The sequence below is a fragment of the Heteronotia binoei genome, chromosome 1 (genome assembly GCF_032191835.1).
Source record: "Heteronotia binoei isolate CCM8104 ecotype False Entrance Well chromosome 1, APGP_CSIRO_Hbin_v1, whole genome shotgun sequence".
NCBI classification, from domain to species: domain Eukaryota; kingdom Metazoa; phylum Chordata; class Lepidosauria; order Squamata; family Gekkonidae; genus Heteronotia; species Heteronotia binoei.
Window position 1 is genome coordinate 186,726,563 of NC_083223.1, and position 275,764 is coordinate 187,002,326.

General features: G+C 44.5%; 1 protein-coding gene and 2 non-coding genes across 3 annotated transcripts; 2 read left to right on the forward strand and 1 right to left on the reverse strand.

Annotated features, from left to right (window-relative positions):
* Window positions 1-62,774: 62,774 nt before the first annotated feature.
* On the reverse strand, window positions 62,775-182,983 carry LOC132576193 (uncharacterized). Its single transcript, XM_060245135.1, has 5 exons — window positions 182,530-182,983; window positions 153,469-153,544; window positions 150,225-150,715; window positions 88,262-88,315; window positions 62,775-65,634 (listed from the first exon to the last, which is right to left on the reverse strand). The coding sequence occupies exons 1-5, from the start codon at window positions 182,692-182,694 to the stop codon at window positions 65,506-65,508; spliced, it is 915 nt and encodes a 304-aa protein (XP_060101118.1). The 5' UTR covers window positions 182,695-182,983; the 3' UTR covers window positions 62,775-65,505.
* Window positions 182,984-225,873: 42,890 nt separating this feature from the next.
* On the forward strand, window positions 225,874-225,960 carry TRNASTOP-UCA (transfer RNA opal suppressor (anticodon UCA)). Its single transcript has one exon. It is a non-coding gene; the product is annotated as a tRNA-Sec (tRNA).
* Window positions 225,961-266,477: 40,517 nt separating this feature from the next.
* Window positions 266,478-266,552, forward strand: TRNAF-GAA (transfer RNA phenylalanine (anticodon GAA)). The gene has a single exon. It is a non-coding gene; the product is annotated as a tRNA-Phe (tRNA).
* The last annotated feature ends 9,212 nt before the right edge of the window (window positions 266,553-275,764 follow it).

Consider the following 275,764-nt stretch of genomic DNA (forward strand, 5'->3'; position numbering starts at 1 on the left):
CTGGGATCTGAGCTTCAGTTTAGTGCCATCAGGTTAGTATATAGTTTGAGTTAAGTTCTGCTAAATCCAGAGTGTTCAAAATGTGAAGCATATTCTCTGGTAGTAGGCAGGGTTCCTAAGGGAGCCATGTACTCCTTGATCACCCCTCTCCCAAAGTCCATGTTCAGTATATATCGTCATAGGACTGGAAGAGAGAATATCTAGTACATCTTTATCCTATTCTTCCTGTTAAGAACCCAGGGCAGCATAAGTGTTCTCCCTCCCTCCCGTATCTTATCACAGCAACCTGTAGCCTGTGATAACATGACAGACATGTTTCTCTGAGATCCTTCTCCAACATGAACCACTAGTTATATAATGACAAGACAATGCTGAGTGAGATCAGTGGAGCAATTTCCTATACTTTGTAAAGGTCCCCCTCTTTAAGGTTCTGCTGGTGGAAAAAGTAACAGTAGCGACTGTTAGCACATTATAGGAGTCCTGCAAAAGGAAGATTATATAGTCAGACCCTGAAGCAATAATACTGTTTACAAAATTTATATCCTACCTTTCTGCCTCACAAGGTGCCTGCCTTTGTTAAACAACTCCGGACTTCTTTGGAGGTCTCCCATCCAAATACTAACAAGGGCTGACCCTGCTTAGCAATCAAGATCTGACAAAATTAGGCTAGTGCAGGCCTTGGTGCTAAGATAAGCTTTTCTGTGTAGGTGGGTTTGGGGTTTTCTTGGGGGGTGAGGGACACCTCTGGCTTCATACCGTTTTTGTTTGTCTTTTGATTTCTACATGCATTTTTTGTGCTATTAGTTTTCACTTTTTGCATTTTTTACCAGGTTTTTTTTCTGTTGAGACCACTTTTTCCCATGATTTATTTATATTTATTTATTTATATTTAGACTTGTATCCCGCCCTTCCCACCGAAGTGGCTCAGAGCGGCTTACAACATTATAATTCACATAGATTCAGCTTAAAAACATTTACATATTAAAGTTAAAACCATAATTAATGAGACATAAAAATAAGAATAAAAACCAGCGGTCTGTAGATGCATTTCTAGTTCCATCCAGAAGATGTTCTCAATGTCATTTTTAGTTCCATCCAGAAGATATTCTCAATGTCAGTTAGTTGTTATAGGCCTGCCGGAAGAGGACTGTCTTACAGGCCCTGCGGAACTGCCCTAGGTCCCGCAGGGCCCGTACCTCTTCCGGCAGCTGGTTCCACCAGTAAGGCGCCATTACTGAGAAGGCCCGATCCCTGGTGGATTTCAGGCGGGCCTCCTTTGGCCCGGGGATTACTAACAGGTTTTGTGAACCCGATCATAGTACTCTCTGGGGAACGTGTGGCGAGAGACGGTCCCTAAGGTACGCAGGTCCTAGGCCATATAGGGCTTTAAAGGTAATGACCAACACCTTGTACTGGACTCGGAATGTTATTGGCAGCCAGTGCAGATCCCGAAGCCCCGACTGAATGTGCTCCCATCTTGGGAGCCCTAATAGCAGCCGGGCAGCGGCATTCTGCATTAACTGCAATTTCCGGGTCCGGCACAAGGGTAGCCCCATGTAGAGGGCATTACAGTAGTCCAACCTCGAGGTGACCATAGCATGAATCACTGTTGCTAGGTCGTCGCGTTCCAGGAAGGGGGCCAACTGCTTCGCCTGCCTAAGATGAAAGAATGCGGACTTGGCAGTGGCTGCTATCTGAGCCTCCATTGTCAGTGAAGGCTCCAATAGTATCCCCAAACTTTTGATCTTTTTTCTAGAAGCCTGTTTTGAATTGCCTTTTTCCTTGTGCATAATGTTTCGGTCAATTTTCTTTGTCCTGCCCACACCCATGCACCTCGGGCCAACTTTTGGATGACTGGAGTGTCCTCATCATCCAACCACTCCCTCTCCTTCCCCCCCCCTAAAGAAGAGTGATTTAATTTTTTTTTTAAAGGGCACTAAAATATTGATATATTGCTGTAATGATAGGTCAAGCAGGTTCTCTAAATTCCTAGCTTTCATATTTTTTAAAAGGTAAATCTCTAGCATTTTCCCTCACTATGCTTTATCTCCATGAGGATAAGGGGATGAAACTTTTTAAAAATCTCAGAAGGCCAGGGGCACCTGAAGCAAGTGTTAGGCAAATTGCCCTAAAAATAGGGTTTGGGGGAATTTAGAGTAGAGGGCAATCAGCCTTTAAGCGAGATCTAAAACCTATTTATACAGAAGGCGTCTCCTTTGGAAGTTACCCAATAACGAGGCAATATAATATAATAATCAAAGGGTTTTATTATAGAATAAAGGCAAACATACAAGGGTATAAAGTCACACAACACACATACAGTCTTAATAAAGATAGGGTTGAAATAGACAGAGGTAAACACAAGGATTGACAAACAGGGTAATAATTACCTATCGTAGTCTTCGAGGAAGGATGGATGCTCAACTGATCAGGTATCGGGGGCGTATCTAACAGTGGAGTATGTGGTACTGTCAGATGCACACATGTGGGATGCAGGATCAGAGCTTATAAGGTCTTCCTTAAGCCCTTAGGGGGTAGGAGGGCAAAAGGATTATGACACTGGGTCAGATGGGGCATGATGCAGTGTCACATGGTGTGTTACCTCAGGAAAAGGGGAGGCTCCAGAATGACAGTTAGGGCATGGCATGGGTGGAGGTGATTAAACAAGCTATCCAAACTTATCTAAAGGTGACAATAGAGGGCCAAATTGGTACCTAAGGTGACACCCAATTTATACAAAGAACTCTGGCTCTAGGTGAAGCTGGGCTTCCTCTTCTGCTCTTCTGGCTAGCACTGTCCATTGTCTAAAGTTCCATTTGACAAAGACTTGGGCGGTCTGGCAGGGTCCACACCTAAGCTGAGCTTGATTGCCTTATGTAGATGTAACAGCTGTTGAGTACATGAGCCTCTCGCTTCTCTGTCATGGAGTCTGGCACTGCAGGAAGATGGTCGCTGATGATGTTAGCCTACCAACATGGCTTTCATGGTCAAGGCTGGAAACCACTTGCCCGGACAGTTCCTGGCGGTGCAACTTCTTCCACTGCAACGGCTGAGATGGTGCACGCACAGAGCGGCTGGAAACCCATCTGTACTTCTGGCTAGCACTCTTCCAGAGATATAGAGTGCTCTTATAACGCTGAGGCTGTTAGTATTCACATAAGTCTCTTATAAAATGGTAGATAAAACCCACGTTTCACAGTAGATGTGTGTGAGTTGAATCTCCAGGCACCCTGGCAACCAAACGGGTGATTATGATGTCTGTATATAACTGAAATTAGAGGTCTTTTTAGAGGGCCTCTGAAGATGATGCTAGTAGCTAAATAGGTTGATAAAGAAGTAGGCAGTCCTTCAGGTATATTTGTTCCAAGCCATATAAGGCTTTAAAGGTTAATATCTTTTGTCTCTTCTACTGAACTATTGGTCTGACCACAGCATATCTGCAAGCATTAGCATCCAACATTTCACCTAGTTCTTCTAGTGAACCATTTGGGTTGTTTGTTCATCCTGAGACACCAGTTTAACTGTATGCTTCTGTTTCCATGCAATATGGAAAATATGTAGGTCTACATAACTCTTCTGTATTTTGCAAATTATGCTACTTAAATAGCTATAGCACAGGCTAAACTATTAATGACTAAAGCAGCTAAAATCAGATAGCACAACAAAGCTTCCCAGTTGTCAGCTGAGCAACTGAATGGTAGTAACCAGATAAGAGCAGAAGACTGATAATTATTCATTGTATGGCTACAAGGGCAATTCATATTTACATATTAAGTCCTTTCTGCATCCAAATCATTTCCAGTATGTTTGAATGCTGTCACCAATTAAATAAATGCAGCAGTATGACCCATTGAGGACTTATCCAAGGATTCATATATAAATCATTCAGTGGCAAACCAAGACCACACACAATAAAGCAGAATGGTGGAACCCAAGACATGACAGAATACTAAAAGTAATATTGAGCTAGTAAAATGCAGCATACTGTCAAATTGTTATAGCAAAGGTGTCCTCAAATTGGGCTGGATCCTACAAATGTGCCACTAGAAAGTGCCTGTCTGGAGATTTGCTCACTTATCGCTTTATCTTGCAAACCAGAAGTTATGCAGGAGACAATTAGTAAGTTGACACCAACTGCCATTGTCAATGAAGGTTCTGAGCCAAGTGTTAATGAAGGTTCTGAGGCGTGACTAGAGCTGTTGTGGCTTGCTCTATTCTTTCTGGCTAGGAGGTTTTCCTGTAAGTTAATTGGCCAGTCTGCTCTTGCACAAAAGGAAAGGGGCAATGTCATACAATCCTTCCCACTTACTACAGCTCTTTCCCCCATGCACACCATGTGGCATAGTGTCCATGAGGGTCCCTGGCTTTTCTTTTGTAAGCTCTTTACACTGGCAGTTTATAAGAGCCAGCCCATTTTTCTTTTTTTCTAAATTACTTGCTAGAATAATGAATCTTATCAGGTTTGAAAGTTCAGACCATCTAAGGGTTCTTTCATATGTAAACAAATTTGAGTGGAACGGAGGTCAATAGTTGTTAAAAAGACAAAAGAAAAAGGAACAAAATCAGAACATATTGACCTAATTACAGGAGCACATGCTCATTTCTCCAAGTATTTGGTCTGATAACTTGTGTTTTCTCTTTGCATATTTAGGCAAAGGTGATACAAAATATATTGGGAGAAGACATATACTGATATGTGGAATAGGAGTGTCATTCAGTCTCAGGTCAAACAGCTGACAAAAAGGCAAAGAGACATAGGCAAAACTGAAACACTGTCCCCCTTTAAATGAGAGAGATGGGACAAGGGAGTTCTGATGATTAAGAAACCATAGTATTTGGTAATGATCTGCAGCTGTAGGAATGAAAGGACTGCTCTGGGATTCATTAATAGGAGGAAAGGCCTCCAGTCCTTTCATGGGGAATTCAAGCAATTGGTGAGATTAATTAAAAACTGGGGAGAGGGAGCAGGCAAGGAAGATTAGTATAACATCTGGCCTGTGCGAAATAAATTCCTTGAAACAATGGCTAGCCCCATCTAACAGCACGTGCTGACGGAGCAGCTTTTATCTCCAGGTTCTCACTGAGCTGGTAAATCTGTGTCCAGACTGAGTTACTTCAGTGGCTTCTCCATACAACAATATTCTCTCCCTTCACAAATAAAATGAGAGGCTGTGGTCCTGTTCTTTGTCATGTAGTTTTCCATGTAGAAGTTGGGTTGCCAGCCTCAGGTAGGGCCTGGAGATCTCCTGCTTTTACAACTGAACTCCAGCTAGGGTTGCCAAGTCCAATTCAAGAAATATCTGGGGACTTTGGGGGTGGAGACAGGAACAAGGGTGTGACAAGTATAACTGAACTCCAAGGGAGTTCTGGCCATCGCATTTAAAGGGACCACACACCTTTTTAAATGCCTTCCTTCCATAGGAAATAATGAAGAATAGGGGTGTCTTCTTTTGGGACTCATAGGATTGGACTCCCTGGTCCAATCCTTTTGAAACTTGGGGGGTTTGAGGGGAGAGGCACTGGATGCTATACTGAAAATTTGGTGCCTCTACCTCAAAAAACAGGCTCCCCAGAGCCCCAGATACCCGTGGATCAATTCTCCATTATTTCCTATGGGAATATGTCTCCATAGGGGATAATGGAGAGCTCTGTGCCCAGCAGACATTTCCCTCCCCCCCCCCGCTTTCTGATGACCCTGAAGTGGGGGGAGGGCCTCAAAACTGGGGATCCCCTACTCCCACCTGGGGATTGACAACCCTATCTCCAGCTGGCAGATATCAGCTCCCCTGGAGAAAATGGCTGCTTTGAAGGGTACTCTATGGCATTGTACATATTTTTAAAAATATAAATAAAAAATAAACTTTATTGATTATAAAAAAGACTTGAGTACAGTATAAGGTATAAAGAAAATTGTGAAATTTAACAACTATATAAATCCTCATTATATAATACCAGTATGACAAAGTTCCATGCCTTTCCAAAAATAAACTCTTTTCTCTTATTATTCTCAGTTAAAGGAGTATAATTATAAATTCAACATAACACTGTAATCTTTTCTATTCAACAGGATAGCATTTTACCATGCTGAGGCCCCTCCCCTCCTGAAACCTTCTCCTCTCCCGAACCCACCCCCAAAGTCTCCAGGTATTTTCCAACACAGACCTGGCAACCCTAATGCAATCCTATTTCCATTGTGTTCATTTGGGAATGGATAGAAGCTGGTTTCCAACTGCATCAACAAAGAGAGGCAGTTGTTCTTTAAAACAATCCTCTTATTTATTTAACTTCATTCCCAACATATAAGAATCATACATCATTATTCCAAATTCAGTGCTTCAGCACTGTGCACAATAAGTTTATAAAAGGACATATTCTGGTTATTCTGGGAGGAAGTTTCAGGTTGGCAGTCTCCAGTCAGCCGAAGTTAAAGCTGCCTTCCAGGCAAAACTCCAGTCAAGAATTGAGGACCCCAGTTGCCCCACAGACCCTTCTCCAGAAGCACTCTGGGAACACCTAAAAACTACCGTCCTGCAGATCTCTGAAGAAGTCCTCGGGTTCTCCACAAGGAAGAACAAGGACTGGTTTGATGAGAACAATCAAGAGATCCAAGATTTACTGGCGAAAAAGAGATCTGCCTACCAAGCACATCTTGCTCAGCCCTCCTGTCCTGGGAAAAAAGCAACCTTTTGCGCTGTATGTAGCAACCTCCAGTGCAAGCTTCGAGACATTCAGAACGAGTGGTGGACCAAGCTTGCTGAGAGAACCCAGCTGTGTGCAGACACTGGTGATTTAAGAGGGTTCTACGAAGCCCTGAAGGCAGTATATGGTCCATCATATCAGACTCAGAGTCCCTTGCGTAGTGCAGACGGCCAAGTGCTCCTCACAGACAAGGCATCCATATTGAACCGGTGGTCGGAGTATTTTCAGGTTCTCTTCAGTGCCAACCGCGTAGTTCAAGATTCAGCAATTCACCTCACCCCACTTCAACCAGTGAAAACAGAGTTGGATGAGATCCCCACTCTAGAAGAGACTGTTAAAGCCATCAAGCAACTGAAAAGTGGCAAGGCAGCAGGAGTTGATGGAATTCCACCAGAGATCTGGAAGCATGGGGGCACAGTACTACATAGCTCACTTCACAAAGTACTTGTCACCTGCTGGGAACAAGGCAAATTACCACAGGACTTTCGCGATGCAATCATCATCACCCTATACAAGAACAAAGGGGAAAAGTCAGACTGCTCCAACTACCGGGGGATAACCCTGCTCTCCATCGCAGGCAAAATCCTTGCCAGAATACTCCTGAACAGACTGGTGCCCGCCATTGCAGAAGAACTCCTCCCAGAGAGCCAGTGCGGCTTCAGAGCTAACAGGAGCACCACCGACATGGTATTTGTTCTCAGGCAGCTCCAAGAGAAATGCAGGGAACAAAACAAGGCTCTGTATGTGACTTTTGTCGACCTTACCAAAGCTTTCGATACCGTTAGCAGGAAAGGCCTGTGGCAAATCTTGGAACATTTAGGATGTCCCCCAAGGTTCCTCAGCATGATCATCCAGCTACACGAAGACCAACGAGGCCAAGTCAGACACTGCAACGACCTCTCGGAGACCTTCCCAATAGGCACAGGTGTAAAGCAAGGCTGCGTTCTCGCGCCAACTCTCTTTACGATCTTCTTTAGCATGATGCTTCAAAGAGCCGCAGTAGATCTAGATGATGACGATGGTGTCTACATCCGCTATCGCACCGATGGCAGCCTGTTCAACCTGAGGCGACTAAAGGCCCACTCCAAGACAATGGAAAAACTCATCCGAGAGCTACTGTTTGCTGATGATGCTGCACTCGTCTCCCACTCGGTATCAGCTCTGCAGCATATGACGTCCTGTTTTGCAGAGGCTGCCAAGCTATTCGGCCTAGAAGTTAGTCTGAAGAAGACAGAAGTTCTCCACCAGCCTGCACCCCAGGAAGATTATCACCCTCCCTGCATCACTGTGGGTGAATCAGTTCTGAAGACAGTCCAGCAGTTCAGCTACCTGGGGTGCATCCTCTCCTCAGATGCTAAGATCGACAAGGAGATCGACAACAGGCTGGCAAAGGCAAACCGACTGCACAAAAGAGTGTGGAGCAACAAGCATCTGAAAAAAGGCACAAAGATCAATGTTTACAAAGCGGTTGTGATGACAACCCTCATCTACGGCTCCAAATCGTGGGTTTTATACCGTCATCGCCTGCGACTCCTTGAGCGCTTTCATCAGCGCTGCCTTCGCACCATCCTCAACATCCACTGGAGTGACTTTGTGACCAACACTGAAGTTCTCAAGCGGGCGGAGGTTACCAGCATCGAGGCACTGCTGTTGAAGACGCAGCTGCGCTGGGCAGGGCATATTTCTAGGATGGAAAACCACCGCCTTCCCAAGATTGCCCTGTATGGCGAACTCTCCACCGGCCATCGAAATAGAGGGGCACCAAAGAAGAGGTACAAGGACTCCTTGAAGAAATCCCTTGGCACCTGTCGCATCAACCATCACCAGTGGTCTGACCTAGCCTCAGATCGCAAAGCATGGAGGCACACCATCCACCAGGCTGTCTCTTCTTTTGAGAACGCACGCATAGCTGGTCTTGAGGACAAAAGGAGATTGAGGAAGAATCACACTGCTACAACACCAACCCTAAATCAGACTTTTCCCTGCAGCCACTGTGGCCAGACCTGCCTGTCCCACATTGGTCTTGTCAGCCACCAGCAAGCCTGCAGCAGACGTGGACTATTGCACCCTTCTTAAATCTTCGTTCGCGAAGCCAAGCCGAGAGAGAGAGTAGCAGTACATTCTGTAATTTTCTCTCTCTGTCTTGTTCTTTATTAGTTACCCCTAATAACATTACCTTGGTCTTCTTTTTATTCAATTTATATCTACAATAAGTTCCAAATATTATGTGTTGCATTGTATATTTCAAAGAAATACTTGCTTTTATTACTGTTATAACAACATTGTCTGCATAACTTTCCATCTTATATTCTTCTTTTATTCCAGAAATCCTAGTATCTTGTCCAATTTTTATAGCCAATATTTCCATTGCCAGGATAAATAATAATGGTGATACTGGACAGTCTTGTCAAGTTCCTTTCATTATTTCAGTTTTCTCAGATAGGGACCATTTACTAGAATTCTAGTTTACTGATCGATATAAATATTCTTCATCCAATTCAAAAATTTAGTTCCACAATTCGTATTTTGTAGTACTTTCATTTAAGAATAACCAAGACATGTTATCAAAGGCTTTCTCTGTATCTAGAAATGCCATTTTTCTTTCTTTTCTCTTTGAATATTCAATGGCGTTCAAGAGATATCTAATATTATTTTTCATGTATCTTTTTGGAACAAATCCCATTTGAGCTTCATAAATTAATTCTGGAATGCATTTTTTTAGTCTCTCATCCATTATAGTTGTGAAAATTTTAAAATCTGCATTTAATAATAAGTTTGGACTTCATGACTGTGGCAATGATGGGTGATTCTCTTCTTTATGTATTAGGGTTATATCTGCTTCTCGCCGGGTTAGTGGCATAAGTTTTCTCTCTTTTCATTCATTGCTCTTTGCAGAGGTATTGCTAATATGCCTTTAAAACATTTGTAATATGTTGCTGTTAAGTCACCTGGTCCAGGTGCTTTATCTTTTGAAAGTTTTTTTTTTAATACCGTGATTGATTTCTTGTATTGTTATCACTTGGTTTAACATTTTTCTATGCTTGGGTATGAATCTTTTAATTGGTATCTCAGATCTCTCTCCATTCCTTCTTCATCTATAGATTCTTTGCAGAGACTGGAGGGGGGGATTGTTCAAGCATTTCTACTTCTGCATGGAGTATTTCGTTTCCTAATAGTGCACTTGATTAACTGAGCAAACATTACACCATGTAAACACTTCGTCCATAATTTATAGTCTTTTCTTCCCATTTTATCCACCATTAAACTGTTACAAATTGCTCCAGAGTTTTTCTGAGACAATAAGTTTGAACTCCTTTGAAGAAGCTGTGCTGTAGTGCAGCAAGCAATGAATTTCCCAAATATAGATCAAATGTTTTGTCTTCCTTTGATACATGACATGCACCTCTTTCCTAGGACTCTCCTCCTCCATTACATACTTGAATTAACACATTACATTCTGCTGACACATGGAGGAGTTAACACAAGAATTCTGGGTATGACACAGGTAAATATATAATTACAGACTCAATAGCTCTGGTAAACATTATCTCACTCAGAAAGGCAAACACTTGGGAGTTACCCAGATTTATGTCAGCCCATACAACTTTGATTCCCTGCTGCATCATCCTCCCTGTCCACTGACTAAACAAAGAAGAGCTCTTGCTGAAATAAAACAATCTACATAGTAATTAAATTCCAGCAGAGTAACTCTGTCCAGGCAGCTTTTCAAAGGCCTGTAAACTAAAATAAATGTGAGGTTTCCCCCTCCTGTATCTGTGCACCATGTATTGAGGAGAGAGCAAATATCAATTCATTTATTTAAAACATTTATATGCCACCTTTACATCCAAGGCAGCCAACATCAAGGCATTAAAAGTTTAAAATATTTAAGTAGCTAGGATTGCCAATCCGATGCAAGAAATATCTGGGGACTTTGGAGGTGGAGCCAGGAGCAAGGCTGTGACAAGCATAATTGAACTCCAAAGGGAGTTCTGGCCTTCACATTTAAAGGGACCACACACCTTTTAAATGACTTCCCTCCATTAGAAATAATGAAAGATAGGGGCATCTTCTTTTGGGGATCACAGAATTGAACACCCTGGTCCAATCTTTTTGAAACTTGGAGGGTGTTTTGAGAAGAGGCATACGCTATGCTGCAAATTTGGTGCCTCTACTTCAAGAAACAGCGCCCCCCCCCCTCCCCGAGCCCCAGATACCCACAAATCAATTCTCCATTATACCCTCTATAGGGAATTGTTCTCCATAGGGAATAATGGAGTGATCAGAAGATATTGCCCCCTCCCTGCTTTCTGATGACTCTGAAGCAAGGGGAGGGGCCTCCAAACTGGCAGATCACCTGCCCCCATCTGGGAATTGGCAACCCTAAAAGCAGCATTTAAATGGTATATTTAACAACACAGAGATGTATAGACATACAAACAAACAAATACATGAGGACCAAGGAGGATGACCAATAAGAGTTTATTGGGGGGTTGCCAAACAAAACAAAAAAGTCTTCATCCACTATCAAAAGACAATGAGAGGGAGAGAGAGAGATGAATCTCCCTGGGGAGGTAAAATAAGCCCTGGGGAAGGAAATAAACCTCTCAAAACCCAGAAGTGTATGTGGTACTTTAGAGAGACGTGTTTATTGTGATATGAAGCATCATAGTACAAAGCTGGAAAAGGATTTTTTGGAAGGAAGTGTTGAAAGCTCAGACAGGGTCTCTTTGAGCCCAGTTTACTGAGATTGAATCCTAAAACTCTCTTCAATACAATTGCTTGTCTAGCAATGCATTAAGTATTTATCAAGTTAAGGGTACCTTAACTTATACCAAGGAATTTCCCCTCCCACACTGAAGAACCACAGCCACCCCTGGCATTTCTGTGATAAAGAGGGAAAGCTTTAGAGACAGAAAGATGACATTCAGACTTCCTGCCTCAGCACTTTTCATTACAAATTAAGCAGCTGTGGCTTGTCCATCTATTTTGAGGTATACTGAGTGTTCAATTACTTAGAGAAAGGAAAAGATAACAAACATGCAACCAAAAACACATCTAGGGTTGAATAATGACTGTGGGCAATTCTGACATTACAAAAATAAATAAATAATACTGACTTCTGTCCAATTACATATTATATTTGTATTTAGTGTACCAGTAATTCATGTTTGATGTTCCAGCAAATATTTGAGCAGTATACAGTATTGATATTTACATTAATATGAGTGTTTTGTGTACATGTGTCTTTTTGCATTTCTATGATTGACAGTTCTCAATTTGTTTATTTGCTCATGAACACTCATGCCACTACAAACCTCTCTACAGCACCAAATCAGCAGCATGTAGCCAACCACACAGTTTCAAAGACTTAGGGATACTTAACTGTTCACAAGAGGGGTCAGTGATTTCTCCACAGTTCCCCCACAGACTTACACTTTGCTTTGTCCTGTTTCTGAATGCCCACAGACTCTTAAGCAACAAAATTCCAGGAGGTTCAGAAGGCTGCAGCAGGAAAGATACAGGAAAGTACCATTTGGATATACCCCTGCTTTTGTCGTTGTTGTTCAGTCGCACAGTCAAGTCCGACTTTTTGCAACCCCATGGACCAAGTCATGCCAGGCCTGTCTTCCACCATCCTCTGAAGTCTGCTCAAATTGTAACACTGTCCAGCCATCTCATCTTTTGCCGTCCCCTTCTATTGCCTTCTGTCTTTTGCTGTCCTCATCTTTTGCTGTCACCTTCTATTGCCTTCCCAGCATCAGGATCTTCTCCAGTGAGTGCTCCCTTCTCATTTGATGGCCAAAGTATTTGAGTTTCAGCTTCAGCATCTGACCTTCCAGGGAACAGTCTGGGTTGATTTTCCCTTAGGACTGACTGATTTGATGTTCTTGCAGTCCAAGGACTCTCAAGATTCTTCTCCAGCATCACAGCTCAAAAGCATCTATTCTTCTGCACTCGGCCTTCCTTATTGTCCGACTCTCACAGCCATACATTACTACTGGGAATACCATCGCTTTGACTATACGGACTTTTGTTGGCAGGGTGATGTCTCTACTTTTTATTATACTGCCTAGGTTCGCCATAGCTGTCCTCCCAAGGAGCAAATGTCTTTTAATTTCATGGCTTTTGTCCACCCTTTAAAAACTTCATTCTTATCCTCAAAGGTAGTGAGTTAAATCAGGTCTCCTTCAAATTCTTTGAAGGATTGCTATCTATGGTGACATTGTGGTATGCCGATTTTAGATTTTTAGCACCATCCTGTCTACCAGGCATAACATAGCTTCATCTTGCTTGTGAAGCTTTGAGAGGTAGGTGCATATCACGAACTGGTGCATCAAATTTCAAAATGATCTAAGGATTCATTAACAGTTTTGGTGGGATAATCTCATGATTAAATAAAATATGTGTGGTAAAAAATCTTGATCATGAGAGAATGTCAGGAATTCCAAACAACACCTGGTTTTATGCAGTTCTCCTGTGCTACTTCTGCATATCATAAGAATATAAAGACATAAGAGAAACCATGTTGGATCAGGCCAATAACCCATCCATTCCAACACTCTATGTCGAAAGAAAGAAAGAAAGAAAGAAAGAAAGAAAGAAAGAAAGAAAGAAAGAAAGAAAGAAAGAAAGAAAGAAAGAAAGAAAGAGAAAGAAAGAAGAAGAAGATGAAGAAGAAGATATTGGATTTATATCCCGCCCTCCACTCCGAAGAGTCTCAGAGCGGCTCACAATCTCCTTTACCTTCCTCCCCCACAACAGACACCCTGTGAGGTGGGTGGGGCTAAGAGAGCTCTTACAGCAGCTGCCCTTTCAAGGACAACCTCTGCCAGGGCTATGGCTAACCCAAGGCCATTCCAGCAGGTGCAAGTGGAGGAGTGGGGAATCAAACCCGGTTCTCCCAGATAAGAGTCCACACACTTAACCACTACACCAAGCTGGCTCTAAGAAAGAAAGAAAGAAAGAAAGAAAGAAAGAAAGAAAGAAAGAAAGAGTGCCATCAGGAGGTCCATCACTGGGGCCAGGACACTAGAAGCCCTCCCACTGTTGCTCCCCCCATCCCAATATCTATGAGCTCTGCTGTGTGCAGACTTACTCAGGATTTTGTGTACTCTTTTGGATGCACACATACAATTATGTGTCTGCATTACCTAAACTCCTGTTAGAATAACCTGGACAAGTTCATCACATTACTATATATGGGCTTATAAAGAATGGGAGAAGATGAATCAGCATTAAATATATAGACTGTTCTAAAAGAATTATTATTGGCAAATGTGCTTCAGAAACCAAACAGAACGACTGAATAATAGCCTAGAGTAAGGCAGTTTGACAGTGGTCTTAAAGAGGACCACACAGATCAATGCCCAAAGAAAACTGGACAAGACCCAAACAAGTATGCATAAGCATGTATTATTCACAAACGTCCCCTCAAGGTCCTCATTACACAATTCGCATGTTTTCTTTCAATTTGTTTATCTTCTTGGCCCCCTAGTCCACTGTCATTCTCCAAGTGACGCCATCCGCCTTCAACACTGGCCACAAGGGGACATTACAAATGGATTGCATAGATCTAATCACATCTCATTGTAAAAGATCCTCAATAGTTTTTCCTATGCCTACTTCTACTTCTGCTGGATATTTTATTGGCGTTGAGGAGGAGGATCCCTGCCTTTGATGAGGATGCACACATTTTTCACAGCCCCTCACTCTGCTTTGTTAGTGATCCACATATCTGGGAAGTCCTGAACCCACTGATCCGTAGTTACTGTAGCTAGGGGAAGTGGGGCTTTTAAAGCTGCACATCAGTGGATGATGTTAATAAATTCTGGGGCCCCAGGTATATGCCATAACATACAGTTCGCTAGATCTATGGGTAAGTTGTTGCCTTTGAGAAAGGGAATGCCTAATATGCCTGTGTCTTCTCCCTGATTTTCACATGATTGGATGGAAGTAGCTAGTCTTCCTTCAATTATGAGAATGCTGTCCCAAATCTTTGAATTATGACTTCCTCCTGCATAGACGGCCAGTTCCATAGACCACGTGGTTTTTGTTCCTACTGAGACCAGTTTTGGATGGAGTACATTAAGAGAGGCTCCTGTATCTACTAGAAGGGTGGCAGTTTTACGTTTTCCTGGAGTCCCAATGTCTGCCTTAACCATCGGTCTCCCCCAGGTGTCAGGCTTTAATTTGGCCACAACCCCTGTTGGGAGAACTTTGGACTCTGGACACCAGAGATCATATTTTTCAGAGGAAGGATTTTTGAGGACTCAACTGTGTCTGCAACAAGGCAACTGGTTGTGCTTGCGTGGCCACCTGTCCTTTGTAAGCCTCTGATGCTGCAAAAAGTATGGCTTCTTTGGGCATCTTGTGATAGTGACTCATATCGTACCCTAATGACTTTATATAGGCCCACGCTCTGTTGCAGTGGGGGTTAGAAGTGTCCACTTTTTCCCAGTCAGATTGCCCATAGCTGACAGTAGCTGCAGCATACTGAGAGGTTGCTTCTTGGAACTGGGAGAGATATAATTTAGGTGGGTTTGGAGCTTGTTGTGGGGGTGCTTGAGGCTGGGGCGGAGGTTGGAAAGGCAGAGGATTCTGACACACCGTTATGCTTTGCGGCCACTGTTGAGTTGGGGGTTGAGGGGGATTGGGGGCCAGGAAAAAGGTGGGAGGTGCAGACAGAACCACCGGGGGCCTTGCTGAAAAGGATTCAGGTATCCACCTCGGTTTCCTCTTCCAACCCCTATTCTTCCCTGATTTTCATTCCCACGTTCCCTGTGCCCTCTGCCCCAATCCATGTGAGGAAGAAGTGCAAACGGATTTCCAGGAACATATTGTGAATGTGGCCCATTGTTAGCATAAGTTACCGCCAACGTAAGTTCAGCCTGTCTCTCCTTTTTCTGCTGCTTCTTAAAAGGGAGCTCATCCTCCATCATTTCAGATACCCACAGGATTTTATCCTCAAAATCTTTGACAGTGGTCTTAAAGAGGACCACACATACCAATGACCAAAGAAAACTGGACAAGACCCAAACAAGTATGTATAAGCATGTATTATTCACAAACGTCCCCTCGAGGGTGAGAAGAGTGGAGTCAAATTATACTGCCACACTCACATAAAGAGGCTGACAAGATCAGGAAGGCTATCTTCCCCACTGATAAGGAAATTACTTGCTTAGCCAGAGCCAAAAGAAAGATCCACCAAAAGAGTAATATATCAAACAAGGCATGTTTTTAGCAGCAAATGCAGAGATATCATAGAAATCACATACATATACCTTTAAAATGTGAATGTTGTTCTTTCTACAGAAGATGATGTTTTGATTCTGAAAAGTAAGACCTCTGGCAGGCAAACAGGGTCAGGGCAAAAGCAACTCCATAGCAACAACTCCCCTCAATGCCTCTAATTACCATATAAACCATTGACAATTGGAGGGTGACTTGATTACCCCAGGATCTCGTCAGATCTGGAAACTAAGCTCTGGTTAGTATTTGGATAGGACACAATCAAGGAATAGCAAGGTTACTACACAGAGGTAGACAATGACAAACCACCTTTGAACATCTCTTGCCCTGAAAGCCCTATAGGGGTCACCATAAGTCAGTTGCAACTTGATGGTAGTTAGAGGGCAGTTAAAATGATGACATTATCAACTGGCTAAAATTCAGCTGCAGACAAAACAGGAGTTAGGTTTGGTAGGTTCTTATAAACATGACACCAGATGCAGTGCTAGTAGCAGTTCCATAGTCACAAAGGTTAAAGTAGATACAAAGGTTGTATAAGGACCTGACAGCCACATGGTATACTATTGGACTAGGACCAGGAAGGGTTTAACTCCCTTCTCACTATGAAGCTTACTGGGATGGCCTTGCACAAGTCACTCTCTCTTGGCCTAATCAACTTCATAGAGTTGTTGTGAAGGGGAGAAGATGGCAAAAATGAGCAGAGTCAATAACCTGTGTATACAGGAGGCAATCTACCCAGGAGCCCTCTTGAAATAATGAGAAGATGGTATATCTAAAAATGGGTTTATTAGAAAAATGGTTCAAGCATACTGAAAAAAAACACACAGCAATCATACAGCCCTAGGAAAAACAGAGATGAAGATTGAATAGAGAAACATATAAGGGAAGGGCATACATGACACCAGAACTAAACACAATGGGGACGAACTCTGTGTCTAGAACTGATCTCTGCACAACAATCCTTCTGGCTGGGGTTGTAATGTGTAAGCAACTTCCTTGGCTGCCTGGCCAAGGTGTCTTGGCTGTCTTGTCCAGGTGTGAAGACATAACAGCAAGCCTTGTTGACAGTTGGTGCCTTCATTAACATCTCCAAAACTTGCCTGGCCTCTGGAATGTGGTACATGGTCTACATGTCTTCTCTGCATGGCAGTGTGGAGGAAGTAATGTATCCTTTTGGAACATCTCAGGAACATGGCTGACCTGGGCTGCCTTTTATGCTGTCTTTTGGGGACAGGAACACAGCTGATGTCTGAAGGACTTGGCAGCTCATCTGGAAAGCATAATCTTGGAGTCCTCTTTGCAGGGCAGGCACAAATAGGCACATACTAACAGGCACAAGCAGGGAGCTGGCAAGAGACTGGAAGGGAACACTGCTGCTTGATTCACACAAAGCAAATGTCTATATGGAAGCTGGCACAAATGCCAAAAGCTTAAACAGGCTTCACTGCCTATAGACTGTAGGCAAGTGGATATTGGGTATTAATGTCCATATTGGGTTAACTTCACGAGTCCCAATACCTTACGTTTAATACTGAATGTCCATTGGGGCAGTTTGCTTGTGCTTACCCAAACATAAGTCTATACTAGTTTAAGAGTTCCATATGGCTGTCACTGGGCCCAAATGAACACAGTACATAAAATGGTGGGAGAGGCTGTGTAGGGCTAGCAAGGTGGACAACAAAGTACTGTGGTTTATAGTCCTTGTATTAAAGATCAGTTTAAAGGGTAGTAGATCATGCTTTTACTAACACTCTAAATTACGGTTGCCGATCCCCAGTTAGGGTCAGGGGATCCCATGGTTCGAGACCCTCCTCCTACTTCAGGGTTATCAGTAAGTGCAAGGGGGGGGGGGTTAAATGTGTACTAAGCACTAGACTTGTCCCCATAGGGTAACATGGGGAATCAAACCATGGATATCTAGGGCAGTGGGGGGCCTTTTTTTGAGGTAGAGGCACCAAAATTTTAACATAACATCTGGTGCCTTTCCTCAAAAAACCCCCCAAATTTCAAAAAGATTGAACCAGGGGGTCCAATTCTATGAGCCCCAGAAGAAGGTGTCTCATCCTCCATTATTTCCAATGAAGGGAAGGCATTTAAAAGTGCAGTACCTGCGACGACCAGAACTCTCTTCACAGTTCAGTCATGCTTCTCATAACCTTGCTCATAGTTCTACCCCCAAAGTCCCAATATTTCCTAAGCTGGCAACTCTACCCTAAAGAAATCTGCAGAAGAAAAATAGAGATCAACCAGTGGTGTTATCATAAGAACATAAGAGAAGCCATGCTGGATCAGGCCAATGACCCATCCAGTCCAACACTCTGTGTCACACAGTGGCCAAAAAACCCAAGTTCCATCAGGAGGTCCACCAGTGGGGCTAGAAGCCCTCCCACTGTGCCCTCCTAAGCACCAAGAATACAGAGCATCACTGCCCCAGACAGAGAGTTCCAACAATAAACTGTGGCTAATAGCCACTGATGGACCTCTGCTCCATATGCTTATTCAATCCCCTCTTGAAGCTTGCTATGCCTGTAGCTGCCACCTGTGGCAGTGAATTCCTCATGTTAATCACCCTTTGGGTGAAGAAGTACTTCCTTTTATCAGTTCTAACCTGACTGCTCAGCGATTTCATTGAATGTCCTTGAGTTCTCATATTGTGAGAAAGGGGAAAAAGTACTTCTTTCTCTGCCTTCTCTATCCCATGCATAATCTAGGAAACCTCTGTCATGTCACCCCACAGCTGACATTTCTCCATGCTAAAGAGCCCCAAGTGTTTTAACCTTTCTTCATAGGGAAAGTATTCCAACTCTTTAATCATTCTAGTTGCCCTTTTTTGCACTTTCTCCAATGCTATAAAGATCAGCAATGCCTGCTGAAAGTTTGAAATCAGTCTCATTCCTCATACTTACATCTTCTTTGAACTCTGTTCTGGCTCTGAGTCCTTGCTCTAGGGATCCATGACAGCAAATTTTTTCTACCCATCCTGAACTCTTGCTATAGGCAATAATCTCTTCATCTGAGTGGACAACTTCTATTTCTCAGTTTCTTACTGATTTCTTCATGCTATAATCAGCATGGTCTCTTAACGTCTCAGACCATGTTAGCTCAAAGTGACCCTGCTGAAGTTATGTGAACTGACAGGGTGGTAATAAGTCTGCCAGTTTGTTTTTTGAGCTATAAGGTGATACACTGATAAGTGTTCCGCCTGTGACCAGATAGGGGAAGCATAAATTCAAAGCAATGAGGAATAATTTTCTGGGGGTTTTAGGGCCAAGGCTGTAAATATTTGGCAGCTGTCAACATTTGAATCTAGTCCAGTCAACCTACATTCTGTTTTGTAGTAATAGAAAATATATTTCAGAAGTCTGCTTCTAACAGCTTGAATTGTTCAAAGGATTTAACACAAGGTCTACACAAGAAACTAGGCTTCCCAGCCTCCCACTGGGGATGGGTTTTCCCCCAGTTTTGGGCCCCAATATAAGAACGTAAGAACATAAGAGAAGCCATGTTGGATCAGGTCAATGGCCCATCCAGTCCAACACTCTGTGTCACACAGTGGCCAATATATGTGTGTGTGTGCGTGTTTGTGAGTGTGTATACACACACATATATATGCGCACACACACACATATATACTATGGCTAATAGCCACTGATGGACTTCTGCTCCATATTTTTACCCAAACCCCGCTTAAAGCTGGCTATGCTTGTAGCCGCCGCCACCTCCTGTGGCAGTGAATTCCACATGTTAATCACCCTTTGGGTGAAGAAGTACTTCCTTTTATTCGTTCTAACCCGACTGCTCAGCAATTTCATTGAATGTCCTCGTGTTCTTGTATTGTGAGAAAGGGAGAAAAGGACTTATTTCTCTACTTTCTCCATCCCATGCATTATCTTGTAAACCTCTATCATGTCACCCCGCAGTCGACGTTTCTCCAAGCTAAAGAGCCCCAAGCGTTTTAACCTTTCTTCATAGGGAAAGTATTCCAGATCTTTAATCATTCTAGTTGCCCTTTTTGGCACTTTTTCCAATGCTGTAATATCCTTTTTGAGTTGCGGTACCAGAATTGTACACAGTATTCCAAATGAGACCGCATATGATACTGGCTGATTTGTTTTCAGTTCCCTTCCTAATAATTCCCAGCATGGCGTTGACCTTTTTTGTTGCAATCGCACTGTCTTGACATTTTCAGTGAGTTATCTACCACGACCCTAAGATCTCTCTCTTGGTCATTCTCTGCCAGTTCACACCCCATCAACTTGTATTTGTAGCTAGGATTCTTGGCCCCAATGTGCATTACTTTGCACTTGGCCACCTTGAACCTCATGTGCCACATTGACGCCCACTCACCCAGCCTCAACAGATCCCTTTGGAGTTCCTCACAATCCTCTCTGGTTCTCACCATCCTGAACAATTTAGTGTCATCTGCAAACTTGGCCACTTCACTGCTTACTTCCAACTCCAGATCATTAATAAACAAGTTAAAGAGCATGGGACCCTGTACTGAGCCCTGTGGCACCCCACTGCTTACCGTTTTCCACTGCGAAGACTGCCCATTTATACTCACTCTCTGCTTCCTATTAATTAGCCAGTTTTGGATTTTTTCAAGAGTTGAATAAGATGGTCTCCAAATATGTTTGGCAAGGCAAAAAAACCTAGAATCAAACTAAAGACACTGCAAGACTCCAAATTAAGAGTAGGTATGGGCCTTGCAGACTGGCAATTGTATTACAAAGCTTCTGTGCTTTTGTGGGTAAGAGACTGGATATTACTGAATGACAAGAGACAATTGTTGTTAGAGGGATATGATCTCACTGTGGGGTGGCATGCGTATCTATGGTATCAAAGACTTGAAGGCCATTCCTATTTTAAGAACCATTGGCTTTGGAAGTCCTTGTATCATACATGGTTATGGTTAAAAATGAGAATTTATCAAAAAAAATTCCAAGATGGGTCTCCCCAGTGAAAGCATTTACTCATCCAAATCTTTTAAAACCAAATCAGAGTTATAGATATGATGACTTATTGGGAAAAGATAATCAGATGAAAACTAGAGAGGAGTTGGAAAATATGGACATTAAAATGAACTGGTGTTTGAGAATGCAAGTTGAATCTAGGTATGTCAAAGACAAGATGACAGGTTTCAATACAGAACAATACCCATTTGATAAAATATTTTTAGGCCCACAGGAAAAATTAATCTCTAAACTATATGCATATTTACTGCAGATGAAGCCGCAAGATGAAGTTGTAAAAGAACGTATGGTTCAATGGGCAAAAAATTTTGGTCACAATATTACATTAGAAGAATGGGAGAGATTGTGGTAGTTCAATGTTAAATTAACTAGGTCAGTAATTTTTAAAGAAAATTTGTATAAGATATTTTATAGATGGTACTTGACTCCATACCATGACGTAGCAAACTCTGTGAAAAACGGGGGGGACCAGCGAGAAGGTGTTGCTACGGATGCAGTAATGCAGGAGAGGCCATTGCAGTGACCATCTGCCAGGCATAGCCAGACAGTGACCACGTGGCGTTCACTACACCAGCAGTATAACCGGATGGGCAGGCTGGGCCCACCAACCTCGCCAGCCTAAGAGAAGGAAAACTCTAACATCAAACCCGGGCAGATAGAGCTCGTTAATGTAACACCTACCACCTGGAGGACTCGCTGCCGGCGTCCCGGCTTACTGGGCCATGGCAGATGACCCCCAGGTGAAAGGGTGGAGCCAGTACCGCGCACACTGCGCTTCACCTAAAAAATTCCTCTGCGCAGGCCTGAAGGGCATATCCACATACACAACCCACAACAGTGGTCGCCCTGAACGACGCTCTGCTCTAGTTGCCCACGACCAATATCGAGGCACTGCTGCTGAAGACGCAGCTGCGCTGGGCAGGGCATATTTCTAGGATGGAAAACCACCGCCTTCCCAAGATTGCCCTGTATGGTGAACTCTCCACCGGCCATCGAAATAGAGAGGCACCAAAGAAGAGGTACAAGGACTCCTTGAAGAAATCCCTTGGCACCTGTCGCATCAACCATCACCAGTGGTCTGACCTAGCCTCAGATCGCAAAGCATGGAGACACACCATGCACCAGGCTGTCTCTTCCTTTGAGAACGCACGCATAGCTGGTCTTGAGGACAAAAGGAGATTGAGGAAGAATCGCACTGCTACAGCACCAACCCTAAATCAGACTTTTCCCTGCAGCCACTGTGGCCGGACCTGCCTGTCCCGCATTGGTCTTGTCAGCCACCAGCGAGCCTGCAGCAGACGTGGACTATTGCACCCTTCTTAAATCTTCGTTCGCAAAGCCAAGCCGAGAGAGAGAGACTTGACTCCACAGAAACTGTATAAGATATATACTAATATGTCTAACAAATGTTGGAAATGTACTAAACAGGTTGGTTCTTTTTATCATATGTGGTGGACATGTGAGATGGTGAAGAACTATTGGAAAATGGTTCATGAACTACTACAGAAGATTATGAAGACACAGATTCAATTCAGACCAGAATTGTTTTTATTGAATATATTCCCTGAGGACTATTCCAAAGAAATGAGACATTTATTGGCACATTTCAATACAGCAGCCAGGATTCTTTTGGCGCAGAAATGGAAATCTCAGGAAATTCCCATGAAAATGAACTTGGTGGGAAAAATTCTGGAAATAGCAGAGCTGGACTTCTTGTTCCAGCTGTTGGCTGGGAAATCTAAGAAAGAAGCAAGAAAATATTGGATGAAATTTTATGCCTGGCTAGATACTCAAGACTCTTAAGATTCTCTGGTGTGATCTTATATCTCCTTTTCCCCTGTATTTTTGTATTACAAGATTGCCTTTATTGGAATTGTCAAAACTAATAGATATCTTAACAAAAAGATTCATAACATAAAATATTAAAATGTTGATTATGTATAGTTTAGAGATAATAATATGTGACAATTTATGTATTTTAAGAAAGTATTGCAGATGTAGACTTGTATTCTTTGAAAGTATTTTTATGCAGAAAAAGATTAATATGTATTTTTTGTTTTCTATTATCTCTATTCCCTATCCCTAATTTTCTGAAACTAATAAAACTTTTTAAAATTGACAAAACAAAGAGAAGAGGAAAAGGTTTCTCTTTCTTTCTTTCTTTCTTTCTTTCTTTCTTTCTTTCTTTCTTTCTTTCTTTCTTTCTTTCTTTCTTTCTTTCTTTCTCTGGATTTCATGTGCATATTTGTGCATATGTGTGCATGGAAGTCATGACTGACCTCTGGTGACCCCTAGTGGGGCTGGGAGGCAAGGACATTCAGAGAGGTGGCTTGCTTCTGCCTTTGTCCCAGCCCTGGTATTCCTTGTAGGTCTCCCATCCAAGTGCTTGCCATGGCTATCCAGGTAATGCCTGCTTCGCTTCTGAGATCTGACAAGATCAGGCTTGGCTAGGCTATCCAGGACAGGGCAAAAAGAGGGAAAGGTTTCTGAGTGAGGAGCAACTTGCTTGCACTCTGCTAGAATTTTCACCCACCTCTAGGTTGCAGTCATCAGGCTAAGAGCTGTTGGGCTGTTGCCAAAGGTCTTGCACCTATGGGTATGCCACATAGGCCTTAAATATTTGCCATACACAGTGAAGTTTGCCACCAAAATGTATACACAGAAGAGCTTCAAAAATTTCTCCAGTTACAGTTTTGTCTTGGCACCAGGCTGTCATCCAAATTAAAGGAGAGTGTTTCAGTATGGATGCAAAAAAATTCACATTCTTGAAAAGCACCACACTTCCACCACTATTGCCTTCTGAATGAGACTGATGCAATGACATCTTGCATTTGCCATTCCATATGATGCTCTGAACTAAAAAACTTACCTTGAAGATGAAGGAATCCTGTCTTTGCTTCAGACTATGGCCCAAGCATCAACACAGTGCTGGGTCAGATCTAAATTTCTGAACAGTCATCCTACTAACAATTGGGACAGAGAGCACCAGACTGGAGGGGCAAGAAGCAGATTGCCTAAAGAGAGTTTTGGCAAGTTTTTCCACTTTTCATCACTGCTTTATAAGATGCTCGCTAGGCACAGCACTGTTCCCAGGAGAGGAACAGACAGTGCTTTTGTAATCTTGAAGGGGAAGAAAATAACTCCAACTTAGCACAGGCATCATTATACACCTATACTACAAAACCTAAACCAATTTCAAGCTAGTTTGAGGCCAGCACTGTCACCAGTACAGACATTGTTAGGCATGGTTGCAGCAAGAGAGAACAAAGAGAAATTTCCTCATCAAAGGCCCCTTGCTGCCCCTCAAAATCGGCACGTCAAGCTGCTGATTAATCTGGAACCTACTTTATCTCCAAAGGATGGTAACTAATAAATCCAGAATCAGAGAAATATTATTTCCCTAATGGCCAAGTCACTCTTTCTTCTATCTTCATGTTCTTACTGTCTTCTAGCAGTACTGCAATTTTCCAGGAAGTTTCACAAAACTTCAAGTAGTCAAAATGAATAACCAGGATGGCTTGCAGAATCTAGGAGACTCTCCTTGGGATACTTTGCTATTAATCATCTGCTGCAGGACTACTGTCAGGAGTAAGGAGCAGTAGGGGCAATTATTTCACCACTGTCTAGTTATTGGTCTACTGGTCCTAGAGATATGGCTCGGTATTGTCCAATAGAGTGTAGTGGGACAGCCAGTGCAGTATAGTGGGTAGGGAGACCAAAGTTCAAGTATCCACTCTGCCATGGAAGAAGAAGAAGATATTGGATTTATATCCCGCCCTCCACTCCAAAGAGTCTCAGAGCAGCTCACAATCTCCTTTACCTTCCTCCCCCACAACAGACACCCTGTGAGGTGGGTGGGGCTGGAGAGGGCTCTCACAGCATCTGCCCTTTCAAGGACAACCTCTCCAGAGCTATGGCTGACCCAAGGCCATGCTAGCAGGTGCAAGTGGAGGAGTGGGGAATCAAACCCAGTTCTCCCAGATAAGAGTCCGCACACTTAACCACTACACCAAACTGGCTCTCCTGTTGGGTGACGTTGGGCCAGTCACACACACTCAGCCTAACCTACATCACAGGGTAGTTGTGAGGATAAAATGTAGGACAGGAGCCACTTTGGGTTTCCTTTGGGGAGAAAAGTGGGATATAAATGAAGTAAATAAATCAATCCTATCTCTTATAGAACTGAAATAATAGAATGGATTCAATGGTTCTCCTTTTGCTAAAAATGAGGAATCTTCCATGGAAGGAAGATTCTTTCCAGTGGAAGCTCTTTTATGAAGGAAGATTCATTGGATCTAGCCCAGTGAAATTGGTAAAGAAATACCTGAGGTTAGATTCTAATCATATTTTCTTTTGGCAGAAAGCACTTGCCAGCAGAAATGAGGGCGGCACCTTACCATCACAGACCCACCTATATCATCTGTATTCTCATGGAGGCCCCTCAGGTTAGCAAGTGGAGAGAGATGAAAATTTGCTGCTGTGGGCCTCACTTTGATTGGGCCTGACCTGATCCAAGCCCAGTTCCAGATGTGGATTTGGATAGGTGACTTTGATCAAGTCACTACAAGCATTAGTTTCTCCATCTGTAAGAAGAAAGAACAAATAAGGGGGTTGGTGAGATGATGAACAAGGTAAAATATAAAGACTTTTGTTTACATCTGGTTATTTAAGTCTTGACCTTAAATTGTTAGTGATACTAGATATCTTGAGGCCTTAGTTGCAGAGATCTGAAGAAAGAGAAGAGTTCAGCTAATTAAGATAAAATAATTATTTCCCTTCTCACCTCCAGCTCAACATAAACAGGATATAAGGATCATCCAGAAGCAACAAATGACACTTGAAAAAATAGGGTTAGATATCCTTGTGTAATCAGGGCTTTTTTTGTAGCAGAAACTCCTTTGCCTATTAGGCCACACACCCCTGATGTAGCTAATCCTCCTGGAGCTTACAGTAGGCCCTGTACTAAGAGCCCTGTAAGCTCTTGGAGGACTGGCTATATTAGGGATGTGTGGCCTAACATGCAAATGAGTTCCTGCTACAAAAAAGTCATGTATGTAATGCTTTCATTGGAAGCCACACAAAGAATCCAACTACATAGCATCATTTGCATAAGCCAGAAGACTCCAAGGAGTTTTCAAGTTAAGAGACGTTCAGAAGTGGTTTGCCATTTCCTGACTCTTCATAGCTGACCCTGCTTAGCTTCTGAGACCTAATAAGATCAGGCTACCCTTGGCTAGGCTGGTATAAATCAAGCCATTCTTTCTGAAGTAATTAAAATAGGTTTAAAACTGTCTGGATATCAACCCTAAACTAGGGTTACATACAAGTTGGGGAAAATGGGTGGTGAGGCGGGGTTGCAAGGACCGACTGCAGGGTAGTGGACATCCTTCCCTGAAGGTATCTAAGCAGTTCTGTTTCAGATCTATACCATTTTCTGAGCATTGCTTCCCAGTGAGCCAGCATAGTGCTGTATTTAGAGGTTCAGATGTCAAAAAGTAAACATCAAATCCTTGCTGAATTGTGGGCACTCTTGAGCAAGTGTCACCTAATCTACCTCAAAGGAATGTTGCAACAATAAAAATGGGTTTGAGAAGGTTGGAGGAAAGATAAATTACAAACATTTTGTTGGAAAGATGCACTATTAAAACTAGACAAGCAAAGGAGCTATAGAAGCTGGGAAAAGGGTTGTCAACTCGATGTTGGAAAATTCCTAGAGATCTGGAGGTGGGTAGGATGGGCATGAACCAGCTGATGAACTAAAGTTTGTCATGAATTTTGGCTTGTGATTAAACCCCTGCTTTCTGTTCTTCACAAAAAAAAAAACAGCTCAGCTCAGTTGTTTGGCTTAAATGGATCAGAACCATTTAAACCACTCCTTTCTGCTCCCTATAGGAAACAGTGGGAAGCAGAAATCAGGGCGGGGGGTCATTTAAACCAAACAGCTAGATTGGGATCCATTTAAACCCCTACTTTCTGCTCCCCACAGGTCTTTGGGGAGCCACAGGGAGCAAAAAACAGGGTTTTAAACTTTAAACGACTCATAAACCAACACAAACCAGGTCAGTTTGTGAACCAGCCTCCCAGTTCATATAGGTTCATAGTTCAGTTTGTGGTTCAGCCACAAACCATGAACTGAACTCAAAAAATGCAGTTTGTGCCCATCCCTAGGGGTGGACCCTGGAGAGACCAGACTTTGGGGGAGTGAAGATATAATGCTATAGAGCCCGCCCTCTAAAGCAGCAATTTTCTCTAGGGAAACAGATCTCTCCAGTTTGGACATCAGTTGTAATTCCAGAAGATCTTTAGGCCTTACCTGAGAGGGAACGCCAAGCCTCATCTGGGATGGAACACCTGGACTGGGAACATGAAAGGTCAAAGAGAGAGGGAGACCATGGATAAGAAAGGAGTTTCAGGAACTAAATTATTTTTACTATCCAGCCAGACTTTTGATTTCCAGCCTCTGGTGAAGATTTGTTTTATTGAAAGGTGTGAAAGAGAATCACGTGGCTAAAATATACCTGCTTGATTTCCCTTCTGTTTGTGTTGGCTCAGCTGTGATTTGCTAATGCAATTCAGAACAAAGCAACTACTCTGAAATTCTTGATTCATTAAACAAGAAACATTGCTCAATTAAAGTAGCACTCTGGACTTCATAGACTTACAATGTGAATCTGGTGTTAGATCCTCACCAGATGGTTTGTTGGTCTTTATTTGGTTGCCTTAGGATTAAGAAAAATGAACACAATACTACTTGGATCTTTTTTCCTTTTAAAGCTAAAGAAGTTCTGAGATGAAAAAGAATGTGCACAGCTCCTTCCTGCCTGCTTCCTCCTCCCATGACCAGCTGTAAATATTTATCTGACAGGCTCTAATGAGAGACATGGGCCGAAACAATGATAGTTTCAACATGGCTGCCCTCCAGGGCTCTGAAATCAGGGGAGTGTGTTTTTCACTACAGCTGCCAGTGCTGCTGGTTCATAGGCAGCCAAATGAATTATTTGATGAGATGAGAAAAGGACATATAAAATCATAAACACTGGAAACCAAGTGTGGGAATACAATCTAAGCCCTGCCAACCTGCCATTTAATAAGCCAGTGCTGTTTTGAAGTTGAAACCAAATGTATAGATGAGTTGAGGAATGTTTGTTCGATTATAGGGTTTTAGAAATTTTTCCCTAAAGGCAAAGATTTAATTATAAATAACTTGCATTCTTTTCCTTTAGAAGTGCATGATAAATTACACAGCAAATGGAAATGCATTCATCTCACCTTGCAATTCATCCTAAAGGCCTACATCCACATGGAGAAACCTCATTCTCTTCACTGTTGTTGCCACAAAAGCAGAGGCATTCACACTGGCAATGGAATGTCGGCATAGAAATTGTGTTCACACTCCCCTCCCCCGAGTCAGCAAACACTTCCCCTGCATTTTCTGTCCGCCACAATACCAGAGGGTGCTTACCAATAACAGCTCTTGTGATATAATACATTAATATATTTGCGAGAACCAGCTGGTTCCTGTGAATTCCTTGCTTCCAAATTTAAAAAAAAAAAGTCTCTAGCCCTTTTCAGTGCCATTATGTATCTGCAACAGATATCAGTGTGGTCAAATGCATGGACACAAGATTGGAGCCATGAACAGATATTTCTACAAACCTGGAAAAAGCTCCACATTACCACCCCCCTCCAAAATTGAAGCAGTGACTGTAGCTTTAAGAAATAAATGCTCTTTCAGTGGTTGCTGCTAAGCAACCACAGTGGTATTGCCAACCATCAAGTCTTGGTACTGTCAGAAAAAGGCAGTGATAGTGGAAAGGACTTTTCCATGGCTGTTTTGGCCTTTGAGAGAGGACAAGTTGGGGCCAGACCTAGCAGCAACCAACAGGCAGCTTGATCCCATAGGACTTGCATGACTGGCCCAAGACTAGCTGCTTGCTTCTGTTCAACAGCAGCCACCCCATAAAAGTCACTGTGGTGTGTGGCAGAACATGCCTACTCTGGCCTGCAGGCCCTATTCTACCCTGCCCTTCTAGGTGTTTCTCAACCCCTGGAGAGGCTTTGCTTTCTCTCTAGCTAGCCACCACCACCTGAGCTATTACTGGAACTACCCACTGGGAGGGTCAGGACAGCCAGCTTCCCTTCCAAGTTTGAGACCTTGCCCACGGGTCTCCTGCTGCACAGTGCCTGGCCACCATGGGGGCAGTTTACTGCCTTGCACCCCCTGGAGGAATAGCTGCTCACCAACTGCTTGCTTTTTTCCTGGGACTCCTTTGAAATTGTGCATACGAGACAGTAGAGATCTATGTTGTACAGAGAACTGCTACCAGCATCAAAAGTTATGAAATATTTATTAGAAAGAAAATATTTATATGCATACTTTTAGCACAGCACCAGACTGAGCAAAGGAACCGAAAGAAATGAGAAAAAACAAATCCTCTGTCCCTTTCTCTATACATCAGGGCAGGGGTGGCCAACGGTAGCTCTCCAGATTTTTTCCCCTACAACTCCCATCAGCCCCAGCCAGCATGGCCAATGACTGGGGCTGATGGGAGTTGTAGGCAAAAAACATCTGGAGAGCTACCGTTGGCCACTCCTGCTATACATGCACTATCAGATGTTAAAATAGGACAGGCAGCTTTTCCTTAGGACGTTACAGATTCCTATAGAGTTTCAATTACCTAGAAGTTCATTCCAGCTCCTGAAGCACATGGTCAATATCTTTCTTCCCAGTAGAGAGATAAGCGGGCACTCATGGATGCAGCACCCAAGGAAAAAATAACTTTCTCCTGCTGCAAGGAGTTTTTATCATCTCTGTTTCTCCATCCACTGACCAGCTGGGTCAGATCAAAGAAGCATTTCCCAGAGATCTCCAGGAATCTCATTTCTTGGGCCCATCTAGCATTTCATTCCTCCAAACCTCTACTCCCTGCTAGAAGGGGAAGTGCTTGCCCCACCCATTACCTCTCTGGCTAGATCTATTTAGCATTTGTATGAAGGTAAGCTGGAAAGCAATTGCAGTGACTTCCCTTCTCCCAGCCTGGTCTCTGCCCAAAGGGGAAAAAAACCATTAAAATGCAAAGTGAAATGCATAGTGGTCAGTATGAGCCTACTATCTGGGAAGCCTAAGTTCAAAATTCCCAGTCTCCACCTCACTGGCTTCTTGTTATTCCTCATCTAAACAGTTCCCATTGCTTTCCTACTGAGAAAGATTGAATCATGAGGTCATGAATACAGTGAAAAGGAGGAAGGAACTCAGTTGCATCCAGCTTAACCAGCAAAACCAGCGTAATGAGGGTGGGGGCAAGGCAAAAAGCTCTTTAATAAAACTGTTCATCTTACAGGTGCTTTTTGTATTTCTCCTGTAGGAATGAGGCAGCAGAGCAATGCAGTGTCTCTCTTTCTTCCTCAAGGGCCTCAACTAATGGAGGCACATGACTCTGTAGCTCTGCTATGTGACTGAGAGAACCTGGCACAGCTCCAGCTTTGATTGAGAGAGCTCAAGTTGTACCAGGCTCTCTCAATCACATAGCAGAGCTACAGAGCGAAGTTCCTCCAGTTTCTGAGACTTGCAGGTACCCTACTGTGCAACTCAGCCCAGCAACCAGCACTATGTAATCTGGCTCATCCCAGTGGCTAGCACCACTCAACTTAGCCATAGTTCTCCTTGTAGATGCTACCAGGGGGATAGGAGGAAGAAAGCTTAAGATGGGCAGAAGGTAAAGGTAGATAGGTCAGTTGGCAGGAAGAAGGGAAGGAAGCAGGAAATCTGTTGTAATTCTGGGGATATCCAGGTCCCCACCTGAAGGCAACCCTATGTAACTCCTCCCCATGCCACACTCCTGAGTTCAATCAGGCCCCAGAGAGCTTGGAGACATTAGCTTCCCAATATCACATGTCTGTCAGGGCTGGTGCCAGGCTTTTCGGCACCTTTGGTGAGGCTACCTACTTGTGCCCCCCAAACCAATTTTAAAAAATAGAAGAAATGTTGGAAAAAGAGCACAAAACTTAAACCTTTTTACATTTTTAATGTATCAGATTTTTAAAATTTGAATTTTTAATTTTTTTTAAAATTGTGAAAATATTCTCCAGTAGTAACTGTGCTTTATGATGGCACTAAAAGCCAAGTGCTGAGGCAACTGCTGTCTGCATGAGCACTGACACACCACATATGCTAAAAAGAATTATTCTAATAATATAAAATAACTAGCAATAACTTATCCTTTCTTTCCACACATCCCCCAACACCCCTTCTAGGGACTCCTCCTCCCCAGTACAACATAATATCCCTGGTCAACTCCAGCTCCCCCCACTCTGCCTGCTTTCGGCAAATCACTCTGGGTTAAGTGTGACAAGAGGAGGCAAGTGGCTATTGCGAGGGGCATCATGAGGCAGCTGCACTCCTCTTCATGTGGCATTTTGGCATCACCACTGCTTGCCACTGTGAGGATGAGGAGGAGTCAGCTCGTCTTGGCCTGCTCTCCCGCTTCTGCTGCAGAAGTGCCACCGACTCCTCCCTTGCCAGCTCAGCAGCTCTGGTCAAGAGCAGGAAGGTCCTGGCCATGCTCCTTCCCCCCTGCCCCAATCCAGCCTCTCCTTCCCCTCGGCAAGGTGCTGTCCAGCCTCGCCAAGCACCCCAGAGTGCTGCCCAACCGAGACCAGCCCCAGTGAGCCCCGAGTGCCCTGCTGTGACTCACCGGCAGAAGCAGCAGCCTGGTCTAAGCACAGGCTAAGTGCAGGCAAGCACCAACAGCAGCAAGGTCAGAATGCACAGCTGGCCCAGCAGCCATTTCTTCCTCTGCAGGCCTGCCCGGCCCCAGTGTGGCAGCAGCAGCTGCAGCAGCACTGGACTTGGCGGCTGCCATGCCCGAGATGGGCTTGGCTCTCCCTGCTATCACCATTGCCTCTGCCTGTGCTTCTTCCTCCCAGCAGGAGCTCACCCCTGTGGCCAGATGGCACTCTAGGTGAGGGCCTACCTTGCCAACTTGCTAGCACTGGCCCTGGTGTCTGTAAAATGGTTTGAGGAGACATAACATCTAGTCTAGTTCTTATTCAGGACAGGAGAAGCCTGGAAAGGGGCATATTAGAGAATGCCCTTGTGTTTATGCTCCCCCCACCCCACCCCACCCAAAAAGGCACCATCCAGTTTGGGAGCCAGCAGAGAAAAGCTTCCACATGGATTTAGCTCTAGAGCCTTTTCATGTGAGTTTTTATTTAAAAAAAAAACCAAATTGGTTCTGGCCTATACTGCTTCAGTTTATCCGCTATTTCCACATGCATTTTTGTGCCTGGGCCATGATTAGACTGTCATGGTTGAGCCACTACTTCCCCTCCCTGCTACCCTGAAGATGAGTGATTTTTCTTTATTTTTTAATGGCACTAAAATATGAATATATCACTGAAGCATTGGAACAATAGGCTTGGAAGGTTCCATGTTTTTAAAAAGGTATGTCTCTGGTGTCTTCCCTCATGGAAAGATGCCTTTTCCCTTATATTTCCATAAGGCTTGAGACTTTTTAGTAGCTTTTTTAAAAAGGTGAGTGTGCTGTGATGCCACCGATTATGACAGCACCCTCCCTTGAAAACCCTCATTATGAAGGCACATGAAGAGGACAACGAACTGACTTCCCAACTGTGAAAATGCACATGAAGGGCAGACTTGTGGAACAATCATGCCTAACTCTTGCTGGACTCTTATTTGGGAGAACCGGGTTTGATTCCCCCCTCCTCCACTCACAGCTGCTGGAATGGCTATCGCAGGAGTTGTCCTTAAAAGGGCAGCTGCTGTGAGAGTCCTCTCAGCCCCACCCACCTCACAAGGTGTCTGTTGTGGGGGGAGAAGATATAGGTGATTGTAAGCTGCTCTAAGTCTCTGATCCAGAAAGAAGGGCAAGGTATAAATTTGCAGTCTTCTTCTTCTGACTAGCATTCTATGCAAACTGATGTCTAGATCTTCTCCAAGTAGGTCTGCCTGTGTGGTTTTTCCTACTTTTTCAGCACAGCTACTAATCCCCATCAGTAGGTTTCTTTCTAATTCCCTCTCCACTTCCTCAGCAGTCCAAAGGGGGCAAATTAAGGAGTACAGCCAGCTCTGTACTCTTAGCAGACAGGCATTGCACACAGGAGCTCCATTTCTCCTTCTGATCTTCTCCAAGTATGTGTGCCAGCTTAGCCTAAACTGTGCAGCTGGACATTGGTTTATTTGTTTTTAAAGCTCTGTCTCTTTATACTTTAAGCACCATGCATATTGAGAGCACTATGTAATGCAGTGCCTAGAAACCTCTGCAATGTGTTAGCAGGTTTCACTAGATTAGGTGTTGTTGGGTTCAAAATAGAGATCACAAAGTGCCAGAGGGGGAAAGAGAGAAACACAAAATGGCTTCTCTTTATTTTTGGAGGTGGTGGCGGCCACAAGTATAGCCACCTTCAAGAGGGGTTTAGATAAAAATATGGAGCACAGGTCCATCAGTGGCTATTAGCCACAGTGTATGTGTGTATATAAATTTTTTTGCCACTGTGTGACACAGAGTGTTGGACTTGATGGGCCGTTGGCCTGATCCAACATGGCTTCTCTTATGTTCTTATGTTCTAATGTAGAAAAATTCTACAGCAGAATTGCACAGGTATTCATCAGTGGACAGTGGTTGTTGTTACAGTTTCAAAAATAAAGAGAAGCCATTTTGTGTTTCTCTCTTTCCCCCTCTGGCACTTTGTGATCTCTATTTTGAACCCAACAACACCTAATCTAGTGAAACCTGCTAAAACATTTAATAAAACATATTCTTTTTTTCCCTTCCCACCCTCAGTTTGGACATCTCGCCCAATGAAGAATTCTGAGAACATGAAAGCTTGCTCACTGGTGAGAATTTGGTCTATTCTAATACTACCCCACCCCTATGTTACTGATGCTGTTTTTGGAATTTCCCGTTTTCCACTGATTGATGTTTTCCCACTAAATCCCCCAAAAAAATGTTTGTCCCTCATCCACAAAGAAGAGTCACATGTTTGATGTTACTTTTCTGAGAATTCCACAGAGAAACTGTGGGCTACATACTCACAAATTATGTTCAGCAGACTTTTCAGGAAGAAGTCTAAACATTTCCAACAAGTGCACTTAGTATAGTTCTGCCTGCCAAATGCTATTCCCTCTGTCTTTGGTTGTGGTTAGAAGAAAGCCTTTCTAATTCAAATGGGGAAATCAACTAGCATCTTTCCTCGTCCCTCACATCTGCTTGTTTTGAGTATTTGGGAGGGGAGGGGAGGAAAGGAATCACATGACTGCCAGTTCTTGAAAGTTAAGTACAAATTCCCAAAACTTTCAGGGGCTTTTTAAAGCCAAGACTTGAAAAACTTCGGAAAATAAGGTGATGTTCTCTTTTCAATTATTTACTTCGTCTTCATATTACTACTAGGAATAAGGCCCATTGTGGGGGGGGGGATATAATGGGTTCTAGAAAGAGGCTCTGGTCAGGTGATCCCACTACTCTTGTTGTCTTCCCACCCACCCAAGTGAAGGCATTCACTCCCCCCACCTTTGGTATCTTCCCACCCCCCAACTTTCCATCCAACCACCTCTTCTTCTAAACTACCCCTTGACATGCCACTACTCCCCCCACCTGTGATATTCACTCAGCCTCCACTCTTGCTGTCTTCCCATGCATTCCCAACTCTTGGCATTCACTCACTCCCACCCTTGCTGTCTTCCCACTCATCCCACAGCTGAAACAGACACTGGCTTCCCCCACCCTGCCCCGCCCCTGATGTGTGTGTGTGTCCCCATGTCTGTGGTGGCTCAAAGCCCTGAAATAGACCCAGAATGGAGATGAGGAACAATGATTATGAGGGGTGCACTGAAGCTCAGCATTCTTTTTGTTTGTAGTGCATTGTTGCCACATTTTCCTATCATATTCAGCCTTGCAGTGTTTCGCAGCAGAATGAGCTTGTGGCTTGATCTGTTTTTTGGGGGCCTGGTGTGGTTGTGTTATGGCATACCATAGAGTACGTGCCTTAAGGTGGCCATTTTCTGTAGGGCAATTGTGACTTCAGCTTTCCATCTCCTCCCCCTCCCTGCAGCCTCTACATAGGAAAAGTACAGTCTTTCTCCACAGTGGGGACCAAAGCAGGAGGGAAGTGATCTCAGCAGGGCATAATGACACAGAGTAATGACACCCTGCAAAGCAGCCATTTTCTCCAGGGGAGGTGAGCCATCTGGAGAGCAGTTGTAATTCTGAGTGATCTCCAGCCCTCACTTGGCAATAAAGTGCAATTGGCAATAAAGTGAAAACATGGATTAGGTGAGAAGAAATTAAAGCAACTAGCCTCCATGTGACAAGGTCTCAAATCAATTTCCAAGATCCTTTGTTGTGCATTTTATAAAACAGACAGATCACAATCTGATCATAATTTTAAAAACCTGAGAAGAACATATATATTACCTTTGTCATCAAGGAATACACATTCCTACAAGAGCACCTCAGTTTCTACAATCTTCCACAAGGTGACAATGTTCAGTATTTGAATCGGCAAAGATAATAGTCCTTATTACATTCTCACAAGTGATCCTAATCACAAATTAGTGCTCCATTAAAGATCCCAGGGCTTTTTTTGTCAAAAAAAGCTCAACAGGAACTCATTTGCCTATTAAGTCACGCCCACTGACATCATTATTTTACACCAGGCTGTTTGTAGAAAAAGCCCAGCAGAAATGCTTTTGCATATTAGGCCACAGCCCCTGACACCGTCAGCCGAAACTGTGTTCCTGCTCAAAAAAAGCCCTGGAAGAACCATTACCATATATCCAAGTACCAACCTATGTAGTCATATATTACATATTTATACAAAAGAACAAACCATACACATGTCTGGTGTTCAAATACAGAAAATTCTCCAAAATTCACAAGAGCTGTTTGGATTCCTCCACATACAGGCACTAAAGGAACATGTTTTTAAAGCTAGTATCAATGTTGTAGAACAAAGATATGCTGTTTTTTAAACATTTAATACTGGACTTACCATAGAAGAATGTGTGAAGATAATTATATTTAAACTACATTGGTGTACATCAGCAAGTGAGGTAGAGAGGTGATGAAATTAGTAAAGGTAAGATACTGATAATATAGATACACTAGTTAATTTTACAGAGCATTCAAACTGCAATTATGTAGAATAACAGGAATAAAGTATAATAGCTAAAGGAAGAGTTAACCTTGTTTGGAATGATAGGAATACAATTCAAGGACTTTTAGTACTTTTGCCTCTGAGAGACAGCACAATAATCAAACTGTGACGTTACCTTGTGGTCAGTAAAATCTAGAGAAGGGATGTCGAACATCCAGTTCGGGGGCCAAAAGGCCTCTGGAAGGCTCCTATCAGGCCCCTGAGCAATTGGCTGTCATCTGCTTCCTTCTCCCTCTCTCTTGCTTACTTCTGCATCTCAGGTTGCTTTGCAAGGCTTGCTCAATTACACAGGAGCTACAGGAGCTAATAGAGTAAAACCTCTATTTTCTTCATTGGCTGAGACTCTTCCTTTGAGGAGGAAGGGGGGAGGAATAGCTTCCTTTGCCAGGCTCTCTCAATTGCACAGCAGAGCTACTGAGCCAAGCCTCTCTTCCTTCTATTGGCTGAGGCTCCTGCCCCCCCCCCCCAGTCCCCTGGAGAAGGAAGGAAGGAAAGAGCCAGAGCTTCCTTTGCCCAGTTCCCTGGATCCCATGGGAGAAATACAAAGAAAGCATCTTTAAAACCAGTGAGTGCTAATGTTTTAAGCTTATTTTAAGTTTTTAAAAATATATATTTGGGTTTGTCTGTGTTCTTTATAAAATTTATATCTCTGCTACCTAATCTTAAATAGGTACATACATGGCCCGATCTAGCATGGCCCAGCCGAACCCAACATGGCCCGGCCCAACAAGGTCTCATTTATGTCAGATCTGGCCCTCATAACAAATGAGTTCGACACTCCTGATCTAGTACAGATTAAAATAGATAATTTGTTGACTCTGGGAGCTGTAGTTGTTCAGGGAAATGTTAGATTTCTAGAAGAATTCTGAACATCCTTACTAAAGCACAGTTCTAACATGCCTCAAGAAATCCCCTGAGAATTATAGTGGTACATATACATTTGCCTTGTAAATATAGCCAAAGAATAGGCATACAGGATATCATCATGATTACTGTGTGTAAATATTCTCAAAGGAAAAACACTCTGCCCATTCTCAGAGGCACTCTTCCCAGATGCCTGCTGGTCTAAAGCTTGTTCCTTTTCCTAGGAAAAAGGCACATTGCTTATGTTCAGAGGCACTGTGCCCTTGATGCCAGAATCTTTTTAAATTAGAACAAAAGGTGACAATGGCACTGCATAATAAAATGTGAGAAGCAGTTTATGCTCAGGGCATATCACATGGCAGCAAGAATGCCCCAGCACCAAAAACTGCAGCAGAAAGCCATCTTTGGGATTAGGCATGGGACAGTGACCGCATGGGACAGGGGCTGAGTGGTTATATGCCCCCCCTCATGCCAGGAATGCACCCTGCCCATACCACTGGTGTTTAGATTTGCTCAGGAGTAACTCTAATCATCCATTTTGTAATCAACCCCCACGTCCAGTGGTCAAGCACGAGGTAGCTGGCTCATCTATCATTCTAACGTCCTTCAGTCCTGACTGTTACCACAGTGATCTTAAAGACAAGGCAGGATGCAGTTGGCCTGGCTCTTGTTTCCCTACAATGTTGGAAACTGCTGCCTGTGGCTGAGTTTTCCCACGACCCTTTCCCCTCTCCTGCAGCTCAGTGAGTGAAATGCCAGCTTGGACCATCCCTTGCTGCTCTTCAAGGGCCGGATGGGAGGGCAAACTCTTCTGTAGCTTTTCCAAGCCAGACACTGCATGATGCCAGCTACATTACACACTGTTATCCTTTGGTCTCCCAGATGCAACTGCATTTCTAAAAACAAAAAAGTCTGTTTTATTTCACAAGAGCATCAGACCAAGTAGGTCTGAAAGAGAAGCAGAGCAAATATTGTTGTGTACATTTTTAGAAGATTATAAATACAAGAGGGAGGCCCACAAGGACTAAAGGGCAAGGACAGTGGAAACCCTTCCCTGTTCTATGTCCACTATTCCAATGCTTGTCCACCCTGTTTCCAACTCTAAGCTTGCTCCAGCTTTCCCTCTTCCCACTCTAGTTGGCTCCCACCCACCCCCACAAGATTCATTTTCATTCCAACTCTTATTTTCTCCAAACCTGCTCTCCCTTCACATCCCCACTTTCTAGTTGCTACTCCATCTTGTAAGCCCATGCACCCCCCCCCTCCATCTTTAATGGACTGTGCTCACTCTGGCCAAGAGCCAGAACTATAGGACTTTCAGTTTGGTGAATTTATGTTATGGACTTGTGTCACTCCAGAACTCTAACACATTGCTTCTATGAAAATGGCAAGAAAAAAGCAGTGGGTATAATAATGGCCCAGATAAGGACCTTGTGCTAATGTAGCAAGCTCTCCAGCTAAGCCCTGCTGTACTACCTGCCTAGGACTGCATGCCTTCCTCCTGCAAGAAAGGACTCCAGACTGTGCTTCACTGTGGAACTGCCAAAGCCCTGCAGAACTTCAACAGCATCCCTGTCATGAAGCAAAGATAGTGCATAGAGCAGCCACCCTCCAGAAGCCATATTCCTGGAAGATCCTTCAATAACAACAACGCTTGTTCCTGCCTACCTCCATGAAGGCTAAGCGAGACCATCACATACTCCTGCCATGCCCATGGAAATGCAAATAGAAGAAGCAACAGGCAAGAAGGAAGTTGCTACCACACCCGCACTCTTAACAATGACTTAAATCTGACTGGAACCCGGTGGAGAAGAGGAGTGTGAGAACGGCATAAAGCTAGTGGGGAATTGGTCCCAGTGTGTTTCAGCTTCAGAATGCAGGTGTGCAAGTTGTTTTTTGTCTGATGAAGTGGGCTTTGCACATGAAAGCTCACACCCTGAATAAAATTTTGTGCCATTGAAAAAACAACAACAATGAAATGGTCCTGTTGGCTATTCAGGACAGCGCTGAACACAATGAAGAAGCTCTAGAGAGACAACACTGCCAAAGACTTAATCCTGTCACCCAGACCTTCCCCATTGTGTATGCTATGGTGCTACAAATAGAAATCAATTTGAATCTAAATTCCCCACATAGAGTTCTTTGTTTTAGCTAAGGTAAACAATAAGTAAACCCATCAAGACTCATTAATCCTTTTCCCAAACATTTGGGAGCCTGCCCCCTAGTGATGTCAGGAGTCACATGTCCCTGTGTCACAGGTCACATGTAACAGTGTTATAAGTCACCTGGGGTCAAGAATTTGGCTATATCTAGACTGGCTTTGGGCCAGCTTGGTGTGACTCTACAGCAGGGGTCCCCAACCCCCAGGCTGGGGACCGGGACCGGGCTGTGGCCTGTTTGCAACGGGCTGCGCAGCCTCGTTGCCACCCCCGAGGCACTTCCTCCCCCCCATTTTCATCATTTTAAGACTGGGGAAGGGGCAGTGAAGCACCTCCCAGGCCGACCCCCCCTGCCGATCAGCTGGAAAAACCGCTGCAGCAGCGGCGAGGGACACTGCTCCTGCCTCCTTCCCGGGGGGGGGGTCAGCCTGGGAGGAGCTTCACAGCCCCTTCTCCGGCCTTAATATGGGGAAAGGGGGGGAGGAGGAGGCAAGACAGCACGGGAGGGCAAAGGAGGAAGGAGGAAACGAGGTGAAGTATAGATCCAAATGGGCAGTAGAACAAAGTAGGAGTCAAGTTGCACCTTTAAGAGTCGGTGAGGCTGCATGGGGGGGAGAGAGGAGAAAACGGGGGAGGAGGAGGTGGTGAGCCTGAACAGAGTGGCGAAGGAGGGAGGAGGAAACAGGGGAGGAAAACGGGGGGGGGAGGAGGCGCCACAGAAGGCGGGGGAGGCCAAATTGGGTGCCAGCCCTGGGGCCAGTCCCTGGGGCCAAAAAGGTTGGAGACCACTGCTCTACAGTATCCCCACCTTGCTGTCTGAGCCATTCCCAATTACACAATTGGGCCCTATTATGGCTAGTGATGCTAGTCATCCCTGGCTCCCCCTCCCCCTTTATAATCTTCACTATTGGACCATTCCTTATGCAGTCATCAAGATGGTAAGGTACGTACCCTGTCTGTATTTTGTCCCTATGTGTTCCTCTATCTAATTTTTCTGCTATTATCCCTAGGACTGTATGTTTGTTGGTGTGATTTTTATTTTTCTGTATGCTTGAACTATTTTTCTAATAAATATCCATTTTAGTTTATCATCTCCTCCTCATTTGATTTGGGCATTTTGGAAGATCCACTCTGGTATACAAAGGTTGTTGGTCCCTCTAAGTTAGCCATCCTTACCCACCTAAATAAATTCCCCTACCTCATTTGAGGGCAATTTGGCTTACAATCTCCTCCCAGCTCTTGTCCTCCTTGCAGTCCCTGTAGTCTATTTCTCTGGTCTATCCCCAAATGACACCTGAGCTCATTTTTTATTTTCCATTGGTGTGACAGTCTGCTTCCTCATTGGGTAATTGAATCGCTTGATGTGATGTAATTTACCCTAGAAAACAGGCAATCCCACCTGTCAGGAAAAAAGATAAGTCAGAGGAAAAAAGGGAATTCCTCCATCCTCTCCTCCCTCCATCCCTTCCTGCCCTACCCCCCTCCCTTCTCAAGAGAAATCTCCCTCCAGAAGCCTTGTGTTTTCCTCTGACTGAGCCTGCTCTGCAAGATCTGTGTTATATTAGTATCACCTCTCCCCCCATCCATACTTGTTCAGCTAACCACTGTATTCCTCTTGTATGCTTGAAATTGTTTGATTGGGATGTAACTATTTGAAAACCAATACCTATAATAAAATCCATTATTAACCAAAGGATTTTCAGTGGTCTATCTCCGTAAACATATACAGAGATCCTTGCTCACCTCACCTCTTGTAGACTCACCATTTTGAGCTAAGAAATATTAATATTCCCCAATAAAAAATTAGTTGAGGTGTAACAGAGTAGGGCAGAGAACAGCATAATGATAGCCATTAATTTATCCTGATTGACTAGTTGTAGGGTTTACATACAAAATTTACTGCAAAGCGGCAGATGGACAGATAGAGAACTGTCTAAATTGTATAGGTTGCTGAAAGCAAGGCCACCTCTATTTCCTGTCTGGTCACCAGTAGCATTTGCAGCTGCCTATCTATGCCAATAATTGGCAAGAACCTCTTCACTCTTTATGCTGCAATTGTGTTTCTTCAAAAAGCACCCAAACTGCAATGTTTACAGATGTTCCAGGGAGTCACAGCTAGTTAGAACTCCCTGCTGTATATCTCTGAAAGTATGCCTAGATTATAAACATATATTGGTTTTGTAACAGTTTGTCTGCTACAGCTAACCCTACAAAAAATCTTGGAAAGCATCAAGGAATCTTAAAATGCCTCAAAATCTCTTAAAGATCTCCAGATTCCCTGCTATGCCATCCCCTGGAGAGAGGGAAAAAACAGTTTAAGCTCTCAGTCCCCTGGGGAGACAGCAGGCCAGAAACAGCTATTGTGTGCATTGAATTTGGTATTAGACACAAAATTCTTCATGCTAATATCAGCTTTCACTCTTTTGAACATTTTTTTTAACAGCAAAGAAGCTTAGAAATGCATGCGTGGTGTCTAGTGAAATCCCAGAGAGTGTAGAAGGGGCTCAAGGATCCAGAAGCAAGGCTTTAGTATAGCTCCCAATAATAGCAGAATAATTCTGCACCCTATATTGTAATTCATTTGACCTAATATATCCAAATTGTAGAAGTTACCTTTTGTGGATGAAAGTCCCAATGCAAAATTTGTATTCTCACTTATCTGCAGCCTACAGTATATGCCACATGAGTTAGGGGAAACCTAAATTTCTACCATACCCATGGTGGCATGTGCTCTCCTTCCACCAATAGAAATCTGATAGCATCACACTCAGATATCTATACAGGTAAGTCAATGGGCTAATTTTAGAGTCCCATTATTACCAGACAGATGGACCCTTGTCAACAACAGCTCAATTAAATAGCATTTTTGAAAAAAATATAAATGAGATGGACAGGGAAGTTTGGCAATCACCATGAGGCATCTGTTGCCAAAGGGAGTTCATCTAATCCAGATGCCTATCAGCTGCATGGCCGGGGGGCAGGGGAAGACACTTCTTTGGTGACAGGCAGCAATCAGCTGAACTCAAGCTGCTCTACAGCATTGGATGTATGTGGATAGGGCTCAGCAGAACCTCTAAAAAACAAGCAAGAGCTCAGTCACACACTCATCAAAAGCTGCTGTTGAAAAACCACATAAAATGGAAAGCAATGAAAAAAAATTTAAACTGGAGGTGGAAAACTTTTTTTGGTATGAAAGCCAACTGTTGTGATGCTATAAATTCCCTAAACTGGATTCATTACATAGCTTTTCATTACAGAAGGCTTATATTTGAATTTCCTGATGAGCCTACCCATGTTACTACATCTAACTGCAGAGTTAACCTCCACCATTGAATGAATTAAACTCTTGCCTTAAAATGCTGGCCCTGTAGTAGGTTTGCCAGGTTCCCCTTGGCCAGGGATGGAGGGGTAGGGTTGCCAGATCCATGTTGAGAAACTCTTGGAGATTTGGGGATGGAGCCTTGGGAGGACAGGGACCACAGTGGGGTGTAATGCCACAAAGCCCTCCCTGCAAAGCATCAGTTTTCTCCAGAGAAACTGATCTCTGTAGCCTGAAATTCCAAGGGATCCTAGAGTTGCCAATCCCCGGCTGAGCAACACTCAAAGAAAACATTGTGTCAAAATTTGTTACTATTGTTCCATACACAGCAATTTTTCAGTTTTGCAATAAAGTCATTACAATGTCTTTCATTTTAAACAAGTTTTTTATTCATATCATAACAAATCCACATTAAATACTATTTCCTGTATCAGTCTTGATGATAACACAGTCACCAGCCTGCTATGGTACAGTTTGTTGATTGCAGCTTGCTTCCTGTCAATGGCCAAAAAATGCAGGTGATGAATCAAAATTCAATCATCACTTCATGCATATTAGAATGACTACATACATCCAAGATTTAAAAGCATGTTTCTATTTGAAAATCTTCTGGTCTTAATTACTATAGGAACCAGTGCTCTTAACAATTACTTTCACAGTGCATCTCTGCTCTTGATTTTTCCATGGCACAAAAGGTTAGCATTATGAGTTCAATCATGCATGTAACAACGTTGGTCCTAGCTCTATCCCTGAAGTCTCCAGATATTCCCTGAGTTGAACCTGGCAACCCTACAGGATCCCCAGGTCCCATCCAGAGGCTGGTATCCCTACCCTGTACTAGGGAATTGAGAGGCATGCCATAGGCAAACAGTATGTTTGCCAGCTTCTAGGTGGTGGCTGGAGATCTCCAGGTGACAGAGATCAGTACACCTGAAGAAAATGACCACTTTGGAAAGCGGACTCTAGGTATTATACTCCACTGAAGTACCTCCCCTCCTTAATCCCTGCCCTCTTCAGGCTCCTCCTCTAAAATCTCCAGCTATTTCCCAATCCTAGCAAATAGTGACTGTGTTTGATAATCTCCTGGCAACTGATATGTGCTAATTCCAATTAACTTGTAATGTCAGACCATTAGAAAGTGGCTTTCAATAATAACTGCATAGAATTGCACTGTTAGGTTCTGTTATGAAATGGTGCTCAGACCATTGCTAATTAATCAAGGAAGGATGGCCTGGTAAGCTTTCCCCAGGGTTCAGGAAATCAAGAGTGACTTTCTTATTCTGAATGACATAGAGAAGACGAGACATGAGTTGAGGATAGGTTGCCAGCTCCAAATGGAAAATACCTGGAGATTTGAGAGGGTGGGGCTTGGAGAGAGCAGGATTTGGGGGAGGAGAGGCCTGCCCTCCCTTCCGCTGCCAGTGACTTCTGATATTTGGAGTTGGGGTAAGTTGCATATTTGAGCTGGCTCCAAGGAAGGTACAAGCTAAACAGAGGCTCCCCAATAAACAGGAGCAGATTGGCGGCTCTGATTGAAAATTAACGGGAGGAGGGAGAGGTCATAGCAGCAGGGAGGCTGGAACAGCTGCGAAGCGACATAGCACAGGGAAGCGCATTTGGACTGGGCTATTATTTCACGTCAAAGCATGAGAACAAAATGTCTGGGATATACTAATGACACCAGAAGAAACAGCAGCATTTTTATTGTTGTTGGGTAGTAATTGCTAAAATGATTTGCTATCAACCCAGGAACATAATTGGCTTGATTAGCAGCAGCGGATGCAGGAAAGAAAACAATGACTGTAAGGAGCTGTCGAGTTATTCAAAGGGCACAGAAAGGAACTCATTACGAGGGAAAACAACAATGACAACAAAAGAAAGCGCTCAGCCTAGAACCATCACAAAAGAATCTTGGAGTGAAAGAAACTCTATGCAAGGTGTAATTTAAGAGGGCTTGAGCCACCTTCCCTAGTTTTAGCTTAGAAAAAATGACAACTAAAAGGAGAGGAGAACATGGTAGAGATTTGTAGAATAATTTGTAGTCTGTGCTTGACCCAAAATTGCCTACCTTTATTGCAAGCAAACTTGTCACACACTTGAATATGCTCAACAGACATTAGCAAGTGTTTGATGGAATGCTCACAACATTTGAGCATGCAAAGACACAGAAAACGCAAACCTTACTTTCCCAAAGGGGCATGGAGTGATCTGCCATGAAGAAAGGGGTAGCTCATTAAACAGAGAATATGTGGGGACAATGACTTATCTTCCTCAGTGTGACTTCCTACTGGGGTTCCTTCAGGGCTGAGGGGTCATTGTGGTCACCTGAATAGAAAAAGAAAGTCAAGACAATTAGTTTCCTTCAACCCCCTGCTGTATTGTAACTTCTGAGCATGCGACAACAGCAGCCACCAGTCAGCTGCCTACATGATGAATATTCTTGTCACTGCACTGATGTAAACATGTTTGAAAGACTGCTCATTTTATATTGCAAACAAATCATCAATACAAGTTTTAGAATGTACTTGCCTTGAAAGAAAACAGGCATTACGAGCAGGGCAAGGTCAGTGCTTAAACATGTCATTTGCAAGAATTTGTTGCACCACTGTAGCCAACAATAGAGCTAGTGTGGCACAGCGGTTAAGGGCAGCAGACTCTGATCTGGAAAACTGGGTTTGATTCCCCACTTCTCCTATATGAAGCCTGCAGGGTGTCCTTGGGCCAGTCACAGTTCCCTTAGAATGCAACCCCACCACACAAGGTGATTGTTGTGAGGAGAGGAAGAAAAGGCAATTGTAAGCTGCTTTCAGAGTCCTTAGTGTAAGAACCAACTCTTCCTCTTCTTATTGGGTGGACCAATGCTCTTGAGACCCTTAAAACTCCTACACTGAGGACTCACACTAACAGATGACTTGTCAGGATAACAGATAGGTCTCTGATAACATATACATCACAGATAGCCTTCTAGCTTCTTGTGAAAGAATTTAAATGTAGTCCCATCTTGCTGCCTGAATGGGAAAGGAGTCAGCACTTCTGATGCCTGTCTTTTCTCAATCCATGTGTCATTTTGCTAGTAACGTTAGTGTAATCTGAACGGATTTGTTCCTCAATAAACTCATCAAGTGGCTTTCCTATTACTGTCATGTGATAACTGCTAGTTGTCATGTTCCCACTCCGTGGTAAATTGTACAGCATGCTGGGGAATAGGCAACTTAACCACAGTTCATAGGACCTATCTGTTCAAATATGGTACAACCAGACATGCCAGTCTTCATTATTCTCATAACTAGATCTCCCCAAGATTGTATGGCCACCTTGGGAACCAGTTATATACCTCTAAGTATTCCAGCTGTTTCCTGGCTCGTATGTCATATAATAAAAGTGTTGTGTCCTAGGTTCAAATGGAGAACTGTTACTTTTGGAGGGAACTGTTACTTTTGGAGGGAAGCTGAACAAGCCAAGCTTGTACTCCACACCAGGGTTCCAGAGAAGGCCTAAGCGTGCCCAATCAGGGGAAGGATTGAAACATAAGTAGCCAATCAACATCTAGGCTCATACTGTACCCTGATAGGCCCTTAGGCCTCTGTAAATAGCCAATCCATGTACATAGTTAAGGTCCAATCAGAAGGGGGCAAGAATTGTATAAAGGAGCGGGAGGTTTGAATAGAGCTCAGTCTGTGTTGGTGTTCCTGAAGTAAAGCTTGCTGAAATCACTCTCCGACTCTGGTCTCTTACTGCGCCGACCCCAGTACTTTACAAAAAGATTCCACTTTTCCTGGCTCTTTGATTCATATCATAAAGGATTCCATTATCACATGGAATTAGAATGATAAGGGTGGGGGGAATCTAACTAAATTTAAGAATATGGCTATATGGTCAACATTAGATCAATGTACTTTGAAATGTACAAATATGTGCAAGAAACAGTTCAGTTACTGTACGTTTCCATTCAATACAGTTGTTACACAGTTCTTACAGTTGTTACACACAAAAAAAAATCTTTTCCATAGCACCAAATGTTTAGTTTTAAATTACTTATGTTTTTTATTGTTTTAAAATTGTAATTCAAATTGTTTTTACTATGACTGCTAGCCGCCCAGAATCCGCTTGCAGAGTGTGCGACATATAAATCCAAAGCAAATAAATAAATAAATTATTGAAGTTACAGAAGGAAGGGTAGTCATCCAATCATATTTTTCATTCATTCACTTTTCAACCAGTAGGTGGCAGAGTTTTCATTGAGTAATATTATTATGTTTCAGCAGCCATAATATCCAGAATAGCAGCAGCAGTCAACTTGATTCAGAATGATGGACTGGGTGGAGACAGTAAGCTGCATCTATCCAGGCGTCACTTTGTAGAAAAAGAGGTGCTGGAACTCATTAGTATATAACTCATTTGTATATGCAACAGAAGGAGTGAAAGAGAAAGAAAAATGGAAGGAAAAGCGAAAGAGAGAGAGAATGAGAAGAAGATGATGATGATATTGGATTTATATCCCGCCCTCCACTCCGAAGAGTCTCAGAGCGGCTCACAATCTCCTTTACCTTCCTCCCCCACAACAGACACCCTGTGAGGTGGGTGGGGCTGAGAGGGCTCTCACAGCAGCTGCCCTTTCAAGGACAACCTCTGCCAGAGCTATGGCTGACCCAAGGCCATGCTAGCAGGTGCAAGTGGAGGAGTGGGGAATCAAACCCGGTTCTCGCAGATAAGAGTCTGCACACTTAACCACTACACCAAACTGGCTCTCCACACCAAACTGGGAGGGAGGAAGGGAGCAGTAGAAAAAATATGGTGGAAAACAGGGCTTTTCGCAGCAGAAGTTCCTTTTCATACTAGGCCACACACCTCTGATGCAGCCAGTCCTCCTGGAGCTTCAGTAGACTCTGTACTAAGAGCCCTGTAAGCTCTTGGAGGATTGGCTACATCAGGGGTGTGTGGCCTAATATGCAAATGACTTCCTGCTAAAAAAAAAAAAGCCCTGGAGAGAAAGGAGTAAGAGAAAGTAAAATGAAAGGCAGGGAGATTAACAGAATGAACGAAAAAGACAGAAAGACAGAGAAAGAACAAGAGAAGGAAAGGAAGGGAGAGGTAGAAAAAAGATGGGAAGAAAGGAGTGAGAGAAAGAAAAATGAAAAGAAGGAAAGGGGGGGAGATCTTCATCCTGCGCCTCCAGTGTAGACTAGGGTTGCCAAATCCAATTCAAGAAATATCTGGGGACTTTGGGGGTGGAGCCAAGAGACATCGAGGCAGAGCCAGGAACAAGGGTGTGACAAGCATAATTGAACTCCAAGGGAGTTCTGGCCATCACATTTAAAGGGACCGCAAACCTTTTTAAATGTCTTCCTTCCATAGGAAATAATGAAGGATAGGGGCACCTTTTTTTGGGCCTCATAGAATTGGACCCCATGGTCCAATCGTTTTGAAACTTGGGGGATACTTTGGGGAGAGTCACTAGATACTATACTGAAAATTTGGTGCCTCTACCTTAAAAAACAGTGCCCCCAGAGCCCCCGAAACCTCCAGACCAATTCCCCATTGTACCCTATGAGAATCGATCTCCATATAGGGAATAATGAAGTGCTCAGCAGACTCCCCCCCCCCATTTCTGGCGACTCTGAAGGGGGATTGGCCTCTCTACTCACGAGTTGCTGCCAACTTCTTCAAAGTAACACAGACACCCCATCCCAAGAGGAAGCCTTTCAATCAGCGACTGAGGTAGAAACGCACATGGTCTTCTGGGGGTGGAGCTCCCCCCCCTCCGCTGGCCAGACTCCCCAAAGAAATGCCACCTGGCCAGAGAGGACGCAAGGACTACGAGTCCCAGCATGCACCTCGCGAAGGGAGGCCGGACTGGAGCGAATAGCAGGCTGGCGGTGGGCGGGTCTTTGTGACCTGGAGGAAGGGAGAAGCCTGAAGCCTGCGAGGGAGGCAGGCAGGGAAAGAGACATGGTGTCATTTCCCCACCCACAGCCCCACCCCCCGCTGCCGGATTTTTGGAGAGCGGGGGAGGAGGCTGCTAATCCAGGGGTCCCCCGGCAGCAGGGGGGGGGGGTTGCGAAGCCTAGTGGAGATGCAGGATGAAGCCCAGCCACCCAATGCCTCTCAGATCAGTTTGGGAGGTGAGGGGGGAGAGAGATTTTCCTCCTGCTTTTCCAGCCCTGGCTTTTCCAAGGCTGGAAAAGCAGAAGGAAAGCCCAGTTGGCCTGCGCCTCTCTGACAATCAGAGAGGTGCGGGGGATGTTTTAGAGCTTACAGAGCAGTGCTCCAGAAAGTTCCCCCCAAACTGAAGCCTGCATCTATTGCAACCCACTGTCAAGAAACTGACCTCACCTGGTAGTCATTTTGTCTTTCAATGTTTGGTCTTATGTTGTAAATGCTAATGCCTTTCAAAATGTCAAATGACAACACCTATAGCTAAGTATTTACTGGATGGTAACCAAAGTATCTAAGGCAATTTGTAATGTCAGGTGTTAGCAGTTGTTTGTATGTGTCCATGCGAGTAATTGATGCCACCTGAGAACTGTCAAATAAATTTGGTTTGACAGCAACCTACCTAGATCTAATGACAGTTGGTCATCTAGATTCATCCTGTTGAAAGATCTAGATTAGATGAGGAGTGGGATTGGGTAGCCAATTAGCATATGACAGCTGGGCTACTATAACTGAAGCCCAGGTTTAAGCCAAAAGAAAGCAAGTCAAGAGAGACCTGTGCGACTTGAAGCTATGCAGAATATCAGGATGACAGCATGATGCCCGAGGATGCCTACTTCCATGCTGCTATACTGCTGAAGATGCCGCTTATCATGCTTCTCCAGTTATTGCGAAGCCATATACTGTTAGGAGTAAGTTATTGATGAGCAAGTTAGTTAGCTTTGTTTTATAGTTTTGCTCTTCTGCACACTCTCATTCCACCGATTTGTATGTTTTAATCTTTGTTATTTGTTGCAAATAAATTTCCTTGATTGTTATTTTAAATTGGAGTGAGTCACTGGACTGGTGATTAGTGCCTGTCCCACACTACCAGAAAGAGAAATATTTTCTTTTAATTGACAGTTACTTTTCTAAACATGCTCAGCCAAAACAGATATTGATTCGAGGACTGGTATCTTGACACCCATATTTCAGTGGAGGCAGCCTATCTACATGTAATTTTCATTGTGCCTAAGCCTCAGTTTCCTCTGTTGAAATATATTCCTTCATGCCCAGTTCTCTATTAGACCAATTTCAAAGATTAAGGAATATTTTGTAAAGCCTAAGAATTAAAAAAGTGAAAATTTAAAAGAGCCTACTTTGATTGCTGATAACTTGCTTAAATGTTCAATGGTATTACTGTAACTGTATTCCCCAAAAAGGAAACTACTATAGCTTTCCTCTTCACCATCATTCTTAAAGTTCTGTAGCAACTCAGTTCCTTCCTCAGTGAACATGATAAGCATTTTGCAAGTTGGACTTCTGCCTTCCATTTCACTTCAAACTCTAGATAAGTTTCCCTGATATTTATGCTATGTCCTTTGCTGGGGAAGGGCTGTGGTCAGAGGTGGAACATCTGCTTGGCTTGCAGAAGGTCCCAGGTTCAATTCCTGGCATCTTCAGTGAAAGGATCTAGAAGTAGGTGATGTGAAATACCTCTGCCTGAGATCCTGGAGATCCACTGCCAGTCTTGGACAATATTGACCCTGATGGACCAAGGGTCTGATTCAGTATAAGGCAGTTTCATAAGAACATAAGAGAACCTGTCAGTCATCATTTCTCCAAGCTAAAGAGTCCCAAGCGTTTCAACCTTTCTTCATAGGGAAGTGTTCCATCCCCTTAATCATTTTAGTTGCCTTTTCTGCACTTTTGCCAATGCTATATCTTTTTTGTGGTGCGGTAACTAGAACTGTACACAGTATTCCAAATGAGGCCTCACCATTGATTTATACAGGGGCATTATGATACAACAGGAGCCCTGTGGAGCAGAGTGGTAAGCTGCAGTATTGCGATTCAAGCTTGCTGAGGGTAAAGTGTAGATGACTGGGGAAGGCAATGGCAAATCACCCCATAAAAGGTCTGCCGTGAAAACGTCGTGATGCGACGTCACCCCAGAGTAGGAAATGACTGGTGCTTGCACCTTTACCTTTTTATTATGATACAGATGTTTTCAATTTCCTAATCATCCCCAGCATAGCATTTGCCTTTTTAAAATTGCCGTTGCACATTGAGTTGGCATTTTTATGGAATTATCTACCACAACTCCAAGATCTCTCTTCTGGTAAGTCTCCACCAGTTCAGATCCCATTATTATGTATTTATAATTAGGATTTTTTGGTCCAATGTACAATACTTTGTACTTGCCCATGTTGAACCTTATTTGCCATGTTTATGCCCACTTGCCCAGCATTGACATATCTCTGTGGAGCACCTCACCATCCTGGATCTCACCACCCAAAATAACTTAGTGTCATCTGTAAACTTAGCCATTTCATCACTTGCTCCAAACTCCAAATTGTTAATGAACAAGTTAAAAAGCACTGGAACGTCAGTATCCCACTGTTTACCACCCTCCACTGCAAAAACTACCCATTAATACTCTGTTTTGTGTTAATTGTTTAATGTTTAATTGTTTAATGTTTGTTAATTTTAACCAGTTTTAATGAGAGCCAGTTTGGTGTAGTGGTTAAGTGCGTGGACTCTTATCTGGGAGATCTGGGTTTGATTCTCCACTCCCCCATTTGATTCAGAGAGAATGGCAGGGTATAAATCTGCGATTCTTCTTCTTCTTCCCCAAGAGGATTTGTCTCTTATCCCATGATGACTACTGAGTTTCCTTAGGAGCCTTTCATGAGAAACTTTATCAAAAGTCTAGGTAAACAACATCTATTGGGTCACCCTTGTCTATATCTTTATTCATCCCCTCAAATAATTCTAACAGGTTAGGGAGACAAGATCTTCCCTTAGAGAATCCTGATTCTTTCTCAATAGCTTTTGTTCACCAGTGTTCCTACTGATTCTATCTTTAATAATGGATTCCACCAACTTACCCAGTATCGTCATTAGATTGACAAGCCTGTAATTCCCCAAATCTCCTCTGGAACCTTTTTTAAAGATGGAGGAGAGGTTTACATTAGTTATCTTACAGACAGTCCTCATGAATGGAGGCAGATTTTAATGCTAGACTTCATATTTTTGTCAGGAGATCCACAAGTTCACATTTGAGTTCTTGCAGAACTCTTAGATGTATACCATCCGGTCCTGGTGATTTGTCAGTTTTTAATTTTTCCATCAGTTGTAGGACCTCCCCTTTCATCACTTCAATATAACTTCCACCTCCATGACACTGCTGGAGGCATCTGGTATTTCTGCTACGGCTGTCTGGCCGACTTCACAGAAATAGCAAACACTCTGCAGGTTCTGAGAACACATTGGCACTCAATATCCTTGTATACAAAGCCCCAATCCCCTTAAGCTGCCACAATGTCACACAAGGTCAAAACTCCATTGGTCCCCAGGGCAGTTGCAAACAAGTAACCAGACTGTTGTTTATTTTTAAAAAGATTTATAAAGTTTATTGTTGGTTCAATAAATTAAAAGAGTTTATTAAACAGCCAATACATTACTCTAAAAACCACACAGCAAGAAAACGAGAAAAACTAGCTTAACTGCCTTAACACTTTCAGAGCATTCATTAGGCAGCACAAACCTTAAGTTCCAAAGTCACAGGCCAGCATTCAGAAACTCCCTATGCTGCTCTGAATTGCAATTCCAGCAGAACACCATTTAGGTCTGCAGCCTATCAGGGTCTTAGCTAGTCCTCTCTTCCTTTTTGCCTCAGTTTAATTATAGTTTTTGGTCCAGCAACATCAGAAGGGGATGACATCCAATTAGGACATGTTCTCCGAAGAAGCCTCTAGAAGATTACCTCATCACCACCCCCCAGTTCTCCACTTCCCACCCCCAATAATACAAGCAGCAGGTTCTCATGAGAAGCTAATCATTCCACCTCCATCTTCAGCCTTGAAAATTATAACAACTGTACATGCCTAGAGACCAATTAGTAACACCTGCTGAATGAACTAGGGCCATTACTATTCACATTAACCCTTGAAAGGATGCCAGGGTAGTTTTGCCTCACACTCCCTTTCATCAGCATAGTGTCCTGTTTCCCCTTGACCCTCATGCTCCCTGACAGTAGAAGGGCTACCATTTTTGGAGTAGCACACATCAAACAAGTCCCCAAGAGTCTTACCCATGTGTAGCATGCATTTCTCCCACTGTTTGGGTTCAAAAATACCAATTTGTGCCAGGTGATATTAACACTTGATCCTTAGATGGCCAGCCCAGCTCCCGAAAGGATTATTATTGTAATCTGTGATTACTAATCATGTTCTTCAGATACAACATTTTTTTTTGCAGAGCTTCTTCTATTTGTCAGTTTTACATATTCTGGATTAAACTAACTAAAAAAGTGGTCAATATCATAATATCTAGCCCCTTGACTCTAGCCAATTTTATATTTATTTAAACAGCGAATTTCTTAACTCTTTCATGAGTTCTGCATGACATTTGCTCTCACAACCACCAAATAAGACTCATTCTCATTATTCCACTATTATACAAGGACCAGATCATGTTGACTTTTGAGCAGGATTTAAGTTCAGCCGCGATGTAAATATACATTACATTTTACACTTCACCTGCTTGGAGACTTATACTCAGACATGTCATGAGTTCCTTGCTGGAAACTCACTTTTCAGGCAGATCCGTAACCAGCGTGAAGCATTATTCAATGTATATGTGTGAGAGTACTTAGTCAAAATTTTGAACTTGCTGTTCCAATGTCCAGTTTCTGACTGGCGATTCCCATTACCAAGTTTGACCAGTTTAAGCATCATTGTTAATTGTATGCCTCTACGTGTTTGGCTGGGCATATTTATTGACTTAAAAAGGCACTGATCTATAAACTGACTTGTATCCAAATCAAGGTTTTTTATTGACATGGGAAGGGTAACCACCCACCTGCTATTTAAGTCATCAAGTCATTGCATATTGGACTTTTTGGACCTTTCCATGTCTGGATCGAGATAAGCATTTTCATTTACAGTGTATATGAAAACCCAATATATTCTAACTAAATATACTATGTATTATGAAATTTATTTAGTGTTCGTGATGATGGATTAAAAAATATGTACTCTCACACATATAGATTGAATAACATTTGATTTTAGCAAGATTTCCTGTTGCCAAATGTGTTTAGTGAAGATGCAGACATCCAGCAGGAATTCCAAGTCCAGCACCTGAGCTGGAAGGAACCTTGAAAAAACAGGACTCTCTCAAACTCATACTCTTGTGAACTTTGGACATGGGCAACTATGGATGATGAAGACTGATTCCTCACTAGCAGTTGCTCCACTCCTGGGCTTCTGCTTTCCCCAGCTCAAGTGATCAGTTCTCCACCAGTTGTGTGGGAGTATTTTGATCTATGGCTCTCCAACTTCCTCTTCTTCTTCTTCTAGAACTCTACAAAAACAGGAGCCGGAAGCCACAAGGGAAATTGGAGGGAGCTGTGGATCAATATGCGTCTGTTCAGCAACTGGTGGGGAATTGATCACTTGAGCTGGGGAAAGCAGAAGCTCAGGAGTGGAGCAACTGCTAGTAAGGAATCGGTCAAAATGTTTATCCCAAAGGCCAGTCAGAGGGGGGACACAAATGCCTTTGTGCAATTGCTCCCAAAGGATCAGAATTACTATACACACACCAAATAACAGTGGGACAGCCATCCTGTAGGGAGCATCCAACTGCAGTGAGAAGTGATATTCCCACAAAAGGTAAACATAAGCAATATATATCTCGTGGTTAAAGAGGAAGAATCATGCCTCAATGCAATGCTATATTAACAACACTGAAAAGCCTAGCAATTCCAATAAGTTGAGGTGTGTTTGTGTTGAGCTTTAGCTACATAGGGAAGAAAGGGATGGGGTAGAAAGTTTCTGCTAATTATGTTGACAATGGATGTGGTTAATACAACTCCCCCCTCAATCTCATTGCTACAGTGTAAGCCAAAATGCCCTCAAAATGAGGTTGGGGAATTAGTCAGGTGGGCACCTGGCTCACTAGGGATCATTTTCTCAATGTATACAAGATTAACCAACCAGAGAGTAATGCTTAAATAATGGGGACTCTAATGTAGTAAAACAATTACAATTTATTCTAGAAAATATAGGCATACATACAAGATAGAATACTCATACAATCATACATACAGTCCTAGGAAATATAGAGAGAGATATAGAAACAACACATGGGTAGACAAACAGGGTGATATTTACCTATCGTAGTCTTCAAGGAAGGCTCCAATGGCGACGTAAGAGGACGGGGGAAATGGACCCAAAACTGTGGCCAGAATTGGGGATGGATCTAGACAGTGGAACTGGGGTACTGCTAGATGCACAGGAGTGGAGTTGGGTCAGAGATTAAATAGACTACCTTAGACCCTCAGGGACTGGGAGGTATGAGGGAGGAGAAAGGGGAGGCTCTGCATTGACCATAAGGGCTGGACTACTGCAGTAGCCAATAGAAAGTTCATTGGTGGCACCTAATTGGGTGCTTGCTCTTGACCAATGGACTTGCCTAGATCCTGGATACCTGAGAGAACTTTCAGATTGAAATGGACCAGGGGGAGGCTCCAAAGTGACAGTTGGGAAGAAGAATAGAAGTGATTACTGGGTGGGGAATACTTAAGACTAAATGGACTTATCTAAAAGGGTGACAATAGAAAATCAAATGTTGGCCTAGGTAACACCCGGATTTAGACAAAAGACTTGGCTCTGGCAGGAGATAGTCTTCTTCCTGGCACCAGTCTTTGTCCTGGGTTTCGTTAGACAAAGGCTTGAGTGGTCTGGCAGGATCCATGCCTGGATAAGCTTGATTGCCTTATGCAGAAGTTGAAGCAGCTGTTGGATATGGAGTCAGGAAAACAAGATAGATTCTGGTGGTGTTAGCCTTTGGTTCATGGAAACAGGCTGGAAACATGGTGGCATGGCTTCTTCCACTGCAGCGGCCAAGACTGGGCACACAAGGAGCAGCTGGAAGCTCGTCTGTAGTTCTGGCTAACACCCATCCAGAGATGTAAAATGCTGCTGCAAAGCGGAGGCTTATAGTATCCACATAAGCCTTAGAAACTGTGGGCAAAGTCCACTTCTTAGAGCAGATGTGTGCGAGTGAAAACTCCAGGCACCCTGGCCACCATAGTGGTGATCATGATGTCCATATGTATGAAAAGCAGAGGGCTTTTTCTTACAACAGCATTGCCCACAAAATACGGCAATGCTACTAGCTTTGAGGGCTTTAAAGGGGAATCAGATGAATTCATAAGGCATATCTAAAATGACTATTAGCCAAGGCATTTAAATGGGAACCTTCAGCTTCAGGGGCAGTATGCTGTTGGATACCATTAGATGGTGCAGATAGGAAACAGGGGACCAGTCACTTTCATGATTGTAAACCCAGATGGATCTGGTTGGCCATGGGTAGATACAAATACTGGGACAGGGTCTGTCTTGCAAGGAAGTTCTTATGAGGATGCCTCCCCCACATACACATTAATGCTACAGCATGGGACAAACTTTGAACTTTTCAAACTTGACAAAATGGCACTGGCATTGGGATGGATAGGGCCTGCTACTACCACTCAGCATCTATAGTGCTGTGCACATGATCACACAAGTACCTGCCATTCAAGCGAGACCATTCCACACAGCAGTCTCACGGGAACTACTAGCTGAGGGTTTGAAGGAGAAAGGAAGATGCATTCCCTCTCCCAGAAACAAAGCATGGATTCTAAGTGATGAGGAAATATTCCCATAGCAGAAGCTGTCCCTTGAATGAGGAGATATGGATCCCCACTGTGACAATTTTTGCACTTTCCTTTTCCAAATAATATTGTGGACATATGGAGGTGTCAACATGCCTCAATCTGCTGACCTTTAGAAGCACACCTTTATTTAGTATCCCATTTCACAACTTAAATAATCTGTTTACGTCTTTGAAGGGAAACACCTGCATGAGTCTAATCAGAGGCAACAATATGAGAAGAGGCAGACAGAAGTTACTGGAACTGCTCAGGCTGGTCAACCACAAGCTTAACCACCAAACACCTGTGCTGAAAGTTCATTACATGAAGCAACTTCTGAATATAAGAGAAGGCATTTCTGGTGTGTGTTTTTAAAAATAATCTCATTCTTGTGCAGACATAGTCAAACTCAGCCATAGGAACAGCATTTCTTGTTCCTCTTTGTACCTCCACTTACCCTCTTGCCTGAACTTTATGTTGAATGACTTACTCAAGATTTTTCACAGGACACTGGAGGAAGGCACAGACAGAAACCAGAATGTGACTAGACTATCACGATGTCACCCCTTTTGTTTCCTTCAAAATTTTGTTGCATTTAACTCTTGGGCAGAATAATGCAAACACAACCAAGATAGTCAAAGATAGTCAGAAGGTTCTCTTCCAAACTGCAGCAATTCAGATACACCCCACTCCCTGAATGCTCACAATCCTGTTTATTAATATTTGGCATTCAGGAGTCTACTACGTCAGAACGTGAAGGTATCAATTCTAGCTATCACAACTGTAATTTGAATAGATGGAAGTTATTAGAAAGTGTCACAGAAGTGTGATAGTTCAGAAGTCTGCATAATGTCAGCCCCCCTCAAGCTTTTAAACTTCAGGGGGTAGTCTGTACATTACTTGATCCCAAAAGCAAGCCTCTTTTCCTTTTCAGTAGAATAGTGAGTGACATGTAGACCTGCTCTAAAATGTAGGGGTGCATTGCAAGCTGGGCATGTGGCAGATGACATGGATTCACATTCTCAGTAGGGTGAATCAGCCCAGGCTCTTCCAAGATCCTTCTACACAGATTGTCTGTGCTTCAATATTAAATAATGTCTATATCTTGCTTCACACAAGTTTTAGAGCCAGATGTTCATAATTCTCTGTATGAAAGTTTGACTACCACTGTTTGATGCAGCTAAGGAGGACTACAGACACACCAACTCACAAAGTCAGGTAGGCCAAACAACTATCTTTAGTTTCTACTATAGCCCAATGGAGCAAGAGTCACATGTCTGCCCCATTTCCTTGATTCTAGTCAATTGATTTGGATTTCCTTGCTATGAGATGAGAAAAGGTTTTTTTGTGCACAGCCCAAAATCTCAATAAGAACATAAGAGAAGCCATGTTGGATCAGGCCAATGGCCCATCCAGTCCAACACTCTGTGTCACACAATGGCAGTGAACTCCACATGTTAATCACCCTTTGGGTGAAGAAGTACTTCCTTTTATCCGTTTTAACCTGACTGCACAGCAATTTCATCAAATGCCCTCGAGTTCTTGTATTGTGAGAAAGGGAGAAAAATACTTCTTTCTCTACCTTCTCCATCCCATGCATTATCTTGTAAACCTCTATCATGTCACCCTGCAGTCGACGTTTCTCCAAGCTAAAGAGCCCCAAGCGTTTTAAACTTTCTTCATAGGGAAAGTGTTCCAACTCTTTAATCATTCTAATTTTCTGGACTTTTTCCAATGCTATAATATCCTTTTTGAGGTGCGGTGACCAGAATTGCACAGAGTATTCCAAATGAGACCGCACCATCGATTTATACAGGGGCATTATGATACTGGCTGATTTGTTTTCAATTCCCTTCCTAATAATTCCCAGCATGGTGTTGGCCTTTTTTATTGCAATCCAACACTGTCTTGACATTTTCAGTGAGTTATCTACCACGACCCCAAGATCTCTCTCTTGGTCAGTCTCTGCCAGTTCACACCCCATCAACTTGTATTTGTAGCTGGGATTCTTGGCCCCAATGTGCATTACTTTGCACTTGGCCACATTGAACCTCATCTGCCATGTTGACACCCACTCACCCAGCCTCAACAGAGCCCTTTGGAGTGCCTCACAATCCTCTCTGGTTCTCACCACCCTGAACAATTTAGTGTCATCCGCAAACTTGGCCACTTCACTGCTCACTCCCAACTCCAAATCATTTATGAACAAGTTAAAGAGCATGGGATCCAGTACTGAGCCCTGCGGCACCCCACTGCTTACCGTCCTCCACTGTGAAGACTGCCCATTTATAATCACTCTCTGCCTCCTATTAATTAGCTAGTTTTTGATCCACAAGAGGACCTGTCCTTTTACTCCATGATTCTCGAGCTTTCTAAGGAGCCTTTGATGAGGAACTTTATCAAAAGCTTTCTGGAAGTCAAGGTAAACAACATCTATTGGGCCTCCTTTGTCCACATGTTTGTTCACCCCCTCAAAGAAATGTAACAGGTTAGTGAGGCAAGATCTTCCCTTACAGAACCCATGCTGAGTCTTCCACAATAACCCGTGTTCATCAATGTGCCTACTCATTCTGTCCTTGATAATGGTTTCTACCAACTTTCCCGGTATTGAAGTCAGACTGACTGGCCTGTAATTTCCCAGATCTCCTCTGGAACCCTTTTTAAAGATGGGGGTGACATTTGCTACCTTCCAGTCCTCAGGATAGGGTTGCCAAGTCCAATTAAAGAAAAATCTGGGGACTTTGGGGGTGGAGCCAGGAGACTGGGGGTGGAGCCAGGAACAAGGATGTGACAAGCATAATTGAACTCCAAGGGAGTTCTGGCCATCACATTTAAAGGGACAGCACACCTTTTTAAATGCCTTTCTTCCATAGGAAATAATTAAGGATAGGGACACCATCTTTTGGGGCTCATAGAATTGGACCCTCTGGTCCAATCGTTTTGAAACTTGGGGGGTATTTTGGGGAGAGGCACTAGATGCTATACTAAAAATTTGGTGCCTCTACCTCAAAAAATAGCCCCCCCAGAGCCCCCAATACCCATGGATCAATTCCCTATTATTCCCTATGGGAATTGTTCTCCATAGGGAATAATAGAGTGCCTAGTAGACATTTCCCTCCCCCGCCCACGCTTTCTAAAGGGGGGGGAGGGCCTCCATACCAGGGAATCCCCCCTCCCTGCCCCCTCCCTCTCTCACACACACAAATACTTACTTGGTCTTCTTCCCTCTGCCTGCTGTGAAAACGAAAGCAAAGAAAGGGAGGGGCCGTTCTCCAAAGCCCTTCTTGTTTCCTCCTTCCTGCCCAGCCTTAAAGGGGCAGACATTTTACAAACTGCTCAGGACAGACATTTTACAAACTGCTACACCAACATGAACCCTACAGGTATGTTCTCCCCCCCCACCACCCCCACCCCCCGCTTCCTGATTTCTGGAGACCGGGGGATGAAGCTGAGAACCCAGAAGTCTCCCGCCAAAGCGGGGGGGTTGGGAAGCCTACCTCAGGAACGGAGGCAACTATCAATGAAAGATTACATATTTTTGTCAGAAGATCCATAAGTTCAACTTTGAGTTCTTTCAGAACTCTTGGATGTATGCCATCTGAACCTAGTGACTTATTAGTTTTTAATTCGTCTATCAGTTGTAGGACCTCCTCTCTTGTCACCTCAATCTGACTCAGGTCTATTAACACCCCTTCCAAAATTAGTGGTTCTGGAGCAGGCAAACACTTCTCATCTTCCACAGTGAAGATGGAGGGAAAAAATGCATTCAGCTTCTCAGCCATTTCCCTGTCCTCCTTCAGTAATCCTTTGACCCCTTGGTCATCCAAAGGCCCCACTGCCTCCCTGGCTGGTTTCCTGCTTCTAATATATTTGAAGAAATTTTTATTGTTGGTCTTTATGTTTTTTGCAATATGCTCCTCATAGTCCCTTTTTCCCTGCCTGATCACTGTCTTGCATTTGATTTGCCACAGCCTGTGTTCCCTTTTATTAATTTCACTTGGACTAGCTTCCCACTGCTTAAAGGAGTCCTTCTTACCTTTTACAGCTTCCATTACTTCGTTTGTTAACCATGCAGGCATTTTCTTATACCTGTTTGTGCCTTTCCTAACTTGTGGTATATATTTTATCTGAGCTTCTAGGATTGTGGTTTTAAACAGCCTCCAAGCTTCCCCAAGGGTTTTTACTGTAGCTACCTTTCCTTTCAGTTTCCTCTTCACATGCCTCCTCATCTCAGAGAATTTACCCCTTTTAAAGTTAAACGTGGTTGTACTGGTCTTTTGGGGCAACTTCCTATTTATACAAATGATGAAATCAATAACGTTATGGTCACTGCTCCCAAGCGGTGCGATCACTTTTACATCTCTCACCAAGTCTTGGGCATTACTTAGGACCAAATCCAGGATCACCCCACCCCGGTAGGTTCTGAGACCATCTGCTCCATAGCACAGTCATTGAGAGCATCTAGAAACTCAATCTCTTTTTCTCGACCAGAACACACATTGACCCAATCAATCTGGGGTAGTTAAAATCACCTATTATGACATAGTTTTTACGTTTAGCCACTATCTTTAATCCTTCCAACATATTATAATCCTCCTCTATCTTTTGATTTGGTGGGCGATAACGAACTCCCATAGTTAAATTTCCTTTTGGGCCCTCTATTTCAACCCAAAGCATTTCTAGAAGGGAATCTAATTCTCTGACCTCAGCCTTACTGGATCGTATACCCTCTCTGACATACAGAGCCACCCCACCTCCAACCCTTCCCTCCCTAAACTTCCGATATAACTTATATCCAGGAATCACTGTGTCCCACTGATTTTCCTCATTTCACCAAGTTTCTGAAATTCCCACAATGTCTATGTTTTCTCCCAACACTAAACATTCCAACTCACCAATTTTACTTCGAACACTTCTAGCATTTGCATACTTCTATAATTTCCCAGGCAGGCTAGGCCTGCAACCTTCCTCCTGCCGCCTTGAGACTATGGCAGACAGTCCATACTGTTTGTCACCATCTCAGTGGACAACTCTGATCCCTTACCCGGTAGAAAAGAAACAGCTAACCCTTCATCTCTTTGAGAGGAGTCCTCCCGAACCTGAGACATTTCATCTCCTGTCGGCTTTCCCCCAAGATTTAGTTTAAAAAACTGCTCTGCCACCTTTTTGATTTTAAGCGCCAGCAGCCTGGTTCCATCTGGGGACAAGTGGAGACCGTCTCTTTTGTACAGCTCCCGCTTGTTCCAGAAAGCATTCCAGTGCCTAACAAACTTAAACCCTTCCTCCTTACATCATTGTCTCATCCACATATTGAGACTTCTAATTTGTGCCTGTCTCTCCTGCCCTGCATGTGGAACAGGTAGCACTTCTGAGAAGGCTACCTTGGAGGTCCTGGTCTTAAGTCTCCTGCCTAGCAGCCTAAATTTTTCCTCCAGGACCTCACGATTGCATTTCCCCACATCGTTAGTGCCAACATGCACCACGACCACTGGCTCCTCCCCAGCACTTTCTATCAGCCTATCTACTACACGCAAAATGTCCGCTACCTTTGCACCAGGCAGGCAAGTCACCATACGGTCAGTACGCGGTTTTGCCACCCAGCTGTCTACTTGCCTAAGGATCAAATCACCAACTACCAAGACCCCTCCTCGCTCCCTGCCCAGGGATGGTTCCTTGGCGTGAAAGGATTCCCGCTTACCAGCTGAAGAAGAAGTCCCTTCTGAGGGTGCATTCCCCTTATCTTCAGCAGTGCCCTGTTCCCTCTCGACCCTCATGCTCCCTGGCAGCAACGGGCATGCCACGTTCAGAGCGAGGCTCATCTAATACGTCCCCGAGTCTCTTCTCCGAGTGCCTAACTGACTATCTCCTCTTCTCCAGGTCAGTCACCTCAGCCTCAAGGGTATGAACTCGTTCCCTGAGGACCAGGAGCTCCTTGCATCGAGCACACACCCAAGACTTCTGTCCTGTGGGCAGACAGTCATACATGTGACACAGTGCAAAACACTGGAAAGCCCCCACCCCCCTGTTGGCATTCTCCCTTCATGATAGCTTTTTTTTTAAAATATACAGTCCCCTTTAAATCCTGTTTGTTTATGTGGCTCCCCTTCTGGAGAGTCAACTTATGTTATTGGGAGCACAAGGAAATTAGGGATCTGGGTTCCTGGTCCTTACAGAGCCCCCAGGCCAAGAGCCCTTTAGCTCTCTGGCAAGGCGCAGCTTAACAATGCAAAGAGGGTGGGGAACCAGCCACTCCTAATCAATCAGCAACAATCACCTTCACCTTCAGCCCACTCAACCAAACAAACAGCAGTTCCCCAGCAACCACAAACTCAGAATTTTCAGCAGTCACACAAACTCAAATTCTCAGCAACTTCCCCAGCTGCTCACCCTTATCAGTTATTCTCTGCTCTATCTCAGAACTCTCTGAAATGTCAATGAGTAAAACATTTTCGTTTTCCTTAGTGGCTTAACAGAATGAAGAGAACACCAATAGCACTGAATATAGCAGCAATTAAAATGTAACTTTATTGTTTTGATTGAAAAAAAAACAAAGATGCAAATATTACAAAAGTACTAAAGAAAGGCAACATTGACAGAGGTCATCTTCCCTCCATTCCTTCATCTTGGAGCATCATATGGGACAGCATCCTCCTAGGCCAATCAGAAATTGTCAGCCTGCTCTGCAAAAGCAGCAAAGCATTCAGTGGTATCTGGGAACAAGCGGATATTATTGGGCATGAAAGTACCACCTCAGACTTTTCCTGACCACATCACACACTGACTGCTTATCAGCCAAGCCTAATCTGCAAAAATAGTAAAATGGGTTTTATTTACCCTTATTACAAGGAGGTCAAGTTCACAGGGACTCCAATTGTCACTGTGCACAACAGAGATTATCTTCAGAATTAAAACGAGACAGAAAATAAATTCTCTTTCCCCATCCATTGGAAGAACAAGGGGGGAAGCGTAAGCAACATATTTTGAAAGAGCTCAATTACTGATTTTGTTCTCAGCAGAACAACCTAGTAAGCAAAGAAGACTCAGCTTGTTTTTTACTTCATTAATGCTAGTGAGGAGAAGGTTGCTCACATCCCTGTATTGCCCTTATACAGAATGGGGCAGTTTAGCCCAGAATTAAAGGAGTCCTTTATCCTACCACTCCTCTGCTATCACCATCGATGCGACATCATCTTACATGAAAGCTTGAAGGCAGTAGGGTCAGCTTGTTTCTACAGCTTAGAAAGTTTCTGGCCTTAAGAATCCAATGACTTGTATCCTGTACCTTGTTTCTGTTCCTCTTTGTCTGTCAGAGAGGTAGTCCTCTGTTGAAGACTACATTCCTTTGGGACTAGATGCTTTTAACTCCATGAATAACATGGGTTTTGCCCAAGCAGACCTGCCTATGGCCAGAGGAACAAATGCTTCACAGAGGTGAACAAGTGGTAACAAGGTTATACAGTCTCAGCTGATAACAAGAATGGCTTTTTGCCAGATAGCCCAGTTTCTATGTTCACAGATTACATCCATGTTCCTAATTATAGCAAATAACAGAGTTCTTCCATACTGTGAATGGTTCATACTTGTGCAAATCTTGCTGTATTTAAAAAAATTAAAAATAGAGATTAAACAGCAGTCATGTTCACAGGATTGTACACTATGCTATTAGTATGCAAATAAGAGTCTTTGGAATTAATGACCTCAACTACACCTGGGTTGATTCTGCATTCACCTTGCTCCAGGGCAGGCTTCTGTTTCTGTGTGGAGCAAGCTGGTGATTTCGCTTCAGTTGCTCTGCGCCGCCATTTTGCAGGAGGCAAACCCATGATTTGCTGCACTGAAGTGTAAACCTGAAAAAACAGGTTTACACTGCTGCGTGGCAAATGGTGGGTTTGCCCTGTGCAAAATGGTGGCGTGGAGCAACTGGTGCGAAATTGCCAACTTGCTCCACACAGAAACAGAAGCCTGCCCCCAGAGCAAGGTGAGTGCGGAATCAGCCCTGGACAAAGAATAATGCAGCATATGTGTTAGAACAGAGGTTCAAAACCTGGTTCCTAAGACCCAAATATACACTTTAAGTGTTATGGGACAGTAATGTAGAATGTGTGCCGATTAGCAGGCCTTATATCAACAGACCGAGACGAATGGCATAGAAAAAAACTGAAACCACATAGAGTCGTATGTTTGCCTCCCAAAAGATGTGCATACTAAAATATGTCCATCTTCCTTTCTCTATTTCACTCATACCAGCAAGAGTTCAAGGGCAGGAATAATTGCTTGATTTTGTCCTAAGTTCTAATGGTATTGTATCCCAAGACTTTTCTCCACTTAAAATTATAATAAAACCAGTCTCTTTTCACTCATACACTTCCCTGTTTTGCTATCCCATGCAATTGCAGAATGTATGTGAAGAGGGTGACCACCTTTTGGGGGGGGGGGAGTATTTCTTCTATTCTAAAGCCACATGAGCTACTGCCACAAAGTGCTGTGCCCTTCTTCCTTTTCCCTTTACCTCCCATCTAACATCTGCCACATGCAACATACCATGAATTTCCATGCTGCTGTAATTCCAGACAGACTAGGCAGCATATCCCATAGACGCCCCCCTGCCACAAATGGGAAAAAAAATCAGCTGGGGCATAGTGTACCAGTGCATAATTGCACCATGTCTGAAGCTGCACAATCACAGTATGCCTCCCACATTAGTCTTGTAATGGGGATACAAACAGCAGAACAAACTTAGCTTCCATGGATCACTAAGACCAGATCCACCTTGACTTTGATAGTCAAGAGAAGGCCAATAACTCTTCCTACTTCTCAGAAAGGAGCCAGTCAACTGGAGAAATCATTCTGCAGAGGGAACAACTCTACCAGGTTCAGGAAGGCAGATCATAAAAGCTTGCTTACTCGTCACTTTCTATTACATGGATGGCTGTTCACTCATTAGTGCAACACACCACTTTTCTTTGAGAAGAAACTGGCTTCCTGTGTACCTAGTAACATCTCTACAATGGCACTATGGCTTATGAACTCAACTTGCTCAATGTACATACATTCCATTTCTGCCAATCCTCAGATTGGCACACACACACAAAAAAAGACATGAGAGAAACGTCACCCATCTCATAGTACCAGGGATCTTGGTAGTCATTGCAAACATATGCCCTCCCACATCTAGTCCCTGGTGAGAAGTTGGTTGGTATAATGATTCCTGAGAGCTTCAAGTATCTCCCTTCAGTAGGCACATGATGGTTCTTCAACTGGAGCTATGGGGCTCAAAGGCTTCAAAGTGCTTAGAGATCGGAAGGCAAAGATCGATGGGTCATACATGAAGTGAGGTGGTGGTCGGCTCCCATTGATATGCTGCTTGGAAGGAAGAAAAAGGAAACTGTCAGTGCTCAAGAAACCCACATAATATGCACAGAGGGACAAGACAATCATTATGGCACAGTCTTGGGATCTTTTCCCTTTACAAACCGCTCCCCCTCTTCCCAATCTCTGAAGGACCCTGTAATGCCTGCATGCTCCTCCTCATGGTTCTATTCTTTTTTAGGTACAAAATTTTTAATTAGTTTTAAGTATAAGAAAAAACATAGTTGGGAGATACAAAAGAAAAAAAAGGGGGGGTACAACAAAATATTTCAGTTACATTTCTACAACAAAGAAAAAAAAGATACCAAATTTCTTCTACGTGCAAGTCTGAGTTTTAACCAAATATTACCATCAAATTCTACAGTCCTTTTGTAGCTTTTTAAACTTTTATACAATTCTAATACCTATGGTATAAATCTAAGTTATTTATCTTTGATGCAACAAGGATCACATCACTTATAAAAAAAACAGAGAAAAACTAGAGAGTAAAACTAACTGAGTAGTTTTTAAAAATATTAAAAGTAAGCATAAACAGGTAAGATGAATATACACTCTTTATCTATAAAACTAACTTATTTGCTTCCAGCAGGAGTTGAAAATAAGAGCACATTACTTTTTCTATGTCAATATAAACTGGTTCCAAAGTTAGAGATCAGATTTTTGATATCATATATCATATTCTCTTCATTAATGTGAGTTGAACATAACCAACTATTTGTGTAAGTTAATTATTAATTAATTATTCAGAATTATTTAGAAACTTTTGAAGACACTATCTCCAACTATCATGTTACTTTAAGAGGAGGAGGCTTGATTAAACATAACAACCCCATCCCCCAGATGTATTTATTTTTGCATAAGGAGAGAATAATGCAATCTCTACAACACATACTCTACTGAGTTACTCTGCTTGTATTATAAAGTATAAAACCTCCAGATTATAAAATTCCAGCTTCCAGTTCAAAATAACATATCAGTTCCATTACGTTGTACCATTGGTGACCAAATATAAAGACACAGTTTATAATCCCTTCTTTTTAAAGGCTTTCCAAGTTTTGATTTTTTTGGAGTAATATATAGCTTCTCCCCTCGACATGCTCATCTGTTCTGCTGGGAACGATAAGGCCCACACACTGTCACTTCCTCTTACAACAGCTTTGATAAGTCGCAATTTCCACTGTTCTTTTAAAACTGTGTAGGTCGTCTCCATCTTGATTTCATCCAGCACATTTTCGAGCTGCTGTTTATTCACTTTCCCCAACTCATTCGACACCTCTGGGATCTCTCAACATTCCTGCTCATGTAGATTTTCAATTTCACTGTACTTCAGAAGAACATTTTCCACCCGTTTTTCTATTAACTCTGCTAAAAGACCAATTCCGTGCTTCATAGAAGATATGGTAGCAAAAAAAATCTTTTTTATCAGTCACTTCATTTTGCCAATCATCTTTCCACAGAATTATTCAGTCCAATAACAAAAGTCAATGAATAGCTCAGAGTCCCAGTTAGTTTATCCTCCAGCTCTGTTCCTGCCATGTACTTTTTCCTTACATTCCAGTTCAAACTGCATCAATTCTGCTCCCTCATAAGATAAATTTGTCTTAAAAAAATGTTCAGCTTTTATTCAGACTGTATTATAATATGTTAATGTTTCAGTTGTAGCTTATTTAATTATAAACCAAATCAATGAGTATCTATATTCAGTCCAATTAAAAAGGATGAAAAGAGAAAAGGATGCCAATTTTCAACAGTTTGTTCCTCTTCTTTTGGAAGCCTCTCTTGTGGGGGAGAGGGAAATCGTCCTCCTCCACCTCCTTTTGAACAGTCCCATTTGGTTTTATGATAAGAATTCCATTAGTCGGTTAGACTGTAAAGTAAACTTACTTGCATGGTAGAGTTTCAGCAATTGCAGTAGAAAAGAAGACGTTTAGAAAAGTTGCTGAGACAAAGGAAAAGTCGCGCATTCACCTCTTGTTGCCATCATGGCGATCGTTGCAGTGGAGCATCGGAGCGACAGGAGACTCAGGGGCCGACCACCATCATTCTCCCCAGCTCCTATCAAGCTCCTTGCTGTCATGGAACCCTTGCCCGGGCCAGCTGTGTCACCCCTCCAACTGCCCAATTTGGGGGGGGGGGGCGCTGGAGACAAGCTCTGCGGACCCCACCGAAGGCGAAGCGCTGAAACCATGAGCCTCTTGGTTCTATTCTTGTAGCTGCCTAACTGTCACACAGCTCCTTCTTTTAATTGGCCCTGCCTTACTCTAAGCTGGAATTTCCCCAATTTTCTTCATTAAGCAAATGTGAATAAGTTTGCAACATCTCTAGCTGCAAAGGGGAAAAAAATGGGTGACATTATGTTCAGTATGCATGCACTTCTGCACTCATCCCAGACATCAAGAATAAAAGCTACAGTCAATCAGAGCTGGAATGAGAGGTTCCAGAACCATCCCTCCACCATAATTTGCTTGACCACCGTCAGATACCCATCTCTTCTTGAGAATATCACATGAAAGCTTATGCTATTGCCTAACTGCAGCATACACAGAAACATTAAAATGCTAGGGGGAAAAATGATTCAAGAACTATTTCATGTAATGCTTCTTTGATAACAGAGCATTCCTACCCACATCAAATCCCCAAAGTAAGAGATCCTATAGTATTAAGGTGCCTCAGGACCATCTGTCTGCTTCTGTCTCTATCTCCTCCAGACTCTGAGTTATCCCTCTCTTAACACAGCACACATCTGCCTCTTCCCTTCACTTGCTTCAAAAGAATAATTTCCTAATAAATGGGTTACTTAGGACATGTCACTGAGAGAGACTCATTCTTTTTGTCATGGGTTCCGGTTTCCCCCAAGCACGCCAATTCAGGTGAAGCCCATAGGATAGAGCTAGTCACCTGGGGTGCCGCAGGACTCGGTACTGGGTCCCATGCTCTTTAACTTGTTCATAAATGATTTAGAGTTGGGAGTGAGCAGTGAAGTGGCCAAGTTTGCGGATGACACTAAATTGTTCAGGGTGGTGAGAACCAGAGAGGATTGTGAGGAACTCCAAAGGGATCTGTTGAGGCTGGGTGAGTGGGCGTCAATGTGGCAGATGCGGTTCAATGTGGCCAAGTGCAAAGTAATGCACATTGGGGCCAAGAATCCCAGCTACAAATACAAGTTGATGGGGTGTGAACTGGCAGAGACTGACCAAGAGAGAGATCTTGGGGTCGTGGTAGATAACTCACTGAAAATGTCAAGACAGTGTGCGTTTGCAATAAAAAAGACCAACACCATGCTGGGAATTATTAGGAAGGGAATTGAAAACAAATCAGCCAGTATCATAATGCCCCTGTATAAATTGATGGTGCGGTCTCATTTGGAGTACTGTGTGCAGTTTTGGTCGCCGCACCTCAAAAAGGATATTATAGCATTGGAGAAAGTCCAGAAAAGGGCAACTAGAATGATTAAAGGGTTGGAGCACTTTCCCTATGAAGAAAGGTTGAAACGCTTGGGGCTCTTTAGCTTGGAGAAACGTCGACTGCGGGGTGACATGATAGAGGTTTACAAGATAATGCATGGGATGGAGAAAGTAGAGAAAGAAGTACTTTTCTCTCTTTCTCACAATACAAGAACTCGTGGGCATTCAATGAAATTGCTGAGCAGACAAGTTAAAATGGATAAAAGGAAGTACTTCTTCACCCAAAGGGTGATTAACATGTGGAATTCACTGCCACAGGAGGTGGTGGCGGCCACAAGTATAGCCACCTTCAAGAAGGGTTTAGATAAAAATATGGAGCACAGGTCCATCAGTGGCTATTAGCCACAGTGTGTGTGTATATATAAAATTTTTTGCCACTGTGTGACACAGAATGTTGGACTGGATGGGCCGTTGGCCTGATCCAACATGGCTTCTCTTATGTTCTTATGTCACTAATCTGAAGAATGCAAAACCAAACTAGCACTTAAGGCCAGCTCTTCAACACCACTGAGGATAACTGGTCCCCCATCTTTCTGCAAAAGCAAGACCCAATCACAACTACATTATGCTATGAATGAAGGGAGCAGAAGATGTTATGCACTACGTGTTCCCAGGCATTTCAAGATACCCCCTGCTTCCTCCAGCTTTTCTGAATGCCAGAGTTTACTCAGCCAGCTTGGATGGATGGTCCTCTAGCAAAAATTAGTAATTTTCACTACAGTTAGCATATCTTTATCCTGAAGTGACCTCCAATGCTTCATGGTCATGTCTGTTATGAGGCATTCATTATATGAGGCATTTGGGCAACAAAGATGGTGAGGGGTCTGGAGACCAAGTCCTATGAGGAAAGGCTGAAGGAGCTGGGGATGTTTAGCCTGGAGAGGAGGTGGCTGAGAGGTGATGTGATCACCATCTTCTTGAAGGGCTGTCATATAGAGGATGGTGTGGAATTGTTTTCTGTGGCCCCGAAAGGTAGGACCAGAACCAATGGGTTGGAATTAAATCAAAAGAGTTTCCGGCTCAACATTAAGAACAACTTCCTGACCATTAAAGCGATTCCTCAGTGGAACAGACTTTCTCGGGAGATGGTGGGCTCTCCTTTCTTGGAGGTTTTTAAACAGAGGCTAGATGGCCATCTGACAGCAATGAAGATCCTGTGAATTTAGGGGGAGATGTTTGTGAGTTTCCTGCATTGTGCAGGGGGTTGGACTAGATGACCCTAGAGATCCCTTCCAACTCTATGATTCTATGATATCCTATTGTTTAGTCTTTAGTCCTAACCAATTTTTACCTAGAATCAAGGCCTGCACAGAAAATTCCCCTGTGTAACTTGCCAATAGGGTCAATGCTTTGTAATAGGAGAGGGTCTATTAGATGTCCAGTTCAGCTCAGTAATGCAGCCTGTTGCAGAAAATAAGAGCTTTTTACTTCAGTGGAAGCTGAGAGGCAGCCTTTTAAGAAAGTAAGCCACCAGTTTTATTTCCCCCCTAGTTTATCTAGGTCTGAACATACAGTCTACATGCAGAAAGCCCTAGATTAACTCTTTTTCACCTCTACTGAAATATTTCTGAGGACAGAGGGCCCTCAGTTTTACAACTCTTCCAAGGCAGCATGTCTTAGGTAGTACTCTTATCACTGCAGTTTAACCCATCTGTGGAGCAGTGATTTTATTTCCCTTGTTTATAAACAGTATTGAAATGTATTAATTCTGCCTATGGCTTCTGGCTCATTTTTTTCCCTCCTCAAATCCCACAGTCCCTTCAATGGAAACTAGGCTTGGTCTGCCTGCTGGAAACAACATTAACTGGAAACAACATTAGTCTCTCGGGTTCCTACCAGAAGAAGTAAACTGTCTCTCTGGGCTCCCCATCCTGCTCTCTCTAGTTAATATGTTGAAGTTGTTTAAGACTCCTTTTGTAGCATAGTCTTAATAGTCTGCTGTGTCTTCCATACCTATCAAAGAAATGGAAAGCAATGTCCAGGCTTTTCTTCCCTTTTTCCTTGTCTTGGTTCTTAGACTTTTTGCCTTAATTTTTTACAGAACCAGTGTTTCTAATACAGAAAAGCACTCTTTTGCTTAAACTGTACACTGACATGCCGACAGACAAGATCATGTTAAATCTATGGGAACGGAAGGCAAAAGGATTTCAGGTTCCTTGGGGGAGATATGGTACCTCTAAGGTAAAGTGTGCCCACAAATTAAAGCTTCCTTCTAATTGTCACCTCTGGTGCAATGGTAATTGCTTAATCTATATGATACCCTTCTACAAGTCCCTGCTCTGGTTTCCACTGCCTTGCACTACAAAGTCCTTGTCCTTAGATGCATCATCACCACCACCACCTGGCCCTCCCTGGTCCTTGCACACATCTTCATGCTAACATTCTCACCCAATTTTATTCCACCTATTCTCCCTTGCTGTTACCTGTGCTTAGAAAATTCCTGTAGACGGTATCAAGAACCTAAAAAGTAAACTAGAAGGGGTCAATAGAATAGTTATAAGTAAAAGTACATGTATTTGTTACAGAAACATTTAAAAATATATAAGGGTCCAACTCAATCCTCATAACATCATAAAAGGCACACTGCCTCCAATTAGGTGTTTTCACCCATACCTCCTGGACCAAAATTGGAAGGCATAAACTTACAATACTATTCCATTTGTATGCATCTATAATTGACACAGAGACAGTTTCAAGGAGGCCTCACAAATAATATTTTCCCTGTGTCAGTTGATCTCATATTGGAAAATTCCTTTTTTGATCCTATATCAACTTGCTTACTGCCTTTTGATTGTAACAGAAGCCGAGCCAGTATGTACCTTACACTGTTTGACCTTTGAGGAAGGCCCAATTTGGCAGAACCACATTCGGTCATAAGTGAGAGCCAGTTTGGTGTAGCGGTTCTGCACTCACTCTTATCTGGAAGAACCAGGTTTGGTTCCCCATTCTTCTACATGCAACTGCTGGAGTGATCTTGGGTCAGTCATAATTCTATCGGAAGCTGTTTTAGAAAGAGCAATTCTGGGAGAGCTCTCTCAGCCCTACCTACCTCCAGGGCATCTGTTGAGAAGAAGGGAAGGGAAAGGAGATTATAAACCGCTCTGAGACTCCTTTGGGTAGTGAAGGGTGGGGTATAAATCCAATCTTTTCTTATGAGAGTCAGTTTGGTGTAGTGGTTAAATGTGCTGACTGTTATCTGGGAGAACTGGGTTTGATTCCCCTCTCCTGCACTTACAGCTGCTGGAATGGCCTTAGGTCAGCCATAGCTCTAGCCGAGTTGTCCTTGAAAGGGCAGCTTCTATGAGAGCTCTCTCAGTCCCACCTACCACACAGGGTGTTTGCTGTGGGGGAGGAAGGTAAGGGAGATTGAGAATACCTCTCCAGGCACTATCCCCAAGTCGATGGGGTGAAGAAAAGGGGGGGGGGGGGACTTGACCCAACAAAATGGAATCAAGAACCTAAAAGGTAAGTTGGAAAACAATAGTTAAGAGCATAAATACAGAATAATTATAAGTAAAAATACATGTATGCACAAGAGGAAAGATGATGATGATATTGGATTTATACCTTGCCCTTCACTCCGAATCTCAGAGTGACTCACATTTTGTCTAGACTGCATGGTATATCATAGAGTCTCCCCCTCCAAAGCTGCCATCTTCCCCACAGGAATGCACCTCTGTAACCTGGAGATCTGCAGTAATTCCAGGAGAACTCTAGGTCTAACCTGGAAGTTCGTAAGCCTAGCTGCCTCCCTGCCACTCATATGACAGGAATATAGATCCAGGTGGGCACACAAACGCTCACACCTTGAATAAAGTTTTGTTGGTCTTAAAGGGGCCACTGGACTCAACATACTTCCATAACAGGAATATGATCAGCATTCCAGAAGTGTTTTGCTTTTCTTAGTGGAGATTTTCTCAGTGCTATTATCTGTTTTGGAGCATCAAAGCAACACTACCCCTTGAAGGACTGTAAGAAAGAAACAGCTTCTTGTGGCCTCTCTTCTTACCTTACCAGTCTTCTCTTGTGGAACCTCTGGTAACCAAGCCTCTGCAGAATATTGTTTTAAACCGAAAATTCTGTGCGACTGTGATATTCTAAAATGTCTCCACTTACTTTTGACCACAACATACCTGACAGTCCTCATAATAAGGACCTTAGTGAAATGATATCAAGGCAGTTTAAAAAACATTGTGGAAAATAGAGACTGCTGATAAGCAGCTGTCACCACAAGCCAGCTGGCTGTGAATTCTGTATCTTTTAGCCTTCCTATCTCTTTATCTCTTCACATGAGTATCATTCTGTTACCTTATGTTTCCTACTGTGAAGCCTTATTTCCTACTGTAATGAACAAGCCCTATCTTATTCCGCCTTTAAATGCAAGACTTTGCATAGTTACATTGAGTTCTTCTCTCTTTCCTTCCATATCTGACTGCTATATTATCCGGCTGCTTGTTTTGACACACTTGTTTGGTTGGCATTTCAAAATGGAGGACAGTGCCAGATCCCTTGTCCACTTTTTCTCTCACACACTGGCAGGCAGTCTTTCTCACAGAAGAGGGACTGATTAATTCTACCCCTTTAGCTTTGAATAGAGGTTGCTATGTTACCCTCCTGCTCTAGGGCCTGCCAGAGCACACAACATCCATAATGCCACAGCAGGCAGCTGGTGAATTAATGCCCTTAAAATATGCCATTCTTGCTATTAGCCAGTGTATGGGGCTAACAGAACATGATTTTTCAGGGCAGAGTGATGGCTAGAGTCAAATCCTAGAAACAGCACTGGCCTCTGCGACTGTAGAATGCCACTTTGGTTTGTGAATGGTGGTGGTAGGGCACCAGTGCTAGAAATACACTTAATAGTAGAATCCTATAATGTAATACCTCAGTACTGTGCAGAAGTAAATTTTAAAAGTTGTCAAAAGATTCTGATTGATTCTGGCACAGTATCTTTCCTCAGTGACAATGCTCTTCTCTTCAAAGAACAGGAAAGCCTTTAAGGTTACCTCATAATAACTAATTGATCTTTACCTCAGCATTTTGAGAGACGGCAGTCAATCAGGATGACCTCATACAAAATGGCCATCTCTCTTTCCCCTAAACTCACCTCATACAGCAACTAGGAAAAGGTATTGATGCTAAGATCAGGCACACAAAGCAACAAGACACCTGGGAAGTGAAAATTCTTACAAGACTGATTGGCTTTACATGGAGGAGACTACTGTGTTCCTATGAGTTTTCAGAATTTGTGTTGAAATTATAGAGATCCAAATGATTTGCAGTTGAACACAGACACTGAGTCACATCAGTAGCTGAAAACAATTAGCCTATAGCAGATATTCATTCAGCGGCTTAGGAGCCATATGATTCTGATAAATCTCCTCTGGCACTTCTGAGCGCTAATCCCCAATGTGGTACCCACCCCATAATTAAAAAAAGTGAGCAAGGTCCTTGCTTGGTGGGGCTCATGTTTCCCACATTGAAACAACTGTTTATAGAAGAAAAGATCAGCTGAAAGGTCAAGCTGTAGGCCTCATGCCAGAGATGGAATGAAAAGGTGCTCTTTTGGCTGATAGCCCTTGTGAATGTGGCTCTCTATAAGATGTGGACTGAGTACTGCTGGCATAAAGAAAAAATTCCCACACCCCCAAAGCCCAGAAATTCTCACAGCAACAGGATGTTTAGGGCTGCCAGGTCTTACCTGGCTCCCGGTGGCGGATCTTCCTCCTGTAAGTGATGTGATTGCAGCAGACATGTCACAGGTGGGAAACTCCAGCACTTGGAAAAAACCTCTATGGTTATCAAAGAGTTTTTTCCAAAAGCTAGAGTGCCCCCCAGCAATGTGCCCAGAGCAATCATGTCACTTCCTACTAGTACCAGGCATACTGCAGTGTGCCACCTCTCTTTGGGAGTGGGGCTCCCTCCACTGGCCAGTTCCTGGTGGTGGGTTGGAGACCCTGAAATCAAGGAAAATCCCACCCTCGGCAGGAGGCAGGGAACCCTATTTGTGTTTATTTTAAAAGGGTTGCCTGTTATAACTCTATAGGCTACAGCAGAGTTCTGAAAAAGACAAAAGAGGATGAGCGAAAACTAAAATAAATAAATAAATGAATTAAGAACTTGAAAGGTGAAATGAACTCAAATCTGAGGGCCCAATAATTATATAACTGAATATAAAAATGTAATTATCATTTATACAGAAAATACATTATTACAAATGAATAAAAATTGCAGGGCCAAATACAGCCTCATTCAGATTAAAATAATACAGTTTGTTTATTTATTTGATTTTTAGCTTGCCCTTGCCATAGGACAGGCTCAGGGTGGGTTACATCATAAAAACAATCAACAGTAAAAACAAACATCTCAAACATAAACCATATGCAACTCTCAAACACAGTACACAGACCATATGCAACTCTGACCAAATGTGTTTTGGCCTTATGGACTTCAGTGGTCAAGTATAATCATTACACACTGGCTCCAGACGCTGCAATAATATCACAATATGGTATTACATTTCAAAATGTGAAAAATAGAGAAGGGACATTTGTAATGCAAGTAAGAATTGTTCTGAAGAAGAAAGGAAGGCAGGAAGATAATTATTAAAATTGGTACAATATTTATAATATTCTAGTTATAACATGAATATATTTTACAAAATATATCTATTTAGAGTTACTTTTAATCAATGATTGTGATTCAAGGCAGAGATATAATTAAGAGGCCTCATTTGAAATCATTTTCTACCCAAGTCAGATATTCCTCTCTTGAGTGGTAATTCAATTGTGTACCAGAAAAAGTATTCAAGACAATCCTTCATGTTCTGGTTCAAGGAAATCTATGGAGTATGCAGTATGGAGCCAATATAAGAGTAGTGTATAGTGCAAAAAAGTCTCATATCTGTAAACTTTTTTTTAAAACTAATTTCATCTTTCCCAATCCCTCTTTCCTTTTGTATCCCAACATGGTTGTTTTTTTTAGTAAAATTATATATATACTAGGAATAAGGCCAGTTATGGAGAAAAAAAATACAACAGGCTCTAGAAAGAGGATCTGGGTGAATGCCCCTCACCCTTGTTGTCTTCCCACCCACCCAAGTGAAGGCATCCACTCCCTCCCCACCTCAAGGGGAGCTGATCTCTTCCATCTGGAGAACAGTTGTAATTCTGAGTGATCTCCAGCCCTCACCTGGAGATTGGCAACAGTTGTTCCCCAGGAGGAAAGGCCTCTCCTTCAGAGGCTGTAGCTACACCTTAGGAATTCCTCAACAACTACTAAAGGCCTCTGTGTTAATGCCCCCCAGGATTGTTGTCTTCCCACTCACCCAAGTGAAGGCATTCACTCTGCCCCCAACCTCCAGGGGAGCTGGAGCTATCATCTGGAGAGTAGTTCTGAGTGATTTCCAGCCCTCACCTGGAGACTGGCAACAGTGGTTCCTTGGGAGGAAATTGCTGGTAGCATCAAGGCATCCTGAGATGCTTTGAACTACAGACAACACATCTCTCTCCCCATCCTGGAGAGGGTGGACTGTATAGGGTTGCCAAGTCCAATTCAAGAAATATCTGGGGACTTTGGGGGTGGAGTCAGGAGACACTGGGGGCGGAGCCAGGAACAAGGGTGTGACAAGCATAACTGAACTCCAAGAGAGTTCTGGCCATCATATTTAAAGGGACAGCACACCGTTTTTAAATGCCTTCCTTCCATAGGAAATAATGAAGGATAGGGGCACCTTCTTTTGGGGCTCATATAATTGGACCCCCTGGTCCAATCGTTTTGAAACTTGGGTGGGTACTTTGGGGAGAGGCACTAGATACTATATTGAAAATTTGGTGCCTCTGCCTCAAAAAACAGCTCCCCCAGAGCCCCCGAAACCTCCAGAACAATTCCCCATTATACCCTATGAGAATCGATCACATAGGGAATAAAGAAAATGTTTCACTCTCCCCCCCCCGCTTTCTGGCGAGTCTGAAGCAGCGGATCGGCCTTTCTACTCAACAGTTGCTGCTAGCTTCTTCACAGAAACACAGACACACCATCCTAAATTGAAGCCTTTCAAGTCAAGCCTCCAGAGGTGCAAAGGCACATGGTCCTTTGCGGGCGGGGTTCCCTCCCCCCCCCCCGCCGCCAGCTGATTGGAGGCGGGAAGCAGCCTGGGAAAACTGAAGAAAGGCTGCTGCGATCGGGGCTGGGTGGGAAGGGAAGGGCAAGGAGAAGCTGCTGGGATCGGGGCTGGGTGGAAAGGGCTGCCATTCCCCCCCGCTTTCCAGATTTTTGGCAAGCGGGGGGAGAAGGCTCCAAATTGGGGGTCTCCCGGCTAGGTGGGAGATTTGGGAAGCCTAGGACTGTATGCCATTCTATTCATCTGAGGCCTTTACTGAGAAAAGTAGCTTGGGTTGCCTAGCAACACACTCTGGCTAGCACTTCCCAGGGGGCAGGAAACACTCCCAGCAGGGCCAGGCCTTGGATAAGCTTGGGGCAGAGGGCCATTGCTGACAATCATGTCAAAGTTAGGCTGCAGGAGCTGAAGGCCTCAAACTTGGGTTTTGGAGCTGCTTTGCACTTTTTTTGCTGTGAAGTGGAAGGGGCCAAATTTTTGCCACAGATGGTCACAGGAAATGGTGGAGAAGCAGTGGAGATGTGTCTCCATCTGAAACAAGTTCATTTTGGCGACTGGGGGAGCATTTGGCAGTCTATAGTTGGCAGCCCCCAGCCCACTCCGCAGGTGCCTCCCCCTCCCTCCCTCCCAACTCAGTTACCAACCAGGCAAAACAGTAAAGAACGGGCTCCTGGGACTCTTTCAGGGTGCCCCCCCACCCCCGTCAATCACGTGATCGGCGGGAAAAGCCGTGCCGAGGCTGGCAGCCCCTACGCCGGCTTTCTAGAGCGCTCAGCAAGTTCAGTGCATTAGCAGCATTCATTCCCATTACCCTGCAGTGTATGGGCTTATCTATATGTTCACCCAGACTACATAGTAGGGTTCTTCTAATGCTGTTTCTCATTATCCAAATATACTGGGAATGCTTGTTTTGATGTTAGTTAATCAAATAATTAAATTTTAAAATTTTAAAATAGAAAAACATTTGATAACATATCTTGCTGTTCTTCTCTTGACTGCTTCTGTTTTAACAATTTATTAAGGTTTTGGAGTAACATAAATTTTAAAAAAGGAAAAAAGGGGGAGGGGGAAAATAACATAAAAAGAACACATACAAAGCTGTAATTATAAACTTACATATTTCTCCATATGTTAGCTAGATTTTCTTTTACATTTTTTTCCAGCTCCCAACAAACAAATCCTGAGTCTTCACACAGTTCATCTTATATCAGCTACAATACATTATTAATGTGTTTTTCAATCCATACATAAAAAGGTGACCATATTTCTTTTAAAAATTTTTTGCTGTCAATAGGTCTGTGTCTATAGGCAATTTCATTAGTGGATCTGGATGTTGCAAGAAGACCAAACACCAAGACTGAGATGCATGTTCAGTAAATCTTGTGTTTCCATGTCCTTTATCAGATCAAACAGCTATTTATTTGGAACCCAATAATCCCTGTCAACAAACTAACTGGCATACTGCTCATAACTTGCTGATGAAAGTGCTCTTTTTCCTTTGTATTGGACCCAGAGCCAGCCCTAGACTGTCTGGCACCCTAGACAAGGCAAACCTCTGGTACCCCCCCCCCCCTGTACTGATAATGTCACTGAGCCACATGGGGGCTTCCTAGTTTGCCTAGTGGTGGGGCTGGCCCTGATTAGACCCAACTGAGGATTGGCAACCCTAATTATGACTAAAATAAATGTATTTTTATTGCTCTTGTTATAAATAACAAGAGCAATAAAATGCATTTATTTTAATCATAATTAGGGTTGCCAGGATGGTGGAAGATAGGAGGGCCTGGCATGACTTTGTCCATGGGGTTGCAAAGAGTCGGACTCGACTGTGTGACTGAACAACAACAACAAATCCCCAGTTGGGGTTTTAAACAAAATAACTACTGAAGAAGTTTTGGGGAACACAATTTTATATTCTTGCCTCAGGCTCAAATTAGCTAGTTATGGCTCTGGATCACAGAACGTAGATTTATGGTGCTGCCTAATATGACAGACTTCTTAAAAAGACTTTTGCTGTCACAGCAAAATAAATTAAAGTCCAGTCCCACTTTAAAGACCAACGGTGTTTATTTCAACACAAGTTTTCATGACTCACACCTCAGATATGTGAAGAAGAAATAATCATATTGGGAATTCTTCTTGAGGAAAGAAAGAGGGCAGTTCATGCAGGTTAAGTGTGAATCCCATCATATCTCAACTCAGTAGTGATGCATAATGGATGGTGAGAGAGGTCAGAGGCTTGAACAAATAAGCAATAGCAATGAAGTAGGATAAATAAAGTGGTATTGGAACAAGTTTACAATTTGATGAAACAAGAACAGCCAATTAAAATTTCTAAAAAGCAGGTCCCTATAGAGCTATTAAAGATTATAGTAAGGAAATTCAAATCTATTTAAGCCAAGATGATATGTAGTGTTTAATGTTTTGATGTCTCCTAACAGAGAACTTTCACATTGTATATTCCACGTGATATTTTTTTTTGGTAGAGCAGTAACTTTCATTTCTGTAATATGTCTAAGGAGGTTAAAATGTTCTCCCACATGTTTATGGATGTTCTGATTTCTTACATCTAATTTGCATCCATTGATCCATACAGAGACTCACACAGTTGCCTAATATAGACAGCAGAAGGGCTTTGTTGGCATAGGATGGTATATATTAAACTGGATGATGTATGAGTGATTTGTGGTACACTGTTCCCTATGCTAGAGAGGGCATGTAATGGAGCATGCCATCATTAACCTTGCAACTGAGATCTATACCCCCCCCCCTCCAAAGCTTCTATAAAGTTCCCCTTGAACTTGGTTTGACAGCCACAATGCAACAAAGATGAATTTGCTTATGCAAAAAGAAATGCAGAAAAGCCACTGTATAAGAGACCTACTCTCTATACAAAGAGGGAACACAGGTTGTAATTTTTTCATATATCATGTGGAATAATGTCCCCCATTAGTTGTATATCTGATCTTCAGGGGGAGCTCCCCCACCTAACCACTGTCAGGCTAATCTCCTACCCATTAGCTCAATTTCAATATTGGCATCCTAATGCTTTTCCTTCTGCCTCTTTTAAAGACAGTAGAAGAAAAGCCCTGATATGTTACCTAAGCGGAGGACAAGCTCAGCTTCTTCTTTGTATTATAGGAATGCTGCTAAAGGGTGGCTCCATTTGAGAAGGCTGAGCAAACACACAAATGTCCTCATAAAAGGGGGGGGGGGGGGAGACACGCAGCACAACTATATTTACAAAGTTGTCAAGTGACCACTGGCAACTATACAAGGGCCAACTAGACAATGCATGATCTTCTTTGAAAAGTTCCAGAGAGAGAAGCATTATGCTCTGTTACTCACAATCAGGCATTACAGGAAATAAGCCAGATCTGGGTTTTCACTGAAAACTCAAGTTGGGGGGAGTGAGAGACTTTTTCTTCCTGGCACAGTGCTTGCATTAATAAATGCTTTCACTGCCCTATGATGTAAAGCCCAGAGGACAAGCATGTGAAATATAGAGAAGGCGGCATTTGTAATGGATTTCATCTGCAGAACATTACTGGCATAGGTTTCTACTGATAAATCATTTGTGCAGAGTACTGCCCCCCCCCCTTTTTAACTTGTGAGGGAGACAGAAGAACTGTGACCCCATTTTCTTGTCCTTCTGTAGTTATGGGGATGGGGTGGGGTTGGTTGGAACTGTACTCTGATTACAGTGAGAGCGTTTTACTTCTTGACTTGCTACTAGTTGGTAGGGGGCTAGAATAACAGAATCAGAGTTGGAAGAAACTTCCAGGGTCATCTAGTCCAACACCCTGCACAATGCAGGAAATTCTGTACAATGCAGGAAATGAAGAAAATTCACAAGTACCTCCCCCCCTGCATATACCCCCAGTGACCCCTGCTCCAAGCCAAGAAATTGGCAAAAAGAAAAAAAAACTTCTCCAGGATCCCTGGCAAAACTGGCCTCTAGACAAATTGCTGTCTGAACCTAGGTGGCAAACAGCATTCTCCTGGATGTGTAAGAAGGGGCCATGAAAACTAAGCACTGATGCAACCCTTCCTGCCCTTCTCATGATCTGCCTTTCACAGAATCAGCATTGCTGTCAGATGGCCATCTAGTCTCTGTTTGTGTGCGCGAGGATTTATTGAAAAAGTAGGAGCTCACACAGTGGAACAGCTGGCTGTAGTAGCTGGTACAGCGGATTGTTCCTGGCCTTTCCCAATCCCAAGCAATCTGCCTTTTGTCCCTGAAATTTTCTTCTGAGGATTAAGAGAGCCAAGGGTTGCCAAATCCAATTCAAGAAATATCTGGGGATTTGGGGGGTGGAGCCAGGAGACATTGGGGTGAAGCCAGGAGCAAGGATGTGACAAGCATAATTGAACTCCAAAGGGAGTTCTGGCCATCACATTTAAAGGGACTGCATACCTTTTAAATGCCTTAGGGGCACCTTCTTTGGGGGCTTACAGAATTGGACCCCTAGTCCAATCTTGTTGAAACTTGGAAGGTCTTTTGAGGAGATGCACCCCATGCTATGCTGAAAAATTGGTGCCTCTACCTCAAAAAACAGCCCCCCCGAGCCCCAGATACCTGCAGATCAATTCACCATTATACCCTATGGGAATTGGTCTCCATAGGGAATAATGGAGTGCCCAGCAGACATTTCCCTTCCCCTCCCCTCTCTTTCTGATGACCCTGAAGCGGAGGGAGGGCCTCCAAGCCAGGGGATCACCTGCCTCCACCTGGGAATTGGTAACTCTATAAGAGCCTCAGAAGCAAACAGTGCCACAGTGTTGGGGTGCTGCAGTGATCAGAGGGAACTGGGCTCAATCACCTCCTCCTCCCTCCTCTGTAGAAGAGGGAGAAAGATTTTACCCAGCTCCCCCTCAACATGCAGCAACCCACACTATGGTGCATTCTGTTTGCCAGAGTCTCCCAACCCTCAGGCAAATTTCTGGGAAAGGCAGGCTGCCTGGGAAAGGTAGTGCCAGAAGATCCAAACGTGGACTATTGCACCCTTCTTAAATCTTCGTTCGCGAAGCCAAGCCGAGAGAGAGAGAGAGAGATATATCCAGTGGGAGCATTCACTGAAGTGTACAGCAGAACTTAATTTCATTGCTTGCAATTTCCTAGATTTGCTTTCCCCCTTTCATGGCAAGTTCATATGCCCTCCCAAACAAAGAGATCCTGGACAGTCAGTCAAAGAACATAACAGCACCTGTTAGGATCTTGAACAGCCCAAGGGAACATTCACAGATCTAGGTCAGAGGGCAGGCTACAGTACTGGGCTGGCCAAATAAGCAGTAAGACAATTCAGATAAAGAGGACCTCCTGACTGCTTAATATTGAAGTCTGAAGGCTCTCAAGCTATTAAATTAGGACAGAGCCATGAAACCTATCAATAACCCTGGCTAAGGGTGAGCCTAGCCAACTAACCTCATTCCAATGTAGATAAAACTAATTAAAGAGGTTTTCCTTAACTCTTTTCCACTGCCTACAGGTGCCAGTTTGAAATTCACCCGCAGTTCCACTGAAATCAAAGAGCATTCAATCGATACAAGCATGCATAGCTACAAAAAGGCGATCTCACGGTACATACACTTTTAAGGCTTGTAGTCTTTATGTCTAATGCAAATCAGCCTCTTCTAGCCTTGAGATCTATAAAGTATGGAATGAATGTGTGCCTTATGGAGTCAATGTGCAGTGCAGTGCAGTGCAGTGTGTGTGTGGATATGCATGCACAGAACGCTCTGAAATTTGCCTTAGCTTCAGGCAGTGCAATTCCACACAGCTAAGCAATCTAAACAAACAATATTACCCATTTAGAAAGAATTTTAAAAATTAAAAAGAGAGAACAAAGTGCATCTTTAGCATCTTAGTATAGTCAGGGTTGTTGGCACCAGTTCTACACGTGCCAAGCCAAAGCACTTGCCTGAGGACAAAACGCTTTACTGGCAGAGGTCAAGAAGACTCAGACTTCTAGAATATCATACTGCAAAAATATTCATAAAAATAGGAGCCAGATTCCCACATCATTCATAAAGGAGGAGATCTGCTGACACACTGGCTATGGAAAGGAAAGCAAAGGCCTCCCCATTATTAGACACATTGCAGACCAGCTTTTTCAAAGATCATTTGAAGAACATTTGATACTACTAGCAGCACTAGCCTTCTACCTCACTTGTACTGTATGAATGTTAGAAATAGGGCTGCGAATCCCCAGGTGGGGCAGAGGATCCCCCAGTTTGGAGGGCCTCCCCCACTTTAGGGTCATCAGAAAGCAGGGGGGATGTCTGCTAGGCACTCCATTATTTCCTATGGAGACCAAATCCCATAGGGTATAATGGAGAATTGATCCACAGGCATCTGGGGCTCTGGGGTGTGTGTGTGTTTTTGTTAGGTAGAGGCCCCAACTTTAGAACACACCCAAGTTTCAAAAAGATTGGACCAGGAGATCCAATTCTATGAGCCCCCAAAGAAGGTGCCCCTATTCTTCATTAATTCTAATGTAGGGAAGGCATTAAAAGGTGTGCAGTCCCTTTAAATGTGATGGCCAGAACCCCTTTGGAGTTCAATTGTGCTTGTCACAGTTTTGCTCCTGGCTCCACCCCCTCCCCCAATGTCTCCTGGCTCCACCCCCAAAGTCCCCAGATATTTATTGAATTGGACTTGGCAACCCTAGTTAGAAATATATTAATGAATAAAGTGGTACCACATTTCTCAAAACCCCCAGGCACCTGTAGGTAAAACAGAAAGAGTAAAAAGGATATTCAATCTGAGGAAGGGAGTAAAGTGTGAAACTGCTGAAATCTAGTTGCAGATTAGCTACAGAAATAGGTTAAGAAAATTGTTTATCTGACAGAGGAGAGCAATATGGGGCCTTCAAACATCTGGACCTTCTATCTAGCAGCTTCTGGCAGAGATATTTTTAAGAAGAAACCTAAAGACACTGAAGAACAGGCAACAGGATTGTTTAAGCATGGTTTCTAAAACTGGGATCTACAAGTAATACCCAGTCATCTTGTCAGAATGCAGACTAATAGAATGGGCGAGCAGGGGTAGAAGGAAGATCCATTTCTCTTAGGGTGCTGCCTGAAGCAGAAGATAGTGGTAGCATTGGGGTAGAAATGCCTGGGATGCTGAAGAAGGCAGCTGTAGTGGCCTCTGAGCTGTCAAGAAGGCCCTGGGTCTAATGAAAGGATAGAGGCCTCCACATGTGTGGCTTACTGTATGCCCTCTGAAAAAGGGATGCTATTCATCCTGCCTGGGCAATGAGCCAGCAAGGATGAAGAAGAGAAGGAACAAAGATATGGCCACTAACTCCCCTTCTTCTGCATTTAATAAAGTAAAGTGGCTGTTCGGCATGTGCTGGGTGTCAGGAAGAGAAGAGCAAACTACTACCACACAGTGGAACTATTTAACAAAAATTAGTTACTGAAGTTAGAGAAACAGTGGTTTAGAGCAGGAACTACTTTTTATAATCAAAAATCAAAACTGAGAGCAAAAGATAAATTAAGTATTAGAGAGACTATTTGAATAACTGAAACAGTACCACTAAACATTACTGATAAGTGACTTGCTGCTTAATAATCCATGAAGTTTCTGCAGCCAAAGCACTGGTTGTTGTGAGTTCCGTACTAGAAACTGACATACTTCAGATCTCACAATAAGTACCAAATATACACAGAAGGACCCCACAAGATTGTTTAGTGCACAGCCCTAAATCTGCTTGTGGGTCATGCTTGGATTAGCGGCAACTGCTTATAGCTCTCATTTCCCTTTCTCGAGGAACCTCTTTTGCCTGCCATTCTCTTTACATACTGGTTACTCTGTGATCCCACCTACGCCTCCGTTATATCTTAAAGATTTTTTAAAGAGCCATATTTGCTTCTGAACAGAGCCACATTTGGCTTTAGAGCCAGATTGCAGACTCCTGGTATAGAAGATTAGGGAATTCCACACTGGGTCCATGAAGCTATATTCAGAACAAAACATCTTTGGCTATATTGGAGGGGTAGGTGGGATGGTAGAATAACGATTATGTAAGGGGAATGACAGGCAAAAAAAGAGCTTTACTGTTCCATTTTATCCTCACAACAATTAATGTATTAATGTTGATAGGTATCTCAGCATTGCAAATAGAGGACCACCATACTTTATCCTGTTTCTGTGTATAAAACTTACACAGATTGCCAGAAGGACATAGAATACCCTATCAGTAACGTCATGTGTTTTAACTAGGATTTACAACTCAACCTGCAGATATTTAACAGCTGAATACAATTGCTATAACATAAGCAGCTTTACTGTTGTGTCAGAAGAACTGTTAAGAAAAAGTAAAACAAATCAAGTGGGATATTTTGAAAACACAAAGTTGCCATAATCTATTCTAGCAATTCTGCAATTTTCTTGTTCCTTTCTCATCTAATCCTCACTGAGCATCTGAGAGAACTGCCTTTTTCTTAAAAGTGATGGTGTCACCTCTTGTATTACAGAAGCCACTCTAACATAGCAGACCTTATGTTCCTGTGTAGTTTAAATTTGTTTACTGGCAGCATGGCTATCAAAAAACACTATACTTCAAAAATGCGTCAGGTCTGTCTGTGAACCTCATTTGAATCACCAACTTACATGAGTCCTTCTTACCAAAGATCAAAACGCCACACAAGACACTTTGTGGCTATTCCTACATATGCTTGAAGAATAAGAACATAAGAGAAGCCATGTTGGATCAGGACAATGGCCCATCCAGTCCAACACTCTGTGTCACACAGTGGCCCAAAAAATTATATATACGGTATACATATACATATATATACATACTATGGCTAACAGCCACTAATGGACCTCTGTTCCATATTTTTATCTAACCCCCTCTTGAAACTGGCTATGCTTGTAGCTGCCGCCACCTCCTGTGGCAGTGAATTCCACATGTTAATCACCCTTTGGGTGAAGAAGTACTTCCTTTTATCCGTTTTAACCTGTCTGCTCAGCAATTTCATCGAATGCCCACGAGTTCTTGTATTTTGAGAAAGGGAGAAAAGTACTGAGTTATCCTGAGTTATCCTTTCTCAAGGAATATGGTCACCTTTTTATGTATGGATTGAAAAACACATTAATAATGTATTGTAGCTGATATAAGATGAACTGTGTGAAGACTCAGGATTTGTTTGTTGGGAGCTGGAAAAAATGTAAAAGAAAATCTAGCTAACATATGGAGAAATATGTAAGTTTATAATTACAGCTTTGTATGTGTTCTTTTTATGTTATTTTCCCCCTCCCCCTTTTTTCCTTTTTTAAAATTTATGTTACTCCAAAACCTTAATAAATTGTTAAAACAGAAGCAGTCAAGAGAAGAACAGCAAGATATGTTATCAAATGTTTTTCTATTTTAAAATTTTAAAATTTAATTATTTGATTAACTAACATCAAAACAAGCATTCCCAGTATATTTGGATAATGAGAAACAGCATTAGAAGAACCCTACTATGTAGTCTGGGTGAACATATAGATAAGCCCATACACTGCAGGGTAATGGGAATGAATGCTGCTAATGCACTGAACTTGCTGAGCGCTCTAGAAAGCCGGCGTAGGGGCTGCCAGCCTCGGCACGGCTTTTCCCGCCGATCACGTGATTGATGGGGGTGGGGGGGCACCCTGAAAGAGTCCCAGGAGCCCGTTCTTTACTGTTTTGCCTGGTTGGTAACTGAGTTGGGAGGGAGGGAGGGGGAGGCACCTGCGGAGTGGGCTGGGGGCTGCCAACTATAGACTGCCAAATGCTCCCCCAGTCGCCAAAATGAACTTGTTTCAGATGGAGACACATCTCCACTGCTTCTCCACCATTTCCTGTGACCATCTGTGGCAAAAATTTGGCCCCTTCCACTTCACAGCAAAAAAAGTGCAAAGCAGCTCCAAAACCCAAGTTTGAGGCCTTCAGCTCCTGCAGCCTAACTTTGACATGATTGTCAGCAACGGCCCTCTGCCCCAAGCTTATCCAAGGCCTGGCCCTGCTGGGAGTGTTTCCTGCCCCCTGGGAAGTGCTAGCCAGAGTGTGTTGCTAGGCAACCCAAGCTACTTTTCTCAGTAAAGGCCTCAGATGAATAGAATGGCATACAGTCCTAGGCTTCCCAAATCTCCCACCTAGCCGGGAGACCCCCAATTTGGAGCCTTCTCCCCCCGCTTGCCAAAAATCTGGAAAGCGGGGGGGAATGGCAGCCCTTTCCACCCAGCCCTGATCCCAGCAGCTTCTCCTTGCCCTTCCCTTCCCATCCAGTCCAACACTCTGTGTCACACAGTGGCCAAAAAAATTATATATACGGTATACATATACATATATATACATACTGTGGCTAACAGCCACTAATGGACCTCTGTTCCATATTTTTATCTAACCCCCTCTTGAAACTGGCTATGCTTGTAGCTGCCGCCACCTCCTGTGGCAGTGAATTCCACATGTTAATCACCCTTTGGGTGAAGAAGTACTTCCTTTTATCCGTTTTAACCTGTCTGCTCAGCAATTTCATCGAATGCCCACGAGTTCTTGTATTGTGAGAAAGGGAGAAAAGTACTTCTTTCTCTACTTTCTCCATTCCATGCATAATCTTGTAAACCTCTATCATGTCACCCCGCAGTCGACATTTCTCCAAGCTAAAGAGCCCCAAGCGTTTTAACCTTTCTTCATAGGGAAAATGTTCCAAACCTTTAATCATTCTAGTTGCCCTTTTCTGCACTTTTTCTAATGCTATAATATCCTTTTTGAGGTGCGGTGACCAGAATTGTACACAGTATTCCACACCATCCACACAGTATGAGACCGCACCATCGATTAATACAGGGGCATTATGACACTGGCTGATTTGTTTTCAGTTCCCTTCCTAATAATTCCCAGCATGGCGTTGGCCTTTTTTATTGCAAATTTTTTATCATAGCAAATGGCCCACTATCCAGGACATCAACCAAAAGAGAAGACTTGATTTATAAAGTCAAGGAGGACCCAACTGCCCAACTCAGAGAGGTAACTCACCAGAAAATGCAGGGCAAACTTACCCGAATTTTGATCACTCGTGACTTTGCTCCACAACTCTTCTTAAATAGCATCTTCTGAAACAGAAAGAAAATCCCAGAGTTAAGAGGCTGCAGTACAGAAAGGGGATTCATGCAAGATGTAAACAGTAATGATGCATCATTTTTTTTTTAGTGCTAAGTAAGCCTGAGTAGCTTGCATCTTCATTACAGATGATAAGAAAATGTCATCTTTTGCAGAACTTTTTCCTGCCATGAATGTTTAAGTAACAGGAGAGCTGCCAATTCTACTTGACAGTTTCTGAAAAACTCACCACAGATGGCTAAGGAATAGAATTAGCAGGGACACTCTGCTAATTGTAAGCTGACAGTGGTGGCTGAAGTACTTTGCAAAAAATTAAACTATTGGGCTCTTTTCATAAGAGGGATGTTATTGTCATAACAGTTTGCACCACTTTCTTTTGTTCTTTTAGGCACAGTTCTCTTTCTTTACAGGCTGAGCCCACTGAAGTATTTATGTGAATATCTTGTCTAATAAGCATTTGGCCACATGTCTAAATTAATTACATGTTGATTTGAAGGAATGGGTAGAATACTAATCATGAAAAATCTAGAAAAGCCAGGGAATCTGTACAATGCTCATTCAGCATAGTATTCCAAAAGTGAAACATTCCAGCGTGAAACAAAGCAATTTGCCATTTTGCAAAAACCTCTAACACAAACAACATTCCTCAGAAGAGGCATGCCCCACCAAGCCCTACCTAGTTAGGTTTAAACACAACTCAGTGTCTTACAGGAACAAGACCATAGTCAATAACTGCCAAGTTGTCAAGACATTACTTCAGGCTACAATCAGTTCTCTGTCCATAAAATTGCAAACTAAACAAGCAAGACTGTTTCATCCTAAAAAAAAACAACTGATATAATCAGAAACATTAAAATAGCCTCTCATTAAACCCAGACAGTATACCAAAACTGACCATCACTTTAGACCAGTTTTAATGATTATTTGGGACTCTTATCTGTTGATTTTCACAGACATAGCACTTTAATTACGTGAACACAGACCTTCAAAGCAGAAAGAGCAGAAAGTACGTAGACCAAATTCTAGCAGTGGCCCATTAGTCAGTCTCTTTTCAGCAAACATACTTATCCACTGGATTAAATGGTCTTTTGTCTGATCCAGTAAGACATATGTTCTTGAGAAAGGATAACTCAGGATAACTCAGTACTTTTCTCCCTTTCCCAAAATACAAGAACTCGTGGGCATTCGATGAAATTGCTGAGCAGACAGGTTAAAACGGATAAAAGGAAGTACTTCTTCACCCAAAGGGTGATTAACATGCGGAATTCACTGCCACAGGAGGTGGTGGTGGCCACAAGTATAGCCACCTCCAAGAAGGGTTTAGATAAAAATATCGAGCACAGGTCCATCAGTGGCTATTAGCCACAGTGTGTGTGTATATATAAATTTTTTTGCCACTGTGTGACACAGAGTGTTGGACTGGATGGGCCGTTGGCCTGATCCAACATGGCTTCTCTTATGTTCAGGATGACTTAAATATAGTAATTGCTCTAACTATGAAGATACTTTAAGTATAGGGCTGCCAAGTCCAATTCAAGAAATATCTGGGTACTTTGGGGGTGGAGCCAGGAGACATTAGGGGTGGAACCAAGATCAAGGCTGTGACAAGCATAATTGAACTCCAAAGGGAGTTCTGGCCATCATATTTAAAGGGACGGCACACCTTTTCAATGCCTTCCTTCCATAGGAAATAATGAAGGATACGGGCACCTTCTTTTGGGGCTCATAGAATTGGACCCCCTGGTCCAATCTTTTTGAAACTTGGGGGGTATTTTGGGGAGAGGCACTAGATGCTATACTGAAAATTTGGTGCCTTTACCTCAAAAAAACAGCCCTCCCAGAGCCCCAGATACCCGCGGATCAATTCTCTATTATTTTCTATGGGAATAAATCTCCATAGGAAATAATAGAGTTCCCAGCAGACATTTCCCTCCCCTCCCCCCGCTTTCTGACAACCCTGAAGCAGGGGGAGGGCCTCCAAACCGGGAGATCCCCTGCCCCCACCTGGGGATTGGCAACCCTATTTAAGTATGCTCTCTAGCTTTGCACTCCAGATTTGCCAATTTAAAATCAAACCCATGGCACATGAGAATTCTAGTATTTCGTTTTTTAAAAATGAAATGAAGGAAGATGGAACACATCTCATCCCTTCTGCAAAGGTAAGGATGACAGAATACATCTGATTCCTATCCTTGAGATTTGGGGTGGGGTGGAAGCAGGGGAGTAACCATGCTAAAAAACTGACACTTCAAGCAAATCTTTTCTTTGGTATAGATGTTCTTGATAGTTTTCATACTCTCCATGAGCTAGCCAACTTTTTAACTGCCTCTGTTCCTTTGCCTTTAATAGCAACCTGACATGTGGAATAGCAACCTGACATGTGGATTCCTCCAGCAATCACTTGTCTCCACACCAAGAAAAGGGCTGGTTACTATATTTCTGTATGCCAGTTTCTGTATGCCAGTTTCCTGAATATGACAGCTACTATCAGTCTAGGATGAGTTTTGTTTATCTGAAATGTAGTTTCAAAATTCTCTGAAGAATTTTAACATCGTAATTTGCTGTCTGTATAAAACAGTGAAGAGCAGGGCAACAAAAATGACATCCTGAACTCTTTGCATCTATCCCAGAGCAATATTTTAGTAAGGATTTACTACAAACTTGTCAAAATCCCTGTTTTGAATTTAGACTAAGGTTGCCAATTTTCATAGACTGTAGTACCTGACAGGAATTTAATCTGCATACAAAAAGGCACATCAATCATAATAGCATCAGATGACCAGAGAGAACTTAATCTACTGCTTCTTGAAGACCAGGCTGCTCTTAAAAGGCACAGGGAGCATAACAGCCCTGGACATGGACTTCCAATTTGAAATCGAAATCATTCATCCCCAAAACTCTGGGTTTTAAAATTAATCTGAGTCAAGATTCACCTGATCTCATCAGATCTTGGAGGCTAAACAGGGTTTGCCCTGGTTAGTATTGGATAGGAGACCACCAAGGAAGTCCAGGGGTGCTACACAGAGGCAGGCAGTGGCTAACCTCTGAATGCCTCTTGCCTTGAAAGCCCTACAGGGTTGCCATAAATTGGCTGTGACTTGATGGCACTTCACACACACACACACACAGACAAATTCACCAATGTGGGAAGACAGCTGCCTCAACCCACATGGAATACGATTTCTTGAGAATTCCCATAGAACAAATTTGGGCTTTGTTACCAGTCCTGCTGCAAAAAGGGTATTATCAGAATGGTATTTATTGGGCAAGTTTTTAAAAGCCATCCTTACCCCCCCTGCCCCCATGATAGCTCTGTGAAAGTCCCTTACAAAATATCTCTTTGCAAAAGAAAAAGAGTTGGACAAAAGGTCATCAAACCTCATAATTTTTTATACCTTAGACACAAAACCACCAATGCTTTGAAACTTCTGCATGGCAACTGTGAACAGGGCAACTCAAGAGCATGACACAGCTGTTTTAAGTGGCTAGCTCTTCTCTCAGCCTTGAATGGAATTCTGTAACTAAAAACTGAAGGAAGCAACAGTTCAATTCCTGTTCTTTGGCAGGCAGCCCATTGTGCCAGGAAAAAAAAATGGTGATGGGTGAGAGGAATGGGTTAATATCCATTTGAAATCTTCCAAGATTCTTAACTGAAAATGTGAAATACACACTACCCAGGCTGGCCACATTGAAAAGCCCACCACCCCTGGCACCCAAACCTGTCCATTATGCAAATCAATTGTGTTAATTTGGATATTTTCTCCCAGTTGCTCTTTTTTTCTAACTTTTGTTTTCAGTGCCAGCTGCTAAGGCTAGGAGAGAGTCATTTTTATTGCCTGTTCTGCCTGCCTTTTCCTCCTTAGAGACAACAACCCAAGCACATCAGAGGAAGAGATTCAATTTGGCTAATGTCAGGGCTGTCAAACATCACCATAGGCACTCGGATAAAGATTCCTCTTAGGGCCTCTTTTTCCACACAAGCGTCACATGAAAGTACACTGCACAACTTGCCCATGATCCTCTCAGGTGACCTTCCCGTTGCCCTGTCTCTTTTCCTCTCTCTCAGCAGCCCTGGCCCCTGCTTCTATAGCTACAACAGTTCATGGCTTAGCACTGCTCCTTAGTTATGTGATAGCAGAGTGCAACAAGAGGGAGGCTATCCCACTTCCTCTGAATACAGCTGGACAAGGCTCACTCAATGGAAGCAACAGTTGAGATCAAACCTTATGTGTTAGTTTCAGGTTAATTTCAGTGAAATTTTAGAAATCACCAACCAATCTTCTGGATTGATATTTTAAAAACAAATCTGATCTTCCAGCTCCAATCCAGGCACTTGCAGCACCAAGGTGAGTTGTGAACAACTAGGAACAGTTGCACCCTCTTTGCAACAATCCAGGTGACTATCCAAAAGAGTACTACAATAAAACCATAAACAGTGCCCCAATACGCTACTGGGGAAGAGCGGAGGGCAAATCCAAGTAACCACAGAAAGAGTGAAGCAGCTGGGCCAAAGCCGAAAGGATGCTCAGCGGTGGATGTGCCTGATGGTGAAAGAACAGTCCGATGCTGCAAAGAACAATACTGCATTGGAACATGGAATGTAAGATCTATGAATCAAGGTAAGCTGGATGTGGTCAAACAAGAGATGGCAAGACTGAACATCGACATCTTGGAATCAGTGAACTAAGATGGACAGGAATCGGCGAATTTAACTCAGAGGATCACTACATCTATTACTGTAGGCAAGAGTCCCATAGATGAAATGGTGTGACCTTTATAATTAACAAGAGAGTGAGGAAGGCAGTAATGGAATACAATCTCAAAAATGACAGAATGATCTCGGTCAGTATCCAAGGCAAACCATTCAATATCACAGTAATCCAAGTCTATGCCCCAACCACTGATGCAGAACAGTCTGAAGTGGACCAGTTCTATGAAGATCTACAACACCTTCTAGAACTAACATCCCCAAAAGATGTCCTCCTCAAAATAAGGGACTGGAATGCCAAAGTAGGAAGTCAAAAGGTAACCAGAACAACTGACAAGTTTGGCCTTGGAGAAGAAAATGAAGCAGGGCAAAGGCTAATAGAACGTTGTCAAGAGAACAAACCGGTCATAGCAAACACTCTCTTCCAACAACCTAAAAGGCGACCCTACACATGGACATCACCTGATGGGCAACACAAAAATCAGATTGATTATATACTCTGCAGTCAAAGATGGAGAACCTCTTTACAGTCAGCAAAAACAAGACCTGGAACTGACTGTGGATCAGATCATGAACTACTCATTGCAAAATTCAGGCTTAAACTGAAGAAAACTGGGGAAGCCATTAGGCCATTCAGGTTTGACTTTGATCACATCCCTTATCAATCAATCACCTTTTATTATGAATATATAGTGAAGGTGAAGAATAGGTTTAAGGAACTAGAGTTGATAGACAGAGTGCCTGAAGAACTATGGATGGAGGTTCATGACACTGCACAGAAGGCAGCAATCAGCACCATCCAAAGAAAAAGAAATGCAAGAAAGCAAAGTGGTTCTCTGATGAGGCTTTACAAATAGCCGAGGAAAGAAGGAAAGCAAAAGGCAAAGGTGAAAAGGAAAAATTCACCCAACTGAATGCAGATTTCCAGAGAACAGCAAGGAGAGATAAGGAGACCTTCCTGAAGCAAAGCAATAGAGGAAAATGATGGAATGGGAAGGACAAGAGATCTATTCAAGACAATTGGAGAAATCAAGAGAACATTTCGTAGAAGATGGCAATGATAAAGGACAAAAATGGTAGGGACCTAATAGAAGCAAAAGAGATTAGGAAGAGGTGGCAAGAATGCACAGAAGAATTATACAAGAAGGATCTCAATGTCCTTGACAACCATGACAGTGAAATCACTGACCTTAAGCCAGACATCCTGGAGTGTGAAGTCAAATGGGCCTTAGAAAGCATTACTAACAACAAAACGAGCGGAGATGACGGTATCCCAGTTGAGCTATTCAAAGTCCTAAAAGACGATGCTGTTAAAGTGATGCACACATTATGTCAGCAAATTTGGAAAACACAACAGTGGCCACAGGATTGGAAAAGGTCCATTTATATTCCAATCCCAAAGAAGGGTAATGCCAAGGAATGTTCAAACTATCACAACATTGCACTCATTTCACATGCCAGCAAGGTAATGTTAGGCTAGGCTTCAGCAGTATGTCGATCGGAAACTACCAGAAGTTCAAGCTGGGTTTCAGAGAGGTAGAGGAACTAGAGAAAAAATTGCCAACATTCGCTGGATTATGGAGAAAGCACGGGAGTATCAGAAAAACATCTATTTCTGCTTCATTGACTATGCTAAAGCCTTTGATTGTGTGGATCACAACAAACTGTGGCAAGTCCTTAAAGAAATGGGAATACCAGACCATCTCACATGTCTCCTGAGAAACCTGTATAAGGGTCAAGAAGCAACTGTCAGAACATGATATGGAGTAACTGATTGGTTTAGAATAGGAAAAGGAGTTCGACAAGGATGTATATTGTCACCTTTCTATGCAAAGTACATCATGTGGAATGCCGGCCTGGATGAAGCACAAATCGGAATTAAGATTGCCGGGAAAAACATCAACAACCTCAGATATGCAGATGACACCACTCTGAGGACAGAAAGTGAAGAGGATCTAAAGAACCTCTTGTTGAGGGTGAAAGTGGAGAGCACAAAAGTAGACTTGAAACTCAACATCAAAAAACTGAGATCATGGCATCCAGCCCAATCACTCCTTGGCAAACAGAAGGGGAAGATGTGGAAGGAGTGACAGACTTCACATTCCTGGGATCCAAGATTACTGCAGATGGTGACCGTAGCCATGAAATTAAAAGATGTTTGCTCCTTGGGAGGACAGCTATGGTGAACCTAGGCAGTATAATAAAATGTACAGACATCACCCTGCCAAAAAAAGTCCGTATAATCAAAGCGATGGTATTCTCAGTGGTAATGTATGGCTGTGAGAGCCAGACCATAAGGAAGGTTGAGTGCAGAAGAATAGATGCTTTCGAGTTATGGTGCTGGAGAAGACCCTTGAGAGTCCCTTGGACTGCAAGAAGATCAAATCAGTCAGTCCTCAAAGAGAAGGGGAAAACATACTCTTGTTCAATACTGATCTAAGCTTCTACCAAATTTGTCCTAATCATTTTCACTGTTTGGGCAAGATTAGCTGCATAACAGTAGATTCTTATATTGGGTATTGAAACACCCTCCCCCCCCCCCCCCCTTTTTGATGGGTCTACACATTGTTGAAAATTTTATCCTAGGCCTAGAGTTGTTCCAAATAAATCAATTTAAGATTTGTTGGCATTTATTCAGATTTGTTGCCATTTATTCAAAGTTTTTTCTGATATTTCTATTGGAATAGCCCGGAAAAAATATAAAAATTTAGGAAGAGTAACACATCTGATATTTATGATTCTTTCATGCCAAGACAGATCAATTCTGTTCCATTTAACTAATAATGCTTGAACTTCCTTTAGCAACTCATCATAGTTGAATTTCATTAAAGACTTTATTTCCTTTGGGATATTTATCCCTAAATATGACCACTTCTTATCCACCCATGAATAAGGGACTAGATTTCTTAGCTTTGCTTTGAGAGGAACTTTTTGGTTTAAACATCAGAAGAGATCACATTCTATACCAGCAAATCCCTCCTGGAAAATTCATTAAGAATATGGGATAAACTAAGGAAATGGATTGCGCTGGGTACTTCTCTAGTAGGTAGCTTTTACAACCAAGATTGGTTCCCACAATTCATTAAGGCTAACTCCAGCCATCCATGGAAGATTAAGGGGTTGGATAGAATTGGGAGTGGATTCAAGGGAATAATATTATTACTAAGGAACAAGCAGAAAAGAAATTAGGAGCTAATATCAATTGGTATCAATACCTTCAAGTTCAGAATATGGTCCACTCTCTTCAGAGGAAAGAAACCATTAGATATGAATTGACGCCATATGAGGTCCTGCTTAAAGAGGAGGGCATTGGCAAGAAAGGTTTGCTTTCTAAACTATATAATTATTTAATTGACTCTATTCATTCATATCCACATATTAAACTCTGGAATTTAATGCTATCTCAAAGGAAAGCGATTGGAAAATGATCTCGAACTCCCCTTCCATTAAGGCTAAAAGCACTGGTATTCAACTCCAATTTTAAAAAATGTATTTCCTTTGGTATTTAAACCCTGTCACGATGAGTAAAATCTCTAGGGTCTCAAGTCCAGATTGTTGGAGGAATTGTAAAACTAAAGGCTCCCCGTATCATATGTGGTGGGAATGTCCAACAGTGTCACATTTTTAGAATAAAGTGGTAGAACAAATAAAACTTATATTCAATCTAACAATTCCAGTAGATTTTAAACTTCTTTTATTCGATATCTGGCCTGATAAAATTGGTACATAAAGATCAGAAATCTTATCTTGACAATGTTGGCAATAGCTTGTATGACGATTGCTAAACATTGGAAACTCCCACATACACCCATGATTGAAATGTGGTATGATAAGTTATGGGACCAGTATGTAATGGGTAAGACAATGGATAACCCTTTCTTCAAAAATGATACTGATTTGGCTATAGATTATGATTTGCTTTGGGCCTCGGTTTTGGAATTCTTTGGGGATATTTCCTTTTTGCCTAATAGAAGAAATTGCAGGCTGTTTCTTAATACTTAATATCTAGCATATCATGTATTGTTTTTGTAAACTGTTTGTTGTATGCATCCAATGATCTAAATTGGATTATTGTATGTTAGATTTATATTTTTATTATTTATTTTTTTCCTATGCTCTCTTTGTATTGAATTAGATTCAATAAAATAAAATCTATTTAAAAAAAAAAAAATCAGTCAGTCCTAAGGGAAATCAACCCTGATTATTCCCTGGAAGGTCAGATGCTGAAACTCAAATACTTTGGCCACCAAATGAGAAGGGAGCACTCACTGGAGCAGAACCTGATGCTAGGAAAGACATAAGGCAAAAGAAGAAGGGGAAAGTAAAAGATGGTGGCTGGACAGCATTACTGATGTGACTAACATGAATTTGAGCAGACTTCGGAGGATGATGGAAGACAGGAGGGCCTGACGTGACTTGGTCCATGGGGTCACAAAGAGTCGAACTCGACTTTGCAACAATTCTTCACAGTGCTCAAAAACAGATCTAATCCTGCTTGAAATTCGCACTTCCTCTTAAACAAGCTTCCTGTAATGTACTGAAGTCGGAGACGTTCAGATGGCAACATGCTTTATTAGCGAGTACATCATGAAGACAACATGGTGGGGCTGGATTCTGTTATATACATTTCCTGGAACAACCTTCTTCCTGGTCAGGTCCAATCCTGACCAGTTAAACTTCCCGCCACTGACTGTCATAGGCGGATTGCGTTCGTGCCTTCCAGGCACCGCCCACAGATGCGCTGTACTGTACTTTCCGGGACGAACGCCTGACACAATACTCCTCCCCTCCTAGTTCAAAATACATAGTCTTTCAAATGAACGGGTGGTCGCTGCTCTCTGAGTGACCACCGAGGTTCAATCTGGGGAGCTGGGGCTGCTGCCTGGGGTTCTGTAACCGCTGGTTCCTCGCTTTGGGCTGTAGTTGGCAGAGCACTGTCTCGATCCTGTGGAAGTATCTTCCCCGCCCTGTAAGGCTCCTCAGTCAATAACCCCGGCAAGCTCGGCAGGGTTGCTTCTTGCAGCAGCCTTGTGCTCTTGTTCCCCACTCCACCTGGCCCTGTTGGTTCCTCTGGCAGGTTGTGGTGGCAGAGTTGGTCTATGTGTCTGCAGAGGAACCCCCCCTCCCCGATGAGACCTTGTAAGAGCGGGACCTGGTGAGCCGCAGCACTCGAGCTGGTATCCATTCCGGCCTGCTCACAAAGTTCTTGGCATAGACCGCATCCCCTGGAAAGAACCCCCTCGTGGCCTCCCTGGTCTTGAGGGAGCTGCGAAGGTCCGGGGCCTGATCGGGGTATAACCTATCTAGCAAGGTGGTTAACCGCCTGCCCATGAGTAACTCCGCAGGGCTTACGCCTGTAGCTGGGGTTCAGGTTGATCCTGTTCCCAAACAGGAAGGCAGACAGTCGGTGGTCCCAATCCCCTTGGACTATGTGAACCAGGGCCTCCTTGGTTGTGCGAACCATGTGCTCTGCTTGGCCATTAGTGGCCAGGTGAAAGGGAGTGGACCGTATGTGGCAGATGAGGTACCTATTCAGGAATTCCTGGAACTCCCAGGAGGTAAACGCGATGCCATTGTCCAGACGAGCTTGTAGGTGTATGAGTTGAGGAACTCGTTCCACCGCAGGACCTGCTGTGACAGAATCTGTGGTGTCTGGAGGTCTGGGGAGAGTAGGCAAAGCAATGGCTTGTGGGCTGTGGCAATCATGAAGCGCCTACCATACAGGTAGTTGTTGAATTTGTATACGCACACCATGATTGCCAATGCCTCCTTATCTAGTTGGGCATAGTTGTGCTCAGCCTGGGTCAAAGTGCGAGAGTAATATGCCACGGGGACCTCTCTCCCGTCTGGGAGTTGGTGGCCCAGGACGGCGCCCATTCCGTAAGGGGAAGCATCGCATGCAAAAATCACGAGGGACTCGTCAAAATGGTGGAGAACCTCATTTGAAACCAAGATGTCCTTGACCACCTGGAAGGCCGCGGACTGCTTCCCCCCCCCCCCGACCCATGGGGCGCCTTAACTAGGAGTCTGTGTAGGGGTTCTTTGTGGAGCAAGAATGAGTGGTAAAAGTTCAGGAGCTCCAAAAAACTTCGTAGCTTCGCCCTCCAAGTGGGGTCTGGGGCCTGTACTATCGCCCTGGTCTTGTCAGTCGTTGGGTGAATTCCTGAAGCGTCCATCGCAAACCCCAGGAACTCCACCCTTGGCACTCCAAGCGAGCACTTTTCCCATTTCACCTTGAGACCCGCATTCTGGAAGCAGCGGAGCACCTCTCGAAGGCAGCAGCAGAACTCGTCGGTGTCTGGTGCCACTATCAAAATGTCATCGATAAAGGGTTGTACTCCAGGAATCCCTTTAAGGAAAGAGTCCATTAAACTTTGGAAAATTCCGACTTCCAGAGTTGGAACATGGTGAGTTGAGACGCTTCTCACAAAGAGGAGCAGACCGGAGCCTCTGTTCTGGGTAGAGAAGGTGACCTCAATGCCTGCTGCCTACTTTTCTCAGTGAGGGAAAAGGCCAAGACATGCTCTGGAAAATTCTGAGGGGATTTACTTTGGCTTATGAGGAGTCCCAGTGGGGTTCCTTATGGGCTTTGAAGGGTCCCCAGCAAAGAATTGCATTCCAACGTTTACAGAGGACATCCGGGGTCATTAATTTGACTTAAATTCATCATGTTTCAAGTTTTCTTTAGACTATTCTAATATCTAAATATTTACAATTGACAAGAACGGTGTTAACAAGGATATATTGGGCTGCAAGGTAAGAAGATCTTTATCTATCATTCCGGGACTAAAATCCATTCTATCTGAGATAAAGATTAAGATTTGGACTTAACTGTATTATTCTAAAGTTACAAAGAAGGGGAAATTTCAGGACTTCTGGCATTTAAGAAGCAAAGTTAAAAAAACAAAAAACAACTATTGTTTGGCATACTTGCGGTTTCTGTAAAAAACCCTCATCGTCACTGAGTTGCTGAGCTGGAAGACGCTACAGGAAGTGGCATCGCGAGATCTCTCAACCGTTGAAATGTGACTTCGCGGCAAGAAAAGCAGGAAGGAGCCATTAGAAGAAGGGAATTTTTAAACCTCCTGGCCTTCACTAGGATTTGAAAACCATAGAGAAATTGTGGCGGCCATTAAAGGAAGGTCAAAAAAATTAAATACTTAAGAGAATAAGACTTTAAAAATTAGTGGAGCCAGCACTAATTAATTAATTATATTAAGGTTACAAAGTGAAACATATTGTATAATATATTGGATTATAATATTAAAATTGATTTCGGTGGCTTTTTGGTGAAAAAGGAAAAAAACTTCCAAAGGGGCTTGAAAAATCGCGGACGCCATTTTGCGTACTTGTAAAATTTTAAAAAATCATATCTTCAGTTAGGAAGCCCCGAGAACGGCGATTTTGGACTTATTGGAAAAGGCATCTCCTAATCTATAAGACCCTTTGGTTCAATTTGATTTTGGTGAGATCAACTTAAGATCCTATTTTGGGAGTGGAGAAATAGCAATGTCTGATCATAAGCAGGCACAAAAACTGACAAGCGCAAGGCCTAGTTCACTTGAGGAAGGTATAATGCCTAAAATACAAGATCAATTGGATGCTATGGAGGCAAGACTGGTTAAAGACTGGTTAAAGTGATGAAAGATCTAATAATGGACAATAAGAAGCAATTAAAAAAAGAAACTGAAACAAGTGCAGAAATGGGGAAGACAGAAATTAAAAAAGAAATTGAGGATCTCAGAAAGGACTCACAAGCAACATTAAATAAGGTTCATGTGGTTGAGAATACGGTGAAGGATCAAGATTCCATGACAATAAATTGCAGGAGAAAGTAGTTCTGCAAGACTGCAAGTTAATGGAAAACCAGATACGTCTAAGAGGAGTACCTGAGAATGAAGGAGATGATTTAAAGACATATATAATAAACTATTGCTGAGTTTTTGGAAATAGAACATGATGAATCTAGTTATCTTTATGACTACATATACAGGGTCAATTCATCGTTTGCCAAGAAAAATAAATTACCAAGAGACATGGTAGTAAAATTTATTTCAAGAGACATGGTGGGAAAGATCTTAAAACAATTTGAAAAAACATTGGAAATGGATGGAAGCAGAGTAAGAATCATGAAAGAGCTGCCAAGAAAGGTTATAAATGACAGAAGACTGTATAAAAAATTAACTGACAAGCTGCGGGAGAATGAAGTGCGATACAGATGGATATTGCCTGAAGGTCTAAGTTTTGAATATGGAGGGAAGAGGATTACAATTACAAATGCACAGGAGCTGAGGAGATTTTTTTGAAGAAAACAAGGGATTTGGGGATACAGAATAAAGAAGAGTTGTTATGGATTACAAATTAATATCTTGGAACGTAAATGGACTAAATTCACCACAAAAAAGAAAGGCTACATTTCATTGGATCAAGAAACACAAATGCAATATAATTTGTTTACAAGAAGTACATATTAAACAATTGGATTACAAATTTTTATGGAATAAACAATTGGGTAAAGAATTTTTTTCCTTGGCTAAGGAGAAAAAAGGGGGAGTGATTTTTTATGTTAAACAGGAATTGGATCCAAAATTGATTTTTAAGGACAATGAAGGGAGATATTTAGCTGTGGAAGTGACAATGAATGATACAAAGATATTGTTGTTGGGATTGTATGCCCCAAATGGGGTGAAAGACTCCTTTTTTTAAAGATATTGTGTAACAATTGGACCAAGTGGCTTATGAACAAATAATGGTAATGGGAGATTTTAATGGAATAATTATTAACGATCTGAACAGATCAGGGAAAAGAAATGAGGGGAAGCTATCAAAGTCGTTTTTTGACTTCGTGAAACAAGAAAGTTTGGAAGTTATATGGAGGAAATTTAATCCTAGGATGCATGACTATACCTTTTTCAGCTAGGCATAACTCTTTCTCAAGAACTGATATGTTATGGTTGACAAAAGATCTTGGACTTATGACAAAAAAGATAGAGATTTTTCCTAAAGTTGGGACTGATCACAATCCTTTGATGTGATCGGCAAAGTGTGTGAAAAAGGTTAGGAGATGGAGAATAAATGAAGATTTGCTACAGAAAATTGAGACAGTGGTGTCTCTAGAAAAAGAAACTAAAGCCTTCTTCCAAATAAACGAAAAGGAGGACATTCAATTTCAAACTGCGTGGGACGCGTATAAAGCAGTAATGAGAGATATTTTAATTACAATGAATAATAAAGATAAAAGGGCCAAAGAAAAACAAATGCTGGACATTCAAAAAGAGATTGGGGAAAAAAGAAAAGGAACTTTAAAAAAGACCGGGGGAAAAGAAAATAATAAAGGAAATTACAATATTGCAAAACCAATTGAGACATCTGTTAAATAAAGAGGTAGAATGGAACCTTAAGAGACTTCAACAGAAATCTTTTGAAGGAGCAAATAAGCCTGGAAAATGCCTGGCTTGGCAAATGAAAAAAAAAAGGGGGGGGAAACAAATTTGTGAATAAAATTGTATCGGGAGGTAAAGAAATTGTTGACCAAGCAGGAATTAAAAGGGAATTTGTAAAATATTATGCTAAGTTATTTCAAGCTCAAAAGGTGGAGAAAAGAAAAATAGATGCTTATTTACAGAAAATGCAAGTAAATCCCTTAACAGAAAATATGGAAAAGGTATTAAATGAACCAACTGAAAAAAAATGAAGTTGAAGCAGCTATAAATTCAATGAAAATGGAAAAGGCACCGGGTCCAGATGGTTTTTACAGCAAAATTTTATAAAGTCCTCACAGAGACATTAGTACAAAAACTTCAGAAGTTGATGAATATTATAAAAATTGATATAAGAATACCAAATACATGGAAAGAAGCTACAATTTCGCTGATACCAAAAGAAGATAGAGATACAACAAATGTAAAAAATTATAGACCAATTTCATTACTTAACAATGACTACAAAATATATGCTAGGATACTAGAAGAACGACTCAAACAGCATTTGAATAATTTCATTAAAGAAGAACAAGCAGGATTTCTTCCCAGGAGACAAATTAGAGACAATATTAGAACTGTAATAGATATTGTTGAATATTATGAGAAACATCCTGAAAAAGAAGTGGCACTATTTTTTGCAGATGCAGAGAAGGCCTTTGACAATCTGAATTGGGACTTTATGTTTGCAGTGATGGAGAAATTCGGATCAGGAGAGGATTTTATAAGAATGGTTAAGGCGATTTATACTGAACAACAAGCAAGACTCTGTATAAATGCAGATTTCACGGAGAAAATAATGGTTGGTAAAGGAACAAGGCAAGGTTGCCCTCTATCTCCATTGATATTTATAATGACATAAGAGATTTTGCCTAGGCAAATACAAGATGACAAAGAGATAGAAGGGCTGAAATGGAAAGGTTTTTCCTATAAATACAGAGCGTTTGCTGATGATATAATGTTTATTAATGAAAATCCCTTATCTGTGACACCATTGCTGCTTAGTAAAATACAGAAGTATGGAGAATTGGCAGGTTTTTATATAAATAAAGAAACATCAAAAATATTGTGCAAAAATATGACAAAGAGTCAACAGGAAGAACTGCAAAGTATAACAGAGTGTGAGGTCACTCAAAAGTAAAATATTTAGGTGTGGAAGTTACCATGAAAAATATAGATTTGTATAAAATAATTAAGAAAAGCTTTGGCGGAAAATTGATGAAGATTTGATAAAATGGAATAAATTGAACGTCTATGCTGGGCAGAATTGCTGCAATTAAAATGAATGTTCTACCAAGAATTTTGTTTTTATTTCAAACAATTCCAATTGTGAAGAACAAGAAACAATTTAGTAAATGGCAAAGAAAAGTTTCAGAATTTGTATGGGCTGGAAGAAAACCAAGGATCAAAATGAAAATTTTAACCGATGCAAAAGAAAGGGGAGGGTTTCAGTTACCGGATTTAAAATTGTATCATGATGCAATGTGTTTGGTATGGATTAAAGAATGGATGACATTATTAAATAAGAAACTGTTGGTTTTAGAAGGCCATGGAAATATTTTTGGTTGGCATGCATATATGTTGTACGGGAAAAATAAGATGGATGGTTTTTTCTCACACCATTATATAAGAACATGGTCAAAATATAAAAAAATATGGTGATGAGAGAAAGCTGCTATGGATTGTGCCAACTGAAGTAATATAATTATCCTCAAAAACAAGTGAAGATATGTGTTTAACGTTTAATCAACTATTAAAAATACATGGAGGAAAGGTGGAACTAAAATCAGCTGAAGAATTTCAATATAAATATAATTGGTTTCAACTACAACAAATTAAGAGCTTGGTGGAACAGGACATTAAAATGAAGGTATAAGACAGGAGCAAACAGAATTGGAAAAAATGCTGTTGGGCGATAATGAAAAGTTGATTTCAAGGATTTATAAATTGCTATTGAAGTGGTCTACAGATGAAGTAGTTAAATCTCAAATGATAAAATGGGCAATTAATTTCAACAAAGAAATACAAATGGAATCTTGGGAGTATTTATGGAAGAACTCTATGAAGATTTCGACATGTTATAACATTAAAGAAAACTGTTTTAAAATGCTGTATAGATGGTACATGACACTTAAGAAACTGGCAAAAATGAATAATCAGGTGCCAGACAGATGTTGGAAATGTAAAAAACATGAAGGATCTTTCTACCATATGTGGTGGACTTGTGAAAAAGCAAAACAATTTTGGCAAATGATTCAGAAAGAAATGTCAAAAAAATTAGGTTATGACATCAAGAGGTCTCCAGACTCTTTTTTGTTGGGATTACAAATGGAAAGTTTTCCAAAACAAGATAGAACGATGGTGTGGTATCTGCTTTCAGCTGCAAGGACATTGTATGCGCAGCTATGGAAGCAAGACAAAATACCAGAAAAATGGGACTGGATTTTAAAAGTTATGTCATGGAGTGAAATGGACAAACTTACAAGAATCTTAAAAGACTATGATTTGGAGACGTTTAGGAAGGAATGGGAGAAATTTCAAAACTATGTTGAAAAACAATGGAAAGTAAAGGGACATTTAGTGATTTTTGATAATAGATGAATGGAATGGAACAATGGACTAAAGTTAATAAAGAGAAAATTTTTTCTTTGAAAAATGAAGATGAACTTATAGAGTTAACTTTTCTTATTTTATGTTTTTACGTCTTCCGTATTGTTATAAGGTTCTAAAATGGAGATTCTTTATTTAAGTTACCTTGTTTCTTTTTTAACTTTAAGTAAACACTGGCGGGGGTCAAGATAAGGGAGGAAGGAGAAGGGGGAAGAAGTGATGTATTGTTTTTATTTTGTATTATTTTAAAATTTTCTTATAGATTTCTATAACAAAATATTGCAAATTAATAAAAATTGTTTTAATTAAAAAAAAACCTTTGGAATATTCCCGGAGCCTTGCTGACCCCAAATTGTAGCCTCCACACCTTGAAAGCCCCCAAGTGCGTAATGATGGTCTGAGCCTCAGCCGTTTGCTCATCCACTGGAAGTTGTTGATATGCTTGGGCCAAATCCAACTTTCCGAAAATCTTGGAACCAGCCAGGGAGGCAAGGACATGGCTGACCACCGGGATGGGGTATGGGTGGTCCTGTAGTGCTTTATTAATTGTGCATTTGTAGTCTGCACAGATGCGCACATCCCCGTTCGGCTTGACTGGGGTGACTATTGGGGTTTCCCAAGTGGCGTGGGAAATGGGCTCTAGCACTCCCTGGGCCACGAGGCGGTCCAGTTTGGCATTGATTTTTGGTGTAAGTGCAAATGGAACCTGCTGAGCCTTCAGCCTTAAGGGCCTAATTGTGGGGTCCAGCTGCAATGCGATAGGTGGCCCCTTGTACATTCCCAGAGCCCCATCGAATACTTCCGGGAACTCCCGGCACACTTGGTGAGCCTGTATGTGGTCCGCCCCTACAATTTTGATGCCCAGGGGCCTAAACCAAGCCAATCCCAATAGGGTGGTGAGCTGGCGCTTCACCACAAGAATGTCCAGGGCTCCTTTAAAATTTCTGAACTCCACCCGAACTCTGGATTCTTTTGAAAGTCCTGCAATATGAACTCCGTGGGTCACAGGGCCGGCCGGTTGTGGGGGCAGAGTTTACTGAATTTATCCTCTGTTTTAAAGAGTGATTCCCCTCGGCAAGTGCATCTCCATTCCACACCTCCCTAATTCTGGCAAGGGAAGGTTTGTGGGGGAAAGGAAACCAGCAAAAGAGGAATAGGTATTTTGCAAGTGTACATGCATGCAGGCCTGTGAGCATTCTGTCAACACTCACAAATGCCCCAAAAAGTTTGACAAAAGTTTGCAAAAAAAATGTAGTTTGGGGAAGAAATTACAACCACTAAAGATCAGTTCTATCAGTCTTTTGCTGCTCAAGAATTGTGAATCAGTTTCTAAGGGTACGAAAGGAAAGGAAAGGAAAGGAAAGGAAAGGAAAGGAAAGGAAAGGAAAGGAAAGGAAAGGAAAGGAAAGGAAAGGAAAGGAAAGGAAAGGAAAGGAAAGGAAAGGAAAGGAAAGGAAAGGAAGGGGAGTTCTATCCACATCAATATTGCCTCAGTTTCTCTTACATGACACTTCACAGAAGGCCCAGATCTACCAAGGCACTAGCAGGTCTGGGGAAAAACAGTTAGTACATGGACCAAACAACTATCAGAAGAGCTTCACTCCAGGTTAGCTATTCTCACCAGTCTACCTAGGTCGCATACATGCTCTTGTCTCCACTGACACTGTATCTTCCCACATGTCTGTAAAACAGACAAATCTGAAATGAGACATAAGAAAGTCTCACGGCAATTGTATAGAGGAAATAAGGGCCTAGAAATGGGCCAGATTCTTCAAGCCCAGTGAATTCCCTCATCTTACTTTCTAGGTCAGGTTGTACTACATCTTTAGATAATCGTTTCTAAAAGCTAATATCAGTCAACTGTATCCACCATACAGAGTTAGGGAATTCGGAGTTGCCTCACCAGGTGTAAGCCTGGTACGGTGAAATTTTTCCCCATGACTGCTATTGGCAGGAAAGGCTTCACCTGATAACTTTCTTTTAAATAAAACAGATGCTGGTTTAGCAAATGCCCTGAAGAGGTTTGAACTTAAGGGATGACACCTAGTAGAAAGCTGCAACTCTAATGCCAATGTGCACACTAACATGTATATGTGTCTGTTCAACGGATGGTGCAGTAATTACAGTAAGGGACCAGGAGACCCAGGTTCATATCCTTGAGAGAATGGGATCCAAACAATGGAGACAGGTTCTGATAGGGGCATTCTTCTGCAGACCTGGGAAACCCCCTCGGTTTTCAAAAAGAAAATAAAAGAAAGAAAGATGAAAAACGAAAAACAAATGGGGTGTGTGTGTGTGCATGCATGCTAAACCTTTCCCCAAAAGAGGAATGCTGTGTGGGCTTATGCAGACAACATAAAGGGGTGTCTCCATGGGCCAGAAGTGGGCAGAGGAGCAGGGGAAGGAGCCACTGCTGCCTGAACCAAGCAGGGAGAGTGGGGAGCTGGAGCCAATACCACAAGACCAGGCAGGAGAGCACAGGAGATGCAGCCATTGTTCTCACTACAATGTAAGCCAGGCAGCTGATGGCAGAAGCACTGAAGGGAGGCCAGCTGGCCAGCACGTGGGGGGTTCAGCATGGAGCAGTACAGCCTGAGGATAGCAGGGTTTGGGGAGGGACTTCAATGGGGTATGGTGCCACAGAACCCACCTTTCAAAACACCCATTTTCTACAGGTGAACTCATCTCTGTCTTCTGAAGTTTAGCTGTAATTGCCGGAAGACCTCTGGCCACCACCTGGAGGTTGATAACCTGAACGGAGGCGAAAGAATGGCATCCCCCTACAATTGGCTTCCCAACCCTCCCTCCCTGGCAGGGGACCCCAGAATTTCCACCCTCTTCCCCCACTCCCCCAAAAAATGGAAGCGGGGGGGGAGGGGGAAACGGCGCCGGGGAGCATGGCGAGCTGCCCAATCCTGGAGCGGGCGAGGCCGCCGCGCCGCTGCCGCCCCCTCCCTGCCCACCGCAGCTGCTCCTCCGAGATGGGCCCAGGCTGAGCCCATCTCGGAGGAGCAGCCAAGAGCAGCGCAGGCAAAACCAGAGAAGGAGAGGGCAAGGCTGGCCAGGAGCATGGCGAGCCTCGAATCCGCGCCCTTCTAGGACCTGGACTCGCGGCTCGCCATGCCCCCGGCCCGCCTCTACCCCCCTTCCGCTTCCACCCCAGAGGCGGAGCGGGCGAGGCCACCGCGCTGCTGCCGCCTCTTCTCTGCTCGCCGTGGCTGCTCCTCCGAGATGGGCTCAGGCTGAGCGCATCTTGGAGGAGCAGCCACGGGGAGCGGAAAAGTGGCGGCAGCTGCGGGGCGGCTCGCCACGCTCCCCAGTGCCATTTCCCCCCCTCCCCCTAGCTCCACCCCAGTGTCTCCTGGCTCCACCCCCAAAGTCTCCTGGCTGTACCCTCAAAGTCCCCAGATATTTCTGGGGTTGGACTTGGCAACCCTAACTGAAAAGCATGCATTTTCCCATTTCTCCTCATTCAGTTGCAGGTTGCAAGCTTACGGGGAGAAGGCCTAGGTTGCCAACCTCCAGTTTTTGGGACTGAAGAAGAAAGAAATAGGCATAGGTGTTCCAGGATTAACTTCATTAAGAGAATTACTCCTGGTCCTTGTAAGGACTTTGTTTCTTTTGTTGAAACAGCTGTTGGGTAGCGGAGACCTTGGAGAATATTTTACAAGCACTTCTTAGCCTGTTGGGGGCTGATGAAACTGATGGACATATATATTTTTGTACACCTGAGAACCCCATTTGGAAGACATAACTGCCTCTTTGTATAGGTTTAGAAAGAATGCTGTGTCAGACATATGTTGTATGTATTTTTTGTGGTTTCAATATCTTTGTCACTGATTATCATGTACCTTTAAGTATACTACATGTCATTACCTATTTTGTTCCCAGTAAGACGCCTTTTCTGCTTACTGAACCTCCAGGTGGGGCCTGGGAGTATGCTGAAATGACAAGTGACAGACAAAAGAAAACAGTCCCCTGGAAAAAAAAACGGCTGTCTCAGAGAGTAGACTCTGTGGCGTTATAGCCCAGAGGTCCCTCCTGATCCCAAATCCTTCCAAATTCCACTCCTAAATTTCCAGGAATTTCCTAACCTGGAGTTGGCAGACTTAGGAAGGATGCATTCTATACTCTGTAAAGGTGTAACATATAATTATGGTATTAAGTAGGTTAGTTGCTGTACTGTCCTAAGCAGAGTTGCACATTTCTGCTAACTTTAATGAAATTGGAAGGGTATAATTCTGTTTGGGATGGCACTGCTTGTTTATAACAGTTCTTACTGGGTTGGTGGCTGAAAATGGTCTTGTGATGAATGCTGCTTCTCGTGATGAATGTTGCTTCTCGTGGTGAACGCTGCTTATCGTTTAGGATCAAAGATTTGGTGAGATCAGCTGCTTCCATGCTGACCTGCCTTTCTCTTTGTAAGAAGTCAAGCTGTTGTGCAATTTAATATTGTAATTTGTAAATCATTTGGCTAATTGCTTTGAAAAGGGGTTTGATAATGAAAATTGGGATGTGATTTTGCTTAAAAAATACACTCTTTAGACAGCTTTTTCCAGGGGGGACTCTCACCTAATTGTCCAAATGGCAACAGTTCGGTCCTGTGCTTTTTCTGTGATAGGTCCATTCTCTGGAAGAGTGTTCAAGACTGGGGGCAGAGGGACCCCTTGACTGGTTGCCTTCATAACAACACATAGGACTGCTTTATTTTAGATGGCATTTAGCAGAGGCTATGGCTAGCCCAGTCTGATCTGATCTCAGAAGCTAAATAGGGTTGGTCTGAGTTAATACTTACTTAACACCAAGGAAGTCCAGGGTGGCTGTGCAGAAGCCAGCAATGGCAAACCACCTCTGTTTACCTCTTGCCATGAAAACCTGCAGGGTCACTGGAAATCAGTTGTGTCTTGATGGCACTTTCCATCAAACTGTCAGATTTGGCTGTGATTTTAACCTATGCATTGTTGTTATCTTCTTGAACTCTCTGTGTCCTCATGCACATGTTCTTGCTTGTGGTGATGGGCGATATGGAGCATACTATTGGGAGGAATACTACAAGTGGCATAAAGTTTAGTTGTGCATTACATGTTGTTGTTCATTTGTATATGTTTTTAAACCTCTTTGCCACTCCCCCCCTTTAGTTCTATGATTTAACAGAAAAGTAAAACTACTGTTTCCCTTCCTTTTCATCTTGTCAGGTCTGTTCACAAATTTATATAATTGGATCAGAGTCCCTTTCTCTGATCTAAAGACATAGCTTTTCTTCTCATGGCTTCCTGTACCAGTTAGGATTATTTTTTGTCAGAGACAATGATAGTCTTTCAAAGGGCTGAAGGTGATTTAAAACAGATAGTACTGCTCATAAGTAGGCTTCCCAACCCTCCCGCCCTGGCGGGGGACCCCCGAATTTTCAGCCTCCTCCCCCGCTCTTAAAAAATCTGGGGGCAGGGGAGAGAGAACATACCTGTAGGCATCATGTTGTTTTACAGCTTGGGATCCGTTTTTAAAATGTGTCTCTTTAAGGCTGCACAGGAAACAGGAATGGCCCCTCCCTTTCTTTTCCTGTGCAGCCTTGCTTTCGTTTTCACAGCGAGCAAATTCTGCTGGAAGAAGACCAAGTACGGTAAGTATTTGTGTGTGAGAGAGAGAGAGAGAGAGAGGGAGGGGGCAGGGAGGGGGATTCCCTGGTATGGAGGCCCTCCCCCCCCTTTAGAAAGCGTGGGGAGGGAGGGAAATGTCTACTAGGCACTCTATTATTCCCTATGGAGAACGATTCCCATAGAGAATAATAGGGAATTGATCCATGGGTATTGGGGGCTCTGGGGGGGCTATTTTTTGAGGTAGAGGCACCAGATTTTTAGTATAGCAGCTAGTGCCTCTCCCAAAATACCCCCCAAGTTTCAAAAATATTGGACCAGGGGGTCCAATTCTATGAGCCCCAAAAGATGGTGCCCCTATCCTTAATTATTTCCTATGGAAGAAAGGCATTTTAAAAGGCGTACTGTCCCTTTAAATGTGATGGCCAGAACTCCCTTGGAGTTCAATTATGCTTGTCACATCCTTGTTCCTGGCTCCACCCCCAATGTCTCCTGGCTCCACCCCCAAAGTCTCCTGGCTCCGCCCCCAAAGTCCCCAGATTTTTCTTTAATTGGACTTGGCAACCCTACCCTACAACTCTTGAGAGTCCCCCACTTGTAGAATAACTAATCTCATAAAGTAAAGAAAGCACAAAGAATGGCCTCCTTCCTCACCTTGGTTCCGTTCCCCTCAGGCATCTTTGCTACACTAGATTTATCGAGGCAGTCTTGGCTGTAGCCAAATACAGGCAAGTTTATAAGGGCCAAACTATATGTTCAGGTTTTTAACAAGTTGGATCCAGATCCCCCAAATCCAAGTCAAAGTCTGTGGGAAGTTGGTTTTAAAAATAAAGGAGAGCCCAAACAGGCTCAGAACACTGCTGTGGGAGGAAAGGGCTCCTGCATCTACCCCCAAGCTATTTTTCCCCACAGAAAGAGCTCTGGGGAGAGTTATTTCCCTATTTTTGCTGCTCCACATGGAGTATTTGGTGTACATGGAGCAGCAAAAACAAGGCAAGCATTCCCCCCCACACACACACATGGGGAAAGAGCTTGGGGGAGAAGCCCTCTCCCTCCCTCCACCATAGGGTTGCCAATCCCCGGGTGGGGGCAGGGGATCCCCCGGTTTGGAGGCCCTCGGCCCACTTCAGGGTCGTCAGAAAGCGGGGGGAGGGGAGGGAAATGTCTGCTGGGAACTCTATTATTCCCTATGGAGGTTTATTCCCATAGAAAATCATGGAGAATTGATCCGCAGGTATCTGGGCTCTGGGGGGGGCTGTTTTTTGGGATAGAGGCACCGAATTTTCAGTATAGCATCTAGTGCCTCTCCCCAAAATACCCCCCAAGTTTCAAAAAGATTGGACCAGGGGGTTCCAATTCTGTTGGCCCCAAAAGAAGGTGCCCCTATCCATTATTTCGTATGGAAGGAAGGCATGAAAAGGTGTGCCATCCCTTTAAATGTGATGGCCAGAACTCCCTTTGGTGTTCAATTATGCTTGTCACAGCTTTGATCTTGGCTCCACCCCAATGCCTCCTGGCTCCACTCCCAAAGTCCCCAGATATTTCTTGAATTGGACTTGGCAACCCTACTCCCCCACCTCGCAGCAACATTCCAAAGCCCATTTGGGTTCTCCTTTATTGTTTTAAAAGCAACTCCCCACAGTTGCTGTGTAGCTGTGCAGCCCACAATACCTGATCCCCTCGTCTGATGAAGTGTGCTTAGAGAGCACATGAAAGCTTATGTTCTCAATAAAACTTGGTTGGTCTTAAAGGTGTGACTTGACTCCTGCTTTGTGTAGCTGCAGGAAACCAAAGCTGGGCCTGCTAAAAACCTAACTATGTAGTTAGGCCCTAAAAGTTCCCATTTTGCACTCAATGCTAATGCTCCTGTCTTTCCATCTCCACTTATGCCTCTTGGGTCCAAGGAGCAATACCAACAACTGCAGAGTCAGGTTGTAGTGCTTGAACATTGCATTGGTAAGATTCTTGCTGCCATTCCTCCTCTAGGTGGGATGAATTCCAGGAGGAACACACAAACCTGGAGCAGCAATTCTGTGCACAATTTCTTAAGATAAAGTCTCATGGAATACCATAAAATTGATGTCACAGAAGCAAACAGAGGATTGTGCTTTACTTAGCAGGGATTTTTCCTGAGACCTATGAGGCTGGATCATAAACCTGTCAACACTGCAGGCTCTCCCCTCTGAAACTGCATTACCTTCCTGTTTCTACACAGCCTGGAGGATAACCAAGAGCAGCTGGTGCTGCAGCCACTCATTTCTATGATGAGGTGTCAGGAAGTCAAATTGAAAGTATTGGGAATTGACAGCAATTTTGTATCCTGAAACAAACAGATGTCGTTTTCACTACCCAAATGACCTGCTGCTCTGCCCCAAGATGCTCTTCAGTTCCATGACTTTATTGGGCTAACCCCAAATACATTAAGGAAGGCCTTGATCAAGTACATGACCTTGCACCCCTTCCCTTTAACACTGGTTCAGTATTCAAGTTGAATGTTACCTTACAGATTATTAGCAAAGGAAAACCTGCAACTGCTTAGCAACCCTAAAGAGGCATTCTGAGGTAGCCTGTCCTCTCTAGAGCACTCTTAGACCTGTTTGCTCAGGAAAGAAAGACTGTGTGTAGTGATTATGCACAGAAGACAGCATGCACAAAGCAGCGCTTCAAACATGGCACAGTAGTTATAGTTCTGGATGCGGTTGTGGGTCAGGCATTCAGGCTAGGGTCCCAACTCAATCAGAATTTACTGGGTAGGCTCTGAACAAGATGGACCTCAAGTATAAGTTTTGTTTAGCTTCAACAAAAACAACACATGCAGTGTTATTTTTAGGACTGTTCATTTTTTTCTGGCAAGGCTCCTGTATCTTTAACAGGTACATAAAAAAGCAGGAATTCAGTATGCAAAGGGCTTTCCTGGCATGAAAAAATTCCATGTCTCAAATTTCTGCCAGTCAATCTGCTGCTTAAACAATACAACCCCCCAACAGAACCCTTACTATAAAGTAGTAGCAACATCAGTTCTGTTATACAGACTCAATCTTTTTCTTGCTTCTAAACAAAGTACACAAATACCACTAACTGACTATTGTAAATCTGTACCATTCTAACTGGTTCCCACAGGCTTTTTTGGCCACGAGAGCCTGGTATCTTCACACCTGCTGCCATAGCAGCTGCACAAGGCCTAATACATAGATCTCAGGTAACAGAAACTTTGTCATGTCACTAGAATTATCCTACCTGTACATCAAAAATAATATCCCCTACCTCTCAAATTAAGGAAGGGCAGTCTAGATTTTCCACAATTCATTGTGGTCTCTCTAGAATAGTGTATCATATTTACTACAGAAACCCTCCAAGCAAAGTTTAAACCAGCCCAAAATGTATATATGAGATAAACCATCAAAAAGATTTGGACTCTAGATCAGGAATCTCCAGTGTGCTGGCCTGAGGTATCATGACATCCACTGATGTGCCTCCTGGCCAGGGCCAGCGCATGGGAGCAGGCAAACTAGGCAAATGCCTAGGGCACCACCTCCCCGAGTCTTGGACTCACTTCTCGTCTGTAGTGCCCACTGAACTTTGCGAGTGCTGCGGAGGGAAAACGCCAAGTGCTTTTCTTGGCTTTAAGGGGTTGGGGGAGCTCCCCTGACCCTTAAAGCCAAGAAAAAATGGGGCTTTTCCTCTGCAGTGCCCGCCGAACTTGGCAAGCGCTGCAGAGGGAAACTAACCTGTGTTTTTTCTTGGCTTTAAGAGGCTGTTGGAGCTCTCCTGACCTCTTAAAGCCAAGAAAAAAACAGAGCTTTTCCTCTGCAGCTCAGCGAGCGCTGCAGAGGAAAACTGACTAATATTTTTTCTTGACTTTAAGAAGTTGGCGGAGCTCCCCCGACCCCTTAGAGCCAAAAAACGGGGCTTCCCCTCTTCAGCACCTGCCGAGCGCTGTGGAGGGGACATGCTGAGTGCCTCGTGTGATGATGTCACCTCTTGGTGATGTCATCATGCCGCACATGTGCAATCTATGGGGGAGCGCATTGGGGTTCTGCCTTGGGCGACAGAGCCCCACGCACCGGGCCTGCTCCTGGCACCTGCATGTTTGAGTCTTAGGGATAAAGCTCAAACAGTCTTGAAGGGGGGGAGGGAGGGGGGAGAGAGAGTGCCCACAGAAGCTTCAGGTCACTCCCTATCAGTGCCTGACTAGCAGTCATAAATTTATCCTGGCCATCACAGCTTTGAGCTTTAGCCCAATTCAGATTCAACCTCTGTGGCCATATAGGGAGAAAATCCCCCTCTTTCTTTGAAAATCCAAAAACAAATGCTGTCTCTTTACCAAAGCAAAGCATTTTGCTCTCTCTTTACCAAAGCATTGTTCCCACGGAGCAGGAGGCACTTCCAAAGAAATCAGGAGGCACCTGCAAAAGCACTCAATAATAAGTGGCTGCCACCATCATAGAATGGCTCTGGAGCCCCTGGATAAAGCTAAAGCAAATGCTTTGCAAAGTGGCCATTCTGTAAGCTAACTACAAAAGCTGAACTAGAAAAACTTGAACTACTAAAGCACAGAAGCCTACAAGATCTAGGTTAATGACACAGCCCAACTGATCTCACTGATTCCTTCTCCAGCCAACCAAGAACAAACTGGATAAAGTATTACAAGGACTAAGATACCTCTGTCCCATTCAGCCATGGATTCTGAGAGCCACCATGGACCCAAAGACAAGGACTTCCCTGCCTATCCATTTAGAAAAATGTACTCCCTGACAAGCATGCATAGAAGTCACAAAACCCCAAAAGACTGAAGTAATAACAGAGAGAACACTGCCATCTCATTCTTCCAGATCTGTAAATGTTAGCAGGTGTTACCTCTGCTGAACAGTTACATAAACTGCAGTGGAAACAAGTGTTTTGTGATTTGCACTTCAATCCGTAATTGCTCCTTTCTGGCAGAGAAAGTCACACAAAGAAAAACTCTTCCCTAATGTAGAGTAGTGTGCATTAAAAAAATTAAAAAGATAATGGGTATAGCTAGAGATAGTTAAATATCAAAAAGAAGAAAAACGTCAGCCCGTAAAATCCTCCCACTGGTTCCATTTTCCTGCCTTTTCCTAGCACAGCTATTTTTCACCCTGCTTTGGGATTTAACAGAAAACTACAATGATTACCCTTTCTTCATCAGAATTTAAAACTAGACAGATCATTTTCTAGTAGACTTCAGCTAATAAAAGGAAGTAGGCAGGTTTTTTACTCAGGAGCTGTCTTATGCTACAAGACACTTTGAACAGGGTCACAGATTTCAGACCAGACAAAAGTCTTGCAATCCCCTTCAACACCTTTTGGATTGCCTGCCTTACATTAGTCGTTTTCAGCAAAGGCACACAACTGCTAACCAAAGCAATGGATCAAGTCCACAGTTCCACAGACACACTTCACCAGCTTGTCCCGCCCAGCCCGGGCAGGGACTGTGCGTAGGAGACCCCCCGGCGCCTGCCAGCCGTTCCAAGCCCCCGTCATCGCCCCAAGAGCCTTCCCCACCTCTCCAAGCCCCCGGGGCGGCCCCACCCCTCACCTCGACTGACGGGGCAACAGCAGCCGCCCGAGCAACACCTCCCAGACGGCGAGCCCGGCTTCGAGTCCGCGAAGTCTGGCCAGGGCAAGACGCTGGGAAGCAAGAGGGAGAAGCTGAGCCCGGCGCCCGAGGGGGAGACCCGTTCGTCTCGTCGCAGCGCGAGACGCCCCATCGCAGCACGCAGCCGAGGGCTAGGACGCCCGAGGCACGCCCAGTCAGCCCAGCCCCGGCACGCCTCTCCTGGGCGTCGGGGGCTTTGAAGGGGGGAGGGGCCAGAGGGGGGCAGGACCCGGGAAGGGGGAAGGAGGGGCCGGGGAGCATAAAAGGAGGGAGGGAGGAGGTCACTGAGGAAACTGGCTGATGCGCAAAGAGGCTGCCTCGCGAGAGAGAGGGACAGGAGCCACAGCCCAGCCAAGAGGGGAACGGGGGCCTGCGGTGAAGTAACCCAGCGCCCACCCCTGTTTCTGAGACCTCCGGGGAACGCCGCAGAGTGCCCGGGAGGGGCGACGGCGACGCCGGGAGACCGGGAGGGGTACCGAAGACCCGACACCAGCTCTTCTTCACTTTGATGGTAGATGGCCTACAGGGAAGAGGACTGACACCTCTCATCTTAAGTATAGAAGTTAGAGTGTGTTTAAATATGATTGAGGAACCCAGGGTCCAAGTCCCCACTCAGTAATGAAGCTCACAGTGGGACTTTGGGCCAGTCAGATACTCTCAGTTCAATCTGACACAGCTGCTTTGAGGGAAAAATGGAGGTTTGGGGATGGAGTGTGGCTCAGTGGAAGAGCATTGAAATACCTTCTATTTGAGATCCTGGAGAGCCACTCCAAGTCTGAGTAGATAATACTGATCCTGATGAAATGATGATCTGATTCAGTATAATGCAGCTTCATACATGTTCATATGAGGACTATGTACACTGCCTTGAGCAGGCCCAGTGCTAGGGGTTCCACTACTTGAGGCAGACCCCTGTGCTGCCCCCCCCCCTCGCAAGCTCAGTTTATGGAGCTGATAGTGCACGCAAAGCACACACGCGGCATAATGATGTCACCAAAAGTGATATCATCATACAGAGTGGCAAGTGGGGGACAAGAGAGTGACGGCCGGTGCACAGGAGTACTGCCGCACCCCCACTTTCTACCTGCACTATGCTCTTTGGAGGCTTCCAAGGAAGTTCCAAGGAAGCCTCCGAAGACCGCACTGTTTTAGCAGCACCCGGCTGCTTTCAACCTAAAATAGTGCACTCTTTGGAGGCTTCCTTGGAAGCCTCCAAAGAACGTAATGCACTGTGCAGCACTCCTCCAAGCCTGCCTTCAAGTTAGGCTCAGAGCTGCGTATGTTAGCCTGGAGAGGAGACGATTGAGATGATATAACCACCTTCAAGTACTTGAAGGGCTGTCATAGAGAGGATGGTGCAGAATTGTTTTCTGTGGCCCCAGAAGGTAGGGCCAGAACCAAAATATTAAGAACTTCCTGACAGTTAAAGCAGTTCCTCAGTGGAACAACCCTTGGCACTTACCGTGAGGGGTCCTTCTCCTAAGAGGATAGGAGGACATCTTGGGTGTTTCCCACTGTCCGATCAGGGAGGCAGAAGTCTAAAGTCTTCCTCTTCCTGTGGTTGTGGGAACCACCCTCTTGCTCAGTTCGGGTGACTCCAAGAAGCAGTGAAGAAAATTGACCTATACAAATTCAGTAATGATAACTTAGAAAAATTCTGCTATGAACATTAATGCATGAAAAAAACAGGTAATGGCACCTGAAATATTAAACATTGGAAACAGATGTCAGAAAAAGGAGGAAAAAGGAGAAAGACTCCAAACAGATAGGGCGATAGAAGGGAGGGCAAGATGTCCTCCTATCCTCTTAGGAGAAGGACCCCTCATGGTAAGTGCCAAGGGTTATTCTCCCTAAGAGGCGGAGGACATCTTGGGTGCTCCCAGAATATATGTTAGTCAGGGAAGGATCGCCCTATTCTGACAGCACGTGTTGCAAGATCCGTCTTCCAAACACTGCATCCGCAGAGGCAGATTCATTCAACTTGTAATGGCGAACAAACGTGGAGATGGAAGACCACGTAGCTGCTTTACACACTTCTTCAACAGAGGTGTTCTTATCAAAGGCTGCATTGGTCGCCGCACTTCTAGTCGAATGAGCAGTAATCCCAGTGGGTACCTTGAGGTGCATTGCCTTGTATGCCTCTGTTATGCACTGTTTAATGGCATAACTTATTGCTGATTGGACATCTTCTGGCCTAACCTGGGCGTTGCTATGTTGATAAACATAGAATCGGACTTGTGAATTGGTTCAGTTCTGATCAGGTAAATCTTGATTGCTCTATGTACATCAAGAGTATGCCATGTGCACTCTTTGTGATGCTTGGGATTTGGACAAAAAGATGGTAAATTAATTTCCTGACTTCTATGAAATTTAGAAGAAACCTTCGGTTGAAAAGTAGGGTCCGGGTAGAGAACCACTTTGTCTTTGTGGAATACGCACAGCTCCCGTTTAATAGATAGAGCTCTGAACTTGGAAACCCTTCTAGCTGATGTTACTGCCACCAGAAAAATAACCTTCATACGTAGCATTTTCAACGGAACCGACATTAGAGGCTCGAATGGTGGGTTAGTCAATGATGAAAGCACTGGATTAAGTTGCCATATAGGAAAATGATGAATTTGTGGAAGAGAACTCAGCGAAGCCCCTCTAAGAAAACGCCAAATATGAGGATGGGATGATAACTTGACCTCATCCACCTGTTGAAGCACGGATGATATGGCTGCCAACTGACGCTGAAGTATAGCCGGTTTAAGACCGGAATGAAGACCGTCCTGGAGGAATTGGAGGATCTTTGGAATAGTAGGCTGTAAGGGATCCACGCCCTTTCTTCGACACCACCTGTGAAATGCTTTCCATGAAGCATTGTAGATCCGCGTAGTGGAGTCCTTTCTGGAGGCTAAAATAGTGTTTGTTACCTCCTTTGTATATCCCAAATCTAGTAACGATCTCCTCTCAACCGCCACACGGTCAATCGCAGCCAGTCGGGATGTGGAAGCCAAACCAGCCCCTGTAATAGCATGTCCGGCCAAATTGGCAGATGAAGTGGTTCCATTATTGACATCCAAGAATGTCGAGGCCACCAAGGAGCAACCAGTAGGACTTCGGCTCTCAGTAGATTGATTCTTCTGAGCAATTTTGGAATGACTGGAATCGGAGGGAAGGCGTAAAGAAGACCTTGTGGCCACGGAGATGTCAGAGCATCTGTAGACTCTGCCTGCCTGTGGAAGAATCTTGTGAAGAACCTTGGAAGCTGGTGATTCTGACACGATGCAAACAGGTCCAGGGTCGGTAGACAGAAATGATCCACAATCTTCTGAAACAACGATTTGTTGCGTGACCACTCCCCGGATTGAATGTTCTCTCAGCTGAGCCAGTCTGCCTTGATGTTGCAGACTCCCCTGATGTGTTCCACCCTGACTGATTTCATGTGCTTTTCCGCCCAGCTGAACAACTTCATGGCCTCCTTGTGGAGGGAAGTGGACCTGGATCCCCCTTGATTGTTTAGATATGCCTTTGCTGCCATGCTGTCCGTACGGACTAAAACGTGCTGATTGATCACTTGATCCCAGAAATGTAGTAACGCCAATCGAATGGCCTGAAGCTCTAGTAGGTTGATCGGGAGATTTGCTTCTCTGGAAGACCACTGGCCCTGTGTGGGTTTCTCGTTGAGAGTTGCCCCCCAACCTGAAAGACTGGCATCAGAGAAAAGTTGTATTTCTTTCTCCACACAGTAAATCTTCCCTTTGCGCAGGTTGGCATCTATTGTCCACAAAGACAGGTTCTCCTTGTCCTCCATAGGTACTGTAAGGGACATGGCACGCTTCTCCATGATCTGAAACTGGTTAAGGCGAAGAAACATCTGTAATGACCTGTTATGAAAACACCCCCACTGAACCGCTTCGAGGTTCAAAACCAGTAGACCCATAAGTCTTGCCAGGGTCTGGAGAGACGACGATCTCTCCCTGATCACCTGTTGTACCAAAGTCTTGGTCCTCAATACCTTGTCCTCTGGAAGAAAAAAGGAATTCAGGTTCGTGTCTATGACCATGCCCAGGTGTTCCAACCTCTGTGTCGGCTGTAAGTGACTCTTGGAAAGGTTGACTATAAAGCCGTGCTGCTGAAGGCAACTGATGGTGTGCTGGACATCCTGCGTGGCGCTCCTCCTCGACATTGACCTTATCAACAAATCGTTGAGGTACGGATGCACATGTATCCCCTTCTGTCTGAGACGTGCTATCAGGTTCACCAATACCTTGATGAACACCCTTGGTGCAGTTGTCAGACTGAAGGGCAGAGCTCTGAATTGGAAATGAGATCTGTCCACACAAAAACAAAGAAATTTGCGGTGTGCCGGCAGAATTGGAATGTGAAGATATGCTTCTGTTAAGTCCAGAGATGTCATGTAATCCTGATGATGGAGAGCCTCCGTTATGGTTTTGATGACTTCATTCGAAAATGACGAAGTTTGATGGCTCTGTTCAAAAACTTCAAATCCAAAATTGCTTTCCAGTCCCCGTTTTTCTTGGGAACCATGAAAAAAATCGAATAGACACCTTGACATCTCTGATTCCATGGTACAGGTTCTATTGCTGCGATCTCCAATAGATGACGAATTGCTTTGAAAGTGATGTCCCTCTGGGCTGGGTTTGAACGAAGAGGAGAGATAAGGAAACGATCCAGAGGAGCTCTTTTGAACTCTATTGCATAACCCTGAGATACGATTTCTAGAGTCCAAGAATCAGCTTGCGAGGTCGCCCAAGCCTGATGAAAATGTAGAAGGCAACCCCCTACAGGAATGGGATCCCAGTCAGGCTTTATTAGGCTTGGGATGCCTCTCGGTTTTGTCCAATCTGCTGGGCTGATGCCTCTGGAATCTCGGGTTGGCAAAATTCCTGCGGAAGTTTTGTCTGGGCTGCCCCCAGGATGATTTTCTAAATTCCTGTTTAGGCTTGGAGTTGCTGTTTGAAGCATGAAAGGAACTGGATCCGAAACCCTTTCTATCTGAACGCCTGAGATACTTAGGCATAGCCTTCTTTTTGTCTCGTGTCTCCACCAGGATCTTGTCCAGAGTGTCTCCGAACAACTTATCACCCTGAAAAGGGTAGGATGAAACTATACACTTCGAGTGAATGTCCACTGGCCAGGTGCAAAGCCATAACCCCCTTCTTGCAACTGCAGATGATGCCATTGCTCTGGCAGAGAAAGTAAGCGTATCTAAGGAAGCATCTGCAGAAAATTTGGCCACCCTAAGGAATCTGTTGGTGCCTTCGAGAATCTTCCTGTCTGCATCGGGCAGCAGTTGGGTTAGGCACTGTATCCATACAATTGCTGCACGAGACACTATAGAATTCGTAGCTGCTGCCTTAATAGCTAAGGCCATGGCCTCATGGCTCCTCTTCAGAGCCAGGTCGATCTTTCTGACCCAGTTGTCTCGAACCGAGCCATGTCCATCCTCAGCCAGGAGCCCATGCGACTGTAGAGCTGAGACTGGAGCATCAACCAACGGTACCTGCAACATATCATTAGCAAAGGAAGGTAACGCATATAACTTCTTAAAAGAATTCGGAACTTGATGATTAGCACTTGGCTTTGCCCACTCAGCCTTCAACTGGCGCTCGAAGAACTCAGGAAAAGGAAAAACCTTATCCATAGAACCGTACCGAGGGAAGAACTCCGTGTTCCCCTTTGGCTTATTCTTTGGGTTAGTTAGAGGGCTGCTGGCCTCCTGCTCTTCAGGTGATTCATAAAAGTCTAACGCTGCCAGTACCTTAGCTAAGAGGGGCTGGTACTCCTCTGCTTTGAAAAATCTTAAGGAAAGTTCTGGGACTGTAATGCTTTCTATCTCCTCATCAGATATTAATTCGCCCTCCTCCCGGTCCTCCCTCTCCGAGTCCTCTGATTGATCTCCCTCCGGTGATCGCTCACTCCCCAGGCGATCACTTGCTAAGGTCTTCTTCTGTGCCTTAGTGAACCAGGCACGGTTCTTGGGTCTCTTAGGAGAGGGTGACCTAGACGATGAGCGAGCGCTTGGGACATAGGGTCTCTTATGAGAAGCTGCTCTCACTGCATTGCCTACAGTTTGCTTAATGGATTCTAGAAATTCATAAACAAAAGAAGAAGATCCCATTGTGGGTACATTACCCAGCCCCCCCATGGGGCTGAGAAGGCTGTGCATTCTCTTGTCCGGGCTGAAAAATGCCCTGCCTGAAGTCTCCCGGCTGAAGGTTGGCGTCTGGGAACCCTTGCCGCTCAGGGAAGGTCCACCACCGCTCGGCCCCACTTCGCGCCAAATTCTACGCCCCAAAATGGCCGTCAGGAGGGATGAGCGAAGCTCGCGCCTCTTCCGTAGCCGAGGAAGACCAGCGCCGCCTTCTGCCGCTCACTTGTGGTTTGCCCATACAGGGCATGTTGCCGGCAGCCAGCGCAAGTCCAAGGGTCGTGCCGGCTCTGGAAGACCTCCGATCTTCGGCCCCGCACCAAGCATCTGATGCAGGGTCATCCAGAAAGTCGTCGTGACATCCCGCCTTCTCTTCGCGCTGTGGCTGCCTCTTAAAGGGCCCTAGGCCGTGTCAGCGCTGTTCCTCTCAGCAGTTGAGGGTGGAAGAAAAGATCAAAGAGAAGGAAGAAAAAGGGAGAATGGAAGAAAGGAATTAGTTGAAAAGACTAAAAAGAAAAGGAAGGTATTTATTTATTTATTTATAGCATATAGGAAGAAAGGTTAGGGTTAGAAGCCTATCCTAAAGCTTGCTCTCCCTGTCAAGGCAGGAAAGGAGCTGAGCAAGAGAGTGGTTCCCACAGCCACAGGAAGAGGAAGACTTTAGACTCCTGCCTCCCTGATTGGACAGTGGGAAACACCCAAGATGTCCTCCGCCTCTTAGGGAGAACAGACTTCCTCAGGAGGTGGTGGGCTCTTCTTCCTTGGAGGTTAAAGAGGTTAGATGGTCATCTAATAGCATGCTTAGGCAGATCATGAGAAGGAGGGCAGGAAGGGTTGCATCAGTGCATAATAAATAGATCCCTCTCGGAGGGGCGTTTTCCATCACCTCTGAAAGAGGCTTTGGTCCGCCCCCTCCTGAAAAAATGTACAGCAGACCCGGCCGAATTGGCAAATTACCGACCGGTCTCTAATTTACCATTTTTAGGTAAAATTATTGAGAGGGCAGTGGCGCTGCAACTACAGGGTTTTCTGGATGACGCTTCCGTCCTAGACCCTTGCCAGTCCGGCTTTCGCCCGGGCCACAGGACGGAGACAGTGCTGGTCGCCTTGGCAGATGACCTCCAGCGGCAACTGGATCAAGGTGGCGTGGCGGTGCTGATGTTGTTAGACCTGTCGGCGGCGTTCGACACGGTCGACCATCAGCTACTGACCCGCCGCCTCGCCGACATAGGGGTTAGGGGGCTGGCCTTACAATGGCTTCCCTCCTTCCTCAAAGGTCGGGGACAAAGGGTGGCAATCGGGGGTGAGCTCTCCCGGAGGCGCACACTAGATTGTGGGGTGCCTCAGGGAGCAGTTCTCTCTCCGATGTTATTTAACATCTACATGCGCCCCCTTGCCCAGATTGCCCGGAGTTTTGGACTGGGTTGTCATCAATATGCGGATGACACCCAGCTCTATCTGCTAATGGATGGCCGGCCTGACTGCGTCCCAGTGAATTTAGACCGGGCATTGCAGGCCATGGCAACCTGGCTTAGGCTGAGTGGGCTAAAGCTGAACCCGACGAAGACAGAGGTCCTTTGCGTGGGTCGCGGCGCTCTGGGGAAGGAAATACCTCTCCCGGTTTTTGACAGTGCGCAGCTGAAAGCGGCGGGCTGGGTCAAGAGCCTGGGAGTCCTACTGGAGCCTTCACTATCAATGGAGGCCCAGGTAGCGGCCACTGCCAAGTCGGCGTTTTTCCACCTGAAGCGGGCAAGGCAGTTGGCTCCTTTCCTGGAGCGCCGGGACCTGGCAACAGTGATCCATGCGACGGTCACCTCAAGATTGGACTACTGTAATGCCCTCTACATGGGGCTGCCTTTGTGTCGAACCCGGAACCCGGAAGCTGCAGCTAGTGCAGAATGCAGCGGCCAGGCTGTTATTAGGACTCCCGAAATGGGAGCATATACAGCCGGGGCTGCGTGAACTGCACTGGCTGCCAGTTACATACCGGGTCCGCTACAAAGTGCTGGTTATCACCTTTAAAGCCCTATATGGCCGAGGACCTGCCTACCTGAGGGACCTTCTCTCCCCATATGAGCCCCAAAGAGCACTGAGGTCAGCAGGGAAGAACAAGCTGACTATCCCTGGGCCAAAGGAGGCAAAACTACAGAGCACCCGTGCACGGGCCTTCTCTGTTACAGCCCCGTGCCTCTGGAACCAGCTCCCGGAGGAGGTGCGGGCTCTGCGGAATCTGGACCAATTCCGCAGGGCCTGTAAGACCATTCTTTTCAGGCAGGCCTTTGTAGACTGCTGACAAAGATGGCTGTTCAACCCATCAAACGATTCCATCTAGTGATCTCTGCCATTATATAAATGGACAGAATAACATCAGGAACATCACCGCTGCTGTTAAATTATGGAATGGCTTAGACAATCGGAACTGGTTTTAGATATTGTTGTTTTAAATTATTGTATAATTTAAATGCTGTTTTTAAACTTATTATATATTGTATAATTTTATCGAACTTGTTGTTAGCCGCCCTGAGCCTGCCTAGGCGGGGAGGGCGGGATATAAATAAAATTTATTATTATTATTATTATTATAGTTCTCATGGCCCCGTCTTACAAGCCTAGGGAAATGCTGGTCACCACTTCAGGATCAGGCAGCATTTTTTCTCCAAGCCAGTTTTGCCAGGGAGAGGTCTTTTTTTTTTTTGGCCAACTTCTGGCCTTGGCGCAGGGGTCACTGGGTGTGTGTGTAAGGAGGTACTTGAGGATTTCCAGTGGGTTGGACTAGATGACCCTGGACGTCTTTTCCAACTCTATGATTCCTGCCCCATTTCTGCCTCTTGGCCACTAGTGCTAATAAATGCCTTCACTTCATGTCTACTATGTATTTCTCCACAGAACCTTTCCATACTCCGCCCCCCCCCCCCACCAACTTTTCAGTTACATGGTGTGGAGAAACGCCATCTGAGAGTGTTGGTGCTTCATCCAAAAAGGCAGGGATCAGTAAATCCATTCAGCCGGCTTTGTAGCCTTCCCCTCACTCCCCCCCTCCCTTCCAGAGCCAAACCAACAACGCTAGGGGGAAAGTCTCCTAGAGAGGCAGGAAGGGCTGTTGTTCTTGCCATGTGTTAGGCAGGAAGAGAGGGGAGATTTGAGCCAGCGCTCGAGCAAGCATGTGGTGAGCAATGGAGGCTCCTGCCTGGGGGCCCCCAGGCAGGCAGACAAAGTAAGTCATTTTCTTAGGCAGATCAAGTATAGACCAGGGACAATACGATGCGTTTAAAAACCACCTTTATTTTGTTATGCTGTTTGCTGTGCTTTGCTGTGCGGTGCTACTTTTTTAAAGGCAACTGTTTTTGGTTTGTTTTTCTTTTCCTATCTTTTTCTCTTTTTAAATAAATATATTTTTACTGTTTAAATGCTGGCAATCAATCTCTGTACCACCTAGATCCCCAGACCGCTTTAGACCACGCTGGTTTCCAGAAGGGGGCCCCGGGGAAGGAGGAAGGCATGCAGTTGGATAAGGTGCCAATCCTCCAGGGGTGCCCCAAAGAAGCGCTGAGGTCTCTGTGAAACCCAAGTGCAGGGTGGCAGAGGACCTGGAGGCCTAGCCTCATAGCGGGAAAGGGGGATTGGGAGTCCTGTTCCTCTCAATCTGAACCCCGGGACTGAGCAGGTGGTGGCAGCGAGCCCAAGGGGCAGGAGGAAAAATAGCTCCCTCCAGGAGTTGGCGACTCAATAGGGAGCTGACGGGACCGGGTCTGAAGGCAGAATCGGGCCGGTTCCGCCACACTTGGCGGCAGCGGTGGGATGAGAACAAACAGAGAACTTGATTGGCCAGGCATTTTTGGTTTTTGATGCGTGCAAGCACCCAGAGGAAGCAACAGCGGTTTTGTTTTATTTTCGGGTCAACTGGAGTAGGGAAAGTTTAGCTAGTTAGGATGGAGCGTGCTAAGATGCTGGAAATCCTGAAGATGACAAAGCCACAGCTCCAGGAAGAGTGTGCAAGGCACAAGCTGGAGTGTGACAACATGACTGTAGTAGATATGAAAGACCTCCTTTTGGAGTATCATCAGCATGCAGGGGCACTTGCAAAAGTGTTTCCCACCCAGTCAGAAGAACTCTTGCGGCTACGGTTGGAACTGGCAAGAATCCGTACCAAGGCGTACCAAGAGCGCAGACAGGAGGAATGAGAGAGAGAGGAACGACAAGCAGAGAGGGATGCAGTCCGCAGACAGGAGGAACGAGAGAGGGAGGAAAGACAAAGAGAGAGAGAGCTGAGACGAGCTGAGATCCGCAGACAGGAAGAAAGAGAGAAAGCTGAAATCTACAGACGGGAGCAGGAAGAGCAACGTCGCCATGAGCTTGAGGTGCTACGTCTGGAAGCTGAACTAAGCAAAGAGATCCAAGTCACCCCTAAGGACTTTGCAGTGTACCAAGAGGGAGAAGACCCCTCCATATACCTCTCCAACTTTGAGAGGGCAGCCAAACAGTGGGGGATTGCAGAGGAGGACTATATGTCTTACCTCTGTAGCAACCTGACTGGAGAGCTTTCAGCCATCTATTACAGCATGCCTATGGAAGATGGGGGGATAACTTTTGCGGCCTATAAAGCCACTGTATTTAAAAGGTTTAAACTGGGGCCAGACCACTCCCGAAAGCAGTTCAGGGGTTTGGCTCCACAAGAAGGTAAACCCTATTCTGAATGTGGGGTAATGAAGGAACAGACAGTTCCAGTGTTATTGGGCCGGGATTTGTTGGTTGGCCAGTACTCTATCAAGGCTGTATCCCGCAGCCGAATCCCCAGGGGAAAGTGGGAGGAAGAAGGCAACTTTAAGGAAGCCACCTCACCACCAACCAGGGAGGGGGAAATAGCCCAGGTTACTGAGGACGAAGAGAGGGCAGTCACCCAGGAGGGGGAGGACCAGCCTGTCTCAAGCCCTGGAGTAGGGTGTTACCAAGGGGAAGAGGGGTGTAGCTTTCCCCAAGTGCAGCAAGAGGCTGTGGATGTTCCTAGCGAGGAAGGGAACCTGTCTAGCATAAAGGATGTGCATGCTGAAGAGACCAAGGTGGAGAGTGGAGATTTCACAGGAGTTTCTGAGAGCAGCAAGGCTAATGGGGGCTCAGAGGAGCACATAGCTGAAGGCTTGGGGGAACGGGAGCGGTTCCAGAAGGGGGTCCGGAGCGGCCTTAGGTTGGAACCAGTTCACCAAGTAGCTGTGGATCAGGAAGTGGGATCGTCCGAGACGCTCTCAAAACAGGTCGTCTTGAAGCAGGGCAGACAGGAATCCTGGGAAGCTGTGGGACCTTCCAGGCAGGAAGGGGGCCAGTTGGGTAGTGCTGAAAAACCGACCGAGGGGACTGAGAACCCAAGCCAAACCCTCAGGGGAAGGTGGGGGGAGGAAGGCAACGTTAGGGAAGCCACCTCACCACCAACCAGGGAGGGGGAGGACCAGCCTGTCTCAAACCCTGCAGGAGGGTGTGCCCAATGGGAAGAGGGGTGCCAATTTCCACAAGGGCAGCAGGATGCTGTGGAGCGTTCCAGGCAGGAAGGAGCTCAGTTGGCTGACACTGAAAAACCAACTGAGGGGGCGGAGAACCCAGATCCAACTTTGGCTAAGTGTTCTGGAAACAGTGGGACTAGGGGTGGCTTGAAGGAACAGATGATAGGAAGTCTGGGGGAGCCAGAAATGTTCCTGTCTGAGGTTCAAAGTGACCCTAGGCTGGAACCACTGGGTGAGGTGGCAAGCGACCAGAAAGTGGAGTTTGCAGAAGCTGAGACAGGGGATAGGGTGATGGTTTTCCTGCCCCTTCATACTGGTGAACGGAAAGTGGAATGGGAGGGACCCCATGTGATTGTGGATGACCTAGACGATGCTACCTGTGTGGGGGCTATGGAGAAAATGGGAAAGGCAGTTCAAGTGGTGCAGGTGAATGTACCACAGCCAGTCTCTGCGAGGTCCATGGTGTTGCATAGAGGTAGGAAGGAAGGAGACAAAAAGAAGCTGGGACAGCAATTGTTTGGAGCCCCAGAGGTGGTTTTCTGGGAGGACAGAGTGGACAGAGGGAACATTCCACCAATGAGGGATAAAGAAGAAGCAACTGTGTGGGAACTGGGCAGTTTCCAACCCCATATGTGGGGCCAGGGATTTCCTCCTTTGATGGACCCCTCACCCCAGCAACAGCAGCAACGGAGGGAGAGCACCAAACTCCAGAGGTGGTCCTGGGAGACGGAGGAGTACATCTTAAAGACTGGACATTCCTGCTGCATGCAGCCATGCAACGTTTTGTCCAGAAAGGACATGGGCACCTAGGGTGCTGGACTTTGTGTATTATTGGAGAAATACCTGAATGTTTGTGTAATGTTTTGGTTAATGGGTTTCTCCTTGTTTGTTTGGATTCTGCTACGGGGTCACCTCTGTAGGAGGCAACCCCTCCGGCTCAGAATTTAAGGAGGGGGACGTGTGGAGAAACGCCATCTGAGAGTGTTGGTGCTTCATCCAAAAAGGCAGGGATCAGTAAATCCATTCAGCCGGCTTTGTAGCCTTCCCCTCACTCCCCCCCTCCCTTCCAGAGCCAAACCAACAACGCTAGGGGGAAAGTCTCCTAGAGAGGCAGGAAGGGCTGTTGTTCTTGCCATGTGTTAGGCAGGAAGAGAGGGGAGATTTGAGCCAGCGCTCGAGCAAGCATGTGGTGAGCAATGGAGGCTCCTGCCTGGGGGCCCCCAGGCAGGCAGACAAAGTAAGTCATTTTCTTAGGCAGATCAAGTATAGACCAGGGACAATACGATGCGTTTAAAAACCACCTTTATTTTGTTATGCTGTTTGCTGTGCTTTGCTGTGCGGTGCTACTTTTTTAAAGGCAACTGTTTTTGGTTTGTTTTTCTTTTCCTATCTTTTTCTCTTTTTAAATAAATATATTTTTACTGTTTAAATGCTGGCAATCAATCTCTGTACCACCTAGATCCCCAGACCGCTTTAGACCACGCTGGTTTCCAGAAGGGGGCCCCGGGGAAGGAGGAAGGCATGCAGTTGGATAAGGTGCCAATCCTCCAGGGGTGCCCCAAAGAAGCGCTGAGGTCTCTGTGAAACCCAAGTGCAGGGTGGCAGAGGACCTGGAGGCCTAGCCTCATAGCGGGAAAGGGGGATTGGGAGTCCTGTTCCTCTCAATCTGAACCCCGGGACTGAGCAGGTGGTGGCAGCGAGCCCAAGGGGCAGGAGGAAAAATAGCTCCCTCCAGGAGTTGGCGACTCAATAGGGAGCTGACGGGACCGGGTCTGAAGGCAGAATCGGGCCGGTTCCGCCACACATGGGATTGAGCGGTCCTCTGTTTAGGTTTTGCCAGGATATATTTTGAACTGTTCACACCCATTGGAAGACAACTGTGTGTACCTTCAGTCAAAAGAACAAATGTCCTTTTGATCTGGAGGACAATCAACACAGAAAACAGCAGGCAAAGACTTTGGCAACGTATAATAGGGAAGGAGTAATTTTGGACAGACATCTGTGGAATAGAGATCAACGCAGTTATAAGCATATCCTTTTCACTTGGAGAATAGACATGATAATCATCAATATATATATAATTCTCAATGTGGCCAAATCAGTGGGTGCTCGTCACGGAGGGTTTAAGGTTATGTCTACACAGCTAGTGTCGCATAGTGGTTAGAGTATCAGACTAGGAACTAGGAAACCCAGGTTCAGATTCTCACATTGCCATGGAAGCTTCCTTGGTGACCTTGGGTTAATCACATACTCTCAGTCAAACCTACCTCACAGGAATATTGTGAGGATAAAATGGAGGTCAGGAGAATAATATAAGCTACTTTGAATGCTCAACGTGGAGAAAGGCGGAGTATAAATTATAAATATAGCTGAAGATGAGGGCAGATACAACTGGGTTGGTTTGTGGGTGGAAAAGAGAAGATGAAGCAGAGAAAGGTGAGGATAGTGGGGTTTACCAAGAAGAAAGAAATAGGAAATAGGTGGGGTGGGGATACAAGGGGAAAATGAGGTGCCTCCTGCAAATCCTGGCAGGTTCTCCACTGTGCAGCCAACACTGGGCAAGTGGCCATAGTTTTCACAGGTACAGCACAGTAGGGGAGGGGAGGTGGAAAAGCAGAGGACAGAAGGGCAGATGAAGCTGGTGGGTGGGAAGGAGGCATCAACAAGTAAGAGGCTATTAAGGCTTTTAGGGAAAGAAAAGAGAAAATAGTGGAAGAGGGGGAAATAAGATCCATCCACCCCCAGTAGTCCTAGAGAGTCCCCTGATTGTATAATTGCATTTTCCAACAAGTCTGAAATCCAGGGAAATCTGGATTGGTACCCATTGTTCTGTTCATACAAAGCAACTTTCCACAATGTGTGTATGAGTGTGTTAATCAACAGCAAGATAACTCACAAGTATGGCAACAAAACAGCAAGAGGAGTCTCATACCATTAACAGCACACTTCCATGTGGTTCCAGGGGCTACCAGCCAAGCCTCTTTGCCACAAACCCTTGTCAATGCCAGTTGCTGGGAAAGAATACAAAGCACCCCTCTCCCTGTAAGAGAACCAGCAAGGACACAAAGGAAATCTCTTGTGCCTGCTCCTTCCCTCTTAATTATTGTGTCTGGTACACAGCGTGCGCTGTGTTAACGCCTTCATAAGGGAATGAGAACAGCTGCAGCGTGGTGGACGGATGAGGTCAGGCCGCAACACAAAGTGGCTATTGTGAGGCACGCCACAGCTACAAACACTCTTGCTGGATGGGATTACACTCATGTCTCACCACGTGGCAAACTAGAGCCAGCCAGGGAGAGTTGCATGCCTGTGTATGAAGGAACAGCACACCCAACGTGATTCATTAACAGGCAGGCAACATCCCCACTCCTTCTACTATGGGTGGCTCAAAGACAGGAATAAAGTTGATTAGGGATTTTCTAAAGCCAATGGACTTGGAACACATCTCACAGCCACCCATTCCATGGTAATTTCCTTCCATCAAGGGCTGGTTCATAACTTACAGGGCAAACAAGCTGTGCATGTACACTTCATAATATCTTAATGCTCATGAAATGGCAAAGAGAACTGCATGCCCGTATACATGCTGAGAAAGCCATAACTACAGCTGCAGCCACATTTTATACAAGATTGTGTCTCCCCCCCCCATATATTGACTCAGGCAAACATGACTGCTTTATGCCATGTGAGTCAGTCCTTAAAAAACAGAGCAATATTAGAGTCCAGTTTTATAACCATCTTCCTATTTCTTCTGCCTCTGCTTGCTTTTTACAGTACCTGATTGCAAATCTGTGTTTGCAACACAGTTCAGATAAAGATAGGCTGGGTAAGGCAATAGATAGTTATTGTTTGTACTATCACTAGGGGCATGGCTTCCAATGTATTGATAATCAGGTATCAGTTGAGGTGTTATATTATAGTTACTACTGATATATACATCAGAGGCAGAGAGAGGACAAAGGCCTGCAAGCAATAGCAAAGGTGGCTACTTCTCTCCTCAGCTGTAGCCTGCTAACCTAAATTGTGTTCAGTACCACTCATGTTCACTTCCCTCTCTCCAAACAGTTTCTGGAACACATCTCCTATCTGATCCAATACAATAAGGATAATAATACATTATTTTTAAATGGTAGGAGGGCAGAATGGGGACCAAAATTAGCTTTTCCCTTTTAAGCACCAATCCTCAACAGGCAGGTGCTCAGATATCACAAAATATGGCTAACTGCAAATCATAGGTTACAACAGATTTACATGAATGTCAAATAGGGTCCTGCCTAAAAACTTGCAAAGATTATAAAACAGAGAAGGGGTACTGTTGTATGATCTTCTCTATTAAATTAAGCATACAAATTCAAAAGCTGCCAAATCTGCAGTCTGTTTGTCATGTAACAGGGCAGTCAACCTGACAATAATAGTACTCACCATTATAGGTCACAAAGGGGCTACGGTCTTCGAAGATTATTCAGATACTGTCAGATTAATCTGAGGTACAAGTACTTAGCTCAAATACTCCATCTGTTTTTATTCATATGGTGCTAACTACCATTTTCTGATTTCCAACCATGACAAACACTGTTTTATCACAGCAGTTCTTTACAAATGTGAATGTCCTCATGCACACATGCTGGGGGTGTTCAGATTTCAGCTGCTGCCTCCTCTAGCTCTCTAGAAGCAAGTACATGTATGCGTGTAAAGACTGATCATCTCCTACATGCATAAATACTAAATGACCACATAGCACCAGTTATTTCACTTGATATTTCTATGCTGACTCTCCAGGAAACCTGCCTGAGAAGTCTTACAAAATAAAGCTGAACCAGAACAGAAACATTTAAAGTTGTTAATTAAAACCCAGCATTAAAAACCAAGCCAGATCATAAAGCAGCTTAAAATGAATTTAACAGTTTGCAGGCTGAAAGCACACCATTAAAATGGTGTTAAGAGATCAACCTCTTAATTAGAAGCCTGGGTGAACAGAAGTGTTTTGCTTGGCATCTAAAATAGAGTAGTGCAGGCACCAGGCAAGCCTCAAGAATGCTCCCTGTTGGTGAAGCCCTTTCTTCCTCATCAAGGAGCATTCTTGCCTAATGCATGACAACATACTACTGTGTAAGCCAGGGTCCCCCAACCTTTTGGAGCCAGCAGGCACATTTGGAATTCTGCCAGGGCACAGTGGGTGCAGCAACAAAATGGCTGCCACAGGAAGCGGAGCCAGCCACAAAATGATTGCCACAACTTAACCTCAGTCACAGAGTGCCACAAAACATGTCAGAGGGCCCCCATGGGCACCACATTGTGGATCCTGGTGTAGGCCATATTAACTTGTTCAGCAATAGCTTTGTCATAAAATCAGCTAATTTTCAGGAGCTGAATACAGGGATCATATCACCCTGGTACAGACAGCACTGGCTGCTGATTTTTGTAGTAATGCAAGAACAGGATCCTTATTTCTAAGTCATTAAAAAGGCAAAGGCACTGGATGCTGTACTTCCAAGAAGATAAACAACAGTAAGACCTATGTAAGAGCATTTTTCCAGAACTCTAGAAGTAACATAACCATTTGACTCATGCTTGGCGAGGAATCCCCATTTTGACTTCCTTGTTCAACAATCACAGCAACTTGATCAGTATTTCCTCCATTTTCTCTCTTTGAGTAGTCTAGTTAGATCCTTGTATTTCATGTCTGACAAAACAAAGATAGATTAATGATCACTTCAGTGTCAGTCAGTGTCTGATAAAGAGTAAGAGGGCTTTTTTTTTTTAGCAGGAACTTGGTTCCCGCTGGCTTGGAGTCAGGGGGTGTGGCCTAATAAGCAACTGAGTTCCTGCTGGGCTTTTTCTACAAAAAAGCCCTGTGTAAAACAATGGTAACATCATGGGTGTGGTCTAATACGTAAATGAGTTCCTGCTGGGCTTTTTCTATTTAAAAAAAGCTCTGGGCGGTAACAAGTCATGGCTATGTTGGTTATGCCAAGTATCTGATACAAGAGAGCCCAGATAGATAACCTGAATAATTCAAAGATCAGATGTATTGGGGTACTGCTTATGTTCAGCAATTTATCACTGGATCAGAACAAAAATAACTGAGACATTTTATTCAAGACACCTAGCTAAGGAATTCTGACTTTTGTTTGAAATGCTATACTGTGTCTACATTATGACATGGAATTTATTCACCTCTCTTGCTTCAACACTTTGTGCCAGCTTCTTAAAGCATAAGGCTCCCTGTAACCAACTGCTTAAATTGCAATGTATCAACCAGCCTAGCAACACAACCACATTTTAATAGTATTGCTACTTCTCAATCAGTTTCAGGCTCACAAGAACAGGCATACATGCAGTGCGTAAGCAGCCAAAGAGCCTACCAGTCATATATCTGGTGTTCGCCACCACAGGCAATGAGAACTGGATATTTATCAGGCAGGACACCATGCAGACCAGTTAGTCTCCATGTTGTATTGCTGCTCTCAAGTAGTGTAGGTTTGCCTTAAGGTTTTCAACACAAAAAGAAACTCCTAAATGATATACAGCAGATATCTCAAAATCCAGTTACAGCCAGAAATTCCATTAATAATGGAACTTACATATTAGATTATGCAACTCCAAAGGAAAACACGATAGTGTCACTCCATTTCTGAAATTCTGATGTGGCAACAATATTGCCATCTCTACATTTGGAGGATAATGTATCCAAAGCAATATAAATGCACTAGCGAGAGGCTAATCTTCATATGTGATTATACTTACTTATGATGGATTAGGCTCATTTATCTATGCAAACAAACCTGGTTTTGCATCATTAAGTATTGCTTTTTAGAACCACTGGTGAAGATGAACAGGCTGAACAGCCTGTCTAATATCATTAAGAGTTCCCCAACGACTGAAGAATCATAATTATGCAGAGGAAGTGTATGGACTAACCCAATGTTCTCAATTTATCTCTCCGCATCCTCTTCCCACTGAGCATCACGTACATATCAAATGACAAGACTGCATACTGGAGTCACTAAGGGGCTAATAGGATAAAGGGATCATGCTCTCCAGCAATTGATGCAATGTATTATTAACTGTCATGACTGAAGAGTACCCTTCCAACTTTCTGCTGCAGATTTCTTGGCTGGTTGTACTATGCCTGGGGCCTGATAGTGGGCAGTCACTTACTCACTTTGTATGAGTTAACTATGCCCAAATCAAGAAAGAACAGATTTGGCAGACTGCTGTCCCTCTCCCCACTTACTGTTCATTGGTGGCAAAGCCTTGATTCTGCCACAACCTCCCCAAAAGTTGCCATAGATTGGGATCAGATTTGTTACTACTAGGAGAGCATCTTTTCTTCAGCAAGTAACCACAACGAATTTTCTTCTATGCCCCTTGTGGAGAAACGCCATTTTAGTCAGTGGTGGTGCTTCATTTGGCAGGGGTCAGTAAATCCCTCAGCCGGCGTTGTAGCCTTCCCCTCACTCCCCCCCTCCCTTCCAGAGCCAAACCAACAACGCTAGGGGGAAAATCTCCTAGAGAGGCAGGAAGTGCGGTTGTTCCTTGCATGTGTTAGGCAGGAAGAGAAGGCAGATTTGAACTGGGGCTCGAGCGAGCATGTGGTGAGCAATGGAGGCTCCTGCCTGGGAGGGCCCAGGCAGGCAGACTAAGTAAGTAATTCACAAGACAGGGCAAGTTTAGATCAGGGCCAGCCGGATGCGTTTATAATCACCTTTTCTTTGTTATACTGGTTGCTGTGCTGGGCTGTGCTGTGCTGGGCTGTGCTGTGCTGGGCTGTGCTGTGCTAATTTGGTAGATGCAACTGTTTTTGTTTTGTTTTTCTTTTCCTTATCCTTTTCCCTTTTAAAATAAATGTTTTTTCTGTTTTAAATACTGGCAGTCAATCTCTGTACCACATAGATCCCCAGACCGCTTTAGACCACGCTGTGTTAAGAAGGGGGCCCCAGGTGAAGGGGGGGAAGTAGGCTTCCCAACCCCCCCACCCTGGCGGGGGACTCCAGAATTTATAGCCTCCTCCCCCGCTCTTCAAAAGTCCAGAAGCGGGAGGGGGAGGGGAACGGATCCAATTTCATGCCACTCTCCTGGAGAGAGCCTGCCTGATTCCCTGCACCCACCGAAGGCTCGGCATTGGAGTCCAGTCATCACCCAGGCATGCTAAGAAAGAGCCTAAAAAGAAGGGAAGGGGGGGGGGGGTGTCTGTCCTGTCCTGTTAGTAAGGAAGATTTGTAGAGCCTGCGCGATTTGTAGATCTCATTGCTCAAACGGTGGTTGGTGTGTAAATAAACATTCCTTCCAGGCACCGAGAGAGGGGAGATCTAGCAAACATTTTCTCCTCACACAAACCTGCCCTGTGCCTTCACTACAGAACAGAAAGGCATGAGGTGCTCTTGATGAGATTTTGAATGATGCATGAACTGATAAACTGCCTTGCCCTCAACCTGTCAGCAGCAACTTCTGCAGAACTTTGCAGTAGAATACTTATTGAGAACTTTTGGGGTTGCTTTGCTTTTAAGACGAAAAGCCTCTCTTCCAGAACAGGAATTGCAGTGGGTGGGTGTACAGGCAAGGAGTAATCTTCTGACGCTGTTTTGCTCTGCTACTAAGGTGCTTTCTACAATGATTTAAGGTATTGGTTTAGAGTGCTTAAGTTTTCGTTTTATGTGCTTTTCAGCCGGGCTGGGCTAAACGCAGTCCCAGCCTTGTGTTCTTGTGGAGACTGTTTATTTTTTCATTGTCTTATCTGATTTATTGCCTCCTCTGCTTTTATTGCCTTTGGCTACCCCATGTTCAGCTTAACTTTAGTATATGCTGGCCCGGGTGTCTGGAACATTCTGAAGAAATTTGTCTTAATTTTTAAAACCTTGCTAAAACTTTGAACCCAGTGGCACCTTTAAGACCAACAACGTTTAATTCAAGGTATATTTTTTCATGTGCAAGCATACTTATTCAACTCATTTCCAGATTACAGAAGTCATTTTCACTTGAGAAAATGGGTGTTAAACTAACCTATTTTTATTTGCTAGCATTGTTTAGCTGAGTTAATTATCTTGCTCTCCTTCCCCCCCCCCCCCTTAAGATATAGCAGGGTTTTTTTTATCACAACAAACACACCAAACAAACCAATCCTATAACAATTGGGGGGAGGGATTTTCCAGGTAAAGATCAGATAGTTTGACAGGAATTTTATTTTTTGTGAAAAAGAAGCAATATAGTTTATTGCATTATGAATATGTTGGTTCTAGATGACATTTAAACATATTTTTGAGCAATGTTTCCTCTAAGCTGAGTTAGTGTGAGCTAGTTCAGTTTTTAGTCTCCAGCTCACACATTTTTGTCTTAGCTCAGGAAAAATGGCCCCACATGAAACTAATTTATGCAGGAGCTCATGACTTCAATGCCAGTAGCTCACAAAGTAGATTTTTTGCTCACATGACCCCACAGCTTAGAGGGAACATTGCTTCTGAGTCTCAGGTGTTCTAAATGCAGTACTGCAGATATTGCTTTGATATTGTGTTCTTTTCTAATCCCACTAAATGGAAAGACGAATAACTGATACTTGAAAGTATTTCCTGGAATTATGGCATATCTCCAGATTACAAAGTCAATTTCTACTGGAGAAAATGGATGCTTTGGAGGGTGGCCTTTGGGAGCATTGTAATCCCCTGAGTTCTGTGTCCTCCCCAGGCTCCACCTCCAAGTCTCCAGGAATACCCCAACCTGGAGCTGGCAACCCTACTCCTGCCTCTGGTCAGTGACAGGTCCTGCCTGGCAACCCTAGAGCTATTCTATTACATGATGGTAACCAGAGCTGCTTATTAGGATTTTTGGTAGGGGTGATATATGCAAACCTCCACTCCCAATTGCTAGACATAGAGGAGGACATAATATGCTCTAGTGTGCATATAAGAATTTTCTCTGGTGTGAATTATCTTAAGCTTCCAAATTGCCAAGTTCCTGAAGCATAAAGAGCTACAAATTCTTTTTTGTGGCAAAGGGAATGCAACTGATAAATACCTGACCACAGAATTACCAGAGGTATGATAGAGCTACTTAGCCTTGTAATTGTGTTTGACCTGAGAAGACAGCAGTAACTAAGTCTTACTAGGTTGGGAATGGCTTCCACTGTTTAAGGGGGAAGCCCATATCTGTTTTGAATTAAGTGACATTATTTAGCAAGCTTTCATCCAAATTTGTCAATTAGAATCTTATCATTTGAATTGAGTCTAGCACTAAAGTCTCTCTCCCCCCCCCCCCTTTAGAATCAGGTGTGCTGGAGTATCTAATAAAAGTTCTTCAATAAAAAATTCAGATTAATTACAGCACCTTGCTATAGCTGATCATTTTTGCTGGGGAGGGATATATACATTTAGTATTAGAAGAGACCCCATTTTGAAGTGTAGGAGGATAGCCATTGCCCATGGGTTTGAATTTTTAGATGGACACACTCAATTTAAGTGATGTAGAAATTAGGATTCCTAAACCCCCGTGAAGGGTTTTAGAGGTGGGGTTTGATGCAGTGTGCTGGAAGTGATATAGAGGAGTGAAGCTCAGGAAGTGACATCACTTGACCTTTGACTTGGAAGTGATGTCACTTCCTTGCTCCTGGCTCCACCCCCAAAGTCTCCTGGCTCCACCCCCAAAGTCCCCAGATATTTCTTAAATTGGACTTGGCAACCCTAGGGGGAAGGCATGCAGTTGGATAAGGTGCCAATCCTCCAGGGGTGCCCCAAAGAAGCGCTGAGGTCTCTGTGAAACCCAAGTGCAGGGTGTCAGAGGACCTGGAGGCCTGGCCTCACAGCTGGAGAGGGGGATTGGGAGTCCTGTTCCTCTCAATCTGAACCCCGGGACTGAGCAGGTGGTGGCAGCGCGCCCAAGGGGCAGGAGGAGAAATAGCTCCCTCCAGGAGTTGGCGACTCAATAGGGAGCTGACGGGACCGGGTCTGAAGGCAGAATCGGGCCGGTTCCGCCACACCCCTATTCACAAAAAGCAAAAAAGACAGCCCTGGGAGTCTACTAAAAGAAGTTCTGGAGTATTTAAGCTTCATTTTACCATTTCCCTTTTAGATGCACATTCATGAGCTAAAAATTGGGAGGAGAACAGAACTAAGCTACAAGTTGCAAAAGGCTTTACTGTGGGGCAAGGAGAGCAACAGCAATGAAAAAAGTTGTAGTGAATGGGAAAAAAATCATTCTTACTTTGCCCTTCTTTGTTTCTACAAGCAATTCAAATTGAGGGCCAATCCAGAGATGGAGATTACGGCAGACCAAATGTTTTCTAATGGCACCTAATACTCTTAGGCACACGTAGCCACAACCTGAATCAGGGCTATCTGAAAAAGGAAGAAGGGGTTACGTAAATCCTTTCACCTCCCTGTGTTTCCTTCTATGGAACTTCTCTCATTGCTCACCTTTAGCTCCATCCTGATTTGAGTTCCTGCACTCTTTACTCCAAGAGTTTCATTCTGATGCTCTTCAGTCAAATTCAACAGAACTTCAAAGTAAACACACCTCTCCAAAGAGACTGGATGCAGTAAAAAAAGTCTTTACAACTGTTTTTTCCCATGTAAAAAATTAAGATGTTTTCAGAATGTAAAGGGTCATTTTGATAGATTCTCTTTTTTAGTTGAGTTGCCAGCCTCCAAATGGGGCCTGGAATACACTATACTGCACTACAGATGACCAGTGTAGGGAGGGAAATTTCTCCTGCAGTTCACTTCGATCCAAAGAGCAGAGGTGGGGGAAGGTGGAGAGGACCAAGATTTAGAGGTAGAATCTATCCTAGTGTAATGTACTGGGATCGGCGCAGTAAGAGACCAGAGTCGGAGAGTGATTTCAGCAAGCTTTACTTCAGGAACACACACACACAGACTGAGCTCTGTTCAAACTTCTCGCTCTTTTATACAATTCTTCCCCCCTTCTGATTGGTCCTTAACTATCTACATGGATTGGCTATTTACAGGGCCCTAAGGGCCTATCAGGGTACAGTATGAGCCTGGATGTTGATTGGCTACTTATGTTTCAATCCTTCCCCTGATTGGGCACGCTTAGGCCTTCTCTGGAACCCTGGTGTGGAGTTCCAGCTCTGGCTTGTTCGGCTTCCCTCCAAAAGTAACAGTTCCCTCCAAAAGTAACAGTTCACCCATTTGAGCCTAGGACACAACACCTAGGCAGTCATCATTAACTTTAACTCTTTAACCCATATATCAGGTACCCAGCATGCACAGTGGAATGCTCTTTCAGATGCATACCTCCTACTGTATTGAGTTTGGATGCCACATTAAGATCAGTCATAATCCACAAAAATCTTTGTGTTTGGTAGCAGCACTGAGCTAATGTCAAACATTCCCCCCATACCAACAAAAATGCCCCTTTCTGGATAATGTTTTACAATCTCTTTGTAAAAGTATGTCAAGGGGTATCCAGGGGGGGTGTGGTGTAGGGTCGAGAATGGCGGACACCTGAAGGCTGAGCTCCTCCATTCGACCTCCTCCCTGCTCACTTTGAGATGGTAACCCATCTAAATTTTGCCTAGCCTGATATGGGGAAATTTAATGGAACTAAAAGGAAACAACATGTCAAATATTAATGCATTTACCACCAGCAGCGCAATCGCTTCTTCGCGGAAAAACTCCAATCCCAAAATGGCCGCCGCAGCAGACGATATGTCAGTAAATGAAGAATCTGTCACGAAAGGAGATTTTCTAACTTTTAAAGAAGAATTATTGGAAACACTTTCAGACCTTTTAAAACCTATTTCAGATCAACTAGCTGAAATCTGGACTCAACGACATGACGTCACACAAACAGCAGAAACCGCCATGGAGATGGGCAAACTAGCTCAAGAAGATGCTAAATATTTTTTGTGTATGCCTAAAAATGTTCTTACAAAAAAATGGACAAGCTGTTTTTTTTTTGGGGGGGGGATAGTTTTAAGTTAATTGATTAGGGTTGTACAGTTTATAATGATGCTGTGCAGGATGAGAATTACAAATCTAAGGAGATTCTCTTAAATTACTATATACAGACTTGCTATAATGTTTGTTTACATAACCTTTGTTTAGCTATATTTCTGGGTATTATTTATTTTTTTGCTCTAGGAAATGTAAAAACAAGGGGTTTTCAGAAAAGTGTTGATCTTGGTGCTGGGGAAAAGAACAGAACATACCCTCTTTGAAGCCTAAGCTCCCTTGTTGTGCACAGGTTATTAACTGAAGCAGGAAGGAAAATGTTTGTCTTCACAGAAAGTAATGCCATAGGATGTGCTTTCAGATGTACATCTGAATATTCATCCCCTTCCCAATTCAGAACCAGAATGATACACAACAATACAACTGGATCTGAACTGAGAAAAAAATCTTACGTTGTGCTGGTATGTATTGAAACACGAGCACAGTGTGCCATGTAGGACTTCATTAATTTTGTATTCCCTATTCTACTTAGAGGTGCCAACTTTCAGGTGGAACATAGAGGGCTTCCTGGAATTACAACTGATCTGCAGACTACTGAGATCAGTTTCCCTGGAGAAAATAACTGTTTTGAAGTGTGAACTCTGTAGCCATTATAACCAATAGCTCCCTCCCCAAAATCCACCCTTCCCAGGCTCCATCCCGCAAATTTCAGGAAGTTCCCAGCCCACAACTGACAACCCTAATTCTACTCGCATTGCAAGTCACAGCAAGGTAGCAATGGTTTTGCTTTCAGTGACACCACACAGTCAAACCCTTCGGCAATGTAGCACCATGATGTTCATTGTTTACTCCCCAGTTGACTGGAATGCATAGTGAATAAGCTCATTCAAGTCTTTAAAAATGGCAGCAAGGTACCAGAGTGGAGAAACAATGGCTGTGAACAGGCACAAAGAAGTCAGGGAGAGCACCTCCTAAAGCAGGGGTGTCGAACTCATTTGTTATGAGGGCCAGATGTGACATAAATGAGACCTTGTCGGGTCGGGCCATGTGTATCATAAAATGTAATGCCAAGTAGCGGACATATAAACTTTATAAAGGGCACAGCCACACAATTAAAGATTTTTTAAAACTTAAAATAAAACATGCTTAAAACATTAGCACACTTGCAATATTTTGTTTTACAGTCTCTAATAAATGTCACCTCTTGCTATGTATTATTGCATCAAAAACTACAGACAATGTCTGTGCTGTACCAGTCTTGAATATGTTCAGGTGTACACATCTGTAAGTTGCAAACCTACTTTTGATTCATTGACATTCATTACAGATTTCTCATGGTCAATGCTTTGAGCCTAAGACCCAGAGGAACATGAAGCAGCTGGACACTGTGAGCTTTTGTACATAAGTTGCTTCAACACTAGTCAAGAACATGTGAAGGCACCATGGCACAGACTGAGGGCTATGTGCTTGTCTACAAAACTATAATTTCCCCCAGAAAAATGACTACAACTAAAAAAAAATACAACTTCCCCCCCAAAAAACTACTACAAGAACAGAGAGACAGCCATGTACAGTGGTCAGTGTCAGCCTACTATCTGGGAAGTCTAAATTCAAGACCCCAAATCAAAGGAAAATGTGAAAGAAAAATTAAGGAAAATTTGCTGGGTAAACCTGGGATGGAACACACTCTCAGCCTAATTTTGATATTTCTTTTCTAAATAGTTCACATGCTTTCCTATTGAGAAAGACTGGAGGGCATGAGTATAGTGAAAAAGAGGAGGGGAACCCAGTTACACCCATAACAAGCCCAACAAAACTCTCTCTCTCTGTGTAGCAAGGAAAAAACTCATACCTTCAGTAAAACATTGCTAGTCTTAAAAGCACTCTTTGTAGCTCTTCTGATGGTGGGGACTGGCAAAGGAAGATCTGGCTCTTTCATTCCTTCCCTGGGGCACAAGGAGGGGGAGGAGCCTCAACCATTCATTAGAAGGAAGAGAGGCTTGTCTCAGTAGCTCTGTAGGATGATTAATTGAGCCTGGCAAACTAAATCATCCAGCAGAGCTATAGAGCCAAGCTCCCTCGTTGGCTGAGGCTGCTCCTCCCTCCTCTTCCCTTTGGGAAAAGGGAGGGGGGAGAGGGAAAGGCTGCGACCGAAAAAAAGCAGGCAAGAGAAAACAAAACAGACAACAGCCAGATGCTGGAGGGTCTGATTGGAGCCCTCTGCGGGCCTGATCCGGCCCGCGGGCCGTATGTTTGAAAAGCCTTAATAAATAATACAGAACCATATTTAAGAGGATTAATCAGTAGAATTTGTGAAACATAGGCAATCAAGAAATAATACTATCAGTAAAGGTTTGGAGATGTACATCCCCATGGCTTAATAGACAGCAGATAAGGAAAGTTATGGAAAGTAAGATTGAGGGTACCATAAATTCGGAATTATACCCATCACCCAGAACGGTGATGAGGAGTTCTGCTGTGACAATTATCAGGATTCTGCAGTGTCTTACATTTCAAGATCATTGCTTTTTGTCCTTGAACCCACTTGGACTTCCCAGTAGCAGCATCCACCAGTTTGGTGTAGTGGTTAAGTATGTGGACTCTATTCTGGGAGAACTTGGTTTGATTCCCCACTTCTCCACATGCAGCTGCTGGGTGACCCTGAGTCAGCCACAGTTCTTGCAAAGCTGTTCTCTCAACAGCAGTTCTCTGAGAGCTCTCTCAGCCCCACCTACCTCACAGCATGTCTGTTGTGGGAAGAGGAAGGGAAGGAGATTGTAAGCCACTTTGAGACTCCCAGTGAAGAGCAGGGTAGAAATCCAATCCTCCTCCTTCTTCCCAAAAGGCTTTGTGCTCAAGGAAGGAGGAGGGAGAAACCTGGTAAAGTTCTCAGTACAGAGTTCAGTCTTCTCACAGAAAACATACAGCAGTTAGATTACTGCTCAATACTTGAAGAAATCCACCCACCCACCCTCAACAAATCATTCTTTGTATGCATACTAGTACAAGCTTCTAACAGTAAAATACAGAGGGCCTTTTATGAAATATTTATATACTGAAAACTCCAAATGTGTTCTATGGGTGTAACATACACTACAGAAGAGCAAGCTTGAGCTCGTCTTCCAAAATAAAAAGAATCCCCACCTGAAACTTTTCACAGTGACATTTTTTACCTAATAAAAATTCAGTCATTTCCAGGACCATTATGCCAACACTCATGTGAATTTCTTTCTCTCAATCTTAAAGGCTTAAGGCAATTTGGAGACTATTAAGAACAGACAACATTTACCTTAACACACACACACTGCAAAATGTTAAAAAGATAAAGGAAATCCCCTGGGCAAGTACTGAGTTGTTACCAACCCATGAGGTGATGTCACATCACAACATTTTCTTGGCAGACTTTTTTTTGTTACGGGGTGGTTTGCAACTGCCTTCCCCAGTCATCTACACTTTACCCCCAGCAAGCTGGGTTACAGATTGGCTTACACTTGATCAAAGCAGCCAAATGAGCACAATGGAGCAGTTAGAGCTACATCTGAGTAAATCCATGTTGTGAATTACCACCTCAAGGCAGGGACTGTATACAGGCATTTCTGAGAACTCACAGGGTGGGGAGACTGCCATCAATAGTGACCCTTTCAAGACAGAAATTTATCTATCAGCCAACAAAAGACATCTGGAGAAAAAAAGCAATGCTTTTAATCACTTCTGGTCAAGAGGCTTTGGTAGATATTCATGTAAAAATCTCTTAAACTAAAGTACAGCATCTATGAAGAACATCTCAACATCCTGTGTGCCCTTGGCACGGCTTTTTTTTCCTGGGGGAACGTGGCAGAATGGAGTTCTAGAACCATTTTGTAAAAACAAAATTATTTTTTTTAAAAAAGTTTAAAAGTTCATGAAGGACACTTGTGTGCTTCTCCTTCATTTCCCTCTTGAGAGTTCTGGTGCCTTGTTTTCCAGGAAAACAAGCCCTGGCCCTTGGCATCAAGCTCTTATTTCCAGAAGACCAACAGCTTCCCATGCCTGACCAAAGCAAGGGTGAAAATGGTAAGGGGACAATGCAGCTAGCTAAACTACCTCATTTACCAAGGAAGGTTTTCCTATAAAGAATACTTGCCTAGACATTCTCTTAAAACACACGAGTTGGCTGTACAGGAACTGCAGCTGGATCAAAATGACTGTTTACTGGAACAGGTTCCACTTGCACTAGCCTGTGCATTGGTTGTTAGTAAGGTCTGGGGACAGTTTTAGATGCTAGTAATTACCTCCAAAACCCGAGAGACAATAGAACCGGAACACACCTGAAACCCTGAATTTTAAGAACTAAGGAAGAAAAGGCTCTGTTCTATGTAACATCTTTGTGAGAGCCACCACCACTCAGGACATTTTTCCATTATAGTCTTATTATATAGTGAGCTCAGCCAGTTTGAGGTAAGCAGGAACATTTATTGAACAAGAGCAGAACTGAACTCAAACAGGCAACACCACTCCTTATATCCATTCGGGCTGAGTTAAAAACACTCCCTTATGTGGGTGGCAATCCACCCTATTGGTTTCTTCAGGATCATTCATTTGCTTTTCCTGAGAGAAATGCCTTGCATCTCAATTGGTTGGTTCTAAAAGAATAGCCAATCAGAATGTAGGCATCAGGATCCTGGATAGCAATGAAGTATGCTTCAAGGTCAATTAATAGACATAACAAACCAACAGTCAAAACAACCAATACACAAGTCTTGTTTACTGATTATCCTTTCCCCTAACAATGGAATTATTATTTTAAAAATGGAAGCAAGAGGCATGCACTTTTGGAAGCTCTATTAAAATGGGACCTATTTTTAAGCATTTGAATGCTGAGCATTTTTAAGACTTGCATTTGGATGGTTGCATTCTAATTGTATTTAAGATGTAATACATTCTTAAAAGATCAAAGATTTGTAATATTAAGTCACATTCACGGTCTGACCCAGTATTGCTCTAGGATGCACAGGGCTGCTTCTATGCAAGGATTTTCATAGGAAGCCACCATTTAAATTAATGCTTCCTTGTCTTGAGCATGGTTTGTTGGTTCCCCAGAGCTTTCCCCTTAAAATTGGGACTAATAGAAACCTGACTTCCATCTGATTAAAAGGACAACAGAGCATCCATGTGGGTGCTCTACCTGCAATCATTACAGGGAGATGGTGGAGCTAAATCCCACTTTCAGCATGGCAGTGCTACATTCTACACGGGCCCTTTAAAGAGCTTGTTTCTTTTCTCAGCTGACTTCTGCTGTAACATTACAACATCGGTTAGCAACAGAGAAGGGGATGGCTACCAGGCCACCTAGCATAAGCTCTGTCATGTGTTAATAATGGTGCAAGGACAGGTAATGTGCCAGGACTCCTATACTGATGCTAGCACATGACAGAGATGCATTTTCACGCCCAGAGTCCAGCAATTTTAATGAGTATGTTTTAACAGCTGATATGCCATCACCATGCTGTCTACTACTGCAGTACACTCTGGGAACTAAAAATAGAAAAATCGCTGACTGGACCCTTCCAATCCTCAATCCCCATCACTACTTCAATATACTGTAATCATTTGTAGAGTCTTGCTTTTAGTCATGAGAAGGAGCGTTTTTTCTACAGGAGCGCCAGTTTTAAGGAACTTCTTTCCAAAGGAGTCACCACATATGTGGTCCATTCATACATTCATAAATTTACATTAGTCCATGCTTTTGTTGCAAAACTACAAGTTAATCTTTTGTTGTGTCTTACCTTGCTGCTATTCATTCAAGTTACTGATGTGGCTTTACTCCTAAAAGACACCTTGAGGACCTGTCTTGGGTCAAAAGGTGGGGCAGGAAGTTTAATTAAAATGAAGTCTGTCATTAGTATTTTTGTATAATCACCCCCATTCAACCAGGCTCCAAAATGAGAGAACACCTCTGAAATAACATGGAGACTTCTTGAGTAGTGTCTTATATAGTGTTGGGCAGGGGTCGTTTTGTAGAAAAATAGGTGGTGGAGCTCATCCAGGGATTGTTATGCAGCTGCACATACTATTCAATGGACAAGGAGGTGGAACTCTCAAAAAGGTTCAGGAGCTGTGCTCCTGTGAGCTCCCACTGAATCCAAGGCCTGGTGTTGGGAGGAATCCCAGCCACATCAAAATTCTTGGCTTGGCCCATGCCATTCCTTGCATGATAAAGCAGCAACACTGGCCAGCTCTGAATCCAAAACATGAGACAGAAGAGGGGGACATAAAAATCCTAGGGTAGAACCCAGATGCAATCCACAGATTTACCTGCTGGATGCCCACAAAATAGACAGAAAAAGCACAAGATCTGATTTTCCTTTGTGCATTCAAGAAATACAAGCTACAGAAATACAAGCTACAAAGGAAAAAAAAGAAGCTCTTACAGTGCATGCATTTTAGGCTAGTTCAGAGGGTGAAATCAGTCATTTTTTGGTATCTTTAGGCACAAGGCAATAATAGCTAAACCTCAGCATAAGAATTTATTTTTAGTGCTGGGAGAAAACACACACACACACTACATATTAATCCAACACAGATAATCACTAAAGATCCATTCCTAGCATTTGCTCTAGAATGATGAAGTGGTCATTCCACCTTTCTGGAGTCATTACCTTATTCCTGGCAGCATTCCCAGTGGCTTTAACAAATAGAGTAACATTCTACCTGGCCAGCAAGCTGCCCAATGGTTCAGCCTCAACAGCTGAGGACACTGACTTAAAGAAGAATGAGAGTATTGTTAAACAAGGAGGCAACAGTCTGAATTACAGAGCAGGTTGGAGGGTGTTCACACCCTAGATGCACTTAGGACACCACCTTGGTACTATATGATAGCTAAACTATGTGTAACAGTGCTGCCAGAATAGCTATATGACCTTTCTTCTCTGAACAACAGCCAGAGTCAACGGCGCAACGTGAATATCCACTTAAAGGCTTCAGAGCTCAGAGTCAAAAGGGTAGCAACAGACCTGGGGAGGAGAAAGTGAAGGTGTCCTGGTAGTGTTTGCACCATCCTCAGAGCTGAGGAGGGTACAAATGCTGCCCCCGCCCCTTTCTCCTCCCCCGATCTGTGTGCACAGACTGGGGAGGAGTGAGGGTGTCCCAGCGGTGTTTGTGCCATCCTCAGAGCAGAGGATGGCGCAAATGCTGTCCCAGCCCCTTTCTCCTCCCTCGGTCTGTGCACACAGACCTGAGGAGGAGAAAGCGAGAGCGTCCCATTGGTGTTTGTGCCATCCTTGAAGCTGAGGATGGCACAAACGCCGCTCCCGCCCTTTTCTCCTCCCCCATCTGTGTGCACAGACCCAGGGAGGGGAAAGCGAGGGCATCCCGGAGGCGTTTGCACCATCCTCGGAGCAGAGAATGCCACCCCACCCTCTTTTTCTTCCAGGATCTGCACACAGACCCTGGAAGGAAAAAAGGGGTGGGTGCCTGTAGGGGGCAGAAGACTGGGGCTGCATTGTGGGGGTGTCTTGCCTGGGGTGGCGGGCACATACCCTCACACACCATTTTTCTTGAGTAAGGGTGCCATTTTTTAGTTTTGCCCCGCTCAAAAAATGGATAGGTTTTGTCTATTTGTATCATGAAATATTTCTAACTACAAATTTGCACTGAAAATATGCAATGAGCCTCAAGTTCATATTTGATGGGAAGAGGAGAGAAAGAGATAGCCTGTTACATCGAGGTCCATCATAATTCCCTGCAGAATAACTATCCTCTACAGAAAGTTGTGCAACAATATTAAAATTACCAAGTACTTGTCAACCACTGCAGCACACTAATGTTCATTGTGAAACATTTCTATTTTTACCACAAAGACTTTCAAAGGCTTATTCCTGCTCTTGTGCCTGTTAGGACAAGAATGCCATTTGGGGTCTCCAGGCCTTTTGGCTATTCTACAGACACCCAGTGCAGGTCCCAAGCTCTTGCAGCTCTTCTGGATTTGTTTATTCAGCAGATCAGCACCATCTATATTCACCAAGGAAAGACAAGATTAAGCACTCATCAGAGTCGCTGCTGAATTTCATTAAACGTACTTCTTGTTCCTCGCTACACAGGAGCAACCAGATTTCTAAAAAGAAGGGGGGGAAGCTCCTTTCACAGTTCCCATAGATGTATCTGTTGACACACTTCCTTGCTGTGGTATGACAAACTGACAAAAAAAATCTCTTCTGGAAAGTACATGACCTCTGTCCTCCAACTAATCTTCACTTCAAGTAACCAATATAGTCCTTTCCTCTGCATATGTACACCATCTGCCTCACCCTAAAATGCAGCACCACTGGCTACTCTGAAAAGGGGCCACACCCACTGCCAGAGACCAGCCGCCACATCGGTCTTTCTAGGACACTGACACAAAGCACTCATTAAAATGCATATGACTGGCAGCAGGTCCTGGGTATAATTAGGACATTGCCCAAGCACAGTGATCAAGGGGTGCAAGAGAGCATTCAGTGGAGATGTATCTGAGCCTTTATATACTAGCCAAGCTGTTTCAGCCCAATTAAAAGAAAGAAAGAAAGAAAAATGGGAAGAGAGCCAGATGCAATGAAACATGCACATTGAACCAAACACTCCTGTGAGATGGAGTGAGCAGCCTAGCATGACAAACAGATGGAATGGCCACCACTTCCAACTCATTACAGCAAAACAATGCAACACCATCATGCCTAATATACCAGGCAATCCAACACCAGCATCCTTAGCTTAAGAAATTAAGCAGTACAGAAAATACAGCATTTCCAGCAGAAACAAGAAGGAAAGTATGGATGTTTATAATGAATTAGAACATGAGTAGCATTTGCACAGTCAGGAACAGGGATGATCTCTCTCAGCAGGACAAAATCTAAAGTGACATCAAGTCTAGGACTAAGGTAGGCGGCATTGGGTCCAGAGTAGATGGAAGAAGGCAGGCAAGATCATGAACAAAAATTAAGGTCAGGAAATAAGAGACTGAAGAAAAAGCTGTGTGTTGGGTTGTTATGGTAAACCCACAAAGTTTTCACTGAATCCTAGAGTAGCATATCACTTCCAGGCTTGCCCCAGAAATGATGTCACACTGACAACGCTATGATGCCCCCCCATCCCCTCCAGTCTCCTACAGGATGCAATAGAACAATGGTTCTTGAAAAATGTCATAAGATACTTTTCTTCTGCTTTTGCTAAACAGTTACCAGGACTAGCTCAGGGCAGTCAAATCAGTTCCAGCTGTGCACCATTCCTCATTAGGCCAAGGCTGACAAAAGATTTCTCAAACATTTGTAAGGCCAGCTTCAATGCAGACAATGTACAACTAGTTATGAATGGAACATCTTACCTGCTGCATTTTTTCCAGGTCAAGGCTGGGCCTACTGACCTTGTCTCCATAGCCCTGCCGGTGTCGTTTACAAGGCATCACTTGCTCAAAGTTGTCTCCAACACTCGTGAAGATTAAAGGCCGGGATGTTGCAGTTCGTACAAAAGACTGGAGTCTCTTAGGAGGTGAGGCACTAAAGAGTACCGGACTAGAGCTTGCATGGAAGCCATCTGCTGCCTCTACAACAGGTCGAAAGGACATGCCACACAAGTTCTTCACTTCCTCGTCACTAGAGGAAGTATTGTAGTTGTCACCACAGCAGGCAAGTCTATTGACTTGCGACCACTTCCGTTTCTCAGCTGCAAACTCACAACTAATTCGTTCCAGCTCCTCTTCAGAGCTGTGACAATCTAGGCCTGCAGGAAAATGGGACCGTGTTTTGCAGCACTGATTTTCTTGGTTCTGCAGTTGATTATTTGCCAAGGGGGTCAAAGTGCAATTCCGTCTTCTCTCTGAGAAAATGTGTAAGAAACATGTAATTTGTCATCATACAGACTACACTGTTCCAATTTCTCATGAGTCTTTCCTTTGTTTATTAGGTACTCCACAACCATTGCTCTCTGAATTTAGGTATTTGCAGGACTACCATACAACTTATTTCTCCCGGAACACTCAGGACTTAGCATGAATGCATTCCTGAAACTCACTCATGGCCAGAGAACCGCAGGGCAGGGCAGGCGGGGGGGGGGGGGGGGCAGCAATGAAAACTTTAAGCAGGAAATAAGTTCAAAGTTCAAATGCCTCCAAATTTTCACATTATACTTTCAGGTATTCAAAACATGAAGACAATAAAAATCTAAACATGAGAAGGAGGCAAATATGATGCTATCTGATACAAAATCAGACAATTGACCCATCTAGCTTAGAACCATCTACACCAACCACCAGTGTCTTCAAAGTCTCAAGTCAAAGTCTTTCCCAGACCTGTCATCTTACACCCTTTTAAAGATGCCAGTGTCTGAAGGACAGGAGTGGTGGTTCAGTGGCTGAGCAGAAGATCCCAAGTTCAGTCTTCAGCATCTCCACTTAAAAGGCTCAAGTTGTCGGTGATATGAAAGTCCTCTTTCCTGAAACCCTGGAAAGCCACTGCCAGTCATAGTTATCAGAAATGACTGTGAAAAGATCAATGGTCCAACTCAATATAAGGCAGAGCCATGAGTACTTGGGATCTTCTACATGCATAGCTCAACCAGTGAGCTACAGCCCTTCCTATTAACCTTTCACTTTATGCCATATTTCAAAGACAATGCATCATGTATACAGAAGGAGACCACAAATACTCTATATTTCAGGTCTTTAGCAGAGGATCCTGCAATCTTCTTTAAAAGAAGAACTGACTACTGTGATGGCCTTGAGTCTTTATGAGAAATGTGGACTAGAAATGAAGTAGCAAAAGAAAGAATCACCAGGCAGCAGAGCATTTAACAGCTAAACCAGAAGATCAAGTTATTTCATGTCACGTTTGCTGACAAGAAAAAGCCAGGAGCAGCTCTCTTCCTCCCCCAACACAAGGCCTCTGTTCTTTCACCCCCAAGGTTTCCCAAGACTTTGTCAGTATTGGTAATGTGGCTTCCAAAACTAGAATTATGCAAACTCAATGAATTTGCAACATTTCCCAAATTTGCATAAATATAGTTACAGAAATGAAGCTTTGTTAGAAAAAAATTGCATTCTTTTTTTTTATACAGTGGCTCAAGTAAGAAATTTATGTTTTGTACCTACCCTGTATTTGAAATACAGAATACTACAAAGTTTCATCATGTTATCCTTGCTCCTGCACAAAGGCTGATCATGGTGCAGGAGACAAGTAACATAACAAATGACGGGCACTTTGAGCGAATGTGTTTTATACCCAGGTACACAATAAAAAGCCTTCACCAATACTGGTCACCCAGATCTTGGATCCATGGCAGAAGATAAGCCAATTCCTTTGTAAACTTAGCCTTAATAAATAATATGTTGCATATTATTCCCTATATCAGGGGTATCAAACTCATTTGTTATGACAGCCAGATTTGACATAAATGAGACCTTGTTGGGCTGGGCCATGTGTGTCACAAAATGTAATGCCAGGTAGTGGGTATGAACTTTATAAAGGGCACAAACACAATTAAAGATTTTTTAAAACTTAAAATAAAGCATGCTTAAAACATTAAACACTTGCAATATTTTGTTTTACAGTCTCTGATAAATGTTACCTCTTGCTATGAATTACTGCATCAAAAACTGCAGACAATGTCTGTGCTGTACCAATCCTGAATATACTGTTCAGGTGTTGTTCAGGTGTGCACATCTGTAAGTTGCAAACCTACGTTTGATTTATTGACATTCATTAAAGAGATCTCATGGTCAATGCTTTGAGGCTAAGACCCAGAGGAACATGAAGCAGCTGGACACTGTGAGCTTTTCTACAGAAGTTGCTTCATGTGCTAGTCAAGAACATGTGAAGGCACCATGGCACAGACTGAGGGCTATGTACTTGTCTACAAAACTATAGTCTTCCAAAAAAAAAAACCCTACAACTTCTATGTGGCAGTTTAAGAACATAGAGACAGCCATGTACAGTGGTCAGTATCAATCTACTTACTATCTGGGAAATCTAAGTTCAAGATCACCAATCAAAGGAAACTTGAAAGCATAAATAAGGCCCATGTCTGAAAACACCTCCCTTCAGCAAGCCTCTAGAAACTGACCAACAAAATATGTTTAGAATCTGAATTCTCTAAGAGGAATTGAACCTTTTGCACTAATGTCACTTCAGGAACATAGTTCGTTTATCAAAGCACAGCACAAACCATTTTAGCCTAGACTGAAGAGAGTCCTGCCAAATGTAAGACCACCTGGTGCCCCTAGACCACCGCCACCATCTCTCAGGTTGAGCTGCCTCAGGGATAAAGAGTTACTCCACTTATTCTTTATCCTTTTCAAACGTATGCCACTCTAAACCCCTTGGACAGGAAAATGGAATATAGACAGATCAATTCCAGTACTGGTCTAATTTTCACTGCTGAAGATGTTTGTGTACAACAATTTTTGGAGGAGCCATCAGAAAATAGAAAAAGACTACACAAACAAGGAGTTATGTAACTGGATAGATGTCAGTTGCATTTAGGGAACATCGACAATAGCATTTGGGATTAAGAATGGAAGTTCCAAGGGTCTAGGCCCAGCTCCCATAGCCTTCCACATCATCATAATGGCTTACCTCTGTCAATCTGAGCAAGCTCCTGGTTCTCTCCCTCAGAATCATCACTGTCTTCCTCATCACTTGGATAGGAAATCTATAGGAAAGAAGAACAAGTCAAATAATTTAATATTAAACTAGAACTCTCTCCCCCTTACCACACACATCACGTTGCCCTGCACAAACATGTCTTCCTCAAACACCCCCCATGTGCATACAGATCCAAAAATCATAAGATATTTCCTGATGTTGGGCCTTAGCACTGGTATTTAGAACTTTACTGCCTCTGAATACAGAGGTAACCCTTACTTACTGAGGTTAGTAGCCACTGATGGACCTCTCCTCCAGCCACAAAGCTCATCAGCCTTCTAAGCACACAAATCTATTGCCATAAAAGCTACAATTTTTGTGCTGCTTTAAACTCGAGGGAGAGGAGTTATTTTACTTTTTGCTTCCTGCCCAGTACCTAAAGAAGCCCAGAGAGCTTTCCACACATACACACCTTCAACAGGTTTTTTTTTTTTTTTTGCAGGAACATGTGGGAACGCAGTTCCTGCTGGCTTGGTGTCAGGGGATGTGGTCTAATATGCAAATGAGTTCCTGCTGGTTTTGTCCTACAAAAAAGCTCTGTGTGAAACAATGGTCACATCAGGGGTGTGTGGGCTAATATGCAAATGAGTTCCTGCTGGATATTAAAGCCCTGGACAGCAATATGGAGTCTCTGCTTCCGGACTGATTTTTTGCAGCTAAATACACATCTGAGGATTCTGCTTCTGGTCCCTAGTGTTGTGTGGCCTGGCCCCAAGTGATGACCATGAAGTTCTCTGGTAATCCATGTATAAATATTAAAGGAGGCACAGTGCAGCACAGTGGTTAAGGAGCAGAGAAAGTTTGGTAGTAACGTAGGGTTGCCAAGTCCAATTCAAGAAATATCTGGGGACTTTGGGGGTGGAGCCAGGAGACTTTGGGGATGGAGCCAGGAGACATTAGGGGTGGAGCCAAGATCAAGGCTGTGACAAGCATAATTAATAATAATAATAATAATAACTTTTTATTTGTATCCTGCCCTCCCCGCAAGCAGGCTCAGGGCGGCTCACAACATGTGAATACAGTATACAATAAAACCATGTGCAATCTATTATAAATTCATATACAATTTCAATATAAAATCATCCTTAAAATCGTTAAAATTACATTAGACTTAAGATTATGGTGCTATAATTAAGATCTTTCATAAAATCCAGTGATTAAAACATAAAACATAGTACATATCCAACAGGACTTTCTTGGCTCGGTTTATGTGAAGGCTATTTTAAAGAGGTAGGTCTTACAGGCCCTGTGGAATTGATCTAAGCATCGCAGGGCCCGTACCTCCTCTGGGAGTTGGTTCCACAGTAGGGGGGGCCGCTACAGAGAAGGCCCGATCCCGGGTGGACTTCAATCTGGCCTCCTTTGGCCCAGGGATATTCAGCTGGTTCTTTCCAGCTGACCTCAGTGCTCTCTGGGGTTCATGCGGGGAGAGACGGTCCCTCAAGTAGACAGGTCCTCGGCCATATAGGGCTTTAAAGGTAATAACCAGCACCTTGTAACGAACTTGGTATGCCACCGGCAGCCAGTGCAGTTCACGTAGCCCCGGCTGTATGCGCTCCCATCTTGGGAGCCCCAACAGCAGCCTAGCCGCTGTGTTCTGCACCAGCTGCAGCCGCCGAGTTCAGCACAGGGGCAGCCCCATGTAGAGGGCGTTACAGTAGTCCAGTCTCGAGGTGCCCCTATCCATTATTTCCAATGGAAGAAAGGAATTGAAAAGGTGTGCCGTCCCTTTGAACTCCAAAGGGAGTTCTGGCCATCACATTTAAAGGGACGGCACACCTTTTCAATTCCTTTCTTCCATTGGAAATAATGGATAGGGGCACCTTCTTTTGGGGCTCATAGAATTGGACCCCCTGGTCCAATCTTTTGGAAACTTGGGGGGGTATTTTGGGGAGAGGTACTCGATGCTATACTAAAAATTTGGTGCATCTACCCCAAACAACAGCCCCCCCAGAGCCCCAGATACCCGCAGATCAATTCTCCATGATTTTCTATGGGAATAAATCTTCCTAGGGAATAACAGAGTTCCCAGCAGACATTTCCCTCCCCTCCCCCCACTTTCTGACGACCCTGAAGCGGGGGGAGGGTCTCCGAAGCGGGGGGAGGGTCTCCGAAGCGGGGGATCCCCTGCCCCCACCTGGGGATTGGCAACCCTATAGTAACGTGCCCCAAACTCTGAAATCAGAAGAAAATAAAGACCAAGATTCACTATTGTTTTCTAATACCATAAACTGTGGGTATATTTTTAACCATTTCTGGATAATATTTTTAGCATTAACCATTCTGGAATATATAAAAACAAAGGGAACAAGATGGGGAATTGCTGGAGGTGTGCAGAAAAAATATTGCAATGGAAGACATTTGCAAATCATACATTCCTTGCAGCCTTTCTGAAGTCGCCAACTTCAGTATTAGATCATCCTTTCCATCTCTCAGTATTTCCTCTGGGAGAAGCAAGACAGCACAATAAGCCTTACTGCTAGAAAGGTTTCCCAACAGTCTGGATTTTTGCGTGCCAGTGTCAAGTCAATGTGCATTCTTGAGCCATCACTGTGTTACTTATGAAGAAATTCAGGGCCTTTGTTCTTAAAGAGCTTCTGCTGTCCTCATTCTCCATATTCACCCCATTCCCCAAAGGAGGACACAGATTGAATAATTTTTAGGACAATGTTTGAACATTAAAAATATTTTGATATTTTAAAATGAAATCTCTGTTTTCCTTCCCAGTACTAGCCACAATCTCTAACACTCAAGAACTGAAGACATCAAAACTCTGTTTTCCCCAACAGACCATATAGCACACACTCTCTCTGGGGACCATTTCAGGTGAGGCAAATGGAAGACTGAAGGCCTTACTGCACATGTGCCACAGCTGCAATCCAAAGCACCACACACATGGGAACTGAGAACTCACATTGGGCTATTACATGGGACTCTGAGTGGGGATCCCATTCCCAAGTAGGGTTGCCAAATTCAATTCAAGAAATATCTGGGGACTTTGGGGCGGAGCCAGGAGACTATGGGGGTGGAGTCAGGAGACTTTGGAGGTGGAGCCATAAGCAAAGTTGTGACAAGCACAGCAGAACTCCAAACGGAGTTCTGGCCATCACGTTTAAAGGAACTGCAAACCTTTAAAATGCCTTTCCGAAATTAGAAATAATGAAGGATAGGGGCACCTTCTTTTGAGGCTCATAGAATTGGACCCCCTGGTCTAATCTTTTTGAAAATTGGAAAACGTTTTGAGGAGAGTTATCAGATGCTATGCTGAAAATTGGTGGCCTCTTAACTCAAAAAACAGCACCTCCAGAACCCCTGATATCCCTAAATCAATTATCCAATATACCCTATGGGAATCCATCTCCATAGGGAATAAAAAAGTGCCCAGCAGACATTTCCCTCCCCTCACCCCTGTATCTGATGACTCTGAAGTGGGGGAGGGCCTGCTCCCACCTGGGGATTGAGTAACCAAAAGAGTAACGTGGAAAAGTGAAGCAGGAACAAAACCCGAAGGCATCCACGAAAAACCAGCCTCAGTTATGAAAAAATGAACAACTTTATACAAGTTACTTCCTACATAAGCAGACGATACTTCTTATAAATACCAATACAATATAGCCCGAACCCAAAGGCCTTTCATTCAATACCAAAGTTCATTTCTTTGTGGTGGAAGTCCAGGGAAGACCTTAAACAAGCCGTGAAGTAGGAGTCCGATGCTTAGACAGTCCTTTGAGCAAAGACGGGTGTAAAGACGATAAGCAGCACAGTGCAATTTCGCAACAGGGAAGCGCATATTGCCCTTTTTCACATGAGAAACAGGGCAATATGCGCTTCCCTGTTGCGAAATTGCGCTGTGCTGCTTATCGTCTTTACACCCGTCTTTGCTCAAAGGACTGTCTAAGCATCGGACTCCTACTTCACTGCTTGTTTAAGGTCTTCCCCGGACTTCCACCACAAAGAAATGAACTTTGGTATTGAATGAAAGGCCTTTGGGTTCGGGCTATATTGTATTGGTATTTATAAGAAGTATCGTCTGCTTATGTAGGAAGTAACTTGTATAAAGTTGTTCATTTTTTCATAATTGAGGCTGGTTTTCGTGGATATCTTCGGGTTTTGCTTCTGCCCCACCTGGGGATTGGCATCTCTACCCACAAGTTGCTGAACTTCCAATTTCTTAAAAGTAAAACAGAGCAACCAAAGGTTCAAGTTTACTTTTCCTATGCAAACGACCTCTGAAAAGATTGTGCAACCAAGGGAGGGTCTGGGCTGCTTTCACAGGCATTGGGAGCAGTCATGTTTTTCTGCCTGCTCCCCCCACCCCCATTCAGCCTTAAAGACACAGACACACCATCCCAAGAGGAAGTGGAGTCTGAAGCCTCCAGAGGTGAAAAGGCACATGGTGGCTGCGGGGGTGGGGCTTCCCCCACCGGCCAGCTGATTGGGATCGGGAAGGAGCTTGGGAAAGCGGGAGAACCCCCGCTGGGACCTGGGTACTGGCAAGCCTATTCACAAATGAAGTACACAGAAACTAGGGTTGCCAATCTCCAGGTGGGGGCAGGGGATCCCCTGGTTTGGAGACCCTCCCCCCGCTTCAGGGTTGTCAGAAAGCTGGGAGAGGGGAGGGAAATGTCTGCTGGAAACTCTGTTATTCCCTAGGGAGATTTATTTCCATAGAAAATCATGGAGAATTGATCTGCGGGTATCTGGGGCTCTGGGGGGGGTGTTTTTTGGGGTAGAGGCACCAAATTATCAGTGTAGCATCTAGTGCCTCTCCCCCAAATACCCCCCAAGTTTCCAAAAGATTGGACTGGGGGGTCCAATTCTATGAGCCCCAAAAGAAGGTGCCGCTATCTTTCATTATTTCCTATGGAAGGAAGGAATTGAAAAGGTGTGCTGTCCCTTTAAATGTGATGGCCAGAACTCCCTTTGGAGTTCAATTATGCTTGTCACAGCCTTGATCTTGGCTCCACCCCTAATGTCTCCTGGCTCCACCCCCAAAGTCCCCAGATATTTCTTGAATTGGACTTGGCAACTCTAACAGAAACACATAGATCAGCCATAAAGTGTTCAAAGAACACACCTTGGGGGAAGAACCATGAATAAAAGACACACCACCTAGAGGGCATCTCAGAATGCAGAGTCTAGATCCCAAAAGACAAGCCCAGCATGTTGCTTTGGTCAACTGTCCTAGAGACCACTGATGAACTACTCACAGACAATTTTTGAAAGTTCTGTAAAACTTTCCTCATTGTGTAGGGGGTTGGACTAGATGACCCTGGAGGTTCCTTCCAATTCTATGATTCTATTTTGTTGGATCCAGACTAAACTGGCAACTTTTACCAATTCCTTCTAGAAAGTTCTGTAGAAGTGTCATGAGTAGACTCTGAAACTTATTCCTGACCTTATGTATTCATCACCACTCAAAAACCTGTGTACATTTCAAAAACAGGAATAATAAAATACAAAATCACCCTTTATTTTCAAAGTATGAAGACTAGACGTGATTCAACAACAGTCAAATTTATATTTTTGTGATGTTTTATTCCTCTTTGTTACATATTTTATGACCACTGAAGAAGACTATTGTTGAAACACATTTGGTCTTTTATTCATGCTTTGTAAATAAAGTGGTATTTTATGTTTATGCATGTACAGTATTTTTATTATTCTTACTTCTGAAGGCTTTTGGGTGGTGATGAATACATAAGATCAGGAGGAATACATTTCAGAGTCCTATTACATTATAGTTTAAGCATGTTGTGTTTACGTATGGTATTTTTTCTGCAATTCTTTGTTTCTTGGTTTTGATTTCGGTTGTAGTTGTTCCCTTTTCGCTTGACTGACAAGTGTGGTGAATCAGTGAACTACAAGTATACAGGTAGCCCCCCCCCCAAAAAAAAAATGTCCAGCTTTGCCTTGGAATCTATTTTTATGTTAAAAGTTTCAATGGATACCAGATTGGAAACTCCACTTCACGAAGCTCTAGTTAAACAAGGTTCTGAAATAAAGTAAAATGCTAAGATGGGATTTTCAAGGAGGCCAGGGTAAGAAACTCAGTGTGAAAGACCAGAACAATGCAGTTACGCAAGGGGAAAGATTTGTCCAAGTTAATAAAATTCATTTGGAAATTACAAAATGAATAAATGAAACACACCCAATCATCAAAGTGGGGGACCCATTTGAGATGTATGAAGCACAGATCACACAACACTGAAGACTCACAGAATGTACTTGGCTTGAGGCTTCATGGAAGGATACGCGCATTTTTCACAGATGGCAAAACTTTCAGGAAGAGGGTAACTACTGATCTAAGAAAAAAAGGATGGAGAGGCAAGCTGGAGATCAGTTGTAAAAACAGGAGATCTCCAGGCCCCACCTGGAGGCTGGCAACCCTAAGCTGTACTAGCTCTGAACAGAATTGCAAAAGCAATTAAACCAAAGGTGGCTGTCCAGACCAGTCTATTTACAAGCCACCGGAGGATATTTCTAGTTTAAATCTGTATTCCAAGCACTGCTCGCTGTGCTCATGATCATATGCTAAAAAGGACAAATTTCGCACTCTCTTCCCACAAACCATAAATTTATTTCTTCATACACACAACAAGTTTTGATAGTACTGTTCTTCCAAAAAATTGGTGTGATTGCATAAGGAACCCCACAAACAAAGCAGTAGTATTTCAGCAGATGATTCAGATTTTTTATTGTATATCATTATCTACATGTTTGGGTGGTAACTATGATGGATCCAAGGCAGTGAGAGCACACAGGTTTCACTAGTTGGAACATCCTGTTTTAACCCCATAGATGCAAATGGTTGAAAAACAGTTCTGTGGAGGGATAAACAGCTTTTGAAAAAAAATCCCTGTATGTACTGAGGATAGACATGTTGTCTTAGGATTCAGAGAGGGCCTTTTTAGCTGTGACATCTGGCTGGAGTTGTCAGGTGCCCACTTCTACTAACAGGGCTTCTGCTGATGGGTCCAGGCCCACCTTTATTCTCTTGAACAGTTAGAGAAAGGTCCAGAGGCGGAAATGACATTATGCAATGTGTGATGTCCGGGGCTTTTTTTGAGCAGGAATGCACAGGAGCACAGTTCTGGGTGGCTTGGCATCAGGGGTGTGGCCTAATATGCAAATGAGTCTCTGCTGGGCTTTTTCTACAAAAAAAGCCCTGGTGATGTCACATCCAGCCAGAAACCTGGATGTATTATAAGTTCCTAAGGCAATGCGCTGGCAGTCTCTGATTCACTTTCATCACATTAATCATTCATTATGCAACATATGTTCTGCTTCTGGATCCAGCGAGAAAGCTCATAGGGATACCAGCCTTTAGAATTCTTTGCCCTGGAAGATGCAGCTGATTCAGTTTTTACTTACATTCAGATACCATGCCTTCAGAGATTGACAGTACTGTTCTTCTTCCTGTTCCACTGAAAGAACGGAAGATGTACCCTGATAGATGCCAAGCCCCATCATTCATACAGCATTTGTACCCATGAGGTTCAGTTTGCAGTGACATTTTTTCTGTTTTTGAGTAGCTTTCTGTACATCTGGACAGTCCTCTAAGTGACCTTGGCACACTGGATAAGGCAAGATGGAAAATGTTGCAAGAAGAAAAATGCCTGTGCCACCCACAGGTACACCATCTAAAGCAAAATGCTTGGTACTGTATACCAATGTGAATGTAATTTGGAACAAGCACATAATTATAGCCCATATGTTCCTTCTTGTAATAGGTTTTTCAACAGCAGAACAGAACTTCTCTGCCTATCCCTCCTTCCCACCGATCTCCACAAAATGCAGCTTCTGAGGGGGATAGGGGATCCTGAGAAATGACAGAAAGAAGACAGAATTGGTAAAAGTTGCCAGTTTAGTCTGGATCCAACACAATAGAATCATAGAATCAGAAGGGACCTCCAGGGTCATCTAGTCCAACCCCCTACACAATGAGGAAATTCACACATACCTCCCCCTAAATTCACAGGTCAGGTAAATAAATAAATAAGTGGAGGGTAGTTTCTAGGTGGTCAACTGTAGAAGCCATACTGGTCACAACTTCTAGATATATATATTGCCTCTACTTCCATTTTTCTTGGAACTTATTTTAGTTTTCTCAAAGGATTCCTTTACTTTAAGCCGCAGAAGTGGCATTATACATGTTCTCATTCTTTAAACCTTTTGTTTCTTACACAACACAGATATATTTTTATCATGACTGCCATAACAGAGGCTGCATATTTTCCAAGACTGCTTCTCTTCTGAAATCAAATAAAACTCTACAGTCTTATAAAAGAAGGCTAATGTCAACACAATTTTCATCTCTTTCTCGTAATTTCAGTTGGCACACTACATTACATACATAACAGTGGTATGTGTGAAGCAATAAAGTTAACGGCATAAACATGTGAAACTTCTAAAGCCTTTTAAAAAAACATGTTCTTCTCGTACCTTCTCCCTTCTGCACTGAAGAATCCCAATTATCTTTGTTTCTGCTATTATGGGAAGTTCTTCTTCCCCTGACTCACTGCACAGAGAGAACTAAAAGTACCTCTACATCTAAACTTTAACTGATCATACAATAATTTTACATTTGTCTCCTTCCCAAAGGAATGAAAGAACAAATGCAATATATCCGCCATGCATGAATGAAGTTTAAAAGGGACACCAATGAGAGATGGCAGCCAAAAAGACAATCTGGATGTTATGTGTAGAATACATCTTAACCATGTGGGCAGTACTTTTGATTTAAAAAGCAGAGAGGACTACACATGTGGCAGCGACCACCATAGCATTGATTTGTTTGGTTTTGCTTTTTAAAAAAATAGCATGTGACATACTTGTGCAATAAAGGGTAGACTACAACTGGTCAGTGCAGCCTAGGCCAACAGATTCCTGTGGAAGCTAGAACAAGGGTCAGCATTTTAAATCAGACAACAGAATATTTGCATCAAGTAATCCCAGGCACACTATGTGGTATGTGTGTTTTGAGACCAAGTGACAGCTTTAAAAAAAAAACCCACAAGAGACAATCTACTCCCCACGCTCAGTCATGTTCAGAGTTCATCTCTGACCACCTCCTGAATTCTCAAATATCATCTTAATATTAAACAATGGTTTGAGAGCCTCCAGCAGCATTTTACTGACCACTGTTGGAATGCTGCAACAGAAGGGTTTTGACCAGAGACAGCAGAAATGTCAGGTACTCTTCAAAGAGAGAAAAACCATCTTCACCAGCAGGACCAAGAAAGCTCACTGGGACCAAAGAGCCAGAACTGTGACTCTTCTGTTGGTGTCCCCACATATGGTCTGGGAGACAGAAAAAAGAAATGCGTGGGGTTGCCAGCTCTTGGAAGGCACAGTAGGGCCATGAACCCTTGGAGAACACCCATGATGTACTTGCTGAAAAACAGAGAGAAATGGAGCAAGAGACAGCAAGCCTGCATCAAGGGTAAACTCCACTAGTTGGCCACACTTATTTCACTTATGATTAGACCAAATGGTGATGACTTCAAGTAAGAATGCAAGGTAGCTAACTGACCTGCCAGCAACTCTGAGAAAGCACCCTTCTGTGCCTGAGGGATCTGAGCCTTCAGTAGGTTTGGAATCTCTACTGGAAAGTGCCACTGTCAGAGAAAGACCATGCCTGCTATGCAGTGAAGACAGAGCACTCCACTTGTCCTTTCAAAAGGAAACTCCAGCCAGGTGTCCTGGAAAAGTCAAGCCTAGGGCTATGGAACTACATGCTTCAGAAGTAAGGTCTTGATAGGGAACAGATTTTTTTATCAATCAATTTGGCTGTCCATGAACAATCTGAGCCTGTACAGGTTATTGTTCACATGCTCAGTCAGCAGTGTTACACACATGCAAGTTCTTAGATAGAGTCCTACTTCTCCCGCTCTCCCTCAGACCTGCTGCATACCACTTGCCAATCAACCATATTAATAGTGAGAAAAATCAGACAGCAATTATGAACATGGTATTTTTAATGCTTAACTTTATGATGTTTACAGCAGTGTTACTAGTGCTATTTCATGCACAATCATTTTTGCACAGCCTTGCAAGAAGCACAGATCAGTTATTTGACAAACTCTCAATGACTCTGGGAAGAATCATCTTGCCTACTACACAGCTACAGAAGCGGCAAACAGATCGGAGGTTTCACTCATGGTTGAGTATGGTTGTCCAACATAGTATATTTGCTGCACATACAATATTCCTAAAAATCCTAGGAAATTCTCAGCATCTTTACAAATCCTAGAATCCCCTGTGAGAAATCCCAGTATTTAAACTTATATGAAGCCAAAGTGTCTGCAGCAGCTTCACTAAAGGCCAAGCAAAACATTGAAGGAAGTTTTTTCTAAGCATGAGTGTGTGTGTGTATATATATACTCCTGCATACAGAAGTATCCAAACCTTAGTATTCAAGCCATTGAGACATGCCTGGATACATTTTTGCACATACTGGGGGTGGGGAGGTGCAAATAAATGCTACAAGGCTGCTTCTGGGTGCCTGGAGCTTTGCATCCACATGCTGGATCAAGAATATATTGCTACTGTTTACCAAATTCCAAGAAATGCTGGCTGGCAAATGAAGCTGCATTTGTTTACAGAGTAAACTTCTGTAGCTAGAAGGCTGGGATGTTTCCAGAACCAACCTCTCATTTTTAGTTAGCGCAAAGCTGAAAAATTCTCCAAGTTTCCCTTCCTAGCATTTAGTTTCCCGACCAGAGCACTATGGAAACATCTAAGGAAATGACACTGTGTGCTTAATGCTAGGAAGAAAGTTTTATACCCACTCCTAAGCTTAAGAACATAAGAATCCTGCTGGATCAGACCAGTGGTCCATTTTGTCCAGCATCCTGTCTTACACAGTTGCCAACCAGTTCCTTTGGAGGGCCAACAACAGGGCATAGAGGCCAAGGCCTTCCCCCTAATGTCGCCTCCTGGTTCTAGGATTCAGATTATTAATACTCTCAGTCACCCGTGGCTAGTAGCCACTGATAAAACCTATCCTCCATGAATCTATCTAATCCCCCTTTAAAGCTGCTTATTCCTGTGGCCATCACTACATCCTTGGGCAATGAATGTCACATTTTAATCACTCTCTATGTAAAGAAATATTTCCTTTTGTCCATCCTGAATCTACTGCCCTCATTTGATGCCCTTGAGTTATAGTATTTTGGTTGAGAGAGAAAAATTTATCTTTGTCTACTCTCTCCACCCCTTGCATAATTTTATAAACCTCTCTCATGTACCCCCTTAGTCATCTCTTTTCTAAATTGAAAAGTCCCAGACTCTAGCCTTTCCACATAGGGAAGGTGCTACAATCCCCTAAGGTCGCACAACTTATTAGAAGGAAGAGGCACCATTCAGCCATTCTTGGGTGCCAAGAAAAATGTATTTTTGGCTCCAGATATTCAAATACAGCTTTTCAAAAGAACCAACCAAACAATGCTAAAGTGAAGGCTGAGCTTCATGCCTGGACCTGAGGTTTCACTTAGCTGATCACATTCACAATGCCATTAAGCCACAAGATGACGTGCTAGGCCCAAGTGAGTCCATCATCCAATTATCATTTGACAAAGGAAAGAAAAAGTAAAGGGATTGGTGATTATAAACTTCTTTGATTGGAAACAGATCTCATCGATGGTCAGTCAATTGACAACCAACGCCACATACATTTACTATAAAGACATGCACAAGACTGAGGAATTTAGGCTATCCAATATGTAGGAGGGAAATAGCTGCCTGGAGTAGTTAGAAAGAATAAAAGCAATAAGGATGTTATTAACCTGCAGTCAACTATAAGGGTCTCAAAGACAATTAGGAAGGCTAAAAGGTCCAAAGAAACAGATTGTGGAGTCTTTATTATGTTCAAACTCATAACGTTTATAGCTAGAACTATGGAATATGAGATCCCACATGTTCTTCCCGACAGGCTAGAATTCCAATTCAATGACTGTGGTTAACAATCAGGAAGACACTGAGAATAAAGAAACCAAGTGGGTTGCAAGTAGTTAAGTCTCAAAACATTGTTTCTAGAATGCAGATTCTTGGGAGTTGGTGAGAAGGAAGTGGGGTAGACATTTAGAAGCACAAGGGGCAAGGGAAGGAAGCCGCCTGCTCAAACTGCTTTAACTTTGAAGCATTTCATGTAAATATCTAACATCACCACATTTCCAAGGATATGGAATCCTTTCTTAAAGACAACTTTCTGACTTTTATTACCTGTAGCCTCAACTAAGAAAGTATTGTAGCGACTCCAGAAAACTTTTTTGCTTTTGTGAGACTCCAGGGGAAGGGATTAGACTGTCATGAAGATAAGAGTGACAGGATCTGTCCATTCAGTCTTGCTTCTTTAATCACGCTCATGCTTCTTACTCTCACTGTTATCTCCCCAAATGCACTATGCATTCAGTCTTGCTTCTTAATCACACTCATGCTTCTTAATCTCACTGTTATTCCCCCAAATGCACTCTGTTTCTTAGTCTCCACTGCTTGGCAAGTAATCCAGTGTCAAGATTATTTCTCCCATGCCATTCTGAAAGCCCAGCTCTGACAACACCCCTTTGGTCAGTATTATATGGGTCATGCTGGCCATCATCACTTGTATCTGTAGGATTATTGGAATAGTGCCTGTGACATGAAGAGGATACCATATATTTGCGGTGTGTGGTGGCAGAATCTACATATAACTGATTGTGTAAATACAAGGCTTGACAAGAATTGGATTCTTCAAGCAGTTCACCCTGTTCAGAATAAGAATGGCCCATTTGCAAACATACCATAATAAACCAATGGGGCTAGAAATTGAAGTTCAACCAAATAATCACTGGCAGTTCTGTACAGGACACTTAATTCCCAGCACATGTGGGACCAGTTTAGATTGGAAACGTGGGGAAAGAGGGGGCTAAGATTTCACCCTACTATGCCTTTTCCTGACATAAAATGATCCAGGGAAGATGCTTCTTGCTCCGCTGAGGAAACTTATATGTAATCATCAGTAAATGTAATTTTCCTCAACAAGACAGATAGCAGCTCACTGGAGCTGCTTCTGGTCTGAAAAACTGCAGTGGAAGAAGGCATAAGCCCCCTCTCCCTGCATGCTGCAGTCCAGACCCATTTTAGGTCTACACATGCCTAGGAATTAAGCTCCAGCTATGAAATTCCCAGACCAGATCAATGAACTTTGTAATAAGTACATTGATCCCAATCATAAACCCAAGTTTCCCTATCAGCTACTAGAACATACTCAAGACTCTTTATATACAGGAGTGCAGGAGAGAAGGCCCTGATCATAACTAAGCTCTACTTTTACTGAGGAGGAGGAGGAGGAGGAGGAGGAGGAGGAGGAGGAGAAGGAGAAGGAGAAGGAGAAGGAGAAGGAGAAGGAGAAGGAGAAGGAGAAGGAGAAGAAGAAGAAGAAGAAGAAGAAGAAGAAGAAGAAGAAGCAGCAGCAGCAGCAGCAGATGATATTGGATTTATATCCCGCCCTCCACTCCGAAGAGTCTCAGAGCAGCTCACAATCTCCTTTACCTTCCTCCCCCACAACAAACACCCTGTGAGGTGGGTGGGGCTGGAGAGGGCTCTCACAGCAGCTGCCCTTTCAAGGACAACCTCTGCCAAAGCTATGGCTGACCCAAGGCCATGCTAGCAGGTGCAAGTGGAGGAGTGGGGAATCAAACCCAGTTCTCCCAGATAAGAGTCCGCACACTTAACCACTACACCAAAAGAAAGTCTTGTGGTTAAGTCTTCTGAATTATAGGTCTTGAGGCACACAGTGTGGAATACTGCAATTGCACAGAACAGAATTCACCCCCTTCCCCTGAATTGCACACTTGCTTTTCTCCAGAAAGAAACATCCATTCTACAGTTTAACCTGCTCAATAGATATTTGTGCTAAGTAGAAATCCCTTGGCAAGAGGCCAGTTCTGATAGTTTTCAATAACTTCCCAGTGTTTCTTAGGCCATTCAGTAAGGATTCATGTCTATAAGCACTGAGCATAAGCCATTCAACTGATGCTGGTTTTTCTACCTCCATCCCCATAAGGAAAGGTAGGGAGAACATCTGCCAATACTATTCTCAGGAGATGCTGACTTTGGTTGAAGTAGTGCTCTTTGTACTGGAAAACAAGGCTTCTGAAAATCACCTGTACTCACCCAAGTATGAACAAGGAAGATGGAAATACCATTAATTTCTATCCCGATGCCTCTGACTACAGAGTCTAGAGATTCAAAGGAAGTTAACTTTGGAATTTACTTTTCCTTGCATCATCAGTTAAATGGCACAGTTAGTGACACAGTTCTAGTAGGCACAGTTGCGCCCACAGAAATCCTCTTTGTATCTGGAATACCCCATTGGATGATTTCTGCTCACCCTCAGCTGACAACCAGATGAGATGATCAAGGGTCACCTAGCAACAAAATGCAGATGTCGAGTAAAACAAAGACCAGCTGATAAATAATTTCATGGATCACCAGCTTCTGGCACTGGAGAACAGTCATGCCCAGTCCACACCACCTTGGCTCCAAGCCAAGATCTATCCTGGTTAATCTGGAAACCCTTTGCAGGAAACCAACATTATAGCTGCACCAGAATACCACTACTTCCAGTGTAGGTAAGCAAAACAGTATCTTTAAAATGCTTTCTAGGGCATGTGAGCACCACCCTAGATAGAAGCAAGAGTGTCAAGGCCTCTTAAGATAATTACCTGAAGAGGTGGGGAAGAAGATGACAGAGCTGACAAAGCATTGGGAGGCAGAATCCAAAAGAAGTGTAATGCTGAGCAAGTTCAACCATACAAAATGGATATGGCAACTGATAATTGCCTCCAATGCCTCCACTGCCATTCACAAATTATTATAATCTTAGACATAGCTTTTTTTAGCAGGAACGCAGTTCCAGCTGGCTTGGCATCAGGGGGTGTGGCCTAATGTGCTAATGAGTTCCTGCTGGGCTTTTTCAACAAAAAAGGCCCTCAACAAAAGTAGGCATTGGGAATAAAGAGGAGGGAAGACATCTTCTGGAAAGAGCTGAAAACATGTGCCCTTTAAGAGCAAAAGGAAAAGAATGAGAGAAATGGCCTCTCCAGAAAAGTGAATGGAAATAAAACTCTGTTGGACAAGAATTATCTGAATAAGTATTCTGATCTAGCTACCGAACCACACCGAAATATCAAGTCTAAATAATATTCCCAAGCATTCTGTTCAGCCTTGCAAGTCAAGCAATTTGTCAGAAGTTACCATGCAATAAATATTATTTCTAGAATAGGAAAGCCAGACATGGATTTTTTATTTTTTATTTTTGAAAAATCAGCAAGAGTATCCAAGCTAGAATTCTAACCTTGAAGAGGTCATGCCCAGTATATTCAAAGCAACTATAAATCTTAAATACCACTTCGGATAATATCCTTTTTTTCAACCTGTTACTAAAAACCTACCCAGGTTGATGTGACACCAGAAGAGGACACTTTTCTGAAGGCTCCCATATGCATCCTTAAGCCACTTGCAAGAAGCTCCCCAGTGTGGTTCATACAACCTTTTCCCTACAAGCAGGTTGGGCATAGTGACCATAAATCAGTAAGCTGGATCACGGATCCTCAGCATAATTGTCAACACAAAGAGTGCTGTATGTTCCTGTGGTACACATATTGAGAGAGGCACAGAAATTGGTTGTATTTTCATCTCCTGGCCCAATTAAGTCAGACAAAGAAGAGCTCGGACCCCTTTTTAGGCAGACCCACCTCACATTTTGATAGGCAAATGCTCTTGATCAAACACCAGGGCTGCCACACTTAAAGTTGTATAACAATCCAATACAGGCTACAGAACTGGTAAGAGTGCAAGTCAACATACAGGTGCAGAAGATAACAGGAATTATATCATTTAACAAAAGCTTTAGCCACTACTCTATAAAACACATCATTACACACAAAACACTTCATCTATGCAATGCAATCCTTACAACAATCCTATTGCAGGGAGAGGCTGAGAGAGACCGCCATGTCCAAAGACATTAAAGGAGGTGAGCCAAGGTTTCAATCAGATTTCCCAGCCCACAGACTGCTGCCTTCACTAAGTTCCCCCAGTAGAAGACAGTCTATTAGACAGAAAAATGAAATCACATGGGATTTCCAAGATGTGAGCAACAGAACATTTATCTGTGAGACTCACTGCAGAATGTGTTAGCAGCCAAAAGAGTTTTATTTAAGTGGAAGCTTTACAAATTCATGGAACTGTAAAGTTATTGTTAGCCAAAATAAATCAACTATTAGTCAAGATCAGTGTTCCCTCTAAGCTGCAGTCTTGTGAGCAAAAATTCTACTTTGTGACAGGCCAAAAATTTGTAGCCAGAAAAGTTTGTGTGGAGGGGCCTGAGAGATCAAAAAAAAAAAATGATGGGGGGCAGGGGGTTGGCTGCTTCTTTCCTCCAGCGGCCAGTCCCCGGCCCCAGCTCTCTCTCTCCCCGAAATACAAAGTGCGTGTTAGGGATGTGCAAAAAAAAAATTCGGATTTACACGGATTCAGAAGTACACGGGGAAAAAAAATTCGGATTCCCCATGCACTACTGAATACCGTATTCGGAATAGCCGCATATACGGTAGATGCACGGCTATTACCGAATATACGGCCCTATTATACCCTATGGGCCATTGAAATCAATGGCAAATAGGGTATATTTGAAGCCGCCTGGAGGGGGGGGGTTTGAGGGAGAGCCCCCAAATTTGCAGGGGACCTGCAGGGAACTCTCCCCTCCAACCCCCCCAAGTCCCAAAAAGATTGGGCCAGGGGATCCCATTCCAGGGGCACCCAAAGAGGGTGCCCCTATTCCATCATTATACCCTATGGGCCATTGAAATCAATGGCAAATAGGGTATAATTGAAGCCGCCTGGAGGGGAGGGGGTTTGAGGGAGAGCCCCCAAATTCGCAGGGGACCTGCAGGGGACTCTCCCCTCCAACCCCCCCCCCCAAGTCCCAAAAAGATTGGGCCAGGGGATCCCATTCCAGGGGCACCCAAAGAGGGTGCCCCTATTCCATCATTACACCCTAAGGGCCATTGAAATCAATGGCAACATAGGGCATAATTAGAGGCTACTGGGGGGCAGGGGGTTTGGGGGAGAGCCCCAAAATTTGCAGAGGACCTGCAGGGGACTCTCCCCTCCAACCCCCCCAAGTTCCAAAAAGATTGGGCCAGGGGGTCCCTGTCTTTGGGCTCCCCAAAAGGCCCATTGCCAACAATGATGGGGAAAGCCCAATTAGCCACTTCCTCCACTACAATTGCTGTGGGGAAAGTGGCTCTGGCCAGAGGGGGGTTTGAGAGAGAGGCCCCAAAACTGCAGGGCAGCTTCAGGGGACTCCCCAGCATGCAACCCCCCTGGCCCCAAAAGACAGCACCCATCTGTGGGCACCTCAAAAGGAACACTGCTCCCAATGGTGAGAAAAAACCAATTAGAGCCACTTCCTCACTGCAATTGTCGTGGGAAAAGTGGCTCTGGGGAGCAGGAGGTTTTGAGGAGAGCCCCCCAAACTGCTGTGCAGCTTCAGGGGACTGTCCCACACAAAACCCACAAGCCCCAAAAAAAAATTGGACCAGGGGGTCCAATTCCTGGGGCACCCAAAGCCAAACCTAACTTCACACCAGAGAATCTCTATAGGCCCCAAATGCACTACATCCCTCTATCTAATCTATGAACCCTGCAGGCCTGGCACCAATAAAAACCCAGTTGCCAACATCGTGGCAGTACAAAACACAATCTGCTCAAGGTCTGCTCTGCAGACCTGGCTGCAGCAAACCCAGATGCCAGCTCTCCAGCCCTGCCCCAAACAACACGAGGAGAGCTGGCAAACCACAAAAAGCCTGCTGCCTCTGGGTCTCTCACCCAAGTGCCAGCTTCCCTGCCCCAAACAACACAATCTACAGGTGCCAGCTCTCCAGCCCTGCCCCAAACAACACGGGGAGAGCTGGCAAACCACAAAAAGCCTGCTGCCTCTGGGTCTCTCACCCAGGTGCCAGCTTCCCTGCCCCAAACAACACAATCTACAGGTGCCAGCTCTCCAGCCCTGCCCCAAACAACACGGGGAGAGCTGGCAAACCACAAAAAGCCTGCTGCCTCTGGGTCTCTCACCCAGGTGCCAGCTTCCCTGCCCCAAACAACACAATCTACAGGTGCCAGCTCTCCAGCCCTGCCCCAAACAACACGGGGAGAGCTGGCAAACCACAAAAAGCCTGCTGCCTCTGGGTCTCTCACCCAGGTGCCAGCTTCCCTGCCCCAAACAACACAATCTACAGGTGCCAGCTCTCCAGCCCTGCCCCAAACAACACGGGGAGAGCTGGCAAACCACAAAAAGCCTGCTGCCTCTGGGTCTCTCACCCAGGTGCCAGCTTCCCTGCCCCAAACAACACAACTCTAGTCTCTCAAACAAGAGAAGTGGTGGTGGACCACCACACCTAGCTCAACATCATTCTGCAACACGCGCAGTTATGGAAGCAAGAAAAAATACCAGAAAAATGGGACTGGATTACAAAAGTTATGTCATGGAGTGAAATGGACAAATTAACAATAAAACTAAGAGACTATGATTTAGAACTTTTTAATGCGGAGTGGAAGAAATTCAGAAGATATGTAGAGAAAGAGTGGAAAATAAAAGGACATTGGACAATTTTTGATGATTAAGATTTTTATAGTTAAGGGTACCTTAATATTTGTTTTTTTAAAAATAACACTGGCGGGGGTCAAGTAACGGAGGGAGGGGTGGGAGGAAAGTAAGATATGGGGTAGAACGATTTTTTTTTTTTTATTTTAAGCTCTTTACAAGTTGTAGATATAATTCTGCTACCATATGTTACTAATAAATTTGTTTATACGAACATCATTCTGCAACACAAAGTCAGTCAACAACAACACCCCCACCCCTAAAACCAGAACCAGAAAAGGGGGAGAAAAGTGGCCTTTTAAACAATGAAAATTAGGCCAAACAGCACCCCCCCAATAACCTGAAGATAAAAGTAACACAGCAGCAACAAATCAAACAATGAAACAGTAAAAAACTCAACTTTTAATAATACAGGAACTCCCTCCCCCCCCCCAAAAAAACCCCCTTCACCCTAACCCCAAGAAATCCAAGCCACCCAAATCAGGAGAAGTAAAAGGACACTGCACTTTAAAAAGTCCTCTCACTAAATTAAGATATGGGCAAATTAGCAAAACCACCCCACCCCAGGCCCCCCCACCCCCAGCAGAACCTAACCCCAACCCCAAATAGGCTACCCTACCCACCCAGCACTCACCCACCCAAATCTGAACAAGTAAAGGGACTCTAGTCCTTTTACCAACAAAAACTAAAACAAGAACCCCAAAACTGTCTTACCTTGTCTTCTCTGAGTCCAGGGAGGTCTCTGGTAAGGCAGTGAGAGAGCAGCAGGCAGGAGCTGAAGCCAAGGGCCAGCCACCAGCAGCAGCACAATCTCTCGCACACCAACCCGCACCACATACACCAACACAGCAATGGAGGAGTCCAGCAGGAAGACTCCTTAAAAAGGTTCTCTGGCCCTACAGAGAGCAATTTCAAAAAATAGCACTGCTCTCTCTGATTGGCCAGAGAACATTGCTTACTTGGATACCCAAGTAAGCAAAAGATCAAAATAACAATGTAGCTGATGGCTGGGCCATCAGCTACACATACATACACAGTACACAACAACAGCCCTAAAGCATGCATTTGCAATGCATTTTGGAAATGCATGCTTTGGATTGGCTGCTGGGGCTCCTCTTCCCCCTCCCCCCCTCCCTGACCCCAGGGAGGCTATAGGAGAGGCGGGAAGAGGGCACTAAAGGCGGGAAGCTAAGCAAGCAGCTCCATTGAGGCTGCAGAATCCGCTTCCCGCCTTTTCTATGGAAACTGACAGCAGCCCTTTGACAGCCGTACCGTATTCTCCCGAATAGCAGTTCGGAAGAATACGGCGAGCCGCATTCGGGAGCCGCATTTTTGGCGGCAAGGACATTCGGCTGCGGGCAATGCCGAATACAGCCGAATCAGCATTGATTCGGCTGTATTTTCGGCTCCGCCGAGCCGAATGCACATCCCTAGTGCGTGTGTGTGTGTGAAGAGGTAGAACCCATATCACGATGTGCAGCAGAATTGTGTGCAGGATACAAACACCACTTCTTTTCTAAAGAGACTGCATGGTTTGTGCAAAGCATTGGCGTGCAGGTCTTCCCTTGCGCCTGACTCCCACGGGGAGGTGGGAACTGGAGAGCTGGCTGGTGATTGACTGGTCACGGAGCTTCTCTGTGGTCAGGACGGCAGAGTTCCCCACCTCTCACCCACCTGCAAGCAGCTGTCAGTCCCCTCCCCAGCATCCTCAATCGTTCCCCTTGCAGATTGCTGCAGGACGGGTGAGCAAACCACTCAGTTGAAAAACTAAGCATTTATGTAGAAGTGTAAAGCAAGAGAGACACTGTTCCCCCTAACAAGAAAGCTGCATGTTTAAAAACAAACAAACAAACAAATGAGATAGTGCACTGCTCGCCAAATGTTTTCAAGAGTCATCCCAGCCATCAAACCACTAACACACTTTCACAGCTAGCTTTCCTTCCTTCTTTCCGGATTAACGTGGGAAATAGGCTCTGGAGCTGCCCCGCTTGGAGACTTCCTTGCTCTTTTCACTGCAGCCCATCTCACTCTCTCTCTCTCTCTCTCTCACTCTCCCCCTCGCTCACTCTCTCCCCCCTGGCACAGAAGGGCAACTGGGTCCTTCCCCGTGCTCTCTCTTTTGCTCTCCCTCCCTCCCAATGGAGGGGCCCTACAGAGGGAAAGGGGGTTTTAATAGAATGGCCTTCCCCCCCAGCCCCGTCGTAGCTACAGGCCTGCTTTGTGAGCTACTGGCATTAAAGTTGTGAGCTACTGCATAAATTAGTGCGCTCATCCTTCCTGAGCTAAGACAAAAATATGTGAGCTGGAGGGTAAAAATCTGTGAGCTAACTCACACTAACTCAGCTTAGAGGGAACACTGGTCAAGATATGTAAGGGCAACCAACACACACATAAGCACACAACACAACCTTTGAGCTTTGTTGTTAATATTGCTCCTGGATTCACAGCTAAAGTATATTTTCTACACCCTTCTGTGCAACAGAATCTGTGAATTCACCACTGGTTATGTAAACACAAATGGTTGTTCATTAAGTCAGATGCTTTAAAGGAAAAAAAATCTCCTGTGCCAATCTAGATCCATCCTCATGCCAAGTGTGGTAGTAATGAGGCCTGCATCTTGCAAATCTCCTAGAAGGAGTGCAACAGCCCACCAGCACATTATTCACCTACTCAGGACAGGAATCTTCTAAGTGGATAGACCACAGCACTGGGGAAGGCCAAGGGAAGAGAGAGATTCAGCTTCTATTATACAGGTGTTTCCAGCCAAGCACTTGCTTTTAAAAGAGCAAATAACTGTCAAGCATGCCATTTCTATATGCTATTTCTAATGCTGTTCTTGTCCTTGGACAAGCTATGGAGTTTTAACAATAAAGCAACTTTTGATTAAAGAACAAAAGCTTGATTATTGTGAAATATCGATGCTTGACATTTTGCAAGTAATCTTACTTGGGGACGTAATCAAATTGGAACTTTCTGACTGTATGGCGGAGAGAACTCCAGATAACAGAAAACTCCCCATAACTCCAGTGAGACCACGAGGTGAGCTGAGAGGAGACGGTGCCAGGGTGCAAAGACCTCCGTGGCACATCATCGACGCTCGGAGAGTTACAGGGAGAGGATCTCCCCTGCACATCCAGCAGCTGTTTATCACCCCTAAAGTGTGGGTCCCCCAAACGTCCACCTCATTGATGGACGAAGCACCAACTCGGAGAGAAGCAATCCTGGCACTACCTTCTCTGCGCTCGAGAGCAGGGGAGGAAAGCGACTAGAGCCCTTCGGAGGCGAGCGGGAGAGATGGCTGGGATGATCGAGGGCGACCATGCCCGGACGAAGAGGAAGGGGGAGACAGAGAACGGCCATGCCCAGATGACGAGGAGGAAGAGCCAGATCTCGACACCTGGGAATTCCTCCAAACGGTGAGAACCGAGATGGCAAAGATGGCCAAAGGGCTGAGAGATGAGATGCAAGCTAATGCTACCTTCATGGCCCAAGAAATGAGGAAGCAATTGCTGCAGCCGCCAGATCCAAGAGGAGGACCAATACCCCCTCTGGTAAGGCAACAGCCTCTACCTCCACCTCCTTTACTACTCATAAGAGGAGAGGACGAGACCTGGATGCCACCTTCGACGGGGATCCCGAAAAGGTGGAGTACTTCTCAATTCAAGCGAATAGCTTCATGCATTATTGGGGAAATACCTTCCCTGACGAATTCAGCAGTGTGGATTATCTGGGGTTGAAACTGAAAGGAGTGGCAAAGAGATGGTACATGAGTTTATACGAGACCAGAAGCCCGGAGCTAGATGCCGTGGTCGCAATCCTTCAAGCTCTACTGACCCAGTACGAAGATCCCCTGAAAGAAATGAGAACCTTCACCGCCTTGAGGGACCTGCAACAAGGATCCAAAACCGTGTGTGAGTATGCTGCTGAGTTCCAGGCCAATACGGCCAAAATCCGGGGGTGGAACGAACAAATGAAAATAGAGCAATCCCAGCGGGGCTTGAATGCAAGCGTACTGGATCGGGCCCTTCAACAAGTCCGCCCTACTATGTTGGTAGGGTGGGTGCAACTAGCAGGTGAAGTAGAAACATGAAGCGAGTGGCCCTACAATGTCGACAGCAGCAAGGGAGAAAGGGGGGATGTGAGTCTCGGTCGGGGGTGAAACCAGATGGGAAGAAGGCCAGCCAAACTGGGGGAGCTACTGAACCAACTACCCCCTGATGCTGCTTTTGGTGTGGTGACTTAAACCACTTGGCTGCCAACTGCCCGGAACGACCTTGAGCCCCCCCCCCCTTACTCCGAAACCCGGCACACCCAAGGTGAAGAAGACAGAAGGTCGGTTGAAGGAATCGATGAAGGGGAGCATCACGACTGCGACCCCTCTAGGGGAGGAAATTATTGTCATGGATGAGCTGAGTGAGACATCATGGGATGACGAGCCGGTGGGAAACAGGGACGACCTGCACTGAGAGGTGCCGAGCAGCAGGTTGTGGAATTAACGGAACCACTGAGGGTGAGAATAGCTGGAACTTTATTTTTCATCCCTTTGACCTTACTAAATCATAAACTAAAGAGATTCATTCACGCCCGAGCCCTCCTCGACTCGGGATGTACTAGAGACATAATCACACCCAAGTTAGTGGAAGCTCTGGGGCTCCCTAAGAGTCCATTACCTCACCCCATACAGTTTGAGCAAATGGATGGAACTATAATGAAAGGAGAGCCCTGCACCGAGCAAACCCAAGAAGTACCCATGGGAATAGAAGATCATTGGGATACTGAGATATTTGTGATAGCTCCCTCCTCGTCCTTTGACATTGTGCTAGGGGTGGGATGGCTAGCCAAACATGAACCCAACATAAAGTGGGGAGACCAGATCATAGACTTTAAAGACAAAAGGTGTGAACACCACCACTGGAACGGGGACTGGGGTCTAGGACCACCCCCTAGAAATGAGAAACTATGTTTAACCTTGTAAGAAGTAAAATCAATCCCTAAGGAATACAGAGATTTAAAACAAGTATTTAGTGAAGAGGAAGCCAATTAACTCCCCCCTCAATAGAAATACTGACTGTACCATTGAATTAATCCTGGGACAGGAACTCCCGAAAGCTAAACTGTATTCGATGGGGTGGGCTGAGAAAGCCGAATTGCGAAAATTTTTGGATAAAAATTTAAAAAGAGGTTTCATAAGACCCGCTACTACACCCCACGCTACCCCCGTACTGTTTCGGAAAAAGAAGGATGGAGGGCTTTGGCTTTGCACAGATTTTAGGGAGATTAATACGATTTCCACTTCCAAAGCATACCCCATACCATTGATAAAGGACTTAGTATCAGAAGGGGAAATTTTCACAAAGTTAGACTTACGAGATGCCTACTTCCAGGTGCGCATAAAAGAGGGAGATGAATGGAAGACAGCGCTTAATACACCTATGGGACAATCTGAATATCTAGTCATGCCATTTGGGCTGCAAGGAGCCCCTGGAGTGCTTATGAAGTTTATAAATGAAGTTCTGCGCAAGTACCTGTACAAAGGGGTAGTAGTGTACCTAGATGATATAATTATTTATTCTCAAAACACACAATCTCATGTGAAATTAGTCAGAGAAGTTCTGAAAACCCTCTATGAAAATCAACTGTATGCCAAATTGTCCAAGCGTGAGTTCCATAAAACAGAATTGGACTACTTAGGATACCAAGTGTCTGGGAAGGGGCTAGCAATGGATCCGACTAAAATACAAGCCATAATAGATTGGGAACCCCCAAGAACACGTAGATAGCTCCAATCTTTCATCGGATTCGCAAATTTTTATTGTAATTTTATACAGGGGTTCGCACACACCATGCTTCCCTTAACGGATCTCCTGAAAATGAAAGGGAAGGGCCCAGAGGCAGAACGGCCAGGGGCTAAGCTAAAATGGACAACCAGATGCCAAGAGGAGTTCAATAAATTGAAAAGACTATTCACTAGCGAACCTATTTTAATTCACCCCAATAAGTTAAAGTCCTTCGTGGTACAATGTGATGCCAGCGATGTTGCTGTGGGGGCAATTGTGATGCAACCTGATGAGGAGGGGGGCATTAAAACCCTGTGCATACATATCCAAGAAATTCACTCATGAACAGAGAAATTGGTCGGGGTGGGACAAAAAGGCTTTTGCAGTAACCTTCGCGTTAAAAACTTGGCGATCATGGTTAGAGGGGGCAAAGGTCCCATTCGAAATTTGGACAGATCACAAAAATCTGGAAGCCCTCACAGGACGAAGGAAGTTAACGGAAAAACAAATTCAGTGGGCAGGCTTCTTTGCTAAATTTGACTTTGCCCTAAAACACATTCCCGGCTCCAAAAACTTTTTGGCTGACGCGCTACCTAGACTCCCTCAACATAACAGTCAGAGGGAGGAAATGATCGACTCCATCATCCCCCCCCAAGTCACGTAGGAGGGGCAGTAATCACCTGCTCTAAGGCCAAGCTCGAAAAACTGGAAGAAAAATTGGGGGGAGAAAGATTAATCACTGAAGTTGAAAAAGAGGGAGAAGCCAAACCAGAGGGAGTAAAGAAAGGTGAAGGGGGCTTTTGGTACAAGGATGGTAAATTATATGTGCCAGAAAGCCTTCGCAAAGAAGTGCTACAGTTTTGTCACAACAACAAACTTTCAGGGCACTTCGGATACATTAAAACACTACACTTAGTTAACCGGCAATTTTGGTAGCTGTTCATGAAAAGGGACATCTCCAATTATGTTGCTTCTTGTCCGATATACATAATGGCGAAAAGAAGGTGGGGAAAGCCCCCCGGATTATTGCAACCTTTGGAGACAGTTACCAGACCATGGTCGGCTGTTTTAATGGATTTTATAGTGGAGTTACCAGTGTCGCAAGGGAAAACTGTAATTTCAGTGATAGTAGACACTTTTTTGAAACAAGCTCATTTCATCCCTTACACTCAAATTCCTACTGCTAAAAAGTTAGCACAATTGTTCTTCCAACATGTGGTTAAACTACACTCGTTCCCGGACAAGGTAATTAGTGACAAAGGCTCTCAGTTCATTGCCAACTTCGGGCAGGAGTTCTGTAAACTAACTGGGATTGAACAGGGATTGAGCTCAGTTTACCATCCTCAAACGGACGGTCAGACAGAGAGGATAAATGCCCTACTAGAACAATACTTAAGGTGCTTTGTGAACTATCAACAGTCGAATTGGGCAGAACTCCTGCCGTTTGCAGAATATGGATACAATAACAGTGTGCATAGCCCCGCAAAGATTTCTCCATTCTTGGCAGTGAATGGTTATGAAGGGAAACCTTTCCCACTACTGCCAGAGGGAGTAGTACCCAAAGTACTACAATGTTTTGAACAATGGTGGGGGAAATTGGGAAAAGTTTGGGAAGTTATTCAAGAAAATCTGGAAGCGGCCAAAGAAACATGCAAGAAACATTATGATAAAAGCCATATTCCTGTTTGGGACTTTAAAGTAGGAGAGACTGTATTCTTGTCTACCAAAAACCTACCATTACCACAACCGTCTAAGAAACTCGCATATAAATTCTTGGGACCGTTTCGTATAAAGAGTAATTAATAAAGTGACTGTGGAACTTGAATTATCCAAGTTGTTTAGTAAAATACACCCTATCTTTCATTGCAGTCTACTCTGGCGAGATCCTGGAGCTAAGTCTTGGCACCCTCAACCCCAAGCTCCAGAACCTATTCCAATTGGAGATCAGAGTCATCATGAAGTGAAAGAGATTTTAGATGCAAAGCTAAAACGGGGTGTTTTGTATTTTCTGATCAGATGGAAGTATTTTTCAATAGCCCATGACAAGTGGGTAGAAAATTCAAATGTCAGAGCCCCAGATTTAATAAAGAGATTTTATAAGGAGCATCCTTCCAAACCCCGACAAGGGTCTTTGGGGGGGGCAGTATGTCAAGCATGCCATTTCTATATGCTATTTCTAATGGTGTTCCGCAGACAAGCCAGATACAAAGCAGAACACTCTTCATGCTCTCTCCCCACCTTCCCCCCTACTTTCTCTTTCTAACCAAAGGGTGCATAATAAATCCATCTGGACCCAGGATGTTTAGAGTAACCTTGTGCTAACGGTGTAGAGTGCCTCTCCCCCATATTCACGCAGCCAGGTCTTATCAGTTCCCAGAGAATGTGTGAGAAAGGAAATGTTTTTATTAGCTGGCATTCCTTAGTCATAAAAAGATACGTGAGCAGCCTTTGAACCCTCAACTCAATTTGCATCTTTATGTTATCCTTTTGAAGTTATCTGTAACCTTTCCCTTTGAAGCATGCCTATAAGTTACTATGCAATGCTATGTATGTCATTACTTCCAAGGAGTCCGCCCTTGGCCAAGCTATGGAGTTTTAACAATAAAGCAACTTTTGATTAAAGAACAAAAGCTTGATTATTGCGAAATATCGATGCTTGACAATAACTTTCTTTTATATAACAGAAGACCATCAAATCAGCGTGTACTTAGAAACACAGGTGGAAGGGCCAGGGGTCAGCAAGTTTTTTCCAACTGCATTCTCTTTATTTTGCCAGCAACTGAGCTTTGAGTGTGCTCCCATCTTCATTAGTGTACTCACCACACTGTTTCCTGGGGCAGAACCTGACAGGATACTGGAAGTTCTATGAATAGTCTTCCATTCCAAGAATGGCATTCCCTAGCAGATTCAAAAACCAACATCAGTAGGCATCTGGGGGCTTGATCTGCCCTGAGACCACTGTGTGAGGGAGAAGGTGAAGCCCCCCCCCTTACTGTTTGCCTTGAAATGCTCCTGCATAGCAGCTATTTGTTCCACTAGGAAAATATATGGGTCTTGATGGGTAGGATAAATACATGCAGAGTCTTGTGGGTAGGATAAATATATGGGTCTCAAGACTCCCAATTGTATCAAGCAATATAATTAAGTATTATTAACAGCTACTAAAATGGGGTCAAATTCTGCCCAAATGTTTTCCAACCTGATGTTGCACCAAAGATTTCAAAACTGTGCTTATTATAACATTTCAAGGCTGCAGGCCTGTATATGGTAAGTGAAGGAAGTTGGTATTACCCATAAATGAACTAGCCATTCACAGCCAGCTGTGTAGAGAGATTTGCTCATACAAATTTCTTTAACCAAGAAATTAACTGAAGAACCAGGGCAGAGAACCATCAGTCTCTCAAGTAGATTCTGTTCTTGCTCTTAGAAGATCAAAGCTACTATATGCAAACATAAAAATCCTACCTTCTGTTCGTTACCCTTCTTCCTGCCCTTCCTTCCTCCTCATCTACTTCTAGTAGTCTGATAACTGATTTCAAATGGATAATGCTATAAACCAATTCTGTAACATCTCCACCCCTTTTCCATCTGCAGCTCTGAGTCGATATACATCTGCCTAATAGATGAACACTTCATACATGTGTCTGATGAAGTGAGCAATGACTTCCAAAAGCTTAGGCAGGAAGAAATGTTTGTTGGTCTTCACTCTACAAAATGGTCACAATCAGTGATCACCTCCGCTCAGGATAACAACTTTTTGTGCTTCCACATGGATTCCTTGATATCAGAGAGTACTCTGGACTGACGATGATGTCAAGGGGGGTGGGGCTCTGACTAATGCACTATGATATCGTTCATCTTGTCCCCCACTCCATGTTTACTGTTCAGGTGTGGGGGAAGTGCTGGCCATTTGTGCCTTGAAACATCTGGAGCCTGTATCTTTTGTAAAAAACGATAGCTGACAAAATCCAGATGGCAACAAGGAAACCTCTAATTGAGTTTAAATTCAGCTACGATGTTCACAACAGTTACACATACACAAGTGCACACTTGAAAACCAGCCCCACCAAGTTCAACAGGGCCTACTCCTAAGTAAGAGGACATAAGACTGCAGGAAGTAAATCCCACTCCAAAGGCATTTACTTCTAAGCAAAGGGCAGCTATTACCTACAACTTTTGGTCTGCTGAATAGTTGGTAGTGGTTTGTTCTAGGTATTGTTTAAGCCAGCTTCCTAGTACATTATTTTCACATGCACACATCCATCCAAAGATCCATCTCAATCTCAAAAAAGAAGTTAGAATGCATAGTTTCATGCAGTTCATGACTAAATACACTGTGAGGATTGGGCTGCCCAAACAAAACTAGGCCTTCTTCAACAAAAGCAACCTGGCAAAGAAACAGGCCTGATCGAATACAGACCTGCACAAATTCAACTCACACAATGAAAAGGATGCAAGTGGAAAGTTACAAGCCTTACTGTATTAGCACCCACTGGATCCTTATTGCAAGGATTACAGTGCTAAAGGGCAGGGTGGGGTGGGGGGCTGGGAGGCTTCCCTTACCTTTAATTTGAAAGGCTGGATTTCATTCAAACTCTGATTCCTGAGCTTCTTGGTAAGGATCTTGAGCATGGTACAAATCAAGGGAGCCAGGAAAGAGTTAAGCACACATCCACATCTATGATAGCTGCTACTGCCACGCTTGGAGAAGTTCAGAATCGCTTGCATTCAGCAACCGTAGGTGCACATCCAGCTTTCAGCTGGAGAGAGCCAAGCTATACAGAAATTCAATCCACCTCCTCTATAGTTCCTACAATATGTTTGTTTTTTGTTTTTTTTAAAAAATCCTCCTTTTAAACTTTTAATCAGAGAGCAAAAAATTGCTTTTATAAACTACAGAGGAAGCTACGATAACAGCTGACAGAACTCTCTTCTGTAAGGGGACAGAAGGCACCGGTCGAGAACAGTTCACGAAAAGATGGGAAAGCTTTCCAAAAGGAAGGGAGACCCAGAGCGCGGCTCCAACTTTTATGCCACCCCTGCCCCGCTCCTCCCCATTGCTCACAGGCATAGCCCTCGCGCTGATTTCTTGGTTGGTTGGTTGGTCTGTCGGTCGGTCGGTTAGTCGCCCCCTTCCCTCCCTTCCTCCCCCTCCCCCCCCCCCCCCGGCTCTGCCACACTCCTCCCTTCTCTCACTCGCACACGCTCTCCCTTCTCCAGCCTTCTCGCAATGTGAAACTCGTAACAAACAGAACACGCAGCCAAGACTCCGATTGGCCAGCCAAGGAGGACTGTGTCAATTTCAGTGGGCAGGGCTTCCATTTAAAGGGAGAGCAGGGTGCTCCCTAACTCTCGCCATTCCCCCCCCCACCCCAAAAAAGGTGGTGGATCCAGAAAGGCTAGATTTCCGACCTGCTGCAGCTCCTTAAACCGGATTGTCTGTCCCGTCCCCCAACATACATCGGACCTTCAGACTGAAGCAGCTGTCGGCTACATTTTTGTCTGCTTCGAACTTCCTCTCAGGAGTTAAAAGCCGAATGTGTGGGGTTTTGTTCCTCCTCTTACCCACAACAACCCTGTGAGGTAGATGAGGCTAGCAGAGACATACTGGTAGAAGATAGATTTTAACAGGGCTGTCCCCAGTTAACATCGCTGTTTTAGGGGCGGATTAGATTAACTGCGCAGAAGCAACAGTTTAATAATGACACCACCATTGCCTCTTCAGATCATCTTTATTACCTCATATTTCAGCTGGTTCTTTTACAGTGGTCTGCCATTGCCACTCCTGCCTTTTTTTTCACCACAGTGACTGACAGAATATATGCCAAATGGAATGACTGACAGATGAAATGTACTCTGTTTCGGGAATAAAAATTCATAACCTTTCATAGATGGAATGCTTTTTTAAAAACTTTTTTGTTCATTACAACATCACTAGCAATCTCCTTTCCCAGTCAATGAATTGCTCTATGTGTGTTCCATGTGCCAAATGTTTTAACAGACTTTGATCTACATGAAGTGACTTGATTTAATTGCATTAATAAGTAGCCTTGCTTAAGTATAGCAAGGAATTTTCCATTTCCTGTTCTGCCTGTAGAAGTGTTTTGTGTGATGCCAAAGTTTGCAGCCTTTGCACCAACAGACATTTGCATCCTGACCTGTCCCTGCCAATACAAGGCAAAAGCTGGTGTCAGGGTGGTACAAATGTAGGGCTGTGTGATCCAACACAAGGTTACCTACTGAAGAGTAAGCTCCATAGAATTTTGTGGGACTTCCAAATAACCTTGTGTAGAATCAACCCCTAAAATAATAAACCCACAGGCAAGATCTCATTAAGATGAGACCCCCAAACCAGCCAGAATTTCACTCCTGTGCGTTCCTGCTCAAAAAAAAGAAGAAAAGCCCTGGTTGTAATGGTTAGTATGTCAAACTGAAATCCCCACTCATATCGTTCTCAAAATGGCTAACCTAACTTGTGGGATTGATGCAAGCAGGCAGCCATGTTGGTCTGAAGCAGTTGAACAAAGCAGGAGTCAAGGTGCACCTTTAAGACCAACCAATTTTTATTTAGAAGGTAAGCTTTCGTGTGCTCTTAAGCAGACTTCATCAGATGAGGAATCCAGCAGAGTGAGCAAAGCCATACATAGCTGAGCAGAGCCATACATAGCTGGTAGGCAGTGGCCCAGAATGCAACATGGTACAGATTTAAGAACCAATAACAGTGAAGTAAAATTATCTCGTAGGCAGTGGTTTAGAATGTAAAATGGTACAATGACAGAATAGTAAAATTAACAAATTGAGCAAACCCTTTGGTCTGAGTAGCATGAGCATGCGAAAGCAACAAAACAGCAATATGCAGTAAAATTAACAAATTGAGCAAATTGCTGTTTTGCATCCTGGTTGCCTCTCTCTCTCCCCCCCCCCCCTTTCTTCCAGCACTGTCTCTAGTTCAGTTTTTGTAGCACAACAAGCTGTCTTCGGGAAAAGCCAACACACTCACCTCTGGTGCTGTGGAATGCATGAAACTGCCTTATACTATATCAAGCCATTGCTAGGGTTGCCAATCCAGTTGGGGGCAGGGGATCCCCTGGTTTGGAGGCTCTCCCCCCACTTTAGAGTTAGCAAAAAGCGGGGGGGGGGGACATGTCCTCTGGGCATTCCAGTATACCCTATGTGGAGACTGGTCTCCATAAAGTATAATGGAGAATCAATCTGTGGATATTTGGTGCTCTAGGGGGACTGTTTTTTTGAGGCAGAGGCCCCAAATTTTAAGCATAGCACATGGTGCCTCTCCTTTAAAAAAAAAACATGTTTCAAAAAGATTGGACCAGACGGTTCAATTCTATGAGTCCCAGGGGAAGGTTCCCCCATCCTCCATTGTTTCAAATGGAAGGAAGATATTTAAAAGTAACATAGTCCCTTTAAATGCAATTCCCTTTGGAGTTCAATTGTGCTTGTCGCAACCTTACTTTCGGCTCCACCTCCAAAGTCCCCAGATATTTCCTGAGCCGGACATGGCAACTCTACATTGGTCTTGACTGTCAAGGTCACTATTATCTATCCTCACTGGTCAATGGCTCTCCAGTGTTTCATGATTTTTCTTATTCCCTACTGTCTGATCCTTTTTACTGGAGATGCCATGAACCTGGAACCATCTGCATGCAAAGGAGATGCTCTACCACCGAGCCATACCTTTTAAGTAAGTTGTGTAAGCCTGGTTATAACTTTCAGGATTGCCAGCTGGATAGTGCCCAACAGCTAATGACAAGTAACAACTTCCCACCACCATCCCTAGTGCAATTCTGGAACTGTTTGTATGTAAAAGGGCAGATACATATTTGTCCATGTGTATGCTTGCAGCAGAGAGTGTTCTCTTCCTTTCCTTGATGGAGTGAAACCAAGTGGACCAGAAGCTGCTGCTGCTAGTTGTTTTCATCATTCATTTACTTGTATAAGGCAAAGGAAAAAAATTATTCCTGGGAATTCAGAACAAATAGGCCTGTATTCCTCCTTGGAAATGAGAGTCCCCTAACCCTTCACAACAGCAGTAAAAGGAAAGCTTGAAGAAACTCCCAACAGGAGTTTTAATAATAATAATAGGCTTTTATTTATATCCCGCCTTCCCTGCCAAGGCAGGCTCAGGGCGGCTCACAAGACATGGAATGAAAGGCAACAAATCATACAAGAATTAAAGTTAGCAATCACAGCTACTGTTCGGTGCCCTGATGAAGTTGGAGACAGGTGACAGAAGGCAATGTGAGGCTCAGGGCACATATATGGAAAGCATCATGTTCACCAGCTACTCATGTTGAGTCCAAAGTTCACAGTATCCCTTATTATTCCAGCCTCGGCTGTCTGAGTTCCACTGACAGACCCTGTCTCTGGAAGTCCTCTCTTGAGCTGGCAAAAAGCAATGGCTATTTTCACTAGGTTATTTGTAGGAATGCCAGCCTCCAGGTGGGACCTGGGGATCCTCTGGAATTATAGCTCATCTCCAAACTACAGAGATCAGTTCCCCTGGAGAAAATGGATGCTTTGGAGGGTTGACTCAATGGCATTATATTCCACTGAGTTCCCTGTCCTCTCAGGCTACATCCCTAAATCTCTAGGAGCTTCCCAACCTGGATATGGCAACCTTAAACCCCCACTGGTGGCCAGGGAGGGCTTGGGAACCCTAGTTGGCAATATTCCTAGTAACATGTGTTAGCTAGAAAAGTTGAACTTTAATATATTCTGCATTTTCCCATGTATGTCCCTTCGATTTCTTTTTTGCTTTTTTACAAGTCCAGCACATATGGTAAAAAGTTCCATCTATGTCTTGACAGCAGCCTCCTGTACATGCCATAATTTTGTCAACCCCTTCAGAAGGTTATGCTGATTGGGAAAAACTCACAAAGAAATGTGCTCCACTGCTACCACCCTCCACACACTCTCCTTCCCTGCTGCTCATCTTCTTGTGGTCTAAGTTAAAGTGGGCTCCAGATCCTTCCCTCAAGTTCATGGGTTGAGCCATTAGCCAAAATATCATACCACGACAGAGTAGGAAAGCCAGAGTTCTTCAGCAAAGAAGAAAATACATTACTAAGATGGCTCAGTCAGTAAAGGGAAAGAAAGAGGGAGGGAGGGAAAATCTTGCCTCTGAGGGAGGGAAGTGGATGGGACTAAGATGCGCATATATGTAATAAAAGTATAAAGAATGGGAGGACTGGAAAATGAGTAAGTGGGTGGGGGAAGAGCGGATGGCTTAGGTGGAGGGGGAGGAGCATACAGGCAGGTGTGAGTCAGAGGCCCCAGAGAAGGGAAGGACCCCCTGGCACTCTCTGCCCAGGGCCAATGAAACACAGAACCAGTCCTGCTTCACAGTACTGCTTATAATGTCACCTCCAAGAGGCACTTACCCATTCTTTATCTCTGGCAAGATTGCTAATCACTTTTATAATACAAGCAGCAGAAGGGAATTGTTTTTGCACATTTGTTGTAAAATGACTTTCAGGAGCTATTCAGCTTATATTGGATTTAAGCAATCATCGAAATGTACTTTAAAGCAATCACGTGGGGGCCTATTAAACACCCAAGACTTCTCCCTTGGCACCTTTCTACTACAAAGAAAGGATTGGGGAATGTGTTTTTTTTTAACTAATCCTAAAATGTTCTCTGTCCTCAGCAGTGAAGTGTATAAGTAAAAGTCATTAATAAATTTATAATGGATGAAATTTTGACTGTTTTCTGCTAGGGTTGTCAGCTGACCCCAAAAATCTGGCCTTGCCTTCTCTTGTACATTTAACTGCAATGTGAGCCACATAAATTAGGAGTCAAAGGCTTTTGCAGCATGTAAATACATCACTTGCTAATGGAGTTACCAACAGCCTGGAGATAAAAATGTCTTTTAATAAAAGCTTAATGGGGAGCTGACTCTTTTCATGACATGGAGGCAAATTAAATAACCTGGTAAAGAATGTTCCATTAAGCCTCCATCGAAGGAACAGAAACATTTTCTTCAGATTTTCCTACTCAAAACACATCAAACTGTAGTTAATACACAGCTACAGTGTGAAGTTCAAAAGCTTGCAAGCCTATTTTGCCCAGGAAACCACATAAACACACCAAAAGCGACCACGATTTTTCTAACTTCAAGCTGGCTTTCTTGCAGCCAGATTCTACTCACATCTCTTCAATAAATAAACTCATTACATTTTTATCTCCTTCCAAGACACTTAAGGAGACATACATGGTTCTTCTCTTCCCATCATCTTCACAACAACCCTATAAGGTAGTTATGCTGAGAGAAAATGACTGGCTCATAATCATCCAGTGAGTTTTGTTGCTGACTGGGAATTGGAACCCAAGTCTCCTTGGTTCTGCACTCTAACTATTACACCACACTCTTCCACAAACTGAGAGCTAATGGGGCTATGGGCCAAAGATCATTTCTATAGAACAACTTCTTCCTTATTGTTGTCATGGAAATAATAATGATCCAGAATAATGGTACTACCATGGCAGGGCTGTCTTCACACTTCCTGATGGCAGCTGCTTCCCCATACAAATCAGTGCAATGGTGAAACTGACTCAATCACAAACAGGCTTTATTCTTCAGAGTTATTTCTAATGGAAATCACTTTTTTCTTTTTAAGAGATAAACTTGAAGGTATATATAGACACATTTCCCCCATTTTCATGTGCAAGAAAAGCTGAAGTTCAGCAGCCTACTGTATCACATGAAGCAGCTGCAAGGCAGTTTGTGTTTAAGGTGACAAACTTTTCACTGACCATGCTTGAAGGAAGATTCAAGCACCATCTAGTGGCAACATCTATTCAGTACTCCATATGTGAAGAACACCAGGTGCCCAATTTTAAACCTGTTGTAAAGTTGCATGATTTTGCCCAAATCAAGACAGATATCAAGGCATGCTCACCACTCACCATGGCTTCCAAGAGGTTTTCAAAGGAAATGTTAGGAGGAATTACAAAGAATTTTTAAAAAAAAAAAAAAAAGAAACTGGTGATTTTGCTATATCTTCCTACATGAATGTTTTCAAAAGTTTTATGACAACAGTGTGAGGGCTTCTAGTGTCCTGGCTGCACTGATGGACCCCCTGATGGCACCTAGTTTTTTTGGCCACTGTGTTACATAGAGTGTTGAACTGGATGGGCTATTGACCTGATCCAACATGGCTTCTCTTATGTTCTTATGTTCTAGAAGTAAGGCCTGTTGTAAAGAAAAATACAATGGGCTCTAGAAGGAGGCTCCAGGTGAGTGCACCCCTTGCTGTCTTCCAGCTCACCCAATTGAAGGCATTCACTCCCTCCTCTACCTCCAGGGGAGCTGATCTCTGCCATCTGTAATTCTGAATGACCTCCAGCCCTCACCTGGAGATTGGCAATGATGGTTCCCTAGGAGGAAACGGCATTGTACCTGTCTGAGGTCCTGCTCCTCCTCAAACCCCACCCTCTCCAGGCCTCAGCCCCTTGAATATCCAGGAATATCCTAACCTGGAGTTGGCAACCCTATTTCCTTCCCTTTATCTGCCACTCTGACTTCAGCTTTTCATCACCTTCCCCCTCCCTGCAGCCTCTACATAGGCTGTCTTTCTCCACAGTGTGTGTGTGTTGGAAAACCAAAGCAACTTGCATCATTCTCTTCTCACAACCCTGTGAGGGGGGTTAGGCTGGAAGTCTGTTCTGAAATCACCCTGTCAGCTTCCACAGCAAGAACCTGGGTCTGACAGACCCTACTCTGAAGCCCTATGCCCTCCTCAAACTCCACCACAGAATCTCCAGGAATTTTTCACCAATCTGGAACTGGCAGCTGTATTCAGCACTGGGCCCAATGAGTTCTGCCTCAGAGGCCTTTAATGAGACCTTTTAGACCAACAGTCTGGCAGCAATCAGCATTGGACCCAATTGAGATCTGCCTCAGAAGCCTATCAGACCAACAGTCTGTCTCTGACTTTCTCTGCTGTCTCCCTCCTCCTTTCTCCCTCAAACAATCGAAGGAAGGTTTCCTCTGTGAATTAGTGCGACAGGCGGCTCAGCCAATGGCGGAGAGTAGGGAGAGCCAGTAACTGCCATATATAAGGTTGGTTACATTTTACTGACAAAATCAGCTTTTTGTTACTATTATTAGTAGTAGTTTATTTATATTCCACCCATTCCCCCACGGGGGCGGAACACAACATAAATAAAATCACATTAAAATCATATATTGATAAAAGCAATTACAATTATTCCATAAACAAATAGCTCGGCAGAAGAATTTTGATGAGACGGTGCAGCTGGACAGTGCAGCGAGTCAGCGCAGTAGGATATACAGTAGGGGAAGCTGACCGATCTAGTGGGCAGATGCCCACTGCCTCACCCGAAGACCTGGCAGAACAGCTCCGTTTTACAGGCCCTACAAAAGGCTAGTAAGCCAGGTAGGGCCCGGATCTCTATAGGGAGCTGATTCCACCAGGTTGGGGCCAGGACCGAAAAGGACCTGGCCCTGGTAGAGGCAAGATGGGCATCTTTTGGGCTGGGGACAGTCAGCCTTTCCTGGGAGGCCGAACGAAGCAACCTCCGGGGCATATACAGGAAGAGACGGTCCCGCAGGTATGCTGGTTCCAGGCCGTGTAAGGCTTTGAAAGTCAGAACCTTGAAGCAGATCCTGCACTCTATAGGCAGCCAGTGCAGGCCACAGAGCACTGGCCGCATGCTCACCCGTACAGGTGATGCAGTCAGCAGGCGAGCTACCGCGTTCTGCACCCGCTGTAGTTTCCGGATCAGCTTCAAGGGCAAGCCTCCTTAGAGCGAGTTACAGTAATCTAATCTGGATGTGACCATTGCATGAGTCACTGTGGCCAAGTCTTGAGGGGAGAGATATGGTGCTAGTTGCCTGATCTACCATAGATGGTGGAAGGCAGACCTGGCAGCTGCCGTGACCTGGGCCTCCATGGAAAGCGAGGCATCCAGGATCACTCCCAAGCTCTTCACCTGTTGGATTGGCACTAAAACTGTGTCATCCAAGGGTGGGAGCTGGGTACACAAACCTTCCCCCCCCTCGACTCAGGCACAGGACTTCCATCTTTGCTGGATTTAACTTCAGTCGGCTCTGCTGTAGCCATCCCGCTACGGCTTCTAATGCCTTGGACAGGTGTTCAGGGGCAGGTGTTCTGCCATCCATCAACAGATAGAGCTGGGTGTCATCAGCATACTGGCGACAACCCAGTCCAAAACCTTGGGCAATCTGGGCAAGGGGGAGCATATAGATGCTAAATAATATGGGCAAGAGAATAGCTCCCTGCGGCACTCCACATATAAGTGGGTGCCACATAGAGGTTTGCTCACCCAGCCTCACCCTTTATCCCCGCCCCCAGAGAAAGGAGGAAAACCATTGCAAGGCTGTCCCCCGTATTCTGGTGACGGCGAGGAAGTGGGTCAATGGGTCATAATCAACCATGTCAAACGCTGCTGATAGGTCAAGAAGAATCAGCAGCACAAACCCACCTTGGTCCAGATGTCTTCTTAGGTCATCTGTGAGGGCGTCTCCATCCCATGGCCCAGGCAGAAACCAGATTGGAATGGGTCCAGAGCGAATGTTTCATCTAGGAAAGCCTATAGCTGCTCCACCACCGCTTTCTCAACTACCTTTCCCAGGAACGATAAATTTGAAACTAGGCGGTAGTTGGCTACAACCATAGGGTCCAGTGAGGGTTTTTTCAAAAGTGGCCAAATTTCCTCCTCTTTTAACTTATCTGGGAATGTCCCGCTTGTCAGGGACAAGTTGAAAATGTCGCCTAGAGAAGCCCTGATGTCATCCTGGCAAGCCTTCACAAGCCAGGATGGGCAGGGGTCCAGGGGGTAGGTAGTAGGCTTCATTGCAGTCAGGACCCTGTCTACATCCTCCAATGAGAGTCAACTGAATTGGTCCAATATTGGACCATGTGATGGCCAAGGGGCTTCCACTTCATGTACTGCATCAACTGTGGCTAAGAGGTCCTGGTGGAGAGTCAAGATTTTATCTGTGAAATATGTCACAAAAGCCTCAGTAACAGTATCCAATTCCCTGTCTTTTTGTTTGCTCAATGGCAAAGTAGTCAGAGACCAAATCACTCTAAACAACTGAGCTGGTCAAGATTTCGCAGACTCTATGGCGGCCGTGTACAAATTCTTCTTAGCGGACTTCACAGCCTTCTCATAGACTTTCATAAGCGTTCTATAAGAAGTTCTAGACTCTTCATCTTGGGCACGCCGCCACACTCACTCTACCCGCCTAAGTGGTCTTTTCATCCTTAGCAGGTCCAAGGAATACCAAGGAGCTGTCTTGGTATGACAGCGAAGAGAGTGCCGGGGGGCAATGTTGTCGATGGCATTGGAGAGCTGGGTATGCCAGTCCTCCACTAGCTCATCTAACAACCCACCAGGGGGCATCGGGTCCCACAGGGCCTCCTGAAACCACTCTGGGTCCATTTGACTCCACAGGCGAGCATAAATTGGCTCACTGCCTAAACAGGGCTGGAGTTGCAGGTCCAGTCGGACTTTCACAGCTTAGTGGTCTAACCATGGAACAGCATTTGCTGTTACCAGATCCACCAATATCCCTGCCCCGAAGATCAGATCCAGCATGTGTCCGGCCTGGTGTGTGGGGGCCAGTACAACTTGGATGAGTCCCAGTGTCTCCATGGATGACACCAGATCCTGCACCTGCAAAGACGCCACATCATCAACATGGACATTGAAATCTCCCCAAACTAAAAGTCTGGGGAAGTCCAATGCCCAGGCGGACACTGCGTCTAGCAGGGCAGGTAGGCTCTCTGGTGATGCATTAGGCAGTCAGTATACCACCCAGATTGCCACACTCTCCTCGGCTTCCCACACCAGGCCAGTGCACTCTATGCCAGTGATGTTTGGGCCAGGGAGTTCCCTGAAAGAAAAGCAGTCTCGAATGAGCACAGCAACTCCTCCCCCCTGCCCACTTGTCCATGACTGGTGGAGGACGGCAAACCCAAATGGGGTAAGCTGGTTCAAGGTGACAGTTTCTCCTTCCCGAACCCAGGTCTCCGTCATACATGCCAGGTCCACTTGCTGCTCTACGATGAAGTCCTGCAGTAGAGCGGTCTTATTATTAATGGACCTGGCATTAATCAACACCAGTGAAGGAGATGGGTAGTTCACCCTAGCCCCACAATCAGCATGCCTTGGGATGGGACATAGGTTGGAGGGAGTCTGAGCATTTCCGTATCTCCGATTCCCTCCTCGTTTTTGTAACCTATGTTCACTGTCGTACCTTCCCTGCCCAGTTATGACCGAAATCCCCGACTCTAGCATGGCCTCCCCTATGCAGCTCTATTTGGCCCAAAAAGGCCCTGCTAGCATCTGCTGATAGGTCCACAATAGGTCTCCCCTATATTGTCTACATCAATCTAGTAGCCACCACAATAAATAGCTCACTCTACAAAATATTAATCTAATTGCCAGCACCTTAATTACCTAATCTAATTTCTCAATTTAAATTGATCCCTACTACTAGTTTCATCCCTGAGTATAGCCAATTAATAAAAAAATTCAATCCACAATTTCCAAAGCAAATCAATTACCCAATGCACTCAACTGATTAATTAGCTAAACAAAATATCAATTTTTAGTAGCAATTATAAGGTTTCAATTTACTACTACTAATAATAATACTAATTCTCACTAATTAATTGAATCTCAGTAAATAATTAAATCCCTCCCCCCCCTCTAATTCCTATAAATTTAAACTATTTTAGCTGGGTAGCAACAGCCACTTGGGCAGGAGAAAGGAGCAGACCCAACCAATTGCATGCAAGTACTCTTGATTGATGGTTTGACGGGCCAAAAGTTGATGAAGTGCAGTCCCACCCAGTCCCAACGAATCAGGCTGCTGGGATTTGCCAACATGAAACCGTTTTTATGTCTATAGATGAGCATATGGGAAGACCAGGCATTCCATAATTGGCACATGACCACATAAAAAGTCCCCAACTCTGGTTATTGCCACCAAATCTATGAAGGTGGGGGTGGAGGGAATGCTCTATCTCATGAAGTCTTCTGAATTGGACTACAAACACTGTGCACTTATCCATACAATACAGCAGGGGTGTCAAACTCATTTGTTATGAGGGCCAGATCTGACATAAATGAGACTTTGTCAGGCCGAGCCATGTCGGACTGGGCCATGTGCATACCTATGTAAGATTAGGTAGAAAGATATAAACTTTTTAAAGGACACAGACAAACACAACTAAATATTTTTAAAAATTAAATAAAACATACTTCAAATGTGCTTTCCAAATTTACAAGTCTGTTTTCTTAAGGCAATGAGATGACATCTACTTACTCTCTAGGCAACCAATTACATTCTGTCTTCTAACACTGCATGGTTGTTTCTCTAGGATGTCTCTTCTAAATAACTCTTGACTGACCTCATGGAAGAAATAAGTTCCAAAGGCAAACTGGATTTATTTTCATATTGGAAGCATTTTCTGCCAGACAATCTGAAACAAGGGGAGACCAATGCAAAAATGGCAATCCAATTTGAGAGTATAGCAAGACGTTTTAGCCAGTGATGGCTGATCAGCAGGGGGCAGCATCAGTCTTTTTAAACAAACCCAGAAACTAAGAAAAATCAAAGTAAGGTTGTTGCCTCCAGAGAGCAGCAAAGGAACATTAAAATGATGCTGGTATATTACTAATGTAGGTTAATAGTAGCAAAGATGCTAAGTGTGGTACCTAAAACAGACTTACAGTGACATTAGGTGTTACTTGTTTTCATAGATCTGAAAGCAGCAATAGACTTTTTATCGAAATAAGATCAACATTCATTGTTAACTGTTAAATACAGCTTCGTTTATGAAGGTATGAGGTTCGTTAAACATCAGAGGGATTTGAATTGTCCAAAAGCACAGCTGAGTCTTTCCTTTTCATAAGATTTCACAGGATATAAGAAGGTGCTTTAGATGAGTCTATCTAGGTTTCAGATAAAAATATTTTTATCAGCCTAAGCTTTAACTAGAGGTGTTATAGTTACCAGCAGGCCTGGAGAACTATGTTCTGTCCCTTTGACAGAGGCTTAATGTGATGAAGTAGGATCTGGGGCTTCTCATGGCATGGAGGTAAATAGCATCACCTGATAAATGACATCTAATTAAGCCTCACTTTAAGGAACAGGATATTTTTCTTCAGACAGGTACCAAAGATTGAACCCAGGTGAAGCATAGCTGCTAAGTCACTTGAGCTCCATACTCCTGCAGAGTGGTCACCATTTCTGGAAGTTTGTCCTTCTAGTCTTCCTCATCATCCAGCACCCCTGGATCTGCCTCTGAGCCATGGTCTCTTTTTCAATGAACACCTACCATGACTATGTTTGCTGTTACAAGTGCCTATGAGGTAAGCCACAATTCTGTCCACTGTAGAGATAGCAAAGAGAAACAGTGGCTCCCTAATGCACAGCTCATTGCAGAGGTGGGACCTGATCTTTTGAGGACATGCTCCTGTTCCTTTAAATAAAATAAATCCTGGGAGTCTTCAATTCTAAAGAGATTTACCAAAGTGTCAATCAGCTCATCGTCACTTACTTCTGAGCAAACATGCACAGAACTAAGCTACAATGCTAGTCTAACCAATGCAATAGTGCTGAACTTAGGAAATGAAACATTTAAAAGTTAGGAAGATGAAATGGTTACTGGGAGCATTTCTATTGATCAAAGGGCATGTGAGTTTCCACATTTCATAGGCCACCTCACCAAGACAAGAGGGGGGTTTACCATGTATTTACTTGGCCTTGCTAAAAATGGATTAGGAGCCGTAGATGGGCCATGGGAGCAGATGAGAACTGGACTGATGTGTTCTTCTGACAGTGCAAATCTTCAGACTAACCAAGCTGAAGAGCCATCACAAGCCCGCCCCCCCCCCTCCCTTGCTGTGGAACAGCATCTCATCTGGGAAGTTGTCAATTCAATTTGCTGTCAAGTGTTACCTGATATAGAGTGTGACTGTTGCAATCACCAGGGGAACCTTTGAGTATACATCAATTGATTGTAGAATAAAATTATAATATTTCAGCTTTGGCCACAGCCTTGGGGAAGGTGGTGAGTTTATCTTCACATAGCTGATCTGAAGGAGATTATTAAATTTTAGATTATACATGTCAGTTTCAACTGGGGAAGCTACACAGGGGGAAAGAATTAAAGCTCTCTGTCCCCACACACAGCCCCAGTCTGAACTGGATCCACACACAGCAGCCAACTCAATCAGACACACAAGGCTGAGTTTCTAATTAAGGATATTCAATTGAGTAACAAATCTGAGAAGTAAATACAGCAGAACGGCATCCAGTGTAGGCCCATCAGTGGATTAGGCCCATTTACACAGAAGAAAAATTTATCTACAACCTTGTAAACCAGGTTCACAGAAAAATCAGAAAATTGGGGGGGGGGGGACATTTGAAGGGGAGGTGTCAATCCCCCTAAAGAGGAGTGTTGCCTGTGCACATGCAGACAACACTTCTGCTGTGAGGGGCAGATGCTGCAGGTGTGTTACCTGATGATGACAATGCCCCCAGACCTCCATGTTACTCTTGCAATTGTAGTTTCTGGTGTTGATGCTGTGCCCCACCCCCACCAGCCCAGCAGCGCTTCTGGCTTTGCTGCTGCAGTCCCTGGGCCAGCACAGCTCCTGGTGTCACTGCTGTGCCAACACAGTTCACAGAACTGACACAATAGCCCTTGAGCCCAGTGCATGTCTGCACCTTGCTGCAAGCCCACTAGCAGCCAGTCTAAGTCCAGCCATGTCTGGAGTCATGCGAAGAGGCTGGCCCATCCTCCCTTGGGATGGGGGGAGGTGGCTGGGCAGAGCACCGAAGATAGGGGGAGATGGTCAGAGTACTGATGATGTGATGTGGGAAAGTAAGACTAGCTGGGGAGGGGGTGAGGGAGAGGGGAGAAAGGAAAGATGGGAAGTAAAGCTAAGGGTAGGGGTGGTTGGTTTGTTGGCCCAAACAGAATTCAAGTTAGGGGGGGGAGATATGGGGGAACATCAGGAAAGAAGGACAGTGGGAGGAGAGATGAGGGAGACTGACAGAGAAGGACGGGGGAGGGGGAGAGATAGAGGGGAAATTGATATAAAAGGGAAGAGAAAGAAGGAAGTAAAGGTGGGGGAAGGGATGCCCCTCATCACAAGTTCCTTGTGGATCCCTGTTTGTATATTTGAACATTCAGCTGAAGATATCTAAATCTGCAGATCAGGGCCATACAGAAAAAAAATAGGTACTTGTGCAAATGAGGGCCTCTCCAGGTTTGCAGAAAAATCTGAAAAACCAAAAAAAGGGAGTATAATCCCATCCCCTAAACCAGTTGTGGAGTCTGCACATACACAGCTCTTCTACTCCTTCATCCCAAATGCTGAGTGGAAGAGGAGTGGCCCAGTGTCCTCCACAGTCACTTGCGATTAGAGTGGTATACTTTAAGAACAGCCATTGTGGATGCTACTTTATACCTTTTCATCATCATCTGATCTCTAAGTACAGAGGTCTGTTCCCCTGGAGAAAACGGCAGCTTCAGAGGAATCTCATACCCACTGAGGTCCCTCCCCTCCCCCAAACTCTGCCCTTTCCAGGCTCCCCCCCACAAAAAAAAAAATCTCCAGGAACTTCCCCAGCTGAAGTTCACAACCCTGCTTCAATGGCACTCCTGGGTGGATGCTTGCTGCTTTGACAGGTCCTGCTACATTGTGCTAGCTCTAGCTGGGCTGGGGCTACAGGTGCTCTGCCCTCCTATCCATGTTGCTGCACAGAAAGCTAGAAAGAAAGGCGCCTCCAGGAAAATGTGTTCCTAGAGACAACGTGACATTTATATCTTTGTAGTACATTTCTTGCATGAATCTATTTTTGTGTGTGTTGTGGGTTAGAGACCATGCTGAAAGGCACTGTCGGAATGAGAGAGGTCACTCTGAGAAGGAAACCGAACTTTGCAGCTCGCTCTCATCTCAGCTAGTGCTGATTATTTGGGATGATGTTCCCTGTCAGATTCAAAGTCTTGTGTAGAAGCTGAAGAGAGAGGGAGAGGGAGATCTCAGCCACCAAGTATGGGATTTTCTGGATATGACAATGTTCAAAGCCACTGGGCCCTGCCATGCTGCATTATTTAAGCCTAGTAACCAAATTTAGTAACCATCCCCCAAGGCATTCTGAGAAAAAAATGCAGCTTCCAGAGATTTAGTTCCCAGCAGTGGTAAATCTAACCACCGCTCTCCATTCTTTGCCTTAAAGAAGCCGCAGCACTATTACCTACTGTTATCTTGTGCAAGATGAGGACCAATCCTACTCCCACCACATTTACACCCTATGATGTTAATTATAGCAGGACAAACCAAAGTCAGAGTGTCCGAGAGGATCCTACACATGGAACAGCAATATCTTTGCTTGACTTTGGACAATGAGAATTATCAGGGCTGTCACTTAAAGTTGTGCAATTTCCCAACAGTCATTACTTTTGTCTTCTTGATGCTCAAAAGAGCCTTACGGCACATTAAACTAGGGTTGTCAAGCTCCAGGTGGGAGATCTCCTGGAATTACAAGTCATCTCCAGACTACAGAGATCAGTTTCCCTGCAGAAAACGGCTGCTTTTGAGTAGTGGTCTCTATGGTATTAAGCCCAGCTGATATCCCTTCCTTCCTCAAATCCTAGACTCTAATCCCAAATTTCCAGGAATTTCCCATCCCAAAGTTGGAACCCTACCTTATACACTAACACATCAGCTTTCATGAATTAAGTACACCTCATTGAATGTAGAACATTGTAAAGAGATGTATAAACAGGGCTTTGCTGTAGGGTTGCCAAGTCCAGCTCAGGAAATATCTGGGGTGAGAGTGGAGCCAGGAGACTTTGGGAGTGGAGCCAAGAACATGGTTGTGACAAGCACAACTGAACTCTGAAGAGAGTTCTGGCCATTTAAAGGAACTACATTCCTTTAAATGTCTTTCCTTCATTGGAAATAATGGAGGGTGGGGGCACCTTCTTTTGGAGCTCATAGAACTGGACCCCTGGTCCAATCTTTTTGAAACTTGGAGAGGTTTTTTTTTTTTTTTTTTTAAAAGGAGAGAAGCCAGATGCTATGCTGAAAATTTGGGGCCTCTACTTAAAAAAAAAAATCCCCCAGAGCCCCAAATACCCATAGTTTGCTCCTTCGTTATACCCTATGGGGACTGGTCTCCATAGGGTATAATGGAGTGCCCAGTGGACATTCCCTTCTGCTTTTTGGTAACCCTGACGCAGGGGGAGGGGCACCAAACCAGGTGATCCCATGCCCCTAGCTGGGGATTGGCAACCCTACTTTGCTAGTACTGTGTTGAGCATAATCTCTTTCATCATGGTGCTACCAGAAAGATGGCAGCCTGTTATTTATAGCTATTCAAATTTGTCTTCTGTTGAACATGGCTACAGGTGGAAGAGCTACAATTTTAAGTGTTGGTGTGAATGTTCAATATCTGGGTTCTTTTACTAGAGAAAAGATTGTGCAGTAAAAAAGCCTTGCATGTTAGGATAATATTCCATGCATCATACCTTCTTCGTACCTGAATTTTTTTTTAGACAGGCACTTAAAATTTTAAAAGAGTACATTTTTAAAACATACCATGTGCATGTGATTAGTTGATGTCTGAAAACACATATCTTATAGGTAAATAGCGGGGCTTGAGTTCTGCTTCCTGTTGAAGTACACCCAAACTTATTGCTGTATAATGTGTGAAACACCCCTTAGGCAGCCTCTTATCTGGTTGAGTTGTTACCTGCCATACTCCAAACTAGCACTTGAGAAGAAACCAGTGACGTCAAGACATGGGGGCTGCACCTTGAGTCCAGGCACAGGGCAAATTGTCATACCTAGTTCAAGGGGGAAGCTGATGTCAAAGGTTCCCAGATTTGCTCAGGTCAAAATATGTTTTAAACAACATATCTGAAAAAAAAATAAAGAACAGAGCTAGGGTTTTATCCACAACTACTTGGCTTTAGCTATTTTGTTTCCAATTGTTTTTTCAGTATAAAACCCAAACTGTTGATATGTATTTATGTTTATGTTTATTTTGCTTTCTTCCCCAATGGGGATCCGAATTAGCATACATCATTCCCCCTTCCTCCATTTTAACTTCACAACAACCCTATGAGGTAAGTTTGGTTGAGAGAGAAAGTGTTGGGCCACCCATTGAGCCTCAAGGGCAGAATAGGGGTTTGCACCTGGTAAAGAGCTACACAGCAATTAGATCAGGGGTGTCAAACTTGTGGCCTGGGGGCCAAATCAAGGCCCCTGAACAACTGGCTCTTGTCTGCTTCCTTCTCCCTCTCTCTTGCTTTCTTCTGCATCTCAGTTTGCTTTACAAGGCTTGTTCAATTGCACAGGAGCTACAGAGCAAAACCTTGATTTTCTTCATTGGTTGAGGCTTCTCCCCCTCCTGGTCTCCTGGGGAAGGAGGGAAAGAGCAGGGCTGGCCCTCCCACTAGGCAAATTAGGCATTTGCCTAGGGCACTGGGCTGGGGAGGGCGCTATAGGCAAATGCCCAAATTTTGTCACCCGCACTGACCTGGCACCCTCCCCACCCACACTCTGTTGACTCTGATCATTGGAGAGCGAGCGGGGAGGGCACCTCGCTGGCATGCAGTCTCTCTAGTGTTCTCTGAGTGTCCTCTGCTTTTGGGCAGAAGACTCTCAGAGAGTGCTACAGAGACTGTGTGCTGGCCAGGTGCCCTTCCTGCCCATTCTCTGATGATCACAGTCATCAGAGGACAGGTGGGGAGGGCACTTGGCTGGCACACAGTCTCTGTGGGGTGAGGAGAGTGGGGAGCGGGGACTCTGATCATCAGAGGGTGGGCAGAGAGGGCGCCTGGTCAGCATGCAGTCTTGGGCGGGGAGGTGGCAAGCCTGCCTGGGGTGCCCCAAACCACAGGGCTGGCCCTGGGAAAGAACCAGAGCTTGCTTTGCCCAGTTTCCTGGATCCCAAGGGAGAAATACAAAGAAAGCACCTTTAATAATAGTAATAATAATAATATTTAATTTGTATCCCGCCCTCCCCGCCGAAGCAGGCTCAGGGCAGCTCACACAACATAACATAAAATACAACATTACAATAATAAAAACACACTGGTTACACAATACAATTCACTTATATATATTATTACATTAAAACCATCTAATTAAAACCATCAAATTCAATTCCAGCAAATTAGTTTGGTGCTACAGTCTCGATGTTACTAATCTTACAATTCTATGTGACGATGGTCCCACATTAAGAAAAAGTCAACTGAAAGAGGGTAGTCTTGCAGGCCCTGCGGAACTGGGTAAGGCTCTACAAGACCCGCACCTCTTCTGATAATTGGTTCCACTAGTGGGGAGCTGTGATCGAAAAGGCTCTTTCTCTTGTAGCTTTCAGTTTAGCCTCCTTTGGCCCAGGGATTGCCAATAGATTTTGCGAACCAGAACTCAGTACCCTCGGGGTAAGACCAACAGTGCCAACATTTTAAACATGTTTTATTTTAGGGGGGGTTTTTAAACCCTTTAGCCATGTTTGTCTGTGTTCTTTTCAAAGTTTCTATCTCTGCTAACTAATCTTAAATAGGTACACACATGGCCCAGCCCAACATGACCTGGCCAGATAAGGTCTAATTTATGTCAGATCCAGCCCTCATAACAAATAAATCCAGCACCCCAGAATTAGATGATAAATTGCTGCTAGCTCTTTAAGAGCCAGACAATCACTGACAGCTGGCACTTTGATAGTCAGCTGTCTGACAGGAAGCTTCATCCTGGGGGTGGGGAAGAGGAGTGACAGGAAAGAAACTGCTCAGAAGGCCTGATTTGTTGCTCACAGGTTTAGCCACACCTCCATAAGGCTTTTAGGTAGAGGGAGGCCACTGGGTATGCCTAGGAGGCCAGGAGAACAGATCAGCTCTGGCTCCAACCCCCAGCTCAGAAGGGAGTAGAACCGAGTGGCACTCATCCGCTGCTCCTTTCTGACTGAGGCTAAGGAAAGGAAGGCACTTCAGTCCGGTTGGACCCTGGAACAGGATGGCTCTGGCCTGGGATCCTACGCTGTCCAAAGAGGTGATGGATGAGTCTGTTGCTGATGGTGGTCAGGTGAGCAGTTCCTATGAGGGTCACTCAGCTGGGCTTGCTCCAGGTTAAGTTTAACAACCCAGTTTGCCCTAATGAAAATTAACCACACAGAAAGGCAAATAAGATCACTTCATGATTGGATCCATGATAAATAGACACCTGACTGCTGCTTTGTTGAACCCAGTGAATTTATCTGTGGGTGCTTGTAACCATTTTTCTACCACTCAGCACTTATAGAATAAAGGCCAAGTGATTTCATTTGTGCCCATAGGCAGCAACCCTGACTATTCATAAATTTTACCCTCTACACTTACCTGTTCATAACTGATGGCAGGGTTGGACCCTAAGGGTACTAATTAGCAAGTGACTGGAGAGAGCTAGATATGGGGATGTGGGCAGAACATGCATCTACTTCCAGACGCTGAAACTAAGGCACAGATCCCTGGAAACTAGAAGTGAAATTATGTAGTGCCGGATTAAACCCTGTGGAAGCCCCTAGGCAGTCAAAATCTCAGGGGGATCCTTGCAAATTATCTCAGAGTCAGAGCACCCACCCCACCACCTGTGGCCCCTGCTGCAGCCTTCAGGCACCTTCTCAAAAGCCCCTTTGACAAAGCTGTGGAGAGGCAGAGAGAGGCAAACTTGGTGACATCACTAGCAGCAGCCTCACCAGGCAAGTCGGGCGAAGAGCAGCTCAGTTGCTGGCTGGGAGGACTGCAAGCAGGGAGAAACTGGGGGGGAGGCTAGCCTGGGGCCCCTAAAGGTGTGGGGGCCCATAGGCCAGTGCCTACTTAGCCTAATTGTTAATTCAGCCCTCAAATTATGCTACCAGCCTAGAGAGCAAATACAATGGTTGTCTACAGAACATCTCAACCTGTCTGACCTGAAAGCCTCAATAGTCCTGCCAGGTCAGAGGAAGCTAACCAGACTCTGGTGCCTGAAAGCATTTTATAATCTAGGAAACAAAGTAGGTTCCAGCAAGTAGGTGATACCTACCAAGTAAATAGGACAAGGCCGTGGCTGGTGCTGGTCTAAATTGAGCTAGAAAGGTGTTCTACGAAACCAGCATATTAAAAGCAGTTATGTGTCTTGCCAATAGTTAAGACTCTGCCAGCTCCTGTTATCTATTTGAGTTGTAAATCAGATATTATGACTTGAGAACCCTGCAACCAAAAAGAGGGATAGAAGTATTTTGAATAAACCAAAGTTCAAAGAGTCTATAGAAACTATAGAAAATGCCGCTTTCCTCTTCCATTTCCTGAACAGGCAGTCCCTGGCTTTCTTAAAGGCTGAAGTGGTCATCACAAATACATCCTAGAACATTTGGGGAAGGTTCCCAGATTCTGCAAATAAATAACAAAGTATGTGGGGGGGGGGTTGGGGGGAAGTCTTTTAGGTTAGGAGAGGGTACCTCCCTTGCTTTATGTGGCCTGGAGAAGTGAATTAACTTGTGACACTTGGCCACCTAGCAGCTTTGGCTCAATAAAACACACACAAAAAAGCAGAGAGTGGGTGATGGAGAGGCAGTGAGGGGAACAAAATTAAGGAGGTCGAAAAGGTAGAGAGGAGGGATGCATATGTCATTGCTTACCTCAGAGCCCAAATTAGAAGCAGAGTAAAAATAAAAAATCACAGTAGGAAATAATGTGTTTCTTAAAATAGCAACATCAAATGGGAGAGAGAATGAGGAGTGGGTGGCATTTGAGGTTGCTGCTCAGTTCCGCCCTCCATGGCAGGCTGATTAATACGTCTGTGCTACTTGTGTTTATATAACAAAGGGCACCAAAGGCCAGGGCTGTATTTTAATTGATGCTGCAGGGGGCTGTGTGAGTTTTGCCTTTCTCCCTATGATATTAAGTGGGAGGATACGCACTCACAACTTCCTGTCCCAGGAAGAAGCAAAGTCCCTGTTTCAACAGTGCGCACTCCAGTATGTTTTCTCGCCAGGGCCATGTCTGTTTGGATTCCTTAGCCCTGTTTTTATTATTTTGTTCTTTGCTATCTACAGAAACATTCTGCTTTTTAAGCTTGCCACAGCTGTGAGTAGCTGTTTGCCTATTTGCCCAAAGGCATCACTAGACCAAGATAACCTCATGAGCAGATCTTTCAAAATGCATCAGGCTAAATAGGGTTGCCAGCCTCCAGGTGGGGGCTGGAGATCTCCCACTTTTACAACTGATTTCCAGCTGACAGAGATCAGCTCCCCTGGAAAAAATGGCTGCTTTGAAGGGCGGACCCTATGGCATTGTACCATGCTGAAGTCCTTCCCCTCCCTAGACCTTGCACTCTCTCAGATCCACCCCCAAAGTCTCCAGGTATTTTTCCAGCACAGACATGGCAACTCAAATGGATCTTATTTGAAGTGGCAGGAAAGTCAAAAAGATACAAATGAGAAAGTCACTGAGACCCAGCATATCAGTTTGAAGGGAAGGTTGGGTGGTTAAAGTATCAGAGTAGGACTGGGAAGGCCTGAGTTCAAATCCTTGCTCCGCTATGAAGCTCACTGGGTGCAACTGGGCTAGCTTCTTTCTCTCAGGCTAACCTAATTCATAGGGTCGTTTGTAAGAATAAAATGAAGAAGGGAAGTGCCACCATGAACAACTTGGAGAAGGACTGGATAAAAACTGAAGTGTCAATATAAATGACTCTGTATGGCCCAAACACATTTCTCAACCCAAAGGATGGTTTGATCTGCTTATAAAAGCAGCACTGAAAGTGTTAGGCAGAGGTAGGGATGCCAACCTCCAGGTGGGACCTGGGGATCCCCCAGAATTACATCTAATATCCAGACTACAGAGATCTGTTCCCATGGAGAAAATGGATACATGCTCCATACCCAAATCAGCAGGAGTTCTCAAGTGGACCTGGCAACCCTATCCCCTGCTAGTGACCAAGGGGGACCTGGCAACCCTAGGCTGAGGTGATATACCAGGGCAGATTCTGTGGGTGGGATCACACTGGGAATTTGGCGCAGCAGTATCCCAGCTTTGAAAAAGCCAGTGCTCTTTGATGCAAGTTGCAACAAGCACACAGCCCCTGCCTTTCTGCTGGGAGAGGCACGGGCTGCACACACACAAGAGGAGCATTTAGATGTGGGGTGGATGATGCACCCAACCATTCAGACAGCCCAGGAAACACACCCTGCATGTGTTTTAGAGATCTGATACTGGGAAGTTCCTGGCAGCTATTTAATCTGGTCCCAGCCCATCCTAAGATGAAGTAAGTACGGGCGGGAGTTGGGGGACAGATGTGCGTGTGTGCTCATGCACATTAATTCCAGAGCGGAGGCATGGCTAGGTTGGGCCAAATCTCTCATGTGATTGCACCCTCTCTCTGTCCTATCACTCCAGTGGGAAAAATCTGAATTCTTTCTCCAGCCTAAGTTCCTTTGAAATTCCTTAGGCCAAAGGAAGACTCTGGGGGAAAGTTGGATGTACATCCAGGGCTTTTTTTTGAGCAGGAACTCACAGGAACACAGTTCTGGTTGGCTTGGATTCAAGTGTGTGGCTTAATATGCAAATGAGTTCCTGCTGGGTTTTTTCTACAAAAAAGCCCTGTGTACACCACTTGGTGCCAATCGGGACCTAGGAGATCTGATTAGGATATCCTATGCAGTTCTTGAGTCCTAATGCTGGGCAAGATTTCCTCCAGGCTCTTTTCCTGATTTCAGCTGCCTGCCCTCAAAGCAGCTATTTGCCCTGGAAAGGAGAAGAATGTAAAGATACCATAGAACAATTAGCCTTGGGACTGCAGAGAGAAACCAGGAAACAATATGGGGAGAACTGACAGAGCCACACACTTCCCCTATTGCCATGGCTCCAGTCTGTACTCCATCTAGGTTTGCCAAGTCCAATTCAAGAAATATCTGAGGACTTTGGGGGTGGAGCCAAGAGCAAGGGTGTGACAAGCACAATTGAACTTCAAAGGGAGTTCTGGCCATCACATTTAAAGTGACCACCCACCTTTTTAAATGCCTTCTTTCCATAGGAAATAATGAAGGATAGGGGCATCATCTTTTGGGACTCATAGAATTGGACCTGCTGGTCCAATCTTTTTGAAACTTGGGGGGTATTTTGGGAAGAGGCACTGGATGCTATACTGAAAATATGGTGCCTCTATCTAAAAAAACACACACCCCCGAGCCCCAAATACCCACGGATCAATCATCCATTATTTCCTATGGGAATAAGTCTCCATAGGAAATAATAGAGTTTCCAGCAGACATTCCTGCCCTCCCCCACTTTCTGATGACCCTGAAGTGGGGGGAGGGCTTGCAAAGCGGGGGATCCCCTGTCCCCACTTGGAGATTGGCAACCCTAACTCCATCCTCCAGCAACTGGTTTTATTCTTTTATAGAAGAGTGGATGATCCTAATCTTGAACCTTGTCTGTTTCACAGAAACTAATTTCAGAGGTAGCAGTCATGTGATGAGAGGCTGCTAAAATTGGATGGATGTCAAGACAATTTCTAATGCTAGAAAGAATTCCCATCCTAAACCTAGGTCATGTGAGGGGCATGCCATTGCTGGCTACACCTAGCAAGGGATTCAGTGCTGGGATTATGGTTTCCCAGGGCACCTAGCCTTCTGGAGCATTCCATATGTCGCTATTCCACGGATGATGAAAAGAGCTGGCTCATTAGGTGATGAACTGGATACAGTCTACTCATTAGTAATATATTAGCTTGCCCTCACATGTCAATTAAAAAGACTAAATGATAAATCAGCTTTACCTCTCAGTCAGGGTCCTCAAACATTTTGAGCCTGCTGGCATCTTCAAAATTCTGACACAGGGTGGTGGGCAGAACCACAAAATGGCTGCTGCAGGAGGCAAACCAACCACAAAATGGTCAGTAAGTGAGGTTATGCATAGTTTTAATAGTAACTCTTCAACATTTCAGACAGAAGTTCTATTTAACAGGATGTCTTTTAAAGGGAACATACTGTTTAACAATATTTTCTTGCATACACACAGCTTCCCTTCAGTCATGTAGCGAGGCTCCTTATGCTGTGATGGCAGCTGTTCTCGGAGGGAAAATTAAAAAACTACACAGGAAATAAGGTCTCCAGGGGGAAGCCCTACTGGAAAAATGTCTCCCCTCACACTTTCTAAAAATACTTGGAGGGTGCCAGGAAAGGTATGGAGAGGCATCATTGTGCCCATGGCTGCCATGTTGGGAACTCTTGCTCTAGATCAACTTTTTAAACTTTGTAATACTTAGTCTGTTGTAGATGCTATCAGGGCTGTTTTTGTAGAAAAAGCCCAACAGGAACTCATTTGAATATTAGGCCACACCCCAATGTTGTTGTTTCACACAGGCTTTCTTGTAGAAAAAGTCCAGCAAAAGCTCATTTGCATATTACACCCACTGACACCAAGCCAGCCGGAACTGCGTTCCTGTGCATTCCTGCTCAAAAAAAAAAAAGCCCTGGATGTTATCATTTTACATCTCCTAGTGTTACTAGCATACTTTAGGCTGCTTTCTCAAGGTTATTTTATATGAATTGGGGTGCATAATTCTTTTTAAAAATGAAAACATTATTTAAAGGTTGGATTTATTTGATTTTGTTTGTTTGCAAATGTTCTTGAAATTCTGTGAGATGTTTTATAACATTTATTCATTTAGGATTTTTTTCGCCAGATTCATTAACCTTGAGTGTTTTCACAAATCAATAATGCGAATGAGCCCTGCCAGTTTTGAAAACATGAAACTAACTTTTAAATTCTGCACAATATTCCTTTCTGTGTCAGCAATAAGGATCTACCCTTACTTTCAAATAAATTATCTTTGAATTTGTGGAAATGTTTGTGCTTTGACATACTTTAGCCAACCTCACTATATGAATAATGTGACTTCTATTTGTCCCACATTCTCTTTCATTGCCTATATCTACAGGCATGAAATCTCTAAATGCCCTTCCTATAATGCCCATTGTATAAGCTTTTTTGGATGAAATCCCAGAAGATTAACTATATCAGAAATCAAAAGAGAAGAGAGGAAAAAAGAGAGTGCAACTATTTTTAAAAAAACCCACAGAAATATACATATTTGAGTCTGTTTATCATTATAATAGACTCTGGTGGATATATTTCCCCTCTCTATATTAATCTCTAGGGAATTCACATGTTCAGGTAGCTTTTTTCACCATACAGTTTTAGTTTTGCCTTACTCTCTCACACATGGTCTTCCGTCCCCCTCCCCACCCGTACTTTTTACAGGCTCATTCCAGCTGCGATTTTGGTAACTTGCGCCTCCTGAGCAGGAGAGATGTTTTTGCCAACAGTTGAGAGCAGTGCATCCTCATTACCATCTAGAAGAATAGATTTTATTTTCCCACTCTCATCCTCACCACTGTCACCGCCAAATCTTTACGGAAAGAAACACATATGGAAAGCAGAGGGATGGTGCTTAAAGCAGTTATCTGAGCACAGAGAGCTGCCAGGAGAGTCTCCTGAATTTTATCCTAAAAACTTCATTACTAAACAAGTCACATGCAGACCGATCCTTTCCATCTTTGTTCTGGAGTAAGTTCCTTGGATTTCAATAGGACTTATGCAAAGGGATTCAGCACTCGGACCAATTTTTTTAAAAGAAGAGAAGGGATGTCATCTCATTAAAAGTCACAGAAAGCACAAAAGATCAATCAGTTACTGAAACACACTCAGAAAGGTCCCTGTCATCCTATCTTCTGCTTCCCTGGCTTTGCAGCACAATACTGACCAGTTACACCCTTCTGAGCCCTTTGAAGTCAATGAGTTTAGAAGGGTTTAAGATTGCACAGCATTTAAAAAAAACCTCCGTGAACAACCTAGAGATAACAATTCCCTATGCCACAGCGGGTGCTTTTGAGGGCACATTCATTCCTGAATGTAAGCTAGCCTGACTTCATGCGATTAAACAGAACTATAAAAGTGGAAATCATAAAAGTATTCAGAGGCATAACAGAAAGAAAAATAGATTAACCTGGAGAACCAGAAGTCAGCAAGGTACACTCAAACGCAATCACCTCTTGCCTAGAGGTAAATGTTACGTGACTGAAGTAGCTCGGCTACTTTCAGGAGCCTGCTGGTCTACGAGAAGAGACAGAAAAAGAGAGTTTGGAGCCACACTGACATGCATGTACATGCTTGCAGAGTCCAGCTGGGAGTGAGTAGCAGCTGCTCTCTCATCATCTTGACTCTTCCATCACTGCTGAAGTGTGGCTGTTCAAACACTCTCGTTTTCCAGAATTGTGACTCAAGGCTTGTGAGTCATGAGTTGTATTCTTTGGCTGCACAGAAATGTTCACAATCTGGAATGAATGTACTGAAATCACCAATTGTGTCAGACATTCTAAATCCAGAAGTGTCAAAGGAGATATTTACAAATATCAGAAGGAGGAATCTGGAACTGAACTCTACTGTGACTCTTTCTCAGCTGACTGCTGAGAAGACCTTGAGCCAGGAACCTGACTTTGTCTAAAAGAAACCAGCTAATATAAAATTGGTGGCTTTTCCCCCAGATATTCATCCAAATTTCCAAAGGAATTCAAACAATGAAATATATTATTAGAGGAGATGCATGACCAGTATCTCTTGGCCTTTCCTGAACTCTTGTTTTTACTGATTGTGGTTCTGATCTGAGCTGGTTCCTGCACATAATCTTTCAGTATTAATCATAAGCAAAATATGTAGAGAACTTAAATGAATTAAAAGGCTGGATGTTAGTCTTTCAATGCAGGTCGCTTTTCGTTGTGGTTAAGACAAACATTTCCCACAGTGCAATAGGTGAAAGAATACAGACCTGTTTTTTGAAAAGTAAATCAGGAAAGAACACAAGGGCCAGAAACCTGGGTAAAAAGTATGTAGTGGCACTGGAGTCATGGAAGATAGTCTGTTATATAGAGGTCTCCTTTATTCTAATAAGAACATAAGAACATAAGAGAAGCCATGTTAGATCAGGCCAATGGCCCATCCAGTCCAACATTCTGTGTCACACAGCGGCCAAATATATATATATATATATATATATATATACACACACACACACTGTGGCTAATAGCCACTGATGGACCTCTGCTCCATATTTTTATCTAACCCCTTCTTGAAGGTGGCTATGCTTGTGGACGCCACCACCTCCTGTGGCAGTGAATTCCACATGTTAATCACCCTTTGGGTGAAGAAGTACTTCCTTTTATCCGTTTTAACCTGTCTGCTCAGCAATTTCATCGAATGCCCACGAGTTCTTGTATTGTGAGAAAGGGAGAAAAGTACTTCTTTCTCTACTTTCTCCATCCCATGCATTATCTTGTAAACTTCTATCATGTCACCCCTCAGTCGACGTTTCTCCAAGCTAAAGAGCCCTAAGCGTTTCAACCTTTCTTCATAGGGAAGGTGTTCCAGCCCTTTAATCATTTTAGTTGCCCTTTTCTGAACTTTCTCCAATGCTATAATATCCTTTTTGAGGTGCGGCGACCAGAACTGCACACAGTACTCCAAATGAGACCGCACCATCGATTTATACAGAGGCATTATGATAATAAACTCCATATGGGGTTCCACAGACAGGGATATATGATGTGGCTTTATATGAGATAGGCAGTGAAAGACTGGTAAAATATGCAAGGAATAAAATGATGAAACAGTAGTGGGTAGCTTTCCTCTGAGATCTCTAGAGACTGGAGTATATTTACAGATCTAAAACAAGGAACACTAAAGAACACCCAAGTACCTTAGCCCTGTTCATAATTTATAGTGAGTGTATGTGCAATCTGTACACACTTGATCTTTCTTTATATATGCATTGTGTAATTCTCATGTTACATCCAACGTATGTTCAGCTGAACATGTGATACAGACCCACATTTATCCAGTAGTGGTCCCTGGTTTCAGTTGCAAAGTGAACACACATTGGATCTTTCTTACAAATAGATGTACTCATGTACAGTCAGAGGTACATGAATTGACTGTAACATGTGAACAAGGCTATTGAATAAAAGGCAATATTGGAACATGCCAATTATTATAGCTCCTAAAAGTATACTTGGATTTGGGAGTTTTCCTCTCAAGCAATACATTTAGTATGTTCAGAATACTGGATTTGGACTGTCATTCAAATCACTGGCCAGTTATGAAATTCACAGAAGATGGAGATCATTATTTTGTTTTTAAGAAGGCTGAAACAGTAAATCCTTTGTTACATTTTGTCAGCAACCTGGCTAGTCTCTCTCCAACTGAAACAAGAGACAGAGATCTGGACTCCTTGAAGTGGTCTATGACTGTCCTGTCCACTTTCCTCCCTCAGAGGCAAGATTTTCCTTCCATTTTTCTTTCCCTTTACTGACTGAGTCACCTTTGTTTTTCTCTTTGCTGAAGAATTCTGGCTGTCCAACCCTGTCACAGTATGATATTATGGCTGTTCGCTCAACCCAGGAACCTGATTGCAAGTTAGCAGGTTGCCACCAGATTCTGACAACACCAGTGGTCATTCCCAAGGTACTGCCTGAGTCCCATTCATGCAATTTCCAACAGGAAATATATGTTGTGTGAAGTGAAGCAACACAAAGAAGCCACCTGAAACTGCCTTTGTATGCAGCTATGTCCCATTAAAATCCATTACGTATACCAGGCTTACATGGATCAGCTGTCTCTGTAGGTTTGGCTCCATATCCCTGCCAAACTTCCCGAACACTGTTGGCATTGGTAAGGCCATGCAGAGGAAGCTGGTATGGGTGTCTATGGTGCCTAGAAAAACAAGCCAGGCACTGAGTCAGCCACAGAATTGTTTTTTGATGACCATATTATGAGAAGTTGACTTTAGGTAATGCTGATTGGAAGGTCATTTGGCCTAGAGCATCTTGGTTCCTGAATGAGTTTTCGCTTCCTGTGATTTCTTAGGAACAGTACAGGTATTATCGTCCCTCTGTGACAGTATCAAATATATTTTCCCTGTGGTAAAGAAAGCCATGTGGAAGCCATGACATCTGTATCTAGATGTGCACAGAATTGCCCTAAAAATAGTGTTCTATACATGCTGCATGTAGTGGCATTAGATGACTGGGAACAAAAAAGCCAGATCAGGCTAGTTTTCAGGTCAGTTATCCAAAAAGCAAGGTCTAATGTTATTCCTGATTTTGCTTTCCCTTTGGGAAATAGATAGCTGTTGTGTTGTGGCTCAGTGGCAGGACATCTGCTTTTGCATACAAAAAGTTATAATTCAATTACCAGCACTTCCAAGGCTCAGGTAGTAGAGTAGGTAATACAGAAAGACCTCTGCCTGAAACTCTGGAAAGACACTGTCAGTCAGAGTAGACAATACTTACGCTGATAGACCAACAATCTGACTAGATAGCCCTATTACAGTGAAAGCATGTACATCCTGCATGTATTTGCATACATCTGTTTGTAAGAAAGAGACAGCACATATTCACTTTACAGATGAAACTGGGGACCAGTCCTTGGATAAATGTGGTGTTTAAATCAGATGTTCAGCTACACATATGTTGAATATAACATAAGAATTATACAGTGTATGTGTGAAAAAACTCCAATGTACACTATATGTGGATTGTGCAGGCATTCACTGTATAAGGATAGTATAAGACCACTTCATGTGTTCATATGGCCCAACAAAAACTACTGGGCATTGCCTATGTCTCTGAATACCTGTTTTCAAGAGTTGGCAACCCTAGCTGCTGGTGTTGGAGGATGTCTGTGAAAAACAAGGATGCTTGATCACCTTTCTTCAATCCACATGGAACTGAGGGCAGCATCTTGGTTTGAAATGTTCAAAACTGGACCAAAAACTGTTGTGTATGTGCCTATTCCCACACTGCCTTCCTCAACCCTGTGCATCATCCATCCTCTTTATTTAAAATTCCATATTTAAAATTGTTGCTTCAATACAGCTTTGGGGCTGTGTGGCTTCTCTTAGCCTTGCCCAATTTTTTAATGGTCAGCTTAATATTTGTTGGGTCCAAACTGGGTCAGCTTAATATTTGTTGGGTCCAAACTGTAAATGTTTTTCCTTGACTGTCCTCTTTCCCTTTCTCCATCCAACATACACAATAGGAAAACACCTTTACTTATAAAAGAAGCGTTTTCCTCGGTTGTCTCAAATCAAACCTGCTGGGGCAGGGAGCAAGAGAAGCTCCATGCTCTGTCTCACTAGTGTTCCAGTCTTGTCCATTTTGCCCCCCATCCTTGCCTCACTTACAGAACCACATATATTCACATGCATTGGTATTCATTCAATTCCACCTGGAATCTGTTATTTGAACGAGCCAGTCCTGAGCAGCAGGTGCCAACACAATAAATACCAGTGATTGACTGTGCAAAGTGCAAAGGCTCTAACCATTGCTCATTCAAATGGTGCCTGCCCTGACCATGATAACCCTGGGTCAAAGAAGCCTATATGTTCTGAGCATGGAGCAGCAGCTTCTTGACCAGTCACCAATGCTGAATGTGGTCAGTAGGCAGATGCAGTTCTCATCATTTGTTCTTTGAACAGTGAGGAATTACTGAGGCAATCAAATGAGAAGTTCAACTCAACACATTGCTAAAAAGGTAGGTTTAGATCACACTTGTATTCTCATTGCATCCCTAGTGAGAATATGATTTTTGTATAGCAGCCTCTTCTAGGGTTGTAAATAGGCCCGAAGAAAAATGTCCTTCCTGATACCAATAGTTACCGGACTTGTTACCATTCCGTACGGCCTGTAAGACAGAGCTGTTCCACCAGGCCTTCGGTTGAGGCAAGCGGGCGTCCTCTCCTCTTATTGTCCAAACTATCTACTGCCTTCTCCCACAATGACTTACCACCTGAACTATTATACTTGGGCCGATAACTGTGTTTAATCTGCAAAATGTACCCATCCCACCTGTATTATATATATATATAGCTAATATATATAATATATATATATTAGCTATATGGTGTTGTTTAATTGTAGAGTATTGGTTTTAACCACAAGATTGGAAAAGGTCAGTTTATATTCCAATCCCAAAGAAGGGTAATGGCAAGGAATGTTCAAACTATCGCACCATTGCACTCATTTCACATGCCAGCAAGGTCATGTTAAAGATCCTACAAGCTACGCTTCAGCAGTATGTAGATCGGGAACTACCAGAAGTTCAAGCTGGGTTTTGGAGAGGTAGAGGAACTAAAGATCAAATTGCCAACATTCGTTGGATTATGGAGAAAGCACGGGAGTACCAGAAAAACATCTATTTCTCTTCATTGACTATGCTAAAGCCTTTGATTGTGTGGATCACAACAAACTGTGGCAAGTCCTTAAAGAAATGGGAGCACCAAACCATCTCACATGCCTCCTGAGAAATAAGGGTATTTCTCAGGTATATATACAGGTATAAGGGTCAAGAAGCAACTGTCAGAACGGGATATGGAACAACTGATTGGTTTAGAATAGGAAAAGGAGTTCAAAAGGATGTATATTGTCACCCTGCTTATTTAATTTATTTGCAGAGTACATCATACGGAATGTTGGCCTGGATGAAGCACAAACCGAAATTAAGATTGCTGGGAAAAACATCAACAACCTCAGATATGCAGATGATACCACTCTAATGGCAGAAAGTGAAGATGACCTAAAGAACCTCTTGTTGAGTGTGAAAGAGAAAAGCGCAAAAGTAGGCTTGAAACTCAACATCAAAAAAACTAAGATCATGGCATCCGGCCCCATCACTCCTTGGCAAATTGAAGGGGAAGACATGGAAGTAGAGACAGACTTCACATTCCTGGGATCCAAGATCACTGCAGATGGTGACTGTAGCCATGAAATTAAAAGATGCTTGCTCCTTGGGAGGACAGCTAAAGCGAACCTAGACAGTATAATAAAAAGTAGAGACATCACCCTGCCAACAAAAGTCCGTATAATCAAAGCAATGGTATTCCCAGTAGTAATGTATGGCTGTGAGAGCTGGACCATAAGGAAGGCCGAGCGCAGAAGAATAGATGCTTTTGAGCTGTGGTGCTGAAGAAGAATCTTGAGAGTCCCTTGGACTGCAAGAAGATCAAATCAGTCAGTCCTAAGGGAAGTTCAGATGCTGAAGCTGAAGCTCAAATACTTTGGCCACCAAATGAAAAGGGAGCACTCACTGGAGAAGATCCTGATGCTGGGAAAGACAGAAGGCAAAAGATGAGATGGACAACATTACTGATGTAACTAACACGAATTTGAGCAGACTTTGGAGGATGGTGGAAGACAGGAGGGCCTGGCATGACATGGTCCATGGGGTCACAAAGAGCCGGACTTGACTGAACAACAAAAATTGGTTTTATTGTTAGATCCAAGTGGGAAGCCGTGTTAGAGGTATTAATGGATTGTTTGATTTCAGTAAGAGAATTAACCATGTAATCAAAAATAACTTTTTATGGAATGTCATCTCATTTTGTTCAGCATTCTGGACAAAACCTATTAATTATCTATGGAATGTCTGAAGAACAGAGGATATTGAACTTTTTTTTTTAGTTGAAAGGACAGAAACAAATGTTCTAGGAGTTTGCCACTCTTGTATCTGATAAAAGGTTTCAATTTCAACATAGCAAGAGTTTCCTGTTTTCAGCCAAATTCCTTTCAGTTCCTGGAACCTACTATGAAGGATTAATGAAACCACATAGCAGCTAATTGGTTTGAAACTTGCCCCCTCATTTCTACATTTTCATCATCTGAGAAAAACAGCAACAAAACACAAAAGCCTACCTTGTGCCTTGATGTGAGTCATGAGTATGACATCAGAGAAAGACTTGACCCAGTTTGTTAAATACACAACAACTAGAAATAACTCTGTTTGTTCCTAAGAACCTGTTTGCTCCTGGGTCCCTCTTTTCTATTCAGCTGTCATGATAAGCAGATGGTGAATCTAAAGGTGCTTTTTCTTTGACCTTTTGGGTTCGAGGAAGAAGGGGGGAGGAACATGTTTATGTCTGTTCACAAGTCTCTTGTTCTTTTCCCTGGATGGCATCAGCTGCCCATCCTACCACAACCCTACCGGCAGGCAAAGTGCCTCTCTTGATGACGGCACTGCACTCCTAATTTGTTCCAATCTGTTTCACACTGACATTTCAGAAGCCAACGTCACCCACTACTGAGATTTCATTGCTTCGGCTAAAAATAACAGCCTTTTTATCCCCCCCCCCCATTCCCTCCAAAATAATTACTTAATAATAAAGCTAGAATGACACAAAACCATTGGTAGGAAAGGGAGAAAACAGAAAGCAGGGAAGATGTTTAGAAAATCTGAGATAAGCCACAGCAAAGGAGAAGAAACAGAGATACAACACTATATTAATAATATAGAACCTGTTTCTAACAGGATTTTTTGTAGGAAAAAACCCAACAGGAACTCATTGGCATATTAGGCCACACCCCCTGACATCAAGCCAGCCGGAACTGTGTTTCTGTGTGCTCCTGCTCAAAAAAAAGGCCCTGCACATTGGACTAAATAAATGTGTTCTAAGCATGTTACTTGCCTGTTACAACTGAGTCTTGATAAAGAATATTATTGTGCGTGTGTGTGTATATATATAATGTATATATATAATGTACAATGTCATCATAGTACATAGCATTACATGCAGGGCTGGCTCCCCCACTAGGCAAACTGAGCAATTGCCTAGGGTGCTGGAAGGGTGGGGGCACCAAATTGGGCTCTCCCCTTCCCCACACCCAAGGCAATGCCTAGTTTACCTGCCACTGCCCTTGCTGCCCCCCCGCAGCACCACAAAGCCTTGCTGCCCGCCCCCCAGCGGTGCCCTCCCCCCACAGCGCCTCCTCCTCCTCCTCCCTTTGTTTTTACAATGTTAAGGCTGGGGAAGGGGCTGTGAATCGACTTCCAGGCTCTGTAAAGGCCGACCACTTCCTGCTGATCAGCTGATTGGCGGGGAAACTGGGGCGAAACTGCAGCAGCAGCAGCCAGCAGCCTGCTGAAAAAGCCGCACTGCCCTTGCCTCCTTTCCACTTCCTTCCTGGGTGGGGGAAGGAAGTGGGAAAGAGGCAAGGGCAGTGCAGCTTTTTCAGCAGGCCTCTAGCCACTGCTGCCATGGTTTTGCCGCGGTTTCCCCACCAATCAGCTGATCAGTGGAGGGGTTGGCCTTTACAGAGCCCAGAAGGTGCTTCACGGCCCCTTCCCCAGCCTTAACATTGTAAAAATGGAGGCAGGAGGAGGAGGCGCCGTGGTGGGGAGGAGGCAAGGCTGTGTGGCGCTGCAGGGGGGAGGTGTTGTGGGGGAAGGCGGCAAGGCTTGGTAGCCCGATTACTAACAGGTTGCAGCCCAGGGGTTGAGGACCCCTGCTCTATGGGAATCGTTCTGCATAGGGTATAATGGAGTGCCCAGTAGATATTCCCCCGCCCCTGCTTTCTGATGACCCTGAAGCAGGGCATCCATACTGGGGATCCCCTGCCTCCAACTGGGGATTGGCAACCCTATCTGAGGGTCAATTCACTTTTGAGATTTTATACTTGTTGACATGAATCTGAGTACAACACATGCCCCTTACTCCAGAATGAACTGTGCACTGGCACTCACAAAACTGGCAATCTGGCCCATATCAGGCTGTTACTCATATGTATGTGGCAAGAGCTTATCAGGAGACTGCTGTACAGTAACGATTGATGTCCATGCCTAGTGCTTTCTCATGACAGAGGGATAATAATAATAATAATAATAAATTTTTATTTCTATCCCGCCCTCCCCACCTTAGCGGGCTCAGGGCGGCTAACAGCATATTACAAAACATACAGTGATATTATAAAAACATTTAAATCCAACAATATAAAACATCAACAATAAAACTACTAACATTAAAAACCAGTTCAATGATATAATTATTCTGCGGTGTGAATCTTCAGACCGCATTGGCGGCTCCTTAATTCTTGATCTTCCTAACAGTCCGGATGTGCCAGTTTAAAAAGGACGGTCTTGCAGGCCCTGCGGAACTGCTCAAGGTTCCGCAGGGCCCGCACCTCCTCGGGGAGTCGGTTCCACAGAGTAGGAGCCGCACTCGAGAATGCCCGTACTCTGGTGCTCTGATGTTTAATCTCCTTCGGCCCGGGGATGGTCATCAGATTTTTCCCGACTGACCTCAGTGCTCTCTGGGGTTCGTATGGGGAAAGACGGTCCCTCAGGTAGGTGGGTCCTCGGCCATATAAGGCTTTAAAGGTAACGACCAACACTTTGTACTGGACTCGGTATATAATTGGCAGCCAGTGCAGTTCACGTAGCCCCGGCTGTATATGCTCCCGTTTTGGAAGTCCCAACAACAGCCTGGCCGCCGCGTTCTGCACTAGCTGCAGCTTCCGAGTCCGGCACAGAGGTAGCCCCAAGTAGAGGGCATTACAGTAGTCTAGTCTTGAGGTGACCGTTGCGTGGATCACCGTTGCGAGGTCCCGGCGCTCGAGGAAAGGGGCCAACTGCCTTGCCCGCTTCAGATGGAAGAATGCTGACTTGGCAGTGGCTGCTATCTGGGCCTCCATTGATAGTGAAGGCTCCAGTAAAACACCTAGGCTCTTTACCTGGCGCGCTGCTTTCAATAGCGCACCGTCGAAGGCCGGGAGAGCTATTTCCCTTCCCAGGGCGCCGCGGCCCACGCACAGGACCTCTGTCTTCGCTGGGTTCAGCTTCAGCCCGCTCAGCCTGAGCCATGTCGCGACAGCCTGTAAAGCCCGGTCGAGATTCCCTGGTGCGGAGTTGGGCCAGCCGTCCATTAGCAGATAGAGCTGGGTGTCGTCTGCATATTGATGGCAACCCAGCCCAAACCGCCGGGCAATCTGGGCGAGGGGGCACATATAGATGTTGAACAACATCGGGGAGAGAACTGCTCCCTGAGGCACCCCACAATCCAGTGTGCGCCTCCGGGATCGTTCTCCCCCAATAGCCACCCTCTGTCCCCGACCTAGGAGAAAGGAGGAAAGCCATTGCAGGGCCGACCCCTCAACCCCAATGTCGGCGAGGCGGCGCGTCAGTAGCCGATGGTCGACTGTATCAAATGCAGCCGACAGATCTAACAGCATCAGCACTGCAACGCCGCCTCGATCCAGTTGCCGTTGGAGGTCATCCACTAAGGCGACCAGCACCGTCTCCGTCCCATGGCCCGGCCGGAAGCCTGACTGACATGGGTCCAGGACAGAAGCGTCATCCAGAAACCTCTGAAGCTGCTGCGCCACAGCCCTCTCAATAATTTTACCTAAAAACGGTAAATTAGACACCGGTCGATAGTTCGCCAATTCGGCCGGGTCTGCTGTAGCTTTTTTCAAGAGAGGGCGGACCAAGGCCTCTTTTAGGGGTGTTGGAAATTGCCCCTCTAAGAGGGACCTATTTATGATGTCCCGTAAAGGACATCTAAGCTCCCCCTGGCAGGATTTAATCAGCCAAGAGGGGCAGGGGTCCAGATCGCATGTTGTCGGGCGAGCAGCGGAGAGGATTCTGTCGACTTCCTCCAGGCTGAGCGGGTCGAAGTGGTCCAGCACTAAACCTGAAGACAGGCACGGAGCCTCAATTTCACTCACTGTATCCAAGGTGGTAGGCCCGGCCTGATGCGTGGGAGTCGTGACAAGTTGAGAGAGTCCCAGTGTTGCCATGGACGACACTAGGTCCATCGCCTGATTGGAGGCCGTGTCGTCGGCATGGACGTTGAAGTCACCCAGGACCATAAGCCTCGGGTACTCCAACGCCCAGCCCGCCACTGCCTCCAATAGTGATGGTAAGGCATTGGCCGGTGCGTTAGGCGGACGGTACACCAGCCAAATTGCCAACCCCTCTCCAACATCCCACGCCAGACCGGCGCATTCAATGTAAAATCAAAGAAACAACTCCAGTTTGGGATACAATTCTATATCCATGCCAATGTATTATGAAATGCTGAATTTTTAAAGCCATTCTATGAATTTCAGAAACCAAAGACAGATAGGGGTGTGGGAAGAAGAAAAAGTAATCCAGTTGCATACAAGATATGGAATTTTAATTGCCCTTTGGTAGTTTTCCAGTTTACATTTGAAAGGTCAGTAGGGTCCAATGCCTTTGGGCTGAGATCATGACGACCAATTGCTGACATGCTTTTCCTTGTAGTATTCGGGAATGAGGCCAGGATAAATACAACAGGAATTCCCCAAGAATCTCCCCACCCCAACCTTGTGAGCCATGATCGAACCTGAATCCAAATGGTCAGTAACTCTTCCTCAATTTGTGTTATCCTCATTGGCTTTTAAAATATGGTTTGTTCTGTGCTTCATTCCCAGACATCCAGCAGGAAGCGGAAATAGCACTTGCAGAAGAGATCAAGAGTTATTCTTGCAGAGGTGATATTTCTTTGCCCCCTACCCCTCACCTCTATTGGATTATACTGCCAGTGGCAAATGTTTTCTTAGCCTCTTATTCCTGGCAGGGTTTATTTGAAATCCTCACAGAATCAGACAGGGTCTGTAGGGCCACCACTCATCCTCTGGTCTCCCTAAGAATTTGTTTAAAAAAGAAAAATTGAGAAGAGCATGCGGTGCTCTGCCAGGGCTAGGGAACAGAGCCCATACTAGGGTTGCCAATCCCCAGGTGGGGGCAGGGGATCCCCCGGTTTGGAGGCCCTCCCCCCGCTTCAGGGTTGTCAGAAAGCGGGGGGAGGGGGGGAAATGTCTGCTGGGAACTCTATTATTCCCTATGGAGATTTATTCCCATAGAAAATCATGGAGAATTGATCCACAGGTATCTGGGGCTCTGGGGGGGGGGCTGTTTTTTGGGGTAGAGGCACCGAATTTTCAGTATAGCATCTAGTGCCTCTCCCCAAAATACCCCCCAAGTTTCAAAATATTGGACCAGGGGGTCCAATTCTGTGGGCCCCAAAAGAAGGTGCCTCTATCCATTATTTCATATGGAAGGAAGGCATTGAAAAGGTGTGCCGTCCCTTTAAATGTGATGGCCAGAACTCCCTTTGGAGTTCAATGATGCTTGTCACAGCCTTGATCTTGGCTCCACCCCAATGTCTCCTGGCTCCACCCCCAAAGTCTCCTGGCTCCACCCCCAAAGTCCCCAGATATTTCTTGAATTGGACTTGGCAACCCTAGCCCATACACCAGCATCAGAGTTACAGCAACAAATTTTATGCACTGCTGCCAGAACACAGTGGAGTAGAACAATAATTTTCAGATTTCTAACCCACGACAGGTAAGGAGGAAAGCAGCTAAAGGAGGGGGACAGGGCCATTAAAAGGTGGCGATCCTATCTGAATGTTTCCAAAACTTGCCTCAGGAATTTTTTCCTTATCAATCTATCTGATGTTGAAAGTTTGCTTCAGTGTCTTGCAGCACATTTTAGAGGATGCTGAGGCATGTTCTAGGATACTGTTTCACTTGATAGGAAGTGCCAGAGAGTCTTGATAGCCCTCATCACCTTGCATGAACTGAGTGCACTTTAAAACATGCCCAGTTGGGCTGCATCTAGAAGTCGAGCAAAGTTTGGAACTGGAGGGCAAATTTAGGAATATAAACTTTCTCAGTTTGGAAATCCACTCCCCAACATGAGGGAAGGCCCTAAACCCCTCTAAAGCCAGCCCTAGCTTTTAGAGTTGCAAACTCCAGTTTGGGATATTTCTGGAGATTTTGGAGGCAGAGCCTGGGGAGAGAGATATTGGGCACGGAGGGACCTTAGCAGGATATAATGCCAATAGAGTCTTGCCTCCAAACCAGCCTGTTAAATACTGGATTCAATACATGAAGAGTCTCGTAGCATAGTGATCACAGCTCTTTATTAGTGATTACAGCATTGCACTGGAAACTAAGACTAACAACTGGGCCAACAGGGCCAATTTATATACAGATCAGGTTCTCGCACTAGGACACCATTGTATCATTTGAACCAGCAGGGGGTTATCTATTGGCCCAGGGAAGCGAAGATTTGGATCCTGCTTCCCATTGTCTCAGTGTCCCCAAGCTCAGTCCTAATGGCTCCAATGAATTCCAGGCAGGAACTAACAAACACCATAACTTCACATACATAACACAGCCATTTGCTCCAGAGGAATTAATCTCTGTTATCTAGAGATGAGTTGCAATTCTGTGAGATCTTGAGGCCCTACCGGGAGGTTGGTAACCCTGCAGCTCATCCTGGAGCCTCCCACCCTCATTCCAAGAAAGCTTAGCACTGTATGGGGACTAGACAAGTATAGGGAACTAGACAAGAGAGGTCTATAGTGCCTTTTCTCAACTGTGGTGTAGTGGTTAGCATGTCAGACTAGGATCTCAGAGACCCAGGTTCAAATCCTCACTCTGCCATGGAAGCTGGATGGGTGAACTTGGGCCAGGAACACTGTTAGTAAAACCTCATGGAGTTTGTTGTGAAGATAAAATGGAAAAGAGAATGAAGGAAATACTTTGGGTCTCCACCAGGGAGAAAGGGAGGATGTAAATGAAGTAAAATAAAAATAAATACATAAACTGGTCAAATAATTTCTAAGCATGCTCTGGAGATCTTGAGTCTAGCTCTCAGAAACATTGGAGAGCAGCAACATCCAATGTCCAATGGTAGGAAATGATCTTCCAGAGCATGCTCAGAAACATCCAGTCAAGTTGAAGAGAGCCTTGTAAGATTCACTTGTTACTAGTGTGTCCCCTCCATCACTTGTTTTACTTCACAAATATGTACCAGAACTTATCATGGCTCAGTGTCCAGTTGTGTTTTCAGTACCATGACTCATGAAGTAAAAGAAGTTACAAATGGACTTTTCCTATGACTTAATAACTGCAGAGAATCACCATGCGATCAAATTGAAGGCAGGGTGGAGTTTCCAGACAGACTAGCACTCTTTCTCTCTCTTTTTAAAATAGAAATTCGACACTATTTGTCCACCATGAACTTGTCACCAAGGAACCTTCTTAAATTTATCTAGCTTCTGTGAAACACAGATTGGAAAACAGTGTGCTGGTAAGCCAACAAATATGATGATGAAGAAATACTGACCCAGTAGAAAGTCTGAGCTGATCTTCTTGCTGTTTGTTCTGTGAGATCACAACAATGACTACTGCCTGTGAGCTGGTTAGATGCTCTTCACGGCATAGTTTAGAACAGTCCTTTCATATTTTATCTTTTGCCAGTGTCTGCCCAAAATGCTCCTTCCAAGCTGGATAAATACGAATTCCTAAATCTTGAGGTAAAGTGTGAGAAGGAGCTACCAAAAGGCATTGCTGCTGCTGATTTAAGTTGTTGCTTTCTGGCATCAGATCTGGCAAGTAATAGCTGGAAACATCAAAAATGAGCAGGTTGAAGAATGAACCAGATTAAAGGCTCTCCGTGGTAAAGCCTGGGTGACCTGTAAAAGCAGTTCAGTCAGAACAAACATCTCTTTTCCTCCCTGCCTCCTTCCCTTAGGAGAGATGAGGGAATTAATTTGTGGTGATTCTTGGATTTTCCTGTCTTCTTTCCCGCGTGCAATGTTACTTTGTTAGGAAATGTTGTAAGAGACCCATAGAAGAGGTGGTGTGGGTGGGTGTGAAGAAATCATTGCTGGAAAAGCTGCTGCTCCTTCTGGGAAAGGGCAAAGAGGACACACCGTAGTCTGCTCACATGTATCACTGAAATTCAATTCCACCAGGGATTTGTTATTGGTCTGTTGCTTAACTTAATGCATAACAGAAGGAACTGTTTCGGGTAATAGCATTGGAAAAAGTGCAGAAAAGGGCAACTAGAATGATTAAAGGTTTGGAACACTTTCCCTATGACGAAAGGTTGAAACGCTTGGGGCTCTTTAGCTTGGAGAAATGTCGACTGCGGGGTGACATGATAGAGGTTTACAAGATAATGCATGGGATGGAGAAAGTAGAGAAAGAAGTCCTTTTCTCCCTTTCTCACAATACAAGAACTCGTGGGCATTCAATGAAATTGCTGAGCAGTCAGCTTAAAATGGATAAAAGGAAATACTTCTTCACCCAAAGGGTGATTAACATGTGGAATTCACTGCCACAGGAGGTGGTGACAACTACAAGCATAGCCAGCTTCAAGAGGGGATTGGATAAAAATATGGAGCAGAGGTCCATCAGTGGCTATTAGCCACTGTGTATGTGTGTGTGTATACACACACACACACTGTGGCTAATAGCCACTGATGGACCTCTGCTCCATATTTTTATATATTTATATTGGCCACTGTGTGACACAGAGTATTGGACTGGATGGGCCATTGGCCTGATCCAACATGGCTTCTTTTATGTTCTTATGAGGTCTGGTTTCCTTGAACTGGTTATCAATGTCAACCCCTTCCTGGATCTCTGCTAGTGTAATATCCCACCTCCTATACAGCTGCCAACTCTGAGTTGGGAAATTCCTGGAGATTTGGGTGTGGAGTGAAGCCTGGGGAGGGTGGGGTTTGAAGTGAGGAGGGACCTCCTTGGGGTATAGTGCCATAGAGTACATCCTCCAAAGTAGCCCTTTTCTCCTGGGTAAATGATCTGTCACTGGGAGATTGCTTTTAATTCCAGAAGATCTCCAGGCCTTGTCTGGAGGTTGGCAACCATATGGCTCTAGACAGTCCTGGTTGTTTTCACCCAAACAGGCAGACGCAGCATTTCTGTAAAGCACAATGGTCTCCTCAAAAGGTAAATTTCAGGCGTCGTTGGCGCAGCAGGTTTTGTTTTTCTTTTTATAAGCATCCCCAGGGGAATTACTACATGCTGGCATTGGAGATGCTAACTAACACCCTGCAGTCACGAAAGCCCCAAGAGCAGAACTAGTCCCCCTAAACACCAACACTTTCCCCTAGATAGGTTGCCATACCAAGCTATTGTACACAGCCCTGAGCCCTTCCGGGAAGGGCAACTTATAAATTAATTAAATAAATAACCTAACTAGGTAAAAGGTTCAGTTCGTTTGTTTTAAGGAAATACACTCTGCACTTGCTCAGAAGCATCCTCGTCTTTTAAAGATTATTTTGTGGTATATGGCTTCCTATAGCTACTCTTCCCAGGAAACAGCAATGGCCAGCCTCTTCGCCATATAAATGCCGGGAGTGAAAAAACGCGATCTTTATTTGAGGCACATCTAAGTTCTGGAGTCCGTGGGAAGCTGGCCTTGTAATTAACAACCACCAACGTATAACGTTGCAGCTGAGCAAATAGAGAGCGCCTCTCTTTGTACAACCGACAGTTCCTGCCAACACATGAGAAAACTGGGGTGCTACTAACGCCAGACGCCCTACACCCTCAGTTTTTAGGGATAAACGTCTTTTTGTTTTTAAGGATCAGCCACCGACAGAACTTGTTCTTTCCAGGATGTCATCATGCTGGAGAGTACTCTTCCCACCCCATCCCAGTCCCAGGCATGTTTAAGCAGATTATTACTTTGCCGCTGAGTATGACGCCTTTGAAGAAGAAGGGCTGCCGTTCTTCGAGCACCCTGCAGCAGCCACGTGCCAAGCAAACGCTCCCGTTCTCTCTCCCCCCCCCCCCCCGCATATGGGCAGAGAAAACTTAAGCCGCAAAAGAGGCGGGATCTCTTTAAGACGGTCTTCTTTTCAGAAACCTTGCGGCGAGAGAAGCTGTTAGCCAATCAGAGTCCGGAATATTTGCATAAACCCGTTTTGAGGCTGTATGATGAGGCGAAAAGAACGCAGTGGAGAGATGGGTGGGGTGTATCTTCGGCAAGGATAAATGCTCAGACATATCAAGCACCGAAGGAGTAATGAATATATATATATAAGTAATATAACAACATTTGATTGCGCTCAGAGGTCTTGGACACAGTTACAATCCCACTTCCAGGCAGTGCCTCACTCCAACTCTAAAATTAAGAATAATGAGGGGTTTATATAGCAGAGCACGGAAGACTGGTTATTGCCCGGATGATCCTCAGTGGTCTGGGGTGCAGGCTTCAAACCTGTAGCTGTTTAGCGACAGAGTGGTTCAATTCCACCTTTCGGGCGAAATAATTAGAGCTCTTTTATGTCAACCTTTCTAATTCTTAATTTAAGCTGCACAAGTGAGATGACTATGAAGAGTTGTGTTTGTCTTGCAAAAGTGAATTTTCAGCCATCATTATTAAGGCTACTGAAGTGTATGTATATTGCCATATGTAGTTTCTTATTTCTTTCACTGTTGAATGCTTCCAATTTTTTACTGAGGATTATCACATCCATTTCTGTATTTACATTTTAAAAACCTCTATTTTTTCTATGTCCTTTCTGTTTGAGCAAAAAAACTAACCATACACATTTTTTTTCCTGATGGTACTAAATAAATTATTGTTTGCAGTTTTCCAATCATCTATCATAGTGGTTCATCATACAGAATATAAAAATAAAACTGGCAAGTGGCATGAAAAGAAAGACAGGTGAGAGGGAATAGAATGAAACAGAAAAAGCTTTCCTTTTCATGTTCAGGAGCTATTCCCATTATTAAATTACTGATAATATAACATACATTAAAAGATCAAATCTTTGCTAATAGAGAGACAAGATTAAACCATTCTTTAATAAAATGTTTCTCATTTTCACCGTGGTCAGCAGCACTTAGAACTGTATCACTTTAGCCTGCAAGTTGGGGCTCACAAGAATGACCCCCCCCCCAACTCTGCATATTGAAAAAAAGTATCTTGACAGAACCTTTTCCTATTTATTCTAGTTTTCTTTTTTTAAAAACAAACAGTACTTCCATGATGGGTGCAGTACTTCCATCATGTGAAGTACTGCACCCATTGAAGTTCAGACATGACCCCATTTTCTGTTTGTGGGATTGAGCACCCCCCACCCCATAGCTCAGAGGATTTTTAAGAATCTAAGATGCAAGATTCCAGGAAAGTAATTGTTCATCAGAAACATCTTTCCTCTCATGGCATCTTATGAAATGTCATCATATAATTGTGTAATCTTTTCATTTACACTTGACAGTAGAATATACCATATTAAATTTTTATGTCTCAAAAACTGAAAGAAAATGACACGCTCTTGGATTCACCAGTAAAATACAGCTCTCCAACTGCAAATGAAAATTCCCATTGTTTGGTGGGATTCTGGTGGGGGGGGGGGGGAATACAGATTGACAGTGCTATCTATTAGGAACTTGAGCAAAGCCAGTAAGTATTCCTTGCTGCTGGGTGGATGGCTTCACTGCCAGGCTATTAATTTAGCTAGGGATGTGGGAGAAAGAATCCAAAAAGGAGATAATGAGATATTAGATGGATACATTTATAAGAGACAACTACAAATCAATGGTTGAATACACAGAGTTGGCCAGTACTAGACTTGCACAAACTCTGAACTACTACACTGATAGCAAACTTGTCAAAAGGGCTGGCCACCACAGGAATCTACAAATAATTCCATTCAGGGCCTTTTCTCTGGAAAAAGAGGTGCTGGAATCCTCAAGAGGGAAATGAAGGAGAAACATATGGGTGCCCCTCATGAACTTTGAAACTTTTTTTATAAGTTTGTTTCCATAAAGAGGTTCTGGAACTCCATTCTGCCACGTTCCCCCGGAAAAAAAAGCCCTGATCCCATTTAAGATAGATATTTATACTGTGTGACTCAGTATTACTGAAAATATTCTCTGAGATAGCTTTGCCAGTTCTTAATTTGTTATATTTTAAGACTCAAGAGTAACCTAATTGAAACAGCTCATCAATAAACATGTGATGGATACCCATATTATTGGACACTGTACTGTGATAATAATTCATCTGCTGGATTTTCATGTCTGGGGAGGAAAACCTAGACAGTGAATTATTACATCTGTGAACTGATTTTAACACAGACTATCAGAAATTTAAGGACAATTTGTTGCCATCATGCAAAAGCGTCAAAGTGGGGAGGGACGGTGGCTCAGTGGTAGAGCATCTGCTTGGGAAGCAGAGGGTCCCAGGTTCAATCCCTGGCATCTCCAAAAAAGGGTCCAGGCAAATAGGTGTGAAAAACTCAGCTTGAGACCTTGGAGAGCCGCTGCCAGTCTGAGTAGACAATACTGACTTTGATGGACCAAGGGTCTGATTCAGTATAAGGCAGCTTCATATGTCCATGACAGTGGCTCAGTTGTAGAGCATCTGCTTGATAAGCAGAAGGTCACAGGTTCCAATCCCTGGAATCTCCAACTAAAAAGAGTACAGGCAAATAGGTGTGAAAAACCTCAGCTTGAGACCTTGGAGAGCCATTGCCAGTCTGAGTAGACAATACTGACTTTGATGGACCAAGGGTCTGATTCAGTATAAGGCAGTTTCATATGTTCATATGTCCATCAGTTAAGATCTTTTACCATGACCCTGCTCTGTGTAGCAAGATCTTCAGATACAAAGGAAGTAATTGCTAGAGAATATTTTCTGTGGCAACACCTCAGCTGTGATAATCTCTCTCCCCACCCCCCATATCTGCAAGGCACCTAGCTTTCTAAGTGTTTTGTATCCAGTACAGTGAAATTCTCAATAGAGTCCCACCCTTTTACATTGAATTGAGTTAGAAGAGTATATCGCTGTTTAGGATTGCATTGTTACTTATTCAAACTTTTAGATAAATTGGTTATTTTTGTTGTGTGTATTTTTTATCTGATTTTGTTTGGCAAAAAGGTGCTTCCTTTCTGATCCTGCTCCAAATTGGAGTTATCTTTACACTGCTGGATTATATTTATGAGTGATAACTTATAAATGGGTGTTTTAAAACTGATTATAATAGTGTTATATTGTTATAAGGTATTTTGTTCTTTTTTTGTTACCTGACTTGGCAGCCTTTGGCTAAAATGCAGGGCAATAATATTTAAAAAATAAAATAAAAGCAAAAAGAAGCTCTGGGTGCAATCAAGAAATATTCAACTACTGTACTGTCTAGAATTTAAAATTTCTAGATACCCTGGCTTCTGACTTGTCAACATAGCAGTATTTTCTGAACCTTGGGTGCTCTTCTATCATATATAGCCTTTTTGGATATTTGTTAGGCGTTTGTACAAGGTCCCCACAATGCTGGTGGGTGCAGTATAATTCCACATGGATAGTTAGTTTGTATAGTCCCATCTGTTTCTGTAAATCAACACGTGTAGGGTCATTGCTTAGACTGAACGTGTTCAATACAAGAGCACTGTGACTGGCTTTAAATAATGAACAAAATGAAGTTTGGTGTTAGGGCTCTGTTGTCTACAGAGGTAGCTCTGGAGAAAAGTTCTTTGTTTTTCAAAATGGCAGATGAGTACAGCTAATCCTGATGTCAGTTCCATAAATGAACACAGTAAGTCCTTTTTAACATGTGGTTAGAAAATGGGAATGCCGTTTGTGTCTGTTTGCTATTTTGATATAGAAACAATTTGGGATTAAACTGTGGCAATCAAATTCTTACTGTCTATTCAATCTCTCCCATCCAGTAAACATATACATAGGAGATTGTAGCTTTGGACTCTGTTTGCACTTTACAGTAGGCTGCCTTGATCTTTTCTTAGTAAGTTCTACAGATGTGCAGAGAAAAAAATCATTAAAATTCAGTTTTGGGTGGATTAAACAAAAAAAAATTGTTATTCCCTTGGAAAGCCAAATCTCATATTAGGTAAAGAAAAAAAAAACCTGAAAAAAATCGGTATTCCCAATTTTTTAATGTTTCATTATACTCTATGGGCCATTTTAATGGCAAAATCCCATAGAGTATATTCTGTGGGCTGGGGGGGGGGAAGGGCACTTGAGGTAGAGGCACCAAATTTGCTGTGTACCTTTTAGAGCCTCTCCCCAAAAGATCCCCCAAGTTTCAAAAAGATTGGACCAGGGAGTCCAATCCTATGGGCACCCAAAGAGGGTGCCCCTATTCCCCATTGAAATCAATGGCTGGGAAAAATCCATTAATTTCAATAATGGGGGAAATGTCAAATCAGAGAATCTGACTATCACTTTAAAAATTGCCTTTGTGAAAAAGGCAAAACCACATAGAGAACAACCCATGGGTAGGGGGGAATGGGGTTTGAGGGAGAGGCACCAAATCTGCAGTGTACCTACTGGTGGTTCTCCCCAAAAGAACCCCCAAGTTCCAAAGAAGACTGGAGTGGACTTGGACCCCTCCTCCTCCCACCTTGGAAACCAATGGCTGGGAAAGCTCCATTGCTTTCAACTATGAGGAAAAAATAAGTAAGTTCAAGTAAGAGAATCTCTTACCTACAAAATGGTGTTTTTTCAGTCAGAAGCAAAACCAGTGGAATGTGCCCAGCAGAGCCAATGCCACTATGGCATTGCCAAAAAAACCCCAACAGGACAAAGGCCAAATCAGAGAATCTCTGAATTGCAATCCGGGGTGGGGGGATTTTTGCAAGGGCAGCTGAAGCACTGCTACTAGTGCCCATACCCTACAGCAGCTAAACCCACTTCACTGCCAATAGTGCTGCCCAGCAGGAGAATCCAGCACATTTGTGGAACATCTCCAGCTCAGCAAGGCTACTGTCAGGTGCAGACTCACAATCCAGGTAGGGGAGGGGGCTGAAGGGACAGCAGAACCAGCCCAATGCCCAGCAGCAGATCCCAGTTCATTGATGGGGTGCCACATCTTCCCCAGCCCAGCAAGGCTGTTGCTAGGCACAGAGTCACACTCTAAGCAAGGGGAAGGGGGCTTCAAGGGGGGCAGGATTAGTACAATGCCCAGCAGCAGATCCCAGTTCATTATTTTCAAAAAGCCAAATAATAGCCCTAACTAAGTTGTAAAAACCCAGAAGCACCCACTGAGCAACACTCAGGGTGATACAAAAAGCAGACAGCATTCAGTCAGGTCCAGCACAGAGCAGATGCTGAACTAGCAAGCCACACAGTCTCAGGCAGCAGACCAACCGGCTGGTCTTGCCCCTGGTCTTGCCCCTGAAAAGCAGCCTTCTGGAAATCAAAACTTTTAAAACCTTTTAAAAGACTGAGAAACTTACAATAGCATCTATTAACACAACTGATGCAGTGCAGTAGAATACATCTGCACAAAAACACAATAATCACCCACTACACAGCTAGACCTAGGACACAGAAACATTCCAAGTCCAACAGGACAATTTATAAAAAACTGTCAAATAACTGTTGTTATCTAGGCTAACTTCAGGCCTTGGTCAAGCAAGCCAACCACATGAACAAGCTCTGAAGGCAGACAGGAAGACCTTCACACATAACCTGGGCAGGCAGCCCACACAGCAGAAAACAGAAAACCAGGAGCACTACTGTCTCGAACCTTTTAAGAAATTCCAAAGCAGGCACAAAATGCAAAAAACCCAAAACAAAATGCAAAAACCTCAACAGTATCAATAAGAAGGCAGACAGCCACAGGTCACTCCACCAGCACACCACCAGCCCAATGAGGCCAGGCCAGGCCCCACACAGAGAAAGTGCAAACTTTGTCAGGCAAACCGGGAGATGTCTTCTTCCTCTAGTCAGGGACAGGAGGGAACAGGAAATGTCCAAGGAATTCAGCAGCAGGCAGACAGCAGTCAGTCAGGTCCAGCACAGAGCAGTTGCTGAACTAGCAAGCCACACAATCTCAGGCAGCACAGCAAACCAGCATGGAATCTGACTCAGATTGTTTTTATGCTCTCTGGCCATACACAGATTTTCAAAATGTGAAAAATCCTGTGACTGACATGAACTTTTGTTGCCCCATCGGCCAGATTGCCCCCCCCCCCACAATCTGCTGGCCACAAGCAGCCCAACCTGCTACAAGAGCCGTATAAAAGAAAGCAAATTTAGCTATACTATGTAATTAAGGAAACACAAAGAAAGTTAGGCATGATACATTACATACTAGCCTTGTTTTTAGCTATTGCTTTATTCCAGAAGTCCATTCCTTTCCTATCCATTCCTGAGTACGTGTGAAATTATAAATATTAACCAATCTAGAGCATTTATTCTTATTTGCAGACAAATAATAAACGTTGCAACAATCTTTCAAATGCAGTTCCTCCAGTTGTTAACTTCATGGCCGAGTGAAGACTGGTCTTGAGGAATGAGGAACACATTTGGAGTAAATTCAGACCCTTAATGGATTGTAGTTATAGAGACAAAAGATTCCTCTGAAGTATGAAAGGAAGAGGATGCTAGTTGTTAAGACTGTAATGTTCTCCCCTTCTCCCATTTTCCTGATTCCCGGAAAAAAAAGCTGAACTTTTTAGGCTTTTCCCCAGATTTCTCTAATTTGGTTGCTGAATCTGATCAGAGAATCTGATTCGTCTTTTTAAAAGCCTAAAAATGTCCAAAAGGGCATATTTTGGCTTTTTTCCAACTAATGTTTCTGAATGCACACCCCTAGTAAGTTTCTTTGCAAAATGACATCAATAAGTTCACTTCTTTCCCATTTGCTTTAGGGTGAGAGAGGCAGGAGGGCTTCCTAAACCTAAGAGTCTGGTGGCAGTCAGTTTCAGAGGAACAGACCTTTAGTTTGCTTAGTAGACTGCAGCAATCATAAAGGGAGCTGCTGGGAGCAAGATTCTTCACAATTTTTCAAAGACATGATAGAATTTTTAAAAGCACCTAGTAATCATCTGGACTAAGTTACTCACACCTGCAGAAAGTCATGGAAGAGGCCATCTAATGGCATTGTTTTGAGTATTCCTCAAGCAGGTCCATGATTAAAAAGCAAAGGTAGTTCCCTGTGCAAGCACCAGTTGTTTCCGACTCTGGGGTGACATTGCTTTCACATTTTCATGGCAGACTTTTTATGGGGTGGTTTTCCATTGCCTTCCCCAGTCATCTACACTTTCCCCCCAGCAAGCTGGGTACTCATTTTACTGACCTCGGAAGGATGGAAGGCTGAGTCAACCTGGAGCCGGCTACCTGAACCAGCTTCCACTGGGATCGAACTCAAGTCGTGAGCAGAGGGCTCCGACTGCAGTACTGCAGCTTTATCACTCTGCGCCATGGGGCTCTTAGGTCCAAGATTAGTGAGTGGCAATACTGGCAGACTTTACTATCTATCTATCTATCTATCTATCTATCTATCTATCTATCTATCTATCTATCTATCTATCTATCTATCTATCTATCTATCTATCTATCTATCTATCTTTCTTTCTTTCTTTCTTTCTTTCTTTCTTTCTTTCTTTCTTTCTTTCTTTCTTTCTTTCTTTCTTTCTTCTTGTTCAGTTGCACAGTCAAGACCAACTCTTTACAACCCCATGGATGAAGTCACACCAGGCCCTCCTGTCTTCCACCATCCTTTCTCAAATTTGTGTAAGTTACATCAGTAATGCTGTCCAGCCATTTCATCTTTTGCCGTCCCCTTCTTCTTTTGCCTTCTATCTTTCCCAGCATCAGGATCTTTTCCAGTGAGTGTTCCTTTCTCATTTGGTGGCCAAAGTGTTTGAGTTTCAGCATCTGACCTTCCAGGGAATAGTCAGGGTTGATTTCCCTTAGGACTGACTGGTTTTTTTTTTTTAAAAAAAAATAGATTTTATTTTATTGAATCTAAACCAATACAAAGAGAGCATAGGAAAAATAAATAATAAAAATATAAATCTAACATACAATAATACAATTTAGATCATTGGATGCATATAACAAACAGTTTACAAAAACAATACATGATATGCTAGATATTAAGTATTAAGAAACTCCAGGATGTCTGGCTCAAGATCAGTGATATCACCGTCATGGTTGTCAAGGACATTGAGATCCTTCTTGTATAATTCTTCTGTGTATTCTTGCCACCTCTTCCTAATCTCTTCTGCTTCTGTTAGGTCCCTACCATTTTTGTCCTTTATCATTGCCATCTTTGCACAAAATGTTCTCTTGATTTCTCCAATTTTCTTGAAGAGATCTCTTGTCCTTCCCATTCTATTATTTTCCTCTATTGTTTTGCATTGTTCCTTCAGGAAGGCCTCCTTATCTCTCCTTGCTGTTCTCTGGAAATCTGCATTCAGTTGGGTGAATTTTTCCTTTTCATCCTTGCCTTTCGCTTTCTTTCTTTCCTCAGCTATTTGTAAAGCCTCATCAGACAGCCACTTTGCTTTCGTGCATTTCTTTTTCTTTGGGATGGTGCTGATTGTGCTTTCTGTACGATGTCATGAATCTTCATCCATAGTTCTTTAGGCACTCTGTCTATTAGCTCTAGTTCCTTAAACCTATTCTTCACCTCCACTGTATATTCATAAGAGATGTGATCAAGGTCAAACCTGAATGGCCTAACGGCTTCCCCAGTTTTCTTCAGTTTAAGCCTGAATTTTGCGATGAGTAGCTCATGATCTGAGCCGCAGTCAGCACCAGGTCTTGTTTTTGCTGACTGTAAGGAGCTTCTCCATCTTTGACTGCAGAGTATATAATCAATCTGATTTCTGTGTTGCCCATCAGGTGATGTCCATGTGTAGAGTAGCCTTTTAGGTTGTTGGGTGTTTGCTATGACCATCTTGTTCTCTTGACAACATTCTATTAGCCTTTGCTCTGCTTCATTTTGTTCTCCAAGGCCAAACTTGTCAGTTGTTCCCGTTACCTTTTTACTTCCTACTTTGACATTCCAGTCCCCTATGATGAGGAGGACATCTTTTTGGGTGTTAGTTCTAGAAGGTGTTGTAGATCTTCATAGAACTGATCCACTTCAGCCTCTTCTGCATCAGTGGTTGAGGCATAGACTTGGATTACTGTGATATTGAATGGTTTGCCTTGGATACTGACCGAAATCATTCCGTCATTTTTGAGATTATATCTCATTACTGCCTTCCTCACTCTCTTGTTAACTATAAAGGCCGCACCATTTATTCTATGGGACTCTTGCCCACAGTAATAGATGTAGTGATCCTCTGAGTTAAATTCGTCCATTCCCATCCATTTTCGTTCACTGATTCCCAAGATGTCGATGTTCAGTCTTGCCATCTCTTGTTTGACTACATCCAGCTTACCTTGATTCATAGATCTTACATTCCACATTCCAATGCATTATTATTCTTTGCAGCATCGGACTTTCCTTTCACCATCAAACACATCCACAGCTGAGCGTCCTTTCGGCTTTGGCTGAGCCACTTCACTCTTTTGGTGGCTACTTGTACTTGGCCTCTGCTCTTCCCCAGTAGCATGTTGGGCATGTTCTGACCTGAGGGGCTCATCTTCCAACGCCATATCTTTTAGCCTTTTGTTACTATCCATGCGGTTTTCTTGGCAAGGATGCTGGAGTGGTTTGTCATTTCCTTCTCCAGTGGATCGCATTTTGTCTGGGTTCTCAGCTGCAGCCTGTCCATCTTGGGTGGCCCTGCATGGCATAGCCCACAGCCTCACTGAACCACACAAGCCCTCTCACCACATCAAGGCTGCAATCCATGAGAGAGCTTTCTTTCCTACTACTACAAAATTACTGTTCAAATACAATGTGCAGTGCTATAGATGTTTATAGGAAACGTATGTGTATATGACACCAAATCCATGCACACAGATCATTCATGACAAGAAAATCAACACAATCTCCTCTTCTGTACTACTCACTGATTCATACAACCCCAAACCAGGCTGGTTGTAGAACATTTTCTCTGTCCATTACAGGTGGTCCTGTGGCAAAGTCACCTTCTAAATGCTCCAATGCAAGATCAGATGCAGCTGAATTGACTCCATTTGTACTCATCTTGACACAGGCCAAAACACTGACTCAATGTATAATCAGGCAATCTCAATGGCTGTAATGGGCACTCAGTTTTCTGCATGTCAAAAACTATTTTTTAATTAGTGAAAGAGGAAGCAGAGAATGGTCTCCCCTGTCATATGTCTTGAACTTATTGTTTACATGCATGCTGACAGAGTACAGACTAGGGCCACCAGGGAATCTTGTTTATGCAAAGTGCATGTGGTACAATGATGTCACTCAGAAGTGACATCATCGCACCACACATATCAGGCACAACAGAGCTCTTGGGGGGTGGGGATCCCCTGGTTGGTCAGCTCCGTGCCGGTGGGTTGGGGGGCCCCAAAACTGGGAGAAACCGCACCCCCAGCAGGAGGCTGGGAAAACTAATACAGACTGATCCATTCCTTGTCAGGGTGTAGGACTGCCAGCTCTGAATTTGGAAATACTGGAGATTTGGAGGGTGGAGCCTGGGCAGGGCAATGCTTGGGGAAGGGAGGGACCTCAGCAGGGTATAATGCTTTAGAGTCCATTCTCCAAGGCAGCCATTTTCTCCAGGGGAACTGATCTGCAGATTGTCATCTGGAGAGCAACTGTAATAGTGGGAGATCTTCAGGTGCCACCTAGAGATTGGCAAACCTATTAGGGTACCTTTGTGTATTATAAAGTGAAAATTTCTCACTGCAAAGCACATTCAGTGCAAATTTACAGAAAATGGTTGTTCCTTTTCATGGAGAAAGGTGTTAAATAGTCTCCTGGAGTGTGCGAATACTGAATACTGCCTATACATGTTTCTTGTATAGGTTACTTTTGTTCAGGGCTTTTTTTGCAGAAAAAGCCCAGCATGAACTCATTTGCATATTAGGCCACACCCCATGGCATCACCATTGTTTTGTGCAGGGCTTTCCTGTAGAAAGAACTCAGCAGGAACTCATTTGCATATTAGGCCACACCCTGACATCAAGCCACCTGAAACTGCAGTCCTGTGTGCTCCTGCTAAAAAAAAAAAAAAGCCCTGGCTTTGTTCATGTGGATGCAATGGTAATGTTCTAATGAAAAAAATTATGAGTGCTTGCTAATTCTGTAATGTACACCTGGGAATAAGGCACTGACAAATTCCATGGGGATTGTCCTTTCCATTAAGGTAGCACTGAAGTTTACTCTTCCAGTAATGATACCTAGTACAGAACACAGAATGAACTGCAGATCAGAATAAAGTAGACAGTGGATAATCTATGTATTGAAGGTTGTTACGTTATATGATACCCACATACATGAAAAAGAGAGCTAGTGCACATTTTATATTTAACTATGAACACAAGTATTTTGCAAAGTGCTTCTGTGCCCTATTTGCTTTTAGCTTGCAGTGACTCCAGCAATGGGTCCCATCACAACAGTAGAAAGACTATGTATCTCAAGAGATACACTGTGGTATTATCTAGAAGTTATATTAGGAGCTTGGAGACTTGGGTTCAAATTCCCACACCACCAGCTCACTGGGTAACCATGGACCAGGCACATGCTCCCAGAACTGAATGTGAGGACAAAATGGAGGCCAGAAAGAACCATGAATGTTGCCATGAACCTTTTGGAGAAAGTGTGGAATAAAATGTATCGGTAATACACAAGGCTTTTTTTCTGAAAAAGAGATGCTGGAATTATCAACAAGAGCAAATTGAAGGAGAAACACACAGGTACCCCTCATGAACTTTTAAACTTTTTTTAAAAAAGAATTTTGTTTCCATGAAGAGGTTCTGGAACTCCATTCCACTGTGTTCCACCAGGGGAAAAAAGCACTGCTGATACTGAAAATCCCAGATTCCATCCCTTGTATCTCCAAGGAAGTGATCCCTCTTGGTAGGTTTGAGTGTAGACAACAGGCCTAATATAAAGCACCTTCATGTTATATAGGCGCATTCCCTAACTCCATGCAAAGAATTATTTTAAAAGTAGTTAAAATGCAATTAAGAGACTACTTAATCCCCAGTACAAAAAATAATTTTTAATTTTTATGGAATGAAAGAATCTCATATTGTTGCCTAAATGGAGATACTGTGTGGTGTGGAGGATGTGTTTGCATTTAGAGATTAATTGTGCGAGTGATATCACTTTGCGTGTATGGGGTGACTGTATTCTGAATCAGAGAGCATGTGTTTATGGGGGAGTGAGTATGACTGTGTCACTGGACTGTGTACATGTGTACTTGTGTACACATAGAGATCCTTTTGGTTGTACCATCTGGGCTGGATCTAAGGGACTTCTTGATTGCAAAATGTGAGGTATCTACTCAGATAGGAAAACCACCCCCATTAGCCTGGTCTGAAAGAAACAGAAGAGTCTCCTTATTGTTGTGTCTTGTTATGTGGGAGAATGGAAATATAAAGACTCCTCTTGTTTTCCACAGATCTTACACTGGGCCACTGTTAACCTATTACTGCTTATCACACTGAACTACTATGAAATTATGGCGATGGAAGGGGTAATTAATGGAAAGAGAAATCATCATGGCATATTAGTATCGGGAAGTCTCTTTTGCACAGAACCCGGTCTATGCCAAGAACTCTGCGAGCGGGCTGGAGTGGATACCAGCTCGGGTGCTGCGGCTCACTGGATCCCGCTATAAGAGGTCTTGTCAGAAGGGGGGAGCTCCTCCGCAGACACATAGACCAACTCTGCTGCCATGCCCTGCCGGAGGAACCGGTAGGACCAGGGGGAGTGGGAAACGGGGAGAGCACGGGGTTATCGCAAGAAGCAACCCTGCCAAGCTCGCTGGGTTTGCTGGTGGAGGAGCAGTACATGGCAGGGGAGATACCTGCACAGGCTCAAGACAACACTCTGCCGACCGCAGCCCAAAGCAGGGAACCAGCGGTTACAGAACCCCGGGCAGCAGCCCCAGCTCCCCAGATTGAACCTCGGCGGTCGCTCAGAGAGCAGCGGCCACCCACTCATTTGAAAGACTATGTATCTTGAACTAGGGGGAGGAGTGTTGTATCTGGCATTCGTCCTGGAAAGTACAGCACAGCGCACCTGTGGGCGGTGCCTGCAAGGGACAAACACAGTCCACCTATGACAATCAGTGGCGGGAAGTTTAATTGGCCAGGATTGGACCTGACCAGGAAGAAGGTTGTTCTGGGAAATGTATATAACAGGGGGGCCCAGCCCCACCATGTTCTCTTTGTGATGTACTCACTAATAAAGCATGCTGCCATCTGAACGTCTCTGACCTCAGTACATTACAACCACCATCTTGTAACTGTTTAAAGAAAGTGCATACCATTTTCTGCTAAGCCCCAAAGCATAACCCCCCAAACAGACTTGCATCTCACCTAATGGACTTGCCAAAAGAGCGAAGCAGCCATGCCATACTCTGCTTCAGGTGAAAATCCATTCTCGGGTCTGGAATATGTTGGCTCATGTGGGCCCTTTCAAGAGAAGCCCAGGACAATAGAAGTGTGGAGCCATGCTAGAACCACTAGAGATTCAGAGCAGTGTCAGTTGAAATACTTTATCCCTTGGTGAGCTGCCTGAAGGATTGATTCTGAATGTGGATGGAAGCAGCGGTCCGGTTGCAGTCACACCTGTTTGGGAATTATTGGACTTCAGGAAGTCCTACAAAGAAAGAATGTTGCACATTGTTTTTAAAATGGACTGTAAAATACTTCTAGATTAATATGTGAATATACTGTGGTTAAACATTGTTTTTCAATGTATGTATTAGCAGACACTCTCACAGAGTGTTTAGTAGTCATAAGCCTGGCTCACGTGAGGTAGCATGTTGTACGCATAATGGCTTGTATCCAACAATGCAGTTCCAAAGATTTAAGCGCACGTCTGTCTTCTGGGCAGCAGGCAAAGATTTCTGTCAGTTCCCAGATGTAGTTTTAGCTGTGGAGCAACCAGAGCAGTTGCACCAGACCTCATGGTGGGGGTTCCCAACACCAAGCTGATCTGGTAGGCGACCACCACTGCTAAAATCTATTGCTGCCACAGGAGGTGGCAGTTAGGGATGGTAGACAAGCTTGCAGGTGTATGAGTTGAGGAAATTGTTCCACCGCAGGACCTGCTGTGACAGGATCTGTGGTGTCTGGCGGTCTGGGGTGAGTAGGCCGAGCAATGGCTTGTATATGGCTTGAATTTGTATATGCACACCACAATTGCCAATGCCTCCTTATCTATTTGGGTGTAGTTGCGCTCAGCCTGGGTCAAAGTGCGAGAGTAATAAGCCACAGAGACTTCTCTCCCATCCGGGAGGTGGTGGCCCAGGATGGCACCCACTCCATAAGGGGAAGCATTGCATGCTAAAATCATGGGAAGGGACTTGTCAAAATGGTGGAGTACCTCATTTGAAACTAAGATATCCTTGACTGCCTGGAAGGCCACGGCCTGCTTTTTTCCCCAGACCCATGGGGCGCCCTTATCTAGGAGTCTGTGTAGGGGTTCGGCCAGGACTTCTTTGTGGGGCAAGAATGAGTGGTAAAAGTTCAGGAGCCCCAAAAAACTTTGTAGCTCCACCTTGCATGTGGGGGCCGAGGCCTGTACTATCGCCCTGGTCTTGGCAGCCATTGAGTGAATTCCAGCGGCATCCACTGCAAACCCCAGGAACCTCCACCCTTGGCACCCCAAGTGAGCACTTCTCCTGCTTCACCTTGAGACCTGCATTCTGGAAATGGTGGAGCACCTCTCGAAGGTGGCAGCAAAACTTGTCAGCGTCGGGTGCTAGTATCAAAACGTCATCAAAAAAGGGGAATCCCTTTAAGGAGAGAGTCCATTAAGCTTTGGAAAATTCCTGGAGCCACACTGACCCCAAATTGTAACTTCCGCACCTTGGAAGCATCCCAGTACATAACAATGGTCTGGGCCTCAGCTGTTTGCTCATCCACTGGACATTGTTTGTATGCTTGGGCCAAATCCAACTTTCCAAAAATCTTTGAACCAGCCAGGGAGGCAAGGACATGGCTGACCACCAGGACAGGGTATGGGTGGTCCTGTAGTGCTTTATTAATTGTGCATTTGTAGTCTGCACAGATGCGCACATCCCCGTTCGGCTTGACTGAGGTGACTATGGGGGTTTCCCAAGTGGCTTGGGAGACGGGCTCTAGCACCCCCTGGACCACGAGGCAGTTCAGTTCGGCTTCAATTTTTGGCTTAAGTGCAAACAGAACCTGCTGAGCCTTTATCCCTAAGAGCCTAACCATGGGGTCCAGCTGCAATGTACATTCCCAGAGCCCCGTCGAATACTTCCAGGAACTCCCAGGACACTTGGTCGAAATTGTGGGCCTGTATTTGGTCCGCCCCTACAATTTTGTTGCTCAGGAGCTTAAACCAAGCCAATCCCAATAGGGTGGTGAGCTGGTGCTTTACCACAAGTATGTCCAGGGCCCCTTTAAAATGTCTTAACTCCACCCTAACTCTGGCCCACCCCATGATCTGCACTGAATTCTTTTGAAAGTCCCACAATATGAACTCCGCGGGCCGCAGGGCCAGTTGGTTGTGGGGGCAGAGTTTACTGAGGGTCTTCTCCAAAATAATGGAGATGGAGGATCCCGTGTCCAATTCCATTAGGCAGGGACCCCCCTCAATCAAGACCTGCACTTTGACCTTGTCGGGGGTGTCCTGGGGCAAGTTCATTACCTGGATGCTGTTTGCGGCCGTGTGTGCGTCTGTCATGTCGTGGTGTGCGGACTGAGGTCTCCTATAGGTTCTGGCCCTGCAAACTCGGATGATGTGGCCCACTTTTCCGCAGCTTCTGCAGTCCATGTTACGGTAGAGGCAGTCTCGGCACTCGTATGGGTCCCCACAGCTGGTGCACTTGGTGCTTGGCTTCTCCGCTGCCTGTGGTCAGTTTGGTGTTTTCAGCCTGCTGCGTGGCTGGCAGCAAAGCTGATGTGCCCCTTCCTCATCAGAATCGTCCAACATCGAGGCAGTGGCGACCTGGTGTGCAGAAGGGCTGGTGTGCGTCTGTTTAAAGGCGGTTGCCTGTCAGAGCGCTTTCGCGAGGTTGATGTCTTTGTCCTCGTATGCTAGCAACTTTCGGCGCATTTTCTCCTCCCAGATGCCAACCACGAATCGGTTCAGCAGGATCTCTTCCAGGTCCCCCGTGAAATGGCATCTCAGGGCTAATCAATGGAGCTCTGCAAGATACTCGGCGGCGGACTCAACTTGTCTCTGCTGTCTCATGTAGAAAGCATGCCTGCATGTGAGAAGGGATGGCTGTGGCGCCATGTGGTTCATCACTGCCTTGACCAGTTGGTCGTAGGTGGCCCTTGTGAGGGTGGTCATCACAATGAGTCGCTTCATCAGCTGGATGGTCTCCACCCCGCACGAGCTCAGGAGAAGTGTCTTCTTCTTGGTCACTGCCTCCATTTTGTGTAGCTCTATATAGTAGTTGATTTGGTCCACCTATGATTCCCATAAGGTGGGCCAGGTGACAACGAATGCCGGTAGGGTTTGTCCGGGAGCAGTAGCCATGGCCTTGGCCACGGAAGCACTAGAGCTCGGAGCGCTGTAGGCTGTAGGCTGCTCTCTGCTCACCAGTATCCCATCCTCGTCGCCAGTGTAATGTACTGATGTCGGAGACGTTCAGATGGCAACATGCTTTATTAGTGAGTACATCACAAAGAGAACATGGCGGGTCCGGGTCCCCTGTTATATACATTTCCCAGAACAACCTTCTTCCTGGCCAGGTCCAATCCTGGCCAGTTAAACTTCCCACCGCTGATCGTCATAGACGGGCTGCGTTTGTCCCTTCCAGGCACCGCCCACAGGTGCACTATGCTGTACTTTCCGGGATGAATGCCAGACACAACAGTGGTGAGAGGAATATATTATAAAAAGTTGGGGGACTAATGGCTTAGAGTAGAACTGTACCCCATAGCATGGGCTGAGTACTGGGAAGGGAAGATATAAATTTATATTGTTTTTTAAGTATTGTAAGGTACAGTGGTAATCTTCTCGCTTGAAAAAGAGATATAAAACAAATGAATAAAAGAAATACCTGAACATATAAGGACATCGGTATCTTCAGCCGCTAGTTTACTAAGCTGAAATAGACTCAAATCAATGTGCCACATCACATCTAGCTCTATAACTCTTCCATAAGCCCTGTGATATTTTATTTACAAGCTGAAAGAGTAACAGGGAACGCCTTCAAGGATTAGTGAACTTGATTTCCAGTAGGGGGCTCCAATGCTGTAGCAATAAGAACGAAGGGAGGGCAAGCTGGTAAACCCAGCCAGGAATGTGGGGCACTTTCCCAAGTGAGGTTAATTAATGAGTGCATGTGCAGCTCAGGAAAGTCACCACATCCCACTCAAAGCACTGACCTTGAGACCCATCTGGTTGTATTCTTTTCATTGGAAAGGAGGTTTGGGGGCTGTCCTTTTGAATGCACCACAGGAGAAAGTCCACATGCAGGCTGAGTTTCATTCAGCTGCCAGATCCAAGAGTGTTGTTTTTCTTGTCTTCTCATTTCCAAGGAGCACTTAGCCAGATGGCCTGTTTTTTTAATGCATTGTGCGTTGGTTGAATGTGTGTTTAGAGATGCTGCCAGCTCTGCAAAAAGGAAGAAAGAGCAAAAGAAAGCACCATTTGGTGCCTATCCCTGGTATTTGGCCAGAGTTAAGGCACTGTTTCAAGAAAGGCAAAGTCTTAGAAGTAAAATTTCAGTCTCGAGAAACTTTCACAAGAACTTGCCTGCTGGAACACACCAAAGGCCCGATCTCTTGATTCCAACAGTGGCCTGCCATGTGCATCTGAAAGTTCCCAGATAATTTGTGTGAAGGCCATGGCCATGGCACACTCTTGTCTTCTGCATCTGTTATTCAGATGCAGATTCAGTTTCTCTTTAGTGAGATTCCATTTGTTTTTAGTGCTAATAGCTGCAAATAAATAGACCTATTCTCTGTATCTGTGAATCTCTGTGAAGCCATCAAAAATTTTATATACATTTATTATTAGTCTGCAAATCAGCTTTGTTAAGTGACCCCATGTACTAAAAGGAGGGAGAAAAAATGTGTTTATAATGTTATGAATTTCCACAAAGTCCTCTTCTCTTTATGTATCATCCAAAACTAAAACTAGTGACTAGGCAAGGGTGCCTCAGGTCAGCCCCAGAGGGAACCAGCAGCAGCTGCTAATGTGATTCAATGAGGTGTAACTTCAGGCAAGGGTTACCAACTTTTGACTTCAAACCATTTTGGGTGTGGAACCTGAGGAGGGTGGGTTTTGGGGAAGGGAAGGACTTCAATGGGGTATAATGCCATAGAACCCACCTTCCAAAGTGACCATATTCTCCAGGGGTACTGATCTTTGTCACTTGGAGATCATTTGTGATCTCTATGATTCTCACCCCTGCTTTATATACTGTCTTCTTCTGCTCCTACCTTCTGACATGGAAGAACACCTTGACTGGAGTAAAAAATAAATACACCAGGCTATTTCCCCCCCTCATGTCCAATATTCATTTAGTATATTGATAGCCTGCTTTTCTCCCCATTGGGGACACAAAGTAGCTAGCAATATAGAGATAGGAAAATTCAACAGAACAAATAAGAAAGAGAATGGAGGTTTCCAATTGCCCAGCAGATCTTTTCTTGCTGCCCAGCTCTAGGCTCTGACCCTCAGGCCATGAACCCAAGGAGAAGAGCCCTCTGTCTTACACTTCCAGGCACACCAAGGCCTTAAACACCTGTGTGCAAAGGGAAGAGTGGACTCAGCAAGAAAGCATCCAGCACCAGTATATATGAATTATAAATGATACCTAAGGAATTCATTCTGTTTCAGCCCCAGCAGAGCTATGGTTGCTAGTGCTACCTTTATTCCTAGTAGGGTAAGGGGGTTGTGCCTCAACAGAATGGCAAAGAAGTAGCAAAAGGTACTGTTTTCCTCAACATGGAGATGCAGTGATGGGATTCACTTGAAGCAGGGCTCCCCAACCATTTTGAGCCTGTGGGCACCTTTAGAGGGGGTGGTGTGTCACCCCAAAAGAGCTTCAGCAGGAGTCAGGGCCAAACCCCAAATTGCTTTCACAGGAGGCAGAGCTAAACTCAATGCCTCCTTCCTCACTTTGCAAAAGAATTGCAGAAGGGGAATGAATAGAAATGAGGGAAAGCACAGGTGCGAGGAAAGAGGAGAGAGAAGGGAAAATAAGAAGAAAAGCCTGAAAGGAGAATGGAACCACAAGCCTGGTTTACCAGTCCTCCTGATTTTCCAGTGACTGCAACTGCTACTGCAGCTGTGGAAAATACTTTCATCTGAATGAAGGCAGCCAATAAAAACCCCTGCCTTTACAATGGTCCTGCCTACCTTTGAAAAAGTTGGTGGGATCTAGGGTAAGGATTGATGGGTGCTGTGGCACCCATGGGAACTGGATTGGGGGATCTGACATAAAGAATTTAACAATGCAATTGTTTAAGTAAATGCAAAATCACATGAAAAGGTGGTAATCATAAGAAGGATGGATGTACAGACCATGGAACTATATTATATTTATTCCTCAATAGCACTCTATTAGTATAGGAAACACTACTTCTTTGGGTAGATGAAGAATCTAGTTAGTTGAAGATTAATGCTTAATATATTTGCCATTGACAATCAGCAAGAGACCATTAGACTGAGCAACAGTGGGTTGATTTCGAAGCAATGGAAACAAAATTTCAAGCGCTGATGTTATCATATGTGGTGAGAAGATTTGTCTGCCTGCTTGTTGAAATCGTGTGTGCATGTATATTTGTGGCACAATGAAAGAGAGCATTAACAATATATTTCCAGATAACATTAAGTTGTTTTCACCAGAATTACCAGAAATCAAGGACATTCAGTCACCCAATGTCTCCATAGTAACAGAGACTGTGGGGTTGGGCAGTTGATTTGGATAGAGTTTCCTCTCTATGTTGTAATGAACCTGTCATCTCATCACTCTGAGAATAGTTTCTGTCAATAATGATATGCACAATACACCTTAGTTGGAAAGTGTTATGTCTCAGTGACTGGGCTGATGCAGGATCCCCCAGGGTGACAAGAAAGACAAGGCCCAGGTAGCTTTCATTGACGTGAAAAGGAACTTTTGGCAGATGTGGTTCATTACAGAGAATCTCCACCTGCTGATATTGGCTCTTTTGATTGGTTATTAATTTTGATTGGCTGCATTACTGTTTCATGACATTACTGTATATTTTAATCTGTTTGTAGACTGATTTTAAGAACACAGTAAAGTAGAATAAAACTCCTGTAAATAAATTAATTAAAATATGTGTATGTATGAGTGACAGTTATATGAGAGGAGCACCAGCATGGTGTTTCTAAAGGCAAAGCTCCACTGACAATTTTTCATCATAAACTACTAAAATACAATGTTTGAAAGGTCTTGCTCATTCTTAACTTCTTTGAAAACAGATAAGGGGGCAGAGAGGGAATTTGTATTTGAAATGTAGAATGTTGCTCTAAACATATTTCCAGGGTCCCAAATCTTGTTGATCTTGTGGCCATATTTGGAATTTTACAAAATGGTTGCCATAGAATGCGAAGTTTGCCACCGAGTTCATCAGCCTAGTCACTAAGACATAATGCTTCCCAGCTAAGGTGTATTGTGACATGAACAGAACTATGAAGCAAAATCTGTGATGAATTTTGCCCTGTAAGTGGTACACAAATTGCTCTGCAAGTATAATGTACCACGCAGAGAAACGGGCGCAGGGCAACATGCTTTATTCAGGGTACATTACAAGATGGAGAGGGAGAACACGCGGGCCGGGCCCCGCATATATACAGCGCCGGAACTATTCCTCCTACTGGCCAGTCCAATGCTGGCCAGCCATTTTCCCGCCATAGATGGTGATTGGCAGATGCTCAGCACCCTGCGCGGAGGCGCCGGGGTGTCCCCCGTCGCCTCCGTGGCTCACGCGGACTAACGCTTCTACGTTGTTGCGTTATAACGAAATGGTTTCCGTTATAATGAAATAGTTGCTACCACAATATGCTACACTCCTCCCCCCTTAGTTGCTGCACATAATCTTGGAGATAGGCGGGAGGCCGGCGCTCCCGTGTTGAACGCCATGGGGTTGCTTGCGGTGGCTGGGTGACTTCAGCGTCCGGGATTCCTCCGGGGGTTGGAGTGTCAGTGGGCTGCAGGGCTGGTTCCGGGGGTTGATTCTCCTCTGCCGGCGGGGGGGACCCCACAGCTGGTGCAGCGGTCGTGGGTGGCTCCCGGGTCCCTGCTTCTTCTGCCGCTTCCGTGGGTCTCTCTGGTAGGGTCCGGAGGCGCATCTGGTCGATGTGCCGGCGTAGGATCTGGCCCCCCTCGGTGGACACCTCGTAGTGGCGGGATCCCACGACCCGTAGTACCCGCCCCGCTAGCCACTCAGGCCCCGTGGCGTAGTTGCGGGCGAATACTGGATCCCCAGCGAAGAACCCCCTAGCCGCGTCTCTGACCTCTGGGGATCCTCGCACGTCAGAGGCTCGGTCGGGGTGCAGCCAGTCCAACCTTGTTGTGAGCTTGCGCCCCATGAGGAGCTCTGCCGGGCTAACCCCGGTGACTGGGTTTGGAATGACCCTGTTGTCGAAGAGGAACGCGGCTAATCTGTGGTCCCAATCGCCCTGCACGATTCGGCGCAGGGCCTCTTTGGTCGTACGGACCATCCGCTCCGCCTGGCCGTTGGTGGCCGGGTGGAAGGGGGCAGACCTTATGTGTCTTATGAGGTACCTCTGGAGGAACGCCTGGAAGTCCCCCGAGGTGAAGGCTGCCCCGTTATCCGAGACTATAGTGTCTGGGATGCCGTGGCTGCACAGGACCCTGCACAGGGCTCGGATAGCAGCTGCGGAAGAGGTGGACCCCACAGGAATGACCTCTAGCCATTTTGTGTATGCGTCTACTATAATTATGAAGATCTGCCCCTGGAATGGCCCCGCGAAGTCTATGTGGAGCCTGGACCAAGGTTTCCTTGTGGTTTCCCACCATGTGGCCGGGGCGCTGGGTGGGTCCGGCCGCGACTCCTGACATGCGCTGCATCTCCGGACCCAGTTCTCTATCTCCCCGTCCATTCCAGGCCACCAAACATAGCTCCTAGCCAGGGCCTTCATCCTAACTATGCCGGGGTGCGTTTCGTGGAGTGATTCCAGGACCCGCTTCCGTAGAGGGGGGGGGACTACCACCCGGCTCCCCCATAGCAGGCACCCCTTGTGGGCTGCAAGTTCCTCCCTTCTCATTTTATAGGGCTTGAACTCTTCCCCCATCAGCATCAACTAGAAGAGCGTCAAGGATAGCGTTATAATATGTTTTAGTTAATTGTTTTAATCAGGTTTTTAAGGTTAATTAATGTTTAATTTAATGTTTCTAATGTAATTGTTTTATTGTTGGTGCACCATTGGTCACCGTATTGTTAGCCGCCCTGAGCCTGCTTCGGCAGGGGAGGGCGGGGTACAAATAAAAATTTATTATTATTATTATTATTATTATTATTCCCCCATGTTCCCTTCCGGCCACCCCCTCACCACCCAGTCGAGAACCCTTGCCAGAGTCTTTTCTTTCCCGGTGGCTTTGGCTACGTCTGCGGCGTGGAATGGCTGGTCCGGGAGTGACTCGATCGACATGACATGGTGTGCTGGGGCAGGATCGGGGCCCGTGTCCAGGAGCGGCAAGCGACTGAGCACGTCCGCGTGGCCCATCGCTTTGCCCGCTCTGTGTACCAAGGTGTACGTGTAGGAGTTGAGGAATTGATTCCACCTCAACACCCTTTGGGACAGGATTTGGGGGGTTTGGCGGTCCGGGGCCAGCAGACCCAAGAGTGGTTTGTGGTCTGTGGCGATTGTGAACCGTCGCCCATACAGATAATCGTTAAATTTGTGAACCCCCGCTACGATGGCCAGAGCCTCCTTGTCTATTTGAGCGTAATTACGCTCCGCCGATGTGAGGGTGCGGGAGTAGTAAGCGACCGGAACCTCCCGGCCGTCCGGTAGTTGGTGCCCCAGGACTGCGCCCACCCCATAAGGTGATGCGTCGCAGGCCAGGACCACCGGTAGGCGCTCATCGAAGTGATGCAGCACTGCATTGGAGACCAGAACGTCCTTCACTGCCTGGAAGGCGGCGGCTTGTCGCTTGCCCCACACCCAAGGAGCTTTTTTGTCCAGTAGGCGGTGTAGGGGTTCAGCGATGGCTGCTTTGTGGGGTATGAATGTGTGATAGAAATTGAGCACCCCCAAGAAGCTCTGTAGCTCTGCTTTACACGTGGGAGCTGGGGCTTGCACGATGGCCCGGTTTTTTTCCTCAGTCGGGTGGATGCCCTCCGCGTCCACTGCGAAGCCCAGGAACTCCACCCGTGGCACTCCCAGCAAGCATTTCTCCCTCTTCACTTTTAGTCCAGCAGCTTGAAAACGACGGAGCACCTCCTGGAGGCGGTTGCTGAACTCTGCGGGGTCCGGGGCGGCGATTAAAACATTGTCGAAAAAGGGCTGGACTCCGGGGATCCCTTTGAGGAGAGCATCCATTATACTCTGGAAAATCCCCGGAGCCACACTGACCCCAAACTGTAGCCTCCGCACCCTGAAGGCTCCCCTGTGGGTCACTATAGTCTGGGCCTCTGCTGTTTTGGCGTCCACCGGGAGCTGTTGGTAGGCTTGTGCCAAGTCCAACTTCCCGAAAATCTTTGACCCCGCCAGGGCTGCCAAAACGTGGCTGACTACGGGCACTGGGGAGGGGTTATCTTGGAGTGCCTTATTTATTGTGCACTTGTAGTCTGCACATATCCGCACCTCCCCATTCGGTTTGACCGGAGTCACTATGGGGGTCTCCCACATGGCATAATCGACCGGCTCCAGGACCCCTTGAGCCGTGAGGCGGTCCAGTTCTGCCTCAATTTTGGGCTTTAAGGCGAAGGGGACCCTCCTCGCCTTGAGCCGGATCGGCCTGACCGTTGGGTCGAGCGGTAGGGAGATGGCCGGGCCCTTATAGCTACCCAGCGACCCGTCAAATACATCGGGGAACTCTCTGCACACTTCCCCGAACCCTCCGGCTGAGACCGTCTGCGCTACCCCCTCTATGCGGATTCCCAAGGGGCCGAACCATGCGAGGCCCAACAGGGTGGTAAGCGGTCGCTTGACCACCAGGATGTCCAGCGGGCCCCTGAAAGACCCCCGCTCTACTTGTACCCTGGACCTGGTCCCTCTTGTGGAAGAGGAACTGACGGGCCACCCTCGACGGCTGTGGCAGGACTACCTCTACGTAGGTCTTCTCCGTGAAGCGGGTGGGGGCCGGGAGACTCTTTGCGATCTCGAAGGTGGCGGCCCCGCAGACGCTCAGGAGAACGTCCCTCTTCATGCTGTCCTCGGTTATGCGATTCGCCCTCAGGTAGCAATCAACCCTTTCTGAATAGGACTCCCATCCTTCGGGATTGGCGGGGTTGAATGCTTCGATGTGACCGGTGTTCCCGCTTGAGCTGGCCATGGTGGTGGTAGCGGCGGTGGTCGTAGCGATGTAGCGCTCGGTTGCCCTTGAGTCTCCTCGGTAGCCCGGTTGTCTGAAGGGCTAGTATCCCATTCTCGTCGCCACTATAATGTACCACGCGGAGAAACGGGCGCAGGGCAACATGCTTTATTCAGGGTACATTACAAGATGGAGAGGGAGAACACGCGGGCTGGGCCCCGCATATATACAGCGCCGGAACTATTCCTCCTACTGGCCAGTCCAATGCTGGCCAGCCATTTTCCCGCCACAGATGGCGGATGCTCAGCGCCCTGCGCGGAGGCGCCGGGGTGTCCCCCGTCGCCTCCGCGGCTCGCGCGGACTAACGCTTCTACGTTGTTGCGTTATAACGAAATGGTTTCCGTTATAATAAAATAGTTGCTACCGCAATACGCTACAGTAAGTGGTTCACAAACTTCCATGAACTTTTAGAATAGTTCATGCTGGTTCATAGTGGAGCAAAAAGCTGGTCCCCAAGAAAGCCACAGAAACAGCTGTGTGGCGAGGAGGCACTCTTCATTGCACAGCTCTTTCAGGCTGTCTTCTGCAGTCCTTTTAAATAAATAAGCTGCTCCCTGCTGCTCATCTGTTTTTTAGGCTTTCTGCAAACCCTGTTTAAAGGGACTGCAGTCCCTTTTAACAGGGTTTACAGGAATACAGACTTCACAAACCAGTTCAGTTCAAGAATGAGCTCCTGGTTTCATTTGTGGTTTGATTCATGGTTCAGCCATGAACTATAAACCAGACTCAACCACATTCTCCCAGTTCATGCCCATCCCTAGCACTGAAAAACTGTTGAAAAGCTGCAAATCAAGCATCCTGCTATGACTGAGGATATTGTTTCCGAATGAGTGCTTTTTGAAGCCACACAGGTGATGCCTCCTGGGTTCTTTTGAAGTACCTCTGGTCAGATGAAGGGGAGTCAAAACTGGTTATTGGTTGGAGTAAAGATGCTTTGGGGAGGAAGCAAATGGGTGCTGGGGAACCTATTGATGATATCCATGGGTACCATACTGGGAATCACTGATGTATACCAGCGTTCATCCTGAAGATTTGCAATGTAATCCTAAATGATCCTAAACCTACTGACTTCAATATAATTCTACTTAAAATTGGTCATTTGAACTTGCTGTATATTTAGTCTGACTACTAGTCTGTATTATCTATCTTTCCTGGTTCTCCAAGGGTGATAAAGTCTCCCTGGACTTTATCACCGAGCTACCCAGGTCTAAGGGGCACACTTGCATCCTGGGGATGGTGAACCTCTTCACCAAAATGGCTCACTTTGTTCCATGTCCCAAGCTGCCCACAGCTCCTGAAACAGCCCAGCTCTACCTCCAGCACGACTTTCGCCTTCACGGGCTCCTGGCACACTTGATCTCAGACCAAGGCCCCCAGTTCACCTCCCAATTCTGGCAAGCCCTACGCTCCAGCTTAGGCACCCAGGTGCATATGTCCTCAGCGTACCATCCCCAAACGGATGGGCAGACCAAATGCACCAATGCCACACTGGAAGAATACCTGCGTTGTTACACCAGCTACCAGCAGGATGACTGGGCTGTCTTGCTACCCCTGGCTGAGTTTGCCTACAACAATGCCGTACATGCATCCACGCAACAGATCCCATTTGCTGCCACCTCTGAGAACCACCCTCGCTTCTTCCCCGCAATCCTGCCCCCCACAGCAGTCCCTGCTGCTGATGAGCACCTGCAGGAACTCCGGGCCCTCCAGGACTTGCTCTGAGAGCAGCTCCAACAGGCTAAAGAGGCCTACAAGACAGCCACTGACGAAAAGCGACAGGTGGGGTTTCCACTGAAGCCCGGGGACCATGTCTGGCTTTCCACTCATTACCTACATCAGCCTGGCCGGTCTTGCAAGCTGAACCCTAGCTTTGCGGGGCCTTACCTGATCACAGACCAAATCAACCCTGTTGCTTTCCAGCTACAGCTGCCGGCCACCCTCCGCATCTACCCGGTCTTCCACCGGTCCCTCCTTGTTCCTTCCACCACCGGATCCCATCTGACCACCACCTCCAGCGCCACCTCCTCCTGTCCTTTTGATGACGAGGAGGAATATGAGGTCCACCAGCTCCTGGACTCTTGAATCCACCGCGGGGACCTCTAGTACCTTGTGGACTGAGAAGGCTATGGCCCTGAGGACCATTCATGGGAACCCATGGACAATTTACATGCCCCTGACCTCATGCAGCAGTTCCACACAGCCTACCCTGACCGGCCTGGCCTGTCTGCGGGGGGAGGGGTCCTGTGGGGGGGGGGTAGTGTCATGAGCCCTGACGAGGAGGAGCTGGACGGGTTAACAGACCTGGAAGAGTTGCCAGCCAGTTCCTCAGCTGAACAAACAGCAGCTGGCCCATCAATCACTCTCCACGCAATCAATCTCCTCCAAGCTCTCCTCCTCCCATCTCAAGAGTTTGAAGCAGACTCTGGAAAGAACTTTCAGAGCGAAGACATGAGGCATGCCGATGCTTCAGATCTCTCAGCCCTGAGTTCTAGCAGAGTCACTGCCAGCCAGGGAGCAGGCTGATTGAGACTCCCATATAGCTCCCACCCAGGACCTGATAACCTTGTGGAAGCAACAAGTCTATTCTCTGGCCTTGCATCCACGCTCCTTCCTGATCCTGACCTGCTTGATTTCCTTGGCACCCTGACCTTGTGGCTTTTGAACACTGACTTCTGATTCCGGTTTGTGATTCTGTATTGGTGACTTGGCTCCTGCTTGACTTCCTGAACTTTGACATTGGACTGGCTTTGGACTCCTGCCTGCCTGCACCCTGAGAATGTGACACCCATAGCGATTTCAACCTGGAAGGAGGGTTTGAAAACTGGAAGAAGCTGCTCTTTGTTAATAACAACTCAGGCATGCCTCACTACCAGGACAGCTGTGGGATTGTGTGAAAAGGTAATAGTATTCTGGTAGCAGCCAGTTACTGAATTGGGGCTGTCTGAAATGCCAGGAGAAGCCAGCAGTAACTGATGAGCTGCCATACCGGAATACTTAGGCTGTGTGAAAAAGCTCTTAGACTGTTTACAAAACTCCAAGGCAATAGGGGAAGTGGAATTCTCCATCTTCAGAGATACCAGTAGGAACCCTCCAAAGCTTAACTGTCAGTTGCCAGTAATAGAGTTCCAAGCAATCACAATGCCATATATATCCTCATCTCAGCTCTGTACTCTCTCCTTTGTCAGCTGTTTGCAGTTACAGAGAAAGGCAGGGGACTTGTTAAAAGCAGGCTAGCAGAGTACATTCCCTCCTGATTATGATTTTCTCCCTTGCTGGGGCTTGGGGGTATTAGGTGGACTCAAGGCTCTAAGCCGCTCCATCTCTCAGCTCATACTGAGCAGAGGGACTTGAGCTAGTGGATTCCTCAGCTGTGTATTCATATTTTGATTGAGAGCCATTTGGTGTAGTGGTTAAGTGTGTGGACTCTTATCTGGGAGAACCGGGTTTGATTCCCCACTCCTCCACTTGCAGTTGCTGGAATGGCCTTGGGTCAGCCATAGCTCTTGTAAGAGTTGTCCTTGAAAGAGCAGCTGCTGTCCTTGAAAGAGCTCTCTCAGTCCCACCTACCGCACAGGGTGTCTATTGTGTGTGTGGGGGGGGGAGGTAAAGAAGATTGTGACATCTCTGAGATTCAGAGTATAGGGCGGGATATAAATCCAATATCATCATCATCATCATCATCATCATCATCATCATCATCATCATCAATCACTTCAAATGAAAAACTCTGATCTGTTTTCCACTGATCTGTTGGGGCTGGATGTCCACCAAACTGTCTTGGGGGTAACTTTGGGGAGCCCCTGTTGGAAATCTCTTGTCATGCCTGCCTTTCTGTCATTGCATCACTAATCACTTTAAATGGAAAACTCTTATTTCCGTTGGTCTGGTGGGACAGGGGTGCCCACCAAGCTGTCATGGCATAACTTTGGGGAGTCCCAGTTGAGACTCCGAGCATGTCTGCCTTTCTGTCCTTTGGAACCTGCCTTTGGAGACTTGGGGGGCTGTGAACATAGGGGGGATGCTTGCCTTGCTTCCAGTGTCTGGCTGGGGTGTGTGTGTCTGCCCAGGTGAAATTTACTTGTGAGTGGTATCACTGGCTTATTCCTGAGCCATTCCATAGACTCCTGTAACTGCAACTGTCTTTTCAAGAGACAGCACTGGGGAGACCTTTTCTTGAAGTCTCTAACTGGGACCTCAGAAATGTAATCTGCCTCTGACTTGGAGAGATTGTAGAGCAGTGGGTGGCAGGATAAGGTTCCCTGTGCATTTGGTGTGTGCAGCTTGCAGGGAGTCCATTCTATACACTTTTGAACACTCTGACATTTTCCCCAAAAGCACTTTCCTGGCTTGACCTGAGTCCTGTTGGGTTTGCTGTGCCACAATGGCACCGATTCTGCTGAGCACATTGCACTGATTCTGCTGGGATGAGAAAAATGCCACCCACATTCAGTTTTTATTATTCTTGGGGACTTTGATTCTGCTGAGTTTCTATTTCCTTTGCCTTTTTGGCTGTTCCCTTCCCTCCATTGGAAACAATGGAGGATGGGGGCAATATCTTTGGGGGGGCGGGGCCATAACAGATCCTGTAAATCCAATCCTTACCAGACTTGAAGGGCAGGTAGAGGAGAGTCAGCTGGAGATCACCTGCATGTTTGGTGTCTCTAGCATGCTAGAGGCATGTTCTACTGTATCACAAACCTCATGAATTGAACCAGTTTATCTAGCATCAAAAAGTTCTTGACAATCCATAGTTTATGAACTGCACATTCCACAAACTGATATGAACCATGTTTTCCCAGTTCATGCCCATCCTTACCCAGGATCATTTTCACTATTGCAAATAAGCCATGATGGAACTCCTTGTTTGTACATACAGATTGAATGTTCCCTACAATGCCCACACTTCCATACACTGAAAGAGCAAATCAAACCCGCATGAATTATTTATTTATTTAGGCCATCTTCCTCCATTGATGGCATAACGCCATATCTAGCCAGGGTAAAAGCCCTCCTGTGGTGAGGAAAATCTAAAGTTTTAAGATATTGGGCCATTTTCATTGGGTATCTAAAATTTCACAGGAGCCATAAAGTTTGGAGTTTTCATTCTTACTGCCGCTCCATGTCACAGACTCTGTTTAATTATAGATTTTGTATGATCAATATTCTGTGACAATAGAGCAAAAGGTGAAAAGCCCATTCTTTCCGGACTACCCTCAACTAAATGTAACCATCTTGGCTGGCGAAAACTTTGTGTTATTAAGGGAAGAAGGCCTTTTGGATTTCTGTTTCCTAAACCACTGAAAAGCAGAGGCCAACAGGATTCTTGCCTTGATTTTCATTTGCCCTGTTTCTAAGCGATGAAGGGAGTTAACAAACGCCAGGAGGAACCTGTAAGATGGCATGAAGAAATTTAGATTGTGTTTTTTCAAAAGTACCTAAATACCTAAAGGTACCATAAACTCTTATCTGGGAGAACGCAGAAAACTCTTATCTGAAGACGCAGCTGCGCTGGGCAGGGCATATTTCTAGGATGGAAAACCACCGCCTTCCCAAGATTGCCCTGTATGGCGAACTCTCCACCGGCCATCGAAATAGAGGGGCACCAAAGAAGAGGTACAAGGACTCCTTGAAGAAATCCCTTGGTACCTGTTGCATTAACCATCACCAGTGGTCTGACCTAGCCTCAGATTGCAAAGCATGGAGGCACACCATCCACCAGGCTGTCTCTTCCTTTGAGAACGCACGCATAGCTGGTCTTGAGGACAAAAGGAGATTGAGGAAGAATCGCACTGCTACAGCACCAACCCTAAATCAGACTTTTCCCTGCAGCCACTGTGGCCGGACCTGCCTGTCCCGCATTGGTCTTGTCAGCCACCAGCGAGCCTGCAGCAGACGTGGACTACTGCACCCTTCTTAAATCTTCGTTCGCAAAGCCAAGCCGAGAGAGAGAGAGACCATAAACTCTAGCCATTATGCTATATCAACATTATGACATCACAAATCTTTGGAACAGAATCAGGGTTTTGCCGTCAAACTGGAGCATCACTGCATGATGTTGGTGATGTGATGATGTCACTTCTGGGTGATGTTATCACATTGCCTTTGGAGTCAATTGGAAGCAAGATTTCCCCTGCCGGTAGAGAAGCACTCCACAAAAGCAGGGGTTCTCCCACCCCCTGCTGGGGTCTGGCAACCCTAAGGGGAAAGGTATTCCTCCAAGAAAAATCCATGGCCCTTTCAGAAAAGGCTGCAGTCCTGCTTGTAGAATTAATGTCCTTAACATTAATATTGTTGCCAGGCAAGGGGACATAGACACTAAAAGGACCCTCTCAGCCCCAGATCAAACAGAGAAACAGTTGTAAAACACTCCATGCATTTCCTAAATAACATCCGGTCCTGATGGCACCTGGTTTTTTGGGCCACTGTGTGACACAGAGTGTTGGACTGGATGGGCCATTGGCCTGATCCAACATGGCTTCTCTTATGTTCTGAGGAATGGAATTCTGAATAAATGTCAGATGAATGGGAGTAGCAACTCTTTTGATCTAGCAAGGCTTCTGTGCTTTGGAAAGCTGTTCTGATAGCTGAATCACAGGAAGAACTATCCCTGTCACTGCATGTACATGACAGGTATAACTGCACTGGACAAACAACCATCAGTTAGGTGGCTTGCAATGGCACTAGAGTAAGGCTAGAACTTTTTTATGTTTGGAATGCTTTGAGCCCGGTCTCTGGAAATATGACATACCAATTTGATTTTGCTATCTGAAGTGAAGTAACAGACAGGGCAGTGGGTATGCTTGCTATCCCTGGAGTCTGATAGCTTTAAATTGTGATATTGCAATAGATAACAACCATGCTAGCTTATAGGAACAAGGTGTGAGGTACAGCAAGTTGGTGGAGCCTCTAAATAGCAACACTGGTACAGAGTGCTAGACATAGCAAGAGATACTCTCAGAGATGCTAGTGTTAGCAGTTCTTGTTTTCAGTTACTCCAGGAAGTGAGGGAAAGGGGTGGCATTGACATGTACAGATCTAGTGTGGCTGCTTGGGATAGGTTTTCTGACTTCCCAGGGGCCAACCCAGAAGAAGAGGGAGGACCTGCAAGTCTGTTCCTTCACTGTGTCACCATTACCAATGTTCTCATGTGCTCAACTTGAAACCAGACAAACAGAGCTCCCTGCCATATATCCCAACTATTGCTGAGATATAGTTTTCCTGGCTGGGATGCATATGCTGCTTAGGTCTGCTGTGATTGGCAGCATATTGCATCCATAGGTGCTGTGTGGCTGTCAAGGTGAGGCTGGAAACTGTGGGCCGGAGGAATAATTGTTTTCCATCCCACTGAACTCAACAGTCATATTTATGTTTACATCACCTCTTATGCGGCCATTATAATTTTACACCTGTGTCACAGTTAGTGACTTACTTTAGAGACAGTTCCTGCCAGACTCTGCTTTTTGGTTTATAGCAGAGCTGTTGAACTCATTTGTTATGAGGGACAGTCTGACATAAATCTTACCGTGTTGGGCTGGGCTATGTGTGCCATAAAATGTAACACGAGGTACTGGATATATAAACTTTTTCAAGATGATTTCAGATGCTGAACAGCAATAGCAGGCTTGATTGCATTAGGTGTAATATGCAGAGGGGTAGTAGGCATGGAGATATTGGCATTGGTAATGAAACAGGAAACCCAGGTCTCAGTTTGCTCCAGGAGGATTCAGCCCAGGAAGATGCAAAAAATAAATGGAAATACTCCTGAACAGGGCTTTTTTTGAGCAGGAACACACAGGAATGCAGTTCTGGCTGGTTTGGCATCGGAGTGGGGGTGTATGTAGCCTAATATGCAAATGAGCTTCTGCTGAGCTTTTTCTACAAAAAAGCCCTATACTAAACAATGGTAATGTCAGGGGGTGTGGCCTAATATGAAAATGAGTTCCTGCTGGGCTTTTCCTTCAAAAAAAGGCCCTGCTCCTGAAGAAGTGAACAGTGACTCATGAAAGCACATCCCCTACCATGAATTTTGTTAGTCAACTTTATAGGATACCCCAAAAGAGTGCAAATCACTTGTGATAAAGATGATATTTTACAAGGTATTATAAGAAGGGTGGTGACTGCACAGCACGGCAAAACTAAACAAAGATAGGTTTGCACATCCCCTTTGAAAACTGAGTTTTCCTGAAAGCTGAGTTTCCTTTGAGACCAGGCAAATCGCTGATCACACATCCATGCAGCTGCCTGTCACTCAACAAGATTCAAAGATCTTGAGGCTTACCTTGCTTTTAAGAAGTTTCTGCAGCCTAATTACAAGCAAGCTTCAGCACCTGTCCATGGGATGGTTTCTCACAGGCAGGCTGCTGTTTACAGCCTTCAGCATTAGATTTAACAAAGCATTACTAGTGCTGGGGGTAGTTGGCTGGAGACTGGCAGAGCAGGCCTCAAGCCTGGGACTAGGGTTGCCAGGTCTGTGTTGGAAAATACCTGGAGACTTTGAGGGTGGATCCAGGACAGGGCAGGGTTTGAGGAGGGGAGGGCCTCAGCATGGTACAATGCCATAGAGGCCATCCTTCAAAGCAGCCTATGACAAGATGACCATCTTATTAGTCATCTTATCTATAAAATGAACACCCTGTTGTTGCATCAGTTTACCAGAATTCCCCTATAGAAATGGCATGTTAGGCACACTGAGTGATTAAACAGTGTTTAGCTTTATTTGAACAAACTGGCAGGAAAGGGAATTGATATTTACAGAGTGTTTGGAATTTGGAACTGGTAGACAGAAAGTTACATATAATCAGAGAACTGCATCCATGTTTATTTATTTATTTATTTATTTATTTATTTATTTATTTATATCTAGACTTATATCCCGCCCTTCCCACCGAAGTGGCTCAGGGCGGCTCACAACATTTCAATTCACACAATTCAACTTAAAAACATTTACATAATAAGTTAAAACCATAATTAAAATACAAATAGGAATAAAAACCAGCGGTCGGTAGGTGCATTTTTAGTTCCATCTAAAAAATATTCACATTTTCAGTTAGATGTTATAGGCCTGCCGGAAGAGGACTGTCTTGCAGGCCCTGCGGAACTGCCCTAGGTCCCGCAGGGCCCGCACCTCCTCCGGCAGTTGGTTCCACCAGTAAGGCGCAGCCATCGAGAAGGCCCGATGGCTGGTGGATTTCAGACGGGCCTCCCTTGGCCCGGGGATTGCTAGTAGATTTTTTGAGCCCGATCGTAGTACTCTCTGGGGGGCGTCTGGGGAGAGACGGTCCCTAAGGTAGGCAGGTCCTAGACCATATAGGGCTTTAAAGGTAATGACCAACACCTTGTATTGGACTCGGAATGTTATTGGCAGCCAGTGCAGATCCCGAAGCCCCGACCGAATGTGCTCCCATCTTGGGAGCCCTAGTAACAGCCGGGCGGCGGCATTCTGCACCAACTGCAATTTCCGGGTCCGGCACAAGGGTAGCCCCATGTAGAGGGCATTACAGTAGTCTAGCCTCGAGGTGACCGTAGCATGAATCACTGTTGCTAGGTCGTCGCGTTCCAGGAAGGGGGCCAACTGCTTCACCCGCCTAAGATGAAAAAATGCGGACTTGGCAGTGGCTGCTATCTGAGCCTCCATTGTCAGTGAAGGCTCCAATAGTACCCCCAAGCTCTTGACCCTGCCCGCCGCCATCAACGGCGCGCCGTCAAAAACTGGCAGGGGGATTTCCCTTCCCGGGCCGCCACGGCCCAGACAAAGGACCTCTGTCTTCGCCTGATTCAGCTTCAGCCCGCTCAGTCTAAGCCACCTAGCCACCTTACAGACTAAACAGACATTTTTAGACTTAAAGTTGTTTGGCTTTCACTGAAGTTATAATTGATGTTGTTCTAGATTTCCTTCTGAACTTCACATTGGTTAATCATACAGTCTTGAGAAGGTACTCAGTTTTATCCCTTTTTTAATATTAGGGTTTTTCAACTAGACTCTTTTCTCTGGCAAGATCATTATTATCTTCTCTTTAAGATCAATACCTAGGCTTTTGGTGTGTTTAGGGTCTTTCAGTGCCACTTCAAACCTGTTGCCAAATTCTTATATTCCAAATTGCCAGTCTTTTCCCACTAGATGTTAAGCTTAAACAGAAAAACTAATTTCCCTCTCAGGCTACGTTTCTTTGTTTCACACAAAGACTGCTTATTGGAACAGTCTCCCCCAGGGTCTGTTCTTTTTCCAAAGTCACACCGCACTGGCTCTGAAACAGACTCTGCTTTTTAGACTTTTCTCACACTAGAGCAGGGCCAGCATGTGGGAGTAGGTGAGGCAGGCGGCCACCTAGGGCACCACACTCGCGCTGACCCTGATACTCCACGTCATTCTTTCTAGACTCTGATTGCTTGGAGCCAAGAAAGAAGGACGCAGCCCCTGCCCAGCTCCACCTGAAGCTGGAGAGGGCTGGGCAGGGGGCGGGCTGCATGTTCTCTCTGATTGCTCACAGTGAAGAAAATGACACAGCCCTTGCCTAGTTCCCTCTGAACTGGGAGAGGGCTGGGCTGGGGGTGAGCTAAGCATTCTTTCTTCACTCCAATCACTCAGAGTGAAGAAAGAACAATGTGGCCACTGCCCAGCTCCCTCCAAAGCTGGAGAGGGCTGGGCAGGAGGTGTGCCAAGTGTTCTTTCTCAGCTCTCAGGCAAGGTCATTCTAGGAGGCGACCCAAATCACATTGCTTACTCTGACCTTCATCGATCCTACAATCCTTCCAAACCTTCTAAGAAAAAACAGGGCCCTACTAGATTGTCCTCAATATTCAAAGACTCACAACTTATTGATGTCTGGAGAGCTACTCATACTGAGGAAAGAGATTACACACATTTTTCTCCAAAACATAACATTCATACAAGAATTGACTTTATTCTTTTATCCAAGTCCTTGTTATCTTTGGTGACTTCTGCCTTGTGGTCTGACCACTCCTGGGTGAGTTGCACTTTAACATCTTCTTCTGACTGTCGTGCACAATTTCACTGGACTCTAAATAAATCAATCCTGTACAATGATGATTGTATTACATAAATTGAAACAAACATTAAACAATATTTGGAGACAAATTGTACTGAAGATGTTTCAGCTTCAAATATTTGGGATGCTCTCAAAGCAGTCCTTTGTGGACAAATCAAATCTGAGACAACACAACTCAAACGTAAAAAAGTCTTTTGCCTAGAGTTGAAGAAGAGACTCTCCTCTCTTGAAAAATCGCACAAAGACTCTGGATGCCCGCTCAAGTACAAAGAACTCGTTTCTGAACGGAAGCTACTAGCTCTGAGCAATTGGAGCTGAGAAAGAACACTTGTGAAAAATGTTCCATTGCCATGATGTCACTTCTGGGTGACATCATCGTGCAGTGCACACTTTGCACACGTGTGCTTAGAGCCCATGGGGCGGGGGCGGGGGGTAGGCAGCGGCTCAGGGTTCTGCCTGGAATGGCAGAACCCCTAGCATTGGGGCTGCACTAGAGAGTCTCTCAAAAGCCACCACTCACTTCTTAATTCAACCTCCAACTGCCTAACTGTCACATTCTTCTCAACAGTTAGCTGCAGATCCTCAATCGAAGCGAGTTCCATGGGCTGTCAATCAGGTCAGCTAACTCACTCTCTTCCAAGCTGCACTGCCTTTAAGCATGCCTCTGCTTGCCGTTCTCCAGCGAAGCTGATCTCTGTCAGCTGGTGATAAGTTGTAAAAGCAGGCAGTCTCCAGGCCCCACCTGGAGGCTGGAAACCCTACATGGGACACAGTGAAACAAGGCAACTAGTAGGAAATTCTGGGGATCTGTAAAGATTCAGTCAATTCCTCCGCATACAGTGGTCTTCTGTGTGTAAAACCTTCTACAGGCAAGACCTGAACAGAGAGGCTTTAGGTTGCCAACTAGCCACCCCCCTTCCCCAGCTTGCACTAGTGATGCCCATTTCTGGTCATTCTAGGATTCCCAACCTACAGGTGGGGTTTGGAGATCTTCTGGCATTACAACTGATCTCCAGACCATAAAGACCAGATTCCTTGGAGAAAATGGCTGCTTTGGAGGGTGTACTTTATGGCACTATGCCCCACTGAGGTTCCCTCCCCAAACCTCACCCTTCCACAGACTCCACCCCTCAAATCTCAAAGAATTCCTGGAGTTGACAACCCTACCTGGACCCCACCTGGAGGCTGGTAATGCTACTTCATATACAAAATTAGCTTCTTTTCTATCCATCCAGGCCAGGCAGACATCACTATAAACTTAGTGCTTCCTCAGTTATAATCTTCCATTTCCACAAGGTTTGCTTCCTGTTGCTTTATTTGATCACTTCTACAGCATCGCCTGTTCCAAACAAAGGCTGCATCTGTTCCTATTTAGTTCTCAACAGCTGTGCTTTCTCTGGTGTCTCCGACTTGTGCATCTTCAGATTGAAGAACGAGATTTTGTCTGGAATGTCCATTTACTGCATTGTTCAGCTGCATATAGTCACCAGTAAAGACTCTTAATTAGCTACATGGTTGTTTAAGAAGATGGATCACATTCCATAAGGACAGGTAGGGGGATAGGTGAAGAGCACAGCAACATCATCTTTTATCAAGAATAGTTTAAGGCAATTTTCTTGAGGTCATGTGGAGATAAACCAGTTTTATTTCAAAGGTTTGACTTCATTGGAGTGTATATTGCCAGACTAGCTGTCTGATGGCTGGTTCTTACTAGCTACTGCCCCCCAGACACCATGTGCTGTCGGAATCTGTGGGTTTCCAGGCTTATGATTAGGCAGTGCTCACTTGCAGACAAATACTATTTATGTGACACCAGTAAATCCATGTGCTGTGTCATAGCAGTGGTTTTCAGTCCATTTGGGTGGTGTTACAGAACCCCCTGTAGCATGTTGTGGGATATCCTGCAGAACCCCAGTCCCCTCTCCCTGCTTGCCTCACAAAATAGAAAACTAGTAATACGTGATTTATTTAAAATTATATAATTAAAAGGTGGGAATTGTTCACTAAATAATAAGTATAACTTGGGAGAAATTATGTACCCAAGGTGGGAGGCTGTAAAATTTAATTGACCCCCTGGTAGATGCTTGTGGTATGCAAGGGTTCTATGAAATCCTGGCTGTAAAACCCTGGGGTAAAGCTGGATTATGGCTAGGAAGACCTGTGTTTAAATTCCTGTTTCTGCTGTGAGGCTTACTGAGTGATTGGTCTCAGTGAATTACTCTCAGCATCCACAATTAAGGATACATCTGTCCATCCATCTCCAATTTTGATATATTTATTTACTTCACTATGTTTCCCACCAGAATTAAACCCAAACAAATGGTAACCATGTAAACTAAGCTTGTTATTCTTGTCTGGTCCTTGAACCTGTTAAACATCTTTATTATATTATATGCTAATTTACTGCTCACCCCCTACTTATATGTATGGACAGGTAATTCCCATCCCAGTGTATCTGAGGAAGTGTGCATGCACATGAAGGCTTATATCTTGAATAAAACTTTGTTGATCTTAAAGGTGCCACTGAACTTAACTCTGTTCTACTGCTTCATCTACCAACAAAAATCGGGACTTTTCAAGTAATTCTTTTTAACCTGGTCTACTTTACAGGGTTGTTGTGTGGGGGGTGTTCAAAAAACAACTGGTTTTATTCACACTGGTTTCAACCAGGAAAGCATTTTTTTCCATCAGTCACTTGGCTATTCACAAACAGTCTGAAGCTGGCATGTTAATTTTTTGTGTATTCTACCAGGACAGGACAGTCCACCCTGCTTCATAGATACATATTCTCACAAAGCCAGCTAGAGTTTTAACTTTAAATAGTCAGCCAGTGATTACAGTAAACACTCTTTTAGAAAGGTCTTTACCATTTTGTGTACATTTGAGTTGGTGTTATCAAGGTTATTTTGCGCAATCTTATGATAGATGTAGGTCCCCTCCCACACCATTTTATTACTTGAACCAAACATACCTGACCTTGGGAGGGGAGAATTTCACCTACTGCCCAGGTACAAATGTGCCTACAAGGCAAGAAAATGAAGCTCCACCACCCTCCACCACCATACTGCACAGTTGTGAAGCATTTTGATAGCTGTGATTTGATAGCAGTGAACTGAACAGATTCAAAGTCTGGCTCTCGTGTGATCATGGCTATCAAGCAAGGTATGTTCTTTGCCGGCCAAACCTGTTTCCTGCAAACCTCCCAGTCTTCATAGATGTGAGGAGACAAAATGGAGAAAGCTCACTGGTGAAAAGGATAGGAGATGTGCAAGAAATAAATCTGAGGCTGGCTGTTGTGATTTGTTGTGACACGGCCGATTCTGAAAAGTTATGGTTCACACAAATCTGAAGATGCTCATTTGGCAATATGCCTATTCCCACTTGTTGGTTTGTTCCCCCCCCCCACCTCACGCAATAATGTCATCTATATATTTAGTATACATACTTTTATTCTGGCTCTCACAAAAAATCTTACAGATCTGTGAGAGTTTGTGAATATTGTCCAGAGGGGTAATGAATATGGTTCCACTTGGAGAGTTCTGCTTTTCTAATACTGGTTTTTCCCATTCTTTCCTTTACAGATGTGACAGTTGTAGACAGTGGAAGTAATTCAGCCCTGCAGGGGAGAAATTCTTTTTTAAGCTTTTCATGTAATCTTAGTTCGTTAATGCTAAAGAGATCTCTAACCAGGAGGCAAATGGTTCTGTCTGAGCCAGAACTATATATAGCTCAAGCTCCAAAGGGGGTGAAGCCAGCATGGCTGCTGTCTTACATAGATGCCTTGAAATGATTGCATGAAACCTGAGTGCGTTTTTGCTCATGTTTCCCTAGCACACCTGATTGGATATGGTGTGATGGAGACCTGATCTAAATGTTGCTTCCAGAGCACTTGCATCAGAAATGTTCAACCAACCTGGTAATTCAGGGATTCAGAGCAAGCCAACTGAGATCAAATTGATTTTGTTTTTGTATTTGGAGTGGTCAACAAAAGTGTAGGTGAATTTCTTTTGTTATGGCAAATATTCATTTTGTAGCAGGTCAGCTTCAAGCTTCCAGGGCATGTTGACAAAAATTAAGGTTTAAAGGCTGACAATAGGGCTGTGGTTGCCAAGCATCCCCACAGTCCAGTCATTGTTTCTATTATTTGGGGGTGAGATTTCAGAATGTTCTGCAAACCTAGGGCTTTTCTCAGGTATCTATAAAGATCTGTCTTTTCTATTCACGTCTCCAGTCTCCAGATATAAGTATCTACATGCTGAGAATTGTGTCTTTTCTTCTTCAGTCTCACCTGCTGCACCTTCTTCTCCCACACCCATCTACCCCACACTCAGTGAAGAGGGAGGCCCACCTAACAGAACTCTGATAGCTACTTGGCAAAAACTATCAAGGTCCATTAAGGGATATTAATATTTCCTTTGTCATCCTGTGAGACAGACATACTGATTGCAGGCTCAATATTTTGGCACTTAAATAAAAGAATGAACAAGAACTATTTGTCTTTGAGTGTGCAAACTGTTTTACAATGTCTGCATTGTGTGATTTTTTTTTCGGTGAGAAAACTGAGGGTGGCAGTAATTTGCTCAAGATCACACTTCAACTTCATGGCTGGTAACTGAATCCAAGTCAAAGCTCAATCATTTATCTATTGAACTATATTGATTTGTAATTCTGTAAATGTTTACACAATTCTCTTATGAATCAGGAAGGTAGGGAAGGAATACATCTTTACCAGCTGTGCAACATCTTTGCTGAGGACTTCTTTCTGTCTCATGTATCTTATAAAACTTGGGTGTGGCCGGAGATGTAAACCAAAGAGCCGGTTTAGGTCCTTCTTGGAGAACAGTGGTAAATAAATACTTAAATGCTGATATTTTATTTCTTCCAATGTGACTCCCCCCCCCCCCCAAAAAAAGGGCATGCTGGACTACATACATTTAAACTAGATTTTTGTCCTAAATAAAAAGCTTGTTCATGCAAGCTGAAGACATCATACTGTGACTCATAACTAAACTGGTGACCTGACTTTATGTTTGAAGTGGCCTCAGGTGATGAAGCCTGGTCTCTGTGATGCTTGTCCTCTTCTGATGGCAATTGCACACACTCAAAGCATCATGTGAATCTTCAAGCAATGTATGTGCATGGGTGAACCAATCCTGAATTTAAGGTTTTGAGAAACAAGAACAGTACTACATTTTGAATATGATTATACTGTATAGTTCTAATGTTAAATATTTTAAGGTTTTTTAGGTTTTAAATGTCTGTTTTTAAATGTAATAACTTTGTTCCGATTTTATTGTTTTATTGTTTGTTGTAAGCCGCCCTGAGCCACTTGTGGGAAGGGCGGGATATAAGTTACCAAATAAATAAATAAATAAATTATCTATCTCTTGCTGGAACATTTCCTGCTTCAGTTATGAGCTGTTGGACTCGTGGGTTCTTTCAGGGGAGGGATGGTGGCTCAGTGGTAGAGCATCTGCTTGAAAAGCAGAAGGTCCCAGGTTCAATCCCTGGCATCTCCAAAAAAGGGTCCAGGCAAATAGGTGTGAAAAACCTCAGCTTGAGACCCTGGAGAGCCGCTGCCAGTCTGAGAAGACAATACTGACTTTGATGGGCCAAAGGTCTGATTCAGTGTAAGGCAGCTTCATATGTTCATATGTTCTTCTTTTAGAATTATGGAAAGCTTTAATCTTCCTCTGAAACATCAAAGATGACCAAAACTGTAGAAGGAATGCCAGAAATATTTTTGAAAAAATTGACTGATATCTTTGGAATTCAAGTTTTTGATGAGAGGTCTGAGACATTTACAAAAAGGTTAAGAAGGAATATATTTTATGATGCTGAAAGACAAGCTAACGCAGCTGTAAGTTAGGGGACAACTTTGCTTTATCCTTTTGATTAAGCCTTGACTGTAACTATGTTCTTTAAGTTGTTTGTATTAGAGAACTCCTGAGGGCTGTTTACTTCTATCTTGGCCTCTATTTTTCCCCATGGTTATGCAAATAAAGGTTGCCTTTGATGATGAAGATGATGAAGTAAGTCTCAAATTATTCAGTGGGACTTACTCCCAGGAAAGCATTCTTATTCTATCTATGTTCTGGAACAAGCTGAACCTGTACAAAAGTGATGGGCTTCACTTGAACTTAATAAAGCCCCTTGGCGCAGAGTGGAAAAGCTGCAGTACTGCAGTCCTAAGCTCTCTGCTCATGAGCTGAGTTTGATCCTGGCAGAAGCTGGGTTCAGGTAGCTGGCTCGAGGTTGACTCAGCCTTCCATTCTTCTGAAGTCGGTAAAATGAGTGCCCAGCTTGCTGGGGGTGGGGGGGAAAGTGTAGATGACTGGGGAAGGCAATGGCAAACCACCCCATAAAAAGCCTTATGTAAAAATGTCATGATGCGGCGTCACCCCAGAGTCGGAAACAACTGGTGCCTGCACAGGGGACTACCTTTACTTTTACCTTATAAAAAGCAAAGAGGCTTCTTTTAAGAAGTGGAAGGTCTGCTAAGAGGCTTCTTCCCAGTCAGCTGGCCCATCGGGGGAAGCCCTGCCCCCACAGCCACCATGTGCCCTTCCACCTCCGGAAAGGTTTCCTCTTGGGATGGTGTGTCTGTGTCTTTAAGGCTGAATGGGGGGGGGGGGGGTAGCAGGAAATCAACATGGCTGCTCCCAGTGGCTGTGAAAAAAGCCCAGACTCTCCATTGGTTGCACAATCTTTTCAGAGGTAGTTTGCATAGGAAATGTATGCTCTGTGTTACTTTGAGGAAGTTGGAAGTTCAGCAAATCGTAAGTAGAGATGCCAATCCTCTGCTTCAGAGTAATCAGAAATGGGGGGGGAGGAGGGAAATGTCTGCTGGGCACTTCATTATTCCCTATGAAGATCAATTCTCATAGGGTATAATGGAGTATTAATCCTGGGGTATCTGGGGCTCTGGAGGGGCAGTTTTTTGAGATAGAGATACCAAACTTTCAGCATAGCATCTGATGACTCTCCTCAAAATCCTCTCCAAGTTTCAAAAAGATTGGACCAGGGGGTCCACTTCTATGAGCCTGAAAAGAAGGTGCTCATATCCATTATTTCTAATGTAGAGAAGACATTTAAAAGGTGTGTGATTCCTTTAAATGTGATAGCCAGAACTCCCTTTGGAGTTCAATTGTGCTTGTCACAACTTTGCTTATGGCTCGACTCCAAAGTCTCCTGGCTCCACCCCCAAAGTCCCCAGATAGTTCTTGAATTGGACTTGGCAACCTTAGGAGGGCAAATATCCTTTTAGGTTTTTTCCTAAGACAATGTGCATCTTAAAAGGCTGGTTGATTTGTTTAAGTATAAAGAACTGAAATGATGAGCACGCAAGACTGAGAAGTGCCTTGCTACATTAATATTTGGAGGGTTGCAGTGGTCAGATTCATCCTGCTCATGCAATATATTCAGTACCAGGTATTGGCTGGGTAAAGCAAGTATTGTGAGCTGGGTTCTTAAAATACTTTTCTACTGCTCCAGCAGCCTGATACATCAGCTTCTGTCCCTAGGGTGACCATAATGTCTGAAGGCCAGCCAGGGACACGTTGGGGGGGGGGGAAGGTAGGGGTGTGCGCGCGCAAAGCGTGTGCGCCGCCGGAAACAGGAAGTGACGTCACTTCCGGTGACGTCATGACACCACAGGAAACAGGAAGTGACATCACTTCCTGTGACATCATTTCCCCCACGTCACCTGCCGGAAATGGGAAGTGACATCACTTCCTGTGACATCATTTCCCCCAAATGACATCATTTCCCCCAAATGCCACTGCCGGAAACAGGAAGTGACTTCACAGCACTTCCTGTGACATCCCCAAAAATCCCCCAAATATCACCGCCGGAAACAATTTTGTTCTGAAATCCTGTATATACTTCATCAGTATATGGGATAAGGCACTTTCTCAACTGTGCTGCATAATGCAGCCTATTTATTTTGTCCTGTTTGCTCTGTTGGCTCTATCTGCGCCACCTTCATCACTTTCGGGGTGTGGATCCCCCAGTGGGGTGGTCTCCCGACTCCCTCCGCCGGCTGTTTCTGATAGCCCTGCGCCCCCTCTTTCATTTGATATGTGTCCCGTGCGGGTGCCACCCTCCCGCCGGGAGATGCCGCAAAATGAGCCCCCTTGAGGCTTATGGCGGCAGGGCTCGGGGGAAGCGAGCTAGACTGCTGTTCTTTTGAGGGGTTATAGAGTGTTTCGAGCCCGTCCCTGTGGCATCGGTCCCATCGTTGTGGGGCCCAGGGGGCCGGCGCAGCGGCACGCCGAAGCAGCCTGTCACTAATAACACAGGTCGAGATGCAGGACAGGAACCCGGAAGTGACCGACAGGCTGCTTCAGCGTGCCGCTGCGCCGGCCCCCTGGGCCCCACAACGATGGGACCGATGCCACAGGGACGGGCTCGAAACACTCTATAACCCCTCAAAAGAACAGCAGTCTAGCTCGTTTCCCCCGAGCCCTGCCGCCATAAGCCTCAAGGGGGCTCATTTTGCGGCATCTCCCGGCGGGAGGGTGGCACCCGCACGGGACACATATCAAATGAAAGAGGGGGCGCAGGGCTATCAGAAACAGCCGGCGGAGGGAGTCGGGAGACCACCCCACTGGGGGATCCACACCCCGAAAGTGATGAAGGTGGCGCAGATAGAGCCAACAGGACAAAATAAATAGGCTGCATTATGCAGCACAGTTGAGAAAGTGCCTTATCCCATATACTGATGAAGTAAATACAGGATCTGAGAACAAAATTGCACCAGAAGACACAAACACAAAGCTCCCTTACACTGAATCAGTGCTTGGGTCCACCAAAGTCAGTATTATCTACTCCAGTCACAAACACAAAGCTCCCTTACACTGAATCAGTGCTTGGGTCCACCAAAGTCAGTATTGTCACATAAGAACATAAGAGAAGCCCTGTTGCATCAGGCCAGTGGCCCCTCCAGTCCAACACTCTGTGTAACATAAGAATATAAGAGAAGCCCTGTTGCATCAGGCCAGTGGCCCCTCCAGTCCAACACTCTGTGCCACATAAAAATATAAGAGAAGCCCTGTTGCATCAGGCCAGTGGCCCCTCCAGTCCAACACTCTGTGCCACATAAAAATATAAGAGAAGCCCTGTTGCATCAGACCAATGGCTCATCCACTCCACCACTCTGGTCACATAAGAACATAAGAGAAGCCCTGTTAGATCAGGCCAGTGGCCCCTCCAGTCCAACACTCTGTATCACATAAGAACATAAGAGAAGCCCTGTTGGATCAGGCCAGTGGCCCCTCCAGTCCAACACTCTGTGTCACATAAGAACATAAGGAGGGAAGGAAGGGAGGGAAGGGAAGGGAAGGGAAGGAAGGAAGGAAGGAAGGAAGGAAGGAAGGAAGGAAGGAAGGAAGGAAGGAAGGAAGGAAGGAAGGAAGGAAGGAAGGAAGGAAGGAAGGAAGGGGGAGGGAGGGGGAGGGAGGGAGGGAAGGAAGGAAGGGGGAGGGAGGGAGGGAGGGAGGGGGGGAAGAAAGAAAGGAAGGAAGGGAGGAGGGAGGGAAGGAGGGAAGGGAGTGAGGGAAGGAAGGGAGGGAAGGAAGGAAGAAAGGAAGGAAGGGAGGAGGGAGGGAAGGAAGGAAGGGAAGGGAGTGAGGGAAGGAAGGGAGGGAGGGAAGAAAGGAAGGCCGCCCCCCGCCCCCCCCCGCTTTCGGCCCCCCTTACCTGCTTCTAGGGCGGCGGAGAGTCCAGCGGCGGCGGCGAGTCCTGCAGCGGCGGCCTCGCGGCGAGGGAGGGAGGGAGCTGCCGGCGCTGGCCTCTGGAGGCCTCCAGGGACCAGCGCCGGGCCTCTCCGCTACCGGCGCTGGCCTCTGGAGGCCTCCAGGGACCAGCGCCGGCTGCTCTGCGGCCTCTCCGCGGCCTCCGCTGGTCCCTGGAGGCCCTCCAGAGACTCTGGAGGGCCTCCAGGGACCAACGGAGGCCGCGGGGAGGCCTTCGCTGGTCGGCGCTGGTCCCTGGAGGCCCTCCAGAGACTCTGGAGGGCCTCCAGGGACCAGCGGAGGCCGCGGGGAGGCCTTCGCTGGTCGGCGCTGGTCCCGGAAGGCCTTCCAGAGGCTCTGGAAGGCCTTCCGGGACCAGCGCCGGGTGCTCCGCGGCCTCCCCGCGGCCTCCGCTGGTCCCTGGAGGCCCTCCAGAGACTCTGGAGGGCCTCCAGGGACCAGCGGAGGCCGCGGGGAGGCCTTCGCTGGTCGGCGCTGGTCCCGGAAGGCCTTCCAGAGGCTCTGGAAGGCCTTCCGGGACCAGCGCCGGGTGCTCCGCGGCCTCCCCGCGGCCTCCGCTGGTCCCTGGAGGCCCTCCAGAGACTCTGGAGGGCCTCCAGGGACCAGCGGAGGCCGCGGGGAGGCCTTCGCTGGTCGGCGCTGGTCCCGGAAGGCCTTCCAGAGGCTCTGGAAGGCCTTCCGGGACCAGCGCCGGGTGCTCCGCGGCCTCCCCGCGGCCTCCGCTGGTCCCTGGAGGCCCTCCAGAGACTCTGGAGGGCCTCCAGGGACCAGCGGAGGCCGCGGGGAGGCCTTCGCTGGTCGGCGCTGGTCCCGGAAGGCCTTCCAGAGACTCTGGAGGGCCTCCAGGGACCAGCGGAGGCCGCGGGGAGGCCTTCGCTGGTCGGCGCTGGTCCCGGAAGGCCTTCCAGAGGCTCTGGAAGGCCTTCCGGGACCAGTGCCGGGTGCTCCGCGGCCTCCCCGCGGCCTCCGCTGGTCCCTGGAGGCCCTCCAGAGACTCTGGAGGGCCTCCAGGGACCAGCGGAGGCCGCGGGAAGGCCTTCGCTGGTCGGCGCTGGTCCCGGAAGGCCTTCCAGAGGCTCTGGAAGGCCTTCCGGGACCAGCGCCGGGTGCTCCGTGGCCTCCGCTGGTCGCTGGAGGCCCTCCAGAGTCTCTGGAGGGCTTCCAGCGACCAGCGGAGGCCACGGAGAGGCCTCCACCACCGCCGCCGGGCCCCGCGCGCGGGCGGGGAAGGCGGCAAGTGAGGGAGGGACGCTCCCTCCCTCACTCGCCGCCTTCCCCGCCGGCGCCCGCGGCCCACCGCCTCCGGGGCTGGCTAAACCGGGACCTCTAAATGGTCCCGGTATAGCCAGCCCGGGAGGCGGGAATAGGGGGCCAGAACCGGGACATTCCCGGGCTCCCGGGACGGTCTGGCCACCCTATCTGTCCCTGCCCCAAAAAGATCAAGATATCTATTCCCCTGAACTACCCCAAACCTGTCAAGCTCCACTCCCTGCTCCACCAAAAACTCACCCTCCCTATCTCTTGACCCTTCAAAATCCAGCTCCAGGCAGGGCCGGCCCGGCCTAGATGTTCTGGCACCCAGAGCAAGGCTAACTTATGTTCACCCCCCACCCCGATAATGTCACTAAGTCACATGGGGAGTGCCCAATTTGCCACCCCTAGAAGGCCAGCACCTTAGGAAATTGCTTAGTTTGCCTAGTGGCAGGGCCGGCCCTGGCTTTAGGCCTGCTCACTAACCAGTTTTTCTTATAACAACTTGTGCCAATCGCAGCTGTATGTCCAGAAGCTGAACTGGGCACACAGTAGGGCTTTGTTCCTAAAACATGTATACTTACAGTTTTCCTAGAGAGAACAAAAATATCTTTCCCCGGGAAGCTAGTTGGATGAGGCTTTTGTTCCTGTCTAAGATATCTGCAACTGCAGCTTGGATATTTGGCAGGAGAGAATTATTCTAAACTCAATGTGAGCCAGTGTGGTGTTGTGCTTAGAAGACCCAAGTTCACATCCCTGCAGTGCTTGCTATGAAAAATCTCATGGGAGCAGTCATTCTCTCTCAATCTAATCCACCTTGTAGAATAGTTGTAGGGATGCTAGTTCTTGAAAGGCACAAATCTGGCAATGACTGTGGTAGAGTAGACTGAGAGATGGCAACAGCATGCCATCACTTCTGAAAAGACCACCGAAAGTGACATAACCCTCTATTCCTAGTGAGGACTGATGTCACTTCTAGGGAAAACCAGACATGAAGTCAGTCCTTTCTAGGAACCACTGAAAATACTATGGTTTTACCATAGAGCTTCCAGCAATTCCTACAAAGGAGTGTTATCATTTCTGTGGTTTCCCCAAAAGTGGCATTACAACATAGACCCAATAGCCATTTTTCATTTCATTTTTCTTCAGCTGCCACTCCAAATTGGGGACAGGATATACCCTGGGGAACGGCCACCCTAATTTCAGCCTTACATATGATTCTACCTGCATAGTTATATAGGATTAACCTTAGGGCTGCCAGCTCTGGGTTGGAAATTATCTGAATATTTTGGAGATGGAGCAGTGAGATTTGGGGAAGGGAGGGACTTAAATGATATATAATACCGTAGAGTCCACCTTCCAAAGCAGCCATTTTCTTGAGATGAATTGATATCTGCCTCCTAGAGATCAGTTGTAATAATTTGAGATCTCTAGCCATTACCTGGGGGTTGTGTAAATAAAAAAAAAACGCTAAGAGACACCATAAATTTTAAACAACAAAACAGTGTAATGTAAAGGTCAGTGGTGTCCTGACAGAGCTTGCACATAGAACTTCAAATAGGCAAGAGCATGTAGCAAGAAGACATTAATGGAAGACAGTTCAAAAGCAGTCTTTCCAATCACCAAGGAGTGACAATTTTCCAGTATTTAGTTCATGGAACTTAAGATGCCCTTCCAAAGACATCTGTTCTAGATATCAAGACGTTTCACCTGTCTTTCTTCAGTTTGGAGACTTATTTATCACTGGAACTAGAAATAGATACATACATGTCATATTAAATTGTTATACAATAGTCAAAAATAGTCAAACAATTGTCAAAACATCATAAACAGAACACTCACCCCAATCTTTCCAATACATTCACAGGAGACCAACAAGGTTCAGAATATGTCTGTAAGATTTCCAGGTTCTCAAAACTCTAGAGCCATGTTACAACATTTAAAAGACCAATAGGTGAGCTTAATTAAGCCAACAGAAGCAAAGTTAAGGGGCCCCTAACTATATATGTTCAAGCTAACTATACATACAAAAAACAACAAACAAGCAATTTATAAAAATACAGTGTAATCAATTGCCCTGTTCAATCCCATAGGTTCAGATGTTTTTAAATCATAAATGAACCTTGATTCTCTCTGTAAAAGACATCTCTGAATATCCAGCAATTTATAAAAATACAGTGTAATCAATTGCCCTGTTCAATCCCATAGATTCAGATGTTTTTAAATCATAAATGAACCTTGATTCTCTCTGTAAAAGACATCTCTGAATATCTAGTCTCTGAAATGGTTTATTTCTTTGTGCAAATATCACACATAATGTTAAATTCTCTATACTATGTCCTGTAGATCCGAAGTGTACTCCCATAGGAACATTCTCAACCAGTCTAGAAAGTCTAGATATATGTTCTAGCACCCGGGCCTTAATCAGTCTTGTAGTAGATCCCACATATTTTTTTCTGGCAAACACAAATTGCTAAATAAATTACATTGAAAGTTTTACAACTTGCAAAAAAATTGGCCTGTAGTCCTAAAAAGCTCATTAGTTCAAAATATGCTCTACCCTCCATCTTTTACACTGATGGAACCCTATAGGCATATTATTAGTTTCTGGTACCTTAGCAAGCACATCTGCTCTCACAATGTAATTTCTGATATTTTTTTCCCGTCTCCAGCCAATATTTGGTGGGGTACTACATCCTGGAAGATGCTCTACCACATGCCAATTTCTGTTAATACTTTGTTGTATTCCTTTTGACAAGGTAGAGTACTGGAATGCACAAGTGATCTTCCTCTGTTCTTTCCTATTTTTATATTGTAATAGAGTTTTCCTATTACACAAATCAGCTCTGTTTCTAGCCATATTAACAACCTGTTCTGGATAGTTTTGCTATTACCTGTGGGTTGGCAACCTTAATTAACCTTGATTAAACACAATGGGACTAACTTCTGAGATGATATCTATATGAACAGATGTAGCATCACTGAACTTCTTTGACTGTTGAAAAAACCTTTTACTAGAATTTAGTAGTAACATGTTTGACATCAATTTTTTAAAAGACCAGCTCTCTATTTTTATATGATAAATAGCATAAAAGCAGAGGCAAAATTGAGTGCTTTTGTGCTGTGCTGGCAGACCTAGTGTCCGGCAGACATTTCCCTCCCTCCACCCCCTATTTCTGATTACCCTGAAGCTCCGAAGCGCCTCCAAACTGGGGCTCCCCTGCCCCCACCTGGGGATTAGCACCTCTACTCACGAGTTGCTGAACTTTCACATTTTTCACAGTAACATTTTTAACACAGTAACGTTTTTCACAATAACACATCCAAAGGTTCAAATTTACCTTCACACTATGCAAACAACCTCTGTAAGGATTGTGCAACAAACGGAGGGTCTGGGCTTCTTTCACAGCCATGTTGTTCTTCCCCCCCCCCCCCCACTCCCCTTCAGCCTTAAAGATGCAGACACCATCCAAAGAGGAAGGCTTTCTCAAGTAGAGACTGAAGCCTCTGGAAGGGGAAAGGCACATGATGGCTGTGGGGGTGGGGCTTCCCCCCGCCGGCCAGCTGACTGGGGGCGGGAAGGAGCCTGGGAAAGCGGGAGAACCCCCGCTGGGACCTGGGGATTGGCAAGCCTAGCACCAGTCGCAGTGAGAGCTGCTGGTGGGCCCACTCACCCCCACTTTCCCTCCCCTCTCCAGCTTTCCCTTTGCTGCCTGCCCACAGCA

What these genes read in the sequence shown, in the direction of transcription:
- LOC132576193 (XM_060245135.1), bottom strand. Translation starts at nt 182,694, where the DNA reads ATGCAAGCGATTCTGAACTTCTCCAAGCGTGGCAGTAGCAGCTATCAT. An exon ending in TCCAGCCTTTCAAATTAAAG is followed by an intron (nt 153,545 to 182,529) that starts GTAAGGGAAGCC and finishes TCTTTCCTATAG; the next exon opens with ATTTCCTATCCAAGTGATGA. An exon ending in CACGAGTGATCAAAATTCGG is followed by an intron (nt 65,635 to 88,261) that starts GTAAGTTTGCCC and finishes CCTTCCAAGCAG; the next exon opens with CATATCAATGGGAGCCGACC.